General features: G+C 44.3%; 3 protein-coding genes across 6 annotated transcripts in view; 2 read left to right on the top strand and 1 right to left on the bottom strand.

Annotated features, from left to right (window-relative positions):
* Positions 1-61,193: 61,193 nt before the first annotated feature.
* On the bottom strand, positions 61,194-133,611 carry cUnh4orf33 (chromosome Un C4orf33 homolog). Of its 3 annotated transcripts, none has more exons than XM_084318822.1 (6): positions 133,325-133,611; positions 133,057-133,155; positions 92,166-92,226; positions 90,008-90,059; positions 75,957-76,156; positions 61,194-62,301 (listed from the first exon to the last, which is right to left on the bottom strand). In XM_084318822.1, exons 2-6 carry the CDS (start codon positions 133,142-133,144, stop codon positions 62,205-62,207), a joined length of 498 nt encoding a protein of 165 aa, XP_084174948.1. In that variant the 5' UTR covers positions 133,145-133,155; positions 133,325-133,611; the 3' UTR covers positions 61,194-62,204. The 3 variants fall into 3 exon arrangements, with proteins under 3 accessions (XP_084174948.1, XP_084174947.1, XP_084174949.1); XM_084318821.1 differs by having other exon boundaries at positions 133,057-133,239; positions 133,329-133,611; XM_084318823.1 differs by having other exon boundaries at positions 133,329-133,611.
* A 285-nt stretch (positions 133,612-133,896) lies between these two features.
* On the top strand, positions 133,897-219,153 carry sclt1 (sodium channel and clathrin linker 1). Of its 2 annotated transcripts, none has more exons than XM_084318805.1 (22): positions 133,897-133,934; positions 134,622-134,672; positions 134,770-134,846; positions 138,130-138,182; positions 140,997-141,069; positions 148,923-148,978; positions 149,889-150,024; positions 150,158-150,280; positions 153,827-153,892; positions 154,598-154,668; positions 155,351-155,441; positions 155,614-155,705; positions 164,111-164,288; positions 164,571-164,669; positions 170,794-170,865; positions 172,658-172,732; positions 179,897-180,039; positions 180,276-180,468; positions 195,205-195,401; positions 211,241-211,319; positions 211,441-211,536; positions 219,028-219,153. In XM_084318805.1, exons 2-22 carry the CDS (start codon positions 134,639-134,641, stop codon positions 219,085-219,087), a joined length of 2,064 nt encoding a protein of 687 aa, XP_084174931.1. In that variant the 5' UTR covers positions 133,897-133,934; positions 134,622-134,638; the 3' UTR covers positions 219,088-219,153. The 2 variants fall into 2 exon arrangements, with proteins under 2 accessions (XP_084174931.1, XP_084174932.1); XM_084318806.1 differs by lacking the exon at positions 133,897-133,934 and adding an exon at positions 134,354-134,421.
* A 34,392-nt stretch (positions 219,154-253,545) lies between these two features.
* dnah6 (dynein, axonemal, heavy chain 6) overlaps positions 253,546-288,358 on the top strand; it is a gene marked incomplete at both ends in the record, with an annotated part of 372,041 nt that continues 337,228 nt past the window's right edge. The window contains 18 exon segments of the mRNA XM_084318285.1: positions 253,546-253,572; positions 254,264-254,547; positions 254,766-255,033; positions 255,385-255,519; positions 255,609-255,720; positions 256,890-257,086; positions 258,171-258,278; positions 259,613-259,733; positions 263,729-263,880; positions 266,158-266,310; positions 267,228-267,479; positions 268,637-268,765; positions 273,484-273,597; positions 285,570-285,713; positions 286,481-286,636; positions 287,290-287,340; positions 287,813-287,905; positions 288,114-288,233. Of these exon segments, the coding sequence (XP_084174411.1) occupies positions 253,546-253,572; positions 254,264-254,547; positions 254,766-255,033; positions 255,385-255,519; positions 255,609-255,720; positions 256,890-257,086; positions 258,171-258,278; positions 259,613-259,733; positions 263,729-263,880; positions 266,158-266,310; positions 267,228-267,479; positions 268,637-268,765; positions 273,484-273,597; positions 285,570-285,713; positions 286,481-286,636; positions 287,290-287,340; positions 287,813-287,905; positions 288,114-288,233 (2,616 nt within the window).

Genomic DNA, 288,358 nt, shown 5'->3' with positions numbered 1-288,358 from the left:
GTGTAGGAAGGTTTGGATTCTTACATATCTCGATGTGATTTATCTAGAAATATCTACAGCAAGGATTCTAGGTGTCAGTGAATCCAAAATTGCAATATGGTTAGAAGTGGTGGAGAGAATAAAAGCTAGCATATGAATTGTAGTGCCTGGAAAGGAGCGAATGATAATGGATGGATTATCCAAGTGGGGGTCCGTGGGGGGGGGGGGGGGAGCGAGCAAGAGCATATGTATGTAGGGTATTAGATAGCAAGTATTAGGTATATTTCTTGTATAATACATTTATTCAAATGGTGATTTAAATTGGAGGTGTACTGTTAATTAATGCTTGTATATCTAATTGTATGTTGTCATGTTTATGTTTATGTGTATGTTAAATAATTTTTTTTTTAAACCTATATGTCCATATGCCATAAATGTCATGTATGTTGTGTATGTCATAAATGTCTATATGAATTGAAAATGGGGGACCCTGATGTAAACAAGACAAACGTCTTTCTCAGGTCTGCATCCCCTTAACAATTGTGTGTATTGAGCCGTACTGTATTGTACCCATTCTGCAATCTGTCAAACAAAGTTTTCATTCATCCATTCATTAATTCATTCATGTGAAGTTCTTTGAACCCCTGTTGTCAAGCGTCTTCAATATACCCCCCCCTCCTCACTAATGGAACTGGTGTTGCAGAGTCACGTTAGTTAGTTATTTAGACACTGCAGTTTAGCGTTAGTTGAACGGCTAACTGGCGTTAGCCAGAGGCTACTAGCGTTAGCCATGTTGATAAATTCTATTCATGTCTCCTCCTCGACTTACACTGTTTGTTGATAACTGTGACGCGGCTCTCGCCTTATGTAGTAGCGAAGCAATAGTATCTGCTGTGTGTGCAGTCACAGTGCACTGCTGACAGAAGTGGATGAGAGGAAATTATATGAATGCATCGGTTTTGACCGATGCAAAGACGCTACAACAAGATGCATCGTGAGTTCAGCCTGAGATTTTGCCGATGCGGACTTGTTCCACTGGTGCACTCGCATCGTGAACGTTTATGTCGGCGCACCGATGCAAATCGATGACTCATCACATCACTACTATACAGTAAGTGGCCCCGGTGTCAATCATGAAATTGTGATCTTCATTGTTGATTGTAACTGGTTCAGTGGGACTTTCACAAGGATCTGCGGATAATGTCAGGTATATCTCCCCCTCTAATTCCCAGGGCCTCCCTTTTGTTTTGGATACCCAGTCTGGTCCATCCAGGGGTTTGTTTGACAATCACGTCTTATATGTCCTGCTTGCTTGCAGCCCCAACATTGTGCTCGACCAAACTCATTTCTCTTTCCTTGTGGTGGAGGTCTTTGATTGTAGTGAGTCACCACCTCTGCCCCTCCCTCCTGGTCTCCTTTGCATCATTCTTCCTTGTTGTGGGAAAGTGTTGTAATCCCCTGACCTTCCCCTTCCCACACCATTCTGTGGCTGCTTATTGAGTTCTTGGGGGAAACCTGTGGTCATTACAGGTGTTTGCAGCTGTGTTGTATCAAAAGTCCTGTCTTTCTTTTGTTGTGACATTGTGCTAATTATAACAGTTTTTATGTATTTGTTCAAATTTAAATATATATGATGTATATATATTTTTCATATGAATGACACAGATATATATATATACATATATATATATAAAAAAAAATATATATATATATATATATTTTTTTTTTTTTTTTTTTTTTTTTTTTTAATACTGAGCCAGGCTAAATGTAACACTTAAAAATCAAACTCAGATCTAATTTAGGTATGATTTATCATAGAATACAGTAGCATCAACTGTGAGGGTTTATAATATAGTCCCCCCGAAGTCTGATTAAGTTTTGTAGTCCAATTTCATAAAGAAGCACTAAACGTAAGTAAATAAGTTTGACCAAATTGACTGATTTACTGAAATGCAACTGATTTCTTTTATCAATCTAAGCCAATTACAATGTTCCACTAATACCACAAATCACGTGTAATTGGTGTATAATCTTGACTTAATCGCGGGAGAACAATGATGCAAGTTATAGCATGGGCCAGGTTTATTTATAAATGTTCTAAATTACAAACCTAAACTGCAAAGTCCAAGCACAAGGTAAAATGACTATCTAAAGTTTTAATTGCAGAATTGTAATTGAGTATGGCCAGGTGTTGTAGTTTTGGCTGGGTTCCGTATAGCAATAACTTGACAACACACACAAGCTCAGTTGGTAGCCACAGCAACAGGTTTAGTGAGCGTCAGGTCAGGAATGCACCACAGACATCATTAGTCGATCACAACACTCTTCAACACGCTGCTCTTAATCGAACCTGAGTACCATATATCACATCCCCCTTTCTTAAGGAAAAGTTATTACTTTTAGTAAAAGTTATTACTCTTTTACTGCAGACCAGAATTAGCTAAATACTTCAATCACTTTTCCCAACAGCTTACCAACAGGAATAATGTAACAAATAATAAATTCATATTGTCAGTATCAGTTGCTTGGGGCCAGAGGTTCCAGAACATAGCCCACCGGTGGAGCTCAACCTTCAGCGTTGGCTCGTGTCATAATCGATGTTGCTGTATCTCACAGGCGGCACGACAGCTCTCCCAGATCTGGTGCGGCATGTAGGGGAGTCGCCCATGCTGGACTGGGAGGGCTGGTTCTGGGCAGGCGGCTCATCGCGCAGAGTCCATGGCTCGTCCCGCAGAGTTTCTGGCTGGTCGATGGACTCAGGATCAGCATACTCAGGATCAGCATTCTCAAGCAGACTTGGATGAACCGTCCTCAGGTGGCATCTGTTTCTCCTGAAGATCACACCTGCCGGTGATTCCACACTGTAAGAGCGTGGCTCTACTCTCTTGCTCAACACGACAGCAGGCTTCCAGCCTTGCCTTGTTTTCATGTGTACTGTGGTTCCAGGAGTCAGTACAGATAGTGGTCTGGTACCCACATTGTAGTACTTCTCCCGTCGTGCCTGCAGGTGTTGGAGCCTGTTATGTATGTTACTTGGGGTGGATGGCTGCAACACTGCGCTGGTGCACGGCAGCGGGCTCCTCAGGACACGTCCCATCAACATCTGCGCTGGGGAGACATCTAGGCCTGTCACTGGTGTGTTTCTCAATGACAGCAAAGCCAGATGCGGGTCAGTGCCTGTTTTAGCTGCCTTCTTCAGTGTGCGTTTCACCATTTTGACCATACTCTCTGCAAGGCCATTGGACTGTGGGTATCCAGGGCTAGAGTGTGTGATTTTGATTCCCCATTCTGCAGCAAACTTCTGCATCTCACAGCTCGCAAAAGGAACATGATCACACACTAGCTCTTTGGGAATCCCATGTCTGGAGAAGACTGACTTCAGCCTTTGTATGACTGAGTGGGCAGTCTTGTCTGGTAGGTTTAGCACTTCTGGGTACTTGGTCAGGTAGTCAACAATCACTAGATAGGATTGTCCATGCAGCTCAAATATGTCAGTCCCCAGTTTCATCCATGGCAGTTCTGGTATCTCATGTGACTGGAGAGGTTCTCTTTGGTTTTGTGGCTGCATCTGTTGACATGTGGCACACATTTCCACTTTTTTCTCTATGTCTTGTGCCATGCCTGGCCAGTATAGGACCTTCCTGGCATGGGCTTTCATTCGCTGGACACCTTGGTGTGCAAGATGCAATTTATCCAGGATTACTGCTCTCATGCTCTGAGGAATGATGATCTTGTCTTCCGTTATTACTACACCATCTCTGATGCTCACTGTGTGACGCATCGGCCAGTATTGGTGTAATATGCCATCACAGCATTGTCTCCTCTCTGGCCAGCCCTTTTGGTGTGCTTGTATCACTGCCTGCAACACTTTGTCTGCTGCAGTTGTTTCCTGGAGTTGCTTGAGCATGTTTTCACTCAACGCCTCTGTGGCCTCCATCGCATACACCACTTTCTCCTCAAACAGATTCTCAGTGAGATCTCCAACGTGCCCTTTCACCACTGCACGAGAGAGTGTGTCGGCAACATGCATGTCTTTTCCTGGAGTGTATGTGATTTCAAGATCATAGCACTGCAGCTGGAGAAGCATCCGCTGTAGTCTAGCTGGTGCTTTGCTTAGATGTTTCTTAAAGATGACTTCCAGAGGTTTATGATCCGACTGCACACTCACTGTCTGCCCATATATGTACTGATGGAACCGCTTGGCTGCAAACACAATCGCCAACAGCTCCTTTTCTATTTGAGCATAGTTTTTCTCTGTGTCTGACAATGCTCGGGAGGCATAGCTCAGCGGGTAGCCTTCCTGTAGAAGACACGCCCCCAAACCATCTTTAGACGCATCCGCTTGGATCGTCAAGGGTTTGTGTTTGTCATAAAACTTGAGACTTGGGGCTTGAATGAGAGCAGCCTTCAGGCTTTCCAGCGCTGCATCATGTTCATGGGCCCACTGCCATGCTGCCTCCTTTCTCAGCAGCTGTCATAGAGGAGCAGTTATTGTGGCTTCCCCTGGAATGTATTGGGCCAAGTATCTTGTCATGCCTAACAATCTCTGGAGGCCTTTCTTGTCTTCCGGTGCCGGCATGTTGGCGATGGCTATCACCTTTGCATCATCAGGTTTAACACCCTCTGGTGTGATGATGTGGCCCATGTATTTCACTGTGTCGACTTTGAACTGGATTTTGTCTTTGTTGAACTTGACATTGGCAGCCCTCAGTGCCCTCTTCATGACCTGCTGGAGGATCTCAGCGTGCTCTTGGTCTGAGGATGCAGCGATTATCATGTCATCAGCTATGATATGTACACCTTCTATGTCACCGAAGGTCTCACTGTTCTTCTGCTGAAACACTTCACTGGCTGACTTGATGCCAAATGGCAATCTCTTAAAGCGGTAGCGGCCCCATGGTGTGTTGAATGTACACAGCTCAGATGATGGCTCATCCAGTTTTACTTGCCAATATCCATCCTTCTCATCCAGAATGGTGAAGATAGATTTCCCTGCCAGTTTGCAGCAGACATCGTCTAGAGTGGGAATGGAGTAATGTTGCCTCTGTATGGCCTTGTTCAGATCAGAGGGGTCCAAGCACACCCTGAGTTGAGTATTTTTTTTGTCTGTGATCACCAAACTGCTCACCCATGCTGTTGGGTCATTCACAGGGGTTATTACATCTGCTTCCACAAGGTGGCGCAGTGTGACCTTCAGCCTGTCCAGGACAGCAAGGGGAATCTTCCTGCACCCATGTACCACAGGTGTAACTGCCGGGTCAATGTGTATGTGATGTACACCCGGGAACTCACCCAGCCCGCAGAAGAGAGATGGGTACATCTCCAGCAACTCCTCTTTAGTGGCTGGAGGTCTCTTCAGCTTCTCTGTTGTGGCTGGAGGTGTCTTCTCAAGTGCATCAATTCGTTTCACAAGCCGCAGTACTTCACTTGCCTCTCTGCCCATGATCGGCACGGTTGACTGGTTGATCACATAGAAATCAAGCCTGGCTTTAGCCTTAGCTGTTTCACACATCAGTGTCACGGTCCCTTCAGGCTTCAGACGGTTCCCTCCCTACGCTACCAGCACTGTTCTTGTAGCTGGATACGACCTGGAAATGTCTTTACAATGGACATAGGCAGCACGTTTCCATCCGCCCCCGTGTCAATCTTGAATTTGACCGGGACATTCCTCACATTGGCCACAGTGTACCATGCAGTGTCTTTACTTTTAGTGACTGCATCCACTTCCACACATGACACAGTACCTATAAACAGTGAGTCTACATCTACCTCAGTCTCAATGTCGTGGACAACACGTCTTATTACTGTTCTGTATGTTTGGGTGCCCGTCCTGTCAGCTGGTGTAGAACACATCCTCGCAAAATGGTTTTGCCTGTTACATTTGTGGCATACAGCACCATAAGCCGGATACTGGCGTGGTTCATGTGTTCTCCCACACTTGTTGCATTGTGCAATCCACTCTCTGTTTTTCTTTTCTGTCCTCCTGTCTTTGTAGAATCTCCCCCTCTCTGGTTGAGCTGGAGCTCTACTTATGGCTTGCACATATGATTCCCCCACAGCCTGTGTTGTTTGCATAGCTTGCAACTGTCTCCTCACAGCTTCTGATGCTCTGCACACATCTACTGCTTTCTCAAGGGTTAAATTCTTCTCCCTCAGTAGCCTTTCTTTCAGAGCAGCATTATTCAGGCTGAACACCAATTTATCTCTGATCATTTCGTTCTCACTTATTTTAAACTCACAGTTTCTGCTCTTCTGGCGCAGTTCCGTGACAAACTTGTCCACTGTCATCCCATCAGCCATAGAATGGGACCAGAACTGGTACTGTTCAAAAACAATATTCTTCTGTGGGCTGAAATATGTTTCAAAAGCCTTGAGGATTGCATCCACTTTCTTCTCGTCACCCCCAACAAATGTGAACGTGTTGAATACATCCAAAGCATCTTCACCAATTGTGTGTAACAGTATGGCCACTTTAATTTTTTCATCCTTTGCAATTGCTCCAGAGGCTGTCATATACAGTTGAAAACGCTGCTCCCACCTGCGCCAATTCTCGGCCAGGTTTCCCGTGAGTAGCAGCGATGACGGTGGTTTGAGCTGCTCCATCTCCTCTGTTCTGTGCTCTTCTGCCACGTCCAGACGCTATTGCTAGCGTTAGCAACAACTAGCACAACAAAAGTTCATCACTCACTCCGCAAATCCGCTGGGTTTTATAATCCGTGAGATCGGCGTGTGTAGAGTGAAGATTCAGCCACTTCTGACACCATGTTGTAGTTTTGGCTGGGTTCCGTATAGCAATAACTTGACAACACACACAAGCTCAGTTGGTAGCCACAGCAACAGGTTTAGTGAGCGTCAGGTCAGGAATGCACCACAGACATCATTAGTCGATCACAACACTCTTCAACACGCTGCTCTTAATCGAACCCGAGTACCATATATCACAAATCTTTAGTTTTAGATGCAACACTAAATAAAGTCTAGTTTAAATTGGGATGTGGCACAAAAGTACATTTCAAATGTATGTTAACCCTGCTTTTACTATCAAACCTACCAATTTAATAGAAGCAACAACCTTGTATCTGTTTAAAAGGCTACAGTCAAACATGCAAAGCCGGCTACTCAACATTTACCTTATCTAAAATTGAAAACACAAGTTTTATCGATCAATCAATCAGATTTACTTATATAGCACATTTAACATGCCACGTGTCAACCCAAGTGCTGTACAGAGGGTTGATACATAGGGTTTTGAGCCTAGATTTGAAGGCATCTATCGAGGGGGCAAGCCTAATGGAGGTGGGGCTGCTGTTCCACAGTTCAGGGGCTGCGACACAAAAAACACGGCGCCTCCTGAGCTTAAGGTTAGACCTCCGGACTGTCAGGAGCCTCTGATCGGCTGACCTGAGGGACCTGGTGTTGGAATAGAGGGATAGGAGGTCTGAAATATAGGAGGGGGGCTGACCATTAAGGGCTTTAAGAACAAAATAGGAGAACCTTAAAATCTATCCTGTAGCGTACTGGAAGCCAATGAAGGGAGGCGAGGACAGGGGTGATGTGGTCTTTTTATAATTTTTATGTTTATTAATACTGTAAATCTCCCAATTTTTGTTTTGTTTATACGCCAACGTTAAACCTTACTAAAATGTCACAGTCAAAACAAACCAGTATACGAATTTTCAGCGTAAACAGTCCAATTGTATCTAAATATGTTTCTCTCCTGGCTCACAAAACACAAACATGCCCTTGTCCTCTGTGACAAGGCAATGATTAACCTGTAGCCAGCCACTGTGGGCCTGTTATCTCAACCTCCCTCTAATGGAGTAAATGTTCGTCTGTAGTTTCAAGTCGAAGTTGCAAGATTGTTCACACACAACTACGACACACGACTTATCTGGTCGTAAACTATTCAAATCCGACACTGAAGTGCTGTAGATCAGTGTTTCTCAACTGGTGGGTCGCGACCCAAAAGTGGGTCGCGGGGCCATTTTGAGTGGGTCGCGGATGTGTGTGTAAAAAAAAAAAAAAAAGTAAAAAAAGATTTTTTTTTTTTTTTTTTTTTTACTTTTTTTTTCACTACCTATCTTTGTGAAAGTGGCTTCTCAGCTCTGGTCCAGCTGAAGACAAAGCGGAGGAACAGATTGGACATTGAGCATGACCTCAGAGTTGCTTTGTCTACAATCACCCCAGACTTTGAGACTCTTGTCAGGAGCAAACATCATCCCCAGTTATCCCATTAGTCCCCTGCATGTTAAGCTAAGAATTCTGCTAAGAAGGATATATTATTTATTATTATTATTATTTTATTTCATTGTGTTTTTAGCCCTTAGTTGCACTTTTGTTGCAACCCCAGTTATCCCATTAGTTCCCCCAAACGTAGGTCTGTTATGTTAAGCTAAGAAATCTGCTAAGAAGCATATTATTTATTATTATTTTATTTCATTGGGTTTTTAGCCCTAGTTGCACTTTTATTGCAATCCCAGTTATCCCATTAGTTCCCCCAAACTTAGGTCTGTTATGTTAAGCTAAGAAGTCTGCTAAGAAGCATAATTATTTATTATTATTATTTAATTTCATTGGGTTTTTAGCCCTAGTTGCACTTTTGTTGCAACCCCAGTTATCCCATTAGTTCCCCCAACCTTAGGTCTGTTATGTTAAGCTATAAGAAATCTGCTAAGAAGCATATTATTTATTATTATTTTATTTCATTGGGTTTTAGCCCTAGTTGCACTTTTGTTGCAAACTCAGTTATCCCATTAGTTCCCCCAAATTTAGGTCTGTTATGTTAAGCTAAGAAATCTGCTAAGAAGCATTATTTATTATTCTTTTATTTCATTGGGTTTTTAGCAATAGTTGCACTTTTGTTGCACTTTTTGTGTTTATTTCATGTTTTGAAAGATTGCGTATTACTGCAAATATTTTTTTTTTACATAAATCATAGTGGTTCAAAATTTTGGGTCGCGACTTAATGACTAAGGAAAATGTTGGGTCCCGAGGCTAGACCAGTTGAGAACCACTGCTGTAGATGACCTAAAAGGTGTATATTGATATCACAGACCCCCCCCCCACGCGGCCGCAGTGGAGACAGAGGAGTCAATTAAATCAATACTCATCCATTTGCACAGCAGCGCAAGATCAGCCTTGAATCACAGATAAGCAATATCAACGATATTATAGGAATAAAATGTTGCCAAGTCTACTATACAAGGTACTCGTACATTACAGTAAAATGCTTGGTTCTGTATAACAATACTTAGCTAAATACTTAATTAGAATGCAGATGATACAACCTATAGTTATTTAAATTTAAATATAGCTCTCAGGGTCAATTTGCCCTGGTGCTGAAAGTGTAATGATTAACCACAGGATGTATTTCGGGAGTGCGCTTTAGATAACGCAGCTAACCCGCTTGCCTGTTATCAGTCCTGTGTCTTTACTTTACTCTTTACAGACTACTTTAAAGTTTGATCTTTTGTATTTTTATACCTTTGATAAAACATTTTGCCAAATAGAATTTATAGGGACCAAATAGATGATCGCTTGCCAAATTTAATGTAAAATATTCTTTCCTTAAAGGGGAACTATCGTATAAATGGCCTTTTTCAGTGTATAGCATTGTTTCCTAGCTATATGGACTTATAATAATATGATCTATGTCTCTAATTCTCATATTGGCGCATTCTTCCAATTCTCCTCTCACAATATTCACCCTCACTGAACTGAGTCATCTGAAAAGGCTCAAAACGGCTTAAGATCTTGAGGTAGAAAAATGCTGTTTTTGAGGACTTCATTAGAAATACAAAAAATGAATAAAATAAAATAAAAAATTACAGAGGTGTTCCATAGACTCACAGGGATTCTGTAAAAGTGCCCAAATAGTGAAAGAAATTGTAAAATAGTTCCCCTTTAAATTGAATTATGGATCGTCCTAGAAACTGTTTGATATAAAATCAATCTTATTATGGTACACGCTTATGCTATTCAAATGCCAACAAGATAAGCATTCAAATGAACACAAATTACATCAAACATACTGTAGCTATTTAAGCAAAATAGCACAGTAGGTATACTTTTACAAAAAATAACAAAACTTTCAATATATATATATATATATATTTTCTTTTTCCTTACACACTTTTACCCATGTCTGCAGACCTTTCAAATTCATTCAATCATTCATTTCCATCAGCAAATAGTGAGAGAGCTGGGGGGTTTGTGCGTAGATCAGTTTGAAAGGGGGATGGGGATGGAAGGGGAGAGGGAGATAGAGAGGGGTTTGTAGGTGCGTGTGGAATAGATACATATGCTGTCACACTCAAGACGTATACATAAAACACGGCTAAAACAAACACAAACAGCGCGCACAACTGATAACACAACGTGTTGTTTCCTAACTAAAGCTGGCCAGCAATTATTTTGACTCTCTTCACCTGTAATCGAAAGCGTGTTTCCTATCTTATTTTTGCCTTGGTGAAAGCATTTATTTGCCTATCTCTGTTGTCTGTAATCGAAGACGTGTTTCTTATCTTATCTTTGCCTTGGTGAAAGCATTTATTTGCCTATCTCTGTTGTCTGTAATCGAAGACGTGTTTCTTATCTTATCTTTGCCTTGGTGAAAGCATTTATTTGCCTATCTCTGTTGTCTGTAATCGAAGACGTGTTTCTTATCTTATCTTTGCCTTGGTGAAAGCATTTATTTGCCTATCTCTGTTGTCTGTAATCGAAGACGTGTTTCTTAGCCTGTAACCAAAGGCTTTCTAGCCTTTTATCCGAAGGCTTTCCTGTAAACAAAGGAATTTATTTATTCTTAGCCTGTAACCAAAGGCTTCCTAGCCTTTTATCCAAAGGCTTTCTTTTACTACCTGTATTTCAAAGGCGTGAGTATCATGATAACTGTGTGTACGATGGATAGAGAAAAAAATATATATAATAATAATAAAAAAAACAAAACAAAAAAACGCACCAATTTGACCAGATTAGCCCAAAGCAAACCATTCAAACAATACAACACATGAACTCACTATCCAATACTGTAGGTTTTTTGGAGGAGAGGCCCGGAGACTACTCACAGAAATGAAAATACTGAACCCAGAGCCAAAAACATATGTCAGCAAGATGTTTGCTTACCTTAATCCTGGTCTCTGAATTCAGTATTCGCCCTCGATGAGCAGCTCCGTTGTTGCTTGGCCTCTGACCTCTCCTGGCTGTAGGCTCGCCAATAATGTGGGAAGAATTGTTTGCTCCTCGAATCAGGACAAAAGGATATTGAATATTAGACACAGGACAATGAGTTCAAACATCATGTATTGTATTTATTGAATAATCAGAAAGCATAATACATGAATTAGCAGGTGGTCCATGGATCACGACAAGCTTGTTGACAGCAATGCAGTATAGCAGAGTGGCCAAGGAGCTCTCCTTTCCTCTATTCTAAAATGGTCTGATATACTGTCCGACCTAGGGTGTCTTCGCTGGCTGACCAATCAAGTGTGAGACACCTGTGTCCTTTCCCATATGATCCAGCTCGGACCAGGTCCTCGAGGATGCACAGGAAAATGCACAGGCATCCATCCCGGACCGGCCAGCCACCTTTCTGGAGATAAGGGGGCCCCTCTAACCTTGGCCTAAGAGCCTCTCAATGTAAAAGGAAACCATAGTGTCCTCAAATGTTTATGATACTGATTGTACTGTAATCCTGTTTATCAATGACTTTTAACTTAATCAATGTTCCTAATTAATTAATATATTTATATATGATATTGGTCTAAAGTCTGACGTTAATTTCCGACACATGGACAGTGTTTCAAAGTTTGTGTTTTTTACTTTCTTTTATAGACAAAAACATTTTGTAGTAGTTAGCTACACCTCAAACAAGTTATTAACAACTACAATCACTTTGCACATTTTAATTTAGTTGAACTACCAGCAAGCTACTGCAAAATGTAGTTATACTGCTAATTACATGCAGTGAAACTACTCCCCAACGCTGCATATAACTGTGTTCGTCCGTGGCTGTGTAGTTTTCATGTGCCATCTGCACCATATGTTATATTCATGTCTTGCTTGTATAATGAAATATTTGTGTGTAAGTGTGTAATATGCGTGGTTGTGTGTTTGCGTGCGTGCCGGCGTGTGTGCATGCCTGTATGTATGTATGTATGGATGTGTGTGTGTGTGTGTGTGTGTGTGTGTGTGTGTGTGTGTGTGTGTGTGTGTGTGTGTGTGTGTGTGTGTGTGTGTGTGTGTGTGTGTGTGTGTGTGTGTGTGTGTGTGTGTGTGTGTGTGTGAGCTGAGTTCTAATGCTACCCACCTGTGCTTGGCAAAGCACATTTATATGAAGCACCAGTTAACCTTTCTTCTGCGTCTGAAGCCACGACGACGTGACATTTTATTCACTGTGGCAGGTGATATATTACCACACTTCCCATATTACATTAAACTGTTATCAGCCTCCCTTCCCCCAACCCCCACCTATCTCTCCCTCTCTTCCCTTCCTCCTTTACCTATCTCCCACTCTCTCCCCCTCTCCCTCTCTCCGCTTCCTCCTTTCTCCCTCTCTCCCTCTCTCTCCCTTCCCGCTCTTCTATCCTTCTCCCTGTCTTTCTCTCTACCCCTCTCCCTTTTCCTCACTCCTTCCTCTCTCTACCTCTCTTTCTATCTCTCTCTCCCCTCCTTTTTGACTATTTGTCACACTCAATCCCCTCCCTCTTTTTTTATTGTTTCTGTTCTCTCTCATCTCTCCTCCCTTTATTCTCTCCCATCTCTCTTCCATCCCTATCCCTGTCTTTCTCTCCACCCTCTCTCACTCTCGCGAGAGAGAGAGAGAGAGAGAGAGAGAGAGAGAGAGAGAGGAAAGAAGAGAGAGAGAGGGGAGAGAGAGAAGATAGAGAGAGAGAGAGAGAGGGAGGAAGGAAGGAGTAGCGAGAATAAAGGTTTAGTGGATGTCAGAGAGAGACAGAGAGAGAGAAAGAGAGAGAGGAGAGCGAGAACCAGAGCCAAAGCCAGAGAGAGATAGAGCCAGAGTTAGAGAGAGATAGAGAGAGAGGAAGAGAGGAGAGAGAGAAAGAGGGGATATATGAGAGAGAGCAAGGGAAGAGGAAGAGGGGGGAGAGGGAGAGAGCGAGAGGGAGAGAGGGTGGAGAGAAAGACAGGGATAGGGATGGAAGAGAGATGGGAGAGAATAAAGGGAGGAGAGATGAGAGAGAACAGAAGGGATAAGAAAAAAGAGGGAGGGGATTGAGTGTGACAAATAGTAAAAAAGGAGGGGAGAGAGAGAGAGAGAGAGAACCAGAGCCAAAGCCAGAGAGAGAGAGAGATAGAGCCAGAGTTAGAGAGAGATAGAGAGAGAGGAAGAGAGGAGAGAGAGAAAGAGGGGATATATGAGAGAGTGCAAGGGAAGAGGAAGAGGGGGGAGAGGGAGAGAGCGAGAGGGAGAGAGGGTGGAGAGAAAGACAGGGATAGGGATGGAAGAGAGATGGGAGAGAATAAAGGGAGGAGAGATGAGAGAAAACAGAAGGTATAAGAAAAAAGAGGGAGGGGATTGAGTGAGAGAGAGAGAGAGAGAGAGAGAGAGAGAGAGAGAGAGAGAGAGAGAGAGAGAGAGAGAGAGAGAGAGAGAGAGAGAGAGTGCTAGGGGTGGATTAGGGGGCTCTTTAGCTTGCCATAGAGCGCTTCCTGCCAAGCAAGCAATCCCCTCTGGCTGCCAATGACGGCTGTGTCGCCATGGTCTCCAGGAGACATGGAGCACTTTCATAATAGCTGCCTCCTACTGAGAGAGAGAGGGAGAGAGAGAGAGAGAGAGAGAGAGAGAGAGAGAGAGAGAGAGAGAGAGAGAGAGAGAGAGAGAGAGAGAGAGAGAGAGAGAGAGAGAGAGAGAGGGGAAAGGGAGGTGGTAAAAGAGATGTGAGAGGGATGTAATAATAGATAGTGAAAGAGGGGGGTGCCAAAAAAAGAGTAAAGTAGAAGGAGACACGCCAGAGGAGTGAGATGCATTTACCAGCCCTATTAGCTTTCATATTATGCGCTATTGTACTGGTTAGCAACCTTATTACCTGAGATAATGCCCTCTCTCATGAGAATGAAGCAGGGCAAGGTAATACAATATGTGGTCTATCAACACTGGACCTTGTGACCACTGATGAAACTGGAGTTTGAAAAAGTGTGTCCTGGATGTGGATGGGTGAATGGATGAATGAATGAATGGATGGAGGGATGGATGGAGGGAGGATGAATGGATGGAGGGGGGATGGATGGATGGATGGATGAATGGGTGGATGGATGTATAGATAATATATGGATGGACCGATGGATGGAGGGGTGGATGGAAATATGGATGGATGGACAGAAAAAAGAGAGGGATGGATGAATTTATTGAGGCACTCATCAAGTTCAAGTTCAAGTTCAAGTTCTTTAATAGTTGTCATACAGAAGTACAGAATACTTTCATACAAAATGCTTCTTACTGTTACGCTCCAGAGACTGTGCTAGACAAGATAGTATCAAATAACATAATAACATAATATAGCAGGAATTTAGAAGAAGAGAATGAGGTCACAGTGTTCGGTATAGACATATGTACAATGTTCTGAGTTACCATATAATATACAATACACAATACTATGCAGTGTACTAATGTACAGTACTATCTAGTGCAAAGCAGAAATGGGATGAATACAGTAAGGTGTACGAGTTGTAGTGCAATCCTTCGTCCATAAATATAAAGTGTGGGGAGTGGGTGCTACAGTGTGTTTGTTTAAAGTGGGTGTGTGCTATAAAGTGTGTGGAGTGGGTGCTACAGTGTGTTTGTTTAAAGTGAGTGTGTGCGTGTGGATGTGTGTGCTATGTGCGTTTGGTGGTTGTTGTTGTGTAGTGTTCATTCATTGTTCGTTTAGCAGCCTGATGGCCTGGGGATAGAAGCTACTTCTGAGTCTTTCTGTGCTCGCCTTGAGACTCCGGTATCGCTTGCCTGACCGCAGCAGTTCAAAGAGGCAGTTGTTCGGGTGACTGGAGTCTTTAATGATTCTCTTAGCCTTGCCCTTGCAACGCTTGTAGTAAATGTTCTGGAGGGTGGGGAGCCCCCCTCCAATTGTGCGTTCGGCTGCACGTGTCACTCTTTGTAGTCTGCTTCGGTCTTTTGCAGTGCTATTCCCAAACCAGGAGGTGATGTTGCCGGTCAAGATGCTCTCTATTGTACATGAGTAGAAGTTCTTAAGGATCTTCTGGCTGACTTGGAACTTCCTTAGGCGCCTGAGGAAGTAGAGGCGTTGTCGTGCCTTCTTCACCACACTGTTAATGTGTGTGGTCCATGTCAAGTCCTCGGATATGTAGGCTCCGAGGTACTTGAAGCTGTTGACTCTCTCAACCGGTGCCCCGTCGATGCTGAGGGGGCTGTAGTCCTTGACCCCCGACCTCCTGAAGTCCACAATCATCTCCTTTGTTTTGCTGACGTTCAGGGAGAGGCTGTTTTCCTGGCACCATCCCGCCAGGACCTTGACCTCTTCCAGGTAGGCCCTCTCGTCGTTGGCAGAGATCAGGCCCACCACCACTGTGTCGTCAGCAAATTTGACGATTGTATTGCTACTCCGCTGAGCCACACAGTCGTGTGTGTACAGGGAGTAGAGGAGGGGACTCAGAACACAGCCCTGGGGGGCCCCTATGTTGAGGGTGATGGATGAGGAGGTGCAGTTGCCTGCTCTCACCACCTGGGGTCTGCCAGTCAGGAAGTCCAAGACCCACTGGCAGAGGTCATAGCCCAAGCCCAGGTCCCTGAGCTTGGCTATGAGTATGGAGGGGACTATGGTATTGAATGCCGAGCTGTAGTCGATGAATAGCATTCTCACATAGTTCCCCTGCCTCTTGTCCAGGTGTGATGCTGCTGTGTGCAGCACATGGGATATGGCGTCCTCCGTGGACCTGTTGGGGCGGTATGCAAATTGCAGGGGGTCCATGTTGATGGGGAGGGAGGAGCAGATGTAGCCCTTTACTAGCTTCTCGAAGCACTTCATGGCTATGGAGGTGAGAGCTACAGGGCGGTAGTCGTTGAGGCAAGCAGGCTTGGATTTTTTGGGTACAGGGATAATAGTGTACTTCTTCAGGCAGGTGGGGATGACAGCCTGTTCTAAGGACAGGTTAAATATGTCAGTGAATACTGGGGCCAGTTGGTCGGCACAGACTTTTAGGACGCGGCCGGGGATGCCGTCTGGACCTGCTGCCTTCCTGATATTCACTTTTTTAAAGGTCCGCCTCACCTCATGCTCTGTTACCCTGAACACTGCGCCTCCATCAGCAGCCGACCCCCCCCCCCCCGATTGCCGAGGCTTGTGAGCTGGTGTTGTTATTACCAGCATCAAACCTCGCATAGAAGGTATTGAGGTCATTTGCTAAGGAGATGTCACTGTTCAGTTTGAGGGAGGCGCCTTTGTAGTCTGTCATCGTTTTGAGCCCCTGCCACATAGCTCTAGAGTCAGCTTGTTCAAACTGGAGTTCAATTTTATCCCTGTAGCGTCGTTTGGCCTCTGACACAGTCCTCCTTACGTTGTATCGCGCCACCTTGTGGTCATTCATGTTGCCTGCCTCTAGGCCGTCGTTGTATGCTTTGGTGCGCTCTCTCAGAGCTTCACGGACGGATTTGTCTACCCAGGGTTTTTGATTTGGGTAAACTTTCATTTTGGTAGTGGGGATTGTTTCTTTCACCCTAGTACAAACATAGTCCAGCACTGTCTCCGTGTAGGCATTAATGTTATCTGTGTCGCGGAACACATTCCAGTCTGTGTTGTGAAACACTGACCGGATCGTATCCTCTGACGTCACATCCCATTTCTGCACCTCTCGCGAGACTACGGGAGTACTTTTAATTCTCTGTCTATACTTTGGTGAAAGAAAAATTGATGCGTGATCTGACTTACCGAAGCCACTATCAGAATGAGCCTTGTAGCCACCTTTAAATTGCGTGTAACAGTGATCTAGGATGTTACCGCCTCTGGTGTTGCAAGTCACATGCTGATAGAAGTCGGGCAATACCTTTCTCAGATTGGCGCTATTGAAATCTCCCAGTACTAAAATGGCGGCGTTAACGTTAGCCACTTGTATTCTATTTACCTCGTCGTGTAGTCTGGAGAGCGCGACCTTGTTGCTGGCTTGTGGTGGAATATACACTCCGACCAGGACGATCGCCGTTAACTCCCTCGGGAGGAAGAAAGGACGACACTTGATGGTTATATATTCCAGTTCTGGGGAGCAGTGGTTGGATAATTCCTTCACGTTCGTTGGATCACTCCAATTTTTGTTAAACATGAAGGCAATACCTCCTCCACGTTGTTTACCGGACTCTGATGATGACCGATCCTTTCTATGGATAAAGAAGTGATCCGCTGGTTGAATCGCGTGATCTGGAACCTCCGGCGTCAGCCATGTTTCGGTGAAGCAAAGGACATTGCAGTCCCTAACGTCTCTTTGATATTGAATCCTTGCTCGGATGTCATCCAGTTTATTGTCTATTGATTGTACATTGGCTAGCAATATACTGGGAAGTGGTGTACGGTGGCGTCTGGATCTCAGCCTGTTTCGGATCCCAGCCCTCTTTCCTCGTCGTCTTTTCCTGGGCTCTGGGAACAAAGGGTCTGGTCCTAATCTCCGGAGGATTTCTTCAGGCCATTGATGTGGTTCGGAAAGCTGATCCAGCGAGTAATCCAGTTGGTAAGTTTCCCGTAATCCAATGTCTATGAGTGACTGACGGTCATATACATTAAATGCACCAACAGTTGGTACGCACAAAACTCTAAAAACTATAAATATTAACAAAAGTAAACACAGTCTCGACGGAGCGAACAGAGAGGCAGCCGATCGGGGCGGCGCCATCATCAAGATGGGATATTTTCACCAATTTAGTCGAGGATGCAGGGATGAACGCACCGTTGGTTTGAACTCAATGCCGGATATTGACACAGAGTGGCCCTTGGTCCTTTTTTTTTTTTTTTTTTTTTTATCTTTCTTCCCCTCCTTTTTTTCCCGATTTTTTTCCCATCCCACCCTTCCTGGTTGTTGCGTACTTTCCCCTACTGTTGGTCCGGGAGACCGGAGACTGTCACATGCTTTCCCCCGACGCATGTGCAGCCTGGGGCAGGCCAACCTGGCCGCGCAGGTTCTCACCGGGGAGAGTGTAGCGTGTGGGAGGCCACACTATCTCTCCTTAGTTCCAACCCTTGCTGAGCAGGCGCCCCGACCGAACTGTAGGGGTCGCTGTCCACAACGCCCAGGACCCACCCTTCAGCTTTCCCACCCCCTGATACAGCCAATTGTATCAGTGTGAGAGGCCAGCCAAGCTGATAGCAACGCCGGGAGCTGGATTCGAACAGGCGAATCCAGTGTCTCCCGGTGTTGGTGACGAACGTAATCTCCGTGCGCCACCTGCCCCCCTCCTTGGTCCTTTTCAAACAAGGAAGAAACATGGTGGGTTGTTCGTAAACTTAAAACCAGATTTTGAACCAAATTTGAGGTGAGAAACAGGAAATGCAATTACAGAATTTAGAATTTTTTTTAGATCTACTGCAGGGCCTAAATCTGAAAGATTGTTCCGACTCTCGTGAGGCAAGGGCTCCGTGCCAGATGGACTATTTGCATAGAGTTCAGGTGGAGTGTTCTTTATGCAAATGAGGGTGTGTGGCACATCCATCCATCATGCACAGCTCTGCCGCTTCTCCTGCCCTACATAGAAAATGAACTGCAAGTGTCAAGCGAGACGACCCATCGCCAGAATTGGGGGAACATATACCTCAAAGGCCTAATCAGCGATTCAAATTTAACAAACGGCGAGCCCCACCACCAAAGGAGTTTTGTATTTTGTGGCTATAAAGGGTTTGTTTACATTGCTAATGTTTGTACACAAAAGAGTAAAACAGACCTGGGCCCTGTTCCTTGTACCTGGCTAACTGAGTTAGCCGGATAATTTTCAGCTTTGACTTAAGCCAGACCTTTCTGTTCCCCGACGTCGGATTTTCTAAATCACTATGACAACAGATCAGAAAGTTTGAACCTGCTCCAGAGCAGGGTTTAGTTCAGTTAGCTGAAAAGTCAATCAACAAACTCGATTCTTGTACCGGGGGCCTGTTCCCCGTACCTGGTTCAACTAAGTCGATCGAGAGTCCCATTATCCAGATTCAGTTAACGAGATGATTGAAGCCGGGATTTTCCTGTTCCTCGAAGGTGGATTCAGTCTCGTTAACTCAAACCAGACTTGAGACCCAGGATTAGTGCGCGCGGCCGCTTCATTTGAAAAGCCAGCACGTATCGATAGCAGAGATCCTGATTCTCTAGCGGCATTGATTGATTAATTGATTTAAAACTTTATTAACATATTGCAGTACGGCTCAATCGCCTCGCCGACAAGTTAAATGCGTTATCTATAGGCTAATTTTAAGTCCCTCATTACCTCAATCAATCAGATTATATTTCTTTAAACTTGCCTGCTGGATTGAATAATCAAATGAGATCTTGCTAGCGAAAATAATTAGTTAAACTGTTATACAGAATAACGATACGGCTCTCTTGCCCATTGATTGATGTATGGTCGATCTTTTACTTATCTCCACTGTGGTGTAACGGGTTCTTCTTTTGACTTTCACGCAGCCGACCGGGGTTCGAAACCTAGTCTCTTCCTTCTTTTTGCAATATAGGAATAATTCAATTTGGTGCACGTTGAGAGCTATATAAAGAATGACATCCTCAATGCATGTAGATTTATAATATTTTAACTTAAAACTAGGCTACCTTTGCGTATAATCATTAATATTATATTCCAAAAAATTATATTGGAAACACGGGGTTTCGAACACCGGTCGCCGGGTTGCCAGGATTGAGCACTACCGCTGCGCCACTGTGCCATATGGGATAAATTCATTGTTTATACATTAATGAACGAGAGACCCGTGTTTAGAATATTCTTTATTTTGTTGTTGTTGCACCGAGCGAGCGCCACGGTATATAACGTGCATTATTTAGGACAAAGTGAATTTAGTATCAGCATTTTGGGTCTATTTTACATTTCAAAAGACCCCTCTGGAAGAATGGAGCACAAAAACGTAATTCAGAATGGTATAATGCAGATCCTAGACTGTGGGAATAATTTCAGGAAACGCGCTGTCACTTCTTTGCGGGGGCGTGGCGATGGTTCATCCGGCTAACTTGAACTTAAACCCTGCTTTCGACCAGGCTCAAACTTTTGGATCTGTTGTCATGGTGATTTGGACAATCCAGATTCGGGGAACCGGAAAGTCCGGCTTAAGTCAGACTTCACCGAAAGTTATCCGGCTAACTCAGTTATCCAGGTACGGGGAACGGGGCCCGGATCTCCTCCCTGGTAAACAAGAATACCCTGAAGACTCTGGCAGGAGCACTCATTCAAGGGTACTACGACTATGCTTGCACCTCATGGTACCAAAGCACCTCAAAGGCACTAAAAACCAAATTACAAACATCTCAAAACAAACTAGTCAGACTACTGCTTGACCTGACTCCTAGAACCCACCTCACCCCTGCACACTTTGCCAACCTAGGATGGCTTAGAGTAGACAACAGAGTACAGCAACTTGCAATGGACCTGGTCTACAAGATACACTACACGACCAAGGTACCCATGTACATGTCAAAATACTTCCCAAAGGTCAGTGAATACCACGATCACAACACCAGAGGGAGCTCCACAAATCATGTAAAACCCAGATTCGGCTCAAACAAGGGACTAAACACGTTTCGCAATTATGCCACAACAATGTGGAACGCCCTACCCAAAGCTGTAAAGGAATGTAAATCACTACCCACCTTCAAAAACACTCTCAAAGAACACCTACGGGAGACTGCAATTCAAAACTGGCCCCTACAAATGTCCTAACCCAGTTGTACAATAAAGACCAAGCATGGCTTTGTCAGTATTCCAATGTACAGCCCCACCCAACCCCACCCCACCTACCCAACCTCCTCCAATGTACAGTTTCCATGTCAAATGTATGTCAGTATTCCAATGTACAGTGTCCCCCCCCCCCCTACCCAACCCCCCCCCCCCCCACCTCCAATGTACAGCCCCACCCCACCTACCCAACCTCCCCCAATGCACAGTTTCTATGTCAAATGTATATACTCTTCTTCTGGATTTTTTTAGTATCACAAACAGTACTGTATTTGAAAATCTGGTATGTCATAAATGTATAGATGTAGCAGTACTGTCTATCTGTATGTCATGTGTGTCATATGATGAATTGAAAATGGGGGACCCTGATGGAAACAAGACGAAAGTCTTTCTCAGGTCTGCATCCTCTTAACAATTGTATGTATTGAGCTGTACTGTACTGTACCCATTCTGCAATCTGTTAATAAACTTTTCAATCAATCAATCAATCAATCAGCTCGATAACCTGCATGGCCACACCCTCGCAAAGAAATGCAGCTCCCTTCCTGAAATAATTCTCACAGTCTAGATCCCATTATACCATTCTGAATTCTCCAAGCCTCTCTGACACGTTATTTCGGGTCCCGCCTTGAACATTTTGGGAACCATGTATTTATATATAAAGTACATGATACCTAAGCCGAGCACATACAGTACAGATATCCTCATAAGTATCTATTAATTTGTATCAATTAGATACTCTTTGGGCTTGTTTGTATCTACTTATTCTGAAAGAGTTGAACTAATTATTTTCGCTAGCAATAGATCTCATTCGATTATTCTTTTAAGCCTACTGCCAGTAGGCACATTTAAAGGTCCCATGCATTATAAATGTCATTTTTCAGTCTCTAGCATTGTATTATAGTAATAGGAGTTCGTATCAATGTGTTTTAGGGTCTAAATACAAAATTGGCGAATTCCTCCGTTTCAGCCCAGCCCCTCTGTGCCTCTAGTAAATCGGGTCATTTTGATTTGAAGTCCCTGAGCACGTCACTGGGCGCTGTGGATAGACACAGTGATGCGATTGGCTCTGTGGTTGGAGCTAATGCCCGCCCCCACCTGCAGCGAGCCACACACGCAAACGGGAGATTGAAAGAAAGAAAAAAAGAAAAACATTTCCTCATACTCGAGAGGGAGAGAAAGGGAGAGAGATAGAGAGCACTTGGGGGGGGGGGGGGGGACCTGCAGCGAGCCACACACGCAAACGGGAGATTGAAAGAAAGAAAAAAAGAAAAACATTTCCTCATACTCGAGAGAACCACCCACCATTCTGACACCTGTCACTTGGCTTCCCTGTCACTTGTCTCCCTGTCACTTGTCACTTATTGTTTGGGACTCCTGATTGGTTATCACGTTGGTGCGCTTGGTATGTCTGGAATGTGGTCTTACTTAACCCCTGTCCTTCTACTTCCAGTTGTCGGATCTTCTCTTTCTCCTATAGAGTACACGGCGGTACTGGACATTGCTGTCATTATTGTTATCATTATTATCTTCTCTCCTAGACGCCCTGCGTCAGTGTTACTACCTGTTGGAATTACTCTAGGTGTACCGTTCTACAAATAAAGAGAACCACCGTTAACGAGTAAACACCCTCTCTGCTTCTACTTATTACTCCACAACTGGAACCTACCTGTCTCCGTCGTAACACATAATTTAAGATATAGTTTATGCGTTCGCAAATGTGATCGCCCTCCCATTGACTACAACGCTGGCACTCAAGCGCTATTTTTGGCTCCCCCTGCTGGCATGGAAAGTATTAAAAGACGGATGACCAGACTCCTAACAAGAGATTAAGAGAAAAACAAAGGGGATAAGTAAAACCATTGGGAGTAACCGGGAGTCCTTTTGTAACCAAAATTAAAAAGCTGTCAAGTTCTCAACCAAACTGGGAGAAAGGGAAATACCTACCTGACTAATTTGACTTACAGGTCTTGGATGGCATTGTGTCCACTGAGACCCTCTCGTTGGCCTGGGCATCATGGAGTGACACCGGACTGCTTCCCTCCAATTCAAACTTCACAACCAATCACTTTTCATTTCCTTGTACATTTTTGCTAGATCCCGCCTCCCTCCCTGCACTCCTATAGGTGATTGTGTTTTCATTTTATGCAACAAATGAGCTATTAGCTGTCGCCACCACATTATCCATGGTATGCCAAAATACAGCAGCTGTGACAGTCTATCCTTATACACGCACGCACACACACACACACACACACACACACACACACACACACACACACACACACACACACACACACACACACACACACACACACACACACACACACACACACACACACACACACACACACACACACACACACACACACACACACACACACACACACACACACACACACACACACACACACACACACACACACACACACACACACACACACACACACACACACACACGATTAGCCAGAGATAGAGACTGAGGTGAGAAACAGAGTTAATTGCAGTTGTGGGAAACGTCAGAACATTATCAATGTCTTTCTCGCCCTGTTTGCCATCAGAATTGACTGGCAGCTAGACGGGTCCCTATCAGCCAGATACAAAAAACAGGAGAGAATGTGTGTGTGTGTGTGTGTGTGTGTGTGTGTGTGTGTGTGTGTGTGTGTGTGTGTGTGTGTGTGTGTGTGTGTGTGTGTGTGTGTGTGTGTGTGTGTGTGTGTGTGTGTGTGTATGCCTGTGTGTGGGGGGGGGAAATAGAGATCAAATGAAAGAGAGAACTAAAGTGATGAAAGACACATGGAGAAAGAGAAAGAAAGATGGAGATGGAGAGAGAGAAAGACAGAGAAGGAGAGAAATTGAGAGAGAGTGAGAGTGAGAAAGACAGGGCTATGAAGAAAGAGAGGGGAAAGCTATTGTAATATCTGTCTTCGGAGGCGATGGAGAAGGGTGTCTTATCTCCGTCTCTCATCACCAGCCTGCCTCTGATCAACAGAGCTTTTGATTGGCTGGCAGCAAACAAACACTGACACCTCAGCAATGATCAAAGCGCTCTCTCTCTCCCACTTTAACAATGATACGGTTATCTCTGTCTCTCCCTCCTCTCCTCCCTCTCGTCATCCCTCCTTCTCCTTCTCCAAAAGTGATTCCAAAACAGGCTTAATTTCTTCCTTTTTGGGCCTGCTCTCACTCACACACACACACACACACGCGCACGCGCACACGCACACACACACACACACACACACACGCACACACACACACACACACACACACACACACACACACACACACACGTTACACAACCTTCCTCCTAGACCACTTCTTCCTCTCCCCCCTCTCTTCCACTCTCTCTCTCTGTCATGTGGTCCTGTGTAATTGAGTAGAGAGCATGGCACCAACACTGCAAGGGTTGAAGGTTTAATCAGCATATTAAAAGATGCATGCCCGATATACACTAGCATGTTCAACGAAAGCATCAGACAAACGGCATGTGTGATGGCATGCTCTCCTTCCTTCTCCCTTCCTACACTTTCTCACGACTACAGCTACATCTCTTTCTTCCCCCCTGTAGAAAAGACGTACGGTTATGTATATAACCATAGTTATATGAACAATGGTGATGCTCAGCGTCATAGTGGCAATACTCTTCACGTCAGTACTTGCACTGAAATACATTTTCACAATGTACCTTTATATACCATCATCTGTCTGGCCACACCCCCATCCGCTTACCTACATAAGCAGGTGTGTGGCCATACCATCATCTCCTTCCCAATCTTTCACCACAAGGCAAGATCAAAGGGGCCACAGTGAGTCTGACGCTGAGCGTCACCATTGTTCATATAACTATGGTTATATAGATAACCGTACGTTATATATCACAATGGCTCTGCTCAGCGTCATAGTGGCAACCCAGGAGCTGAGCAGAGCTTAAGCCCGACAAATGCACCCCACTAAGGCCCCCCACAACCATCAGAACCGGGGAGGACCCGAGCCCCCCCGACCCTCCCTATTGGAGGGAACCCTCCCTATTGGAGGACGGAAGGGAGACTGATCCGACTGCGCAAAGAGGAACTCAAGCAACTTAACACACTGAGTGCCACAGAACACTGAACTCTCCACACACAAGCACACATGAGCACACACACGACACGCACGCTGTACACGCTCGCACACTAGCAGCCACTTTAACATGAGCAAGCACACACTCATGCTGCACACGCCCACACTTATGGCCACAAAGGAAAGGTCACTTTAAAAATAGTATAGTAACAGTAACAGTGTATTGCACTACCAAAGGACCTAGCATGTCCTCCATGCTCTGTAAATAACTTATGTACAAATACCGATATGCCCTACTATGTTACCTGTTTATTGCACAATGTTGTTTTATTGGATTCTATTATATGTTGTTACTACTGTATTGCACATCGTTGCGGGCAAGACCACCCGCATTTCATTGTATACTTGTATGCCGTGACAAATAAAACTCTTGACTTGACTTGACCGTGGGGTAGGTACCCACGACTACACACACATACAACCCGCATGCCACCAGGGAACGAACGGAAGGAACAAACCTCGTTACCACCCCCAAAATCACAGGGTCAAGAGCAAAGCTCAACCCTGTGGCAAGGCTGTAGCAGTGGAGCGCGAAGGAAGACCCAGACCCAGAAGGGACTGGATCCCCCCGGAAAAAGGGGGCCCGGAGAGGCCAATGACGCCACAGCATCGAGACCTCACCAGGCGGTCACTAGTGACACAGCCCCCCACATCACCAGCGTATTCGGACAGGGCCCATCCAAGAGAAGGCCCTTCCCCCCAATAGCACGCAGCCTGGCTCACTGACCCTGGCATACTCAGGCAGTCAGCATGGCTGTAACTCGAAGCACTCAAGAGGCTACACCTACAGTGGGAGCAGGCAGCGCACCGGGGAGACGACCTCTAGAAAAGGTCGATCCCTCAATCCAGGCAACAGGAACTCAACTCGAGCCTGGAGCACTGCGGACTAGACAGGCGCCAAAGGGGTCAACTGAAACAGCACCCCGGCGGATGGGGCATATGCTGGCATTGTTGTGCACCATGTCACAGCCTCCACAAAAACCGACTCTCTAGAGGGGCCGAGGCAGAGAAGGCTGACACGATTGGCAGACGTCATGAAACGTGCGGGGGCACACTCAAGCGGTTAACCCGAGAGTTGACTCCGCTCCAACACACCAGGGAACCAACCACGCTCTTGGTTAACATGAGGTGGTTGTTCCTATAACCCCTCAGGAAAAAACTCCAAAACACACCTGCGGGTATACACTGGCTATACCGCAGTACAAGTGTTTTCGTTTTCAAAAAGGGGTTATCCCAGGCCTACGGGTTGACGAAAACAACTTCGGACCGGGCCCGGCGGACCAGGACGTACACAGGGATGCCAGAGGAGTTCTATAAAAAACCACCTCAACAGCCCCCTCTCAGCCATGCGTAAGCGGGAGAAGGAAATAATGGAGAAGGACCAGGCCCCCTTAGCGCAGCTCAAGGTACAACACAACATGGACCAAGCAACAGTGAGGGGTAATACGTAGTAACACAACCACGAACATCTCCATAACGTCAAAAACCCTGTGACACCCGGGCCGACCCGGCATTTTTCCCCCTGAAAAGAGCACAAGTCCCTCAGGGTACCAGAACAGCAGATCTGCGTCCCCGGCGGACAACGGGTTAACTGATCTGGACCGGAGTGACCAGAACCAGTCCCGTGCCCTAATCACGCTGACATCCCCAACACTAGGAGGGGGGTAGGTACGCGTGTCGATCTAAAACAATATAGAGGGCGCCACCCAGACGGTCTCTTATGTACCGCGCTTAGTGGCCCACCCCAAGGGCGTGAGACCCCTCTACCTATGTTTTGATCTATTCCGTTAACATCCCCCAGATATGAATGAGAATTCGTCGAGACAAACCTAGTAAACTGGCGCTCGGAAGAGACAAACTCCATCCCAGTTGCCCCATAAAAACGCAGTTTTAATGATGAGCAACCAAGGCGCGGAAGCCTCATGCGTGATTCCTATCAGAAACACCCAGGGCCAGCACTATGTACACGTCGAGACCCAAAACACATCAATGGATAGTCTAACAAGACACCAGATACCGTTCCTCCAAGCCACCTGGGAGAATGACAAGACGTTTTTTTTTTTTTTTTTTTTTGGAAAAAAGAAAAAATAATACGGACATGGGTCCCATGCGACGCGGCTGAGGGAAACACCACCCCGTCAACCACACTTCATAAGAGGGGACGGTGAGCGACGTACCCCTATGACGGGGGGAAACCCATGACTCAACAGACCTGTAATGCGAGGAGTCAGGGAAACCCTAAACAATACCCCGTCCACCTACTCCAAACAGGAGAGGACGGGGAACCCCCAGAGAGACTTCCCACGTGAGCAATAGATTGAAAAGACATATTGCAACATTGAGCTATGTAACAATTGGATTAGGACTCTCCGAGGAGGAGGCTCTGAACTTTGAGGAGGCTCCCTCACTGAGAGGGAGACTCTAACTCACAGAGGAGGCTCTGAACTCCCAGAGGAGAAGACTCTGAAACACCCTGAGGAGGAGGCTCTGACCCAATACACACACTACCAGTAGGGAGCAGAGCAGAAGAACAACGTCTGTACTGCGTTGCATCACCCACCAAGCTCAATACACATACAACAGAGCAGAACTTCTTTTTAAGTTCTACTCACCTTGACAATCTGAGGAGGAGGCTCTGAAACTCTGAGGAGGCTCCCTCACTGGGAGGGAGGGTCGAAACTCACAGGAGGCTCCAAAACTCCCTGAGGAGGCTCTGAACTCCCTGAGGAGGAGGCTCTGAAACTCCCTGTAACAGAGGTCCATAACATGGAGCCTGAATAACCCACGGAAGTCTTACCAATAGAAACGCGCCCAGTGATGTACTCTATGGCGGGGGAATTTACGCGGTCCGCACGCCCAATCTTTCATGGCGTGGGACTAGGAAACCCCCCCCCCTACCATGTAACGTGCTGATCCAGCAACGTGACAGGAAGCCTGAAGGACAGGGGGTTTTAACCCCTGACCAATCAGAAAAGGGGAGGAAGGCTTACCAGTTGACCCCTTTACGACCCCTCACCCCTGACACGATGTAATGACAAAGTAGAGCCATGACACCAGTCATAGCATGCTACATGAAGCGTTTAACAGCTTCACATAGACCCATGTGCAAAAAACCTGCTATCTGATTTTTACAAAGAAAAAACACAGACCCAGAGAAAACAGCCATCTGATTTTTACAAAGAAAAAAACACAGACCAGAGAGGGCCCCTTTAAGAGCCCCGGTACCAGACTTACACATGTGCTTCTGTGGGCCAAACCTAACCCAGTTGTAGATCTCAACGACACACACAACCCTTCATCACAATAAAAAAGGCAAGTACACTCTCACTACCGTAAGAGGAACGCCGTTTTTCATAACGAGAGAAGACATAAGTCCTCGATTATGTATTGGCCACAGGCCTTGCTAAGCACACATGACAGCGACCAAAACAATCTTTTCCCTAGGAAAAAATCTTTTCTCAAGCAGGAGCACAACCCCAGTAGCTTAAGCTGAGGGTTACATCGTATCCCCACAAACATAGTGACACAATATATTGTAAACTACCTGTTTGAGAGGAGGGGGGAAAAAGCCCAAGGGAACCTGGGGGGGGGGGGAATCACCCCTCCCTACCTTACCCTTGATACGACTAGGTTGAACAGGCACTGCCCTGTTAACATGTGAACACGCTACCTGTTTATTTGTCATCACAGGCTGAGAGAAGGACTTACTCCTCGATCACATGTCACTAAGCATAGCTTTGCAGGTTAAATAACCCACTAGTTGTGAGCTCAAACACGTCACTAACGGTACATGAACACACATGTTCTCATCACAACTAAACCAGTTCATTTTTACTCACGTAAAAAACAACGCCGATTTTCTAGGTAGAGAGAACCTATACCAGTGACAAGACAATTCACACACAACACACGTCGTATCCTCAATGTATTGCAGCAACATACGTTTTGGAAAACATCGTTATTACAAAACATTTAGAAGGGAAGGAAAGAAGAAGTGTTAAGTCCAGCAGGACTCTTACCTACACCCTGAGCGCAGGCTGAGAGGACTGCAAACACTGGTTAACGGGGACATCCGAAGTCGAACCCGGCGTCTCCTGCGTTGGTGACGAGGGCAATGCCCCCTGCGCCACCCAGCCGCTACGTTCTCCATGTTGACGAAGTCCTCGCCGGTAGGGCACCCGGTGTAGGGTCGACTAACATCCTCTGTCAAAGATGACGTCGTAGTCAGAGTGTTAAGGCTCGTTATTCTCACAGTAACGTTCAACAGTGTAGCATTAAGCTAACAACCAACTCCCGACTGATAGCAACAAGCTAACGTTCCTAGCCTAGTGAACGCAACAGGCTAGCGCCGCAGCTAACAGCTGACTGGCTAACAGGTAGGCCACATAACTAGCACGCAAGCTAAGCAGCTATCACCTGAACTGTACAAGATACAAGATACTTTAATGCCACACAACGATGGTTGGTGGTAATTGTTTTCGGTACAGATGTTGAGCACTGGTTATATCAAACATGAAACAGACATCAAACATCAAAAACATCAAAACATATATACATAAATAGTATACATATAGGACAGTCACGGTAACAGTGTCGGTCGGTGACAGATGCTTGCCCGTTTGTGCAAAGGGGGGCGGGCCAGGGTGTTCAGTGTTCGGACTGCTGTGGGGAAAAAACTGTTTGTGAAACGTGTGTGTCTGGTTAGGATGGACCTGTAGCGACCTGAGGGCATGTGCTGGAATAAGTGGTGTGCTGGGTGAGAGGGGTCGTTGACTATTTTAACAGAGCGGGTGACTGTGCGTGAGGTGTAGATGGAGTCCAGAGAGGGGAGGGGACAGCCAATTATTTTGGAGGCTGTCTTGATGATGCGTTGGAGTTTGTGTTTAGTGTGTTTGTCCGTGGAACCGTACCAGACTGTGATGGATGAGGTGAGGATACTTTGAATTATGGCAGTGTAAAATTGGACCAGCAGGTGTTGTTGGACTCTGTACTTCCTCAGTTGTCTGAGGAAGTACAGGCGCTGCTGGGCCTTTTTGATGATGGCAGTGGTGTTAATGTCCCATTTGAGTTTATTGCTGATGTGGGTGCCGAGGAACTTGAATGAATCAGTTAGGGTTATGGGTTGGTCTGCGATGGTTATTGGGAGTATGGGTGTTTTTTTTTAAGTCCTGAAGTCTATGGCAATTTCCATGGTTTTGGAGGTGTTGAGCAGGAGGTTGTTGGATGCACACCACCTCACTGCTCTGTCCACCTCCTGCCGGTAAATGGACTCGTCGTTGTTGGAGATGAGGCCCAGGATGGTGGTGTCGTCGGCGTACTTGAAGGCCTTGACTGAGCTGTCCAGGGGGGTGAACTGGTTGGTGTAGAGGGAGAAGAGCCAAGGGGAAAGGACGCAGCCCTGGGGGGCCCCAGTGCTGAGGGTCAGAGGGCGGGATGATTTGTTGTTTACTTTGACAGTTTGGGTTCTATTGGTGAGGAAATTGAGGATCCAGTGGTTGATGGTGGGGTTGATGTCAATGTCCTGTAGCTTATGGAACAGATTATTGGGGGAGATGGTGTTAAAAGCTGAGCTGAAGTCAATAAACAGAATACGGGTGTAGGTGTTGGGGGTTTCCAGGTGCTGTAGAGTGTGGTGGAGAGCCAGTTTGATGGCGTCCTCTACTGACCTGTTGGTCCGGTATGCAAACTGGTGTGGGTCCATGTGGGGTTCTGTGGCAGTTTTGAGGTAGTCCAGGACCAGATGTTCAAATGATTTTATTGCTACTGATGTAAGGGCTATAGGTCTGTAGTCATTGAGACAGGTTATTTTGGTGGTTTTGGGGACTGGGATGATGGTGGATTGCTTAAAGCACTGAGGGACTGAACAGAGTTGTAGAGATGTATTGTATATGTCAGTGAAGACAGGGGCCAGTTGGTCTGCACAGTAGTGGAACACTGCAGATGAGAGGAGGTCAGGCCCGGAGGCTTTCCTTTTATTGGTCTTTTTGAAGACAGCTCTCACTTTGTCCTCGTGAATGATGAAGGGGGACAAGAACATAATAAGCCACACTTCAGACAGGCCGCCGTCTGAGTCCCTCCTCATCCTAAGAGAGAAGAGAAAAAGAAATGTCAACACAGTTTTCAACTGTGATTTAACAGACATACAGCGGAGTCTGCACAATTCCCGTATGGGCTGCAGCCGACTTGAGCATGGAACTTCCGATAACGAAGATCCAGACCCACTTTTCCACGTGCTTAGGGTTTAATCTTTCATTCATTTGAAGCAGAGAAGCATCCGCTCGTCCAGAGAACCCCGGGTTTAAACCAGATCTCGGTCGCGGCCCACTAGTTTGACCATTATGGGCTTCAAACCAGGACCCTCCGTCCGTCGCCTAAGAGGCCGAACAGAGGACCCCAATCTGGGGCCGGCCTTCGTAAAATTGTGCAGCTAACCCCCATAGCATTAGCAATACAACCGGCGCCCGCATAGCAAAACATCACTCACCCAGCCCAGAGGCAACCAATGTCTCACAAACAGCCGGTGCCTCCTGCAGTCCAGCTGTAGAACCGGAGCTTCAATACCTATCCAGCCGCAGCTTTGGAGGACTGCAGGTGGGGATTTAGACCAGCGACGCGAGCCCCTAATACGAAAAAGCCGGTGGAGATCAGAATGATCATCATCTTCCAGACACCCCAGTGACGAAGACATTATCGCCGTATTTTCTCGAAAATAGTGAGAGAGAAAACAAAGCAAAACGTCAACGTATCTCCTTGCTCTTCTGTTCTCCTTTCTTCATACTAAACAACCTAGCTCAAGTGCTGGTATACAGGCACTTCTTTGTGGTGAAAATTGAAGAAGGAGATGATGGTATGGCCACACACCTGCTTATGTAGGTAAGCGGATGGGGGTGTGGCCAGACAGATGATGGTATATAAAGGTACATTGTGAACATTTATTTCAGTGCAAGTACTGACGTGAAGAGTATTGCCACTATGACGCTGAGCAGAGCCATTGTGATATATAACTACTACGTGAAGTGAGATGGTTTTATAATCCATTTGGTTCAGCTGTAAATGTATGCTGAATTTTGACACACCACTCTACTCGCCCTCTTTTTTTACCCTCTTCAACTCCATAATTACAGAGCACAGTCCAATTCATCCTGCTATTTTAGATTTTGTGCTACACGGCAATGTGGCCTTTTAAAGGTGCTGTGGTGATCTACATGTTCAAAAAATAGCTCTATATTCACTCTATATATAGAGTGTTTGGTCAGTAACATGGCTCTCCCAGTCCCTCCACTCTGCAGTAAACAGACAATACATTTTCTGGTATCCCGTTCCCACTTTATCCAATCAGGAGAGATACTGTAACTCCACACTGCAAAAATGGTAAGAAATAAGAATTAGTATTAGATCGTGAGATAGTGTGTTTTGTGCAGTGTATGCGCAAATCTCGCAGCTGCTCGCCTGAAACCTATATTATTGCCAGGTCAAAGGTAAACACGACCATATGTTTCTTCACAAAGGCATCGGGGGGGGGGGGGGGGGGGGGTTCAGACGCTGCAATCATACAAACGCATGTTTTAAGATGGGGTTTCGGTAAAGTAGATGTAAAATAGACATTACCTTTGTTTTAGAGGTACTCCATTTCTCACTTCGAGTCCAAGTGTCTTGAATCAGAACAGGATCAATACATATAGCGTTAGGTAGCCCTCATCCGTTGGCTTCTTCATCTACTATATCTGCTCGGGCCAGACTATAGACGGAGCCGAATAGGTTTCCTCATTGGTCGGTTTGATTATAGTTTTTTTTACATTTTTACCAGTAGTGCTGAGTCCAACATAGTCCAACATAGTCTGGTGGAAACGCACCTTATCATCCATAATCATCATCCATATAATCCATTTAGTCTTTTTCATAATATCCAATAGTTCGCTCTAGGCCAGGGGTGGGCAACTTTGTATATGGTGAGGGCCACAAAATGTCCACAATCAATCTGGGGGGCCGCATTGTTTATCGGCAGTCCCGCCAGTAGTACCCCATCACTCAAATAGCCCTAATAGTCACAAGGTATATAAACAATTATAATTTGTTGTAACTTTGTTTTTATTCCATTTCAAATGCATTTAGTAATGCAATTTCAACTTTATGAATTTATAAACAGCTGAATTTAAAAGTATTGCTGTGTAACCCCAAATATATACAATAATAAAATAAATGTATGAACTTAAAGCCCACTGCTCAACAAACACAAAGCAGCATTCCTGCTGCATTTCACTACAACAGTAAATCAAAAGTGCAATAATAAATGATTTTGTTAAATGTATAAACTTTTATCCTGCTACTAAACAAAACATTATAACACTGAAATGCATGTTATGGATATGACGCACTCAGGAATGTTTTGTTTAGTAGCAGGATAAAAGTGTATACATTTAACTAAATCATTTATTATTGCACTTTTGATTTACTGTTGTAGTGAAATGCAGCAGGAATGCTGCTTTGTGTTTGTGTTATTAGTGTTATCTGAACACTACAAAAGTAAACAAGTAAAGTGCAAGTAAAGTAAAGTGCAATACTACATGCCTCCCATTGACCCTTTATCAAACTGGCATGACATTCACCCTCGCCCCACAGTGGGTCAATAATGGTTATAATAATAATAATAATAATAATAATAATAATAATAATGGTCCCCTCTCTACACCTCTCCATCATCTCCCCCCCCTCTCTACACCTCTTCATCATCTCTTCCCCCCTCTCTACACCTCTTCATCATCTCCTCCCCCCCCCCCCCCTCTACACCTCTTCATCATCTCCTCCCCCCCTGTCTTTAATGAGACACTTGTGGTCTCTCTTGTTGGCGCACAATGGCAGGAATGTCAACTTCAATGTTTGTGCATGCAATCTGCATCAGATGAAATAATGTTTCATCCGACAGCCTGTTTCTCTCCTTTGACTTGATGTGCTTCATGTTTGAGAAATTGCTCTCACATATGTATGTGCTCCCAAACATACTGGCCATAGAGAGGGCAAAGTCCCTGAGGAGTGGGAAGCGGGGCTCAGGTAGCAGTTTCCAAAACGAAATTCCCCTCTCATTTCTCTTTGCTTGAAAAAAAGGATCTGACTGTAGCTCGCCCAGTTCAAGCTGCAACGGTGGGGGCTGCTCTGACACCGTAGTGGTGAGGGGGCCGGCAAACAGCGCTATCCGTGACTGCATGCCGTTGAAATCTTCAAACCGATCATTGAATTGCATTTGCAGTGTTTCAATGTCGCTCCTGTACTTTCCGACGGCTCAGCCATCGGATTTCTGTGTGTAGCTGCAAGTCGCCATAATCAGTGTCCATCTCTTCCAAAAAGGAGACAAACTTTCTATGGTTTAGTGACCTGTTGCCTCCACGAATTAGATTGGTAACCTTGGTAACCAAATCCATAACATGGCTGTAGTAGTCAAGCTTCTTGGCACAGAGAGCCTCCTATATCAGATAAAAAAAAAGAAAAGCGATTTAACGACTCTTGCATATAATTTTACTACACTCGACTCGCATTGGTCATTATTAGTGACCCACAATAGATGGAAATTATGTTAGCGAACTTACCTGATGTATAATGCAGTGCAGCATTGGACACTCAACGCCACTCTGCCTTAGAAGCCCGGCGAATCCTGTGCGTTTTCCTTTCATTGCCGGTGCTCCATCGGTAACAACAGCCGACAGTTTATCAAAACCCCCATATTGCTGCACGGCACTTTCAACAGCGTTTCATATGTCCACACTAGGGCTGACCCCTATTAGTCAAATAGTCGACTAATCGATCGAAAGGAGCCATAGTCGACTGCCAACTCTTCTTAGTCGAATACAATACAAAAAAAAGTTTAAATAAAAAAAATAAAAAAATAATTTTTTTTTTTTTTTTTATTATTATATTGGCCTGGGGCCGCATGGAACGTCGGTGAGGGCCGTATGCGGCCCGCGGGCCGCCAGTTGCCCCTCCCTGCTCTAGGCGATCACGTCCTGCTCACAGCTTCTCGCAACCTACTAGTAGATTCCCTAGTTGTTTTGGGGGCTGTGGTTGTTTGGGGGCTGTGGGGCCCATGCATGTTCATAAGGTAGGTGATACTGCCACCTGGCAGGATTCAATCGTCATTGCCGGTCCAATCCACACTCACAAGGCCTGTGCGCGTGCCTAGTATGATAACATCGAAAAAAAGGAAAGGAAACTAAACCCGCGATATCTCGGGTTTGGCGCTCAACGCTTGAATTTGAAACACAAGAAATCTCGGGTTTGGCGCAGAATGAGTTAAGGTAATCTTAATGATATTGAATATATTGCCGTCAAATTAATTGTGACCATGGGGTTTTATAGCCCCTGTGAGGTACTGTCAGTTACCATTATTCCATACTGCTTTTGCAGTCTGCTTGAATGGAGGCAGATAACTCACAAATTGGACCAAATTAAGTAAGCCACTGACTTTTTTCCTTTTCTTTTTTTTGTAACAATGACAGGTACCATTTTTACTTGCTGCAGAATTATGTGATCACAAATCATTGGACAGAAAAGTATATACTCATTTGACCAGATTCACACAGCGGACCATGTTGTTCTTATGTCAGGTAGGGCTGCTCCATTATGGCAAACATTTATTACTCTTTGACTTTGGAGACATTGTGCATTTATTGAACTTAATAATAATAATAATAATAATGACTTACATTTATATAGCGCATTCCAGGAAACCCAAGGCTCTTAACACATTCTGGGCCAACCACGTATATATACGTGTTTCGGCGCCATGCTTAAAGGGTTGTTTTGGCTTTTATTCCATTGTAATATCCCCCCCCTTTCATGCATTCATGGTGGACCATGATACCGACAATATGCATTTTGAGTTTTAACTCTAGCTTGTCTATAGCCGAAACGCCATTCGATTTAACGTTATTAGCTTAGCACCCTATATCTCGCGTTCCAGGAAATACCCCAGAACATTCTGCTATAATGTTCATATTCAAGACGCTATAAAATGGGAACGTATTGATGAAAAAAATATTTATTTAAGGCATATTGAAGGGACGGTTTATAGTGTCAATTGACAATGAGAATGGACAGATAGCAATAATATAAAGTATAGATTTAGCTCTACAAACAGCCTCACGCACAATGAAAGGTTGTTATGATATGCTGGCCGTATAGAGTGGACCCCGTCTAATCCCAATGGCCCCGAATGTGTTAACAGAGGAGGGGGACAAACTAAGGGGAAGCAAATCAGAGGGGCAATTGAGTAAAGAGGGAAGTCAGGCAGAGTCATTAATACATTTGATGAAGAGGTAATATTTGAGTTGTGATTTGAAGGAGTCCAGGGTTGTAGCGTTGTGGATGTCTGTAGGGAGGGAGTTCCAGAGGGTGGGTGTGGCAACAGAGAAGGCTCTGGGATCGACAGTGCACAGGTTAGTGGTGGGGATGGAGAGGAGACCAGAGTTAAAGGACTGCAGCCTCCGGGGTGGGATGTAGGGATGGAGGAGGTCAGATAGGTACCGGGGGGCAAGGGAGTGAAGGGATTTATAGGTGATGAGGAGGATCTTAAAGTTGATGCAGGACTTGACTGGAAGCCAGTGGAGGTGGATGAGGGTGGGAGTGATGTGGTGCCAGGGCTTGGTGTGGGTGAGAACCCTAGCAGCTGAGTTTTGGACATATTGCAGCCTGTTCAGGGCATTGCTGTGTAACCCTGCAAGGACTGAATTGGAGTAGTCCAGACGGTAGGTGATAAAGGAGTGGAGTGGAGTGAGTGCTCTGCTACGGAGTCAGGGAGAGATGGTCGGAGTCTGGATATATTTTTGAGGTTGAAAAAAGTCGATTTGGTTATTGATTTAATGTGAATGAAATGAGAGGGTAGAGTCCAGTATGAAACCCAGGTTGCAGACTTCTGGGGAAGGGTGGATGGAGTAGCCATCAACTTCTAGAAGGAGATCTCCAACCTTCCGGAGCAGTGATTGCTTGGCCACAACCATGAGCTCTGTCTTCTTGCTATTTAGTTTAAGACAGTTGGATGACATCCAGGCCTTTATGTCAAGGAGGCAGTTGATGGGGTGTTGTGGGGGGAGAGGAGTGGAGGGTGAGGTGCTGATGTAAAGCTGAGTGTCATCAGCATAAGAGTGGAAATTGAGGCCGTGTTTCCGGATGTTGTGACCAAGGGGGAGCATGTAGATAGTGAAGAGGAGTGGACCAAGAATGGAACCCTGAGGCACGCCTTGGTTGACTGGGGCAGGGGTGGAGGTGGAGTTACTGATGGAGATGGACTGTTTTATGTATGTAAGGTAGGACTCGAACCAGGTGCGAGCAATCCCAGTGACACCCAGATGGTCAGAGAGGTGGTTGAGGAGAATGGAGTGGGAGACAGTGTCAAAGGCCATAGATAGATCCAGGGGGATGAGGCTGATGTGACCAGAGTGGCAATTGGAGGTAATTGGTGACCTTGGTGAGGGCAGTCTCGGTGCTGTGGTGTTTCCTGAAGCCAGATTAGAAGGGTTCATAGAGCTCATGGTTGGACAGGTGCCCCAGCTGAAGTTGGGCAGCCACTGCTCTTTCCAGGATCTTGCTTAGGAAAAGAAGGTTGAGGTCGGCCGGTAATTACCAAGGTCATCTGGGTCCAGACCAGGCTTTTTTAATATGGGTGTGACATACACTGTCTTAAAACATGAAGGTACCCTGCCCGATTCTAGGGAGGAATTTATTATTCCCACTATGGTAGGGCACAACAGGTAGGCCAGCTTTGACCAGGATTGTGGGCAAATGGTCAAGGGAGCAGATGAAGGCTTTGGCCTTGGTGACCAGCTTAGGAGAGCGTCAACAGGTGCAAAGGAGGAGAGGGAACACTGACGAACAGCAGGGGGAAGTGCAGTGCCCAGCACCCTCACCCCATTACACACTGGACTGTGAGTGGAAGGGGAGGGGGCAGGGACTGAGAGATGGTGATAGATGGAGGGTGAGGGGTGACAATGGGGGAGAGCAGGTGGTTGATGGTAGTGAAAAGCCTTCTGGGGTGGTTTTGCTGGTTGTTGATGAGGGTGGAGTAGTATCGGTACTTGGCCTTGGCCAAGGCATCCTTGTACCGCGCCACATGGTCTTTGTAGGCTTTGCGGTGGATGGTGAGGCCGGATAGCCTCTCCAATTGGTGGCCGACAGCCTTCAAGGTGCGAAGTTCAGTGGTGAACCAGGGGGCAGGACGGGTGTAGTTGACAGTCCGGGTTATAATGGGGGAAAGAGAGTCCAGGCTGCGGGATAATCGAGAGAGAGAGTTGTAGTGGGCAACCAGATCATCCACCAGGGTGCTGGGGGGAGCTGAAGCCAGGTGGGTGGTTAGCAGGTTGGTCAGGACTGGTGCACTGTTTTAATGTTCCTGTAGGTGATGGTGCATGCATTTCGCAGCTTGGGCAGGGAAGCAGGAATGGTGAAAAGGACAACATGGTGGTCAAACACAGCTAGGTTGAGACACTGTAGATCGGATGGGGTTGTGCCAGTGGAGCACACAATATCTAGTTTGTGGCCTTTGGTGTGGGTGGGACCTTTGATGTGCTGTGACATGTTGAAGCAATTCAATAGTGAAAGGAGATCAAGCTGGTATTGTCCACATGGATATTGAAGTCCCCAAGCAGGAGTGTGGATGAGCACATAGCGCAGACAGTGGTGAGGAGTTCAGACAGGTCGGACATGAAGGTGGTGGAGGCTTTGGGGGCGGTAGATGAGGACTATATGGAGTGGTGTAGGCCCAGGTAGTGAGAAAACCACACTAAAAGGATGTGACACTGGGCGCTCTTTGACCAGGAAGTCAGCTCGATGTATTACACCCACCACCACGACCCTGAGAACGTGGCTTCTGGATATAAACATAATCTGGGGGTGTGTGGCTTGGTTGAGTGGGAGGAAGTCCTGTTGACTTTGCCATGTCTCAATAAGACATAAACATCTAAAAAAAATCCTTTGTGCTTATGTACTTTTGACTTTCTATTCTATTTTATACTTTTTATCTACTTTTATCTAGCACACTCCCAGGAGCTCATAACAGAAAAAAGCATTTCATAGAGAAGTATTCTGTATTTTATTTTCTATGACAACTAATAAAGAAACTTGAACTTGAAACTTGAAGTCCAGCAGAGAGAGATATATGAGAGATATATGATGAATTGAAAATGGGGGACCCTGATGTAAACAAGACGAAAGTCTTTCTCTGGTCTGCATCCCCTTAACAATTGTGTGTATTGAGCTGTACTGTATTGTACCCATTCTGCAATCTGTTAATAAACGTTTCAATCAATCAATCAGAGGAAGTATGGGAGGATAGATGGGGGAAGACATTCTGCAAAAGTCGCCGGGTCCGGGAGTCGAACTCGGGATGGCCGTGTTGCACCGCAGTGCGTTACGTGGTGTGCCACCCTGGCGGCGTGAATATTAAAGGCAACCAACTTGTGTTCAGCTTTTCGTTCAGCGTTTCTCTGATTGGCCACACGGCCAATCAATCAATCCACTAGCACACGCCCTTGCGGCGCGGCAGAAGCGCTGGTCGAACCAGCGGTGTTCTGTTGTGTGACTGTACTACAGCGGTGTTCTGTTGTGTGACTGTACTAAACTCTTCCACCACATGACCGACATTTGACATACAGTACACCTCCTATCTATGTTGGGATTATGTTTGGTCATGACAAAACAATAAAAATCGCTACTGTTAGTAATGCTGCCACCACCCACTTCAATGACAGAGCTCTCATATTTGCGAATGCATAAACTATATCTTAAATTATGGCGATGTGTCTAATATGGCTGTCGCGAAGTCATTGATAAGCGACAGCCATATTAGACACATAGCCATAATTTAAGATATAGTTTATGCATTCGCAAAATATGAGAGCGCGCCGCTGTCATTGAAGGGCTTCCTACAACAGAGCACCGCCGCTGCTGCTGCTGAAGCTGTATCAAGCCGGCGGCGGCGCACGAAAGCCGGGGATAAACCACCGCGTCGCCCCGCTGGCGCTTCAGGCTCAGCAGCCTCCACGGGCGAAATAACATATAACGTTACAGTTCCACACTGATGTACAGTGAGTGTCTAATATGGCTGTCGCGAAGTCATGCCTCTCCCTCTGACAATATCATAATGATGTGTTTTCTATATTATATCGACAATCATTCATCTAAAAAATTGTATGGGCTTTGATTAAACATGTAACCTACACCTACTGTAACTTACTGTACCTCTGCTTCCTACAGCACAGCAGGTAATGGCGTTAATCAATGGAACACGAAACATAATAACGTTACGCTTACGCTTTCTAGTTCAGCGCATTTCATAACTGTATGGGCTTTGTTTATACACAAGTGAATCTGGTAGTTGGTTGTTAAAAACGCGAAACATAATAACGTTACGCTTTCTAGTTCAGCGCATTTCATAGCGCTCCACTGCTACCGCAGCCCAACACAAGTGCGTTGGAACAGCAGCCACAAGTTGGTTGCCCGCGCTGCCGCTCGCGCGCGCTCCTTGGATTTCATTTGGGACGTGGGACGACTGCGCTTGCCTGCGCGTGGGGGCGGGGGGGGCGCGGCCAATCAGAGAAAAGCCGAACACAAGTTGGTTGCCTTTAATATTCACGCACCCTGGCGCCCTGCATTTTATAATTTACATTACATTGAAAAGATACAAAGATATAATTTTTAAAGCTGGATTTTCTAATACAGAACAGGAGCTATTATTTTGTTATAGGTTGATTTTTAAGTTATTTTCGTACAATTGAGATTTGTCAGAGAGATTACTTCAGGCATAATAAAGCATGTTGAGTAACTTTGGTTATAGAGATATATTATTTTGTTAAATAAAATAATATAAATAATAATTTTCTATCCATACAGAGGAGGCATACTTTAAATATATTACAATTATAAGACATCTTTGAGTGCCGAAAGGTCTGGATTCTTACATATCTCGATGTGATTTATCTAGAAATATCTACAGCAAGAATTTTGGGTCTCAATGAATCCAAATTGACAATGTGGTTAGAAGTGGTGGAGAGAATAAAAGCTAGCATTTAATGGTAGTGTTTGGTTAGGAGCGAAGGATAATGGATGGATTATCCATGGGGGGGTCCAGGGCGGGGGGTGCGAGCAGGAGCATATGTGTGTAGGGGAATAGATAGCAGGTATTAGGGGTATATCTTGTATAAGACATTTATCCAAACGATGAGTTAACTGATGTACACTGTTTTACAATGCTTGTATATCTAATCGTGTGTTGTCATGTTTGTTTATGTTTGTTTAAAAAATAATAAAAAAATTAAATACAAAAAAAAAATACATCTTTGAGTAAACTTTGAATATCATTTAAGTATCTTGAGGCTGGAGGCAGAGTGTCCTCTTTTTTGGAAATCACAATATAGGCTAGCTACCGGGACCGCAAGCCGGGGAAGAGGCGCCCAACGCCTCAAGCAGTTGCAGCTAGCAGTATAACCAGGAGTGAAAGGCAGCCCAGGGAGAGGAGTTGTGGGAAGTCCCGATGGCGTGGCATCCGATCAGGCGAGTCAAAGAGCTTTAAAAGACCGTTAACAGTGGATTTCCTTGAACTTGAAATACAGTTAAACTGAAAAAAACAAACATGACCTGGCTTAAAAACATGACCTGGCTTAAAAACATGACCCGACTTAAAGATATGACCTGGCTTAAAAACATGACCCGACTTAAAAACATGACCTGGCTTAAAAACATGACCTTATTTTCATAATCGTTGGAAGCCAAAATCATAATTGAAAAGTAGATGAATTGCCTAGCCCTAAGGCTCAGGTTTGGGATTCCCATGTGGCAATACAGTCTCATCAGAAAATGTAAATAAAGTACTAATCGAACACAAGAAAAAAGGTACATAATGTATGTTATGTTATAATCATAAGTAATATATTTATGTTTCATATCCAAGAGTAGTCGAAACAAACACCACGACCAGGAGTCAAACTAACAATGATTGTGATTGTGGGCAAGTGCTCTCAGCACTAGACTAAGACACCCACCCACCCTGATACAAACCTAGCAATATAATGATTATGGTTTGTTTTAATGTTTAATGGTTATGGTTCGAATATGAAATTAGGCTTACGGTTAGGGTTTGGCAGTTATGGTTAGTTTAAGGCAACAGTGTGGTTAACATTCGGGTTTGGGCGAGGCTATCAGAAAAGTGGGTAGTCTTGAAGTAAAGGCACCTCCCTCTCATGTGGGCTCCCTGGATTTTTTCTGTGGTCGATTAGTACTTTATTTACATAATTTGAAGTGAGATCAGGCTGTGTGTGGCCACTGCGTGGAAATGGGCAGCAACCCATAATCTATGATGTCATACTGATGTGTACTCTATACATCCATGCAGAATTCAATCGAAAATATGATAAAGTTGACCGACCGACCGACACAGTGGTAGAAGTACCTAATTCCTTTCCTAAACCAGACTAAACAAGCCTAGTTAAGCCGCCCCCGGCCACGACACTCAAGCATGCATGTTTAAACAATGAGGGAGTCAGTCCGGTCAGTTAGGGTCATTCACTATTGTAGACAGGCCCCTCTGGGTCCGGCAAAGACAAAAGCATGAATACTCTGATAGAATAGTACACTGGTAAAAGTAAAAGTCCTCCATTCAAATCCTAAAGGTAGGCTATACAGTACTTCCACCCCCGGACAGAAAGTATACAGTGTAGTGTGCTTTTCCTGGTTCAGAATTGATGGCATTTCTGTAATATAAAACTAATTTTGGATGAAGGCACATCTCGCCTCTCTGGGTCTCTAGTCTGGGCGTGGAGCTAGTTCATGTTCACAAGACTAATTGGACTGTTCCCAGGCCATAAGGATAACATGTGTTAATTCCTAAATTAAATGGTATTCCACTCTAATTGAGCAATTAAGGCAGATTGGTTAAGGAGTAATTTAGAATTGTGCGCACTGCTGTGCTGATTGATTTGACTAAGTGACAATGGTGGAATGAATGGGAATCAATAAGGATGGCTGTGCATTGATCATCCACTGAGTTTTAAACTATTAATCTGTCTCTTAGCTCAGCTAATACGATGCTGTTAGCAGAGGAAGTGGTGGTAATGCTTTATTTGGAACTAAGCCACATAGGGATAGGCTTATATATATAATATATATAAGATATATTATATATATATCAGAGGTCGGCAACCTTTTTGATATGAAGTGCCATTTTGAAATGTTCTTGTTAATCATTGTGCCATATCAACATTAAGGTTAACATTACGTTTAATTATGACACCACATCAACATTTTAATCTCCAATGGATCTGTAATTTTATTCCATCCATTTAGTCTGTGCATAGCAACAGTTTTAATAAATATTTTCTCCCATAATCAGGACATTGTAATTATATATGAGCGCTACATGTATAGAATAATGCTGCCATCCTTGAAATGCTTGCTTCCCATACCAGGACACAGCACATTTGATGGATTCCTTGAAAGTGTTCTCATGTTTGGTCTCAAAATGGCTTTTAACCCTCAATGTTCAGCAAAACACAATTTTCAAGACATAAAGTCTACACAGCACGGCCCTTCAGAAACACAAAACCCCACTCTTATGTCCATGAGGGCTGGAATACCCGAAAATGTACCTTATCTTTCTTAGCTAGCGGGCCTGCCATTGTCTATTGAGCCCGCTCAGGCAGAGTTATTTTCCCTCCACCCGCATTCTGTGAAGACCCACCCCTACTCTGCCTATGATTGGCTGACCCTGATATTTGTGATATATCAATCAAACTACGATAAATAACAGGCCAATGGCTGTGAAAGGGGTAATTTGGCATGCAGATAAGAGGGCACCAAAAATGTCCACTCTTATGCCCCTTTTCCACTGCATGGTACCTACTCGACTCTACTCTGCATTTTCGGTTTTCCATTAACTGGTACCAGGTACTTTTTGGGTACTTTTTTAGTCCCTGCTCTGTCGAGGTTCCAAGCGGGTAGAAGTGGTACCAGAAAAGTCACGTGAAACACTGCAGACCACTGATTGGTCAGAAGAGAGACGCGTCACTCGTTGGAGCCTCTGCACAAAAACAGAAAGCCGCCATCTTTATTTAGCCTCGCGTAGGATTTCATTATGTTTGCAGCAGGAACAAGTGCAATAAACAAAAAAGGATACAGTCACTGTGTATTCTGCCTCATTTATTGATGAAACAAAACCGACATCAACACAATTTGCCACTGAGCGGAGAGTTTAGTCTCACAAAAAGATCGCTGATTTGTTAAGCTTGTTGTGCTTGTTGTGCTTAGGTGCTAATGTGCTAGCGTTTTAACATGGCTATCGTACATAGCGTGATCAATATAACTCGCTATTGATTGTTTGTACTAGTAACGTTAATGCTAGTAGAATAGACACAGCGTGAGGTAATCACCATCCATTTTAAACCGGTTATTACCTAATGCTAACGTTAGCAGGTAGACGTGAGAGGTAACGAAAGCTTGTTGTTAGCCTAATGCTAATGCTAACGTTAACGTTAACGTTAGCAGATACACGAGAGCCTAGGTAACGTTAAAGCTTGTAGAATAGACACAATGAGAGCAGTGGCGTCGCGTGGGTAAAATAACAGGGGAAGCCAAAAAAAAATTATTAAAAAAAAATTATTAAATATTTTTATTCATTTTTTTTTTTTTTTTTTTTTTTTTTAACTCTCCTAAAGCATCCAACGCGGTACCGTCCAATGGCGCACTGTCTTTTATTTTCGGCACTATTTTCTCATTTTTTGGCGGAGGGACACCATTTTTTGTGGCCATATTACGAACACCGGCCCCCACACACACAGCAAGTATCACTCCGCAGCTCTGACCAGAAGTCTATAAAAAAACCCGTCAACCGCAGCTCCCGTTTTCCAAACTTTCCCCCAGAGCGAGCGGTCGCACAATGAATTTTCTCCGGGGATTCCGCGCCTGCCTGTACATTTCGAAACGACCGTGTAAGTACTGTGTTTACTAATCTGTTGGACTTCTTATAGCATTCGTTAACTTTTATGACCGTCTATAGTGTTTGTGAGATGTTTTTACAGAGATTCTGGTCATATTTTCCATCAAAAATCTTGTTTTGAAATCTACCGTGTGCGACTAGCAATTTCCCCCCAGGGAGAGTTACCTGTGAGTTGGCTAACATTCAGCGCTAGTTGCAGGCTAGCTGCAGGCTAACGGCAACACAGTTGTCGTATTTATTTTGCAAATGCAGTGTTTTCAAATAAGCCACATTGCTGTATTTAGTGTATTCATTAGTGGGTCATATTCCTATATGTAACATATCTCATTTTATCAACTTAGAATTGACGGCAGTGTCTAGATGCTGGAACTAGCTCCCATGCTAACAGCACCGGCTGAGATCCAGGAACAGCGCCGTCATTCCCCTACCCAGGACAAAACGTTCAAGAAGGGCGAGGTTCTAGAAGGAAGACAAGGCTCTATGAAGATAATGGGGTAAGTTTGAAGAAAATGTTTAACACACACATGAACGTTTTATAAGTATCATCACAATATGTAAAAAAAAAAAAAATTATCAAATCTAGTTTCATTAATTAATTAATAACTTTTGAACAATAGATGCTATTTCTAATCTGTCAGCTGTTCTATATTACCAACAAGATTGTCTACATTCCATTCAATATACATAAATCTGATTTAAGCAAGGAAAGTGTAATTTAATACATTTTTATCTTCCAAGTTTAATTTCAACAAGTTCAAGTGCAACTACATATGAACCATAATAATAAAAATTATGATGATAATCATACACTTATTTTATATCATTGGAAAGCCCTAGTTGTTAGCTTTAAAATGGCACCAAATATGAGGTACTTTGAAATACCCAGTAACTAATAATCTATCACAAACCAATGCAATATCATGTTCAGGGATTTCCTAAATACAAGAAAGCTCTGGAAGAGTGTCAAGCAGTCACCATGTACACTACAGTATGGCTCGGCGGCCAGTCAAACTTTCTTTTTATTTATTTAACAGATTGCAGAATGGGTACAATACAGTACGGCTCAATACACACAATTGTATAAGGGGATGCAGACCAGAGAAAGACGTTTGTCTTGTTTACATCAGGGTCATTAATACTGCTGGAGCATTGGTTCATTTTTGGTCAGATTTTTCCTTGCACGATTTTACGCGCCGCGTGGGAGCAAATTAGAGACACATATTCGTTGCAAAAAGGTGTCCCACGGTCTCCTCTATGGCCGTGAATATTTTCACGCGGATCGGAATCACGGCGCGCCCGTGGGACACTTTTCCGTTTCTGCGAGTTTATTCCAGGCTTTCTGTTTTCCTTTTTTTTTTTTTTTTTTTTTTTTTCCCCTCCATTTTCCTCCGATTTTCTCCCATCCCAATGTTAGTCGTATGCCAATTCCCAGTCCCTTCCTGGTCGCTGCGCACTTACCCCCCACAGTCAGATCATCTGGGAGAGTGGAGGCTACCACGTGCTTCCTCCGACACACGTCCAGCCAATCACCGCTTCTTTTCACCTGGCAGCGCGGATTCTCATCGAGAGGGCGTAGCGTGTGGGAGGACCACACTATCCCCCTCAAGTCCTATCCGCGCTTAGCAGGCGCCCCGACCAAACTGTAGGAGTCGCTGTTTACAACGACCCGGACCCACCCCGCCAGCTTCTCCCACCCTCTAATACAGCCAATTGTATTAGTGCAGACGGCCAGCCAAGCTGGTGACAACCCCGGAGCTGTGAGCTGGATTCGAACAGGCGAATCCAGCTCACAGCTCCGGGGTTGGTGACGAACGCAATCTCCGCTCGGCCACCTAACCGCCTCCGTTTTCCTTTTATAAGCATTTTAGGGGCTACATGTGAATGAGTAAAAGTTGCAGGACGCCCAGATGTTTCCACGATAGAAAGCTCGCGTGGATCCCATAATAGGCTCACTTAATACAGCGTTTTTAAAATCACGCGACATTTTCAGGGTCGCGAGCCGACCTTTTCCCCTCGTTTTCGATGATGGAAGTGATTTAGGAAAAGCTTCGGCACGCCGAGAGGTCCCCGTGGATTTAATCTCGCGAGGATCGGGGCAATATTCGGCCCGTGGGAACAGTTACGGGTTAATACAATGTTCAGAGTGCAGAGGGGAAAATATGCTGAGTGTTTTCCTCTCAGCCCCGTTTTAAACTTTTAGGGTGTGGCAGTCAGCTCGAATCTGATTGGCTAGGATCGGATTTGGACTCTATAATGCTGGAAGCCTGGAGAAAGAGACCTACCCCCTGCCTCTCTCCTATACTAGCATCAGTGAGCACAGTGAGTCTGACAGTGTGTTAGAGGGAGTGAGAAGGAGAAGAGGGAGACATTTAAAAAAAAAAAAAAAAAATATAACACAGATGTTATACACAGATGAAAAAGAATGTAAACTATATTTAAAAAAAAATTATATATATATATTTTTTTTTTTCATATTTCATATTTGATATTAATTCATATTTTAATATTAGGGAGGCATGGCTTCCGTTGGCTTCCATAAGGATTCGCCACTGAATGAGAGGTAGCGTTAGCAGAATAGACACAACGAGAGTCTGGTTAATGTTGTTATTGATTGATTGATTGAAAACTGTGTTTTACTCTGGCTTGCACCAAGCCCTCACGGACATAGCTATGCTGGAGCTCTCATGCTGTACACCAGCGGCCCCGCCTCCCCACACGGAGACAAACTGAGTACTTAGTACCTGCAGTGGAAAAGGAACGAAGTACCAGGTACCTAAAGCGAGTAGAGTAGAGTCGAGTAGGTACCATGCAATGGAAAAGAGGCATTATCACACTTATTGCTAGTGTGTGTAAGATTACGGTGTTGACAACTTCCTCGTTGATCGATATCAGCCTTCATCGCTTCTCCTAGCCATGTATGCGTTGTGTCATTAGTTGTTGATGATGAGGCAATCGTTCATTGGAAGTCTGTCCTCCCCCGTACTGGCTGTCACACTGTTTCACCCGTCAATGCATCCGGACCAAAGAATGTACTGGAAACGTGGTCTCTTTATCAGAAGGATGTTTATTTCCATAAACATAGCATCTCGTACAAAATGTAAGTCTTTGATGGTATGAGAAACTAGATTAGTAGATTCTATCTCTGTCTGTGGCCTGTCCTGTTAGTTATCTTTCTATACCGCATGGTCTTTTCCCCCTCCCCCTCCAGCCCTTGGCTCAAGGGCTGGAGCTCAGCTCGATGTCAGTCTGTCTCGCTGTCAAAACTCATCTGCCTCCAAACCGGAAGAACTCACAGCTATAAAGTCTATATCCTAGCAACGGCTGTTAGCCCCTAGCAACGCTCCCCTATCTCTTACTAAATGTTGACGTTCCCCCCTAGCTACTACTGCCCTCCCGGCTCTCTGACCTTGGCTCACATCTCTCCCTCTAGCAACCACTCTTGCTGCACAGGCCCTGCTACGGAGACATGTCTGTCATTAGAGTTTAACACGTTTAAACTCCAGTCTATATAGATATAGACATACATCATGCCAAAGGTTGCAGAGTCCGACCCATAATATATGTATGTTTGACTGACCAGAAGTGATAAACAAATGACTTCTTAATTATCATGTTCAGTAACATGAACACGCCATCTCTAGCTAGTTAGCCAATGAAAATGTTGCATTCTGATTGGACGTATGTCTTTTCTGACTGAAGATTGGAAGAAAGATCAGTGTTGGACAGATGGATGATTGGAGAGAGAGGGGGGAGAGAGAGAGAGAGAGAGAGAGAGAGAGAGAGAGAGAGAGAGAGAGAGAGAGAGAGAGAGAGAGAGTGATAAAGATGTTGAAATGAACAAGCGGTGATGTGGGTTATGGTTTTCATCAATATTGATTACATTTCTGTCTTCATCAATATTGATTTGTTGGAGCGAAATTATGACCCATTCTGTATGGTCACAGTGGAATCCAATACTTCAGGGGGAAATGCAATCCACTTTTAACACGCATACCTGCACCCTGTATCACCAGATAACCTTGACAAATTCCACAGTATCTATTCTCCGTATATTAAAAAATGCACTCAAAGTGTATAGTGTAGCTCTTTCCTCCGACGGTCCATTCAAAAAGTGAGGTGTGGAATTGATGGGATGTGTTTAAAGGGCTTTCAGCCTCCTATCTCTTCATAATGTTGCATAGGCAGCCATGACACCTAACCCAGATAAATACTCTAATTATCTGTCCTGCCTTTCACAGTTCACCCGTCTGCCTCTCTTCTGTCGCATCCATCAAGCCTACACACACAGACCCAGACACACACACGCATGTACACACACATACAGGCACTCGCACACACACTCACGCATGCATGCATTTGCACAAATACACACAAACAACCTGTCATATCCATATCCATCATGGTCTGTATGATCCATTCAAAGTGAGATTTAGTGAAGCGTCATACCCCGGCTGAATGTAGCGGCCCTCTCTGTGGGGGTGTTTATATTAAGTTGTCTGTTGAGGTGGGCCAGATTGGGTAAGTCCAGTATATCCATTCATCTACGCTAATGCCTGCTCTGCTACTAACTTATCCATCTCATGTACTGAGAGGCTGCTGGGCCCACTGTGCTTCAGAGTGGAGGAGAGAGGAGGAGAGGAGAGAAGAGAGGAGAGGAGAGGGAAGAGAGAGAAGGAAGAAGAGAGAGGAGGGTAGGAGAGGAGAGATGAGATGAGAAAGGAGGAGAGGAAATGTGAGGAGAGGAGAGGGGAGAGAGGAGAGAGGTGAGCGGAGGAGAGGAGAGAAGAAAGGGGGGTGAGGAAGATATGAGAGCAGAGGAGGAAAAGAAAGGGGAAAGTAAATATGCATAGCAGAAGAAGAAGATAAAATGGAGTGATGGAGTTGGAGGAGTGGACAGAAAGGAACGATGCAGGGGAAGGGGATGGAACAGTTATTATAAACATTCATTTGGTTTCATGTTTAACATTTTGTCAAGGTTTTAAATGGGTGAGTTTGGTGCTCCTATTGTCAGGGCCATATGGACAAAACAAGCCCTACACAAATTGGAAGGCATGGTATCATAGCCATGCTAACAAGGTTTGCTGGTAGGGATTATGTCCGATATTATCGGCCTACCAATATTATCGGCCGATATTGGCATTCAAATGTAATATCGGAAATTATCTGTATCGATTTTCAAATTATTTATTTATTTTTTACATTTATTTAACCTTTATTTACGCAGGCGGAGTTGCAGTTTTCCGCAATCTGATTGGCCATTGACGTTTCTGGTCATGTGACATCTGGTCTTAATCACTGGTTAAGCTTGGCGACTCTTTCGAAGTTGGTTAAGGTTAGAGTTTGTCTTAGAGCAGGGCGATAGACCACCAGCCCTGATTCCAAACTCTAACCTTAACCAACGTCGAAAGAGTCGCCAAGCTTAACCAGTGATAGAACTAGGCGTTAGCTAGCTAGCAGGCTGTTAGAGGCAGAAATAGGCGTAACGCGATTGGCGCAGAGAAACGTCAGTGGCCAATCAGATCGTGGAACCCGAACGCGGAACTGCAACTCCGTTGGTAAAAGACTACACGCACCCAGGCAAGCACGTAAGAACAAATTCTTATTTAATTTATTGTCAAAAGTATGCATAATGTTGTGTTAATTCCATGACAAGAGATATATAATGTTAATTACCTGAAATTATTCAGTTGTTTTGGGGGAAAAACCCTGCATATATCGGTATCGGTTGATATCGGTATCGGAAATTAAGAGTTGGACAATATCGGTATATAGGATATCGGTAAAAAAGACAATATCGAACATCCCTATTTGCTGGTAATTCGTTTGTGATATGTCACACACACACACACACACACACACACACACACACACACACACACACACACACACACACACACACACACACACACACACACACACACACACACACACACACACACACACACACACACACACACACACACACACACACACACACACACACACACACCTCTGTGTATTGAGACACACACCTCTGTGTATTGAGACACTAACAACATGCTCTGACTTTGCTATTACCATTTTTAAATGAGTTTGTTGCTATGGTAACAGTGTGATGCATTTCCCAACCCTTAGAAGTCTAACCTAAATAGCTCCTCCTCCTGAGAATTTCCCCCTTTTTTTTGTTACATAATATAAAATTACAGATTCATACCTTCAAAATAAGCCATCAATTGTCAAATTTGAGACGATAGTTTTCAATCAATGTCCTATCAAACATTCTGGTACAGTCATTACAAATTTGCAGCAGGAGCCTCTGAAGAGAATTCAGTGAATTCAGCTAATGATAAGGGAACTACACTCCTTCCCAGAATTCAATGTGATGTCAATGTTAATTTCAATGACTAATTCACACCATGAAACAAAGGCCCAGCAGGGAACAATTACAGCTGAATGGGGGTATAGTGTGACTGATCAATACAGGCAACACACACTTTGATTTGATGCCATGCATATACACACACTAGATAGACAGAGGTTTAGATATTTAGATAGATATATAATAGTAATATAATAGAAAGAGAGAGAGAGAGATAGAAAGAAAGAAAGAAAGAAAGAAAGAAAGAAAGAAAGAAAGAAAGAAAGAAAGAAAGAAAGAAAGAAAGAAAGAAAGAAACAGAGAGAGAGACATTTATAATAATAATAATAATTATTATTATTATTATTATTAAATAGAATAATTTTCTATAGGCTTGCCGTGGTAGTCAGTGATACTGGTGTCATTCTGTGTTCAGGCTTCCATACTTATTGAAAAGAATGCTCATATCCAAACGTATTAGATAGATATAGGTCATACATGTAGGTATGCATTTGGTTACACACACACACAGAAGTAGTCTCATTGATTGATTGATTGAAAAGTTTATTAACAGATTGCAGAATGGGTACAGTACAGTACAGCTCAATACATACAATTGTTAAGAGGATGCAGACCTGAGAAAGACTTTCGTCTTGTTTCCATCAGGGTCCCCCATTTTCAATTCATCATATGACACACATGACATACAGATAGACAGTACTGCTACATCTATACATTTATGACATACCAGATTTTCAAATACAGTACTGTTTGTGATACTAAAAAAATCCAGAAGAAGAGTATATACATTTGACATAGAAACTGTGCATTGGGGGAGGTTGGGTAGGTGGGGTGGGGCTGTACATTGGAGGTGGGGGGGGGGGGGGGGGGGGGGGACACACTGTACATTGGAGTACTGACATACATTTGACATGGAAACTGTACATTGGAGGAGGTTGGGTAGGTGGGGTGGGGTTGGGTGGGGCTGTACATTGGAATAGCCATGCTTGGTCTTTATTGTACAACTGGGTTAGGACATTTGTAGGGGCCAGTTTTGAATTGCAGTCTCCCGTAGGTGTTCTTTGAGAGTGTTTTTGAAGGTGGGTAGTGATTTACATTCCTTTACAGCTTTGGGTAGGGCTTTCCACATTGTTGTGGCATAATTGCGAAACGTGTTTAGTCCCTTGTTTGAGCCGAATCTGGGTTTTACATGATTTGTGATTTACATGACTCAGACCGGGAGTAGTCTCAGAGAGGGAGATACAGAGGAGAGATGGAGGGAGAGAGAGGGAGATAGGGAGATATAGATAGAGAGAGGGAGAGAGAGAGGGAGAGATAGAGGGAGAGAGATATATATAGGTTAGAAAGCAACCTGGGTTCTCAGACAGACAGACAGACAGACAGACAGACAGACAGACAGACAGACAGACAGACAGACAGACAGACAGACAGACAGACAGACAGACAGACAGACAGACAGAGAGAGAGAGAGAGAGAGAGAGAGAGAGAGAGAGAGAGAGAGAGAGGCGACGTCATCTTTCCTTCACAAAGCGCATCGAACGCTGTCAACTAAAGCACCGTGTTTACTACAGCGCGGGTGACCAAAACACCAAACGCGTCACACAGTAGCCAGAACCTGGGTTCTCAGACAGAGAGAGAGAGAGAGAGAAAGCTCCCGTCTGGTAGAGATTTGGGCTCTACTGAGCCTACCTTTCTAGTTGAGACGTTGCAATTTTTACATCATGCGTAAGCTGTCAACTAGCGAGATGCGTTGTACTTGTTACAGAGCTGGTTACAGAGCTGGTCCACACTGCTATTATGAAATGACCCGAAATGTATGTAAGCTTGTCAACTAAAGCGGTCCGTGTTTAATAATAATAATAATAATGACTTGGATTTATATAGCGCGACAGCACGGGTGAGCAAACTCGTCACACAGCAGCCAGTGATCATTCATACCTCGTATACACAGACGCACTCTGCCATACAGTAGTTAATGTTAAATAAAGCCCATTTGAATTGAGAGAGAGCGAGAGTGTGTGTATGTGTATAAGCTTTTTTTTTTTTGTTATCTGAGAGAATGTCCGCGAATGTCCTCAGACTCCTCACGCAGGAGAGGAGAAACGACTGCAAAAAGTCGAGTCCCGTGGATATTATTGCAACAGATAATTCATACATTATTATGTTTAGAATTTGGATGGGGGGGTAGGCTCTGATACCAGTCTCACGCCTCTGCGGGGGTTACCGTGTAACACCTATTCACAGCGCACACGCCGCTATTGTGTGTGTGCGCGCGTCCATGTATGTGCGTTTCGTGACGCGATTGTAGTTCTTATCGCAAATGGAGATTATTACAATCATGCCATCTAGCAAGAATTAAACGCATTTACAATTCGTATTAGGTTTAGCAAGTTGGGGGACGTATACCTTACATGTCAAAGCACTAGAAATGGCAATTTTTCTATTTTTATCGATTTCTGAAAATATGTCCTTTTTGAGCATTTAAGAGGGATTCTAATTTCTTTTGTTGTCCGCCGACGGGTTCAAAGCTCCAGCATGACCCCTAAGGAGTTTCTGAACTTGCTCACTTACAACCAGTTGTACCCAGCTTGCACATAAATTACCTTTAAGCATAATGCAGTCTCTTATCCATTAAATAACAAACAAACATCATCATCTTGTAATGCAATAGTGTTTTGCCAAACAAGCAGAACGGGTCCGGATCTCTGTTAGTCTGCCTTACAAGGGAGGATATCTTTTGATAACCGCACGCTCCATCTAGTTGGCAATTAATGTTTGTTAAAATAGATGAAATTCACAGAGCTTCACATCCAATAACAGCCTTTTCATCTGTAAGGCGTAAAATGAAGGAAAAACAAGCGGTGGATGTCTGATCGACGAGGAATGCAGGCTGGGATATAATGGAATCAATTAGACAAACACTCCATTCGTTGATGAAAATACAATTTAACCCCCGCCCCTTTCACCCAATATCATTTGTTTCTAATGTTTATTCAATGATAACATATGAATTCCATTCCCTCTTGTGACATAGAAAATTGCACAGCCATGTGTGTGTGTGTGTTTTTGTGTGTAAGTGTGTGTTTGTGTAAGTGGGAGAGTAACAATTTCTTATTGACTAGACCCAGCATCGTTAGAAAATGTCAATGCATAAATTAGCACTGATTCATAAACATGAGGGCAATTTCATCTGATTGACTTTTCCCTGATCAAGAACCACAAGATATGTATTCAACTAAATCACTCCCTGTATCTGACTGCGAGTAGATTAGAATACGCTGTGCTTGCGGGTGTGTGTGTGTGTGTGTATATGGGGTACAAGTGTTTACCCGTTTACCATACCTGTTGGCATATGACTCTCTAGCAGTCTTTTCTAATGAAACCTCTCTCTCTCCTTCTTTTTATTCCTCTCGTCTGCTCTCTCTCTCTGCAGTGTTGTTGAGTAGTGCAACTTGTCTGGGCCTCATTAATGTCACTGGCATTCATTTGGCTCTGGATCTCTCTCTCTCTGGCCTCTCCTTGATTCATTCTGCATTCTACACATGGCATCTTTGGACACAGCCCTGGCGCCATCGCTTGCAATTAGCACCTGTGTTATCTCACTCACTCTCTTTCTCACTCACTCACTCACTCACTCACTCACTCACTCACTCACTCACTCACTCACTCACTCACTCACACACACACATGCACCCCATTAGCTCCAGACCTGCTCCGCGCCCAGCACCACTCTCCTATCCTCCGTCATTTTTCACGAGTCCTCTCAGTAATGATGGACATGTTGGACAATAATTAGACTAATTAAAATAGCATTCAGTCAGGCCACATGTTCCCCCTCATCTGACTTTTATTATAGACCAGCGTTCCACCTCGTTCCAGACAGAAGCTGCATCCGAAATTCCTTAGTTGTATGCCCTACATACATAATGTATGTACATCATACTACTAGTTTACTGTTCAGTACATGGAGTGCCGTATGTGTGACACTACGTACAACACACTTGGAGGACCTGCACACAGAAAGGGCCGTTCATTATACCAGAGGAAGAAAAGGTTCACTCACAGCTGTTTCCACTTGCTAGCTGTACAATCAGGAGGATATAATGTCAAAAACACAAATGATGCTTCAGTGGCCAGCAGTGATGCCAGTAACTAGTTACCCTAATCTGATAATTTTTTTCAGTAAATAGTAATCTAACTTGTTACTTTTTACAAGCCAGTAATCTGATTACAGTTACTTTTCCAAGTGGCTGTGCGTTACTATTTAGTTACTATCTCATAATGCTGATAAGAGAGCCAGGGGTACAGTCAGCTACCTCTCCACTAAGAAATGTAGGATTGACACAATTATGTAGAAACAATCCACTCCATACAAATGTTGGTTGGAAACACACATACTGAAAATTCAAGTCAAGTCAAGTCAAGAGTTTTAATTGTCACGGCATACAGGTATACAATGAAATGCGGGTGGTCTTGCCCGCAACGATGTGCAATACAGTGGTACATATAATAGAATCAAAAGAAGAAACAACATTGTGCAGTAACAGGTAGCAGGTAACATGGAGTGACATCTCGGTATCTGTACATAGTTATTTACAGCGCATGTGTGACATGCTAGTTAGCTTTGGTAGTGCAATACACTGTTCCTGTTATTCTAATTTAAAGTGTCCTTTCCTTTGGCCATAAGTGTGCGTGTGTGCGACATGAGTGTGTGCCCGCTCATGTTAAAGTGTTAAGTGGCTGCTCGTGTGTGAGCGTGCACAGTGTGCGTGTCGTGTGTGTGTTCATGTGTGCTTGTGTGTGGACAGTTCAATGTTCTGAGCACTCAATGTACATTGTTCATGGCTCTGATGGCCTGGGGGAAGAAGCTGAGCCTAAGCCGCTCTGTCCTAGTAGCTGGGATTTGCAGGCGTCTGCCTGACCTCAGCAGCTGAAACAGGCTGTTATTGGGGTGGTGAGGGTCTTTCATTATCCTGCAGGCTCTGGATTTGCACCTCTTGTTGTATAGAACCTGCAGGGGGGGTAGTGCAATACCCGTGGTACGCTCGGCTGAGCGCACCACTTTCTGTAGGGCCTTCTTGTCCTGTGCCGTGCTGTTTCCATACCAGGCAGTGATGTTTCCGGTCAGGATGCTCTCTACAGCTCCTGAGTAGAAGGACTGGAGTATCTTCCCCGATACTCTGAACTTCCTTAACTGTCTCAGGTGGTAGAGACGCTGTTTCGCCTTCTTTACTACTGTGCCTATGTGTGTTGACCATGTCAGGTCCTCTGAGATGTGGACCCCCAGGTACTTGAAGCTGCTCACCCTGTCCACGGTAGCCCCGTTTATCATCAGTGGTGTGTGTGTCTCCTGCTGTCCTCTCCTATAATCCACGATCAGTTCCTTGGTTTTGCCAATGTTCAGGAGCAGGCTGTTGTCCTGGCACCAGCGTTCCAGTACCTCAACCTCCTCCCGGTAGGCCTTCTCGTCGTTGTCCGAGATCAGCCCCACCACCACCGTGTCATCTGCGAACTTCACTATGGAGTTGGAGCTGAACTTGGCCACACAGTCGTGTGTGTAGAGTGAGTACAGCAGGGGGCTCAGAACACAGCCCTGGGGGGACCCGATGCTCAGGGTGATGGTGTTGGAGGTCTGACCCCCCACCCTGACCGCCTGGGGTCTTTTGCTCAGAAAGTCCAGTACCCAGGCGCTCAGGGCGGAGCTCAGACCTAGCTCGATCAGCTTGTCCACCAGTCTGGTGGGGACTATGGTGTTGAACGCTGAGCTGTAGTCAATGAACAACAGTCTCACATAGCCCCCCTTCTGACGGTCAAGGTGCGAGAGGGTGCTGTGCAGTACCTGGGAGACCGCGTCGTAGATAATGTGTAAGCATTGAGCCCTTCTGTGCCATTTCTCGGCACATTCATACCCTTAAACACAGAAATAAGACCCACTTGTCCTGAAAAAGAAACGGGCCCCAAGATGATGAAACTCGGACAGTTTCTGATGTGTGGAATCACCCCTTAAGCTGCTGTTGAATGTTTCAGAATATGTCTTGTTTTCTGGAGATATATATATATATAGCCAAAAAACTGTTCATGTCTGCCGGGTGCTTTGGGGGTTTAGAGAGAGGCAGCTACCTGCTTTACTCTCTCCTCTCGTCTCCTCAAACTAATTAGAGCGAGCCAGGTCTGAATCTAAAGTGTGCGGGGGGGGGGGGGGGGGGGGGGGGGGCACACGCGCCTCCCCTTGAAAAGAGCACAATGGTATTGCGTGAGTGTGTGTGCGGTTATGAGTATTCATGAGGATGTTTAATGAGGTTCATGTGTGCGGCTTGTGTGTCAAGGTGTGCCCGGTAACAGCCCTTTGTGTAGACCTTTGTATCCGGTACGAGAGACACTGTTGAAAATGCCAACTAACAGAGAGAGTGTGTGAGTGTGTGTGTGTGTGCATGTGAATAGCCACGCAGTGCGGTGGCTAGGCGAGGCACCGCAGGCAATGATAAGGAGGAGTCTTAAGCAGAGGGCTCTCTGAGGCCTAATCACTGTGCGTATTTCAAAGGCGAGAGCGCCAATTAAAACTGATAGGGCTCAATATGGGCTTAGGGGCTGCCACAGTGTGGAGCAACGCGCCCAACATGAAAATCAATCGGCCCCCTGTTTCCCCTGGTCAGGAGCGGCGGAGGTTTGCCAGGCACTGATCCGAGAGGAGCTTCTGATAAATACAAGGGGTCTCCCACAGGCCCATACTGGGGGCCGAGGGGTGGGGTTGGGGGGTGACTGAAAGGGCGACAGAGGCGTGGTCTCCAGCGATCATGTTCAGGGCAGGGGTGTAAAAATGATACTTAATGAAAGTATGGGTACCGTCTCAAAATCTTACTCAAGTAAAAGTCAGAGTATCTGGCTAAAAACACACTTGAGTAAAAGTCTAAAAGTTTCTACTTTTAAATGTACTTAACACTTTGAGTGCCGTGCGTATCGATTATCTTTACCGCTAGATTGCCAGCTTGATAGTAGTTTCCGCGGTCTAGGGCTGTCTTAAATACTTCGAAGCTTCGTTCGATGGCACGAGCTTCGAACATCGAAGTTTAAAAAATAAATAATAATAATAATAATAATTTTATATTTTTTTGCCTCTGAAATCTTGCGCCTCCATTCCAATGAAACGAAAGTAAGCGGCGCCTTCCCGCCTCCATTCCAATGAAACGAAAGTAAGCGGCGCCTCGACTCCACCTCTCTACAACAAGCACGTGGAGATTATCTGTGTTGAAAACAACAAGGACATGTGCAGCAGACATGTCGACGAAGAAGTCATCAGACGTGTGGTTACACTTTAAAATATGCAAAGACAATGCCCAAAAAGCAGAGTGCCAGATATGCCAGAAGAAAATGGCATATCACAACTCTACAACAACTTTGTCAAATCACCTAAAAAACGTAAGTATCGTTGTACACGACGGCGACGCCACACAAAACATTAATAAGGCTATGCCTATGCTGCTATGACTAATGTGTTACCAAGTTGGCTAATTTAATTGTAATCATCTGCTTTTGTAGGTGCATTGTCTGATATAATTATAAATTAAATATAATTGTTTGCTTGATAGACGAAGGTTGCAACATAATTATGTAATGTCATGTCGTTGGCTGTGAGACATGGTGTGGCTCATTTTGACAGACATTACTTGTAGTGCAACATGGGAAAAATAGTTTGTTTCTACACGCTGTAGTTTGTAGTTTATTACACGATAAACATCGTGCATTTCCAAGATAATCCAGTCTTTTTCCGTAGATTGCGAGATAGAACGTGTTATTTGCAATAAGTCCAAACCGTTCTGTATATGTACCTTCACAAAATCATCAAGGGGGGGCCGGGGGGGGTCGTTTTAACTCAAAACTGTGATCGTGTTTGCCGAGCATGTTTTTTGTCTGGTGAAACACATAACCGTGATCATTAGAAAAACACGTTTCAGATTCGGTCGCGATTACCAGTGTATATATCTATACACGTTTCGATGGTAAAATAAGCTTAGGCAACGGAATTTCCGGGCGATCAATGTGAATCTATGTTCAAGCAGGAGGAGGGGCCCCTACCAAGAAAAAAAAAGAGGAGGCCACGTATCAACACCAAGCCATTCCAGTTCAGACACAGACGATACTGCCACCTGGTGATAGTCGATTGGCATTGCAGTGAACTTCTAGTGTATGTGGATGTGCCAACGTGATGCAGATCGCTCCGGGCAAGTCTGTAGAGCGGGGATCAAAGTAAAAAGATCAAACGATCCAAAAACGTAATATCTTGTTTTTGGCACTCAATGCTTGTCGAGCAAACGCGTAATTTTCCGTTTTTGGCACAGAATGTGTTAAGTACTAAAAAGTTAAAACTTTTTTTCTGACTGTCTATTCTTCTGATAGCAGGTGTTTAATCAAAGATCCCCGCTTTCTACTCTTGCACAAGGACCAGCATGGGTGAGAGAAAATGGTGGTTTTTCAATGTATGTGATGTATAGATTGGGGAAAGATGGTAGCATCTAACGGTGCCAGGTCAGAGAGGGCAGAAATGTGTTTGGCTTAGCAGAGGTTGGTTCAGAGTGAGGGAACACCACACTGAGCAGGGTGTTTTGTTTTGCTGAAGACATAACACTGATAGCGAGAGCGAGGGAGAGGGGTTCATCTTAATGAAACAGTAGAAAACTGCATTTTAATGTGTGAAAGGTTAGCAGTTGTCATGACAACGCGGCACCTGACAACCAGAAAGGGGTGGGCTATCATAGTTATGATGAAGATCCTATAAAGCTGACAGTGGTTCCGGGTAGGGCAGACTAAAATCTGACTGAGACTAGGAGGGAAGGAACCAGGAGAGACTCTTCCTCCTCCACCACGGAGGGGGGGGGGGAAGGGAGAATGCCACATCATCATTACAGTAGCTTCGGCTAACGCGAGGAGGGTTAGGCTAACGAACAGGCCCGAACACTATTGGACTGAATCACAAAAGGACGATCTGAACACACCGAAAGATCATTAGAATAGACTCTTCAAGGACGATACAATTTGATAACATCTGATAACATCTGATTATGAGGTTCTGTTTATAGCAATAAAACAACGCTTTTCCTCATAAGGTATCTCACGGTGTCGAAGTGTCGAATTCTTACGGAGGTGGAGAAGTATTATGGTTTATGGATTGCACTAACGGGGGGAGATAAGGATCTTATCTACCAGTATCGGAGACGTCAGGACCATTAAAAGTACACAACGCAGAGGAATTGGATGGAGGGCCAAACAGACGAAGACGTGATACTGGCCAGTTTGATCAGAATCTTACAGTATGGGCGGGTTCATTTTCCATTGATGGGGATTTGATTGGCTGTTTTTAAATAAAGTGTGGCCGCAGGATTAATAACGTTAATGTTAGTTCGGCCAGAGAAACAAATATACTAATTAAAATGGTTGGACCTGCGAGATTTGTACTTTATAGGTCTGCATTTTAAATGTAAGGAGTAGTATGTTTTTTTTCCTCTGAAATGTAATTGAGTAAAAGTATACAAACCTAATAATACTTGAGTAAAGTACAAATCCCCCAAAGCAGTGCTTAAGTATTGTAATGAAGTACAATTACTCAAGTACTTTACACCCCTGGTTCAGGGTGCGGGTGTGAAGGATCAGAGGTCTTGTCAACTTCCCGACAGCAGGTGGACAAGTTTGTGAAGGGATGTGATGTACACATTACAGTATATATGGTTGGGGGGGGGGGGGGGGGGGGGGTACAGAATGTCAGGGTGTGTAAATGTTTCAGACATACTACTCGATACTGTTTTTTTTACCCAATTTATTTCAGCTTATTTATTCTCAAGAAATCCATTGTTCAAGCATTGGGGTGAATTGACATATTTTCTTTATTGGTCCCAAAGAAGTCAAGTTGTCGCTTGAAAATGATGCATAACACCCGCACATTGCGTGGATACAGAAAGGATAGTAAAGCCACAGCATGAAAAGTCTTCATCCTTCACCTTAACTCGATCACAGTACTTTCTATTTGTCAATTACCGAGATAAGTAACCAACTAACCATCAATCGTGCATAAAAGCAAATTAGTCATTATTAAAATGTAAGCATGATTAGTTAGCAAACACATTGTAAAGCTTGACAGGAATAAGCCAGTGATAAAAGATGTTGTGGTTGACTGCATTATTATCATAACAGTAAAATCTCTGCAGAGTGAATCTTCATAATGGACAGTATTTATATAAAGCGTTTTTATCCAACGTGCTTTACAACTTATGCCTCACATTCGCCCATTCACTCTCTTGCTCAAGGACACCCATTCACAGTCTCGCTCAAGGACACCCATTCACAGTCTTGCTCAAGGACACTTTGACACACTGTCGGGAGAAGCCCGGGATCAAACCGGGAACCTTCCGATTACCAGACGATCTGAGCCACTGTCTTCATCCTAGGTGTGTGTGTGTGTGTGTGTGTGTGTGTGTGTGTGTGTGTGTGTGTGTGTGTGTGTGTGTGTGTGTGTGTGTGTGTGTGTGTGTGTGTGTGTGTAAAGAAGTAAAGGCAACACAGAAGCTGAATCTGAAAAAGGCAGCGCTCCCTCCAGTCATCCACAGTAGCAGCTGAGGACCACGGCAGCAGTTTAGTGTGATGCCCAATACCTTGTGACAGGCTGTGCGTGTGTGTGTGTTAGTGTGTATATGTGTGTTGATACATCTAATTTGCTCTGACAAGCTGATAACATATTTCACGTCAGGCCGTTTGACATCATTACCTAATGAAGATCGATTACACTTTGTTCTCCTCCGTGACTTTGGTCAGGCTGCTGGGTGGTGGTGGCGGCGAGTTTGTGTGTGTGTGTGGTGGGTGTGTGCGTTTGTGTCACAGTGTTTTTGCTGTACTCAGCACTTTCCCATCCAGAGACCAGACTCTGGCTGGACCCAGCCCTCTCCCATGATGCTTTGCAGGCGGAAGTCTTGGAAATACTGCAGGAGGTGGCTAGAAGAGAGAAAGAAAAAAATAGAGAGAGAGAGAGAGAGAGAGAGAGAGAGAGAGAGAGAGAGAGAGAGAGAGAGAGGGAGAGAGATAAAAGTGTAACATTAACAAATGTACAGGCATACACCTCTCTCTCTCTCTCTCTCTCTCTCTCTCTCTCTCTCTCTCTCTCTCTATTTGCATTTAATTTTCTCACTGTAATAAAACACTGGTCTCGCCGACTAGGTGTCCACTGACAGCTAGCACATCTAAGCGATGAATAGTTACTTGGAGGCGGGCCTGTCAATACTTTATCTCTGTCATCCAAACTGGATTTCTAAAGCTAGCGTTGGCACTTCTGAGTCTGTCTGCTGAAAAACGCCAGAGTAAGAATTTTACCATGAATAATGTGTCTTGGGGAGCGATGTAATCTAGATTTTGAAGGGCTGCGACTGTGTCTTAAAAGGTATCCAATAGTTTCCCCCCCCCAACCATATAGACTGTTTTAGTAGTGTAGTTCAATGATATACAAGCTGAATACATTTCCTACCTCATAAAACATTTTTGTTGTGAAGGGCCAGATTAAACCGAATATATATATTTATTTATATATATATATTTAATTGTATTTGTATATTCTCTAATATTCCCTGATATCCCTTGTATATTCCTTGTACCCTCCCTCCCTTGTACCCTCCCTTGTACATTCCCTGCCCGAAGACAGCACAGTACTCTACCGGACCAGGAGGTCCGGTACAGCCCAGGCTATACTCCCGCGGAGCTGCGCTACAGACCCCCGACTCTATACACGGGTGAGCACGACGCACGACCCGCACCGAGGAACAGCACCTGGACAAGCGGGCCATGGTACACTGCCGGTACCAGCCCATACCAAGGAGCGGGAGGAGACTCGCCTAGGAGGCCTCTCCCCCAACGCTCGCCGATGTATCCACAGTCAGCGTCATACATTGGCACGCCTATGGTACCCGACTTCACCCAAGAGAACCGGGCCCAGTATACAGAACTCCGCATGTGTCTGGAGACCATGTTGGTGGATGTATTGGATGAACGCCACAAATACGCCATCCTACTGCAGCACTTAAAGGTGCCCCGCGCACATAATATAGCGCTCGCCTACGCGACTTCCACCACCCCATACACAGCAGCGCTGGTAGCATTGGACCAGAGGTATGGGCGCATATGGGATTACGTGATCCAGGAGATCCGACACATCGACCGCTTACCCCCAGCAATAGACAATCGAGCACTGGACGACCTGTCCATCAGAGTGCAGTCCCTGGTAGGGATGTTGGGAGCGCAAAGAGAGAAGGGGAAGTATGAACTTTACGCCAACTCAAATGTGGAAAGGATCCTGGAGAAGCTGCCGCCCGCTCGTCAGGAGCGCTTTAGGCAGCAGAGGGACCACAGAGACCCGAATGGCCCCGAACCGAACCTCCTCGATCTAGCAGACTTCCTGGCGAGAGAAGTCAGCAGCCTACGGCTAGATACATTCGGACGGAGCACCCCTGGCTCCAGAGAAGGAACCAGACGACTAAATGATGGAAGAAGATCGGTGACTGTGATGCACCAATCGGAGTCAGTACCGAGCAGCAGGAGCCACAGTACCCCCTCCAGAACGGAGAAGTGGAAGATAGTGTGCCCCTACTGTGAGAAAGAACACTGGCTAGCGCAATGTGACTCCTTCCCCAAGCTGAACGCGGAGGAAGCAGGTCAATGGATAAAGTCCAACAAGCGCTGTTTTCGCTGTGCGCGCTCACACATGGCAGCCGAATGCCGCTTAAAGAAAAGGTGCACCAAGTGCGATGGAGCCCATCTGGACATACTTCACGACAGTAACAGACGGCGCCCTTCACCTGCACCATCCAGCCGCAAAGCGAGCGTCATGTACATCGATCCCGCCAGCAGCAGTGGAGCCCGAGTACTCCTAAAAGTAGTGCGTGTGACACTAAGCTACCAGAATAAAGTCCTGGACACTTACGCCGTCCTCGATGACGGGTCAGAGAAGACCCTGCTGCTCGCCTCCGCTGCGGCCCAGCTAGGGCTGCGGGGAAGCGAAACCCAAATGACAATTCGGACAATAAGACGAGATTTGAAGACGATAAAGGGCGAGAATGTCTCATTCTCTATCGCAGCAAGCGGCCAGCCTGAGCGACGGTACCAGATTGCAGACGCTTTCACCAGCCAAGAAATAGGACTGTCGCGGTACACATACCCCGTCGCCAAGCTGATGGAGAAATATGCACATCTGCGCAAGTTACCGATCCCGCTCATAGACAATGCTATGCCGACCCTGTTGATAGGCTCCGACCATGCAGACCTCATTGTCCCGATAGACCGGGTTCATACCGGACCCCGAGGCTGTCCTGCAGCAGTCGAGACCCGTTTGGGATGGACTCTCCAAGGCCCGCTCGCCAAATCTCTCAACCGAAGTACAGCCACTAGATGTCTCCACTCCCGAGTCACAGAGGGAGAAACCGCACTCCTGCAACACGTAGAGCGGCTATGGAGCTTGGAACAAATGCCCTTTAAGAATGGAAAGAAAGACATTCGCTCTAAAGATGACATTTACGCCATTCACCTCCTCGAGACAGGGACCAAGAGAGTCCCGGTCAACGGCGTGTTGAGATACGCCACGCCACTCCTGCGGCGAGAAGGAATGCCTACTTTCCACGCCAAGACAGACGCCACAGAACGGTACCTGCTGAACACGGAGCGGCGCTTAGCCAAGAACCCCGCCCAAGAGAGTGTATACCGCGCTGAGATTGAGAAGCTCATCACAGCGGGACACGTCACAAAGATGGACATTAAAGAGGCTGACCAGACCACTGAATCGTGGTACGTGCCCCACCACAAGGTCCATCACAACGGTAAAGACTGCATAGTATTTAACTGCAGCTACCAGTTCGGATCCCAAAATCTGAATAAAGAGTTACTGCCCGGTCCCACACTCGGCCCCTCCCTACTCGGCGTTCTACTCCGCTTCCGCCAGGAAAAGGTGGCCATCAGCGGGGACATTAAAGGAATGTTCCTGCAGGTGAGATTAGTAGAGGCGGACAAGCCCCTGTTACGGTTCCTATGGAGAGAGAAGCCAGGAGATGAGCACCCAGCCATCTACCAATGGGAAGTCCTCCCCTTCGGAACGACGTGCAGCCCCTGCTGTGCGACATTTGCACTACAGAAACATGTAGCAGAGGACCCAGCAGCGGACGAAGAGGTCCGACGCAGCGTAAAGAACAGCTTCTACGTAGACAACAGTCTACAAAGCCTTTCAACCCAGGAAGAAGCCGAGGCTCTCCTGATTAAACTCCGCGCCTCATTGATCAAAGGCGGCTTTGATCTCAGGCAGTGGGCCAGCAGCGATCCGCAAGTACTGCGCAGCCTCTCCTCCGAGGACAAGGCAGCCAGCAGCGAGACCTGGATGGCTACAATCCCGGGAGAAGCCTAGGAGATGACCCTGGGATTGGTGTGGCGATTCAAAACAGATTCGCTTCACTACAGACACAAGCCCCTGACTACGGAGCAGGGAAGGCCGGCGGCGGCGCCGACCACCAGACGGAGTGTGTACACAACACTCGCCCGACAATATGACCCGCTAGGATGTATTCTACCGTACACCACCAGGGCAAAAATGATTGTACGAGCATTGTGGGACAAGGACCAGGGCTGGGACGACCCCATTCCCGCACACCTTGCATCCACCTGGAGAGAGTGGGAGATGGAGCTCCACTCACTCCCAGGCGTTAATATGCGCCGAAGCTACTTCCCACCCACGGTGAGGCCAGAGACATGTAAAATGGACTTACACGTCTTCAGTGACGCCTCAGAGGTCGCATACGGATCAGTAGCCTACTTGCGGGCCCAAGACCAGGGGGGAGAGATCTACACAGCATTTGTCCTCGCCCGCTCGAGAATAGCCCCACGCAAGCAACAATCTATCCCACGTCTAGAGCTCTGCGCAGCCCTAGCCGGAGCGCACCTAGCCACGCTCATCCAACGTGAGCTCACCATACCGGTGTCTAGAACAATCCTGTGGTCAGATTCCACGACGGTACTCGCCTGGATCAAATCGGACTCATGCAAGTACAAAGTCTTCGTGGGAGTCAGAGTCACCGAGATTCAAGACTTAACCGAAGAGTTAACCGGAGAAACAGAGTGGCGCTACGTTGATACAAAACAAAACCCAGCTGACGTCATCACCCGGGGGATGCCCCTGGATGACCTCACCCGTCGCAATGTCTACAGTGACGGCCCCGCATTCCTAAGACTCCCGGAAGGACAGTGGCCCATGCCTATCCCGAGGGAAGCAAGTCCAGAGGAGGTGGAAATTAAGAAGTCTGTGTTCTGTGGATTGAGCACCGTAGCCTCCACCGACCCTAACATAAACGATTGCACGTCCATAGAGAGTGCACAACAAAGAACATTCCTGCGGTACCACCCGGAGTGCAAGTCCCCCGCTGATATGTCAGCAGCTAACTACGAGGAAGCAGAATTGCTTCTACTGCAGCGAGCCCAGAGAGACTCGTTCCCCGATGAATTGGCCTGTCTACAGGGAGGAAAGCCCGTCCCATCCGACAGCAGATTAATTCACCTGGCCCCCGAGAGCGACGCTCACACCCTCATCAGAGTGGGTGGTCGCCTACGCAGAGCCCCCAATCTACCGGATGACATTAAATACCCGATCGTATTGAACAGCCGACACAAGGTCACAGAGCTGATTATAAAGAAATACGATGAGGATGTACATCACGCAGGAGCAGAAAGAGTCTTCGCGGAAATCAGACGTCGTTACTGGATCCTACAAGGAAGAGAGGCGGTACGACGCTTCCAACGAACATGTCTAGACTGCCGCAAGTGGCGCGCGCAGCCCAGCATACCAAGGATGGCTGACCTTCCTCCATGTCGCCTCCGAATCGGTGACAAGCCATTCCACTCAACGGGTATGGACTGCTTTGGCCCGCTGCACATAAAGAAAGGAAGAGGAACCGAGAAGCGGTGGGGTATTGCATTCAAATGCATGACCACCAGAGCGATACACATCGAGCTTCTCCCGACCATGAGCACAGACTCATTCCTTATGGCCTTCCGTAGATTCATATCACGGAAAGGAAGACCGTCTACCCTATTGTCCGATCATGGGACAAACTTTAAAGGCGGCGAAAGAGAGCTGAGAGAGAGCTTCCAAGCTATGGGCCCAGAACTTAAGACCCACCTCGCTCCAGCACAGGTTGATTTCCAATTCAACCCCCCAAACGCACCCCACTTCGGTGGCACTTGGGAACGAGAAGTGCGCTCCATAAAGACAGCCCTGTACGCAGTACTTGGGGCCCAGACTGTGGCGGAAGAAGTCCTAATGACAGTCCTCACGGAGATTGAGGGAGTACTTAACTCGAAGCCCCTCGGATATGTCTCCAGTGATGTGGCGGATATCGACCCAGTTACCCCCAACACACTCCTGATGGGGCGGCTAGATCCCACATTACCCCAGACAATGTACCGGCCTGAAGAAGCGAACGGCCGACGAATGTGGAGGTACAGCCAAGTATTAGCCGACAAGTTTTGGAACAGTTTCCTACTGCACTACCTACCGTCTCTACAGACCCGCCAGAAGTGGGTAAAGGAGAGAGACAATTTGACAGAAGGAACAGTCGTCATGATTATTGATCAATCACTGCCCAGAGCTATGTGGCCGGCCGGCCGCGTAAGCAAAGTGATCACCGGTGCCGACGGCAAGGTCCGAGCAGCTGAAGTGCTCGTCCAGGGTCGCACTTACACCCGTCCCGTGGCAAGGCTCATAGAACTGCCTCGACTCCCAGACACAATCGATGATGACCATGACCCTACAACCCTATGACTTTGTGAAGTTGACTGACCCCTACAGCAAACCCTTATGTGTAAATAGACAACGCGATTAATCTGTCTCCGTTTAACTGATTAGGTCTGGGACCTATTCAGGGGGTGGCTGTTGTGAAGGGCCAGATTAAACCGAATATATATATTTATTTATATATATATATTTAATTGTATTTGTATATTTTCTAATATTCCCTGATATCCCTTGTATATTCCTTGTACAATATGCATTGAATATCCATTCTAGCCTACTGAACATCCCATAATAGTCTCCATTCTACTATTGGTCGAGACCTTGGTGCCAGGCTGCCATACCCCTCAGACCCAGTTCAAACGTACCGCTCGACATGTACGAACAAGTCCTAGTTCCGCGTAGGAATTTGGCTACCGCACCACTAATGGGACTATTTGTTCATAGTGCGTATATATACTGCGCTACTAAAGTAGGACTTTCTTTTCAGTCCGGTTTCTTACCCTCCAATAGAGTGACAGACGTAAAGCCTCCCCGCGATGCCACATGTGGGAGTAAGGCCAAGTTCGGCCTACCATCGGTATTGAGACATCGTGTATATTAATATTTGAATAGTCATATTTGGCACTATATCGTCGAGTTGGACGTAGTCTATTAAGCTAATAATAGTCTGTTAATATATAGTGCTTCGTGCGGTGAGAATACTACCGTAGTCAGTACCCCATCGTTTCGGGCAGAGAACTGGCTGCTTACCCAGGGTGGTTGACCCTATGTGAAGCTGCACCCGAGGAGCCCCAGAGCCGACGAGCGAGTGGACCTGTATACCGGATTATTCTACCGACGACAGCCCGCCTTCCCAGGCACGGATTATGCTTTGGATACTTTGATTATTCTATGGATAAAGACCCCCGACACTACCGTGTGTTGGAACCCCCCCCCCTGGAGAGGACGCAAGGTGAGGAGACGCTCTGCAAGACGAGGTCTCTCCACATCTCTCCCCCGTGGACCGGAGAGAGCCGGCCCACAAAGAGTCCACCTGCTTTCATCTGTGGTCCAAGGATCGCCGGCGCATTGAACGGCACTACAGTGGGTTCACCTGGGATACCCTTGGCCGGACGAGGCAGCTGGATTCTACCCCCCCCCCCCTCCTACTCCTGTCGGCTTACAAGCGACCGGATTAACCCCCTCTAGTGTATCCAGCCTATAATCATTAAAGTATCATTGCTGTTATTCCTTAACTATTCCAGGTCGTATATTTACCACCTGCGCCTTCAGAGATTGGACATTATCTATTGATATACCGACGAATACTCCTTGCCATAAAAGTGCATACTATTTCAATTCATAAATGTAATTAAGTGATTAAGTGCTTATTCTACACACCATCGCTGTGTAGGAAATAAAGACCTGTTTCTAATTCGTACATTTGTGTTGGATCCGTTTCATCTACGTGGGAGTGTTCATGATAATATATTTATGCCGTGTACTGGGTGGCCGAATATTAAGTACAAAGGTAGTGGTAGTAAGTATCATATCTAGTAATACAGTCAGGGAATTGTACCCCTCAGTTACAATTTTCAAAGTCCATTTTAGCAGTTTTATCCCCCCACGCTGGTTTTGATGCTCCGACCTCCTTTGATTGACAGGCAGTTAGCTTGTTCTGTATCGTATAGCTCTCGCTCGGCGTCACTTTCTGCACTGTCCTCGCACACGTGCACACGCACTGAATAAAGACCACAATGTACCTTTAATCCCAATATTTGTCTGACCACACCCCTATCAGCTTACCCATATAAGCAGGGGTGGGGCCACCCACTCGCCTCCTTCTCGCTTTCACCACAAGGAAGTGCCTCGGTAGATCCCCACACTTGAAGTGATGTGATGGTAGGAGAAGAGTTGGAAAGCAAGGATACGTTGACATCATATCTTTATTTTCTCTCTCACTATTTTCGAGAAAATACGGCGATATTGTCTTCGTACTGGAGTGTCTGGAAGATGATGATCATTCTAAAAATCCTCCACCGGTTTTCGTATTGGGAGTTCGCGCCGCAACATGCTTTTCCAACTGCAGTCCTTGCTGTGTGCTGGTTGCGGTAAAGACACAGCTGGGCTGTAGGACGCGCCGCTGTTGTGAGAAGCGGTGGGTTCCAAGTTTGGTGAGTTATGTTTTGCTGGCAGGCTCCACTTGTCTGTTAGTGCTATGGGGGCTAATTGACAATGTTTATGAAAACCGGCCCCAGGCTAGGGTCCTTTGTTCGGCCTCTTAGGCGACAGAAGACCTTGGTCTGAAGCCCATTATAGTTTTAACTAGTGGGCCGCGACCATTAACACTGGTGATCCCTGTGTTTTCTGGACGAGTGGATATCTCTCTGTCACCGTGTAGCCCCTTCTTTCATATCCAAATGAGAGTATTCCTTCACGAGGAGATATGGGCATAGATGTTCGATAGCGGAAGATCTGTGTTCAAGTCAGCTACACAGGCCAGTTGGGTATTGTGCTGGCTCCGTCGGGTGTTGGTAAAATCACCGTTGTAAAACTGTGTTAACATCTTGTTTCTCTTTTCTCTTAAAAAGTGAGGAGGGTTTCAGAACGGCGGCCTGTCTGGGTGAGTGTTATATCATTGTGTACAAGTTCAGGTGATAGCTGCTTAGCTTACGGTTAGCCAGTCAGCTGTTAGCTGCGGCGTTAGCCTGCTGTGATCACTGCGTGACCTACCTAGGTTGGACCTACTGTTAGCCAGTCAGCTGTTAGCTGCGGCGCTAGCCTGCTGTGATCACTAGGAAACGTTAGCTTGCTGCTATCGGCCAAGGCCCAGCGCGGGGTGGCTCCGGTTCCTCGCGCGCCGCCGCGAGCTCCCCTCTGGTCGCGTGCGCCGTTCGCTCGGCGTCTCGTGGGCAGGGGCAGTAGCGACCGACGGTTGGAGCGGCCGTTAGCTTAATGCTACTCTGTTGAACGTGCTTTGATTATAACATGTTTTAAACACTCTTGACTACGACGTCATCTTTGACAGAGGATGTTCGTCGAACCTGCCCTGGGCCAGGACGGCAAAGCCTGCGTCAACAAAGGGGACCGTAGCGACGGGTTGGAGCGGCGACGCTGCCCAGATCGAACAACACAGGACGGCTGTGTTTTCTACGGTGTCTTGAGACTGCACTTCGTTGATCTACGCTCCGGGTAGGCCAGGTCTGACCAGACCTTGTACACTTCTTCTGGCTTTCCCTTCTAAATGTTTTGTAAATAACGATGATTTCCAAAACGAGTGTTACTGCACTACATTTAGGATACGACGCGAGTTGTGTGTGAATTGTCTTGTCACTAGGTATTTAGCTTCTCCGTGCAAATCGGGTTGTTGTTTCAGATGTGAAAATGATCTGGTTTGTTGTGTTGAGAAACATCATGTGTGTTTATATGTACCGTGTACTCACAACTAAGGGGGTTAACTAACCTATAAAGCTATGCTTAGTGACAAATGAGTAAAGAATATTCTTTTCTCAGCCTGTAATGACAATAAACAGTGTGTTCACATATTAACAGGTTTTCCTGTTTTAACTGGCCGTATTAAGGGTAAAGTAGGAGGATTGTGTTTCCCCCCGGTTCCCTGGGGACTTCTTCATCCTCCTATCAGAGTGGACATGTTGTTGCACTACATTGTGTCACTGTGTGGTAGGGATACGATGTAACCCTTAGCTTGATTGCTGAGGTTGTGCTAAATCTGCTGGAGTAACTTTATTTTCCTAAAAGAAAAGATTGTTGGTCGCTTTCGTGTGTGCTTAGCAAGGCCTGTGACCGATACTAATCGAGAATTATGTATTCTCTCATTATGAAAAACGGCGTTCCTCTGTAGAGTGTTTTTGCCATTTTTTATAGGTGGTGATGGGTTGTGTGTGTCATGTGACCTACAACTGGGTTGGACTGGCCACAGAAGCACATGTGTAAGTTTGGACCGGGGCTCTTAGAGAGCCCTCTCTATTCTGTGTTTTTTCCTTAGTAAAAATCAGATAGCAGGTTAGCTCATGCGCTGTGTGAAGCTGTCAGACGCTTCATAGAGCTGACTATGACTGTGTCATACTCTCTTTTTGTCATTACATCGTATCATGGGTGTGGGGTCGTAAAGGGGTGAACTGGTAACCTTTCCTCTCCCCCTTTTTTCTGTTGGTCAGGGGTACACCCCCTGTCCTTCAAGGTTCCTGTCACGTTGCGCGTCTCTGTTGGTAGGACTTCCGTGTGCTGTTCAGGTCCATGTGATGGATCTGTTTCGGGGGGTGGTCAGGGCTCCGCCTCACCAAGCTCCTATTCGGGCCTTCTGTGAGTTGGGACTCCTCCTTCCATGTGAGGGAGCCTCCTTCAGAGTACAGAGCCTCCTCCTCAGATTGTCAAGGTGAGTGGACCCTCTAGAAGGAGTCCTACTCTATTGTGTATGTATTCGATTCAATTCGATTATTGAGTGTGTATGGGTTCAGTGCCTCCTCCCCGGAGAGCCCTAAATCAAATTTTTTACATGGCTCAAGGTGCAATATATTCTTTTCAATCTGTACAGCTCGTGTGGGAAGTCTCTCTGGGGATTCCCGTCTCCTTCCTATGGGAGGGTGGTGGGATGTAAAAATGTGAAAATGTTTTACCCCCGGCTGTGTAGACTGGGATACATACTGTTGGTGCTTCCTTCTTTTCTACTAAAAAGAGTTGGAGTTAGGAAGTGTCACACCCCTCTTGTCGTTCCCCATGGCGCCTTGGGGATTCAATGACAGGTCTAAATAGCCTGTTCATTGATGTGGGTGTGTCCCGACGCATGTATAGTGCTAGCTCGGGGTGTTCTGTAAACAGGCGACTGACTGGCACGCCTTGGTTGCTTGAGGTTAAAACGGCGTTTTTATAAAGCAACTGGGATGGAGGTTTTTCCTCTTCCGACGACCAAATCCAACGACCTGGTTTTTGTCATCGACGGATTCTCGTTCATGTCTGGGGGATGATGACGGAATGGATCTGAACATATGTAGAGGGGTCTCATGCCCTGGGGGTGGGCCACCGGGCGCGGTTCGCCCGAACGTCTGGGTGGCGCCTTCTTTTCATGTTTAAGATCAACACGCATATCTGCCCCTTCTCCTGGAGTAGGCATGTCGGCGTGGTTAGGGCACGGGACTGGTTCTGGTCACGCTGGTCCGGATCAGTTGAACCCGTTGTCCGCCGGGGATCTGCTGTTCTGGTACCCTGAGGGACTTGGGCTTTTTTCAGGGGGAAAAATGCCAGGTTGGTCCGGGTGTCACAGGGTTAAGCACTATGGAGACCCTGGTTGGGTACGTTTTTTACTCAGCACTGTCGTAATGGCTTACGGCCATGCCAACCTGTACACGCTCGATCTCGTCAGATCTCGGCCGCTACACAGGTTGGTCCTGGTTAGTACTTGGTTGGGAGACCGCCTGGGAATACCAAGTACGGTGTGCTTAGGGGCTGGTTCTCCATTCTTTTTCGCTCCTCTCTCACGCATGGCAAAGAGGGGCCTGTTGGGGTGGTCTTTGACCTCCTCTGGTGACCCTGTGCTTCCCGTATCGCCGGGCCCGGTCCGAAGTAATGTTTCGTCGACCCGTAGGCCTGGGTTAACCCTTTTTTGAAAAACTGAAACACTTGTACTGCGGTATAGCCGGTGTATACCCGCAGGTGTGTTTTGGAGTTTTTTTCTTGAGGGGTTATAGGAACGACCACCGCATTGGGTAACACCAAGGTGGTTGATTCCCTGGTGTGTTGGAGCAGTGTCAACTCCCGGGTTCACCGTTTGAGGGTGCCCCTGCACGTTCATGACGTCTGCCAATCGTGTCAGCCTTCTCTGCCTCAACCCCTCTGGGTGGGTTTTTTTAAATGGAGGCTTGGTAATGCAACACCGCCAGCTTACGCCCCTTCCGCCGGGGCGGCTGTGTTCAGCTGTCCCCTCTGGCGCCTGTCTCGTCCGCAGTCTCCAGGCTAGGGTTAATAGCCTGTTGCCTGGTTTTTTCCCCGGTGCGCTGCCTGCTTCCGTTGGTTAACCTTTTTTGTGTGCTTACGGCCATGCTGACTGCCTGTTCTGCAGGGTCAGTGTGCCAGGCGGTGTACTATTGGGGGGACAGGGCCCGCTCGGCTGAGGGGCCTTTGTCCGAATACGCTGGCGATGTGGGGGGCGGGGTCACTAAGTGCCCACCTGGTGGGGTCTTGATGCTGGCATCATGGACTTCTCCGGGCCCCCGTTCCAGGGGGTCCAGTCCCTTTGGTGGGTCTGGGTCTTCCTTCGCGCTCCGCTGCTACGGCCTTGCCACGGGGTTGGGTTTGCCCTTGACCCCGTGATTCTGGGGGCAGTAACGAGGTTGTTTCCTCCGTTCGTTCCCGGGTGGCATGCGGGTTGTGCGTGTGTGTAGTCGTGGGGTCAAGCCACGGCTGCTCACCCTGTGCGTTGAGTTGCTTGAGTGCCTCTTCGCACAGTCGGGTCCGTCGCCCTCCCGTGAAGCCCCCAATAGGGGGGGTGCCCTCCATTAGGGTGGGTCGGGGGGGCTCGGCCCTCCCTGTTCTGATGGTTGTGGGGGGCTTTCAGTGGGGTGTATTTGTCGGCCGATGGCTCTCGCTCGGCCTCCCTTGTACAGAAAGTGACGCCGAGCGAGAGCTATACGATACAGAACGTTAGGTTATGACTATAACCAAGTTCTGTTAGTATAGCGACGCTCGGCGTCCGACGCCGCTGCAGCCCTTGATCTCGCCTTGTGGTGAAAGCTTGGGAAGGAGGCGAGTGGGCGGCCCCACCCCTGCTTATATTGGTAAGCTGATAGGGGTGTGGTCAGACAAATATTGGGATTAAAGGTACATTGTGGTCTTTATTCAGTGCGTGTGCACATGTGCGAGGACAGTGCAGAAAGTGACGCCGAGCGTCGCTATACTAACAGAACTTGGTTATAGTCATAACCTAACGTTATATTTCGAGGGAGATCGTAACGTTACTGGTGGGTCCCCATGTGTGTTTCCAGGACCCCTTTTCACTTACTGTTCTCTATAGCGTTCATTAACTAGTGGTGGAAAACTCCACTGGATACTTTTTAATAACAACAATATGCCTACTGCCTTCACTGTCTACAACTGCCTTACACTGTAATCACAACTACCTACCTCAAACTATAATCTACCCATATAACTCTGTATGATAGCATGTACAATAATGCTGTATTTATCACATTTACACATTTAAATGTCATATGTCAGTATATACCTGCATATAATCCTTTTTACATGCCTGTAGATACTATATCTATACATATTCCTTAACTACTCTTACTAGCTATACTGCTGGCCAGTATGACTTACTACCATAGGGTCTTTATACCTGTATCCCTGTACATTATAATAATATAACACTGTAGATATGTCTGATTAGCATTATTACTCAGTAGTACTCATTTATATATACTCCAGTTTAATCACCTGTACATTGTATATTGCACATTACTGTTAGATTTGCACTTTGGTTATATGCCAAACTTATTTTCGTTGTACTGTACTTGTGCTGCATAATACACGGTTTTTCATACACCTGTTTTTTACACACTTGTTTTATACACCTGCTTTTATCTCATCACGCTCTTATTGATATTGATAGATATGATTTAATTGAATTTTATCATGTGCTTTTTTTTTATTCATGATGCAGACATAACGTGAAACAACTGAATGAGAACTGTCAATGTCTGTATACTGTGTTGATTATAGCTGCGAGATACCCTGAATTTCCCCAAGGGGATTAATAAAGTATCTATCTATCTAATGACAATACATTTGAATCTAATCTAATGATCTGAAACCACTGTATGGTTTTCAGGACTTGACTCACAAATTGGGTTTCTGGACCGGCAGCAGGTGGTCTCGGGGGACTGGGTAGAGAGCCTCATAGGTCCGGGCCTCCCCTGAGCCGTGGATGGCGTAGGAGTTCATCTTGTTGACATTGGGTGGGAAGTACTCCCAAGGCAGGAGGGCCTCCCCCTTCCACTCACTCCCTGTGATGGTGGCACTGAAAGTCATGGGCAGCTGTTGCTGGAGAGCGAGATGGAAATGAAGAATTCATTCAAACGATTTTCTGTTCAATCTTACAGGTCAACTGAGTGCTGTCATTCTATTCAAATATTTGATCGCAATGAATTGCACGATTGTGATCACACAATTTATATCTGTACAAAATGTACCTTAAAGGGGTTATCAAAATGGGAGTGGACAGATATGCTTGCTTTAGGCAAATGTACGTTTATTAAATAAAATAAATAACCAAAATGACAAATATTGTCCAGAAAAACAAGTACTGCATTTAGCATAAAATAAATATGCTGCAAATAACCATAAAATGGCAACCAGCTAAATGTAACATTACTCAGTATTTATTTATATGGGGCGACAGTGGCTCGGGAGGTAGAGCAGTCGTCTGGCAATCCAGACGTTCCCGGTTCGATTCCCGCTCCTCCCGGGCAGCTTGTCGAAGTGTCCTTGAGCAAGACACTTAACCCCTAATTGCTCCCGATGAGCAGGTTGCAGTGTTAATTTTGTCAACTAAAATGGTGACGAAAGATCTTCGTCAACGAAGGTTTTTTTCATGACGACAACGAAACGCGACGTCACGTTATTGAATACCATGTGACGCTAACGAGACTAAATAGTTTATTAAATATCGTTGACCACAACTGAGGACACAAAAATGTAATTTACAAAAACCAGGACGAAATTTCTCTTCATGTATGTTGATATTGTTGACTAAAACAAGACGAGACAAAATAATTATAACTTTTCTTAATGCCCTTGTCCCGAGTTGAGCAGTGTGACGGGGAGCTATGTTATTAGCATTAGCTGAAGAGCTATTTGAAAAGCTAGTTTTAGCTTAACGTTACCTTGGCTAAAATTGGGACTATTCATAATCCAGCTGCAGACCTGCAAGCAAAGTACAGCAAGTTGGCAAAGGAGTATTCCAAGGTAAATCACTTTTTCACCAGTAACGTTACATTGTTTGTATTTCCATCTAGCTTGCGTTAGCTAGTGGCTAACCTAGCTCACGCTAATGTGGTCACTGATCGACCTCTCCCACACAATTAATGACATGTTGCGGACAGCCATACCGGTGACAATGTTTAGTTTTTAGTGCCAAATGATAAGAGTCTGAGGTGGAGTCTCAAAAGAGAATGTTGAATATTTATTGTGCATTTAAAATCACAACAGAGCCTCTGCTACTACAGTAGCTAACCTAAACGGAGCCTTCTGGATAGAAGGAAGTGCGCAACAACGTATAATGTCCGTGTGGAACCAATGTGCGAACAACCTTTCCGTGGGTGAAGCATAGTTGAGCATAGAACTTTTAATGATACTAATACTAATCTATACAATCACCTGTTGTTGAATAAATACCATTACTTTCTAGTTATTACTAAAAAACAGTATATATATAAAACAGTAGCTGTAAAAAAGAAAATAATAATTTTTTTTATAATTTATATAATATATATTTTTTTGTACATTAACTAAAAATAGACAAAAATGTCATCCGTTTTCGTCGACAAAATCTAGACTAAAACAAAAAAGACAAAATTGAGACAAAAACTGACTAAGACTAAAATGCTCAGACATTTAGTTGACAAACTGACTAAACGAAAAATAAATGAAGATGACTAAATATGATGTAAACGAAGAAGGAGCACTTGACACATGACTAAGACTAAAACTAAAATGAAAATAGCTGCCAAAATTAACACTGGCAGGTTGGCACCTTGCATGGTTGCCTCCGCCATCGGTGTGTGAATGTGTGAGTGAATGGGTAAAATGTGAAGAAAACATTTTTAATTTTTTTTTTTTTTTTAAACAAACACATAAACATAAACATAACAACATAAAATTAGATATACAAGCATTAATTAACAGTGCACATCCAATTAAATCACCATTTAAATAAATGTATTATACAAGATATACACCCAGGGGTGCAGTGCTGGGCAAACGCGGTCAAACGGCGTTTGGCCTTCGTCACTGAGGCCGAAGTGCGCGCATCCTATTATTATGCAAAGTCTAGGTGATAAAATGACTCGTCGCGCCACTTATCACCTAGACTTTGCATAATAATAGGATACCGACAACCAAATACAAGCCCTGTAGGTGTGGTGGGGGGTTGCTTGATCTCCCGACTTCACTGGAAGGATGAGACAAGGTGTATCATCTGTTTGCAACAGAGGGAACATGTACGCGCGTGCGCGGGAGCGCGCTTGCGCGGGCGTTTGGCCTTCGCCCATATTACGACTGCACCCCTGTATAGACCTAATACTTGCTATCTAATACCCTACACACATATGCTCTCGCTCGCCCCCCCCCCCGGGCCCCCCCTTGGATAATCCATCCATTATCATTCGCTCCTAACCAGGAACTACAATTCATATGCTAGCTTTTATTCTCTCCACCACTTCTAACCACATTGTAATTTTAGATTCACTGAGACCCAAATTTCTTGCTGTAGATATTTCTAGATAAATCACATCGAGATATGTAAGAATCCAGACCTTCTGGCAAATTTTTTCCGGTTGATACCATCGTGATGCTATCAGCTTTTTAGCTGCTGTGATACCAGATAAAACCAATCTCTTTAGCTGTATAGGGACTGCAAACTCAAAAACATCATTCAACAGTAATACAGAGGGGTGTACAGGTATATTCAGAGTTAAGAGATTTGATAATTGCTGGGTCACTTCTTTCCAGAATATCTTAACTGGTGGGCAATCCCAGTACATGTGTGCATAAATGTACCCTCATCCCCATTTGTACATAAGGAGCATCTGGAGTCTTGTTTAAGACCCATTCTGTTCAGTCTTATAGGAGTCAGGTATGTCCTATGAATATAGTTAAGATTGATTTGTTGATGGTCCGGGTTACGTGACGCAAGTCGAACATTTGCCCAGGCTTCTTGCCAATCAAAATGTATTTCCAGGCCTGGTATATCCCTCCTCCAGACTGAGTCTAGGTGGAGGATTTCATACGAGGATGTTAGTAATTGATGATAAAAATCTGATACAAAACCTCTCAATGTCTCTCTTTCATAGAAGAATTTGTGGTGAAGAACACATTTTAAAGCGCTTTGGATAAAAGTGCTAAATGCAGCCATTTGCCATTCAGTAATACGAGTACTCAGACAATGTAATGTCCAACTTTACTCTTACAAAAGTTCACTAAAACATCCCCTGTTTTCTTCAACCATTAAAACCAAACAATGGACCTCAATCCATTACAACAACAGACACATTGTACAACAGGTACATTGGTCAGCTACATTTTCCATTGCTCAAAGATCATTCCCTGGATCCCTTGCACTTTTTACAATTAATACATTATTCATTTATTTATTTTAACATGTGTTATCCGTCAAAGATAAAATTTGCATTAACGTGTGCCTTATTAAGGAGTTAAGTTAACTTTGACAGCCGATATATATGTGGTTTGTTGTTGCTACCAGTTTTAATTGTACTTGACTTGTGAACTTCTTACTGTAAACTGTTATCTTTGTTGGTCCTATATTTAAAAAGGGGAATACCACGGGACCACTCAATCAATATTTGCATACATGTACTACTCTCTCCAAAAACTAGACACCGGAGAGAGAGAGAGAGAGAGAGAGAGAGAGAGAGAGAGAGAGAGAGAGAGAGAGAGAGAGAGAGAGAGAGAGAGAGAGAGAGAGAGAGAGAGAGAGAGAGAAGCTTCGATTTTTTTGTGTTGTCACTAGGCTGTAAAATCTGCTCCATAGACAACCAATGAGTAGGGTTGGGCACCGAGAACCGGTTCTAATAGGAACCGGTTCCTAACTTCCGGTTCTGGAAATCGGACCCGGAATTGTTCAAATCCAAACAATGCCCAACCCTATAAATGAGGCGCGGAAGTTGTGGGTCCATAAAATGTCTGTGAGAGCTCTTGCTTAATTTAAAGGAGGTTTAAATTCTCAACCAGACTTACTAGAGCATAAACCCGATAGGTGTGAGAACTCAACTTAACCTTTTCAACCAGAAAGTCAAGTGTCCCATTCATTGTCTATGGAGAAGGCCGATGTTTTACAGCCATGGGGTCATCGTCACACGTGCACGGGTTCTCTCCGAGTTCTTTGGAAAAAAGGTGGTGTGTGTTCATCATGATGATATTGACTGAACTGTAGGGACCTGATACCACTTTTTCAATGCTGATACACAGAGTACTGATCCAAATCTAGAGTACTGATCCAAATCCAAAGAGTACTGATCCACATCCATTACTTCTATGGACTTCAACTATTTGGTTTGGGAGTCAGTGGACCATAGATTGATTCCGATATAATCCATTGTGCTCCATTAGAGTGACTTAACACGCTTCAATGAAACAAGGATGCAGTTGCGTTGGATTTCTGACATATCAGACATGGCTCCTGGTATCGGATTTCAGAATTGGGGGAAAAGTTTTGGCCTTGTATTTGACCGATATCCGTGACTGAACTGTCCTGGGGAACAGACATAATATGTAAATCTACTTAGAGGAACACGCCAACATTATGGGAAAGTCTCTTACCATCTTGAATTTCTGAGACAAGATACCAGCAATTCGGTTGCACACTAGCCTAGCTTAGCACAATGAATGGAAGCGGACAGTGCCGATTAGCCTAGGAGTTCAAGTTTCAAGTTCAAGTTTCTTTAATAGTTGTCATAGTAAAATACAGAATACTTTTCCACAAAATGCTTTTTTCTGTATGAGCTCTACACTACACGACCAAGGTACCCATGTACATGTCAAAATACTTCCCAAAGGTCAGTGAATACCACGATCACAACACCAGAGGGAGCTCCACAAATCATGTTAAACCCAGATTCGGCTCAAACAAGGGACTAAACACGTTTTGCAATTATCCCACATCAATGTGGAACGCCCCACCCAAAGCTATAAAGGAATGTGAATCACTACCCACTTTCAAAACCACTCTCAAAGAACACCTACGGGAGACGGCAATTTGAAACTGGCCCCTGTAAATGTCCTAACCCAACCCCCTCCAATGTACAGTAAATTACCTAGTATGGTTGTCAATATTCCAATGTACAGTTTTGCTTGTACAGTTGTACAGTGTCCCCCCCCCCCCCCCCCTCCTATAAAGAATAAAGAAAATAATAATAATTACATTAGATTGTGAAAAAAACAGCCCCCGGTGGGCGGTCGTTAGTGGTTAACACCTTCTCCGCCAATAACGTCATACAACGGGTTTCAAGTTCATGCGAATTCTGCCAGATCACAGCGTACGACGTTATTGTGATCATATTTCATATTTTCGCCATGGTATTCATATTTCACTTATGATGCTGTGGGACTCAGCACAACTCTGCAACACTTCAACACTGCCACCTGGTGGATGATCGGCGAGTTGCCAAACCGGATATGCCTGTTGCATATCGGTGCGTCTCCTAAATCCGTCCGGCCACTCGCATATCATCCCAGGATTCTAGCCACACACCGTGGATATGGATCGCTGCCATAACTCAATAATCCACATGATTTGGGCGTGTATTAGTATTATACAAACCGGAAATGAATCGCCTCGATCCCCATCACATAACTGGGATCTGTTTGCTCCAGTATCATCGCCCAACGGTAAGAGGAGGCTGCCGTGAGTTTCAGCGTTTTTGTTTATTATTATCGATGCAAACTGCTCTGATCTATATATCACCCATACTACATAAATCATTTAACGACGATCACGGAATTATAAACGACCCCCCCCCCCCCCCCCCCTCCGTTCACCCGCGCATGATCAGTCATAACGTTTAGGACCATTGAACAGTTGAAATTTTTAATATAACGTGTATCGGCAACAACTGGCATTTGATCATGTATTTATGCCTATATCTCACGTTCTAGGAATTACTGCAGAAAACAATAAAAACATATTTATATTCTAGACAGTATTTTTGTATGAATGTGTGAATGAAAAAGTTAAACGTTCCTACATCCTGAACGATAGATAATCGATGTTGAATGGGCCATAGTAATGTCAATTTAGCAATACAATTTAAAAAGTTATAGCCCTGCAAAGAAGGTAAACATCTCCATAGACTTAGAGTGGTGGCAGTGATCAAACATTGATGGATATAAGCGTGGCAGAGAAAGTGATAACATACCGCTGTATTCGTTCGGTACAGTACACAGCCGTTCGGTATGGTACGGTACACACTGAAACGGTTCGGTTCGGTACGAATACGTGTACCTTTACACCCCTAATAACGAGTAAAAAAAAAAAGAGTAACAGTGAGGTACAATGAAGCAATGGGATCAGGTACAACTTAGGGTAAGGTGCAATGAGGTATGAATTGTAGTGCAAATCTCTTTGCTAATAAATATAAAGTGTGTTAAAGTGTTTAAAGTGTTTAAAGCAAGTAGAGTGGCCAACTAACAACTCTGCCAGAGTTTAAACTAGGCTACTGGTACTGTCCGCTTCCATTTATTGAGCTAAGCTAGGCTAGCATGCAGCCGAATTGCTTTCTACTGAACACACAGTAAGGTAACTTGTATTTATCTCCTTGTCTGACTCAAGAAGATGGCAAGCAAATTTCACATAATGTTGCTTAACGTTCCGACGGCCCTTGTTTGACGGCGTCCCGCTGTTTTAGTGTCTCTGAAAGAATACATCGGTTGAAAGCTAAGATGGCCAATTTTGGGTTATAAGACCAAACAGCCAACGAGCGTCTGGTCTAGTAGATAGAGGGGGGTATCATGCATGCACCCCCCGGAAATATACTTCTAACCAGACTTTCTAGATTGGAAAAAAATTATAGGCCCATGTATAATTTATATGCAAATTAAGGACGCGATTATCAAAAAATCGCAATAAAATCAGTTTAATATATCTCAGCCAATATTGCAGATAACTGTATATTTACCTTATTACATACATGTAGACCTACATAAGAAATGGCATTGAAAGCAGCACTCTATATAATATAAGCATGCCAGAGATATATGTGACCACTTCAGAAATTGTATTACTATATCTTTAACCCTCAAAACATGAGTCCACATCTTTTTTTGTTCAGTCATCTACAATATGATGTGTCTTTATTGGTAAAAATGCTTTATTCTTTGTAAAGGTGCCACTAATTTGCATACTAGCTCGCCACAAACAGGTGATCATTCTGGGAATAGTTTTATTATGATTTTTGACCCTCAAAATATGAGTCTAGACAACCTAGTCTAGACAACCTAACCCAAGATCCTTAAGAACTTCTACTCATGTACAATAGAGAGCATCCTGACTGGCAACATCACCTCCTGGTTTGGGAATAGCACTGCACAAGACCGAAGCAGACTACAAAGAGTGACACGTTCAGCCGAACGCACAATTGGAGGGGGGCTCCCCACCCTCCAGAACATTTACAACAAGCGGTGCAGGGGCAAGGCTAAGATAATCATTAAAGACTCCAGTCACCCGAACAACTGCCTCTTTGAACTGCTGCAGTCAGGCAAGCGATACCGGAGTCTCAAGGCAAGCACAGAAAGACTCAGAAGAAGCTTCTATCCCCAGGCCATCAGGCTGCTAAACGAACAATGAACACTACACAACAACAACCATCAAACGCACATAGCACACACATCCACACGCACACACTCACTTTAAACAAACACACTGTAGCACCCACTCCACACACTTTATAGCACACACTCACTTTAAACAAACACACTGTAGCACCCACTCCCCACACTTTATATTTATTGATGAAGGATTGCACTACAACTCGTACACCTTACTGTAAATTGTACCTAAATTGTACCTCATCCCATTTCTGCTTTGCACTATATAGTATTGTACATTAGTACACTGCATAGTATTGTATATTATATGGTAACTCAGTTACGTCTATTCTGCATCGAACATTGTACATATGTCTATACTGAACACTGTGACCTCATTTTCTACTTCTAAATTACATGCTATACTATGTTATTTGATACTATCTTGTCTAGCACAGTCTCTGGAGCGTAACAGTAAGAAGCATTTTGTATGAAAGTATTCTGTACTTCTGTATGACAACTATTAAAGAAACTTGAAACTTGAAACTTTCAAGAAACTTGAAACTACTTTAGTTATTTGCAATATTGGCTGAAATAGCTACATTAATTTTTTTGATGATGGCATCATTCAATTGCATATAAATGATACATGGGACACTGTGACATATTTTTAACATAGCCTATCATTTTCTACACATATTTTACAATCTAGTAGAAACACTGGTTCTGTATCGTATGGCTCCGCTCGGCGTCACTACCGCACTGTACCTCGCTTGTGCACGCGCACTGAATAAAAAATTCCACAATGCACCTTTACATCCCAACAGCCGTCTGACCACACCCCCATCAGCTTACCTTCATAAGCAGGTGTGTGGCCAGTGGCCACCTACTCGCCTCCTTCTTCGCTTTCACCACAAGGAAGTGCCTGGTAGATCCCCACTTGACGAGGTTGCTAGTTGAAGAAAGTTGAGACGAGTTTACATTGTGCTTATTTTTTTCTTCTCTCCTAAATATTCAAGAGAAAAATCTAAGTCATAATGTCTACTTCGGAGAGTCGTAGAACCACTCTTCACCAGCGGTTCTCCATTCCCGCCTCCGTCGTGCGTTCTGGTGCGGGGCTGTTGCCGCTTTCGTGGTCGGCAGCCACGCCCGGTAGGCATTCGATGGGTAGTTTGCCTCTCCGAGGAGCCAGTGCACCGGTGCCGTCGACTCTGCGATGGCCTGGTCCTGGCTCTGGTTCCTCTGGTTCCGGGGAATCGTCCGTTGTTGAACGGCCGGTTCCGTTGGTTCCGGAGGATTTGAGACGCAAGCTTTTTGCGTCTGCTCGGTCCCGTCGCAAGATGGTGTCCTGCAGACGTGAACGGCCTGGGTTTGGGGAATTGCTGGAGACCAGCGAGGATGCGTCGGTCTCTAGTTGTCCAATGGAAACAGAGGACTACATGGTAGAGGCGGACGGGTTCTTGTTTGAAGGCCCAGTAGAGACGAATATCCCACCCGTCCAGGTAACACTGGAGGGGGGTGATATGTCTCCTTGGGGCGCCTTGTTCGAGGATGTCGGGGAAACCCCTCGGCGTCTTCAGCAGGATGCCCTACTATCAGCCACATCAGACTGTGGCTCCTTAACCAGTCGCAGCCTGCTGCATGTGAGGGATGCGGGTTCGGTGGAGGAAAGTCTGCAGGGGGAACTGCAGGCTTTGTTCCCCGAGCTTATGGCGGTGGCGGCCGCTGCAAACGGCGTGCCGCTGCCGCAGCCACTGCCTGCTCCTGTCCCCGATGATTTAATAGGTCATCTCTGGCAGCGTCGCCCGGTGAGAGGGGTGGACGTTGTCTACCCATTTTTCCCCTCAATGGGGGCCTATGTTCGTCGGGGCCAGGTGGTGTCCCACATCATGGGCCTCACTCCCGCCTACGTACCAGTTACGCGGGTGGTGGGTTTGGTTGAAGGTATGAGAGAGGGTGTGCCACGGCTTGATAGGCCGATGGCCGCTCTCCTCTGTCCGGATGTGGTGTGGGAGCCGTTATGCAAGCCGGTTCTCCAAGGAAGATCGGCTAGGCGGTTGGCGTATTGGAGTGACCAGTCATTCATCGCGGGTACACAATCGCTGGCTGCTGCGTCTAACATCGCACAGCTGGCTAGATTTGTATCCGGGATAATCACGGGCGGCACGGAGCGGTCGGAGGTACAACATGATCAGCTCACCCAGGCGGCAGGAGCTGTCCTGCATCTGACCCAGGTGCAGGCCATAGCCTCTGGGAAAGTGCGCGCCCTGGCTACTCTGATCCAGCGCCACCTTTGGCTGGAGCAGGCCTGTGTGCCAGAGAAGAGGTCTCCTCTTCTGACGGCCACCCTCTCCGATGCTGGACTATTCGGGAAGGCCCTGCAGCTGATGACCTCAACATGCAGAGAGATGGCAGAGGAGAGGTCCGTACTCCAACCCCATTTTCCGCCTCCCGTCGTCGCCGGTGGAGTCAGAAGGCTTCCGCGTCGTCGAGGTTCCTCCGCCGTGGCTGCCAATGCCTCCATCGCCACTGCTGGCCCATCGACGAAGGCCAGGAGGAGAGACGGTGCTGCTGCTGTAGCCGGCCCATCTACGACCGGAGGTGACGGTAGGGATCGACGAGACCAGCAACCGATTGCCTACCGTCCCTCCGGGGCTTCTCGGGGTGGCAAAGCCCGAGCGGCTCGAGGCAGCAGACGCCGCTAGACAGTGACTTTTTTCCCCATGCGGTCCCCACTGTTTACCCCTCCCCGGCCCTATCATATTATTTGTTGATTGAATAAAAAGTCCCCTAAAGGGGGACTGTATTTTTTGGTTAAACAAACTGTGTGTTTCTTCACCAAAATATGATAAGGTTGAAAAGTGTGAATCTACATTGGTATACATTGATGGATGAGTTACGTTCGTGTTATGAGATTAAAGCAAGGTCTGCAGCTTTCACGCGGTTATAGAAGGGTTTCTATCTCGGCCTGACGCTCCACATGCAGGTCGAAGCTGGTTGTATGGTCTGTTGCTTACACACGAAGTAATGTTGAACTACAACACTGTTGTGTTAGTTGCAGTAATGCTCGTATACACACGTTCCACGGCCTAGCCGTTATACTCTCTATCAGTGTTTTTCTCCTGACTATGCTCCTATTACAAACAGGAGTTATGTGCGGGGTTTCCCCCCATCATAGCGTACGTTACGTTGCTATGACGATGGCTTCCGTGAGTAGATCTTTACGTAAGGTCTGTGGTGTCAACGTTTCGGGTTAGAGCGTAGGACTTACGGGTCCAATACACTCGTTTTTATGTGTAACTTGAGTCAGTTGGTCACGTGACTCGCAGTTGCCATGGCTTTTTCATTCTACGACTCACGTGGGAAGGCTTTCTGGGGAATTTCGGTCTAAATCCTCTGTGGAAGGGGTGACTGGATGTAAAAATATAAACAGTTTTTACCCCCGGCTGTGTAGACTGGGATTCATACTGTTGGTGCTTCCTTCTTTTTTGTTAAAAAGAGTTGGAGTTAGGAAGCACCACACCCCTCTTGTCGTTCCCCTGGGCGCCTTGGGGATTCACTGAAAGATCTAAATAGCCTGTTCATTGATGTGGTTGTGTCCCGACGCACGTTAAGTGCTAGCTCGGGGTGTTCTGTTGAAGATCAGGCGGGTGACTAGCACGCCTTGGTTGCTTGTGGTTAAAACAGCATTTTTATAAAGCAACTGGGATGGAGGTTTTTTCCTCTTCCGACGACCTGTATTGGTTATCGATGGATTCTCGTTCATGTCTGGGGGATGATGACGGAATGGATCTAAACATATGTAGAGGGGTCTCACGCCCTTGCGGTGGGCCACCAGGCGCGGTTCGCACCGACCGTCTGGGTGGCGCCTTCTTTTCATGTTTTAAGATCAACACGCCTATCTGCCCCTTCTCCTGGAGTAGGCATGTCGGCGTGGTTAGGGCACGGGACTGGTTCTGGTCACGCTGGTCCAGGTCAGTTAAACCCGTTGTCCGCCGGGGATGCAGATCTGCTGTTCTGGTACCCTGAGGGACTTGTGCTTTTTTCGGGGGGAAAAATGCCAGGTCGGTCCGGGTATCGCAGGGTTAGGCGCTATGGAGACCCTTGTTGGGTACATATTGTACTCTGCACTGTCGTAATGGCTTACGGTCATGCCAACCTGTACACGCCCGATCTCGTTCGATCTCGGCCGCTACGCTGGTTTAGTCCTGGTTAGTACTTGGTTGGGAGACCGCCTGGGAATACCAAGGGTGGTGTGCTTGGGGCTGGTTCTCCATTCTTTTCGCTCCTCTTTCACGCATGGCGTGGAGGGGGCTGTTGGGGTGGTCTTAGACCTCCTCTGGTAACTCTGTGCTTCCCGTGCCGCCGGGCCCGGTCCGAAGTACTGTTCGTTGACCCGTAGGCCTGGGATAACCCCCTTTTTTGAAAAACTGCAACACTTGTACTGCGGTATGTGTTTTGGAGTTTTTCCTGAGGGGTTATAGGAACAACCACCGCATAGGGTAACGACATGGTGGTTGGTTCTCTGGTGTGTTGGAGCAGTGTCAACTCCCGGGTTGTCCGGTTGAGTGTGCCCCTGGTGTGCTATTGGGGGGGAAAGGGCCCGCTCTTGGAGGGGCCTGATCTGAATACGCTGGCGATTTGGGGGGCGGTGTCACTAAGTGACCGCCTGGTGGGGTCTTGATGCCTGGCGTCATTGACCTCTCCGGGCCCCCGTTTTCCAGGGGATCCAGTCCCTTCGGTGGGTCTGGGTCTTCCTTCGCGCTCCGCTGCTACGGCCTTGCCACGGGGTTGGGTTTGTTCTTGACCCAGTGTTTCTGGGGGCAGTAACGAGGTTGTTCCTTCCGTTCGTTCCCGGGTGGCATGCGGGTTGTGCGTGTGTGTAGTCGTGGGGTCAAGCCACGGTCTGCTCACCCTGTGCGTGGAGTTGCTTGAGTGCCTCTTCGCACGGTCGGATCCGTCGCCCTCCCGGGAACCTCCGATAGGGGGGGTGCCCTCCATTAGGGGGGGTCGGGGGGGCTCGGTCCTCCCTGATCTGATGGTTGTGGGGGGCCTCAGCGGGGTACATTTGTCGGGCGATGGCTCTCGCTCGGCCTCCCTTGTGCGGTAGTGACGCAGAGCGGAGCCATACGATACAGAACGTTAGGTTATGGCTATAACCAAGTTCTGTGAGTATTGGTGACGCTCGGCGTCAGACGCCACTGCGGCCCTTGATCTCTTGTGGTGAAAGCTTGGGAAGGAGGCGAGTAGGTGGCCACACACCTGCTTATGAAGGTAAGCTGATGGGGGTGTGGTCAGACGGATGTTGGGATGTAAAGGTGCATTGTGGAATTTTTTATTCAGTGCGCGTGCACGAGCGAGGTACAGTGCGGTAGTGACGCCGAGCGTCACCAATACTCACAGAACTTGGTTATAGCCATAACCTAACGTTAACAATATATTTCCAGGGGGTGCATGATAGTATCCGCTTTCCTACTCAACTAATTGGTAAAAATGTGATTATTTTGTATTGACGGAACAGATTAGCATAGGCTACTTACATAGAAACATGTGATCACTCTAGGGATAGTGTTATTGTGATCTTTGACCATGGAAACATGGGTCTAGACACCTAATTTGTTCAGTTATCTGCAATATTGGCTGAGATATATTAAACTGTTTAATTTTTTTGCGTTTCTTTTGATAATCACGTCCTGAATTTGCATATAAATGATACATGGGACACTCTGACAACTTGTTAACATAGCCTATAATTTTTGTTCACCTTTTTTCCAATCTAGAAAGTCTGGTTAGAAGTATATTTCCGGGGGGTACATGATACCCCCCTCTATCTACTAGACTAGTCAGTTTAGAAAAAGTAACCACCTCCAGTTTTGCCTCCCGGTGAAAGGACCAGTCACCTCTGATGGTGAAAATTATTGACCGTTTTTTGTAGCCAATGGCCATTTTGGATAAACATACCTATACATACCATGAGAAGAACATGTGTAAAACACTCATTTTCTGTGGTATTGTTATTAACTTTGGACCTGTACTAGATAAGACTCCAGGCCCCATTGTGTTTTCCAGCGAATACCTCTCAGCTGGAACCTGTAAGAGGCATTTGTTTGCAAAATAATGTAGACGTAAGTCAAAAGAAAATAATTACTTTTATTTCAGTGTGTTCAAACCTCTGTAACGCTATTACAGTAGCACTCAGAGAAAAACATGAACACAATTCAGAATGTTTCCTTTCAAAAGAGGCCAGACTCATGCATGTACTATAAATAGTTCAAGCATAGCTTTCAAATGACTTTGGGTATGATAGAGTGTTAAGAGGTTAAAGTTGTGTATCTGTAATGTGTGTCATCCTACCATAAATGCGTGGCCTTGTCCTGAGAGCAATAATATTAAGTACTGTCCATGTCTGAAAGGAAAAGATGAATACTATGTCACAGTATATTGTACCCTGTTATTTGCTTGCATTGTCATTAAATTGCCTGTGTATAGTATTGTATTGTTCTAATACAATATAATGTATATAAACTCTTTCTCTGCCACACTGGGAACGGGATATGACTATGTGCTGCCACGCATTAAACCAATGGAGTTTGCAGGGTTATAACTATATATATATATATTATAGCTATGGATGCAATACTATGGCCCATTTGACATCGAGTATCTATCGTTCAAGATGTGAAAAAGGAATAATTTTTCCATCCATACATTCCCGTTTTATACCGTGGTGAATAAGTATGGTTTTAGAGCGGTTTAGGGTAATTCCTGGGAGGCTAGTAATAGGCCGTGACGCATATTATACTTAATCCATTACAATTTTGTCCGTATACACGCTACAATAAAAAATTCAAATGCATATGATCGGTATATTATGTTCCATCATGAATGCATGAAAGGGGGGGGGTCGTTTCTGATTAATTGAACGGCATTCGTTAGTACAACAGCATACGCTGATCAGGGCGATGGCTATGAAAACAAGGCACAATCAAGCTGAAATTGACGTTAAATTGCTCTTACCTGTGGCCGGTGAGATTCCAAAAAAAGAATATTCCAATTATTTGATTGCCATCTGGTAGATCGTATGTCCATTTGGGCCACGACATAACCCACCACAGCATAATGAATCGGGGGTGCCGAAAACTATTCAATGCGATCGGGTAAAGCCCTCGGTCCAGGCTACTAGAAAAGTCCGCCCTGAGGAATTTCATCGACGCACAGCTACTGTACATACACAGAGTCTCAAAGGGAGTGCAACATCGGTTGCATACCACCAGGCGGCGGTATTGGACTTTTGCGATCTCAGACTCATTCCCTATGGTTACACAGGCTCCCTGGATGGATAACGATTGGAAATAGCGAATAAAAGAAATAACAATCAAATAACGAGTATACTCGTTGTTGGTGTCCAACGATTGACGGCCAATAACGAGTATACTCGTCGTTGGCGGGGAATGAGTTAAAGGAGCACTTCACCAAAATATAATGCTGGTTTATTTTGCACATAATCTTTGACATACGCAAACTGCAGATTATACATGTGGACAGTTTCACAGGAATGGATTAAGCCTTGTGCAAGATTATACACTGCATTTTACTTTACATTTAAAGGGGACATGTACTATAAATGTAATTTTTCAGTCTCTAGCATTGTATTATAGTAATAGGAGTTAGTATCAATGTGTTTTAGTGTCTAAATACCATATTGGCGGATTGCTCTGATTCAGCTCAGATAATTTCCTGCTCCAGTAAATTAGTCCATCCTGATTTGAAGGCCTGAGTCACGTCATTCAGGCTCTGGGTAGAAGACAGTGATGTGATTGGCTCTGTGGTTGTAGCTAATGCCCGCCCACAATCTACATAGACTAGACAGCGAGTGGAAAACCACTTCCTCATACTGCGAGGCAGTGAAACCCGACACCTCTGCATACTCTGGAGGGAGAGAGAGATAGAGAGGGAGAGAGAGGGAGAGACAGAGAGAGAGAGAGAGAGAGACAGAGAGAGAGGGGGAGGGAGCACTTGGGGGGGGGGGACCTGCCGCGCCACACGGGAGAGGGGAGGAAGGGAGGCCCCCCCCCCCCCACAAGCTGCCGCAGGGAGAGAAAAAACGAAAGGAAGAGACTTTTTTTTCTCTCTCTCTCTCTCTCTCTCTCGCACCCCCCCCCCTCTCTCTCTCTCTCTCTCTCTCTCTCTCTCTCTCTATCTCTCTCTGTCTACCAGTCGCAGACTGTGTGGACTGACTGTCACTCAAAGTGCTTATGGGCGGAGCCAGGCCATAACAGCCTGAAATCTTGAAGCTGGAAAATGATGGTTTTGAGTACTTGATTAGAAAAATAAAACAATGCATTTTTTGAAAAAAAACCTTACAGATGTCTTCAATAGACTAACAGGAATTGTGTAAAGTTGCCCAAATAGTGCTAGGAATAGCAGTACATGTCCCCTTAGATTAGGCTTAGTTATTGTCCAGGGATTTCTGGATATGCTCCATACTAATCGTGTGCTGTGCTGTACTTACGGGCAGACCTCCACCTCCAGGTAATTAACTTTGGTACTGTCCAGGAAGAAGGCCTCCACCACTGAGTAAGAGTAGATGATCAGAACATTGAACACTGAACTCTCCACACAAAAGTACACATGAGCACACACACATATACACACACAACACACACAAACGGTCACTTTAAACAAAATGGAAAGGACACTTTAAAGGAACGAGGAAAATAAAGGTCACTTTAAGGAAATAACTGATGTGGTTCTTGTTTAGTATAGATTAGAAATAGCAAGTATAGCATAAGGATATAGAGTAAAAACTGTATATTGTATAGTAGTGTACATAGGACCCAGTGCCTTAAATCTGTAGCTAACATTGTATTGCACTATCTCAGGACTTTAGTATGTCTATTTTATCATGCCTATTTTATGTCTATTTTATTATTTTGTATTATTGCACAATCAAAGTGGGCATGGCAACCCTTTTTTATGTATCCCCTGGTATGTACTGTATGTGACAAATAAACCTATTGAATCTTGAAATGATGTCAAAATATAACCAACAGCTGAGGCCTTTAACCATATACACACACACACACACACACACACACACACACACACACACACACACACACACGCACGCACGCACAGACTTGGTATTCAATCTAATGATAGGTAACATTAATGAGGCCAAGCAGGTTGGGCTCATTAACCAGTGACTCCTAACTTCAGGTCAAGTGTACAGGACTGTTATTATCGGCCTCATTAAAATGTCTAATTGCAATGTTACCATAATAATGATAATGAAATTAGTTATGGCCTCATGAACAGAGTGAGTCCCTGCTTCCCTGTTCTCTCCATTCATTGTATTCCAGAATGTAGTTGTCATAAACCTAATTATACTGTTGGTGTGTTTAGACATTGACAGAATCTCAGCTAACCAAGTTTTTAAAGGTTATTTTTTTTTAAATGGCAATTGCCTTGATGACTGTTCTAATTTTCACCTAATAAGTTGACCCACACTTTGACGGATATATAAAATATGACATATCTGTGACACATACTCTGCATTTTAACCTTTATTTACTATTAGGGTAGATATGCTGAGCATGTATGCTCTTTTTCTGTAACACACTGCTTCACTCGCACGGCGCAGGCGCGCGCGCGCACGCACGCACGTCAATCATTGATTCTGCCAGTCCAGTATGTTTTGTGTTTGCAAGCAGCCTACATGGGCTCTATTGTCTAACACTATGTATTTCATCCTGTAAGTATGTTTGTTACTATTGTTTATAAACTATATTATATAATAATAATACCCTTGTTCCAGGCCTTTGTGTTATTTTCTACTGGTACCTATACCTTCATATCACCCTACCTCCCTACTGATACCTACCTTCATAGTACCCTCATAGTACCCTACCTCCTTACCAGTGATGGGAATAACGGCGTTATAAGTAACAGCGTTAGTTTTTTCAGTAACGAGTAATCTAACAGATTACTCTTCCAATCTTAATAACGCCGTTACCGTTACTGTCTATGATTGAAGCTGTTTTTTTCATCAGACAGATCTCTGCGCCGAGAGGCATACTGTGACGTACATGGGTACGTGGGTTGGGCATTATCATTATTCCTGTATTTATGACACCATCTGAACATCAGGTTAGTATATAATTTGTGTTGTCTGTTATGTGTGGTGTTGTGTCATCTCCTAATTTCTGTTTCTATTCACAGATGCCACTCATCGCCCTGATTGGATTGGTTGCATCTGATTGGTGCACCTTGGAACAGGCAGTGGAGATGGGTGGTTAATAGAGTGGAGATGACACAACATCGGGGCGCCTCATTCTGTCAATTGCTAGTGACTAGAGAAGAGTGAGGTTGCCATTGTTAACCACTGTTGTGTTTATATATATATATTGTTGGCCTATGTGCCACTTCTCTAGCTGGGTGAGTGTCCTCTTGTTGGCCTTTGTGCCTGTTCCCACTGAGTGTGGACTGATACTTCACTGCCCTTTTTGCTGTTGTTTCATTCAAGTAAAGCTGTATATATATATATATATATTGGTAGGCTGTATGCCATTGCCACTTTGCGTGGACTTGTACCTTTGGTACGTTTTAGCGTCGGTGGACGCTAATTTTGTTTATTTATTTATACTTCCCTTGTTTGTCTCCCCTTACCTTTTTCCCTTTGTGTGTGTTCTGGGTTTAAAACCCCTCTAAAATAAACATCATTCTCCCTTTGGGGAAAGCCGTGGGTTTCAAGCCCCACCACAATAAATATTATTTACCATTTGAAAACGTCTTTGTTTACTATCTGCCTACCCGGGACTGTTTTGACAAGCATTTTTCTACTGAGGGGGTTGTTTCTGCTCATGTACCACCTGCCCAGTTAACTATCCTGTATGGTCGTTAGACCTCTGTACATGACATGGGGGCTCGTTAAGTTTGCGCAATTGTATGGTTCCTTGTTGGTAAAATAACGGGGTGACTTGTCGATTGAAGCATGTCAGGTGTAATAAGATAGCGTTTTCTAAATTGGTAAGTTAGTGGGTTCCATTGTCCGTGCTACACAGTTGATTGACCATTGTTGTTGTTGTTGTTGTTGTAGACCATTGTGATGCTCTTAACCATTCTATTTTTCTGCCACATAGGTAACAGGGGGGGGTCACCTGCTTGGCTAGAGGGTGGGGGGCACGAGTCGTGATTCCGGTGGAGCGCGCAATGAAATCGGTAAGCGACTGAAGATATGTGTAGCCTTCATCCAGGTAGTGGAGTAGTTTATCTGGGATAGGCTAGAGTGACACAGGTGACTCCTAGTTGAGTGGTTAGGACCATTTGTTATTGTTTCATTTGGTAGATGTGGTCAGTTGGATTGTTTTGGTTAAGAGGTATAAAAGCAGAATGTGTCTATTTTTATTGCTATAAGTGAGTGAGTTAACTAAGTGAGGACGTGATATATATTTTTGGGTGTGTCATAGTCACGCATAAAGACATATTATGGCTGCGTCGGCGTTTGTTTTTGAAGTCTTCGTGGCGGATCCAACAGAGGATCAGGTGGAAGGTTGCACTAAGGCGGAATTATGCCTTATTGCTAAGCATTATAATATTACTGTGCAAAGTTCCCAGTCCAAAGCTGATATGAAGGCGGCTGTAATAGCGGGGTTGGTGGAGCAACAGGTGTTCAGCACGGCTCGGGGAGTAGTGAGTCATAGTGACCAGGAGGTGGAAAACACTGGCGAATGGGTTGACTCTCCCTTGCGTGATCTTAACCCGGAGTCTGGTGCTATTAGGAAGAATGGTAGTACGCCCAGAGCTGAAAGTGAGGGCGCGGGGGATTCAGATAAAGAATCCACGTCTTCTGGCCATAAGCGCTCTAGTCTGCGTTTTGCCCGTCTCCAGATGGAGGAGAGAGCGCTTTTGCGCAGGGAGGAGCGAGACAGAGAGGACAGAGCAGCTGTACGAGACAGAGAGGACAAAGCGGCTGTACGAGACAGCGAGGAAAGGGGGAAGGACAGAGAGCTCCAGATTACACTAAAGAGGATGGAACTGGAGAGTGTTGGCTCTTCTTCGTCCTCATCTGAAGGTTACCGGGGCAGTTTTAATGTTGGACAGCATATTGCTATGGTTCCTGTTTTTCGAGAGTCTGAGGTGGAAGCATTTTTTGTTAATTTTGAGCGGGTAGCGTGGGCTTCACATTGGCCGGAGGATCAGTGGGCACTATTATTGCAATATAAGCTCACGGGTAGGGCTCAGGACGCATGCCAGTTATTGTCGAAGGAGGACAGCATGGTATATGAGAAAGTGAAGGGTGCTGTCTTGCGCGTATATGAACTGGTGCCGGAGGCGTATAGGCAGCGGTTCAGGGGACTAAGTAAAGCTCCCTCGCAAACACATGTGGCATTTTCCCATGAACAACGGCTGATGTTCACTCGTTGGTGTGAAGCGTGTAAGGTGGATGGGGTCGAGGCTTTGAGCGAGTTAATCCTCATTGAACAATTTCAAAAATTTGTGCCCGAACACATGCTAATACAGTTAGAGGAGCGCAAGGTTTCTACCCTCCAGGAAGCTGCAGTTTTGTGTGACGAGTTGGCAATGATCCACAAAAAGGGTTCTGCATCACATGTTTCTGTGCGAAATGATGTGTATGTAGGAGGCGACGATCGATCATTTCGACCACGCTCGCCTCCGTCTGAAAAGAGACATTGTAATTATTGTAGGAAGCCAGGTCATTTGGTGGCGGACTGTTATGCATTTGTGCGCGATCGGCAAAATACTGACAGGCCAGCTCAGGAACCAAAGGTGGTGGGGTTGATTAGCACTGTCTCACGCCCTGGGCGGGGGAAACCGGACAGTTGTTTTGATCCTTTTATATCTTCTGGTTTTGTGTCACTGTCGGGTAAGGTCTGTGACCAGCGCGAGGTGAGGATCCTTCGTGATACAGATGGTTCACAGTCCTTTATGCTGGCGGATGTATTGCCGTTAAGTGTGGAGTCGTCTTGTAATACAAGTGCTATTGTGTGCGGGATAGAGATGGGCTACACGCCCGCTCCGTTACATATGATACATGTGAGGTCAAAACTAGTCACAGGTTGTTTTCCCGTGGCGGTTCGTTCCTCTTTTCCGGTAGCCGGAATTGATTTTATCATGGGGAATGATATAGCTGGGGGGAAAGTTCTGTGCGATGCGTTGATTGAGTCAGCAATCCGGCCACGCTCGCCGCCGTCATTGATGAGGCCAGGGAACTCCCAATCAATAAAAACGACCTGGAGGAACTACTCAGTAGACAACGTGATAGCTTCAAATCCGACATAGCAAGCTTGATACAACAATCAACAAAAACTCTGAAAAAGTCGGTGGACTCACTGGGACAACAGATGTCAACGTTCAAAATCAGGCTCGATAACACCGACGTGCTGGTGGGAGACAACTTCGCAAAACTTTCCGAGATGGAAACCACTGTTGAAGGGCTGCGGTCCACAACCGCGATGCTCCAGGACCGAGTGGATGATCTTGAGAACAGATCCAGGCGTTCCAATTTGAGAATCATCAACGTACCCGAAGGAAGCGAGAGGGGCAAAGACCCGGCGGTGTTTATATCCGAAATGCTGACGGCGGTGACTGGACCTAGCGTCTTCAGCAGTCCTCCGGAGATAGAGCGGGCCCACCGTTCTATCGGACCAAAGTCGGGTGAGAACCGTGAGGGGAAACCCAGAGTTTTCATAGTTAAATTCCTCCGTTTCCAAGATAAAGAAAAAATACTAAGATGGGCAAGGCAAAATAAACTGGAATACGGCGGCCACGAATTAAGAATGTACCCGGACATTAGCGTCGTTTTGGCCAAAAAGAGAGCCGCGTTCAACGCCGTGAAGAGCTCTCTCTACCACAAGGGAATAAAGTTCCGCCTGTTACATCCAGCTCGTCTTCAGGTCTCGTTCCAAAACGATACCCTCTACTTCGAATCCCCAGAAAAGGCTAAATACTTTTACGACCAACACATCAGTGGTAACTAATGACTTTCCGACTTTATAAATGGATAGCCTAGTCTTAATTTCCCTTATTATTATTTAATTTTTTTATACTTTTCTACCTTCACTATGCGCTGGTGACTGGGCCCTCCTACCTGAGCGTCTGCAGGAGGAGGGATCTCGTGTTTCAGCCAATTGAGGTGTGTGTGTGTGTGTGTGTGTGTGTGTGTGTGTGTGTGTGTGTGTGTGTGTGTGTATGTGTGTGTGTGTGTGCGCATTCACCATGCGCGGATCCATGTGTGTGGATCTGTGTGTGGGTACCTTCATTTAATGTATACGTTAATGGCGGGGACGCAGGGCCTCCCACCTGAGCATTTGGGGGGGGGTCTAGCGGTTCAGCCAAATTGATGTGTTTGGGTGGAAATGTGTGCGCGCATCTATGTGTGTGTGGGATTGTTCGTGTGTGTGTGTCGAGGGCTTGGCGCGGGGCATGGGAGCCGGAATCCGTTATAATCTTGAAGCTGTCTATGAGCTCTGTCAAGCGGTAATTGGGGGTGTCTCTCGCGCCGGGCCCTCGACATGTACTATCCGTGCGGGCGTATGTGCGCGCGCGCATGTACACATGCAAACAAAAGGAATGATGTGGGTGTGGGTATGGATGGACGTATGGAGGGGTGGGTGCGAGCTAGCATGCGCGCAGATGCTCAAATGCTCGTCCTCTCCCCTCCCCCTTATTATCACTGCAAGGTTATAATTATTAAGGATATTTAAATGTTATTTGAGTACTATTATTTTGTATTAGAACAGGCGTATGTGTATGAATATACATATGTAGATATATGGATATATATACAACTTAGATATACATTTGGATATAGTGATAATAATTTATTTATAAATAAATCTTGATTTTGTTGTTACTTACTCTATTTTGACTTTTCCATTTTTTACATATAATACCCCTTTTTTTGTACTATTATTATTTATGTTTTCACTCCTATTTTATATTTTTTGTTAATGATATTATTATACATATATATATATATATATATATATATATATATATATTCTCTTTTCTAATAGATTTCTTAATTTTATTATTATTTTTATTATTGTTGTTATTATTATTATTATTATTATTATTATTATTATTATTATTATTATTATTAATATTATTATTATTATTATTATTATTATTATTATTATTATTATTATTATTATTATTATTATTATTATTATTATTATTTTTTTTTTTTTTTTTTATAAATGTATTTGTATCTCTATTTTGTCTATCTGATATAGTCCAATAGGGCTGCCATAGGCTATTCATTTGACTTTACCCTGTTTGACCTGGGTCCCTACCCAGGGGGGTTGATATTGTTGGCTTTCATACGATCTATTCTAATATACTTAAATGGACATAACTGTGAATAAGACAGGAACCTCGTAAGCTCAAGAATGTTAGTGATTATATCATACGGAAATGACACAGTACTTGGAGCCCTGTTGCTAGTTCTAGTTCTTAGGACCTTATTATCACTGCTATGGTTATAATTATTAAGGATATTTAAGTATGTTACTTGAGTATTATTATTTTGTATGAGAACAGGCATATGTGTATGAATATACATATGTAGATATATGGGTATATATACAACTTAGATATACATTTGGATATAGTGATAATAATTTATTTATAAATAAATCTTGATTTTGTTGTTACTTACTCTATTTTGACTTTTCCATTTTTTACATATAATACCCCTTTTTTTGTACTATTATTATTTATGTTTTCACTCCTATTTTATATTTTTTGTTAATGATATTATTATACATATATATATATATATATATATATATATATATATATATATATATATATATATATATATATATATATTCTCTTTTCTAATAGATTTCTTAATTTTATTATTATTTTTATTATTGTTGTTATTATTATTATTATTATTATTATTATTATTATTATTATTATTATTATTATTATTATTATTATTATTATTATTATTATTATTATTATTATTATTATTATTATTATATTTTTTTTTTTTTTTATAAATGTATTTGTATCTCTATTTTGTCTATCTGATATAGTCCAATAGGGCTGCCATAGGCTATTCATTTGACTTTACCCTGTTTGACCTGGGTCCCTACCCAGGGGGGTTGATATTGTTGGCTTTCATACGATCTATTCTAATATACTTAAATGGACATAACTGTGAATAAGACAGGAACCTCGTAAGCTCAAGAATGTTAGTGATTATATCATACGGAAATGACACAGTACTTGGAGCCCTGTTGCTAGTTCTAGTTCTTAGGACCTTATTATCACTGCTATGGTTATAATTATTAAGGATATTTAAGTATGTTACTTGAGTATTATTATTTTGTATGAGAACAGGCATATGTGTATGAATATACATATGTAGATATATGGGTATATATACAACTTAGATATACATTTGGATATAATAATAATTTATTTATAAATAAATCTTGATTTTGTTGTTACTTACTCTATCTTGACTTTTCCATTTTCTATATATAATACCCCTTTTTTGTATTATTTATGGTTTCACTCCTATTTTACATTTTTTGTTAATGATATTATTATACATATATATATATATATATTCTCTCTTCTAATAGATTTTTTTATTTTTATTATTTTTTATTATTGTTATTATTATTACTATTATATATATTTTCTTTTTATTATAATACATTTATTTGTATCTTAATTTTTTCTATCTGATATAGTCCAATATGGCTGCCATAGGCTATTCATTTGACCATGTTTGACCTGTTTCCCTACCCAGGGGTGTTGATACTGTTGGCTTTCATATGGTCTATTCTAATATAATTAAATGGACATAACTGTGAATAAGGCGGCAGTTACACCTTTCGTTTCATTTTCGTTTCATTGTCAGATGAGTTTCGCCGCAACGTGGCAGCCTCGAGTCACACTTTCGTTTTTGTCACCTGGGCACAGTGATGTAGTACACTGCCGCAGTAGGTGGCAGTAGGTGGCGAACATGAAGGCAATTTCAACCAATCAGAACTTGAATGTGCCAATACACTTCCTGGAAGTTCCTGCAAAGAAATGTCAACAAGGCGGGCGCCTATGGGCGCCACCATCTTGCCTATTTACCCAATGCAGCAATTCTTTTTCAGCAAAGCCTAATAAAAGTGCAATAAACAAAACGGATACATTCACTGTGTGTTCTACCTGTCATTTGTTGATGAAACAAAACTAACTAACATCAACACAAGTGACCACCAAGAGCGGATAGTTTAGTCTAAAAAATTATCGGTAGCTACATTGTTAGCTGCATGCTAACGTCAATGGAGTATGCCATTATAACAGTATAGCACTGTGGCTAGAAGCTAACGTTAGCTCACGCTAGTTAGCCAGCACCAAACTGATGATATCGGGAGCTATCAGTAGTTAGATAACATTAGAGACAACGCTGTGTGTATTAAACAAAGGTGAATAGATGACTGGGCCATTTTGTTTAATGCTTGTTAAGTTGAAAGAGGAGCTCTGAGCTAACAGGGTCTGATAGCTAATGTTAGCCAGCTGCTCATGCAATCGGTAATGCTAGCAGAATGAATGGATGTAAACTTTATTTAACATATTGCATAATGGGTACAATACAATACGGCTCAATACAAACAATTGTTAAGGGAATGCAGACTGTTGTAGCTTGGACTGGGGTCCTTATAACAATAACTTGACAACACATGGTAGCTGCAGCTATTTGGGACACAGGGACACGGAGCTGGGAGCTCTGTCCCAAACACACACACACACCCACACACACAAACTCTGTTGTCACCGGAGGGCACGCGATGGTATCTACTGCGCATGGGCGTTTTCGCAACAACGGCTCCGTGCAGACTACACAACTGTTGTCTGCGAGTTTTTTGGCGCTGCTCCAAAACGCAAACACAATTTAGCGTTTCAGCTAGGGCCACAACGTATCCGCCAAAAAACGCATTTCTGTGTAAAAGGGACATGAAACGTATTCAAAAATGTATAAAAACGAGCACAAAAACACTGTGTGTAACATGCCCCTAAGACAGGAGCCTAGTTTGCTCAAGAATGTTAGTGATTATGTCATACGGAAGTGACACAGTAATTGGAGCCCTGCTGCTAGTTCTAGTTCTTAGGACAAGCTTAGGGAGGTGTAAGTATGTGTATATGTTCTCCGCAAGGAGTGTTTGGGTGTCAGAGAATTTGGGTGTTAGATCCTACAAGTTTGTTTGTGTTAGTTTTGTCTGTGTTAGTTTTGTCCTCTCTCCTCGCCTCCTTTCAACAAGATCCTATGCTACTTCATCACATACCCTGATATCTGAATATGGCTAATGCATCGAATAAGAGAGGAGCAAGTCTAAGATTTGTCTCTTGGAACGTCAAAGGCATCAATGGCCAAGTCAAGAGAGGTAGAATATTCTCCCACCTAAAACATCTTAAAACCGAAATAGCCTTCCTGCAAGAATCCCATCTGACAACAAAGGATCATCATAGGTTGAAAGCCTCTTGGGTTGGACAAACCTTCCATTCCAATGTCAGTAGTAAAGCAAGGGGTACAGCTATTTTAATACATAAAACAGTACAGTTCAGACCAACTAAGGTTACTGCAGACCCCCAGGGCAGGTTTATTATAGTTTCAGGATCCCTTAATAATGTCATGGTAGTGCTAGTTAATCTATATGCACCCAATTGGGATGACGCAGCATTCATGGGAAAAGTAATAGCATGTTTACCTGATTTGAATTCTCACCATTTGATTTTGGGGGGCGACCTCAACTGTGCAATAGACCCACGGCTAGATAAATCTAATCCAAAGAATGTCTCTCCCTCTAAAATGGCAAAATCAATTACATCATTTGTGACCCAAATAGGATGTGTGGACTCATGGCGTTTTTCTAATCCGAGTAAAACACTTTTCTTTCTACTCTCAGGTCCATAAAACATTCTATAGAATTGATTATTTCTATATTGATAAATATTTCATTCCGGCTGTCAATAATACAGAATACTCAACTATAGTGATATCGGATCACGCCCCATTGCTACTTGACATCGCATTCTCACTCCTACAAAAATCACGCCCCCCTTGGAGGTTGGACTGCACATTGTTAAGTGATGATGGATTCTGTCAAACAATATCCAAGGTGATTGACGAATTCCTTATAACCAATAACCATGACAGCATATCCCCATCCCTACTCTGGGAGACCTTAAAGGCGGTAGTTAGAGGAGAGATTATATCCTACTCTGCAAGACAAAACAAACTGAGAAAACAAAAACAGGAACAGCTCATGGAAAGTATTGCAAAAGTAGACAGAAAATTATCAGTATCCCCAACCCCTGAATTAGACAAGGAAAGACAAAATCTCCAAATGGAATATAATTTACTTTCAACTCGTGAGACTGAAAAACGACTTTTAAGATTGCGTGGGTCTTTCTATGAACATGGGTAAAAAGCAGGACGCCTTTTGGCAGACCAAATTAAGAGTAGATCGACATCCCAACAAATTGAACAAATAAGGACTCCCTCCGGAGAACTCACAGTCATCCCATCTCTTATTAATGAGACCTTTAAAACATTCTACTCCGAGCTTTATACCTCACAAACCCCTGCGGATGATACAGACATGACAAGGTTTCTTGACAACCTGGAATTCCCATCCATAACCCACATGCAAGTGAGCGAAATAGACCAACCTCTAGAACTTGGTCATATAGCAGACTCGATTGGACTGATACAAAGTGGCCAGGCCCCTGGCCCAGATGGCTATCCAATAGAGTTCTATAAAAAATTCATAGATAAATTAACCCCCCTCCTGTTAAAAATGTTCAATCACTCTCTGGACCAAGGGGCTCTGCCACCAACTCTCACTGAGGCCTCAATAACCTTGCTATTAAAACCGGGTAAAGAACAATCTGACTGCAGCTCCTACCGCCCTATCTCCCTTTTAAATGCAGACTATAAAATCCTAGCAAAAACACTAGCCATGCGGCTAGATTCGGTTATGCCAGGTATCATATCATTAGACCAAACAGGGTTTATGAAAAACCGCAACTCCTTCTCTAATATCTGGCGCCTTTTAAATATTCTTCATTCTCCTGCATCCGGTGAGACACCAGAGGTGGTGGTCTCCTTGGATGCGGAGAAAGCATTTGATAGGGTGGAGTGGGGGTATCTGCTAGAGGTCCTTAATAGGTTTCGTATGGGTCCCAAATTTATTTCTTGGATAACACTTTTATACTCAGCACCTGTGAGTACTAATGGGATGATATCCCAGTACTTCACTCTTGGTAGAGGTACCCGCCAGGGATGTCCTCTGAGTCCTTTGCTATTTGCCGTAGCAATCGAACCTTTATCTATTGCGCTCAAATCCGCCAACTCCAATCAAGGAATCTTTAGATATGGTTTGGAACATATACTCTCCTTGTATGCAGACGACTTATTATTATTCATTTCTGATCCACTGTCTACCATCCCTCAGACTATCGGACTGCTGAATAGATTCGGAACCTTTTCAGGTTACAAACTTAACTTTTCAAAGAGTGAATGCTTCCCAGTGAATAATCTAGCCTTACAGATCCCTGAAAAGCAATTCCCCTTTAAGATATCTAAAGACAGTTTTAAGTATTTGGGAGTGAACATATGTCGTACATTTTCAGACCTTATCGAGAATAATTTCTCACCCCTAATAGCCAAGCTTAAATTAGACCTGGAGAGATGGAATAGCTTACATATAACTATTGCGGGGAGGGTAAACTGCATAAAAATCCACGTTTTCTATACCCTTTTCAATCCCTTCCAATCTTCTTACCCAAATCCTTTTTTACTAAAGTAAATGCACTGATTTCCCATTTTATATGGGGAGGCAAGCCCCCCAGAATCAAAAGAGAGTTCTTACAGAGGCCTAGAGAGGGTGGGGGATTGGCACTCCCTGATATAAGAAACTACTATTGGGCAGCCAACATCCACAAGATGATTTTATGGACCCAAGAACCGGCACTGAGTTGGTGTGAATCTGAAGCAGGATCCTGTCAGTCTACCTCACTATTGGCTCTGCTCTCATCTGAATTGCCAATCCGGCCGACCAAATTTTTAAGAAACCCAATTGTTGTATCGACTTTGAAAATATGGCTTCAATTCAGGCGCGCCTCTGGACTCCTTGGGTTCTCCAGCCACAGCCCCATTTGCAACAACCACCTCTTTATCCCTCCCCACACGCCTTTTTGACCTGGCAAAGGTCAGGCCTAGTTAGAGTGAGGGACCTATACACCAATAAGGTTTTCTATAGTTTTAGCGATCTGTGTGAAACATTTGGCCTCCCGAGATCTCATTTATTTCGATACTTTCAAGTTCGAAACTGGGTTAAACAACACAATACCTCCTTCCCTATTATCTCCAACTCAGTAATTGACACAATTCTGGACATCCCCACAAATCAAAAAGGTCTTATATCAAGGATTTACACCCTGATCTCCCGTAACACAGAAACATGTCTTGATAAAATCAAAGAGGACTAGGAAAAGGAATGGGGCGAGGCTATAGATGAGAATATTTGGAATGGAGTATTGGCCAGAGTAAATGATAGTACATCCTGTTCCAGGCTCAATCTGATGCAATTTAAGGTGGTCCATCGCATCTACTTCACAAACTCTAAACTCGCCAAAATATATCCCAATATTACAGACTCTTGTAATAGATCACATGTCCCCAGCAAATATGACGCACATGTTTTGGTCTTGTCCCCGCCTACACAGCTTCTGGACAGCTATTTTCAAACACCTCGCCGAGGCTTTCGACATGGAGCTAACTCCCAGTGCAGAAATAGCCATCTTCGGAGTCTTACCAAGACCGGATCACCAAGGGGTTAGGAGAAGAACAATAGATAGAATTGCCTTTGCATCCCTACTAGCACGCAGAAGGATCTTGCTAGAGTGGAAATCACCAGCAGCCCCCAACGCATCCCTATGGCTTAAAGATCTCATGTTCTTTCTAAATCTGGAGAAAATCAAATACAACCTAAGGGGGTCTAGTGAAAAGTTTGAAATAGTATGGGGCCCTTTTATTGGTTACATAGCCAAGCTAAAGACACTAGGATAATGAGAAGGAAGGATGAGTGAGAGAGATATGTCTTTGTATGTTCTATGTTTCCTGTTGTGTATTTGTAGGATTGGGCAAGATAGGGGAGGGAAAATGGGAGGGAGGGGGGAGGGTTCGTACAAGGTCCTTGAAATGCTTAATACTTGTATTTTGACACAAGGTAGCGCTAACTGTCGGAGATTGGCTTTGAGCCATAAATATTGGATCTGACTAAAGGTGTATTTTTTACTCTTTATTAATTATTATTATTATACATTTTTGCTATAGAAAACAGGACTTAAAAGTGAACTGTATCCCTTTTATTTTTTAATTCTCTTTTTTGAGAAAGTCCTTGAATTTAATTTTGCAATGTCTGTGGGAACCCAGGAGGCGTGTTGCTTTTTAACAGCGGAGGAGTGCAAGAATGTGACAATGTGACCATGTGACCGCGGCAGCGCGAGAGAGCGGCAGTGCGGAAATAGGCTGTCTATTGCCATTCTCTAAGACAAACGCTAACCTTAACCAGCTCCTTAACAGCGCCTAAACTTAACCTTTCTAACCTTAACCAACTCCGAAACAATGCCTAACCTTAACCTTAACCATGCCTAACCTTAACCTTAACCATAGAAAGAATATTGCCATTCTCTAAGACAAACTCTAACCTTAACCAGCTCCTTAACAGCGCCTAAACTTAACCTTTCTAACCTTAACCAACTCCGAAACAATGCCTAACCTTAACCTTAACCTTAACCATGCCTAACCTTAACCGGTGAAAGAATACACGTTAAAAAATTTAAAAAATAAATTGATGGGATTCGAACTTGAAACCAACGGACCGCAGGACCGCCGCGCTGCCAGGTGAGCTAAGCTTCGAATGAGAATCATGGCGGTTTACGGCTAAATAATGCCGCAAGCTCTGCCGCTCCGCTCCGAGCTCTGCCGCTCCGCTCTGCGGTTGCCGCGCCTGCCGCGGGGCGTGTCGCAGCCAATCAGGGAAAACGCGGAAGCATTCGGCGCACTCCTTCACTGTTAATAAGCAATAGGCACCCAGGAGGGAGGGGGGGAAGGGCGAAAATACAAAATATGCCATTCAATGTGTAATGTATCCAACCTCCTTTGATGACTAATAAATAAATGTTTAAAAAAAAAAAAGTTATACTGTAAAATAGCTGTTATACTGTACCTAAACTAAACAAGTTAAACCAGGGTTTCCGTTAGAAAAAATTGTTGCCGGTCTCCGTGACCTGCAAGATTTCAATCTACCGGACAAATGAGATTAATTCCGGTCATAGTTTATTGAGCTTTAAAACAATTGAATAAAGAATGTCATCCTCAAGGCATGTAGATTTATAATATTATTACTTAAAACTATAGGCTACTTTTGCGTATACAGTCATTAATATATTCCAAATAAAATAAGTCCCTCGATACTCCGTGCTGCTGCTGACTTGAAATAAAATAGACCGCGTATGTGGGCAGTCGGTCCGACACTAAACAGCAGTCTGTTATAATCACATTTTTATGAGCTAACGAATTCCGTTATATTGGACATTTGTATTAATTATATCAAGCGAAGAACTGAGACATTTTGCAGAGAGAGACGGCAACATTATCGTGGGTTTGCGTGATGTATATCTCCACCTCCCAACGACTTGGTGCTGGTCATAATGTCCGGTGAAAACAACTCCCTCCAAGCACAACTTGACCACCCGAACCGTACCAAAACAGGCCAAAATTAAATAGCCCATGTGACGAACGATTCATTACATTCGTTTCATCGTTGCTCCACCAAGCAGCCGGTCCAACAATGAAAGCTGTTATCAGCGCGAGCCGGCCGCAGTTAGTTTGCAAGAAGCATCCAGCTGCAGACCCGCAGAGCAGCTTTCCAGGTCTGGGGACCGCACTGTGCCAGCAAAGCTGGTGGGTTCTGTGGGTCTGCAGCTGCATGCCTTCCGCAAATCCAGCAGCAAGCTCTCGCTGAGCGAAGCAACGACAACAAACGCAATGATTGTTTCGTTCATCGCATAGGCCACCCAACTCCAGCCCATCCAAATAGAATTAAAATAATCAAACTGTGCCCAGAGGGAACTATTTTCACCGGACACTATGACCGGGGAGATTAAATATGTCGGACTTCAACAGATTTTGCCGGTCAAATACCGGTAATTACCGGCTAACGGAAACGCTGAGTTAAACAAAATTTTTTTTTAGATGATTAGATTAGATTCTTATATCTGTATGTTGTGTATGTCATAAATGCCATGAATTGAAAATGGGGGACCCTGATGTAAACAAGACGAAAGTCTTTCTCTGCATCCCCTTAAAGGAAAACTCCAACATTTTGGGAAATTAGCTTATTTAACATCTTCCCTGGAGTGAAACAAGAAGATACATAACTTTTTTGTCTCTGTGCGTGCATTTAGCTTAAACTAACGTTACAACTAACCTAAAGTTAGTTTAGGTTCGTGTTAACGTTAGATAATGTACAAAATAAACGTTTTCCGCTGCTATAAACGTCGCACTTTTATTTTGAAAACCCCAGAAAGGAAGTCATTATATATGCTTTACCATCCTGATCTGTGTTAGCTCCGGTTAGCTCAGAGCGTCCGGTATAACAATACCAGCCATTGGATTACTGTTTTCTAAATTGGGGAGGCTTTTAATCGTCAAGGTAAGAGGATTTTAAGTCATGGTATCCATAAACTTCAATCGGTTCGGATCCTTTGAATGAATGAGAATGTCAACAATCACGACGACACGTTGAAATCACTGGCTGCGCTCAGAGAGGAGTGGTTAGGCAAAAAATAGTTCAGAGTATATTTGCTTATAAAACGTAATTGTCTAATTCAATTATTTTTTATTTCTCCACGTGGTGAATACACAGGTCACAACATGTTTACATGAACGTTTTGGAGTTGTATTTGGAGTGTATTCTGCAATCCGTTAATAAACTTTTCAATCAATCAATCAAACTATACACTGTAAGGCAGGGGTCAGGAACCTTTTTGACTGGGAGAGCCATAAAAGCCAAATATTTCTAAATATATTTCATTGAGAGCCATATAGTATTTTTAACGTATAATAAATTAAATATGTCTTACTTTTAATGCGACTTCTGGTGCTGCATGGTTTTGCTGATGGCCTTGTAATCTGGTTCATACGTGGTGAGGTTGAGCTTCATGCAGGCGTTGAGGCTTCCATCAGTTAAACGTAAGCGTAGGTTGGTCTTAATGTTCCTCATATGCAAGAATGACTGCCCACATGCATATGTAGAGCCAAACATGGTCAATACGGCAATACTCACGCTGCATTGTGTGGTATGTCACAGGAAGCTCGTTCCAAGTTTTAAGAATCAGCTGGTCTTCAGGTTGAAGATTTTTCATTTCTGTCCACTTGTGTTCCCTCGCCAGCTCTGCTATATCTTCAGCTACAGATACTATTAGCTGTATCTTCAAAACTAATTTCTGTTTACTTTTAAATGACACAGTATTATTAAGAAATATCACAAGCATTAAAAATTTTTTTTTTTTTTTTTTTTTTTTTTTTACTCAAAAAATTCTGGGAGCCATATGCTGTCACCAGAAGAGCCATATATGGCTTGCGAGCCATAGGTTCCCGACCGCTGCTGTAAGGGAACGTCAGGCTCCGGCCCCCCCTCACTTCCAGTGATGAAGCTAAGCTATGCTAACGGAGCGACTGTTCCCAAAGCTAAATGCACGCACAGAGACAAAAAAGGTATGTATCTTCTTGTCTAACTCCAGGGAATATGTTAAATAAGCTAATTTCCCAAAATGTTGGAGTTTTCCTTTAACAATTGTGTGTATTGAGCTGTACTGTACAATACCCATTCTGCAATCTGTTAATTAAAATGTTCAATCAATCAGTATATATTTGTTATTTATTTTTGGTATAGTGCTTAAATTTAATGTTGCTCAGTTGTGGCCTGTTGAGGGGCAATACATATCAAAAAGTTCCAAAACATCTATTGTGTTTGTATTTGTATGATCCACTATATAAACATAGTAATTATAATATCTACATACATGCCATTTGATTGGAGGCTAGTCTCACTTTGTCCCACAGCAACATTAAAATAGTTTAGATTTGTGTATGTTGTTTATGTAAAAAAAATTACTTGAAAGTAACGCAATAGTTACTTTCTGAAGTAACTAGTTACTTTTATAATTTGTAACTGAGTAAGTCATTTAGTTACTTTTTGGAAGAAGTAACTAGTAACTGTAACTAGTTACTTTTTAAAAGTAACTTGCCCAACACTGCTCCTTACTAATACCTACCTTCATGATTGATTGATTGATTGACATTTTTATTAACAGATTGCAGAATGGGTACAATACAGTAGGCCTACAGCTCAATACACACAATTGTTAAAGGCCAACTTGCAGGTTGTATTTTTGTTCAATAAACAATGTGACTAGGGCAACAGTGACTTTCATGAAGAGGGAAAAAAGATATATCGAAATTGACCCAGTTTTAGCGTTTTTAATAAGGCTGTCAAATATATCGCGTTAACTCCCGATTCTATTAATGCCACACATTTTTTTAACTCAAGATTAACACATTTTTTTTTTTTTTTTTTTTACTAGACTTCACTCAGGTGTATTATTGATGCTCTCATTGATACTATGTTTGTTTCTGAAGTGTGTGTGTGTGTGTGTGTGTGTGTGTGTGTGTGTGTGTGTGTGTGTGTGTGTGTGTGTGTGTGTGTGTGTGTGTGTGTGTGTGTGTGTGTGTGTGTGTGTGTGTGTGTGTGTGAGATATAGAGAGAGAGGGGGGTGAGAGAGATGAGGAAGGGGCAAAAGAGAAAAAGAGCTGGGAGAGTGTGTGTGTGAGGGAGAGAGGGGGGTGTGTGATTAATCAGCCCTTGTGTGTGTGAATGTAATAAGTTCCTAACGTTTTCTTTCCCCTATTATTTCATGCACACTTTATTCATCGTTTTAAATTATTATTTTCTCTGTTTTGAATTTGATGCAAATTTGCAATGCATGAGGGTCATCCTTTTGTGTTAAATGGCTGCACAAAGCAAGCATTTGTTGACTCGCATGTTGATAAGAGTATTAAAACTTGGAACTTGAAAAAGATCTGTTTAAGGTAAAAAAAAAAAAATGCGATTAATTTGCGATTAATCGCGAGTTAACTATGGACAATCATGCGATTAATCGAGTTAAATATTTTAATCGTTTGACAGCACTAGTTTTTATCAAACATTTTGTCGACCAAACCACAACCTCCATGCACAAGCATATTTGAATCCATGGTTCATAGCGTGCATGTGTCATCTTAACACTTTGAATGCCACTCACGGCTTTTCTCTGGTTATTACCCCCCGGGTTGAATGCCCACCTCACGAGAATATTCGTTTTATTCGTTTTTTTTATTTATTAGCGATCTGAAATCATCTGTACTGAGCTCTGTTAAGGAAGGACAGGACACACTCACTGAGAAACATTGCTTTATACTGAAGACTAGGGTAAGCCATTTTAAGTTTATTACATCTCCGCCTGGATGACGACCAACCACCTCAAACTGAACCTAAGCAAAACAGAATTGCTCCACCTGCCGGCCAAATCCTCCCCCCTAACCGACCTTTCAATCACAGTCGAGAATGCAGCTGTGACTGCGTCCCCGACCGCCAAGAACCTTGGTGTTGTCCTCGACGACCAGTTGAACTTCTCTGCTCACATCGCAGCGACGACCAGAACCTGCCGATTCCTCCTGAGCAACGTCAGAAGGATCCGCCCCTTCCTGACAAAAGAAGCCACCCAACTCCTCGTCATCTCCCGCCTCGACTACTGCAACGCACTGCTCGCTGGCCTCCCGGCCCTGCCACTAAGCCTCTTCAACTCATTCAGAACGCAGCGGCCTGCCTGATCTGAAACCAACCGAAGTCGGCCCATGTCACCCCACTTCTTAGGGACCTGCACTGGCTCCACATTGCTGCACGAATCCGCTTCAAGGCCCTCGACCTAGCATACCGTGCGGCAAAGAGAACCGCTCCCGCCTACCTCCGGTCAATGGTCTCTAACTACACACCCTCAAGACCCCTACGCTCTGCATCTTCTGGCCGCCTCAGATCTACTCCTATCCAAGCTCCGGGAGGGTCATCAAAGAGAAGTCACCTATTCTCAGTCCTTGCCCCACAATGGTGGAATGAACTACCCACCCCAGTTAGGACAGCCGAATCACGTCCAATCTTTCGCCGTCGACTAAAGACGCACTTCTTCAACCATTATCTGAAAAAAAAAAAAAATATCTAACCCTAACTAACCGTACTGTCATGCACTTGTCCTAATAAACTAACCTACACTGTAGCACTCAACACTTTGATGAACATTGTTGCTCAGCTGATAGAGTTGTGCCCTTCCTGATGGCTTGTCGTACAGAACTTGTAAGTCGCTTTGGATAAAAGCGTCAGCTAAATGACTAAATGTAAATGTAAATGTATATTGCATCAAGCGAGCCTACCGTTGGAGATCCAGTCACCCCAGGCTCTCAGATGTGAAAAAAGCGCCCCCTATCGTCTCCCAGATGGTAAATCACCCTTTTGGATTGGACTCAATGAAAGTGAATGGGAGAAAGGATTTCTGACTCCACATTTTACGTCATTTTAGGCATCGACCGGCATCACTCCGGAGCCTGAGGAGCAGCGGGGATTATGTGTTCTACTGTCCACACGGTTGATCAATACAAAGATCGATTTTTTCGAATGGTGATCAGGAATTGGAATAATCCATTTGGATACCATCTGATCTCAGGTAAGGAATCTATGTTATCAGTCTTAGGATAATCAGACTCGTTTTCACGGATATATAAGCATTTCCCCTATATGTGATATAGCTGTTTTGACTGTAAAAGCCATCAGGAAATAAGAGCAGCGATTATCAGCGCGCGGCACGAGCGTGCGTGCGCACACATATACTATCGATTATCTAGCGTTTATTTGAAAACGATTCATAAATAGGCCGACAAATGACAACGTTCTAGAATATTCCAGTAAAAGGCGATTATCGGTTGTTTTTTCCGCGAAAACGAGTGATTTTCAAAATGCTATCAAACGGAAATGAAGCGATAAAAAAACAATCTGCTTTGACAATGTTGACTGGAAAATGAGTCTTTGATAAGCGATGGGCAGATTAGACACATAGCCATAATTTAAAACATAGATTAGGCGATATTAAGTTAACATTGGAGTGGATTCGGGCATTCAAGGGGGTAAAAAGGAAAACACGGACTGGCTCTCAAAGTGTTAATGATGACGTCACACAAGGTGCAGGGCAGCAGGGGCTCTGAGAGTCACAGGCAGGTAGTGGCAGGAAGCAGAGAGCCTTCTTGTTACTACTAGGCTAGCCGAGGAGCTAGTATCTGTTTCACCTAACACTATTGCTCCGTGATCATAGCCATTCATCTCTAAAGCTAACCACTATTTGTAAAAGCCACAACCACGTTACCATATTTGTAATAATGTAAATCATTGTGTCATTGTACATATTGTGTGTATATTATAACGTTAGTAGCTAAGTTAGCTAGCTTGGTAGCCATCATTCTCGAAACTCCTAACATGGCCCGATTTAAAATGGTTCTCTCCTCTTTGTATACCTTTGTCCTCACAAGTATTCTGCCAGGGAACTTATGGACACGACAATAGTAGTAGTTATAAGGTGTTTGAGCTTGTAACGGTAACGTTAGTTAGCTAATAGCTATCGTGGTAGCCCCTTTCGTGACTGTGATGCACCGAGTGCTATCCGAGGGGGCTACTATCGTATCAACATGCCGCGACGTGTAGCTTGCTAGCCGGCATGATGCGTGTGCAGTGCTTTGCCCCACAGGTCTGAGAAGAGGACCTGCACATTTTACTTGTTCCCAAAACTCTTTTACATGCACGACAGTAGACATAATGCTAACGTTAGCGGGGTAACGTTAGCCAGAGCCATATAGCCAGCTTGATACTATGACCCGGGGATAAGGCGACAGCCCACAGACCAGTAGCGCTGCTGTACTGAACAACAGGCTGCCTAGTGGTACATGTAGTTCTTTTTTTACGACATTAAAAACCTTATAACTACCTTATTTCAACCAGTTGTAGCTGGTCCATCAAAGTCTCCGACGATTAAACCCATTTGCGTCTTGTAAGGCGTCCATTTGGATCAAGGAAATAGCTTTCTGCACTCGTCAAACGCCATTGTAGTGGATCAGAAGTAGGGAAAGTTGCCTCGAGTGACGTCACAGCCCTGCTAGCGTCTGATAAGCTTTTAGATTTGCTCCGTGCATGTTATTCGTGCATGGACCTTTTTAACCCTTTCTGAGTGGCATTTCCGGCGTCAAATGGAAAAAAATAAATAATGAAATTAGATACCAATGATGTAAACTACCCATAATTGCAGAGTAGGGTTTAACCTGCAAGTTGGCCTTTAAGGGGATGCAGACCAGAGAAAGACGTTTGTCTTGTTTACATCAGGGTCCCCCATTTTCAATTCATCATAACATATATGACATACATGACATACAGGTAGACAGTACTGTTACATTTAGACATTTATGACATACCAGAGTACAAAAAGAGTCTAAAAAGAGAGTATACATCTGAGGGGGAAGAAACTGTACATTGGAGGAGGTGGGGGTGGGGGGGGGGGGGGGGGGGTGTGGGTAGGTGGGGTGGTAAGGCAAACATACTGTGCTTCTCAGAAACTAAGCTTGATAATTCTGTAAATGACCCAGAGATAGAATTAGAAAACTACTCAATAATCAGGAATGATAGGAACAAGCATGGAGGTGGTGTCTGCATGTATATAAAGTAGGGCTGTCAGTTCATCGCGTTAATTAGATTAATTAATTACACAGCAAATTATTGCGTTATGAAAATTAACTCAAAATGTATTACAAAAAAATAAAAATAAAAATGTATCTCATTCATTCCATAAGAACGTAGAATACACATTTACAGACTTTTTTTATATGGTCCATTTGCATGTTCTTGGTATCTGATTCTAGGGACATCTATGGATCTCAGGAAATGTATTCTCAGTGTCAGAAATACTGTGTCTGTTACTATTCATGCTTTTATCTCAAGCCGGCTTGACTATTGTAATGCACTGTTCACTGGTCTTTCCAAAGCAACCATTGGGAAGCTTCAGCTTATCCAAAACTCTGCAGCTCGATTACTAACTCGTACAAAGAGAAGAGAACATATCACTCCAGTCCTAGCCAATCTGCACTGGCTGCCAATAACTCATAGAATTGATTTTAAGGTCCTTTTCCTGACATATAAAGCTCTTAATGAGCAAGGCCCAAAATACATAGCAAATTCGCTAGTTAGTTATCTGCCCTCAAGAACGCTACGGTCATCCACTACAGGTTTATTAGCAGGCATTAAAGCGTTCCGTCTCCAGACGGATTTCCGTCAATTTGATTCGCAGTCTGACGGAATTGGCTACCTTGGTATAATATGATTTGTAGATGCATACAGATTGAAACTAAATTGAGCCAATCAGAGGCGCCAAATATCATGAAAAAAAAAGGGCATTCTTTTCTATCGCGGCGCGGCCGCGCCAAGCAGTCATTGTCACTCAGCGACTCGAGAGACAGGATTACGCTGCTCGCTCCGCGGTTGCAGCTGGAGGCTATTGGGCGAGTGACATTTGCGAGGTCTGAGAGGTCTGTCCGCCACATGGCAGGGTAACAAAATAGTCATGTAAAATAATTAAAAACTGCGATGTGTTTTAGTTTTACGACAGTCACCTTTTTTGCAGCCTCGCGCATCAACTCTCCTTGTTTACCGACGTCACAGCCACCACCTGCTTAGTAGCTGCTAGCACTGTAACGCTGCTATACCGATTAGCTAGCGTTAGCTTAATAGCGTCGGTTAAATGGAAGGAGTAAGCCGGCCACTAAAAAGAAAAACCACCGTGGTTTTCTCAGACGAAAAGGATGAGCGGCACCACCCAACAAAAGAAAGTTTCGAGAGGAATGGAAGTTTGAAGATAGCGGTGTTTCAAGAGACTGGCTAGGCTACTGGGGGCTGTAGTGGTGAGTTAACTTGTTCCGTGTGCCGCAACTATGTCAAAAAGAAAAACAGAAACAACACATTTGTCATTGTCGTGTTAACAGTTACTTCACAGTACAAATACGTGAGTCCCCTGTTGTGGTTGTGTGAGTATCCTTTATTAGCTTAACTCCATCTTGAATCTTGAATCCATAGCAACATCACACAGGTGTATCTGTGTAGACAGTCTCCTCCCCACCGTATATATATTTTTTCTACCACCCCCTCCTCCTAATGTACAGTCTCCTCCCCATCATAATGTATATAATCTCTGTCAGGATCTATGGGTAACATTACTGTATATTTGCATATCATATATGTCACAAATGTAACATTACTATATACCTGTAGTATGTCATGTATGTCCCTATGCCATAAATGTCATGATGTCAATGTTGTGTAATGTCATAAATGTCACTATGAATTGAAAATGGGGGACCCTGATGATGTAAACAAGACAAACGTCTTTCTCTGGTCTGCATCCCCTTAACAATTGTGTGTATTGAGCCGTACTGTATTGTACCCATTCTGCAATCTGTTCAATATTGCAGAATGGGTACAGTACAGCTCAATACTCACAATTGTTAAGGGGATGCAGACCAGAGAAATACTTTCGTCTTGTTTACATCAGGGTCCCCCATTTTCAATTCATCATAACATATATGACATACAGATAGACAATACTGCTACATCTATACATTTATGACATACCAGATTTACAAATACAGTATTGTTTGTGATACAAAAATAGTCTAAAAAAAAGTATATACATTTGACGAAGAAACTGTACATTGGAGGAGGTTGGGTAGGTGGGGTGGGGGACTGTACATTGGAGGTGGTTGGGTAGGTGGGGGGGGTAACTGTACATTGGATTATCGACGAAATCTTACTTGGTCCCAAGAAGAGGGTCTTGTGTATTAAATAAAGTTTTCATTCATTCATTCACTGTGGATCTGGTAAATCCAGTAGCAATACACACAATTGTTAAGGGGATGCAGACCAGAGAAAGATGTTTGTCTTGTTTACATCATCAGGGTCCCCCATTTTCAATTCATAGTGACATTTATGACATACACAACATACATGATATCATGACATTTATGACATAGCGACATACATGACTTACAGGTATATAGTACTGTTACATTTGTCACATATACGATATGCAAATATACAGTACTGTTACCCAGAGATCCTAACAGTACATATGATGAGGAGGAGACTGTACATTAGGAGGGGGTGGGTGAGTGGTAAAAAATATATACAAACGGTGGGGAGGAGACTGTGTTTAGTCCCTTGTTTGTATGATAACAAGCCGTTTAGTTCATGGTTCAAAGTAATGGGAAAAGGGTGCTAGCTCGCCATCAATCAGAAGCTAGCCACAAGACTTGCATTCACGCTCTCCAGCACACAGCCTCCCTGCCTGGCACAACAACCACAACAGTAGGGTCTATAGTCACAGTCAGGACAGTAGGCTCTACAAGTAGGCTCCCTTAAAACGCTAACGCTATTAAAAAAAAATACAATGGAGGTTAAAATAAGAATATGACTTGGCCTGAAAGAAAGTTCAGTCAGGAGAATTTTTTTTGCTTTAATCCCTGTTTATTAGACACAACCAGAAACCAAAAGAGGATCGGAAGTATGGCATTTGCCAACTATGCCCCAAAACTATGGAACACACTACCAACACACATTAGGAACGCCAGCTCCATACACATTTTTAAAGGAAAATTAAAAACGTACCTATACCGTCTAGCTTACAAATAGTGTACCATGCCTTAGGGAAAGCGAGTATCTTATTGAAATGTTTTTATTATTATGTGTTTTTAATTTTATGTATTGATCTTTTACTGAAATGTTATTTTACTGTGCTTTGCCTATTGCCGTACTTTTATTACTGTTGTCTTATTAATGTGATGCTTTACATATGCGTATGTTTGTGTACAGCACTTTGAGCTGCATGACATGTATGAAAGGTGCTTTATAAATAAATGTGTACTTACTTACTTACTTACTAGGCTTGAGTAAATTGTAATGAACCAAATGAGAATATCAATTAATTTTTTTTTTTATCTTTGACTGTGAATAACACTATGCTCAAATTGACCAGACCTGAAAAATCTAAGCAAATTAATAGATGTAAGATGATTAAACAGAAGGTTTTGTAGATACAGTACTGAATTCTGCCATCCGGACACATGCAATTTGAAATATGATTATAGAATATAGAATATCAGGCATAAAATGGTTATGCGATTCAAATGTGATTAATTAGATTAATTAATTACAAATCCTGTAATTAATTAGATAAATTTTTTTAATCGCCAGACAGCACTAATATAAAGATACCAAATTCATTGACATAACTGACCTGAATCATGAATCAATTGAAACTGTATGGGTTGAAATCCTGTTCGAAAGGGCGACATCCGTACTAGTTGGCTCAATCTATAGACCGCAAGATCATAGTGGCTTTTATGATACAATTGACAGGTGTTTAGCTGGAGTTGAGGATGTAGAGAAAATTCGTATTGGAGACTGGAACACGGATATGCAACGAAAAGATGCACCCGTCTTCAAGTCTTTCAGTAGGTTTTGCGATCTGCATGGCTTCAGCCAGCTAATCACCCAATCCACACGTGTATGTGAATCCACACCGACTACCATTGACCTCATTCTGACCTCTGACAAGTCCAGGATCTCCAATAAAGGAGTTATAGCATGCGGGTTAAGCGATCATTATATGATATTCTGTACCCGCAAAAAGCTAAAACAAAAGGCTGGCTGTCACAAAACAGTCACATCTAGAGACCTCAAAACGTTAGGTTATGGCTATAACCAAGTTCTGTTAGTTAGGGGTGACGCTTGGCATCACTACTGCACTATCTCACATATGTGCACGCGCACTGAATAAAGACCACAAATGTACCTTTAATCCCAATATTTGTCTGACCACACCCCTCATCAGTTTACCTTCATAAGCAGGTGTGTGGTCACCTGCTCTCCTCCTTCCCAAGCTTTCACCATAAGGTGAGATCAAGGGCTGCAGCGGCCGTCTGATGCCAAGCATCACCCCTAACTAACAGAACTTGGTTATAGCCATAACCTAACGTTCTGTTCCGTTAGGGGCTCTGCTTGGCATCACTACTGCACAAGGGGAGGCCAAGCGGAGCCGCTGGCTGACAAATACACCCCGCTGACAGCCCCCCACAACCATCAGAACAGGGAGGGCCGAGCCCCCCCGACCCCCCCTAATGGAGGGCATCCCCCCTATTAGGGGCTTCACGGGAGGGCGACGGACCCGACCGTGCGAAGAGGCACTCAAGCAACTCAACGCACAGGGTGAGCAGACCGTGGCTTGACCCCACGACTACACACACGCACAACCCGCATGCCACCCGGGAACGAACGGAGGAACAACCTCGTTACTGCCCCCAGAATCACGGGGTCAAGGGCAAACCCAACCCCGTGGCAAGGCCGTAGCAGCGGAGCACGAAGGAAGACCCAGACCCACCAAAAGGACTGGACTCCCTGGAATGGGGGCCCGGAGAAGTCCATGATGCCAGCATCAAGACCCCACCAGGTGGGCACGTAGTGCCCCGCCCCCCACATCGCCAGCGTATTCGGACAAAGGCCCCTCAGTTACTGCACCTGGTATTCCCAGGCGGAATCCCATCCAAGTACTAACCAGGCCAGAACCTGCTTAGCTTCCGAGATCGGACGAGATCGGGCGTGTTCAGGTTGGTATGGCCGTAAGCCGAGCGGGCCCCGTCGCCCCCAATAGTACACCGCCTGGCACACTGACCCTGCAACAGGCAGTCAGCATGGCCGTAAGCACACAAAAAAGGTTAACCAACGGAAGCAGGCAGCGCACCGGGGAAAAAAAACAGGCAACAGGCTATTAACCCTAGCCTGGAGACTGCGGACGAGACAGGCGCCAGAGGGGACAGCTGAACACAGCCGCTCCGGCGGAAGGAGCGTAAGCTGGCGGTGTTGCATGACCAAGCCTCCATTTAAAAACCCCCACCCAGAGGGGTCGAGGCAGAGAAGGCTGACACGATTGGCAGACGTCATGAACGTGCAGGGGCACCCTCAACCGGTGAACCCGGGAGTTGACACTGCACCAACACACCAGGGAATCAACCACCTTGGTGTTATCCAATGCGGTGGTTGTTCCTATAACCCCTCAAGAAAAAACTCCAAAACACACCTGCGGGTATACACCGGCTATACCGCAGTACAAGTGTTTCAGTTTCCAAAAAAGGGTTAACCCAGGCCTACGGGTCGACGAAACATTACTTCGGACCGGGCCTGGCGGTACGGGAAGCACAGGGCCACCAGAGGAGGACAAAAACCACCCCCACAGGCCCCTCTTCGCCATGCGTGAGAGAGGAGCGGAAAAGAATGGAGAACCAGCCCCTAAGCACACCGTACTTGGTATTCCCAGGCGGTCTCCCAACCAAGTACTAACCAGGACCAACCTGTGTAGCGGCCGAGATCCGACGAGATCGAGCGTGTACAGAATGGCATGGCTGTAAGCCATTACGACAGTGCTGAGTAAAAACGTACTCAACCAGGGTCTCCATAGCGCTTAACCCTGTGACACCCGGACCGACCTGGCATTTTTCCCCCTGAAAAAAGCCCAAGTCCCTCAGGGTACCAGAACAGCAGATCTGCATCCCCGCCGGACAACGGGTTCAACTGATCCGGACCAGCGCGACCAGAACCAGTCCCGTGCCCTAACCACGCCGACATGCCTACTCCAGGAGAAGGGCAGATATGCGTGTCGATCTTAACATGAAAAGAAGGCGCCACCCAGACGTTCGGGCGAACCGCGCCTGGTGGCCCACCCCAAGGGCGTGAGACCCCTCTACATATGTTCAGATCCATTCCGTCATCATCCCCCAGACATGAACGAGAATCCGTCGAAAAACCAACCCAGGTCGTGGGATTTGGTCGTCGGAAGAGGAAAAACCCCCATCTCAGTTGCTTTATAAAAACGCTGTTTCAACCACAAGCAACCAAGGCGTGCCAGTCAGTCGCCTGTTTACAGCGAGCTAGCACTATACGTGCGTCGGGACACACCCCCATCAATGAACAGGCTATTTAGACCTGTCATTGAATCCCCAAGGCGCCCAGGGGAACGACAAGAGGGGTGTGACACTCCCTAACTCCAACATTTCTTGAATAGAAAAGAAGGAAGCATCAACAGTATGTATCCCAGTCTACACAGCCGGGGGTAAAAAATGTTCACATTTTTACATCCCACCACCCTCCCATAGGAAGGAGACGGGGATCCCCAGAGAGACTTCCCACGCGAGCTGTACAGATTGAAAAGAATATATTGCACCTTGAGCCATGTAAAAAATTGGTTTTAGGGCTCTCCGGGGAAGAGGCACTGAACCCATACACACTCAATAATCGAATTGAATCGAATACATATACAATAGAATAGAACCCTTCTAGAGGGTCCACACACTTTGACAATCTGAGGAGGAAGGCTCTGTACTCTGATGGAGGCTCCCTCACATGGAAGAAGGAGTCCGAACTCACAGAAGGCCCGAATAGGCGCTTGGTGAGGAGGAGCCCTGACCACCCCCCTGAAACAGATCCATCACATGGACCTGAACAGCACACGGAAGTCCTACCAACAGAGACGCGCACGGTGACATACACTATGGCGGGGGAATTCCTGCGGTGCACGCGCCCAATATACCAGGCCGTGGAACCAGGAAACTCCCCCCCCCCCCCCCCCCCCCGTAACGTGCCGAACCGCCACGTGACGGGAACCTTGAAGGACAGGGGGTGCACCCCTGACCGACAGAAACAAGGGGGAGAGGAAAGGTTACCAGTTCACCCCTTTACGACCCCACACCCATGATACGATGTAATGACAAAAAGAGAATATGACACAGTCATAGTCAGCTCTATGAAGCGTTTGACAGCTCCACACAGCGCATGAGCTAACCTGCTATCTGATTTTTACTAAGGAAAAAACACAGAATAGAGAGGGCTCTAAGAGCCCCGGTCCAACCTACACATGTGCTTCTGTGGCCAGTCCAACCCAGTTGTAGGTCACATGACACACACAACCCATCATCACCTACAAAAAATGGCAAAAACACTCAACAGAGGAACGCCGTTTTTCACAATGAGAGAATACATCATTCTCGATTAGTATCGGCCACAGGCCTTGCTAAGCACACACGACAGCGACCAAACCATCTTTTCTTTTAGGAAAATAAAGTTTCTCCAGCAGTTTTAGCACAACCTCAGCAATCAAGCTAAGGGTTACATCGCATCCCTACCACACAAAAGACACAATTAGTGCACAACATGTCTGATAGAAGGATGAAAAAGTCCCCAGGGAACCGGGGGGAAACACAATCCTCTTATTTTACCCTCAATACGGCCAGTTAAAACAGGAAACCCTGTTAATATGTGAACACACTGTTCATTGTCATCACAGGCTGAGAAAAGAACATTCTTTTACTCACTTGTCACCAAGCATAGCTTCATAGGTTAGTTACCTTAGTTGTGAGTACACGGTACATATAAACACCATGATGTTTCTCACACAACAACCAGATCATTACATCCCGATTTGCACGGAGAAGCTAACTGCCAGTGACAAAAACAGCTCACACATAACCCGCAACGTATCCTAAATGCATTGCAGCAACACACGTTTTGGGAAAAACATCGTTTTTCACAATACATTTAGAAAAGTAAAACCAGAAGACGTGTTATAAGGTCTGGTCAAACCTGGTCCTACCCGGAACGTAGATCAGCGAAGTGCAGTCACAGACACCGTAGGAACACAGCCGCTCCTGTGTTGTTCGAACTGGGCAGCGTCGCTGCTCCAACCCGCACTACAGTCCTCTTTGTTGTTGCAACCTTGCCGTCCTGGCTCAGGGCAGGGTCGACGAAAACATCCCCTGTCAAGGATGACGTCGTAGTCAAGAGTGTAAAACATGTTAAAATCAAAGCACGTTCAACAGAATAGCATCAAGCTAACGGCCGCTCCAACCGTTCGGGCGCTACTGCTCCTGCTCGCGAGACGCCGAGCTAACGGCGCACGCGACCAGAAGCGAGCTCACGGCGGCGCGCGAGAAGCTAAAGCTACCCCGCGCCAGGCCATGGCCTATAGCAGCAAGCTAACGTTACCTAGTGATCACGACATGCTAGCCCCGCAGCTAACAGCTGACTGGCTAACAGTAGGCCCACCAAGCAGGCCATGCAGCGATCCCAGCAGGCTAACGCAGCAGTTAACAGCTAACTGGCTAACCGTAAGCTAAGCAGCTATCACCTGAACATGTAAACAATGACATAACACTCACCCAGACAGGCCGCCGTTCTGAACCTCTCCTCACTTTTTAAGAGAAAAGAGAAAACAAGATGTCAACACCGCTTTACAACGGTGATTTTACCAACACCCGACGGAATCAGCACAATACCAACTGGCCTGTGTAGCTGACTTGAACATGGATCTGCCGCTATCGCACATCCATGCACATATCCCCTCGTGAAGGAATACTCTCATTTGGATATGAAAGATGGGGCCTTAACACGGTGACAGAGAGAAGTCCACTCGTCCAGAACACACAGGGATCACCAGTGTTAATGGTCGCGGCCCACTAGTTAAAACTATAATGGTCTTCAGACCAAGGCCTTCTGTCGCCTAGGTGGCTGAACAAAGGACCCTAGCCTGGGGCCGGTTTCCATAAACATTGTCAAGTAGCCCCCATAGCACTAACAGACAAGTGAAGCCCGCCAGCAACAGTACTCACCCAACCTGAAACCCACCGCTTCTCACAACAGCGGCGTGTCCGACAGTTCAGCTGTGGCCTGACAGGTTTCACCCCAACAAACACAGCAAGGAACTGCAGTTGAGAAGCATGCAGCGGCGTGCTCCCAATACGAAAACCGGTGGAGGATTTTTAGAATGATCATCATCTTCCAGACACTCCAGTACGAAGACAATATCGCCGTATTTTCTCGAAAAAAGTGAGAGAGAAAATAAAGATATGATGTCAACGTATCCTTGTTTCCCAAAGCTGCTCCTAAACCTTTCTTCCATCATGGTGTCAAGTGTGGGGATCTACCGAGGCACTTCTTCCTTGTGGTGAAAGCGAGAAGGAGGAGAGCAGGTGACCACACACCTGCTTATGAAGGTAAGCTGATGAGGGGTGTGGTCAGACAAATATTGGGATTAAAGGTACATTTGTGGTCTTTATTCAGTGCGCATGCACATATGCGAGATAGTGCAGTAGTGATGCCAAGCAGAGCCCCTAACGGAACAGAACCTACTCTAGCGAGGCCTTTAACCTAGAACTGGAGAGCCTGGACTGGTCAGAAGAGCTCAGTGGTACACTAGTTGAAAGAAACATGGCTTGGTTTCAAAACCAAATTCACAATAATACTAAACGACATGGCCCCCCTAAGAGCCACCAGGGTAAAAAAATCGCACTGAGCCGTGGATGCACTCCGAAATATTGACCACTATGAAAACCAGAGACAATTTTTTTTTCGTAAAAGTCAATTAAAGCTTACCAAAAGCTCGAGCAGTCCAAGCCCACGTGACCGAACTCAAACTGCAAAGAAACAGACTAAGAAATTATGTTAACTCCATGATCAAAACTGCAAAAAAATTATTTCATCAATGACAAAACTGAGGAAAACAAAAATAAACCCTGTGAACTTTGGAAAATACTCAATAATCAACTAGTAATATAATAATAATAATAATAATAATAATAATAATAATAATAATAATAATAATAATAATAATAATAATAATAATAATAATAATAATAATAATAATAATAATAATAATAATAATAATAATCACAGACAAGCTGGATGTGGCCAATTACTTAACACTATGGTCGCCAAAAACGCCTTACCACGTTATTCCCCGCCATGCTCATTCTGCCAAAGTCGCCGTACCACGTCTTTGATATCAATATTTCAAAAATCTGTGATCGCAATCATATTTCTCCCCCGGAGACTTGAGATCTACTGTTGATCCCCTTTCTACTCTCCAACGGTTCAAGAGCGCCATCTGGTGGCCGATCGGCGGATCGCTCAAACCGGAAACAGGAAATGGAAGCTGGTGCTCATTCCAATTGTCCCAGGACTCGAGCTAGACACAATGGATAGCAATCCGTTACCAATAACTCGATAAACATGATTTGGACGTATATACTATTATACAACCTGGAGATGGATCGCATATTTCTACATCCCATAATAGGAATATTTCTGCTCCACGCTCATCGCCCAACGGCCCGAGGAGGCTACGGTTAGTTTCAGCGTTATTTTTTAACGTGTTCAATACAAACTGCTCTAATGATCATATCACCCACACTAGATGAATCATCTAACGTTGGCCACGGAATTATAAACGACCCCCCCCCCCCCATCCGGTCAACATCAGATGATAAGTAGTAACTTCTAGAAGCACGTCCAGAATATAAGCCTGGCGACCAAAGTGTTAACACTTTCAATGCCAACAACGTGATATGTCGTTTGTTCATGCCGACCGTTCATTGCCAACGACGCGATATGTCGTTTGTTTTTTTATTAGCGATTTGAATTCATATTTCATCAATCTAGTCACACGTTAGTGCTGCAAACTCTCTCTGAGCTCCATTGGGAAAATACCGCCCCCTATCGTCTCTCCCTGTTGTACTGCACCCCATTGGATTAGACTGAATGAAACACAGGGGGGGGGGGGGGGGGGAATCCAGCTTCCTCATTTTACTTCTCCGGCATGCCACCCGAGGGGATCCAAGTCATTGCAGAGCCGCAAAACAGCGTGGAATACATATTTCCAGTACCCAGCGCTGGATCAATAAACGCAATCAATATTTGGAATGGCGATCAGGAATTGGAATAATCTTTTTGGAGAACATCTGATCTGAGGTAAGGAATCTATTTTACCAGTCCTAGGATAATCAGAGCTGTTTTCACAGAGATATCAGCGTGTGTGTGTGTGTGTCTGTGCGATCAGGAAATAAGAGATTCGATTTTTCAGCTCGCTTCTCTAGCGTGCATAAGTACACATATACTATCGATAATCTAGCGTTTATTTGAAAACGATAAATAGGCCGAAAAATGACAATGTTTTTTGTGTATTCCAGAATATTCCAGTAAAGGGCGATTATCATAGAATCTTTATATTTTCCTGAAACGTTCAAAAAACGAGCATTTTTCAAAATGGTATAAAACGGAAATGAACCGATTAAAAAACAATCCGTTTCGACAATGTTGACTGAAAACAAGTCATTGATAAGCGACGGCCAGATTAGACACATAGCCATAATTTAAGACATAGATTATGCGTTCACAAATGCGAGTGCTATATCATTGAAGTGGGTGGCGGCTTTCAAGGGGGTAAATAGGAAAAAACGGCCGGCACGGAAAGTGTTAAAGGTCCTGTGTCTTATAAATGGCCTTTTCCAGTGTTTAGAATGGTTTCCTAGCAATGGGGGATTATATCAATGTGGTCTGTGTCTCTAATTATCATATTGATTCATCAGTCTAGTCTCGAGTTCACGAGATCTTCCCTCACTCAACTAAGCCATTCTGATTTGACTGTTTTGCTGACGTGAATAAGGCACTGGTTGACCCACACACCTGTTTTTTGTAACATTTCCTCCGGTCCTGGTCCTGTGGGACCAGGACCCAGACATTCACATTCACAACCTCCCATCAATAAACCTCAGAACCAGGGACCGAAACTAGAGAGCGCCACCCGCCATTTGCGCTCAGTTTTTACGTTTGGCGCCTCCCACTGAGACGTCTGAGCGCCGTGTGACGGGCTATCAAATAGTCATGTGAAAACCGAAAATCATGATCCAATTCTTTAGCGGAGTTCTCACTCGCTGTCTCAGCCGACATGAAGCGCGCACCGCGCACTGCTGCTAGCCCCTCCCCACCTGTTTCTGTATGCCTGCATGTAAACAGAGGCTATTGCCTCCGAGTCACCGTGACGTTAGTTAGCACTGCTGCTGCTGCTAATGCCTGCATGTAAACAGAGGCTATTGCCTCACCGTGACGTTAGTCTAGTCAGTGTGGGACCTTCGTGAGATAACGTTAGCTACCGTTACAAAATGACCCAGTCAACTATTCACTTAGTTTAATACACAAGGCATTGTGTAACGTTATCCAGCCGGCTAGCTACGGATAGCTCCCGACATCAACAAATCCTCCAGCAATAGTCCAGTGCATAATACCTCCGTTGGCTAGGTAACTAGTCACTACGAAATGTCGCAGTAAACTAAATAGTAGGGATGTCCGATATTATCGGCCGACCGATATTATCGGCCGATATCGGCAGTAAAATGTGATATCGGAAAATATCGGTATCGGTTTAAAAAAAAAAAAAAACAATAACAATATTTGTTATATATATATCCAGTGAAATTATTAGTTACCTGCAATTATTCATTTTTTTGGGGGGGGAAACCCTGCATATATCGGTATCGGTTGATATCGGTATCGGAAATTAAGAGTTGGACAATATCGGAATATCGGTATCGGTAAAAAAGCCAATATCGAGCATCCCTACTAAATAGTTCACTGAGGCGTTGTCCCAACGCCATCCAGCAGTAGCTACAGATAGCTCTTGGCATCAATGTCCTACAACAACAACATGCGTATTCGAGTCCCTGGTTTACATCGCATGAGTGAGGGCTGCTGACTAGGGTCCAGGTGCAGCGCCGGATAATTCTTTTGCATGCTGAATGTAGCGTTTAGGGTCCAGCTGCACCCCTGGAGAATCCTTGCTGGAGCTGGAGGCCACTCGAGTATACACACAGACAGTGGAGCTGTTTGCAGACAGCGAGGTGGCGATGTCTTGCAGATAACACAATCACAAGTATGATTATATAATATATATATTTTATTAAAAAAAAAACTATATAAAATAATAATAAAAAAAAATTGTATCAAAAAAAAGTTGGCAGGTAAGAAATATGCTTGGCGGGTAGATTCTTCCCATCTACCCGCCACTGGCCGGTGAGTCAAAAAGTTAATTTAGCTCCCTGCTCAGAACATAACATTGCCAACCGGTGGGCTGATGCAGATCTGGCATCAGCTCACACACCAACTCATTATTGTTTATTGTTAGTTGTGTTTGTTGTGTGTATTATCTGTGTTTTTATCTCATCACGCTCTTATTGATATTGATAGATATGATTTAATTGAATTTTATCATGTGCTTATTTTTAATTCATGATGCAGACATAACGTGAAACAACTGAATGAGAACTGTCAATGTCTGTATACTGTGAGCTGCGAGATACCCTGAATTTCCCCAAGGGGATTAATAAAGTATCTATCTATCTATCTATCTATCTATCTATCTATCTATCTATCTATCTATCTATCTATCTATCTATCTATCTATCTGCTTGACCTTACTCCTAGAACCCACCTCACCCCTGCCCACTTTGACAACCTAGGATGGCTTAGAGTAGACGACAGAGTACAGCAACTTGCAATGGGCCTGGTCTACAAGATACACTACACCACTAAGGTACCCATGTACATGTCAAAATACTTCCCAAAGGTCAGTGAATACCACAACCACAACACCAGAGGGAGCTCCACAAATCATGTCAAACCCAGATTCGGCTCAAACAAGGGACTAAACACGTTTCGCAATAATGCGACATCAATGTGGAACGCCCTACCCAAAGCTGTAAAGGAATGTGAATCACTACTACCCACCTTCAAAACCACTCTCAAAGAGCACCTACGGGAGACTGCAATTCGAAACTGGCCCCTGTAAATGTCCAAACCCAACCCCCTCCAATGTACAGTTCCCCCCCACCCGCCTACCCCACTCACCCACTCCAATGTAGTTTTCCCCCCCATAGTACCCAACCTCCCTACTGATACCTACCTTGACCTTCATAGTACTCAACCTCCCTACTAGTAGTACCCCTACCTCCCTACGTACTGATACCCACCTTCATAGTACCCTACCTCCTTACTGATACCCAGGCATGCAGTGGTGGTCAAACGCGGTTAAACACCGTTTAGGCTACGTCAGGGGTGTACAGTGCGATATATATGTCGCACGTGCGACACTGACGTCAGTCTGTGCGATGAAAGGATTGACTTCAATAGCACTGGTGCGATGGCCCGCGATGGCCCGCTATCCACTTGGTACTTGTAGTCTTGTGCGATTAAATACAATGTCCCTTCTGCGTAAGACTCCATATATCAAACACCAAATCCCATAATCCCTAGCGAACAATATCCCCGCGAGTTGCGAGCAGTGACGTCATACCCGCTCGGCTCAGATCACAACACAGCAGGACTTGTCTGTCTCAGCAGCAGCAGCTCGTCTCAGCAGCGTTTGGAACGCGGACATTGAAACAGAGCTAGTGGATATTGTTGTCGCGACCCAAAACAAATCCCTGCTGTTTTATTCGGCAACGGGTCAAATGCATATAACATGCTTTGCAATCCTCGCATCATAAAGTCCGAAATGAACGTTACATTAGCATGAGCTAACAACAAGCTGTTCAGAGCCATATAGAGAGAACAGCAGACGGGCAGAGTGAGGGGCAGACATTCTCCCTTCTCTGTGTGTGTGTGTGTGTGTGTGTGTGTGTGTGTGTGTGCGTTTGGAAAGATCACATGAAGTCAGACGAGTATATTATATTGATAGTAAATGTACTGAGGGTGGACAGATAATGTTGATATTTAAACATAAAAAATACAATACAAAATAAATGTATTCATGATCATGCAACATAAAACGGTTGCGTGTTGTGAGTTCCAAAACATTTAACTTAAAGTTTAAAGCTCAATATATCAAAACGTGGCACTTTACAGTGAACAGGAGGTCTATGTGTATTAAAAACAATAGATTGTTTTTCCTTTAAAAGTCTGGATGAGGTCAAAAATAAAAATGTCAAATGATATTTCCGTTGCCTTTTTTGAGTTGATCTAATGTTACTGATTGTGTTAAATGGGCTTATGTTATGATATCGTCTCATATCGATTGCAGGCACCTGCATCGTATCATATCGTGGCATATATCAGCAAATATCGTATTGTTGTCCAAAGAATCTATATTGTATCGTATCGTGATGAAACTGGTGATTCCCACCCCTAGTAGAGTCCATACACCCAACACCAAATCCCATAATTCCTTACACGTAACGTGTCTGGCTGTGTGACGTCAACTTGTCAGCATAAAATGACAGCCAAACATGGCACTGCAACTAAATAACACAAATACAATAGGCACATTTGTGACTGTTACAAATATAACACATTTTATACTTGTGCTACAAGATTTTGGCCTGTGCTACAAAACGATCAACCTCTGTAGCACCAGTGCTATGTGCAAAAAAAGTTAACGTACAGCCCTGGGCTACGTCACTGAGGCAGAACTACGCGCAATCGCGCACGGATGTGTACGCACGTGTACGCGCAGTCGCGCACACAAAAATGCGCTCTACCCATTCGTTGTGACTAAGTACCCAGCCGGCGGCCACCGTTTTACATAACAAAAAGCGCAGGTAGACTAGGTGTCTGGGTGTTGGCTATCTGAATGCATCTCCCCCTTCATTCTGTGTGACGGCAGTGGAGGTGAATACTAATGTGGCTCGGAATTCGTGATGGGGGTCTACCTGCTTATGAATCAAGCGTCTGCCGTGCTGCGCGCCAGCTTTCCAATTGCTCTCGCGCGCGCACATTCACACAAATAGAGAGCAAGAAGAGAGTGTATGATAGAAAGATTGCATGCGCGTATATGCGCTTGTGTGTGTGCGTGCGTGTGTGTGTGTGCACTAGGAGTCATGCACACACAAACTTCAAGTAAACACAAGTTGTCTGATTATTTTAAGTTTGCTTTTGTGTTTGTGTGTAAAACAATTTCTTTAATTGAATTTGTAACTACTATTACATTTAAAACATTGTTTGTTTTTCAACCATATCTGTTGACAATATAATTTCTTTATATATTGAAAGCTACATCCTGCTACCTTTTTCAGGGACGGAGGAAACCATGTGGCGAAGCGGCTGCTGGCTAGCGGCAGGCGCCTGGATGGGGGAAGGAGGAGCGGTTGGGTTGGATTGCGGCTGGACGTGGTCGGAGCAGAGGAGGTTGAGGTTTTCGGAGGAGATGGTGGAAGGACTGTTCCGTGTCGATGGCGTGAGGATGTCGGAAGGGGAGGTAGAGTCGCTCCGTCAGGGGGGTAGCGTTTTGCAGGTTGAATGTTTGGAGTCTGGTCCTGGTGTGCCGGGGCGGTGGTGTCGAAAGCGGGAGAGACTTAAGTTTACTTGTCGGGAGAACTGTTTGATGGGATATGGAGACATGGAGGAGGCTCTAGCTTGGAGGGTGGGCTCTCGCTGTCGTGCTGTGTACTCCGGGGATGGCAAGGTGTATCTGGGGTTTGTTTCCTGGATCGAGGGTGAAGACTGCGGGGTCAAGATTGACGGATATGAAGGGTGTGAGCTGATGGGTATGTCCGCCTTGCTGCTCCCTGAGGGAGTGAGTTTGGCGATGGGAGATGACAGTATGGAGTGTGGTTCGGGGGGTGAGAGCGGGGGAGAAGGGTGGAGTAAGGTGGAGAAGAGGGGCAGGGATAGTGGGGGGAAGGGGGTGAAAAGGAAGAAGGGTAGGGGGGATAGCTCGAGTGGATCAGATGGTGAGGGTAGAGCCGAGGTTGTTGCGGGAGTGATTCATGTAGTGGTTAGGTTTGAGGGGGTGGGGGGAGTGAGCAAGTTAGGGTTGTTCGAGCTGCCAAAACTCGTAGGTAAGCAGTTAGGAGAGGTAAAGTATGCTAGAGTTTTGAGAGATGGGAATCTGGCTGTAGGGTGTGTAAGTGTAGGGCAGGTGGAGATGGCTAGGAAGATGAGGAGCATTGGTGGCGTGGGTATAAGGGAGGTAGTGAGAGTAGGGGAGAAGAGGGAGGGGGGATGTAAGGGGGTGATAGCTGGGGTACCGGTTGAGGTTAGCGTGGAGCAGCTGGTGGAAGGGTTAGGGAAGGACGGGCGTAATGGCATGGTTAAGGGTGCAGAAAGGATGAAGAGGGGAGCAGATAGGGTAGAGACGGAGACGGTAGTGATTAAGTTTGAGGGTAAGGTTGTTCCTAGTGTAGTGTTTGTAGGGTATAGGATGTTTAGGGTTAGGGAATTTGTTCAGAGTCCTCTTAGGTGTTATAGGTGTCAGGAATTTGGCCATGTAGCTGTTTCTTGTAAGAAGGGACAGAGGTGTGCTAGGTGTGGCGGGGAGCATGAATATGGGAAGTGTGGGGAGGGAGTGAAGCTGAAGTGTTGTAGTTGTGGTGGGGAACATAGTGTAGCGTTTAGGGGTTGTGCGGTGATGAGGAGGGAGGTTGAGGTTCAGAGAGTGAGAAGGGATGATAGGATTTCGTATGCGGAGGCAGTTAGGAAGTTAGGTCAGGGAAAGCAAGGTGAGGAAGGAGAAGGGCATTTGGCAGTAAGGGTAGTGCAGGAGGATCAGGGGAAGCAAGGTGTGGATAAGGGGTTTAGGAAAGGGCATTTGTCGGTAGAGGAAGTGCAAGAGGAGAAAGAGAGGGTGTGGGGGGTGAAGTTGGAGATAGTGGCATTTGTGACGAGAGTAGTGAATACTATAGTGATGGTTAGCAGTAGGACAGAGAGGTTAAGGTTAGTAGTTGAGGCAGCAGTATTAGACATGGGTATGAAGGGGTTGACAATAGGGCAAGTAACACAGGAGTTAGGGAAGTCAGGGAAGAAGGTTGGTGTGAGGGATCAAGTAAGAGAGTTAGGGAAGGGGGTGGTGAGTGTTCAGGAAGGCCAGAGTCAGTCGCTGGAGGCAATGAGTGACTCATAGATTAGTTTGGATAGGGTGGTGATGTTAGGGATGGGTTTTGTTTTGTTTGGTGTGTTAGGGGGTTGAATGGATTTGGTCGTGATCTGACATTGAACCGTTGAATAAGAAAAAGAAGAGGGGAGAATGGAAGACTGGCCCGATTTCCGGGTCGGTAGGTGGCGGTAAATGCCCCATTTATGGTGGCCGTCCGCCGTAAAACACCAAAAAGAAGAAGAAGAAGAAGCTACCTTTTTCAGTTTCTCTATTTCAAGGCAATAAAAGAAGAAAAAAATCTGTGCGCATGCGCGCGCGTGCATGGGGCGTTTGGCCTACTGTCATAATTTATTACGACTGCACCACTGCTGATACCCACCTTCATAGTACCCTACCTCCTATAGTACATACCTTCGTAGCACCCTACCTCTGGTACCTACCTTCATAATTCCAGAGTCCAGGGAAAGTATGGTTAGGGGGCCCAGGTGGCGCTGCAGGGTCATTGAAGAAAGGAGCGAACACCTCCATCTTCAGACCTCCTGCCCCAGGAGAAAATGTGATCTTCACAGGGTCATGTGTGATAGGTAAACTGTCCCATGTTTCTCTGATCTCGTACTCCATATCTACAATACAAATGTATGATTGAGACTGTAATCCTGAAAATACAGCGTTTTACTATACAAAAATACAAAGAGCGACATAGTCTACCTACTTGATCCGCTGGGCTCCAGTGGCTTATAGCGTTGCGAGTGTTGTTGTGCTGACCCGCCTTTGTTATTAAAACAAAGTCAGCGCAAAAATACAGTACAATGACATACAATTTATTAATCTAGCAGTAACATATCACGGGATGCACTTCGTGAGGTGAACTTCCTGGTAAAGCACAAGGAACTTATTACAGTTTATAGTTGTTTCCTTGATAAAGCAAGGAGTTTAAGTGATTATATGTACAAATAAACTCTCAACGTTGCCAAAAAAACTAAATTCCTGGCCAGCTTGCGTCAGAATAATCGCCAAATCGAACTAGTAAAAACATAAACGCCAAATTATATATTTAAAAAAACGGAGCCTCCTCAGACGAGTAGGGTATATCTGCAGAGCCGCACGCCCAACGTCTGGGCGGGGCTTCGTGGTTTGTACTCGGTTTGACGTTGGGCTTGCGGCTCTGCAGATGTCCCCTATTGCCTCAGACCGACCATAGCGGAACGTTTACACGTGTCTAGATAGCAAGGGGACCACTTTAGCGACGCACACAGCTTGGTTTTGATTGGCTGTGAATTGTTTGCTTCAAAACGGCCGGCGGATATTTGATAACAAGGTGTACATTAGTTGTTGTGTTGTCGGTAGACTGACAGATACACATACAGTTCGCATACCAATTTCACACTTTATTCTGGAGTTCTGACTTGTTTTCAGTGCGCTCAGCGATTCTTTAGTTAGATGTGGGGCGTCCACGTCCAGTGTTTAGCAGAGATTGCAAAGCGTCGTTAGCTTCACTATGAATTGAAAATGGGGGACCCTGATGTAAACAAGACAAACGTCTTTCTCTGGTCTGCATCCCCTTAACAATTGTATGTATTGAGCTGTACTGTATTGTACCCATTCTGCAATCTGTTAAATAAAGTTTTCATTAATTCATTCACTAAAGCGTTAGCTGAATAGATAACGCTTTAGCAACTGGTGGTAACGTTACACATACAAGTGGTTTCTCTTCACGTTACTATATTTAGCTCATTCTAGCCAGTTAACTGACTTGCTAGTTAATTATTTGACTGTGACGGAGTGTATATGACGGTAATGTTAAGGTAGCAGACAACATCGATGTTACAGTATTCACGTCAGATTACAATTTATTTCTGAAAATCCGATGTAACCTGTATGTAGCTTGTGTGGTACCTACTGACGCTACTTGTCTCTTTGCTAGCTAACGTGTTTGTGTTTAGCCGAGCATGCGATGCTTTTAGACGGTGAACACCTAACGTACAATATGTGTGCTTTTGTGCAGCCTGTACCGACCGCATCATGCAAGCAGAGGGCGATCTTTTGTTTGATCAAGGTAACTGAGACCATCTCTGTAATGCATCCCTAAAGAAATATTATATAATGTCACAGTATGTAATGTGCTTGTCGTGTGTGTGTGTGTGTGTGTTCAGTTGCAGTCCAAAGGCTCAACTCTGCCCTCAACCAGTATCAGGATGGGCACCACCCTCAATACACACCAGCAGTACAGGTACATCTAGATGCTAGCTTTTGGAGGTCAAAGATAGTCTTTAATATAATAATTACATTGGATCATGCATTTCCAACCAAATGGATGAATGAATGAAAACTTTATTTAACAGATTGCAGAATGGGTACAATACAGTACGGCTCAATACACACAATTGTTAAGGGGATGCAGACCTGAGAAAGACGTTTGTCTTGTTTCCATCAGGGTCCCCCATTTTCAATTCATATAGACATTTATGACATACACAACATACATGACATTTATGGCATAGGGACATATAGGTATTTAGTACTGATACATTTGTGACATAAACGGTATTCAAATATACAGTACTGTTACCCCTAGATCCTAACAGAGTATATACATATGATGGGGAGGGGACTGTACATTAGGAGGGGGTGGGTGGGTGGGAGAGAGATATACATACGGCGGGGAGGGAATATATACATGCGGTGGGGAGGAGACTGTCTATTAGGAGGTTTGATTGATTGAAAAGTTTATTAACAGATTGCAGAATGGGTAAAGTACAGTACAGCTCAGTACATACAATTGTTAAGGGGATGCAGACCAGAGAGACTTTCGTCTTGTTTACATCAGGGTCCCCCATTTTCAATTCATCATAACATATATGACATACATGACATACAGATAGACAGTACTGCTACATCTATACATTTATGACATATCAGATTTGCAAATACAGTACTGTTTGATACAAAAGTGTCCAGAAAAAGAGTGTATATACATTTGGCATAGAAACTGTACATTGGAGGAGGTTGGGTGGGAGGGTGAGGGCTGTACATTGGAGGTGGGGGGGGGGGGGAGAAATCAATGTCATAAACACAGCTCAATGGCCATGGTTGACATTTAATGACAATTACCTGTGATTACTATCGCCTGTTGTTTGTCTACCGAGATGACTGCAATGATGATGTAATGGCATTCATACTATCAGATCGCAGGCATCGTGGTCAGCGAATACAGGTGATCGCAATCAAATAACAGGTGATACTCTTTAAATGACAACCATGGGCAGTGATCTATGGTTGTCAAATCGCAGCATTAGAATTCTGTGAATATTTTGTATAGCTAGCTAATGCATACTTTGCTCTTGTCTCTTACTGTATGTGATGCTCAGGTTGGGATCCCTTTGTGGGAACAGGGGCGGAAGCAATCCCAACCTGATCATGACATAAGAGCAAACTGGCCGCCATGTGACTTGACTTTAATATGGTCAATGGGTATTTGACGAAAGACACAGGCACATAAAGACAAAGGCATCCATATATGCCAGACCTGACCTTGTTCCAGGACTCTATAAAGTGTGGGGGGGGGGGGGGGGGTGGGCCACATTGTGACAGGGAGAGAGGATCATGCGGTGACAACAAAGTGAGAACCACTGCACTGAGAGTATATTGAGGCTACGCTGTCATTCTGAATTTAAACACTTTACAAAAGGGATCAATAATTGGGGTCGGTTAAAGGTGAGAAACACTAAGCTTAAGAATTCATGTTATTCAAATGTCTAGATAGCCAAATCAATATCTCCAATAAATCATAACTCACTAAAGTCACAAAATACAAAAAAACGGTGATGTCATCAAGACATCACACAAGTTCCAGGAGTTGCTCCATTGGAAATTAATGGATTTAATAAATGTGTGTGGTCCCACGTAATGTTTGTTTGTTTATTTATTTTACCCAAATGAGCTCACATTCACATTTATCGTCTTTCCCAATGAATTCTCTATGGATCAGCTCAGCAAACAGCAAATTGTAGTCTACACCATCATCACAGAACAGTTACTAAAGTCTTAAGTTCCAGCGATAATTTAATTTGTTCTGGTAGAAGTGTCTGCTGAATTTGTGAATTTGTCAACTACTGTGGTAAGAGTATCAAGACATCACTGCCCAAAAGGTTTCTCAGTATCACAATCATAAACACCTTATTGTTTATCGGGTATATTCAAATATTTTTGCCTCTGCATGTGGTGCAATGACATACTAACGCTACACTAGTCTAAACCTAATAATGTGGTTGAAACATTTGACTTGGATCTGAATGTCTCCACATCAGTCGACTCTTGAGACGATTTCCCCCCTCCCCCATGCTGCTATGATGCATGAATTTCCCCAAGGGGATTAATAAAGGAATATCTTATCTTATTTCACAAAAAATGCGCAACGACGACAAGCGTTTGAACTAGCCAGCTGTATGCTTAGTTGGGCTGTCCCAATTACCATCTTTTGGGCTTTGAAGCTTCAGTGGTAATTATCAACAAATAATTAAAGCTTCATTCTTGCATGTAAGTTTGTATGCTGTGGGTAAATGAGAGCTGTGAGTTAAACGGGTTCAAGTTCATAAGATTCTCAAAATGAATGTTGATTATTATTTCCAGAAGCTGTTTCTTATGCTGACGTAGGCATGTATTTGATCATGGGTTCTGCCAGACCTTTCTCCAGCGCTAGCACATTGCTAACATGGCGTGGAGAGAGGTCTGGCTATGTGAGACTGCAAAAAAAAAATAACAACATACTAGGTTCCGCGCCTCCATTCCAATGAAACGAAAGTAAGCGGCGCCTTCCCGCCTCCATTCCAATGAAATGAAAGTAAGCGGCGCCTCGACTCCACCTCTCTACAACAAGCACGTGGAGATTATCTGTGTTGAAAACAACAAGGACATGTGCAGCAGACATGTCGACGAAGAAGCGAAGCAATGCCATTTGTTATTTAAGACTATGTCGGACAGATTTGTGTTCATTGTGCTGCTTTTTTAAAGTGTCCCGACCCATATAAAAATATGTCTTAATAAAACGTGCTTAAATAAGTCGAATTCTGCCTTTGTCTCTATCAACTACATATAAATATTTATATAATTGTTTGCTTGATAGACGAAGGTTGCAACATAATTATGTAATGTCATGTATTTGGCTGTGAGAGCAGCCCCACTGCACCCAGGCAGGGCAGCCGAGTGAAACCTTGTTGGCTGTGTCACAGTCACGAAAGGGGCTACTTAATTAATCCAATCCACTTTATTTATAGAGCACATTTAAAAACGACAAAGTTTACCAAAGTGCTGTACAAGTCCCACAACACAAGATAAAATAAAAAAATCCGAAGCTCGGCCCCGAAGCTTCGATTGCCAAAAAAAGCTTTGAAGGTCAACCCTAATAACATGTATTGTATGAATTGTTAAATGGAATGTTATTTCCCTTTTCCCTGCTGCCACTGGAAGTCTCTGTAGGCATGTATTAATGACTCACCTTCTCCATCTCTCGTCAGGCTGAGGAGACGAGACATGAGGCGTCTCCTGCCCCCTGGCTCACAGACAGAAGGTAAAGGACCGATAACTGACAGAATAATGAACACTGGAGGAAAAGGGTTACAGATGGGCCTCTAGTGACTAGTGATGCCGGTGTGGAGTGCCTTTTTCCTGCCATGGATTCGTAGTCCATTTGTTTGTTTTCATGCTGAGAATTACATATTTTTACAAACATTAGAAGCACATCTTATTGGTAGGCATTATTCCTTTAATAAGAAAAGCCTTTACCTTCATCCAAGGTAGGTTCGCTGAGCATGAATGCTCTTTTTCAGCAACGCCTTGCTTCACATTCACACAGTTCGATTCACACCTGCCGAGTACAACCAAAGTCTGACAGTGTTGGCCACTGAGCAACTCCACTGGAGCAGTTGGAGGTTAAGTGCCTTGCTCGACAGCACTTGAGTCGTTGGTAATGAGGGATGGGAGAGTTATTCAGTCACTTCCCCGCCCCAATTATTTCCAGCTGGTCCCAGGGGATCGAACTGGTGACTTTCTGGTCACAAACCCGCCTCTATAACCTTTAGGCCACCGCTGCCCAGATCTAAAGAGGTCGTTCTGCATGATTCTACGATCTTTGTTGATTTAAATAAATCTGTAAACATTTTTAAATGGTGGGTATGCATCATTTCTGTGCTGATGGAAGGGGTCTCATCCAGCACAACAGTGTCCTCATCCTCCACGGTGCAGAAGAGCTCACTGAATGCTTTCACAAGTCTGAAGAGGATGGAAACCATCTCAACCCAGTTGAACACATCATCTGGAGAGATTCTGTTGAAGCACAGTGTGTTCTGCCAACCGCTCTGCCACTATTATCAAAACACCCAACCGCTAGATTTTCTTGTGGAACAATGGTGTCGCCGTGTCCCCTCCAATACAAAGGTGCATTGAGACTCTTCTGGTTGCTTGGAGTGGCCAACACACTATTTCAGGGGTGGCCAACCAGTCGGAGACTAAGAGCCACAAAAATTACTGTGGTACCACAAAGAGCCACACCATATACCAGCGTTTCTCAACCTTTTTTTTCAGTCAGGCACCCTTCATGTGTTTATAGGTCTCACCCTCTGGCCTCTGAAGTTGCTAATGTCTTTTTTATTTGGGCCTCACAGGGTTAAAAGTACCATGTGAGACCCACAGTTGCAAAATTACAAAATCACTTTTAGCCATTTAAAAAAAAAAAAGTTTATTTAAAAAATGTTAAGCACATGTATAGTCAATTGGTCCTGTTGTTCAGACTCACAATGCTATTTGATAGTAAATGTGTTTATGTCCCACCCTCTGGCCTCTGAAGTTGCTAATGTATTTTTAATTTGGGCCTCACAGGGTTAACCTCTTAAGCCCGAGATATACAGTAAAAGTGTATATTTTCAGCATTACGTTAGTTTACCAATGATTTTAATTGTTATTAGTGAAATATAAGATTATAGAAATCTAAGGGCATTGAGTCGGAAACCGGCGCATATTGACAGGAGGAAGTGGCACAGCCAAAAGTGAGTGTAGTCTTTTGAAGGAAGAGACTCGGGGCTTTCGAATTTAGAAAAACTACCATACCCAGCTCACGCCAGCCTCCGTCAATCATCTGACTTCTGGATTTACTTTATTTCTCTTATTTTTTGGGATGATCTCCCACAAACCTGAACAGTATTGCCATAAAACGGAACGTAGTTAGTTTCTCTACCTTTCTGTGAACGTCTTGCAAAAAACGGTGTTGCAATACGATGAAAAATGGTGGAGAAATTTACATTATAAAAAAGATGGCAGAATTCAGTACTGTATCTACAAAACCTTCTGTTTAATCGTCTTCCCTTTATTCATTTGCTTAGATTTTTCAGGTCTGGTCAATTTTAGCACAGTGTTATTCACAGTCAAAGATAAAAATATTTTTTAAATAGAATTGATATTCTCCTTTGGTTCATTACAATTTACTCAAGCCTAGTAACAGACACACTATTTCTGACACTGATTCATAGATGTCCCTAGATTCAGATACCAAGAACATGCAAATGGACCATTTAAAAAAATTATTGTAAATGTTTATTCTACGTCCTTATGGAATGAGTGACATACAAAAAGAAAAAAAAAATATTATTATTTTATTTATTTATTAATTTTTTTAATTTTTTATGGATGGAAGAGCCACACATTGACGGGCAAATAGCCACATGCGGCTCGCGAGCCGCGGGTTGGCCACCCCTGCACTATTTCAACACACTCTTGTGTCTCTGAATCGGTTACCTTTACATTTGCTCTGGTGTTGTCGTTAGGTTTTGGTGCTGCATTATTTTTTTTTATTTTTATTTTTTTATCTTTTTCCCCCCTCCTTTTCCCTCCGATTTTCTCCCATCCCAATGTTAGTCGTTATGCCAATCCCCTTCCTGGTCGCTGCGCACTTACCCCCCACAGTCGGTCTGGGAGAGTGGAGGCTATCACGTGCTTCCTCCGACACACGTCTAGCCAATCAACCGCTTCTTTTCACCTGGCAGCGCGGACTCTCACTGAGAGGGTGTAACGTGTGGAAGGATCACACTACCCTCCTTAGATCCTATCCGTGCTGAGCAGGCGCCCCGACCGAACTGTAGGAGTCGCTGTTTACAACGACCCGGACCCACCCCGCCAGCTTTCCCACCCTCTAATACAGCCAATTGTATTAGTGTGAACGGCCAGCCAAGCTGGTGACAACGCCGGAGCTGTGAGCTGGATTCGAACAGGCGAATCCAGCGTCTCCGGTGTTGGTGACGAACGCAATCTCCGCTACGCCACCTGACCGCCCTGTGGTGCTGCATTATTGATCTCATATCAGTTCTGCATTTGTTCTGTATCTGTATTTCAGTCTCACGGCCCCGCTGATAGCGGAGTATGACCGACACATGGACGATATGACTGAACAGCTGCACAGATACCAGGTGAAGCAAAGGATCAGCTGGAGATACACACACACACACACACACACACACACACACACACGTCTGACAGTGATAACTAAAGTAAACATACAAATGTCACAACTCTTCCAGTACTACGGTACAGTACTATTCCATTACTACGGTACAGTAATATTCCAGTACTACGGTACAGTACTACTAGTGGGGCGACAGTGGCTCGGGAGGTAGAGCAGTCATCTAGTAATCCGGAGGTTCCTGGTTCCATTCCCACTCCTCCCCGCCATCGTGTCGAAGTGTCCTTGAGCAAGACACTTAGCCCCTAACTGCTCCCGATGAGCAGGTTGGCACCTCGCATGGTTGCCCCTGCCGTCTGTGTGTGAATGTGTTAGTGAATGGGTAAAATGTGAAGAACAAATTGTAAAGCGCTATATAAAAAAATCCACGCTTTACCACCATTTATTCCACTACTACAGTACAGTACTGGCAACATCTTCAGGAAATTTGGTCTGCAGTTTCACTGCTACGCGGATGACACCCACCTCTATTTTTCCACTAAACCTGACTCTGCACTCCTCGCCACCTCCCTTACTGAATGTTTAAAGGAAATAAATGTATGGTCACAGTCAACTACCTAAAACTAAACGGTGATAAAACCGAGGTACTCCTCATTGGTTCCAAATCTACCATAGCCAAATCCAACAGTTTTCCCCTCACCATTGACAACTCTACAGTCTTCCCTTCCCCTCAGGTTAAGAGTATTGGTGTCATCCTCGATAGCACACTGTCATTCAAATCCCACATAAATAACATCACACGGTCTGCTTACTTCCACCTACGCAACATCAATCGTCTCTGCCCCTCACTTACACCTACCAGCACCGCTACTCTTGTTCACGCCCTGGTCACATCCCGCCTGGATTACTGTAACTCCCTCCTCATTGGTCTCCCACACAAGTACCTCTATAAACTCCAACTGGTCCAAAACTCACCCGCCCGCATTATCACTAGAACTCCCTCCACCAACCACATCACTCCTGTTCTCCACCAACTTCACTGACTGCCTGTTAAGTCACACACTGACTACAAAGTATTACTACTCACTTTCAAGGCCCTCCATAACCTAGCCCCTCTTTATCTCACAGAACTTCTCCAGTCCTACATTCCCTCTCGGTCACTCAGATCCTCCTCTTCCTTCCAACTTGTCACTCCCCCTTCCTGTCTGACTACCATGGGATCCAGAGCCTTCTCCCGCTGTGCCCCCCGCCTCTGGAATTCCCTACCACAAGACATCCGTGCAATAGACTACCTCCCCACCTTTGTTTCCCATCTCAAAACACATCTGTTCATTCTGGCAAATTCACTTTCATTTTAAGTTTATTATAACTGCTCCCCTATGTAACTCTGTAATACTGTGTTTTTACTGCGTGTATTTGTTTTTAAATGTTACTTGTCCTTTCGGACAAGTTATGTTTTTGTAGATTTCTTATTGGGTTTTTACTACCGGCAGTCCGGTAGAGAGAGAGAGGAGGAATGGGAGACAGAGCAGGGGAAGACATTCGGCAAAGAACGGCGGGTCTGGGAATCGAACCCGGGTCGGCCATGTTGCGACGCAGCGCATTACGTGGTTTGCCACTCGGGCACCCCAATTGTATTTGTTTTTAACCCTGTACCACAACCTTGGGTGCTCAGAAAGGCGCCTTTAAATAAAATGCATTATTATTATTATTAGTACTATTCCACTACTACGGTACAGTACTATTCCACTACTACGGTACAGTATTATTACACTTCTATGATACAGTACTATTCCCCTACTATGGTACAGTAATATTCCAGTACTACAGTACAGTACTATTTCCTGTTTTCCAAAGCCAGGGTTTCAGATCACGCTGTGGAAAAATGACCCTTTTTAATTTGTGATATTTTATAAAAACTAGGATTGATAATGTAATTTCGATGCAGTGAACAGTGAAATCCAGACTTCCAGGGACTGGAACGATCTGCACAGCGTTGGCTGTTTCCAATCTGTAACACTTAACACTTACCCATTGGCCTAAGGCTCTCCTAAATTAGATGCGTGTTGTTATTTATAGTATCCATGGTTCTTTAAGTCCTACAAAGTCCCAAATGGGGTTATTTAATTACTTTAAGGCCCTTACAAACGTTAGCCGTAGCCGTTAAAGGAAGCCTTTATGTCCCAGAGTAGTTATCGGAGGTCTTAAAAATGTCATGCTAGGCGATTAGGCAAACTGAATACCATCTGTTGAATTGATTTAATTTTTTTAATGCGCACATTTTCTTGTGCAGCTTTTAAGTGTAATTGTCCTCCACCCTGGGAATCAGTCCGGAGGGACTATCTGTCTCTGTGTGTTCCTTCATTCGTTCGCTAGTTAGTCACACTGTAACATTGACTTTGTGCCGCTAGGGGCACTACCCTGGTCTAGGATCAGCTTTCCCTCTCCTATCCTAACCTCAACCATTAGTCTGTAGGGTAGATAACTGACCCCGGACTACACTGGTATGTACAGTGTTTGTAGAATGTGTATCAGCCAATCAGCTTCCAGGATGGAAACAACCTGCAAAGCTAATGCTAACCGGGAGGTCTAGTTAAATTAAAACACAGATTTGGGTCGTCTAACCTAGTTTGATAGTTGGTCACTTGGTCTACCTTTCTAACAAAGTAGGGTCCATTTGATAGATTTGGTCATTTATAGCAAAACACGATTGAATGGAAAAAGGAAATGGCACTTGAGGTGAAATGGAACAGTCAATCAAGCGTGCTCTGACACCCCCCACCCCCCAATCCAAATAAATGGTCTGAGCTAGATGAGCTTTTGAGTTTTTGAATCATTTCACATTTGCTTAATAACACATTTTTCTGTTGTGTGACAAACTCGCAAACACATATTTATTATTGATGTACCCGGACTTAACACTTTCAATGCCCAAAACGTGATAAGACATTTTATCAGCCCAATGCCTGAATGCCCACAACGACAATTATCGTTTTATTTTTTTATTAGCGATCTGAATTCATATTTCATCAACCGAGTCTCCCGTTGGTATGCAGCCCCTGTAGGAGCTCAGATGTGAAAAAACCGCCCCTATCGTCTCCCAGATGGCAATGCACCCTTTTGGAATGGACTCAATGAAAATGGATGAGAAAAGAAAAATCCGGAATCCACATTTTACTTCTCAGGCATGTAACCCGAGCCGATCGGATTCATTGTGGAGCCTCAGAACAGCGTGGAATACATATGTACAGTATGTAGCGTTGGATCAATAAAAGCGATCGATTTTTGGAATGGCGATCAGGAATTGGAATGATATTTTTGGAGAACATCTGATCTGAAGTGTAACGGCCAAAATGGATTTAATGTGCAGTGGATTTATGTGACCAGGGGGTGGCGCTTCTTTTATTTAAGCGTCAGGTACACCTGTATGAGGAGGAGTTTTGACCCGGAAAGGGCAATGGTTTTTGACCGCACGCACGAACACGCCACAGGGCGAAATGTTTGTAGGCAATTAGATATTGTATTCATTATTATTTTATCAGTTTAAGGAACAAAAGCGAAGATATTCTGTTTGCACGGTGAAGCAAATAAATATAATTTTCCAAGTAAAGCTGCCTTCATTGTATCATTGGGACAAGGACTGTTTGGTATTAGATCAGACAAATAGAACGGCGCGTCAGCCAAGTCCATCTACGGGATCAAATAGCTCAGTAGCTCCGTATAAGACGGGAGCTCCTTTAATATTAGTCAAAAAACACGCACCAGTTGGACTCTCGTTTTGAGACTGGGGAAGATTCGCTGCGTTTGGGACGTTGGAGAATCGCCGCCAGAGAAAGACGAGGAGCTGCTGTTGTCGTTGTGGAGGAAGAGGATTCCACTGTGTTTGCTGCTGCATCGGGGAGCTGCCGTTCGTGGACGAGGAACACACCGGTGCTGACCCGAAGTTTGGCTGAGGAACAGTACTGGACCGCGAGTACTGGTCCGCGAGCGACAGCATGGTACCCAACGCAAGGAGGTATGTTTATAGCGCTATATAAACGCATGGCCATGTAAATTGTGCCAGCACATAACTTGAGGTTGAGCATAAATCCATGGTTGCTGAAGTGGAATAACACTTGACTTTTACACGCTGACCTTTTTGTATTGACTTTGTTGCGCGACTCGCCAGCCATCTCGTTTTAACTCACTGACTATCTAATAACATGGAGACGCGCAAACCGCCGTCAAGCGTATCCATGGAGACCGCAGTGCGCTCCGCTGCTAGTCGTTAAAATGACTGCCAAGGCTGTTGCAGAACAGTGGCGTCGTTAGCCCTGGGCTTCCGGGGCTTTAGCCCCGGATGTTTTTCTCCTAGCCCCGGACCTTTAAAAAAAAAAAAAAAAAAAAAAATTGTTTACATTTTTTTTTTTTTTTTTTTATGTCAGCATCCCCATTGTCTGTGCTGAATGTTTGTTAGTGTTTGGTATTTTTTGTTGGTTTTTAGTACTTTTAATCCATTTTTAGTAAGTAGTTTTCATTTGATCCTATCATTCTTTCATTCACCGATTTGTGGACTTGAAGATGTGCACTTTAACACAGCAGCACCTGGAGCCATCCATACCCATGTCCAGTGTCCACTGACAAAGACATGCTCATGATACTGTGATAAACTATAATAAGCTTTAATCAAACCCTGGTTCATTTCCTCGGATAGTCCGGTTGGTTTGGGGTGGTGTGAAAGCTCATTCACTCTTGCAAGTGAACCCTGCTACGGTTCATTTGAGATGTGAATGCAAAGCGGACCAAAGGCAGGAAAAGACCCAAAAATCGAATATTTCTTTTATGAGAAGACTGAAACATAATTATAATGAAACACACAATAGTTTTTTTTCGATTGCTTAAGCATGATTTTGAAAACAGGGCCTGGTGTTTCAAAACACACAATTAGCACAACCACACACACAATTATCAGAACACCTCAGATCTTTTGCTAAATTAAACACTTGTCAAAACCATACACTAATTTATAAAAACTACATTTTGTTACCATATGAAACACACGTTTCATATGACTCAATTCTGTTTGAACCAGTTACACACACTGCTGTGCTTAACCTAAAACACATTTAGCAATTCTACTTCTCAGTGATTACAGTACTGTAAGTGAAGTATGCAGAGAATGTGCAAATATACAATAAATTCACCAAACACTACACAAGACCAATGCTGTAGAGTAGACTGATGAAAATATAATTTATTTATCTACATATACCCAAATCAATGATGCAGACTGCTAAAAAAACATTTTCTCTCCATATACCCAAATCAATGATGCAGACTGATGAAAATTTAAATGTTCTCTCCATATAACCAAATCAGTCAACATTTCAACATGGAGAATCACAACAAAACATGTCCCAGTTTTCATGCTACTATGTGCATAACACTGTAAGCTCAGCAAATATCAGACAAACATAAAATACTGTATCCAGTACAGGTTAAAATTACAGTAAAACAAAAACAATTTTGAAAAAATGTAAATAGAGTACAGAAAATACTAGACATTATCTCTTTGCCTATGGATCTGGCAAGATCATTTTTTGTTGTGATTCTCCATGTTGACATGTTGACGGATTTGGGAAAATGGGAGAAAATGTATATTTTCATCAGTCTGCATCATTGGTTGTCTTGTGTAGTGTTTGGTGAATGTATTGTATATTTTCACGTTCTCTGTGTACAGTACTTCACTGTCTTTCCATTTTGGTTGAAGACAGGTGAACTCACCTGCTGCATTTTTATAGTGCTTAAACCTGATTGGTGTATCTACAATTAAGCAATGGTGTGTTTGTGCATCTGATGGCTGTGTTTAACCAATTGGCTCATATGTGTGGTAATTTGACATTCTGTGTCTAATGTAATGGAAGTGTGTTTAGTGTTTTGCAAATCACTGTGTGTATTGTTTTGCAAAAAGTGTGAGGCTGACATTGTGCTTATAGGGGTGCAAATCTGGGCCTACGTTTTGCTCCTTGAGTGTAAGGTTTTGATAATTGTGTAATACTTTTGATTTGAGTGTTTATGCAATTGAAGAAAACTGTAAAGACTAGAGATGAACTGTTTATTTCTTTTGTACATAGGCTGTGCATAATGTTTGTTTGTTTGTTTGTTTATTTGCTTATGTGTATGATTCTTAACTGTTTTTATTTTGTTATTGGTGTATATGTGTGTATATGTATATTTGTACTCCTGTTGGGGCCTCTTGGACCAGATCAATGTTTTATCTGGCAAAATAAAGGTTAAATAAATAAATAAGAAACTGATGATTTGGTCCTGTTAACTTTGAATTTTCTATGGGAACTGCCCAGATCCCTCTCATGGACATGGACCTCACTTTGAGAACCTCTAATGATTCGAGTTCTTCAGTATTCATCTCTAATTACTCTAAAATTGCGTATTTCTGTGTTAAAAAAAAAAAAAAAAAAAGGGGGGGGGGGGGGGAGCCCCCCTCCACCCCCCCGGGCTGAAGCCCCCAATGTTTTCTAACCCTAAAAACGCCCCTGTTGCAGAACATTGTGGCAAATTGGAAGCCAGCAGAAAACGTAAATTTAACATGGCAGCCAAGATAAAAGATGCAATTCTTGGTTTCATGTTAAATAATGAGAAGGCAAAAGTAGAGAATGCTCTTACAGATTTGAGTCAGGTGTGTTATGAGGCGAAATGCATACATGACAATCTGTTGAGTTATACGTTACATGATGAAAAAGAAAAACAAGACATCTGGTTTAAAGCAAAAATGTTGTCAAACAATGAGTGTATGTCAAATGCAAAACTGTGGGTTTCAAATATTGAAGGTATAACGAATGTACATGATGAAATTGATGGTAAAACAACTGAAGGTGATTTGCATTATAATGATGATGGTATTGCTCCAAATGACAGTGTGTCAAACATTGTGAGCAAATATTCAAAAACAAGTAGCAGGTCATCTGCCAGGATTTTAGCTGAAGTCGATAGAGCTGCACTTCTCGCTTGTGCTGAATCTCTAAAAGAAAAACATGCTTTGGAGGAGCAGGAACTACAGTTGAAGAGAAAAAAGGAACAACTGGAGGTGGACACTGAATTGGCTGCAACCACTGCAAGGTTGGCTGTGTTGCACTCCTCTGAAAGTAAACATTCACCGCGATAATAGCTCTTTAGTGGAATACACAAAACACGTTGTCATTTTTCGGCTGATTTATGAATCGTTTTCAAATAAATGCTAGATTATCGATAGTATATGTGTACTTATGCACGCTAGAGAAGCGGGCTGAAAAATAGATTATCCATGCCATGCTTAGCGCTAACGTTACGCACACACACACGCACGTTGTGATCGCTGTGAAAAAACCTCAGATTAACCCAAAACTGGTAACATCATTACCTCACAGATGTTTTGCAAAAAGATTAATCCAATTCCTGATCGCCATTCCAAATATTGATCGCGTTTATTGATCCAACGTTATAGTCCAAAACACATAATCGAAAGCTGCTCCCAGCCTCCCAAGTGAATGTGGTAACAGATACTGCTTGCCAGAGAAGGGAAAACCCCGGACCGGACTTTTTTTCTGATGCACATGCCCACCCAATCCAATCCAATGATGTGCAATACGATCCGGGAGACGATAGGCGGCGGTATTTGCCCTTTTTGAGCTCAGACCCATTCCAAATGATAACATCAGGCTGGATGGATGAAAAATGTATGGATATTGCTAATAAAAGAAATGTTTCTTTTCGTTTTTTCTCTGGTCTTGGCACTCAACGCATGGCGAGTTAAGCCGACTAATTTCGTCGTTGGCACTCAATGTGTTAATGACTGAATCACTCTTTACCCGTGCCAATCAACAGGTGCAGATGACGGATGTCAAAGTGAAGCTGGAAAGAGTTGTCAAGGAGAATGAAAGGTAGGAGGAACGTGTGGACACAGTGAGCACCGAACAGGAGACATAACTAAACATCTGTCTAAATAACCACAGACCATAGAGATGCCTTCATTAGCTTCCTACCTCATGTCACTAATAAAGACTGACATAATCTGCATGGGTTGTTGTTGCTGTGCCTCTACAAAAATTCTCTGTGGGTGCCCAGTCATTCATTATGTATCCAGTCCTGCTGTTGTAGAAGTCCAACCCAGATACATGTCACCGTACGCCAGTCATTATGTCACATGTAACGCTATGCTGCGTCTGTCTGTGTTTTATTAGTGGAAGCTTCTAAGCTGCATGCCATCATGTTTAAACAAGAGGGCGCGTGTATACATGCGTGTGCTCATGGACTGTAATCCCTCTCTCCCTCCCTCCCATCTTTCTTTCCCCTTCTCATCCTCCCTTTATCTTGCTTCCCTCCCTCCCTCTCTCGCTCCCCTTTTCTTCCTCCATCCCCCCTCTTTCCCTCCCCTTCTCCCCTTCCCTCATCCCTCCCATCTCTCCCCTTTCCTCCCTTTCTTTCCCCTTCTCTCCCTCCATTCCTCTCTCCCCTCTCTTTCCTTCCCCATATCTACCTCCCCCCTTCTCCTCCCTCCCCTCTCCCCCTCTCCTCTCCCCCTCCTCGCTCGCTCCCCTTCCTCCCCTCTCCCCCTCTCCTCGCTCCCTTCCCTCCCCTCTCCCCCTCTTTTCGCTCCCTCCCCTTCCCCCCCTCTCCTCGCTCCCTGCCCTCCCCTCTCCTCGCTCCCTGCCCTTCCCTCCCCTCTCCCCCTCTCCTCGCTCCCTGCCCTTCCCTCCCATCTCCCCCTCTCCTCGCTCCCTGCCCTTCCCTCTCCTCTCCTCGCTCCCTGCCCTTCCCTCCCCTCTCCCCCTCTCCTCGCCCCCTGCCCAGGCTACATGCAGAGCTGAAGGAGTCAGTGGAGAGGCAGCTGGAGGCGCTGCCAGTAGCTAGTGGAGGGGAGGGAAACATGCTGGATGAGGAGGGAGTCATCCGGAACCTTCAGGAACAGATCCAGCTCTCTGGACAGGTGGAGACCTCATACACACACACAGCCCAGTATATTTTGTCACTCTCTAGAAACGTGTAGGCCTACAGAATGTATACTACATGACTATATGCTATGTTTTCTTCGCACAATATTTGTACGCTTGCGTATCTAGGAGCGAGAGCAGGCCATGGAGATGTGGCAGACAGCATCCCAGGAGTTGGGCCAGCTCCAGCAGCATTACCAGAGAGCAGTCTCTGACGGACGGCTTCATGTTGCCCAGCGACAGCAGTTTCAGGTACCACCTTCCACACAAGTCACACAGATGTCCACCCTCTGGCACGTAGGGGCCTCTTATTGACCACTAGATGGAGCCAGTGTCCTATAAATGAATATGACTGGGCAGTGGTAACAAGCAGTTATTGGTATTAAATGAAATCATTGGGTAATAGTTACGAGCAGTTATTTGTATTAATCTATATGATTGGGTAGTAGCTACAAGCAGTTATATTTTATTAATCCATTATGATTGGGTAGTACCGGTAAGGCTGGCTTTAATCTTTTTAATTTTTAATTTTTTGTATCTTCCTATGAATAATCTATTCATAAAACCTGACATTGATCGGGGGTTCCCAAACTACGGCCCGCCTCCACATTTGGCCCGGCCCCCTAGAGCACTGGAGCTCTAAATAATGTGTGTTTTTTTTTTTTTTATTATTATTACGATGACAACATCCCCATTGTCTGTGCTGAATGTTTGTTAGTGTTTGATATTTTTTGTTGGTTTTTAGTACTTTTAAACATCCATTTTTAGTAAGTAGTAGTTTTCATTTGATCCTATAATTTTCTCATTCACCGATTTGTGGACATTTTTTTTTAGTGTCCTGAAAGGCACCTTATAAATAAAATGCATTGTTATTATTATCATCCAGGAGGGAAAAGACACTTTGGATAGTAGGGACTGCATCTCTGCCTGTCCTGGCCAGGAAACACTTTGCAACTGTGATCTCCTCTGGCAGTAGTTGGATACATTTGGCCCGGCCCCCCTGAACAATACCAGAGACACATTATGATTTTTTTTCATTCTGGCCACGTGAATCCTAGACTCGCCAATGTCAAATAGAACGGAATAATGGTGAAAAGGTTAGGTAAGAGAAAAAATTTATTCAGAATGCAGGGTATTTAACCTGCAGTGGTCAAACGATTATTTTTTTTGTTCAATGCAAAGAAAAGGCTGTTTGTCTCATCTGTCAAGAGGCGGTGGCGGTATTCAAAGAATACAATCTGTGCCGACACTATGAATCCCGTCACAAAGACAAGTATGATAGCTTGCAAGGCCAAATGCGGGCAGACAAACTCTCAAAGCTAAAAAGTGGAATGTTAGCTCAGCAGAATACATTTGTACGCCAAGCTCAGCTGAACCAGTCATCCGTACAAGCCTACTGGAACCTACAAAAGGATTATAAGAACTTTGAGAGACTGCTCATATGAGTCATTTAAGTAAGAGATTCTGCTCTGACAACTAAGCTGAACTTTTACCTGTTAAGATTGTGCACGGCACAACAGAAAGTTAATGTTCAATGGACTTTTTTTCTGTGAAGAACCCAGAGAGGGTTATTTGGTTATTATTTATTTCATTAATAGTGTTATTATTTATGTCCTGACTTTTTTTTTGTGGCTTTCTGGAAAACAATAAATGTTTACGTTTAGGCACCCCTGCGATCGTCACACTTTTTCTGTTACAAACTGACCCCGGCCCCCATCAGAGAAGGGAAAAGTTATGTGGCCCTCACAGGAAAAAGTTTGGGGACCCCTGATTTAATATATGCCTTTTCTTGTGGATGCGTGAAGCTAGTCAACCTCAGTGGAATCAAACCAAAACAGACGGCGGCAGCTGCTCCACTGAAGGCACCTCCTCCAAGACTAAAGGCAGCTGCTCCACTGAAGGCACCTCCTCCTAGACTAAAGGCAGCTGCTCCACTGAAGGCACCTCCTCCAAGACTAAAGGCAGCTGCTCCACTGAAGGCACCTCCTCCAAGACTAAAGGCAGCTGCTCCACTGAAGGCACCTCCTCCAAGACAAAAGGCAGCTGCTCTACTGAAGGCACCTCCTCCAAGACTAAAGGCAGCTGCTCCACTGAAGGCACCTCCTCCAAGACTAAAGGCAGCTGCTCCACTGAAGGCACCTTCTCCAAGACTAAAGGCAGCTGCTCCACTGAAGGCACCTTCTCCAAGACTAAAGGCAGCTGCTCCACTGAAGGCACCTTCTCCAAGACTAAAGGCAGCTGCTCCACTGAAGGCACCTCCTCCAAGACTAAAGGCAGCTCCTCCAAGACTAAAGGCAGCTGCTCCACTGAAGGCACCTTCTTCAAGACTAAAGGCAACTCCTCCACTGAAGCCACCTCCTCCAAGACTAAAGGCAGCTGCTCCACTGAAGGCACCTCCTCCAAGACTAAAGGCAGCTGCTCCACTGAAGGCACCTCCTCCAAGACTAAAGGCAGATGTCTGGTTGCGTTTCGGATTTAAAAACTATGAAGACAACCAACTGGAGAAGATATTTGCTTTGAAGTTACCATCCACTTCTCCTTGTGCCACAAAGTAACTTAAGTCTGTCGCAACTTTCATTTGCAAGGATGTACGCCCCCGTACAGCGCTGCTGAACATTATGGCTTCCGAAGCCTCTATACTAGAACCACACTGCCGACATGCAAACATTTGAGTGAGGTGGCGAATCCCAACCCTGTATGTAGGGATGCTCCGATATTGGTATCGGTATCGGCCGCCGATATCAGTAAAATAGCTGGATTGGGTCGGATTATTATTATTATTATTATTATTTTTAATTTTTTTTTATAAATAAAATAAGATAACCATTCAGTACATTTATATCTATGTGTTAATTTCTTACATTTAGTTTCACTAAGTTAGGAAAGTAATGTTTTAAGTCAAGCCTGATGTTGCCTTGCACAAAAGAATGATCCCAGTCTCTTCCACACAGTGACAGTGAGGCATACAGTTTATTAATTGAATGAATGAAGTTTATTTTCTGTCTTTGTTTACAACAAGTCAAAAACACACTTGTGATCCTTTACAATTCTTAAAAACAAAATATATTTTAATATATGAAAAAAAAAAAAAAAAAAACGTGGATACATTTTTTTTAACTTTTTTGGAGAAAGAAAATTGGACAATGGGTATCGGATCGGTATCGGCCGATACCCAAACCCAGGAATCGGTATCGGGACTGAAAAAGTCGGATCGGTGCATCCCTACCTGTATGCAGATGATGTGAAACGCAACGTTGCAACTTCACCAGATGGGTAATCGAGCTGAACTGCTGTCCGAGGTGATACCAAGAGTGGGAGTTTACAAAGTCCTAATGGGCAATGCTGCGAATATGGTCCGTGCTGCGGAATTGACACAGCGCTGTTCCAACTCTATCCGTCATTGTGCCTCTGAACGCACACAGCTGCTGGAGGAGATGAGCAGCGTCCCCCACGACTCCACAGTGATTAAGGACCTCAACGACTTGAATTCAAGGCATGCTTACTATAATGTGTGTATGTTGTGTGTGTGATAGCCTTGAGTTATAATGGGCAGAAACAAATACATTGATCTTTGTTTATAAAATACAAGACAATCCAATGGGTTTCTAGCAACGGCTAATATCTAACCCCTGTTCCTTATGCAATTTACAGCATTCGTTTTCTGATAATCTCTTTCATATCCAAACATAATTGGAATTTTAACCGAACGGGGACCTTGTGAATGTGAAAATCAGTGGCAATACCAGCCCTAGTGACCAGGAGTTATTTCTGTTAATTGTCCATTCTTTCCCATCACAGGATCAGCTAATTCAGTTGCAGCAGCATGCTCAGAAACACCAAGTGGCCAATCAGAAACTGGAATCAGTAAGTGACGGCCAATTAAAAGCTCCTTAAATGATTGCCCCCTGATTAATTATGCGATCTATGTGTTACTTGCTCTGAAAATTAATCCTCCTCTAATAATTCAATTGGATCTCCATGATCCACAGTTTCTAAATCAGTCTGCTAACCAGGGCTGTCCTGTATAATGATCTGCTGGCACACAGGTTAATCCTTTAGTTAACTTAGCTTCTCCGCTAGTCTCTCTCTTGCACTAGGAGGAAGGAGGGGGGGGGGGGCACGTTTACCTGCCTCTCTCTCGCTTTCTCTATTTCTCTCTCTCTCTCACACACACACACACACACACACACACTAGCTGGCACAGTCATCTTGGAGATGAAAGCTTAGAGTGGTACACACCCACACAATCGGCTTATTTACAGGACCATACCGTGTGTGAGGACGGAGTAATACTATATCCTTTTGATGAATATTTAATGAGGGGGGAAACCTTGGGCCCCCCCTCTCTCTCTCTCTCTCTCTCTCTCTCTCTCTCTCTCTCTCTCTCTCTCTCTCTCTCTCTCTCTCTCTCTCTCTGACTTTTCACTCTGGCAACCCATTTCTCTGTGTGTGAGTGAGACAGAATCTCCTAATGATTAGTTGGAAAGGACAAGAGGAAAGTTTGGTGTGTGTGATAAAGGTTGAACAATGCCTCACCGCCAGACCTCGTGTATCTCATGTCACACACAGACCAATCAACAGTTCCTGAAGACTGTGACGGGGCAGAGCACTGAGATGGAGGAGCTACGCAGTCAGCTCAGGTAACTAGCTTCCCTGGAGATCCAAAATGGCTCCCACCAAAGATCCTCTATTGAGCTAATGCATCGGGAATACTCATAGATTCACAGGTGGGCTATAAGAAAGTCTATTGTATGTTGGGGGCCAGAGCATAGTGACTGTGTGTGTAAACTGCATATTTCTTAGTCCAACATTTTCTTAAGGTGGTTTTGTGGTCCATAGGTTATAAACAAGGCTACTTAAATTGCAGTCTGTTACAGATATATCAAATGTATGCCACTCCAAGATCAAAAAGGAAAAAAAGAGGAAGTGAAAATCACATCTTTTTACAAAACCATGTGGTTTTGACCATAAACTGCCTTGAATTAGCATAAACCTCCTATGATTCCAATGAGCCCAATTACATTTTCCAGTGGAGAAGTTCCCTCTCAAAATGTCTCATTGACATTCAAAGCTTTGCACACATTTTCCGAGCTGTGAATATTGCCATATTTGGGAATATCGCACACATTTGGTCTACTTTTTAAACGTTAAAGCCCTTTGCTGGAACCTTATTATCATAACTTCCCTTATATTGTTGCAAACACACAATCCTTTAGACATCTGGACTAACCATTTGGCATAATTGCTAGTCACCCTCTTAGCTTTCCTGGTGCAGGCAGGCTAGTTTGTTGAATAGTCATCCTGTTCTCATTCCTGGTGCAGGCAGGCCAAGACTGAACTAAGGACGGCCACAGCCAGAGTGGAGGAGATGACCAAGCTGATGCAGAATCTTCAGGACCAAATGCACAGACGGGTGGGCAGAGAAATTACTATCAATGACTACAAGAAATCAGACTTCAAGAAAGAATGATCTGAACACAACAGCCTGGCATGTTCCTTTCCCCCCATCTAAAGACCATTGTTCGTTTGTGTGTTTGTCTGTCTCTGTCTGTCTGTCTCTCTGTCTCTGTCTCTCTGTCTCCCAGGAGGAAGACACAGTGGAGGCCCAGGGCAGAGAGGAGGCCTCAGACAGGAGACTCCAGCAGCTCCAGTCAGCCTTGAGTCAGCTGGAGGCCAGGTGATGTGTGGAAACCAAGCCCCAGTTTAGATCCTCGCTTCACCATGGTTGCAATCGACAAAACAACACAGTACAAACACCACACCACACCACAAGACATTGGCCCAAAACAGCCCAATTCATAGACAAAAGGAAAACAACATCAACACAGACATAGCTTCAGGTACCTAACCAGTACCATGGTTTTAAATTGAAAAGCTAATAATTAATCAGAGCAATGGCATGTGGAATGAAAGACTTAGCCACTCCGAAAGGCAGTTTGAAAAAAAGGTTGTAGTCTGTAGCTTAGTGCACCCTCTCTGACCACAACCTGTCCTCTGAGCCTCTTCCCTCTCTGACCACAACCTGTCCTCTTGAGTCCCTACCCTCTCTGAGCACAACCTGCCCTCTGAGCCTCTTCCCTCTCACGGCCCTCGGCTCATTGTACGTCACGTTAGTATCATCATACAGGAAGCTTCTGAATGTGAACTTACTGTATTGGAAAAGTGATCAGTTGTTGTAAGAGAACATTGGCTTAACCTGTTCTAGCAGGTGATAAATCAATTGTGAATGTACTGAATTGTATACAACTAGGTTGATTACTTGTTTGTTGATCTCAAGGGGCTTTAGTAATATTTCCATAATAGGCTACTCACTGCTATAACTTTATATTGACAATTTGACATGCCTTCTGTTAAAAGAAAACGCCAACAAGACAAAACAGGATTTCCTTCATTTCACTGGTTATACATGTTTATTTGCTCTGACAACTGAGAGTGAACTGTCAAGAGGTCCCCTACAACAGCAGTGCAGCTGGAAGGGCTATGCTGAGTTCAGGATGAACTTGAAATGGTAGATACGGGTGCATTTTTTTTTGTTTTGTTGTGTGACTTGTACAGTACTTTGTTCAACTTGACAGTGCTGTAAAGTTTAAACCTTTTTAAATCTTAGACAAACGAAACACTTTGCTTTCATGAAATATTGTAAGCCGTCATTTGAGGCTTTATAAAAGCAGCACAATGAACACAAATCTGTCAGTGCCGAGTCCAACCTAATCTTAAATAGCAAACAGCATTGCTTGTTGTAATTAACAAAGAGATGCAGAGTTGATTTTGCACACTAAAAAAATAAAACTTTTTTAATTTAATTTTTTTTATATTCAAATTTTATTTTCATATTCGAATCCCATGCCCATCGAACGAAGCTTCAAAGTATTTAAGACAGCCCTAAAACTGTATTTGTATAGCACCTTTCATACAAGAATTGAAGCTCAAAGTGCTCCACAGCAGAAGAAAATACACAAAATGAGCACATAAAGTGCAGACATATAAAATTACAGTTTTTCACATTATGATCTAACATCCCAATAGGTTACCTTGTTTATGGTTTGATTATATGGCAGTTTTAAAATAGACAATACAAAGAGTAAAATAGAATAGACAGTCAAATGTGCAATAGTGCAATAAAATAGTTTTGAATGACTGTTTTAACAGTTTAAAACCATCTTTACCTTCCCTGTTTGATAGTCACAGTTTATAACCTGACAGAGTTATGACTGAATTGTAGCCAAAACTCTCAAGAAATAAATGTATGGCCTTAATACCTTAACGCAAATATGAGGGCAGACCTTCCACTCTACTGGTGAAAGTTGCTTACTCGTGAGTAGTACGTTCGTTGATAAAGAAAAATACTGTCCACAGCCGCTCCAGTGTAAAACAAAGATATCCAAATGGTTTATTTCTCTTCCACAGCGAAGTCTTTCTTTACAGAAGTGGTCCTAAAGCTATTTTCCTAAATATTCACGTCACTACTACAAGGTAAGAAAACTATTTTCCCAGTCTCCAAAATCACAGCCGACTCAACACATGAAAATTCCTCCACACTGGAAAGCCGTAAATCAACTTGCCGGACATATGGACATATATCTTAATCAAATTAACCTTCCTAAACTATCAGAGGATGACGCTAAACAGTTAGAAACACCCATCACACTAGATGAACTTAGGGAGGCCATATCTGAAATGCAAAGTGGTAGGGCTCCTGGAAGAGACGGTATCCCACCAGAAATGTACCTCTCGTGTTGGGATGTAATTGGACCCCTATTACTTAATATGATTCTATATTCAATCAAGGAGGGGAACTTCCATAAGAACGACAATATTGCACTCATAACAGTCCTCCTTAAAAAAGACAGACCCCACCGATTGCGGTAGTTATAGACCCGTAAGCCTCCTCGGAACCGATATCAAGCTGTACTCCAAGGTATTAGCCATCAGACTTCAAAAGCATATGACGTCTTTAGTTCATCCTGACCAGACTGGCTTCATAAGAGGCCGCTTGATCACGGATAATATAAGACGGTTACTACATGTGCTAGATGCCAGCAAGGATGACACCACACCTAAGGCGATGCTGTCCCTGGATGCGATGAAAGCCTTTGATAGGTTGGAATGGTCTTATCTATGGGCAGTATTAGAAAGGATGGGGTTAGGAAAAGGATTCATTGATATGATTAAAGTATACAAAGACCCATCGGCCATGATTACAACAGGTATAATCACCTCCGAAATCTTTACGGTATCGCGCTCTTCCAGACAGGGTTGCCCTCTTAGTCCCGGACTATTCGCTTTATCATTAGAGCCTTTAGCACAATATATAAGACAATCCCAATCCATAGAACCAATCGCAATTAAGGGCACACAACATCATATTAGTTTATATGCGGACGACGTAATATTGTTCATGCAAAACCCTAACACCTCAATGCCTCATCTTCTCAAGTTGATTGATGACTTTGGCAATCTATCGGGATTTAGGATAAATTGGCCAAAGTCGGCTTTCCTTCCACTTAATGCCCCTGCAAAGAATATACTCCTTCCAGAAGAAATACCAATGGTTTAACACTTCAGATGTTTAGGAATTGAGGTATTCCCTACTATAAGCCAAACGGTGAAATACAATTACACAAAAATCCAAGATAAGATCAAATATGACTGACAGGAGGTCCAAACTTAAAAACTCAGTACAGGCACGAGTATCAATAGTTAAGATGGATGTTTTACCTAGAATCAACTTCATTAGCTCAATGTTACAGTTACCCCCGCCTGATGGTTACTGGAAAAAATTACACTCCACCGCATATACATTTATTTGGAATAACAAACCTCCACGAATAAAAAGATCCACCGCACAGAGAAACAAAGCCGACGGAGATTTGGCATTTCCAGACTTTTACCACTATTTTAAAGCGTACTCTTTAAGACCACTGACAACCTGGTTTGACTCCCAAGCATCTGTATCCTGGAGAAACTTAGAAGAAAATATAGTAGCACCACATAGACTGCAGGACATAGTATACACCATATTATCAATTAAGCAATGCAAATTGAAATTTGGCCCCCTTATTACACATGTGATCCGGATATGGCGTGAAACACAAAAGAAAAATATTCTAACCAACATAAATGGCATAGCCATACTCCCCTATTCAATAACAATGCACTCCTTATTGGAAAACAACCTATAAGATACCCCAAATGGGAAAAGCAGGGCATACACACATTGGGAGATGTTTTCAACAAACAGGGTTTTTGTAGCTATCAAGATATACATAAAAAAAATTAACCTCACCAGTTCCACATATTATTTTTACGCACAGTTATTGGATTGTTTGAAGGCTCATGGAGTCCCATTAAGGATACCAATTGAGCACCACAGATATCACAAATTCTTCTATGAAAGAGAGACATCGAGAGGATTTGTATCTGATTTTTATCATCACTTACTAATGTCTTCGTATGGAATCCTCCCCCTAGACTCAGTCTGGAGGAGGGATATACCAGACTTGGAAATAGATTTTGATTGGCAAGAAGTCTGAGCAAACGTTCGAATTGCGTCACGTAACCCGGACCATCAACAAATGAATCTTAATTATATTCATAGGACATACCTGACTCCTATAAGATTGAACAGAATGGGACTTAAACAAGACTCCCTATGTTCCTTATGTACAAATGGGGATGAGGGTACATTCATGCACATGTATTGGGATTGCCCACCGGTTAAGATATTTTGGAAAGAAGTGTCACAGCAATTATCAGAATTCTTATTTCTGAACATACCTGTACATCCCTCTGTATTGCTGTTGAATGATGTATTTCAGTTTGCAGCCCCTATACAGCTAAAGAGACTAGTTTTATCTGGTCTCACAGCTGCTAAAAAGCTGATAGCATCACGATGGATTCAACCGGAAATAATTTGCCGGAAGGTATGGGTTCTTACTTATCTCGATGTGATTTATCTAGAAATATCTACAGCAAGAATTTTAGGTGTCAGTGAAACCAACATTGCAATCTGGTTAGAAGTGGTGGAGAGAATAAAAGCTAGCATATGAAGTGTAGTGCCTGGTTAGAAACGAAAGAAAATGGATGGATTATCCAAGTGGGGGTCCGGGGGGGGGGGGGGGGGGTGAGCGAGCAAGAGCATATGTATGTAGGGTATTAGATAGCAAGTATTAGGTATATATCTCGTAAACTACATTTACAATGATTCAAATGGTGATTTCATTGGATGTTTACTGTTAATGCTTGTGAGTCTAATTTGTTGTTATGTTTATGTTTAAAAAATAACAATAAAAAAAATATATATATAAAAAAAAAAAAAATCAATTTGCCGCCTCTTTCCACAGCAAAATGGTAGGCTTGACACCTTGGTTGAGAAATGCAGGTTGCAGTCTATGTTGTTTAGTCTATCTGTTCAGTCCTGTTCAGTCCTGTTTCAAGCTACACACTGCCTGCTCTGAGCGAATTGTGGACTATAGAGACACAAATGTTCTAGAATGTTCGGTTATGACATCATACGGTGACATCACCAATGTTCCAGAACGTTCGATCATGACATCATACTGTGCCATCACAAATGTTCTAGAACTTTCGGTTATGACTAGGGGTGCACAATATTGATTTTTTTTGACCCCGATATCGATACCGATAACTTTCTGCCCCTCAAGGTCGATACCGATAATTTTTCTTTTTTTTTATGTATATTCCTGTAGTGTTGACCTAACCATATTTATCATGACATGATCGTTACTACTATGAACAAAACAAAGCCAAGAGAACAGTTTTGACTCTTCAAATAAAGTGACTATATTTATTTTTCCAAATAAATATAATTTGAGTCAATCACAAAATTCACAATCCGTCAATGTCATTAACAATGTGTTTCCCTGAACAATGAGTGAACTAAAAACCAACAGGTATTGTGCTTTGTCAGTAGGGATGGGTACTGTTCACATTTGAGCCGATACGGTACCGGTACCTGTGAATCGATACCGGTACCCAACGGTACCTTTTTCGGTATTTTAGTCTCTAAAAATGTAATCTACCTACCTCAGTTGTAAAATAAAAATCCAAACTTCAAATAACCACATTTTCGACCGTTTTCGGCTTGCCATTGCCCCAACTGCTTTGTTGTTGAATCAAGTCAAATCCTAAGTAAGCATATATTGTGCGTGTGAACGTTGACATGAAAAGAAAAAAGTTTAAAAAAATCGGCGCTATCAATAATTTTATCGGGTTTATCGGGATGACCTCATAATTGGTTTTTAGTTCATTCATTGTTCAGGGAAACACATTGTTAATGACATTGACGGATTGTGAATTATCGTGCATCCCTAGTTATGACATCATAATGTGACATCACAAATGTTCTAGAATGTTCTATTATGACAAATAAGACTGTTGAATGACTTTATCTAAATCCAATCAATATTCCTAATGCCGGTTCAATGTAAGGTTATAAAAATAAACATATGAACATTCATATAATACAATAACCTAAATATATAGCTTTGGCTCCTACAGCAAACATGAACTAACTTTACTATTAAGTCTATAGATCAACGTTACACGACTTACAGGGTTAATGGCATCGTTTCCCTACAAATTTTAAGAGTAATAATCGGTTAGCTAACATTACGTGCTTGCTAGCTTGTTTTGTCTGTGATTGTGTGAGGATTGTGATTAACTCTCTGGCTAACGGCATCTGTTTGAAATGTGTCAGTGAAATGGGTGTTGTAACTGAGGGGTTACAAAACCCTGACTGTATTAAAGATTGTGATATATTAAACCACTGCTAGTTATGTACTTTAATTACTGGCCAAACAGTACATCAAATATTGATGGTGAACACTCACAAGAACACGGCATTGACACAGAAATTGACACAGAGGGTTATTTATTATTATTAGGCAACGTTAGGTTACAGATTGAGAATTAGGGTTGCGCTTGTATGGCGAAGAATATACGTAAAGTCAGTCAAGAGCATAAGTCAGAATAGTAGGAATACTATGATGGGTCTAAGCTGACGCCACCTGTGGTACAGTAGCAATTATATAGGGCAACACCGGTACCAACTGGAGACAATGGGTAGAGGAAAGTTCGGGTACTCCGTCTGAGTCAACGAGGAATAAAGAGGCTCCAGGTACAGGAGTCGGTGCTTGTACTCCCTTGATCAGCAGACAAAAGCAATAGTTGTAATCCAAGATGCTCGACAGCATTGACGACAGCTAGCCAGCCCCTTCCAAGAGGCAGGCCCGAGTGGTAATCCTCACGAGGTTAAATCCCAAACGACAGTGGAAATCAACGGTGCTCTTCTCCGGTGGTCACGGTCCCAAAGCAATATAATCCAACCAGGAATGGTTCTGCAATCGCCGGTGCCGATTCTCCTGTGTACATGTCCAACGGTTCTCGCCTAGGACTCCTCGGGTGTGGGCACGTATTTAGGCCACACAGCCTGGATAAGTGCACTAGCTAAAGACACGACGAACCGATGGGTAATGTTACACACGGAAGAACTGTGGCCGCACGATATACAATAAATGATCGACTATTACTTCACATTAGATTAAGTCGAACTCAACGTTACTGCATTAAACTCTGACACTTTAACATTCTATTCGCACGCGGTTCTCAATGCTCTATTTAGATGCAAGGTTGCTCACTTCACTGCACGTTGACTCGTGGTGAAGGGTAAGTAAGGTTTAGGTAAGGTACTGCTGTTTACACCTGCACCGTATTTATACTTAAGTGAATATCTAGTCCCAACCTCAGTTCTTGTCTCGTATTACTACGCAGACTCTGGGCATGTTCTGACATGCCCGGAGTTGTCTTTGAACTTGCCGTTGGGGGCTTGGTCGTTGGCGCCTGGGGCCGCTGTCCAATAGGAGAGCGAATATTACTCTGGTCTGTACGCAGGTAAAGGGATATTCCGTGTATATATATAAATAATAAACAAGGTATATCAAACGATACATATATATTCAGTTTAATCTGGCCCTTCACAACAGGTGTTGTGCGTTGTTGTTGAGAGAATGGCAGCCGTGTGTGTACATTATGTGTTATCTGTGCGTTTCCTGTCAGTTTAGTATTTATTTTCTTCCTATGAATGAGTTAATAGTTTATTTCGAACAATATAAAATAATCAAAGTATACAATTAAAATACAAAGATAATTTGCTGCTGTTCCTGCAAAAAAAATAATAATATAACAAAAAAATACATAATGAGAGTTACAACCTCCCTCTTTACTGTGTATACCTTTCAATAATCTTTTTTTATATTTTAAATTTGTTTATACTGTGACATTTTTACTCCTAATTTCTAAACAAAAACCTGTTCTTCAAGTCATCAATTTGAAGGAGTTGAATGGTTTAAATAATAATAAAGGAAAACATAAAACACAAACTAAGTGTTAACAGGCTTTGCTGTACATCAAATGGCTTCAACAACAGGATAACATAGACCGACCTAATCAATTAGTTGCACCCCTACTGTGACAGCATATCCTCCTGTTGGTGAACGCTCGGAATGGCATGATTATTCTCCAAAGCCGTGGTTCTTTGAAAACGTGTGCTTATAGGCTACTTTCTTGACTGGCAGCTGTCAACATCCCAATCCCATTGGTTCTGAGGAGTTGACGCAGAAGTGTCTTGGCCAGCCGTGGCCATTTTGTCTTAGTACTGCAGTGCTGCACCTATGGGTGGACCAGTGTTGTAGTCAAGTCACTAAATCTCGAGTCTCGAGTCCCCAGTGTTCGAGTCTGAGTCACCAAAGAAGAACCTGAGTCGAGTCCAAGTCATCAAGGTGGAGTCCACTCCACTCCACACTGGCAGTCAACGAGTTTAGTTGACATACAAATAAAAAAAGGTCTACATTAAACCGAAATGACACAGCAGTTACCATTTCAAAGGGAGTTTATTTACTTTGTGACACAAATAATCTCTCTCTCTCTCTCTCTCTCTCTCTCTCTCTCTCTCTCTCTCTCTCTCCCCTGACCTGCATCCTTTTTCTCTGCTCCCTCTGAGCTTTTCTCACACTCTCCTGAGACAAGGCGTTGACAGTTCCACCTGCTTCCCTCTACCTGCAGGTTCAAGTCTGCATCTCAGGAGGCAGAGGCGGTGCGCAGGGAGCAAGCGGTGTGGGAGAGACAGGTGGGGGAGCTCCAGGGGCGCTCCTCCTCCCTGGAGGAGGAGAGGTACGAGGCTATGGCCAAGTGTAGAGAGAATGTCCAGCTGTCAGAGGAGGCGACGCTGCAGAAAGACCAGGTGAGAAGGAGCACAGCTCTCTTGTTTCTCTCTCTCTCTCTCTCTCTCTCACTCACTCACTCACTCACTCACTCACTCACTCACTCACTCACTCACTCACTCACTCACTCACTCACTCACTCACTCACTCACTCACTCACTCACTCACTCACTCACTCACTCACTCACTCACTCACTCACTCACTCACTCACTCACTCTCACACACACAGTAATTGTTTACCTCTGACAAGTCTTGTGTCTCTTTAGATATTTACCCACCAGTGTGTGTGTGTGTGTCCCAGGCCCTGCTCAGAGAGAAGCAGAAGGCAGAGGAGCTTGAGAAGATGAAGGAGGCCTTCAGGCAGCTGGTCCAGAACGCTGCTGTTCGCACCAGGAAAGAGGTGAGGAGTCCTGAACTGCTCTCAGGTCTACATCTCCATATTTAGGCCAAAGATGATTTTTTTTTTCAATCGAAAATGGCGATATGTATATGTCTCCCCATTTCAGCCAGTAGACGGAGTCTTCCACTTGAAGCTCTTGTTTGCTTTAGCTTGGTTGCCCATAAATGTGCCAGTGGGTCCTGGACTTCCTGACGGGCAGACCCCAGGTGGTAAGAGCCGGCAACTGCACCTCCTCATCCATCACGCTCAACATAGGGGCCCCCCAGGGCTGTGTTCTGAGCCCCCTCCTCTACTCCCTGTACACACATGACTGCGTAGCACAGCGGAACAACAACACCATCATCAAATTTGCTGATGACACAGTAGTGGTGGGCCTGATCTCTGCCAACGACGAAAGGGCCTACCTGGAAGAGGTAGAGAACCTGTCACAGTGGTGTCAGGAGAACTGCCTCTCCCTGAACGTCAGCAAAACAAAAGAGATGATTGTGGACTTCAGGAGGTCGGGGGTCAAGGACTACAGCCCCCTCAGCATCGACGGGGCACCAGTTGAGAGAGTGAACAGTTTCAAGTACCTCGGAGCCCACATATCCGAGGACTTGACATGGACCACACACATTGACAGTGTTGTGAAGAAGGCACGACAACGCCTCTACTTCCTCAGGCGCCTAAGGAAGTTCCAAGTCAGTCAGAAGATCCTTAGGAACTTCTACTCATGTACAATAGAGAGCATCCTGACCGGCAACATCACCTCCTGGTTTGGGAATAGCACTGCACAAGACCGTAGCAGACTACAAAGAGTGACACGTTCAGCCGAACGCACAATTAGAGGGGGGCTTCCCACCCTCCAGAACATTTACAACAAGCGGTGCAAGGGGAAGGCTAAGAGAATTATTAAGGACTCGAGCCACCCGAACAACTGCCTCTTTGAACTGCTGCCGTCAGGCAAGCGATACCGGAGTCTTATGGCGAGCACAGAAAGACTCAGAAGGAGCTTCTATCCCCAGGCCATCAGGCTGCTAAACGAACAATAATCGCTAAACGAACAATAATCACTATGCAACAACCATCAAATGCACACAGCACACACACCCACACGCACACACTCACTCAAACAAACAACACACTGCAGCACCCACTCTCCACACTTTAGATCACACAAACACACTTACACTTTATATTTATTGATAAAGGATTTGCACTACAACTCGTACACCTACTGTGAATTGTACCTAAACTGCACCTCGTCCATTTATGCCTTGCACTATATAGTATTGTATAGTATTGTATATTAGTACACTGCACAGTATTGTATATTGTATGGTAACTACGTCTACGAACATTGTACATATGTCTAAACTGAACACTGTGACCTCTTTTTTTACTTCTAATTTTTACTATGTTTTTATTTCATACTTATCTTGTCATGCACAGTCTCTGGAGCGCAACAGTAAGAAGCATTTTGTACAAAAGTATTCTGTACTTCTGTATGACAACTATTAAAGAAACTTGAAACTTGTTACACCTGAGGGTTCCCGAGCCCCCAGCCTGCAATGTCAAAATTTTTAACTTTTGAGAAACCTTGTCACTTTTACTACAAAGGTTTTAATACTTAATTCATCAAATAAATTATTGAAGCTTATTGCCAACATTTAGATCATCCTTTATATATAGTATTTTCTAGAGTTCGACCAATTCAAATGAAGGATATTTTACACACTCGTATCGGCCATTTACAAATTTCCCACCGTTTTATTAGCCGTCTTTAAAGGGCTCTAGAGGGCTCATTTAGTTAAGCTATAGGATCTTTAGGAAACCAAAGGTACCAGCCATGTCATGCTATCTTACTGGCAAATAGGGTCGATTTTGTAGATTTCTTTTACAAAGAATATAAAACAAAACATGACGGCACATAATACAGGAATGATTTTGCTCCAAAGTTAAGCTATTTTAAAATAGGAAAATGCTATGGCCTTGTTCAAATGGCTGTTGACTTATTCCCACAAGATATCTGAATGAAAATGGCCTCAATATAACCACACAAGACTCTAATTTACAGCCAGGCTAATTTATGCTAGTCACATGCAGAATTGGGACAAACCAGGTAATATAACAACTTTAATTAATAAAATGCTGTTTGCTTGACGGATAAAGCCCAGGGCAGGCTGGTGAACAACAGAACTCTGGTGAATCATGTGACCTCGGGCAGGCTAGAGGTTCAGTATCCCAGTGACAGTCAGAGCCCAGAGGGCACTTAATGAGTTAAATAAGTCAGTTAAATTAAATAACTATTGCATCAAGAATGATTTCCAACCTCCACTTCACTCTCAAAACGGAAGCTGCGTTTAAGGAGTCTGGACCGCATGAGTGGACTTAAACAAAGACGGAAATGTGCGGAGATGCGGCTTGATGTAGAAGTGAGACCCCTGTAAAGGTGTCCTTCACAGGATGCTAATCCACCATCTGGAAGAGACTAGCATGTTCCGGTGATACCCGGAATCTCAAACCGCCACGGTACCAGCTGCTCAATAGTAGCTATTTTTCAACACATGCATTAAGACATTAAGCCCTGTGCTCAGCCTCCCCTCTGACTTGCTTCAGGCAAAGAAGCAGTGATTAATGTTCTATTAATGGGCCTTCTTCATCAAGCCCTTCAACCGTGTAATCCTGTGACTGTAGCCCAGTGCGGTACCATAGCGCAGGCTAAATCAGTCTTGTGGCTATCACTGATTCAGATTCAGATTCCTTTATTGAGCCATTTGTGTAAAACACATTGGTAATTGTTGCAGCAATACAGTGTATGCATTTTTTCTTTTTTCACAGTAAACAAACACCAACACAGACAAGAAACGAAAACAGTGCAGTGGGGGATTAATCAATAAATAAAATACATATATATATATATAAAGTGAAGTGTGCAGAGATCCAGTACGGACTAGTGCAGTCAATGTCATTTAGCCAGTGTCACTTGGGGGCAGAGGGGGGGGGGGGGGGGGGGGGCCTGAGGCATTGATCAGCCTGGCGGCTGAGGGGAAGAAGCTGTCATCACTAGCAACACAAATAGGCCGTTAGAGCCTTCACCAGAGAGAAGGTGTTCCGAGGAATAACCTGGGCTGATCTGTATACTGTGGCGGAAAATAGCCAAAGCTAATAATTTACTCAGTCCAAAAGAGACCTGGTTAATACGATTTATTAACTCAAAGTATCAATACAAAATATTAAGAGTTAGGCTGGATGACTCAACGAGGTGCTTAGCTATGACACCACCGACAGAGAGACCCCCCACCGGATCTTCAAACATCTTTATACATCCAAAACTGAAAGGGGTGGGGGTCACAGGAATACACGACATACCCCCCCAACCCCACCACCTCCAATGTACAGTTTCCCCACCCCACCCCACCTACCCAACCCCCCCCTCCACCCCTCCCACCAACCTCCTACCTACCAACCTCCTCCAATGTACAGTTTCTTCGTCAAATGTATATACTCTCTTTTTTAGACTCTTATATATATACTTTTATACTCTTGTATACTCGTTATTGCCCGCCATGCGTTGTGCGCCAGAAACGAGTTAACTCGTTTTTGGGATCAATATTTCATTTTTTCGCCATGGCATTCATAATTCATCCAGCCTCCCTCCGGGACTGCAGCTGGACCCTGTCTGATATTGCAATGCCTCAATACCGCCGCCTGGTGGATGTCGGGCGAGTTACACTCCAAGCCAAACCGGAAGTGGCGCTCGGTGCATCGAGGAAATTCCTTCGGCAGTAATATCTTGTAGCGTGGGTCTCTAGATACACACTCGAGTGCATGGGATCACTTTCGAAACGCAATAATCAATATGATTTCGGCGTTTATTGCGTCATACAAACGGGAAATGGATCTAGCAGATCGACGTCAAATAATTGGAATATTTTTCCTTCAGTCTCATCGGCGAACGGTAAGAGGAATATAACGTTATTTTCAGCCCGATTGTTTATTCATTTCACGGCAATCCATCTGATCAACATATCAACCCATACTAAATAAAGCCGTTACTGACGATCAAGGAATTATAAACGACCCCCCCCCTTTCCTTCACGCATGATGAAGCATAATGTATACCGATCATATATTTGAATTTTTTAATATAGCGTGTATGGGAAAGAAACGCCAATCGATAATCTATCATATGCGTCAGGGCCTATAACTCACGTTTTAGGAATTACTGCAGAAAACCTTAAAAACATACTTATATTCTCGACGGTACTAACACGACAATGTATGAATGAAAAAATATAACGTTCCCACATCCGGAACGATAGATACCCAATGTTGAATGGGCCATAGTAATGTCGATATAGCTATAATATTTAAAAAGTTATAGCCCTGCAAAAAGGTAAACATCTCCATATGGTTACAGCACTGGCAGACAGACTGGGCATAAGGATGGGCACAATTCCTGGCAGACAATGTGTTAACAATTGTGTGTATTGAGCTGTACTGTATTGTACCCATTCTGCAATCTGTTAATACAATTTTCAATCAATCAATTAGGGGTGTTGTGACATTTTGGGGAATGGGGAAGGGGGGTAGGAAGGAATGGGGGGAGGGGTGGGGGTAGGAAGGAAAGATGGGTAGAGGGAGATCATCAAAGAGATGGGGGAAGGGTGTCTTAACGCCCACAATACAAAAGACCAGGGGCGCAATGATAGCACCTTACCGGACAATCTTCCCACTGCGAAAACCAATCCCCAAGAACTGTGCATAGCACGTCAGAAATGGCCTTGAAAGCGACTTGGATCTTCTGCATTGTTGGCACATAGACAGATCTTTCTAATAGGGTCAAAATAATGGATTGTATATCACGCGTTTCTGTCCAGTGTCCAGTGACCTAAAACATATGGTCTACTCTACACATCTATAGTGTTCATCAGTCAAATTAATGGATTGCATCAGTACTCCATATCAGCCAATACTAATAGTTTACTACTCGGAATCGATAGTTTTAAAAGTGGTAACAGTGCAGATCTACAAGGTACTGACCTTCCCCTTGCAGTGTGGGTGTAAAGGAGATGGAGATGGAGATGGAACGTTGTAATGAATGCATACCCTGGGACGGTTACCGTACTTTTCGGACTATAAGCCGCGGCTTTTTTCCCCATTTTTCGACCCTGCGGCTTATATAACGGTGCGGCTTATATGTGGACAAAACCCGAAAATCGAAATATTGCTTTTTTTACTGCATTGAAATGTTATTTATCCTTATTTGCTAAACTTAATACAACTTGTAAATGAGTTAATTCTTGTTATTTGTCCGACAGTATTGTGTCCCAATGTCATTCTCTGTAGAGGTGGGAGTCATTCTCTGTAGAGGTGGGAGTTATTCTCTGTAGAGGTGGGAACTTAAAGCTCAATATAAGAGGCCATGCACCACCACCCACAGAATCGAGAAAGAGCAATCAATCTGTCAATCCTTTCCGTGTCCGGGCCGGGTGAGGTTTCCCGTGTTGAGTCAAATTAAGCCGCAGGCTCCACTCCTTACATATGGTAATTAAACATTAAAACATATGCGGCTTATAGTCCAGTGCGGCTTATATATGTACACATCATTCAATTTAGCTGCTGCGGCTTATAGTCAGGTGCGGCTCATAGTGCGAAAAGTACGGTACCTCACACGGTTTCCTCTGTCCCTCAGCTTCACTGATCTGAGTGAGAACAGCCTTTGTTCAAGCAATGTGTTTGGGTGCTTGAATAAATTAATGATATAAAGAAATTGTATATACCGTACTTTTCGCACTATAAGCCGCACCTGACTATAAGCCGCAGCAGCTAAATTGAATGATGTGTACATATATAAGCCGTACTGGACTATAAGCCGCATGTGTTTTAATGTTTAATTACCATATGTAAGGAGTGGAGCCTGCAGCTTAATTTGACAGCTTAAAAGCCGCGGCTTATAGTCCGAAAAGTACGGTATATATTTTAGTTTTACTGTAAAACTGATGTACCCAGTTTTTTCTGACAAGGTTACTGTTTTACAAACGGGTTACTATTTGACACTGTGTGATTCTACTACCCGGATCACAGTAGTTTCCAAGTTTCCAAATGTGTGTGGCTGTGTCTGTGTGTCTGTGTCTGTCAGGTGGAGAGCACACGGAAGCAGTGTAATGCCCAGATCCAGCGTATGGCTGAGGAGCTGTCCGCCCTACAGCTGGTGAGGACCTGCCCTGCTGGGAACAACAAATCTTCCAACAAGCACTCTACCTTTCTTTCTCAGCTGTTTCCTCATTCGGTCTGGGTCCCCCTTTAACATTTTCAGAGCCCAAGCTTAACCTTGATTTACCGGTTGAATGCCCACCATCCACTTCTATGTTAGCGTTAATAACGCCTAATCTATGTTTTAAATTATGGCTATGTGTCTAATCTGCCCGTCGCTTATTAATGTCGAAGCGGATTGTCTTTTTATCGGTTCATTTTCGTTTTATAGCATTTTGAAAAGCCCTCGTTTTCAAGGAAAATAAAAAGATTCCATGATAAAAGACGTTTACTGGAATATTCTAGAATACACAAGAACGTTGAAATTTTTTCGGCCTATTTATGAATAGTTTTCAAATAAACGCTAGATTATCGATAGTATATGTGTACGTATGCACGCTGGGGCCCCGCGAGCTGAAAATCGATTATCTGGTATCGCGCGCACACACACACACACATAGGGCAAACGCTCAGATCTCAATACAACTCTTGATTATCCCAAGACTGGTAAAATAGATTCCTTACCTCAGATCAGATGTTCTCCAAAAAGATCATTCCAATTCCTGATCGCCATTCAAAAAATCGATCACTACTGTCTACTATCGATTGGCTACTGTGAATATATATTCCAGGCTGATTCCCATCCCGCGATGACTTCCATGTTGAGCAGACCGCTTGCCAGCTCAAGGAGCCAGCTGGCTCCGCCTCTACATATCGACTGATCCCAGGTCAGTCTAAGCGACTGACGTGCAGTTACTCAGGGATAGACGATAGGGGGCGCTTTTTTCCATTCTGAGCTGCTGGAGGAGCTGCTGTACCAACGGGAGACTCTGTTGATGAAATATGAAATCAGATTGCTAACAAAAAAATAAAACGCTAATACACGCCGTGGGCATTCAGGCATTGGGCTGATAAAACGTCATATGACGTCATGGGCACTGAAAGTGACTTCTCAGAGATTAGCAGAGAAATTAGCAGAGATTGCTGTCTTCAAGAAACTTTGTGTACAAAAGTGGATACAGTGTACACTTGAGTAGATTTACATTTTTAAACGTCATTCACTGCTATTCATGTTGAAAGGGTGCATAAAAACACAATACGAGTCTTGAAAGTCGCTAGGTCTAGGTAATTCACCCTTTTTGAAAGTGGCTTTATTTGATCTCAAATACTGTAGTACTCTCAATACTTGCCAAGTGCTGTGGTCGGAATTCTGGACTGGGTCAGAGCGAACTCGGAAGCTTATGGAAATGTATTTGCTCTCTTTTTCATATTTGTGTATAACTACCACAACCTTGAACCACGCAACGCAGGATTTATATTCACATATTCTTTCCAGCAGAGCTAAAGTCCAACTTCCGTAACTTTCACCAAATCGTTGACCTCCCTTATACTTTGGTTCTGTCCTCCGAGTTATCAATCACAGCGGAGCCAAGGGAGCTGTTGAGCCACATTTTACGCTTCGACAATTCCTTACAAGTGCTGCATTTCAAACTAAAATTTTTGCTTGAAGAGGGCATTTAATGATATAGTTAGTTTTAGCTAACATTGACACATTTTCAGGTATATTCTGTAACATTTATTGAATGGACAAAATGTAAACAAACATGATGTAAAAAAAATAAAGCAATTTTGTGGAAAATGGCTGAGGTTTATGTAAATGATGTAGCGATGTTGATGATGGACAGTGACATGTATAACACTGGTATGGTCCTTTAATTAACCCTTTGCCCCCCCCCCCCCCCTCTTCGTAGGAGTGTGCAGATAAGGAATCTCAGATTGAGAGGTCTGTGCGAGAGCGGAAAGCTGTAGAGGAGGAACTCGAGAAGGTAAAACAAACCATAATAATGGACACAAAATGTTCAGGCTTACCACAAAATATGAGTGCTGATGGTGTTTGGGTATACAGTATACTAGTGGTCGACTGATATGGATTTTTCAATGGCCGATGCCAATATTTAGAGAGCAATGGCCAATAAAAATAACAATAACAAATGAGACACAAAATTGCAAAAAAAGAAAAACATACAGAAATTGCAGTTCAAAGTGCTTCAACAGTAAAAAAAAATACAGCCATAAGCGAGCATACACAATTAAATGCAAAAAGATAGAGAGGTAGCAAGGTAAGGTAAATCAAAGTTTTTCAGTAATACAAATAATAAAATAGAATAGATTAGATAGAGTAAAAATAGGCTAAAAATAATAAAATAGAATGGACAGTAAAAAGTGTGATAAAATTATAAAATAAAAAATATATAACAGCAATGTATCGCTCTTAATACTTTGAGTTTCTTTACAAAGTTCTAACATACAACAGAGCATCGCTCTAACATACAACAGAGCAGTGCATCGCTCTTAACACTGAGTTTCTTTACAAAGTACAGTTCTAAATTACCTTATAGAACAACAGCAGTGCGTCACTCAACAACAGAGCATCGCTCTAACATACAACAGCAGTGCATCGCTCTTAACACTTTGAGTTTCTTTACAAAGTACAGTTCTAAATTACCTTATAATTCAACAGAGCAGTGCATCGCTCTTAACTTTGAGTTTCTTTGCAAAGTTCAGTTTTGAATTACAACAGAGCAGTGCTCTTAACATTACAGTGCATAGGAGGTAGTGAGATAAAATTAGCATAGAACCGACACATGAATTTGATAGGAAGTGTATAAAAGTAGGTAGGGTAAGAATAGTGCAGGTAAAGTACAATTTGTGTCAGGATATCCCTGATGTTTCATTGAAATGCCTGAGCATAGAGATAGGTTTTAAGCTGTCTTTTGAAGATGTCTAGCGAGTTGGCTTCCCTGATGTTTTGGGGTAGTTTGTTCCATAGTTCCATAGTTGATAAAGGCTGCATTACCAATCCTCTTTTGACTGTTTCTGGGAGCCTCTAGTAGTCCAGCAGCTGATGATCGCAGTGTTCTTGCTGGCCTGTAATTTATTTAGAGTGTTGGCGATGTAGCTAGGTCCCTGTCCATTTAGAGCTTTGTATGTAAGGAGAAGGACCTTAAAGTCAATTCTAAATGTTACAGGAAGCCAGTGTAAAGCAGCTAAGACTGAACTAATGTGCTCTCTCCTTTTGGTTCTAGTTAGCAGTCGGGCTGCAGAGTTTTGGATTAGCTGAAGCCTCTCTGTGGTGTTCTTAGGGAGACCTGTGAAAAGTGCATTACAGTAGTCTAACCGGCTAGATATGAATGCATGAATTAGCTTCTCAGCATCGTTTTGATTAATAAATGGTCGTACTTTTGCTATATTTCTGAGATGGAAGAACAATGTTTTTGTCACTTTGTTAACACTTTGAGTGCCAACGACCAGATTAGTCATGCTAACTCGCCATGCGTTGAGTGTCAATGACGAGTCTTTTAATCGTTATTTCTTTTATTAGCAATATCTATTCATTTTTCATCCATCCAGCCTGACGTTATCATTGTGAATGGGTCTGAGCTCGAAAAGGGCAAATACCGCCGCCTATAGTCTCCCGGATGGTAATGCACATCATTGGATTGGTTTGGGTGGCCATGTGCATCAGAAAAAAAGTCCGGTCCGGGGTTTTCCCATCTCTGGCAAGCAGTATCGTGTTACCAGATTGACTGAGGACTAGGGATGTCCCGATCCGATCACGTGATCGGGATCGGGGCCGATCACGTGATTTTCCGAAGATCGGGATCGGCAAAAAAAATTAAATAAAAAGTATCTGATTTTTTTTTTTTTTTCAACAAACATGACCATGTTCACGTCTTAAACTCATAATGAGGCCTTAGTTTTGGTTTTAAATTGCATATCATAATTTATTTATTTATTGTCACACAGAGCAGAAGAATTTTGCCAAAACAAACCAATAGTATCCAGCTGCAGAACGGCAGAACAGCCAAACTCTCAGACCCAAATTTTTTTATCCCAATTTCTCACATTACATTCACCCTGAATGTTGACGTTATCCAGGTGAAAAGTTAACTTCATTCAAGCGAGGCATTGCAATCCTTGACATAAATCATTTGAAGGAATCGCGTTTAGGTCTGATATTGTGGCTGGTCTGCCGTTCTGCAGCTGGATACTATTGGTTTGTTTTGGCAAATTTCTTCTGCTCTGTGTGACAATAAATAAATTAACACTTTGGCTGCCATGGGTTAAATTCATTATCAACCGTAGGTTGCCGGCTCTATTTGTCTATAGAGAAAGTCCCCTTCTTTGCAGGGCTATAACTTTTAAAATTCTATTGCTACATTGCCATTATTAGGGCCCATTCAAAGTCCTATATGTATTATTCATTGTGTAGCAACGTTAAACTTTTTCATTCACATATTCATAGTAAAGTATGGTCTAATGTATAAGTATGTTTTCATCTCTTTCTGCAGCTTTCTCCAGAACGTGATCTATAGCCCCAAATACATTATATTGATGATGCAATACAGTTTTATGGCAATCAGCGCGATATAAAAAATTCCAACTAGACGTACTTCTAGAAGTTACTACACGTCATCTGATGTTGACCGGATGGGCTAGGGGGCGCTTATAATTCCGTGGGCAGCGTTATACCAATCATCTAATGTGGGTCAAATGTTGATAATAGCAGTTAGTATCGAAGACGGTAACTTTACACGCTAAAACTCACCCCAGTCTCCGCGCGCCGTTGGGCGATCATCGTAGAGTAGACATTTTATCATTATGGGATGTAGATTTACCCGGTCCATCTCCAGCTTGTATAATGGTATATACGTCCAAATCATGTTGTTTATCGAGTTATTGGCAATCGATCGCTGTGTATTGTGACGAGCTAGAATGCCGGGACCTATAGCGAGTGCCCGGAAGTAATACGGGCGTCCAGCACAACCTCTATGGCACTTCCTGTTAAGCGATTGCGCCGATCGGCCACCAGATGGCGCTCCTGAACCGCCAGAGAGCTCAGTGGGTCCTCCTGGTGGATCTCAGGCCAGCGGAGGGGAAATATGAATCCGGTCCCAGATTTTTGAAATATTGATATCAAAGACGCTGTAAAGCGTCTTCGGCAACTTGAGCATGGCCGGGAATGACGTGTTTAAGCGTTTCCCGGCACCCAAAGTGTTAATGATGATATGCAATTTAAAACCAAAACTAAGGCCTCAGTATGAGTTTAAGACGTGAACAATACATGGTCATGTTTGTTGAATTAAAAAAAAATTATAATTTGGATCGGATCGGGAAAGATCGGTATCGGTAGATACTCAAAATCACATGATCGGGATCGGATCGGGAGCAAAAAAACGTGATCGGGACATCCCTGCTGAGAACCCTCAGAGCAGCGTCGATTATGTGTTTCGGACTATAACGTTGGATAAATAAACGCGATTCATATTTGGAATGGCGATCAGGAATTGGATTAATCTTTTTGCAGAACATCTGATGTGAGGTAAGGACGCTATTTTACCAGTATTGGGTTAATCAGATGTTTTTTTCTCAGCCATCGCAGCGTGTCCGTGTGTGTGTGTGTGTGTATGACGTTAGCGCTGACCAGGTCATGGATAATAGATTTTTCAGCCCGCTTCTCTAGCGTGCATAAGTACACATACTATCGATAATCTAGCGTTTATTTGAAAACGATTCATAAATCAGCCGAAAAATGACAACGTGTTTTGTGTATTCCACTAAAGAGCTATTATCGCGGAATTTCTCTGGAATTACTAGAACTCTCCAAAACTATACTCTTATTCAAAACGGTATAAAACGGAAATGTACCAATGAAAAAAACAATCCGTTTCGTACATGTTGACTGCAAGCAAGTCATTGATAAGCGAGGGGTGTTTTAGACCCATAGCCATAATTTAAGATATAGTTTAAGCCTTCGCAAATTTCCCCGACCTCCCATTGATTTCAGCGCTGGCACGGAACGGCCATATATGGTCAAAGGGGCATGGCACTCAATGTGTTAATATGAGAATTGAAGTTCAGTTCTGAATCTATGATAACAATCAACTAGCTTAGCTGGTTGATGCCTGGGCCCTATTCCCCGTACCTGGCTAACTGAGTTAGCCGGATAATTTTCAGCATAGCTTGACTTAAGCCGGACCTTTCCGTTCCCCGAAGTCGGATTTTCTAAATCACTATGGTAACAGATAAGAAAGTTTGAACCTGGTCCGGAGCAGGGTTAAGTTCAGTTAGCTGGATGAATGAACCATGGCCACGCCCTCGCAAAGAAATGCCAGCTCGCTTCCTGAAATATTTCTCAGTCTAGATCCCATTATACCATTCTGAATTATGTTTTTGTGCTTCGTTTTCCTAGAGGGGGCTTTTGAAATGTATAATAATAGAACTAAATGCTGATAATAAATCATATTCAGCCTATAGATTTACTTTGTCCTAAATAAAATAATGCACGTCATATACGGCGCTCGGAGTCGCGATACACGTTATTTTAATAACGGCGCATTGCAAATGTGAATCCCGCGGGGATATTTTTAATGAATGAAACCTATCGGCCGTTTGGCTCTGATTAGTTTCATATATTCTCCGCTGTAGATGTGCTTAACGGAGCGCCCGGATGCGTGAATATTAAAGGCAACCAACTTGTGTTTGGCTTTTCTCTGATTGGCTGCGCCCCCCCGCCCCCACGCGCAGGCAAGCGCAGCCGTCCCAAATGAAATCCAAAGAGCAAGCGCGGCAGCTTGGGCTGCTGTTCCAACGCACTTGTGTTGGGCTGCGGTAGCAGTGGAGCGCTGCTGACTGATTATTATGTTTCGCGTTTTTAACAACCAAAGTTAGATTCACTCGTCACTGTACATGTATAAACAAAGCCCATACAGTTATGAAATAATAAACACTGACTATCTGACTCTTACCAATAAACACTGTGTTAGGACTATAAACACTGTTAGGACTATCTGACTCTTAATAATAAACACTGTTACAGACTAGTGTTAGGACTATCTCGATTCACGCGTCACTACTGTAACTAGAAACTCTGGGTGTCACTGTACATCAGTAACGTTATTTCGTGTTTTTAACGTCAGCGGGGCGATGCGGTGGTTAGTCCCCGCTTCCGTGCACCGCCGCCGGCTCTACTCGGTCCAGCTCCAGCAGCAGCGACCGTGCTCCGTTGTAGAACGAAGCCCTTCAATGACAGAGCTCTCATATTTTGCGAATGCATAAACTATATCTTAAATTGTGGCTATGTGTCTAATATGGCTGTCGCTTATCAATGACTTTGCGACAGCCATATTAGACACATCGCCATAATTTAAGATATAGTTTATGCATTCGCAAATATGAGAGCTCTGTCATTGAAGTGGGTGGTGGCAGCTTACTAACAGTAGCGATTTTTATTGTTTTGTCATGACCAAACATAATCCCAACATAGATAGGAGGTGTACTGTATGTCAAATGTCGGTCATGTGGTGGAAGTGTTTAGTACAGTCACACAAAAGAACACCGCTGTAGTACAGTCACACAACAGAACACCGCTGGTTCGACCAGCGCTTTTGCCGCGTCTCTCTTTGCACGAGGGCGTGTGCTAGTGGATTGATTGATTGGCCGCGCGGCCAATCAGAGAAACGCTGAACGAAAAGCTGAACACAAGTTGGTTGCCTTTAATATTCACGCCGCCCGGATTGTGTTTCATTCAAGCATAAAATTGAAGTGTCTATGCGTGGATTGTGGTTTTTGTGGATTATGAATTACGAGGAATCTGAGGATTGTTGAATTGTATCATCACTCACACGTTATTGTGATATTGTAACTGGGATTAAAATGTCTGATGAGATGCGCTGTTTGACGGATTTGAGCAATTGAATGAGCCGTTGACGTCACATTAATGCATTTGAGAATAAAGAGATAAAACTTCATTCAACAGAAAAATATTCGAAACACGGGTCTCTTGTCCATTGATGGATACACAATGGATATATCACGTCTGGCACAGTGGTGCAATGGCTAGTGCTCACTCCTGTCAAGCGGATGACCCTAGTTCGAAACCCCGCGTTTCCAATATAATTTTTTTGGAATATAATATGAATGACTATACGCAAAAGTAGCCTAGTTTTAAGTTAAAATATTATAAATCTACATGCATTGAGGATGTCATTCTTTATATAGCTCTCAAAGTGCACCAAATTGAAGCATTTATATTGCAAAAAGAAAAAGAAAAAATAGAAAAAGGGGGGATTCGAACGCGGGTCGTCCGCGTGAAAGGCATAAGGACCAACCATCACACCACGGTGCCAGATTAATAAAACATCCACCATACATCCATCAATGGACAAGAGAGCCGTATCCTTATTCTGAAAGAGTTGAACTAATTATTTTCGCTAGCAAGATCTCATTTGATTATTCATTCCATAAGCCTACTGCCAGCAGGCACGTTTAAAGAAATATAATCTGATTGATTGGGGTAATGAGGGACTTAAAATGTGCCTATAGATTATGCATTTAACTTGTCGGCGAGGCTATTGAGCCATACTGCATTGTACCCATTCTGCAATCTGTTAATAAAGTTTTAAATCAATCAATCAATCAATGCCGTTAGAAAATCAGGATTTCTGCGATCGACACCTGCTGTCTTTTCAGCTGAAGCGGCCGTGCGCAATTATCCTGAGTCTCAAGTCTGGTTCAAATGAACGAGACTGAATCAGCGTTCGAGGAACAGGAAAATCCCGGATTCAAACATCGGGTTAATTGAATCTGGATAATGGGACTCTTGATCGACTTAGTTGAACCAGGTACGGGGAATAGGGCCCTGGTTGCAGTTGTTAATATTATTGACAATGTTATATGACATAACATATATATCATAACAATTGTACTAGAAATTGGATATATAGTAAATTATTGCAGTATTTCCCCTTCAATATATCTGTGATCTTTGGAGGCCTATCTCTTACCTTTTTGGGTAAGCTAGCATGAAGTGATTGGTATCAGTGGATTCCTTCAACAGATTGTCCGGTTTATACCATTAGTATCACAGTCCCATCATTATCACTTGTGACTGTATGTTGTAATGGTTCCTGTGGTGGTGGATTTGTCAGGTATATAAGGAGGGCAGGGCAGAGCCGGAGTTTAGGAAGATGGACGCCCTTCATCAAAGGTGTCTGAATGCAGAGCGGATGAAGGACGACATGAGCATCACCCTCCAGAGCACTCAGAACAAAGTCAAGAAGATGGAGATGGAGTAAGTGGTCATTACAGGAGGATCCTTTCTGCTCGTTGCTCAGGGTAACAGTAATTTCTGCTCATTGCTCCAGGGTAACATCCATTTCTGCTCACGTTTCCAGGGTAACAGTAGTTTCATTCTAAGGGCCGTCTTGAAGCCAGTTGTGGTCATGGGGCTTTGTTTACCTCCTAACGAGTACATGAAAAAAAAAATATATATATATATATAAATATCTCCCCTCCCTCCATCCCTAGCTACAGTGAGGAGCTGTCACGGTGCCAGGAGGAGGTGCGGCGGCTACAGGGCTCTCTGACCGCCGCCCGCGACGACTGTGTTGGTGTCAGTGAGGAACGTCTCCAGCTGCAGCAGGAGAACCTACAGCTCCACAGGGAGATGGACGAGCTGCGCAAGGCGAGCCTGCTGGCCGAGAAGAGGGCCAAGCACCAGGTAGCATGGAGGGGTAGTGAGCCTACTGGCTGAGAAAAGGGCCAAGGACCAGGTAGCATGGAGGGGTAGCGAGCCTACTGGTTGAGAAGAGGGCCAAGCACCAGGTAGCATGGAGGGGTAGCGAGTCTGCTGGCTGAGAAGAGGGCCAAGGACCCGGTAGCATGGAGGGGTAGCGTAGTGAGCCTGCTGGCCGAGGAGATGGCCAAGCAACAGGTACAGTAGCACAGAGGGGTGGCAAGCCTACTGGCTGAGAGGAGGGCCAAGCTACAGGTAGCATGGATGGGTTTGATTGATTGATTGATTGATTGAAAACTTTATTAACAGATTGCAGAATGGGTACAATACAGTACAGCTCAATACACACAATTGTTAAGGGGATGCAGACCAGAGAAAGACTTTCGTCTTGTTTACATCAGGGTCCCCCATTTAGCGAGCCTGCTGGCTAAGAAAAGGGCCAAGCTACAGGTAGCACAGAGGGGTGGCGATTAGGGATGGGTACGATGTTTTCCCAGATTGAGTACAAGAATTACTCAAGTAGTGCTCGAGTCATTGTTTAGGGAAATACATTTTTAGAACGCATCTTAACACAATCTGCACCAAAAACTAGTTAACTCGTTATTGCCTGTCATGCGTTCAGCGCCAGAAACTAGTTAACTTGTTTTTGGGATCGTTATTTCGTTTATTCGCTATATCTATTCATAATTCATAGCTGCAGCCTCTGGTATACCCTTCAGACCCTGTCTGAGCTGGCCGACGGTCAACATCGCCATCTACTGCCATGCGGAGCTATTGCATCCCATTGGAAATGGGCTGGTGTGTTTTAGGAGCAGATCTGAGCCGGGCGGGCAGGGTTTAAATACTCAGGCGAGCCAGGTCTATACAACGATGGCATGCAACAATAACCCCGCCCATATGTAACGGTCGGTAATGTGGTACGGACCTCCACGAGCAGTATTTGGAATGGCGATCAGATAATTGGATAATTTATTTTGCATTACATCAGATACAAGGTAAGAACACTATATATAAATTTGATCGTTGATCTGATATTCATTTCTACCGCGATCAAAGCTATCTGTGTGTAGGTGTATGTGATGACTGGATTACACTAAAATGTATTTTCTTTTTTTTTTATCTACTTCTTTCTCCCCATTTTTCTATTTTTTCTCCTGTCCCCAATTTCGTGCCATCTAGCCGCCCCTCTAAAATGCCTTTTTCTCATCTTTTTCCTGGAATTACTCAAAAGCACCCAAACCATACTCTATTCAAAACGGCATAAAACGGAAATGTACGGATGAAAAAACAATCTGTTTTGCGCATGTTGACTGGAAGCAACTCACTGACAGTCGACTCAATTCCGATTCACAAGGTCCCGAATCTATTCGATTTCCGATAAAATTCTATTAAATGCTATACAATTTTAATGGTTCAAGGAACCCTCTAACATGTTGCATTGTTAAAAATATCAATGTTTACATTAACCCTTTAATCGCCAAGGACGAGTTAACACGTCATTCTCCGCCATGCGTAATCTGCCAATGACGCCGTAACACGTCATTGAGATCAATATTTCAAAAATCTGTGATGGCAATCATATTTCACCCGCGGAGACTTGAGATCTTCTGTTGGATCTCCTCTCAACTCTCCAACGGTTCAAGAGCGCCATCTGGTGGCGGATCGGCGGATCGCCCAAACAGCAAACCGGAAACAGAAAGTGGTGCTCATCCAAATTCGGTCCGGCCACTTGCTATAGCTCCCGGGGCTCCATCTCGACACACTGGATAATCAATCGCTCGCCCTAACTCAATAAACAACGTTATTTGGACGTATATAGTATTATACAACCTGGAAATGGTTCATCTAGATCAACATCCCATAATAGCAAACTGTCTACTCCAAGCTGATCGCCCAACGGCCCGAGGAGACTGGGGTAAGTTTCAGCATTTATTATTACCGTGTTCGATACAAACTGCTCTGATGATCATATCACCCACACTACATGAATCATCTAACGTTGGCCACGGAATTATAAACGACCCCCCCCCCCCCCATCCAGTCAACATCAGATGATGAGTAGTAACTTCTAGAAGCACGTACATTTGAAATGTTTTATCTGGCGCCGATCGCTATCAAACTGTATTTGATCATCAATATAATGCATTTATGGCTATAAATCACGTTCTGCAGAATGCTGCAGAAAACGATAAAACATATTTATACTTTAGACCATATTTTAGTATGAATATGTGAATGAAAAAGTAGAACGTTGCTACATCCTAAATGATAGATACTTGACGTTGAATGGGCCATAGTAATGTCAATTTAGCAATACAATTTAAAAAGTTATAGCCCTGCAAAGAAGGGGAACATCTCCATAGACTTTCAACAGTGGCAGATAGGGGTATATGATCAGAATAATCCCTGGCAGATAAAGGGTTAAGAATTGACTCTCAAGCAGTTACATGAAAGTACTTTTTCTTGGAACATTGGCTAGTTTTGCATATGTCACGTCTGGGTGTTGTCTCAGTAAGTGGTTTCGTAGATTTGTTGTATTTCCACAATCATTATCTATGTCTGTCACTATAGCCAATGTAAATGCTAGAAATTGTCACGTGGGGGCGGCCGGGTAGCGCAGCGGACTAAGCGTCTGTCTACCACCACAGAGCCAGTGGGATCGAATCCGGCTGTGGTGCCTCCAGCTTGGCCGACCGTCCATACTAACACAATTGGCAGTGTTAGCAGGTGGGAAGCCGGCGTGGGTGGGTCCTGGTCGTTGTAAAACAGCGACTCCTACAGTTCGGTCGGGGCGCCTGCACAGCAAGGGAAGGATCTGGGAGAGGTAGTGTGACCTTCCACACGTTACACTCACCCAGTGAGAGTCCGCGCTGCCAGGTGAAAAGAAGCGGTGGGCTGGCTACACATGTGTCGGAGGAAGCATGTGATAGTCTCCGCCCTCCCAGACCAACGGTAGGGGGTAGAGTGCGCAACGACCAGGAAGGGGATTGGGAATTGGCATAACGACTAACATTGGGATGGGAGAAAAACGGAAAAAGAAGGGGGGAAAAGATAATTAAAAAAAGAAAAAGAAAATGGTCACATGGGCTGGGAGAACCAATGGAAAATGCCTATCCCGAGGCCAAATTTAATTGCTGACCCCTGGTCTACACCCTCCCCAGACAGACAGTGGGGCAATGTGCGCAATGACCAGGAAGGGAATTTGAACGACTAAATTGGGGGATACAAAAAAAATATATATATTATTATTATAAAAAAAATGTATCCGCTTTTTTTCTCCTATTTCTTCTATTTTTCTCCCATCCCAATTCCATTGTGCCAATTCTCCCCTCCCCTGTCTTGAACGTTGCTCGCGTATGCCCCCCACTGGCCGGTTGTAGGGAGGATAGAAGCCTTGCATCACGTGTCCCCTCCGATGCACGAGGAGGCAGCCTGTCACATCTTTTCACCTGCCAGCGCGGACTCTCATTGGCGAGGTGTAACGTGTGGGAGGCTCACACTACCCCCGCCATTTCCTGTCTCTGCTGTGTAGGCGCCCCCAACCGACCTGTAGGAGTCGCTGTCCACAATGTCCAGATTACCACCCATCGACTTCCACCCGCTAACTCTGCCAATTGAGTTAGTATGACGGCTGTCGAACCCGGTGTCTCTTGCGTTGGTGATTTTTTATTTTTATTTTTTAATTACTTCTTTTTAAGATCGATCTTGGGATTTTATGAATCGCTAATTCAAATGAAGATGGATTCAGAATTGGAAAATCGTTTTTTTTTTAACCCAGCCCTAGCAATAACGAGTTATTGCGCATAGTCTCTCTCTCTCTCTCGCTCTCTCTCTCTCACACACACACACATGGACGCTACCAATTTTATTATGTCTCGCACCACGGACAGCAATATACCCGATGCTTAATGTGTACATTATAGTGAAATGCTTGCTTCTGTATGACCCTCCTGAAATGTATTGTGCTTCATACAGTAAAAAGTTAAAGAATAAAGACCAAACACTACAAAATATACAAAACAAAAAACTTACAAAAATGAGGTAGAAGAGGTAGTGCAAATATTTTAGGAATAAATAGATAAAATGTAATGTTTAAAAAGTGTTTAAAGTGAATGTTAAAGCTGAATGTTTAAAGTGAGTGTGTGCATATGAATGTGTGCAATGAATGTAAAATGGATGAGTTTGTTACATAGAGTCCGCATTTAGCATACTGATGGCCTGGGGATATAAGCTCCTTTTGAGTCTCTGTACTGGCCATGAGACTCCAGTAGCGATTGCCTGACCGCAGTTGTTTGGGTGGCTAGAGTCTTTGACTATTCTCTTAGCCTTGGCCCTGCAATGCCTGTAGTAAATGTCCTGGAGAGTGGGAAGCCCATCTCCAATTGTGTGTTCGGCAGATGGAACCACTCTGCAGTCTGCTGTAATCATGTGCAGTGCTATTCCCAAACCAGGAGGTGATGTTACCAGTCAGGATGTTCTCTATTGTGCATGAGTAGAAGTGCTTTAAGATCTCCTGACTCACTTTGAACTTCCTTAGGAAGTAGAGGCGCTGCCGTGCCTTCTTCACTACACTGTTTATGTGTGTGGTCCATGTCAAGTCCTTGGATATCTGGACTTCGAGGTACTTGAAACTGTTCACTCTTTCGACTGGTGCCGAGGGGGCTGTAGTTCCTTGCCCCATACCTCCTAAAATCCACAATAATTTCTTTAGTTTAGCTGACATTCAGGGAGAGGCTGTTCCCCTGCCATCACAGCACCAGGTTCTCCACCTCTCCCAGGTAGGCCCTCTCATCGTTTGCAGAGATCAGGCCCACCACAGCTGTCATCAGCAAACTTAATGATTGTGTTGCTGTTATGCTTTGCCACACAGTCATGCATGTAAAGTGAGTAGAGGAGGGGGCTCAGAACACAGCCCTGGGGAGCCCTGTTGAGAGTGATGGTTGAGGAGGTGCAGTTACCTTCTCTCACCACTTGGGGTCTTCCTGTCAGGAAGTCCAAGACCCACTGGCATGTTCTGAGGCCCTGCCACATACCTCTGGAATCAGTTTTGTATTGTATTCTTTTTGTTTTTGTATTGCATTTTGTTATGTATTGTCAGTTACCATTTGTAATAATAATTACATTACCTCCACTCTGTCTGCAGCAAGTCTCTCCACTCGTGGAACGACATGTCCGTATCAATACTAGTATATGAACGCTAAGCAAAGTGGGTGACATGTTGTTGGCACAATTTGGAAATGCACAAACACGAACCAATGTTCTTATCTTTTAGATAATGCTAAGTAAGCCTCCTTGGAACCGATCTCAAGCTGTACGCTAAGGTACTAGCCATCCGACTTCAAAAGCATATGATCTTTAGTTCATTTAGGCTTTAGGCTTCATAAGAGGCCGCCTGATCACGGATAATATTAGACTGTTACTGCATGTGATAGATGCCAGCAAGGATGCCGCGCCTCCTACGGCTGTATTATCCTTAGACGCGATGAAAGCCTTTGACAGGTTGGAATGGTCTTATTTATGGGCAGTACTTAGAAGGATGGGGTTAGGTGATGGGTTCATTCATATGATCAAAGTACTATATACAGATCCATCTGCCATGATTTGTAAATTCTGCTCTCCACTCTTCCCTGTGTCGCGCTCGTCCAGACAGAGTTGTCCTCTTAGTCCCGGACTATTTGCTCTATCCCTTGAACCTTTAGCACAGTACATAAGACAATCCCAGTCCATAGCACCAATCTCAATTAAGGGCACACAGCATCACATTAGCTTATATGCAGATGATGTAATCTTGTTCATGCAAAACCCTGCCACCTCCCTACCTCATCTTCTCAAAGTAATAGATGATTTTGGCAATCTATCGGGATTTAAGATAAACTGGCCAAAATCGGCCTTCCTTCCACTCAATGTGACTGCGAAGGCTACCATCCTCCCAGCAAATATACCCATGGTAGAACACTTTAAATGTCTTGGAGTTGAAATATTCCCCACTATAAACCAAACGGTGAAGTATAATTATTCCGGATTGCGAGACAGGATCACAAATGACTTCGGCAGGTGGTCAAAATTAAAAAACTCATTACAGGCCAGAGCGTCAATAGTTAAGATGAATGTTTTGCCCAGAATTAACTTCATCAGCTCGATGTTACCGTTACCCCCCCCCCCCTGCTGGTTACTGGCAAAAACTACACTCTGCTGCATATAAATGTATTTGGAACAACAAACGTCCACGATTAAAAAATATCCACTGCACAGAGAAATAAAACCGACGGGGGTTTAGCCTTTCCAGACTTCAATTATTACTTTAAAGCGTTCTCTTTGAGACCACTGATCACCTGGTTTGATTCTCAAGCAGCGGTATCCTGGAGACCATTAGAGGAGAACATAGTGGCACCACATAGACTGCAGGATATAGTGTACACCAACTTATCAATTAAGCAATGCAACTTAAGATTTGGCCCTCTTATTACACATGTGATCCGGATATGGCGTGACACACAGAAAAAGTGTACTAACCACCATAAATGGCACAGGCATTCTCCCCTATTTAATAACAATTTAATCCTTATTGGAAAACAACCTATCAGATACCCTGGATGGGAAAAGAAAGGCATACACACATTGGGGGATATCTTCGATGACCATGGTCTCCGCAGTTATCGAGATATATTCAACAAATTTGACCTCACCAGTTCCACTTACCTCTTCTATCTATAAATAAGAGCAGCTTTGAAGGCTCACGGAGTCCCATTAGATATTCCACTTGAGCACCACAGATTTCACAAATTATTTTATGACAAGGAGACGTCGAGAGGCTTCATCTCTGACTTTTATCGCCATTTACTTACGTCCTCATATAAGGTCCTTCCCCTAGACTCGGTTTGGAGGAAGGATATCCCAAACCTGGAAGTAGATTTTGATTGGGATGCAGTCTGGGAAAATGTTCCGCTATCATCACGCAACCCAGATCACCAACAGATTAATCTTAACTTTGTTCATAGGACTTACCTGACCCCTAGACGATTGCACCTAATGGGTCTCAGACCGGACTCTCGATGCTCCTTGTGTTCAAACGATGCTATTGGTACATATATGCATATGTATTGGGAATGCCCTCCTGTCAAGACTTTCTGGGAAAATGTCACCACTCAATTATCAGAATTTTAGTCTCTGACCATACCGACACTGCCTTCTGTATTGTTGTTGAATGATGTTTCTCAGTTATCGACCTCTTTTCATGTAAAGAGACTCATTTTGGCGGGTCTTACGGCTGCCAAAAAGTTGATAGCGTCACGCTGGATTCAACCGGATAAAGGTTCTCACCTATCTCGATGTGATTTATCTAGAGATATCCACTGCACAAATTTTAGGTGTTAGCAGTATGGGTAGCTGTGGTGGATAAGATAAAGGAACGCATATAAATTTGGAATTTTATGATGTTGAATGAAGTAGTGGATGTATAGTCCAAGTGGGGGTCCTGGGGGGGGGGGGGGGGGGGGGGGGGGGGGGGAAGGTGAGCAAGAGCCCATGTATTGTATTTATTATTTTTATGTCTTTTTTTTTTTTTTTTTTTAACTTAAATTTTTTATTAACATTTATTTAGACAGACAGCACTTACAAAAAATAAATAATAAAAAATGAAGAGACTAGTATCACAATAAAAACAAAAAGAAAAAACAGTGCACATAAATATTTACATGGGTATCACATGGTTAGTTGTCTGGTTCCCCTACTGTTGTTTTCTAGGTATTTGATACAAAGGCTGATTGTGTATCTCCCTTAAACAGGCATAAACAGGTAATTCCTACTCAAAGACAATAAATGCTGACTAAGGTTTGTATGTGTGATCTGGGTCCAGAGACCCTCCTTGAGTTTCTTACTTCCCTTCTCCTTCGTCCTTTCTTTTTTTTTTCTCTTGTTTATTAACTTTCACTTTGCCTTTTGTTTCACCCATACACAAACCACATCATCCCTGAATATTTAATATCACACCGTTAAACAGACATAAATAATAAGGTATAAAAGCATTCAGCACTTGTAATATCCCAAAAACAAAATAGATAATATTAACTAAAGTACAGGTGTGTGACATGGGTTCATAGACCCTGCTTGAACATCTTTCCTCCTTTACCCTTCGCTCTCTTGTGTTGCATTTGGTTCTTCCTCTGTGATGTCGTTCTCGTTCCTTTTATAATCCTCCCACTTTCCCCATCTTTCCCCAAATTTCTCTTCCTGTAACCTCAGCATGTGTGTTATCCTTTCCATATCCTGTATTTCTTCCACTATTCCTACCCATTTTGCTATTGTCGGTGGGTCTTCCTTATACCACAGTCTCGTTATTGCTTTTCTGGCCGCTATCAACATTATCTTTATTAAATATTTGTCCCCCCCTTGTATTCCCTTGTGTGTCAGGTCTCCTAAGTAAAGCACCAGTCCTGTTTGTGGTATCCCGTATCCTAATATTCTGATCATTGCTTCCCCTATCTCCTCCCAATACCCCTTCAGCTTCTGACATCCCCAGAATATGTGCGTGTGATTTGCCCCCTCCTTCCCACACATCCTCCAGCATGCTTTTTGTGTTGGTGCATATTTTCCCTTCAGCTCTGGGGTTATAAAGAATCTGATTATGTTTTTCCATCCAAATTCTTTCCATATTCTCGATCCTGTTGTTGAGTGTTGTACCTCGCATATGTTCCCCCATTCCTTCCCTGTTATTTCTATCTCTAGCTCTCTCTCCCATTTCTCCCTTATGTAATCGGTCGTGTGTCCCTTGCTGGTCATTATAGCCCGGTATATTGCTGATATTACTCTTCCTTGCCCCCCTTCGTATGCCCATACTATCATCTTTATTATTCCATTCTGTTCCTCGTCTTTGGCCCCCCTTATTTCTTTGTTGTAGTAGTCTCTAACCTGTAGATATCTGAAGTGGTCCCTGTTTTCTAGTCCAAATTTCTCCTTTAATTTTTGTAGTGTCTGCATTTCTCCCTTCTCTATCATTTTGCATATTGCTGTTGCCCCCCCCCTCTCCCACCTTCTGAATCCGTGGTCTAACCTCCCTGGTTTGAATCTCTTGTCATGTGCTACCCATCTCAGGACCCCTGACTGCTTCTCCAATTTGTGTGTTTTTACTACTCTGTTCCATATGGTCAAGGTGTATTTGGTGATTGGATCTAATAGTCCCTCTTTTTCTTTAAATAGTTCCCTATCCCCCACCAGAGCTTGTACCTTGTATCCCTCCCCTTCTTTTTCAATGTCTTTCCATCTTGCCTCATATCTGTCGTTACACCAGCACGTCACTGCTCTCAGTTGTGCTGCATAGTAATAATCTTGTAGGCTGGGTACTGCCATCCCTCCCTCTTCCTTTGGTAGTTGTAGTGTTTTATATCTGACCCGTGGTCTTCTCCCCGCCCATATGAACCTCGATATCAGTCTGTCCCACTCCCTGAATTGATTCTGTGGTATTTGTATGGGTAATGACTGGAATAGGTACAGTAACCTTGATAGTATGTTCATTTTAATGACCTCTATTCTTGAATTGAAGTCCAAGGGCATTACTGTCCATCTCTCTAGGTCTCTCTTTATGTTCTGATTTATCTGTGTATAATTCGCCTCAAACAGTTTCTCCACCCCTCTCGTGATGTTCACCCCTAAGTATTTAATCTTGTCCATGTCCCATCTTATCCCGTACTGTTCTCTAATTTCCGTCGTTGGAGAATAGTTCCATGCTAAGGTCTGTGTCTTTGTCACGTTTAGTTTGTATCCTGAGTAGTGGCCATATTCCTTCAGTAGATCCATCAGTGCCGGGAAGCTCTTTTCTGGTTGCCTCATGTATACTATCACGTTGTCTGCAAATAGGCCTAGTTTATATTCCGTTCCCTTTATCCTTACTCCCTTGATGTCCTCGGTCTGTCTGATCAGTTGTGCCAGTGGTTCTATGAAAACGGCGAAGAGCGTCGGTGAGAGACAACATCCCTGTCTGGTAGCCCTCTCTAATCTGATTCTATCCGTCAAGCTGCCATTCACCTTAACCCTCGCTGTCGGTTCTTGATATAGTGCCTTGATCATCTTCATCGCCCTCTTGTTCAGTCCGAACCTCATCAATGTTTTATATAAAAATGTCCAGCTCACACTGTCGAACGCTTTTTCTGCATCTAGGCTAATCAGTACCGCGCTACCCCCTTGTTTTTGTATCTCCTCTACTATGTGTAATGTCTTTCTCACGTTGTCCTGTGTCTGTCTCCCTTTAATAAATCCAGTTTGATCTTCATCTATAATGTCTGGCATAAACGTCTCAAATCTTTTTGATATTATCGATGTATACATCTTGTAATCTACGTTGAGTATGGACACAGGTCTGAAACTACTACATAATTCCCTATCCTTCCCTTCCTTCGGTATCGTGGTGATTATGGCTTCCTTCCACGAGGGGGGGGCATTTTTCCCTCTTCCATCGTGTGTCTGAACGCCGCCCCTAACATGGGTGCTAATTCAGTTCTAAATGTCTTGTAGAATTCCGATGGGAATCCGTCGCTCCCCGGAGACTTGTTGTTTTTAGCTCTACTAATTGCATCTTCCAGTTCTTGTTCCGTAATTATTTTATTTAATTCTTCATTCTGTTCTTTCCCTATCGATGGTAACTCTAGCTTCTCCAGATATGTTTCTATTTCCTCTTCTCCCGCTGCTTTTGGCTGTGTGTATAATTTCTCATAGTATTCTCTAAATGTCCTCTCTATTTCAGCTGGGTCCCTCAATATTTCATTAGTCTTTGTATCCCTTATTGTGTGTATCGTGTTCAACTTCTGTTGCGTTCTAATTCTCCTAGCCAACAGTCTGGTCGCTTTTGGTCCCCCTTCATAGTACGTTTGTTTCATGAACCTCGCTTTCTTTTCTATTTCCGTCAATAATTCCCTATTTATCCTGGCCTTTACTTCTTTGATTTCTCCGAGCGTTTCCTGTTCTTTTGATATCTGGTGTCTCCCCTCTAGCTTCTTCAGCTTCCCTATCAGATTGTGATATGTCTCCGTTCTGGCCTTCTTCAGCATTGCTGTTTTTTCCATCAATTTCCCCCTTATCACTACCTTCAGTGTGTCCCATAGAATGTTCGGGTCTACCGCCCCGTTGTCATTTTCTTCCTTATATCTGGCTATCTCCTCCTTGATCTGACTCACCACCCCTTTGTTATTTAATATTCCTACATTTAGTCTCCAAATCGTGTTCCTCCGTCTCCCTTCTAGATCTACTGTCAGATATATGGCACTGTGATCCGATATGTCCGCTACTCCTATACTGCTCTCCCGTGCCCTGTAACTGTCCCCTGTCGTCATCAAAAAGTAGTCTATTCTCGCATATGTCACGTGTGGGTGTGAGTAATGTGTGTATTCCCTGTCCATGGCGTGCATCTCCCTCCAAACGTCTGTAATTCCCATTTCCGTCATCTGAATATTCATATATCTACTGATGGGCGCCCGTCCTTTTCTAGTACTCGTGGTGTCTAGGTCGTGATTCAGTACTACGTTAAAATCTCCCGTACATATCAATATCCCTTCTAGTTCCAACACTATCATGTCAAAAATGGTCTCATATAAATCCCTCTCACTCTCTGGGGGTGCATAAACATTTACTAACGTAACCATTTGGCCCTCCATTTTCCCCTTCACCAGAACAAACCTTCCCTCCTTGTCTCTTACTTCCTTGATCAATTCAAATTTGACTGTGTTTTTGATTAACGTGATTACTCCTCTCCTCGGGTTTTGTTCAAAGGAACTATAGTATGCATTTTCATATCCAAATCTCTTCAGTTTCTCATGACCCTGTGCTACCAAATGTGTCTCCTGCAGAAAAATCACTTCCATCTCACTTTTTTTACATTTCAACATCACTTTGCCCCTTTTTATTGCATTATTCATTCCATTAACGTTTAACGACATCATTTTTATACCTTTAACCCTTGTCATCTTTCTTCTTCTTTCGCCTGTCAGTCCCCCCCATGTCACACTCATTCCCCCCTCCGGTTGGAGCCTCCGCTCTCTTCACCGAATACATATAGTGATTAACATAAATAAAAAACATAAACTTTACATAAAGTGCTCCCAAGGCGTTCGGGGGGTCCCTGTGTCCCCCCCTGTCCCCTGCTGGTGGGTGAGGGGTAATTGCCCTCCTAACGAGGGGCCCCCTCCTGACGGCTTGGGGGTTTGAAACCCTTGCCCCCAATCGCTCGTCATATTTGTCCAGCTTTCTTACTGTTTTTTTTTTTTTGCTTTCGAGCTCCTGGTCAAAAAGCGCTCTGTCCTTCCTTTTGATCAAAGACCCTCTTTTCTTGGTCCCTCTCAATGTGACTCATATGTTTCATTGTCCCTCCTTCCTCCCATATCCGTGTGCGGTGCCTCCCGTGTACCCCTTATTATTTTCTTTTCCTCTCCTCTATTTTCTATGTGATGTCCATTTATCCCCTTAATCCCTCCCAACTGTGTTACTCACAGCATGTGTCTATATATCTGTTTCAGTATGTTCTGTGTCTCGCCTATCAAACCTAGTTATATTTCCATTTATTTCCTCCATCAGCTTGTGTATTATGTGTCCATGTATACGTTACGTTCATTTCTATATCCTGCCTCTACCTGGGAATGTGTGCTTATGTATATGTTATTTCAGTTTCTATACTTTGTCTCTATTTGAATAGTTTTTTCAATCTCTTGTGTGTGTACTCATCCGTTCGCCTCCTCCCGCCTCCTCTCCGTCTGGCCTCCTCATCCGTCTCAGTCCTCGCTCCGTCACGTTTCACCTCCGCCTCCTCCTCTCTCCTCCCTCCTGTTTCGGTCTCCGGCTCTGATCCACCTGCGTGCTCCCTCCAATCTCTGTTCCTCCCGCCTCCTTCCTTCTCCGACATCCTCATCCCTCGCCGTCTCATCTCTCGCTCCGCTTCTCGTGCCGTCGCGTACGTCACCGTCCCTTCCTCCCAGTGAATCCTTAGCGAGGTCATGGGTGACTGGAATCTCATTCCGTTTTCTTTCAGGGTTTTCTTCAGTCCCGCGTAGGACCTGCGTGTTATCGCTACCGCTGTCGAGTAGTCGTGATCAAATGATAGTCTTTTCCCTTCGATTTCAATCTTCTTGGTCCACGCGGTTCTGAGTACCAATTCCTTAACCTCGAATCTCAGAAAGTTAATAATCACCGCCCTCGGAGGTCTGTCCGGTTGTGGTCTCGGAGCCAATGCCCTGTGGGCCCTCTGTATCTCCATTTTTTCCAGTCCCGTTTCCTTCATTTGTTCTTTGATACGTTTTTCCACATATAGGGTCACCGATTCCCCTTCGACTCCTTCTTTCAGTCCCCATATTCTGATGTTATTTCTCCGAGACCTCCCCTCCATGTCCGACATCTTTGTCTCCATCTGTTCTTGTTTCTGAATCACACATGTTAATACCTCGTGTATCTCCGTGTTCCATTCCTCCGCGTGAGCAGTCCTAGTCTGTAACTCGGTCACGTTTCTGTTCTGTTCCGCCATCTTCTCCTCCACCCTTTTGATTTCTGTATTCATTTCACCTCTGAAGTCCTCCTGTTCCTTCCTCAATTCCTCCCGTAGCTTCCCAATATCATTCCTTATCGTGTCCGTGTTCAGTTTTATCGCCGCTGTTATGTTCTCCAGTATCCCGGCCTGCATGACCACGGCCCATCCTGGCATTCCCGTGTCTGCCTCAGCGGTACCTCCCCCTTCTTTTGTCTGGCTTTTCTCGGCTTCGCTCCGGGGATTCTGTTTCTTCGGATTCTCTCCTTCTCGTATGTTCTCCATTTCTATTTCCTTCACAATCGTTGTCTCTTCCTTACTTCTCGTGAGCATTTTCCTTTTTAATTACTTTTCGGGTCTTTTTTTATCCGTTTTTTCACTCATTTGACCAGGAGCTCTTTCGCACGTGTGTTTACCCGTCTGCTCTCATACCGGAAGTCTATTTTTATGTCTTTTAATCTACTTTCATTCTGATTTAATTACTGGACTGTCATTATTGTTATTATTATTTCTGTTATTGTCCTGTGATTTATCGTTGATTATTACTGTTACTGTATACGTAGTTTGTCTTGTTTCATGTTTAAAAAAGGGAAAATAATAATGTGTTAAAAAAAAAAGATAATGCTAAGTTAGCTGTATTCCAACACAATAAACTTTTCACGGTACACTCTCATGCTCCACAGCTGACTAGTGTTGTCTTCCTGCAACAACTAACGCCTCACAGAATTTCAGAGAACGATTTCTGGTACAAACAAGCACTTAATTTTTTTATCAAGCACCCTCAAAAACCAGTTCAACCAGTTGCAACGGGCCTGCCTGTCCTTCCAGCCAACAGCAATGCACTGTATCTACCAGGCAATGTTAATGCACCAGCTGACCCTGCTGACTTGACTGGCGGCTCCATCTTGGTTGCCACGGTCTGCTGCTCGGCTGTCTAGCCATCAGCATTGTGTCTACTACTCTGCTGAGAGACTGATGAGCTCTGCAAGAGCCGTCTGGCAGCCATGTAGTTCCACACTGCCAGCGGAGAACAATAGCAGGATGAAGGGAAGAAACAGAGGGCAAGAGGAAAAACAAGAGATGGCTTAACCGTGTTAGGGGTAGCCCGCTGAGAAGAGGGGAGAGACAATGGAGTGCAGAGATGGAGCGATAGACGAACCATGAGGGACAAGGTTTGCACACATCACACAACCCTCCCTCCACCCTCTCTATCTCCCCCCTAGGTGTCCCAGATGGAGCAGGAGTACAGTGTGAAGGAGCTGGGGCTGAATGTGCGGGCGGAGGAGCTGGAGGAGAGAAGCCGGAGCTCCAGCGCTGATCTGATGCGCCTCCTCGCAGCTCAGCAGAGGAGCGCGTATCACTGGAAGGAGGAGGCGAAGAACCTAGCCCACGCCTTCGAAACCAAACTCACTAGCCTTAAGTAAGAGCTCAGAGTAACCTAAAGTCACCAGCCTTAAAGAGTAACAACACCAATGGTCTATTTGCTGTGCCCTAGTTGTTGAAAATACTCACCTTGCTGGAACACTCTGCCCCATCCAATCTGTGGTGTCAAAGTAGCAATTTCCCCCCTAGACATCACAGATTAGGCAGGGCAGAGTGTGGAGCAAGGTAAAGGTTTTCGACCAATAGGGCACCAAAATTACAATGGATTTAGTATTTAAAGGGATGGTTTGGATATTTGGAAAAATTAATACTTGCTAATGCTAGTAGTGTAATCGATGTAAAGCTATTAGCTTACTGACTGAGTGCCATGGTCGGAGTTCTGGTTGGATTCTCAGAGACGTTTTTGACAGGCAGCAAACGACCAAATTTCTTTTAATCCACACCACAACATGCAGGCAAAGGGTTACCCGTTTCCAACATGTTGGCTGTGAACCGGCTCCAGTGTGTAGTAATACACAGTATTTTTCAAGAAAATAGGAAATGCTTGAAGACCATGGTTTTGTGTTGGAAATGGGTAAATCTGTTGCCTGTCTGTTGTGGTGTGAGTTAAAACATTTTCATTATCCTCCTGGTTTGCATGTCATGATCAGGAACATGAACACACCAGCCACCGTTGCTGGATGTCAAAGCTATGGAAGGTGGTTTGTGTCAAAAAGAGTAATGCGATTAATTGTGTTGTTGTTTTTTTGTATATGTTACTGTTTTCAAATTCCTCAAAACGAACGCATAACATTGACAACCCTAAGAATAACCCATGCATGGACATTAGCTTAGTGTTTGCTTGGTCCCATGGTCTGTTACTCAGGCAGCTTCTGGCAAGCACACAGGATTCAGTAACAATAAAACATTTTAAAACCACACCGCAACAAAGGTTTCAACCATCTACAACAGAATACAACAACCATGATTCATGTCATTCTGATTCTTGGTTCTTATCTCATCAGCTGATGCTATGGAACTATTTAGTTTCTTGAAAAACGCAAGTGTGTCGAATCACACTTTCGGTAGTATCAGTACTTCCAACAAGTGCACACTGTTTTGCGGGATTATATTTCTATTACCTCACTCTTGAGATGATGATAACGCAGCTAAACTAGTTTGTACCGACCACTAAATGGGTACATTGTGCGAAAGCGTTAATGGAGCACAGTAAATATTGGACACACAAGCATGAAATTGAACAACAATCTTGTCATATAGTGGTAAATTAAAGATAATTATTTTGCAGAAAAGTTTAGTGTACTCCTTTTTTAAGAACAAGCTCTTTAGCAAAGTGTCAAAGGTCTATTCACAAGGCAGGCATCTTCAACCATTACAGACCTATATCCATCCTACCTGCCTTGTCAAAGATACTTGAAAAGCTTGTCTATAAAAGGTTAATTGAACATCTTAATAAGCACAATATTATTTACACTCACCAGTACGGGTTCAGAAAGAAACATTCAACATATATGGCAATCACACATCTAATTAATGAAATATACAAAGCTAAAGACAGAAAGGAAAACACTATAGGTATTTTTTTAGACTTATCAAAGGCATTTGATAGTCAATCACCATATCCTCCTACAGAAGCTCTCACATCTTGGAATAAAAAACAATGCACTGCTATGGTTCACCAGTTACCTTAAAGATAGACATCAGTCTGTATCCTATAATGGGATCAATTCTCCTTGCTTCCTTTACTTTGCAGTCTGCCCCAAGGTTCAATTCTTTGGCCTTTGCTATTTTTGCTATATATCAATATCAATGACCTCCCTAACGTCTCAGACAGGCTGTCGAAGATTTTATTTGCAGATGACACAAGTGTATTCTATTCACATAAAGATCCTGATACCATCAGTAGGGTCTTAAATTAAGAACTAAACAAACTATCAATTTGGTTTAAATGCAACAAATTATCACTAAACTTGAAAAAAAATTCAAATCTGTAATTTTTAACTCCAACTCCTCAAAGTAGTGATCAATGACATCCCCATAGCTAGGGTGTGTTCTACACGATTCCTTGGTGTTCTGCTTGATGAATCCCTATCATGGAAACCTCATATCACAGCCATAACTACAACAATGGCCAAGAGTATTGGTATTCTTGGAAAAACACATAACTTGCTGAGCACTGAGGTTGCCACAATGTTATATTACTCTATGGTTTACCCATATATCAATTACTGCAATTTAGTTTGGGGTAGTACTCATCAGACCAAACTTGAGCCCATATACCGTCTGCAGAAACGAGCTCTAAAAATAATCAGCTGTGTACAACAGTCATTCTTCATTTATCAAGTGAATTATCTTCAGACTGGTTTATTTGTGCATAGTTCTTTAAACGGAGCCCTTCCCCCTTTTTTCATGACATGTTTGCCCACAATCACCAAATTTTCTGAAGTTCAAAGAGCACTGAAATCTCATCTCCTAGATCACCAATATTTCCCATATGGGCTCCCTTTACAAACTGTGGTCTGATGGCTTGTTGTATTTTGTTATCGTATTTTTGTTTTATTATATATTCTTCCTGTCATTAGTTGTTTTCTCTATACTCAAAATCGTATTGGCATGGGTGCTTGCTTCGGTGTCTGCTTGTGTCTTTGGGGGGGGGGGGGGAGATTTTATATATTTATATATTTATATATATATATATATATATATATATATATATATGTGTGCTGTCAATAGATAAAAAAAAATTAACTAATTAATCTCACAATTTTCTGTAATTAATCTACATTAAAAATAGAATTTTTCTACTTAAGACCGAAGCTTGTAACAGATATTTACTTGAGTAAATCATGGAATTAATGTAAAATCAACACAAAGAAAGTACTTAGATTCAAAGACTATTTTAATAGCTTTCTTTGAATAGTTTCTCTCCTGTGAAATACAAATGTTCAACAAAACCATCGACATTGACTCAGCTAGACCTCTTTCTTATATCCGCAGCACTAAAATTGAAGATTTTTCACTCCATAGATTAATCTAGATACATTTATTTTAATGCTTTAAATAATTTAAATTAATCTCAAGTTAAAGCATTAATTTTGACAGCCCTAATATATATTCTTTTGTAATTATGTTTTTGGTAGATTTTAATTTGTTTGTTCTACCGGGCAGTCCGGTAGAGAGAGAGAGAGAGGAAGAATGGGAGACAGAGCGGGGGGGAGACATTCGGCAAAGGACGCCGGGTCCGGGAATTGAACCCGGGTCGGCCGCTTCACGGCGCAGCGCGTTACATGGGTCGCCACTTGGGTGCCCGGGATTTTATATTTTACCTTGATATAAGATCAGTGTAATTTTGCTTCCTGGTGAATAGAATAGAATAGAAATACTTTTATTATCCCGAGGGAAATTTGACACTGCAAATTGCTCAACATTAAACATTTAGACGGAACAGGTCACGAATAAGAATAACAAAACAAATCAAATTGCCTAAGATAAGAGTAGAATAAAATGGAATAAAACATACAGTAAAAATATACTGAGGTCTACAGTAGGTGTAGTATTGCACAGTGCTGTTTCAAAAGTAAGAGTCCAGGAAGATGGTAACTGTCACTCTGTGCTCAGTGATGCAGTGAGGCACAGTGATGCATTGTATAGTCTGATGGCTGTTGGAATGAAGGACTTCCTGTGCCATTCAGTGCTGCATTTAGGTAGTATGAGCCTAATGACTGAACATGCTCCTCCTGTCAGCCAAGTCTGTGTATAGTGGGTGGGAGGGGTTTTCCCTGATGGCCTGGAGCTTAGCAAGGCTCCTCCTCTCCGCCACCCTCGCTAGGGAGTCCAGCTCCACCCCAACCACGCTACTGGCCTTCCTGACCAGCTTATCCAGCCTGTTTGTGTCCCCTGCTCTCAGTCCGCTGCCCCAGCAGGTCATAGCGTACAAGAAGGCGCCCGCCACCACCGACTCATAGAACATCCTCAACATCCTTGTACAGACATTGAAGGATCTCAGCCTTCTGAGGAAGTAGAGTCGGCTCTGGCCCTTCTTGTACAGTGCCTCTGCGTGTTTTGACCCGTTCAGTTTGTTGTCGATGTGCACACCGAGGTATTTGTACTCCTCAACCATGTCCACATCAACTCCCCTGATGGAAACAGGGGTCACAGGTGCACTCCTCCTCCTCCCCAGCTCCACCAGTATTCCCTCTCGTCACCGTCCTTTATACATCCCACTATCGCAGAGACATCATAAAACTTCTGAAGGTGGCAGGACTCTGACCGATAGTGGAAGTCATTGGTGTAGACGGTGAAGAGGAAGGGAGAGAGGACTGTCCCCTGCGGGGCCCCGGTGTTGCTGACCAGTCTGTCTGACACACAGCTCCGTAGGCGCACGTACTGTGGTCTGCCCGTCAGATGGTCAACAACCCAGGACACCAGGGGGGCCTCTACCTGCATCGCCTCCAACTTCTCACCCAGCAGCCCAGGCTGTATGGTATCAAAAGCACTGGAGAAGTCAAAGAACATGACTCTCACAGTGCTCCCCGGCTTGTCTAGGTGAGTGTAGGCTCGGTTCAGCAGGTAGATGACAGCATCCTCTACCCCCAGTCAGGGCTGGTAGGCGACCTGGAGTGGGTCTAGGTGGGGTTTGATCACCGGGTGGAGTTGCTCCAGGACTAACCTCTCCATGGTCTTCATTATATGAGAGGTTAGAGCCACCGGCCTGTAGTCCTTGGACGTGCTGGGACGCGGCACTTAGGGACAGGGACCACACAGGAGGTTTTCCACAGTGTCGGGACTCTCTGCAGCCTCAGGCTCATATTGAATATGAGCTGGAGCACATCACACAGCTGAGAGGCACAGGTTTTGAGTACATTTGGGCTCACCCCATCAGGACCAGCAGCCTTGCCTGCGTGTAACTTGCTCAGCTGTGTACTCACCTGGTCTGCAGAGAGCCACACTGTGGGGGTCTCAGGTGTTGGGGGGAGGAGCGGGTCTTCGAGCCGCGCGGGCAGACAGGCTGCACCAGAGATGATGGGAGGTAGGGAGGAGGGAGGGGGTTGCTCGAGTTGAAGGGCTGAGAGGTGCGGGGGGGGGGGGGCATGGACTGGCCATCTGGCATACCGGGAATGTTCCCGGTGGGCAGACGCATCTTTGGGCCGTTATGATTTAATACAAAAATATATATATATTTATAATAATAAAAAAAAAAACGTTTTACGTTTGGTCAACGACCGGCCCACTACTAGGCTGGGACAGCAGCCCATTGGTACTGACTGACACTGGGCTGGCCCAATCACATCTCTTACTAAGCACCCCCCCGCCAGTCGTGCAGGTACATGACTGAGATGGGGCTGTGGTACATGACTGAGAGGGGGCTGTGGTACATGACTGAGAGGGGGCTGTGGTACATGACTGAGAGGGGGCTGTGGTACATGACTGAGAGGGGGGCTGGTACATGACTGAGAGGGGGCTGTGGTACATGACAGATGGGGCTGTGGTACATGACTGAGAGGGGGCTGTGGTACATGACTGAGAGGGGGCTGGTATATGACTGAGAGGGGGCTGGTATACAGGACTGAGGGGGCTGGTACATGACTGAGAGGGGTAGGGATGGGTATCGTTAGGATTTTATCGATACTACTACTCTTATCGATACTGCTTAACGGTTCGGTACTTTATCGATACTCTTATCGGTTCTTTTTGGTTCTTTTTTTGCAAGAAAAAAAGACAATTAATTAAGAACAGAATCAACATTGCTTTATTATTTATAAATACAACTTTATAAATAAGTATTATAAATAAATATAATTTCTTCAGCAACAGCAATGTTCTTTTATATAACTTTATAAATAAATATAATAAATTAATATAATTTCTTCAGCAACAATGTTTTAAATGTGTCTGACTCTGAATTATAGACTTTTTATAATAAACAACAAATGCAAAAGGCTAACAGAACTGTGACACTCGTTCACCCTATCCTCTGTCATCCTTCCTCTAGCAGCTGCTAGGGAGAAAGGACTTTGGGTGGTGGAGGGAGGTAGAGGAGGAGGATGTGTGGTGGCCCTGGGCTCACTGGCCTGGGACATAGTGGCTGACGCCTCAGCTTGACGATCTATAAAAAGTTTAGATTGTAGTATTTGTAGCTAAACAATTGTTTTGTTTATTAGCCTATTTGTAATAATTCGTTATTAGCCTAGGCAACTCCGTATCTTGGCTTACGGTTACGGCTGCAGTGGATGCAGATGGAACACTGCGCGCAAGGCAGTCGAATACGCGCATTTCTGCACACTAATATCATGTTTTGCCAACAGATGTTTTGATAAATTGATTTGCTCGTATTGCCACCCTTACTGGCAAATGTTTTGTTGCACTTGTGGCAACGTGCATTGTCGGCATTGACCCTTGTAAAGTATATCCATACTTTAGAACGCTTCGCTCTATCCGCCATGATCACGACTCAGTGCATGCAGAGCTGCTGTCTGTGTGCAGAGCGCTATAGCACGGGGCGTCGGGGACACTTTCATTAAGGAGTACCCGTATGTAGGACCCGTATGTCTATGTGTAGCACTAGCGAGCGACTCGCGAGGAGACTCGCTGGCTGCGGCTCGCTTCTCGTGCAGAGACAGAGAGAGGATCGTTCGCAACTTTTAAATAATAATAATAATAATAATAATAATAATTTCTCTAGAGTATCGATAGCAGTACCGAGGACGTCAGAGCTTATAAATACTCCGGTATTTTCTAATATAGAACCGGTTCCCGTTTAAAACCGGGGTCCGGGGGGCATCCCTAGAGAGGGGGCTGGTATACAGGACTGAGAGGGGGCTGGCTGGTACATGACTGAGAGGGGGCTGGTACCATGTATTGGTACTGACTGACACTGGGCTGGCCCAATCACATCTCATACTAAGCACCCCCCCGCCAGTCATGTGGTACATGACTGAGATGGGGCTGGTAGATGACTGAGAGGGGGCTGGTACATGACTGAGAGGGGACTGGTATACAGGACTGAGAGGGGGCTGGCACATGACTGAGAGGGGGCTGGTACATGACTGAGAGGGGGCTTGTATACACAACTGAGAGGGGGCTGGTATACATGACTGAGAGGAGGCTGGTACATGACTGAGAGGGGGCTGGCTGGTACATGACTGAGAGGCGGCTGGTACATGACTGAGAGGGGGCTGGTATCATGTATTGTGCATCATTGTAGGTCAAACCATTAAAAAGTAAATTTCCACGGCAGCCATTTGGGATTTTGGTCTCACAAATTTCCCCCGCCTTTTTTAAAAATACACCCTGGCTAAATTTATTTATTAACCCTCCTAGATGACAAATCCATTGAGAAACTAAGTGCCACAGATGACCCAACTACTAGGTCCATATCGTATCATCATAATATTATTTAAAAAATCATTAGGATAAGGGTTCCCTTGATAAAGATGCATGAAAAGGCTGTATAATATACAACACCTGTAGCTCAACTGCAAAAACAGCTTATTTGATTTGATTAGATTTGTATTTGGAAATTAAAAACACATCATAAAAACGAATTATCTTGACCAATTTGTATTCCTGAGGATATCACCTAAAAGCATTCATTAAAACACTTATTTCCAAGGTGGTCCTCGATGGAAGACATAAAAACACAGCACATATAGCCTACTCAACTGCACATTTTTGCTCAACTGCAAAAAATGTATGCCTCTTATGTATTAGCCTACAGGGAAAAACACATTCACAACAGGCAGCAAAGTACATTTTCAGCCAATTATGGTAATAAGGTAACTATTAGGATATATATGGTATGGATTACTTACTCTTATAACTTATTATTGTGGTAGCTCTAGTCTCCACCTATACAAATTGTTTTTGTGCTGTCCATTGATCATGCATCTTCACGTGGTAGGCACATTAACTGTAGGTCAAACTCCCCAAACAAACAAGCACACCATTGATTTAATTGCCATATAAATCACATACAGAGATCTAACTATTACTCCTCTCTGAACATGAATATAAAACAAGAAGGTGATCTATTAACTGTGTAAACCTTATGCAATATTCATCATTGATATTTGAATACTTGAAATCTGTATGAACGGAGTAGTTAGTATCAAATGAAATAAGATGGAACAGCTCCATGCATTCATTGAATAAACAACTATTTGCTCATTACCACTTACCAGTATGGTATTGTTTAAATTGTACAGATCTTTGCACATCTTTGTCAGGGAATTCCAACAATTCTGGACCTGAATGTACCAGTTAATTGTAATCAGCTCTCTCTCCTTATGTCTAGTCAAGCCAGGTTGTGGAGGAGAGAGACAGGGATGAACAGGCTATAGACTACTTTGCCCATCCTGAGCCTGCTATAATGCAGATGTTTTTACATCACCACCCAAAACAAGATACAGCCAAGAGTGAGTGAGTACACTGGTCCACTTGCACTGGTACACTTGTCCATGGCACTTACTACCCAGCTTTGTAGTGGTTTGGGGGAATAGTACAGTAGGTACGCATATTTAAGGGGACCGTAAGGATGGTGTACTGGTGGGTGGTGTCCGACCGATTATGGTGGGCCGGTCTGGGCCAAAAATGCCAGGGTCGATTTTTGGTCCCAGTCCAGCCCTGATCAAACCTATTGTAAAAACAGGTTTAGCTCATTAGCCCGGTCTACATCTCCATCCACTCCCCTTCCCCCCGCCGGTTTAATGCCGGTTATGGTCTGCATTCCAGTCCACACTTGTTTGATGTTATTGTTCTCCAGCTGGCCTTCCAACTTCCTCCTGTATTTGTCTTTGCCCTCTCTGAGGGTGCGGTTACACCTTTAGTTTCATTTTCGTATCATTGTCATATGCGTTTCGCCGCGACGTTGTGCGCCTCGAGTCACACTTTCGTTTTTTTTCTCGTTTTTGTCACCCGAGCACACTGATGTAGTACACTGCCAAAGCAGTAGGTGGCAGTAGGTGGCAAACATGAAGGCAATTTCAACCAATCAGAACTTTTGAATGTGCCAATACACTTCCTGGAAGCTCCAGCAAAGAAAATGTCAATAAGGCAGGCGCCTATGCCGCGCCACCATCTTGCCTATTTACTCAATGCAGCAATTCTTTTTCAGCAAAGCCTAATAAAAGTGCAATAAACAAAACGGATACATTCACTGTGTGTTCTGCCTGTCATTTGTTGATGAAACAAAACTAACATCAACACAAGTGACCACCAAGAGCGGATAGTTTAGTCTAAAAAACGATCGGTAGCATTGTTAGCTGCATGCTAACGTCAATGGAATTTGCCATTATAACAGTATAGCATTGTGGCTAGAAGCTAACGTTAGCTCACGCTACTTAGCCAGCACCAAACTGATGATATCGGGAGCTATCAGTGGTTAGATAACATTAGAGACAACGCTGTGTGTATTAAACAAAGGTGAATAGATGACTGGGCCATTTTGTTTAATGCTTGTTAAGTTGAAAGAGGAGCTTTGAGCTAACAGGGTTTGATAGCTAACACTAGCTCATGTTATCCAGTGGCAGTGCCAATCGGTAATGCTAGCAGAATGAATGGATGTAAACTTTCTTTAACATATTGCATATGGGTACAATACAATACGGCTCAATACAAACAATTGTTAAGGGGATGCAGACTGTTGTAGCTTGGACTGGGGTCCTTATAACAATAACTTGACAACACATAGTAGCTGCAGCTATTTGGTTTGGGACAGCTCTCTGTCACCGGAAGGGCACGCAGATGGTATCTACTGCGCATGGGCATTTTCGCAACAACGGCTCATGCAGACTACACGCTGTTGTCTGCACGTTTTTTAGCGTTTCTCCAAAACGCAAACACAATTTTGCGTTTCAGCCGTATCCACAAAAAAACGCCAAAAAACGCATTTCTGTGTAATAGGGACATGAAACGTATTCAAAAACGTATAAAAAACGCCACAAATACACTAGTCTAACCATGGCCTGAGATTGATTCTCAGAAGCCCCTGAACTCGTTTGACCTCCCTGTTACCTGCGTTGAAAGCCCTCTTCTTCTCATTCAGTGGGGCTTTGATGTCCTTAGTGACCCATGGCTTGTTGTTAGGGTAGCAGGTAACAGTCCTAGATGGAACATTGGAGTCCACACAAAAGTTGATGTAGTCTGTGATGCACTCATTGATGTAAACCCATCAATGTCCTCTCCGTGGGGCTCACAAAGTGCCTGCCAGTCTGTGACCTCAAAGCAGCCCTGTAGTGCCTCTTTGGCCTCCTCCGACCACCTTCTCACAGTTATTTTGGTCGCAGGCTATCTTCTGACCAGAGGCACATAACAGTGGTTGAGGTGAACCAGGTTGTGGTCCGACCGGCCCAGCTGTGGTAGTGATGAGGAGCTGTATGCCTCCTTGATGTTGGCATAAAGCAGGTCTAGGGTCCTATTTTCCCTGGTGTGGCAGCTGACGTATTGTTGGAAATTTGGTAGTGATTTGTCCAGTTTTACATGGTTAACATCCCCTGAAATGAGGATTAGAGCCTTCGGGTGTTTCGTCTGGAGATGTGCAATAGCGCCGTGGATGACGTCACACGGGGCAGTCGGGTTTGCAGAGGGGGGGATGTAAACCGCCATCATGATAACATGGGGGATTTCTCTTGGCAAATAATATGGTCTGAGTCCTACAGCTAACATCTCTATATCCGGGTCACAGTGTCGCTCTTTGATCGTAATATGGCTGGGGTTACACCATCTCTTATTAATAAATAAAGCAAGCCCCCCTCCTTTTCGCTTGCCGCTCCCGCGGTTACGATCAGAGCGCACAATCTGAAACCCGTCTATAGAGACATTGCTATCGGGAATATCTGTGTGCAACCATGTCTCAGAAAAACACATAATGCTACACTCACGGTATTCCTTTTGACTGCCGGCAAGCGCGGCCAACTCATCCATCTTATTTGCCAGAGACCTCACGATACCCATAAAAATGGAGGGGAGATATGGTTTATATCTCCTTCTCTCTCTCCTTGCTTCAGCCCTCTTCTGTCTCGCACGTCGCCCTCTTCCTCGACATCCCCGAAAGCCACCGTTTGTCCTTAGTATCTCCTCCGGGAATATGTTTGATAACTCCGGGTTGTTTTGTTGGCTGTAGCCCGCCGGCTGGTTTGCGTAGCGACAACAGCTGATCTCTCATGTAAACAAAGGACGCTCCGGTCAGCTGTTGTCCGCTCAAGAGTTGAGAAAGTAATTCCCCCATCAGCCAGATGGACAAAAACTCTTACGACTTAAATAAATAAGGACTTGTGTCCAGGTAAAAAAAAAAATTACAATAAAGACGTAGAACTTGAAAAAGTACAGAAAGGGGTAGAGCGATCTGCAGCTGCAGCCGTCTCAGGCGAGCCACATGCAAGGGTTTTTAGGCAATTCTCCTACACATCCCTTGTGGATTGTATTGTATTATATATGTAATCATTTTTATATGTGTAAATAAACAAACAAACAAACTCTTGAGATGATGATAACGCAGCTAAACTAGTTTGTACCGGCCACTAAATGGGTACATTGTGCGAAAGCGTTAATGGAGCACAGTAAATATTGGACACACGAGCATGCAATTGAACAACAATCTTGTCATATAGTGGTAAATTAAAGATCATTATTTTGCAGAAAAGTGGAGTGTACTCCTTTTTTAAGAACAAGCTCTTTAGCAAAGGTCAGTTCAGGACCCTGGATAGCATCACCATCCTTGATATGTGGAGGCAGGAGAGATAAGGATGGATACAATTTAGAGTCAAGCTTGCCATAACCAAACTCACCAGCCAACAACACACCCTAGATAAAAGGGAGGTGAGACGAATTAACACATTGAGTGCCACGCCCCTTCTGGGAAGTGACTACTTCCGTGCCGCCCATTAACCCCATGTAAACGTAGTTGTAGTTTGTAGAACTAAACTTATATTTGATAGTATCGCTATGGGTCTAATAACGTCCTTGAGTCTCATTGAGCTGCTTCTGGTCAATGTGCAAAAAACTGATTATTTTTTCATCCGTACATTTCCATTTTATACCGTTTTGAATATGAACATAGTCCGGCCGCTTTTGAGCAATTCCAGGGAAAAGACACAAACAGCGTTTTTGTGTAATTCAATAAACACGTTGTCATTTTTCGCCCGATTATCGGATCTTCCTGAAATCAACGCTAGATCATCACTATTATCCTTTGTCGTGCACGCATGCAATGTGGCTTAGACCGGCGCGCCCCCTGCCTCCTGCAACCCAACGGCAGAACAGCTAGACACATAAACACATATAGCTTCAATCGCAGTAGAAATAAATATCAGATCAACGCAAGCTTTCATATATGGTGTCCTTACCTGGTCTCTGAAGTAATGGAAAAAAAAGAATCCAATAATCTCATCGCCATTCCAGTTATCCACAGCGATCGTGCCTCCGACGTTATTGGGCATTGCTCTTCAACGGGCGGGCGGGGTCAGTTGTCCAAGCCATCCCTAGAAGCGTGTGTTTTGCCGGAGTGTTTAGGACCCGCCCCCACGCTCAGTATAGAAAATAAACTAACCCGTTTCTAACCGGGTGCATTACTGGCCGAAGGCGTTAGAGGGCGGTATAATACCGTCTGCCAGCTCAGAGACACTCAGAACAGTATGCACAAGGTGCCCCGCTGAATTATGAATGGATATAGATAATGAAAGAAATACCGTGACAGAAACGTAGATCTACGTTTCCGGCACTCAACGATCGGACGACAGAAACGTAGTTCTACGTGAACGGCACTGAAAGTGTTAAGGAAGAAACATCAAAGCACACCAGAGACATACCAAGCCCCCATGAACACCTGATACATACAGTACCAAGCCCCCATGAACACCAGAGACATACCAAGCCCCCATGAACACCTGATACATACCAAGCCCCCATGAACACCAGAGACATACCAAGCCCCATGAACACCTGATACATACCAAGCCCCCATGCACACCAGAGACACACCAAGCCCCCATGCACACCAGAGACATGCCAAGCCCCCATGCCTTCATCTCCTCCCGCCTCAACTATTGCAACTCCCTCCTCACTGGCATCACCTCCCGCTCCCTCCATGAACTGCAGATGGTCCAAAACTCAGCCGACCGCCTCCTCACTAACACCCGGTCCCGTGAACACATCACTCCTGTCCTCCACTCTACACTGGCTCCCGATCAAGGAACGCATCAACTTCAAAACACTACTCCTCACCTTCAAAGCCCTCCATAGCCGCCCCCCCCCCCCCCCCCCTACCGACTGACCTTCTTCTTCCCTACCGCCCCACCCGTTCCCTCCGGTCCTCCACTGCTTCCCTCACTGTCCCTTCATCCAAGCTCAAAAACATTGGTGATCGGGCCTTCTCACGCACTGCACGTCGACTCTGGAACTCCCTCCCTCAGACCATCAGAGACTCCCCCACACTCTCCACCTTCGAATCCCGCCTCAAAACCCACCTGTTCGCCCTAGCCTTCAACCTTCCCCAACCTTAACCCCCCCCCACCCCTCCAACCTGTTTTGATCTTTGTTACTGTGGCCTTATGTTTTCTGTGTATCATGCTGTTTTCCCTGTTTCCCTGTGGTCTTATGTTCCTTTTGTTTCTTTGTTTTCTCTGTTTTCCCCACCTAATGTCAGTGACTTTGTGTTCCTGAGAAGCGCTTTACAAATACAATGAATTATTATTATGAACACCTGAGACACACCAAGCCCCCATGCACACCAGAGACACACCAAGCCCCCATGCACACCAGAGACACACCAAACCCCCACACCATACAAGTTTATTTTTAATTTGCAATTTTCTTTATTGGACATTTTCCACAAACAGCGGATTACCAACAACGACAAAACGGCCTACATCGGTGGCATCGTTTTTTTTAAATATATTTTATTTTCAGATTTTATAGTCACAAATACACATCAAGACAGATCATAAAGAAAAAAACAGTTGCCAGGCACTGTCGCATCAATGAACAAACATACACCATGTCATATGTACACTAATAACAAAGGGGCTAAATTACTGACAAAGAAAAAGATTACAAGGGAGGACATTGAGAAGCACTCATGTTCTAGCTAAGCATTCCAAAATACAACCTCTCTCAACGCTTTGAGTGCCAATGACGAGATTACTCGTTTGTTCATGCTGAATGGAATGGCGATCAGGAATTGGAATAATCTTTTTGGAGAACATCTGATCTGAGGTAAGGAATCTATTTTACCAGTCTTAGGATAATCAGAGCTTTTTTCACAGAGATATCAACGTGGGCCCTGTGTGTGTGTGTGTGTGCTGATCAGGAAATGAGATAATCGATTTTTCAGCCCGCTTCTATAGCGTGCATAAGTACACATTATTATTATTATTATTATTATATACTATCGATAATCTAACGTTTATTTGAAAACAATTCATAAATAGGCAGAAAAATGACAACGTTTTTTGTGTATTCCAGAATATTCCAGTAAAGGGTGTTTATCACAGAATCTTTATATTTTCCTGAAACTTTCAAAAAAAGAGTTTTTCAAAATGGTATAAAACGGAAATGAACCGATTAAAAAAAAACAATCTGTTTCGACAATGTTGACTGCAAACAAGTCGTTGATAAGCGACGGCCAGATTATACACATAGCCATAATTTAAGATGTAGTTTATGCGTTCGCAAATATGAGAGCTCTATCATTGAAGTGGACGTTGGCACTCAAGTGCTATTTCTGGCGCCCCCTGCTGGCACTCAAAGTGTTAACGCCTGTAAGACCAAGGAGCTCAGAACATCAGTGGATGTGAGCTTCCCTCCATCCAGGATATATACAATGGACGTCAGAAAAGTCCACAAGATTATCAAAGACCCCCAACCACAGACTGTTTCAGCTGATGCCGTCTGGCAGACTGTACCACTGTCTCAGACCAGCAGACTCCGCGACAGTTTATTCCCCCCACACACGCACACACACAATCACACACAAACATGAGAACAATTAAACACACGCACATATACACATCTACTGCACACACACTGCACTTTACAGACTGTATCCACACTGTACTATACTACTCAAAACAAATATGGGCAAATGTTCTTTTAAAATCTGGGGAGCCACAAATTGGAATTTGCTACCTTCACAGCTAAAATGCATTAGTAGCCGACACGATTTTAAGAAAAAAGTCAAATCATGACTCCTCGACAATGTTAAAAACTAGATTTTAAAATGCATTAAAATGTTGTCTGATACATTGTTGTCTGTGGCTACTTTTTGTACTGCATTTAAAATGTACATGTCTATGTAGTTTGTTATTTGTGGTCATGTTTTGTATTGCTTGTCTGTCTGAGACCAAGGACCACAATGGAAATAAGTCTTGACTTTTTTGTGTAGCATCCTTTGATGTTTTCTGGAATCTTGTATTTTTTTTTAAATGTCAAATCAAATCAAATATATGTTTCTATTATATATTGTGCTATATTAATTAATGCTACTTTAATATAATTTGTATGCTGCTATTTCATGCTACTTATATTGCTTTATTGTATTCTATTACCATTGCTGCTGTAAGGTCGAGGAACCAAACCAAATAATTTCACTCCTGTACTTTTATATGAAGATGTGATAATAAATCATCTGAATCTGGAGGTGGATGTACACCAACATCTCAGTAGCAGCTAGAAATAATATGGACTTGTTTTGCTTTAAGCAAGAGTGAGGTTACACAACATTGATCAGTGTGGGTTGATTGATGGAAACATGTGAAAATGAAAAAAAAATGCTATTTTGTAAACAATCTTAATAAAAAAATTGATTTTATTAAATAAAATGAAAAATGTAAATACAAATATATACTGTATACACAATTCAGCTCATGGTTCATATGCTTTCAGAACGGAGTTGAACCGACAGAAGCAACGGTCTCAAGAGCTAGAGATCCAGCTGGAGACTGATCATGAGACTGTTGCAGAGGTCAGTGTAAAAAACACACACATGCACTTATCATTATACATTGGAGTGTATTTGTGTTTTAAACGGTAGAGTGTATGTGTATTAGTGATGAAACTCATGAAAACTAGCTGTCTGTGTCTAGAATGAGAGACAGCTGGCAGAGTACCAAGAGAAGGCCAGTCGTCTCCAGAGGCGGCTGATGCAGGCAGAGCAGAGGGCAACCACTGCCACACAGCAGGTCAGAGGAGACCCCATCATACTTAGTTTGTGGAGGATGGCTGGGTAACAGAGTTTAGATTTTCTTATATAAAGTGGTATGAAATACTATTGAAATTCAGTAGTGTAATTGATTCATTGCCGTTGGCTGAATTACTCAGGTCTGTGTTCTGGCTGCATTCCAAGTGGGTCGGGCAAAGTTTTAATCCACTCCACGACATGCAAACTAAAGTTTTATCCATCGACAACAGATGGATGAAATCATGTATTCCCGATGCATATATTCATCTCTCAGACTGATGTGATATCTTGGATCTAGCTAGCTAGATAACCCTAGTGCTTAGTAATATACTGGCGTTCGTCAAGATACAAAATGGATCTAAGTAATTGCATCGCTCTGAGGGAATAATTAAGCATCAGAAATTGTGGATGTGGTTTAAAACCTTTGTGTTACCAGTCCCTGTGTGCAGCCTGTCTGAAGCTGCCCGGCTAGCTTGGAGCACAAGCCAGAACTCCGACCACACAACTCGGGGGCGAATTCACAAAGAATGGTTTGCGCGGTGCTAATAGCACCCTTAACTGCGCACGATTTGCACATGGTATCTGCTCCGTCTTTGTGTGCTATTCACTAAAGATATTGCGCGGATGAGATACTAGCGCAAACACGCCCATAGGTGTGCAATTGTCTCCTGATTTGCTCCAGCGCAGGCTGCACCTGACAGCGCTGTTGGCAAATATCAGGACGGTGAAAAACAAACCCGAAATGAGGCATATACATAACAGTATTTTTCACCATTAGTATTCCATTTATTGCGTAATGTATAGAGCTTGCTTAATTTGTATTTTCATGACACATTGCATCCTTTGTTTTTGTCACTATCTTTCATCATTGCATAGGTTTGTCATGTCCTATTCCTATAAAAAAAAAAACTTATAATTGTACTATATTCTATTGTGTTATATTTAATTTAGGTTATATCCCATTTAATTTTATTCAACCTCTTTATTAACAGTTGTACAGCCCTGGCCTATATTTGATTTAATAATTATATTATATTGTGCTATATTTAATTTAGTTTATATCTCATTTCATTTTACTCAACCTCTTTATTGAAAGTTGTACAGCCCTGGCCTATATTTGATTTCATAATTCTATTCTATTCTATTGTGCTATATTTAATTTAGTTTATATCCCATCTAAAAAAAAACTTATAATTGTACTATATTCTATTGTGTTATATTTAATTTAGGTTATATCCCATTTAATTTTATTCATCTCTTTATTAACAGTTGTACAGCCCTGGGCCCTCATTTATCAACAATTCTTAGAAAGTGTTCTATTTTCGTTCTTAAGCACAGAATTTAGAATGTGTGTACGTACAGAAAAATCTGGATTTATCACACGTGCGTAGACGTGTCCCACGCACACTCTGTGTTGATAAATACCATTTGTTCTTAACGTCTATGCTCGTGCACGATTATCCATATATGGTCATGAAACACCCCCATGGGATGTGAAATAATGGACTAAGCCGAGGGAACTCTGAGAAACTTCACTGAGAGCGAGATTGATCACCGAGGTCTAACCAACTAATTCAACGTATACAGCATTTCCCGTTGTGAACAATCTTATTTGGAAACATGACACACAGAATAATAGTATTTAGCGTTTTATTTTAAACAATATTTAATCGTATGATTATAAACATTTTTAGAGAATAAATAAATCCAATGAAGTTGTCAAGTTCACACTTCACAGACAACTCCGCTGAAGAGGAGGGAGCGTGTAGACTATCTTTGGTGCGCCGGGAGCCAAGGATGTTGACTGACCCAGTCCTGCTACAGAACCAGCACATTGACAGAAATAAATGACAAGCTGACCTGACATTAAGCACTGTAATGACTGAAATGAAATCAATTTCAGCCGGCCAACTCTGCGCTCTACAATGCCTATTGTGCGCTTGTGAGCCTGTGGTTCTGGTCAGAGTCATTATGGCTTCAGTCAGTGGATAACCCTGATCTGCATTTAAGTGATGTTTTAATTATAGATTCCCCAGTAATAACATTACAATTGAATTAAATACAATTAGGCCTGAATGAGTCGTGTTCCTCCCAGCCACCGGCAACGACATTATCAGCCAAAATGCGCATCGCAGATTATCTGTACATTGACCGAGTGGAATCCCGTTCACATTACTGGATTTGTTTATTGATGGAGCTTTGAAAGCTACATGGGTACAGTCTATTGCTCCGATGATGTTGGGTAACCTGGCGTAAAATCCTTTCTTGGCCTCCTGTTATTGATATATGGATATTGTATGTAGTTGGGGGGGGTTGGGGAAATTACGACATCGACATCCAACACTGCGTTTTGGGTCTCAAATTACGGTACAAATCAAGGAGAATGTGTCTCGGGTAGCGGACTATACTTAATATTATTATGTTCTCTCTCTGCAAATAGACTGCCCTATATCTATATATTATTATTATTATTATAATAACGCTATGAACCAGGCTGAATTCATTCGGAAATACCTATTCCAAATGCTATTTAGGGTTTGACAATAATTACACTAATGTCGCTATTTTACAATGAACTATAGTGAATTACGGGTCATACAGAACACATCATTGTTGAAACTAATGCATGAAACTAATGAAAGCATAATGCCGTCCGTCTGCAGTCTTCATATTCTACCGCTGGGCGCCAGGTACGCATATATATACGCACAAAGTCAAGCACACGTTCAAATTGATAAATCCCACACTTTGCTTAGAAATGATCGTACGCACGGGTTACACACATATCTGTGCGTACGCACCATTGATAAATGAGGGCCCTGGCCTATATTTGATTTCATAATTATATTATATTCAATTGTGCTTAACTTCATTTTATTTTACTCCACCTCTTTATTTTGATTATAACTTAACCCAGCACCCAAAGGAGAGGAGTTATTTTTCTTACTTTTCATTGAATATTTGGTGGTATAGGCCGAATGATGTAGGCCTATTTGTATTTTCAAGACAACTTTATTTGGTTGCAGAGACAGCAAAGCATATCAGGTGTAATCATTTGTGACTATGTTTTTCCTGACATGGCTGCCCTCATCTGCTCGCACATGAGGCAGGTGGACAGGTGGCTCCGGGTCTTCATCTCCGTGCTCCTCAGGATGCAGATCCACATCCATGGGCAGACCGGCTCTCATGACAATGTTGTGCAGGATGCAGCACACCACAATGATCTGGCACACTTTGCTGGGACTATACTATTGCCCCACCGCTACGATCCAGGCATCTAAAGCAGCTTTTTAAGATGCCAAATGTGCGCTCGATCACACTGCGCGTTCTGATGTGAGCCCGTTTGTATGCTGCCTCCCCAACGTTGGCAGGATTACACACAGGAGTCGTAAGCCATGGCTGGAGTTGGTAGCCGCCGTCACCTATGATACAAAAGCACATACTTTCCCCCCATACATTTGCAATGAATATTACAGCACAAACGTTTTCTAAAAGCTACTTTCTTACCCAGTAACCAGGGATTGTCATCCATGTCTTGCATCATTCCGTATAGACTGCCGTCGTGCACGCACCCAGGAAACTTGGAAACCACATTCGTTATTATATTACTGCCGTTGCACACTACCTGGGTGTTGATTGAATGTTTGTTTCCTATTTCTAAAAACATGTTTGTTTTCACTTGGTGGTAAAATTGGAATGTGAGTGCAGTCAATAGCGCCCACAACATTGGGGAATCCGACAACGTTAAAAAAAACTCCTGCTTTGTCTCCTCAATTTTGCGTCTGTCTTGGGGCAATTTTATGTATCTTGCCACTCTGCGAAGAATGGCTGGTACAACACCCCACATAGCCCTGCTGATGGATGGTTGTGATATTCCAGAGGCACCTGCGATAGGCGTCTGGAAGGAGCCAGACGCAAGAACCTGGAGGGTTTACTGCAGTTTGACAATGCCAGGTATTGCATGGGATCTCTGGGTGGCTGGCTCAATGTCATCCTCACTTAAATAAAAAAGTGATTATTCTCCTAAATATTCTTTCACGGGCACGCCTGGCATTACGATGCCTGCGTCTGGCAACAATTACTGCTGCCATGATCACCTGTGATGCTGGCAGTGACACTGGCAATGATGCACCTTTATAGATGCGCTTAATTACCACCAGATCTCTGAAGACGTTAGGAGTAGGGATGTCCCGATACGATCACGTGATCGGAATCGGCGTCGATCACGTGCTTTTCAGAGTATCGGGGATCGGGAAAAAATTATAATAAAAATCGGCAGTCAAAAAAAGAAAATTTTTATTCAACAAACATGACCATGTCCACGTCTTAAACTCATACGGAGGCCTTAGTTTTGGTTTTAAATTACATATAATATATCATCATTAATGTATTTATTGTCACACAGAGCAGAATAATTATCCACAACAAACACATTCCCCTTTAATTTTCACCGTTGCAACAAACATTCCCTTTAATTTAGACGCTACACGCTACACGCGACCACAACAACAACACGTCGCTCCCGAAACACAGTTAATATCCACTGACTTCAGCAGCTAGACTTAATGTCAGAGGTTTGGAACTAAGCATTTTAAAATATAAAGTCAAGCCAGTTGCAATGTTTGCAAGGAGGAGATTCCGCGTGGAGGAAAAATTCATGAAGCAGCAGGCTGGAGGCGAAGTTTTCAGACTAAATTTTCACCTGGAGGATAACGTTACGTGACTGAGGTTTATCGTCGCCGTTTCAGACCAGAATGGACCATTACGTAAGTCGAACACTGAATGTATCCTAATGTGCAAACATATATTGAAACTTTTAATATTTCTCATATGAAGCAGAAGCACATTTCTCAGGGTGAATGTAATAATAAAAGCCTCCGCTCTCGCGCCCCGGACTATTATAGGCAACAGATGGGCTTGTCTCGCTCTAGTTTCTGACAAAAATGCGTCAAAATTGATTACTAATGTGAAAGATCGGATCGGAAACGATCGGATCGATAGATATTTAAAATCACATGCTCGGGATCGGATCGGAAGCAAAAAAAGGCGATCGGGACAGGAGTGACGCTTTAACTGTGCAATTTGCGCCGGACGTTGTGAATTGGGAGTGTTTTTGGACGAGGCTCATTTGCATAGAAAGGGGAACATGTTCCGCCCATATCACCTCATTTAAATACGTGCAAATAGCATCGGACGCAATGCTGATGGAACGCAGTTACCACCTCATTTGACTCGTTGTGCCTCCTCTGTGAATAGTAGGGTTGGGTACCTTTCACATTTGAACTGGTACCGGTACCGATACCTGTGAATCGATACCGGTACCCAACGGTACCTTTTTTCGGTACTTTAGTCTCAAAAAGGTAATCTACCTCAGTTGTAAAAAAAAATAAAAGTAAAAATTTAAACTTCAAATAATTTATCATTATTATTTATTTAGAACAATGTGTTAACACATTCAGCGCCAGAGGTTTGCAGGGCTGAAACTATAATAAATATCATAGCTATGGATATAAAACTATTGCCCATTTGACATTGAGTAACTATAGTTCAATTTGTGAAAAAGAAATAATTATTTCATCCATACATTCCCGTTTTATACCGTGGTGAATATGAGTATAGTTTTAGAGTAATTCTGTGTAATCCCAGGAAACGCCGCTAAGCAGCGTTTAGTGCATTTCACTAGAAACCATGCCATTCCTCGCCTGGATCAACAATCAATCTGAAATCAACGCTATATTATCGGTATTACCGTAATTCCTCTAATAGTAACCCCGGCTTGTATTTGTTTCAACTGTAGCGGGTACCAGGCTTGTATTAGGAGGAGGCCTGTATAAGAGGGAGGCCTATATTTCAAATTTTCAAACGGATCATAATGAATAAATCAACATTTTGTGTCAGTTTGAACCCAGTAAAATGTACTGGGTTCATTTATTGAAACCAAGTACTGTATGAAATAGTAAACAGTGCAATTACAGGTGGTCACTGGTCATTTCAACGTTTTCAAAGTGAAATCAAGTAACTAGCTCAGTATGCAGCTCAGTATATTAGTAACCCGGCTTGTATTAGGAGGCCGGCTTATAATTGCTTAGCTCAAGAGCGCACCCGGCCATTAATAGAGACCCGGCTTGTATTTGAGACCCGGTTACTATTAGAGGAATTACGGTATGTTTCATCATACATACATGAAAGGGTGGGGGGGGGGGGGGGGGGGGGGGTTCTATGCTTCGATCGTCACCAACGGCATACGTTGTGGAGTAACGTTACAGTAACACTTTATGATCACAATGAAGGCATGCTCGGGTCAACACGGCGGTTAGGCGGCGGTATTGGACGTTTGCAATCTCAGACCCATTCCCAATGATAACATCAGACTCCCTCGATGAATTGTGAATGGAAATAGCGAATAAAAGAAATAACAACCAAAACCCGACTTTTCTCGGGTTTGGCGCTCAAGCGATGGCGAGTTAACCCGACTTATCTTGGGTCTGGCGTCCAATGTGTTAATAATATTAGCTAGATGCAGACAACGCTCGCTGCAATATTATATATATATATAATATTGCAGCGAGCGTTGTCTCCATCTAGCTTTGTAAAGTGTAACAAAACTTGTGACCGTTTTCGGCTTGCCATTGCCCCGACTGCTTTGTTGTTTAATCAAGTAAAATCCTAGGTAAGCGTGTATTGTGCGCGTGAACGTTGAAGCGGCACACTTCATAGCTTTCGTTTCGCGGTAAACGAAACGTTGACGTCATCGGACTTTTACAGTACGAAATGTGGCACCGGCGGATCTCACGTGAAACGGTACTCTGTAGTACCGACGTGATTGGGTCGGTACTCTTAATTCGGTTCGGTACCCATCCCTAGTGAATAGCAAACTGTGTTTCAGAGCTATTTGTGCCGGCATAGCGTCAGAAAAACCTGCGCATTGCGCAATCCCTTTGTGAATTCGCCCCTCAGTTAGTTAGTTAGTTAATGGCTAATATGCACTATTTACCCATTTCATACCACTTTATGTCAACATCTGAACAATGCCTTTAAATGTTGCAACCAAATATACTGCACATTTTATAGTATGATCTATGGTTTCTTGGATGATTTTTGTCTAAGTGTATATAAGATGGTATTCTTTTCTCTGAAGTTACCATACAAAGTGGTTTAAAAGTAACACTAATGCAATTCTGTTAACGGACAGGGCAAACCATACATGTAATAGCAAAATACAGCACATGACTGCCCTGTTGATACTAGTTATTGGTCACTACCCACTCGACAGGCTGATTTTAAATGTACTATTGGTGTGCGCCTTGATATAGGCTCTCTATCCAAATTCTCAAGGGTTTCAAGACTTTAATCTGTGTAATATTATATATACTAATATATTATGCTTGATACACCCCCCCCCCCCCCCCCCCCCCCGATTGTGTTCTATATCTGAGTGAATGGTGATTTTAACTGACTTCTGTTATTTACTGTATCTGTTCTTATATTTCAGCTGAGTATAATGACGTCACAGCGAAGGAAAACGTCAACCCCGGTGGATCTAGAGACTTGATGACAGTGACCGACATGACACTGTGCCAACAATAGAAAGAAATGTAATAAAATAATAAAATGCAGCTCACTGTTGAGCTCGGCCATCTCCTCTGCTTCCTTATTTTGTGAGTAACAATGAAATTATCTGATATACTGTATTTAACACAAAATATGTGGTCCTCATAATGCAGCAATAATAAAACATTTTCAAATATTTATTTGTTTGAATGCATCGTTGGAATTTTGTGAAACTGATAATTTAGGAGGGGCTGAAAAATAATTCAGGTTAAGCATTTCCGACATACAATATATGTTATTACAATTAGGGATGTCCCAATGGAATTTTTTTGCTCCCGATCCGATCATGTGATTTTGAGTATCTGCCGATACTGATCTTTCCCGATCCGATCTTTCACATTAGTAACCAATTTGACGTATTTGTCCGAAACTGGCGAAGCGAGACAAGCCCCTCTGTTGCCTCAATAGCCCCTTGAGCGCGGTGGCTCACATTACAGCCCCTGAGAATGTGCTTCATACGAGAAATATTCAAAGTTTCAATCTGTTTGCACATTAGTATACATTCACAGTGTTCGACTTACATAATGATTTGCTCCATTTTGGTCTGAAACGCAGACAATAATCCTCACAAAGCGAATGTTGACGTTATCCAGACGAATGTTAACTTCATTCAAGCGAGGCATTGCAATCAATACAGCTGTTTGGCAAAGCACCAGCCGCCTCCCCCATTCCTTTGCTCACTCTAGTCACATAACGTGACGTATTAGATTGGTCGTGTTGAACGCAGCTCTGTTCACGCGGAACATCCGCCTTGCAAACATTGCAACTGGCTATTGGACTGGCTTCGGTTTCAATTTTAAAATGCTTCCAAACTTCTGACATTTTGTCTAGCTGCTCCGAGTCATCAGGTGGACATAACCTACTGGTGTTGCGGGAGCGACGCATTGTGAGCTTGTAGGTCTGCTATTTTCGGCATACGTCACGTGTAAATCAAAGGAAATGCGTTTGTTTTGGAAAATTCTTCTGCTCTGTGCGACAATAAATAAATGAATGATATGTAATTTAAAACCAAAACTAAGGCCTCAGTATGAGTTTAAGACGTGAACATGGTCATGTTTGTTGAATAAAATAAAAAAAAATACTCCCGTTCATCGGATCGGGACATCCCTAATTACAATATATATTATTTAACCTTTGTTTATTACACCAGGTAGTCACTTGAGATCAAAGATCTCTTTTTCTAGCAAGACCTGGCCAAAATGGCAGCAAAAACAAAAAACAAACATACAAAAATACACAAAACACAGACAAAGACATAAAAGGCAAAGTGGGGCAAGGGGATACATTTGAGCTGCAGCAAATCAGATTGCAGATATATACATACAACACACAATATAGCAGTGAGATGGGCACCATGACAGACAGGGGTTGGGGATGTTACTGGGTTGAGGAACTGTTGCAGGAATCAGTGAGAATGTTCATAAGAGAGTGCTTGAATGCTGACTTAGGCATAGGTGACCAGTGATTTCTGTAGGTTGTTCCAGTCACTGGCAGCAGCAGCCCTGAATGAAGTTTGACCAAGTACAGTGTATGTTTTTGGAATCTTTAGGAGAATGTGTTCAGCAGAACCAGTGTTGTAAGTAGCAGATGTAATTTGCAACAGGTGACATAGGTAAGGGGGGCCAACCCAGGAGGGTTTTGTAAAGGAGCATGAACCGGTGCATATTGCGACGGGTGTGCAGGGATGACCAGTTGGCGGAGAAGTAAAGGGTGCAGTGGTTAGTGTCCGTTTGACCAAGAAGGCCATCTAGACCAGTGGTTCTCAACCTTTTTCATGTCAAGGACCACCACACTGAGGATGTGGACCCCCATATGAGAAGATATGTGTTCAATATGATTTAATGTTAGTCCAGAATTATTGTAAATAACCCCATGAAAGCTTTATTATTTGTATGGGTAATTACCCATGCTTCATATTTGTTACTGGTTTCAGTGTATGCCTAAAGTGATGTGTTGGAAGGTCTATAGAGATTGATTGAAAACTTTATTAACATTGCAGAATGGGTACAATACAGTACGGCTCAATACAAACAATTGCTAAGAGGATGCATACCAGAAAAAGTATTTTGTCTTGTTTACATCAGCGTCCCCCATTTTCAATTCATCAAGACATTTATGACATACAGATATACAGTACTGTTTCATCAAGACATTTATGACATACAAGACGTATACACAATATACAGTACTGTTTAAGAGAAGGATCTTAAAAGAAAAATATTTCATCATTTATTTATTCATACATGGAATTACCACAGTCCAACAGTACATATTCATATAATGTATATGACATACAGATATAGAGTACTGTTTCATCAAGACATTTATGACATACAAGACGTATACACAATATACAGTACTGTTTAAGAGAAAGATCTTAAAAGAAAAATATATACATTCGAAGGGGAAAAAACGTACATTGGAGGGGGTTGGGTGGGTTTGATTGATTGATTGTAAACTTTAACAGATTGCAGAATGGGTACAATACAGTATGGCTCCATACAAACAATTGTTAACACTTCCAGTGCCACTGGTTAACATGGTAAAACGTGGTTAAATGCCAGCACCGACTTCAATGATAGCGTTGTGAACGCATAATCTCTGTCTTAAATTATGGCTGTGTCTAATCTGCCCGTTGTTTATCAATGACTTGTTTGCAGTCAACATTGTCGAAACGGATTGTTTTGAAAAGCCCTCGTTTTCAAGGAAAATATAAAGATTCCGTGATAAAAGGCATTTACTGGAATATTCTGGAATACACAAAAACGTTGTAATTTTTCTGCCTATTTATTAATCGTTTTCAAATAAACGCTAGATTATCGATAGTATATGTGTACTTATGCACGCTATAGAAGCGGGCTGAAATATCAATGATCTCATTTCCTGATCGCTCGCACAGCCACACACACACGCATAGGGCAAACGCTGATATATAGGTGAAAATAGCTCTGATTATCCCAAGACTGGTAAAATAGATTCCTTACCTCAGATCAGATGTTATCCAAAAAGATTATTCCAATTCCTGATCGCCATTCCAAATATCGATCGCGTTTATTGATTCAGCATTGGGTACTGTAAATACATAATCCACGCATTTTCCGGGTTGACGATCACAATGGATTCTTCAGTTGGCTCGACGGAAAAGTAAAATGAGGAAACTGGCCCCGCCCCCTTCAGCAGTCTAAAGTAATGGGGTGCAGTTACACAGCGAGAGACGATAGGGGGCGGTATCTTCCCAATTGAGCTCAGAGAGTCTGCAACACTAACCTGAGGCTCGATTGATGAAATATGAATTCAAATCGCCAATAAATAAAAAAATACGACAAACGTTTGCGCTTTTGACATCTAAATCAACGTTCAGTTCAACTTAGCTTTGTCATGGTCAGGGCTCGGGCCTTCCTCTGCCCCCATCCCCCAGGTGATATATGGGCAGCTTCCTGCTGCAGCATTCCCACGCTGCCAGACGAGCATCAATCAGCGCGGCTGTGAGGGATTCCCTCATCAGCAGCCCCTATATCACCTGACGGATCCTGTCGTCCCTCGTCGCAGTGTTAAACTAGCTATAGGTACGACGACGAACCTAAAGCCTTGCAACCCTGTCCTCATTGATATACCTTGTCCTAATCTGTTTCTCTCTGTGCCCAGGATCACCGCTCCAGTACACCTCCAACCTGGACGTCCCGTGCTGCACTAGGAGTGCACCAGCTCTCGCCTATTACAACACGTACATGTTACCCCGCGCTGCACTAGGAGTGCACCAGCTCTCGTCTATCGTACATCCCTGTACCTGTTGTCCCGTGCTGCACAAGGAGTGCTCCTGCTCTCGCCTATTACAACACGTACCTGTACATTCCTGTATTTGCCTTGGGGAAATACTATTAAAACACCCTAAACCGCTCCATTCGCTCTCCTCCTGTGTTTGCTATTGGGCTCCGCAAAAACCCCTCCTCACAGAACACTGCGACCAGATGTCGGACCCAGCACCACAGGACGTCGGGGAATGGAGCAACAATATCCAGGCCGCCGTCAATGGACACGCCATTCTGGTAAACCAACACTCACAGTTACTGGACGAAACCATTGCCCAACTCGGCGCTCTCACGCTCAGCTCCGTGGAGCGAGACAGACAATATGAGCGTTTTGACGCATACGTCACTGCCCAGCTAGACGCCCCACCTGTTGTATCCCCGCACAGGGAGCCCCATGTCCCCGCACCAGAACGTTATGGCGGAGACGTCTCTAAGTGTTGTGCCTTTATTTTCCAATGTTCATTATTATTCGGGCAACAGCCACAAACCTTCCAGAGTGAAAAATCCAAAGTCTCCTACCTGTCTGGTTTGCTCACGGGTCCCGCGCTAGAATGGGCAACCGCCCTCCACTTCAGTCGTTCCCCCCTCTGCGATTCGTACTCTACTTATGTCGGCGACATGCGAAAGGTTTTCGGCCATCCCCCCGGGGGCTCGGATAGTACTGCCGCCTTGTTTACAATCCGCCAAGGTCATCGCAGCGTGAGCGAGTATGCTATTGAATTCCGTATCCTGGCAGCAGGTTCCGAGTGGAACGACACGCCGTTACGAGGGGCTTTCCGCCAAGGCCTCAGCGACGTCCTAAAAGATGAATTGGCGTCTAAGGAGAAGCCAACTTCCCTTGACGAGTTGATTAACTTAGCCAGAGACTTGGACACACGCCTCCGCGAACGCCGCAGTGAGAAATCTAGTGCCGTCCATAGTGTGCTGCCACAGACCCCGGAGCGCGCCGTCAATAGTGTGCCGCTGCAGAACCGCAGAGCCGAAGGCTCGGAGATTGATTGATTGATTGATTGATTGATTGATTGATTGTTGAAAGTTTATTAACAGATTGCAGAATGGGTACAGTACAGTACAGCTCAATACATACAATTGTTAAGGGGATGCAGACCAGAGAAAGACTTTCGTCTTGTTTACATCAGGGTCCCCCATTTTCAATTCATCATAACATATATGACATACATGACATACAGATAGACAGTACTGCTACATCTATACATTTATGACATATCAGATTTGCAAATACAGTACTGTTTGTGATACAAAAGTGTCCAGAAAAAGAGTGTATATACATTTGGCGTAGAAACTGTACATTGGAGGAGGTTGGGTGGGTGGGGTGGGGTTGGGTGGGTTGGGTGAGGGCTGTACATTGGAGGTGTGGGGGGGGGGGGGGGGGGGGTTGGGTAGGGGAGCCTATGGAACTCGACCGCTCTCGCCTCCCTCTCCGCTCTCGCCGTCACAGACTCAGGACGGGGGCATGTTTGTACTGCGGGCAACTCGGCCACTCCATCGCTTCATGCTCGGTTCGCCCAAACGACGGGGCTCGACAGTGACGCTGGGCACATGTACGAGCATTAATTATGCTCCCAGCTCCGGCCCAAACATGCAATTCAGTGCCACGCTTTATCACAATGGTCAATCGCTCCCTCTGTCCATGCTGGTCGACTCAGGCGCAGACGAAAACCTCATTGACGCTGGGGTAGTGTCCCGCTTCCACATTGCCACCGACGCCTTGCCAATTCCCCGCGATGCTCAAGGTCTAAACGGGAGGTTGCTCTTGCAAATAACCCGCCACACCACGCCTCTCCGCCTCCAACTCTCAGGGAATCATAGCGAGGACATCCGTTTCCACGTCACTAATTCCCCCCATAATCCCATCGTTCTAGGCATGCCTTGGCTAAAGCTACACAACCCTGTAATAAACTGGCCAACGGGCTCAGTCACGAGCTGGAGTGCTCACTGCCACACCTCTTGTCTACGGTCAGCTCGGTCGCCACTGGGAGTCGCTGGCTCTCCCGTTCCCAACGAACCTATTGACCTTTCGAGTGTTCCTCCTATTTATCACGATTTAGAGGCGGTTTTTAGTAAACAACAGGCTCTCTCCCTGCCACCTCATCGCCAGTACGACTGTGCTATTGATCTGCTCCCGGGAGCTCCGCTCCCAGCTAGTCGCCTGTTTAACCTCTCATGCCCAGAGAGGGAGTCCATGGAGAAATATGTCCACGAGTCCCTGGCCTCAGGCATTATTACCCCCTCCTCCTCTCCTGTCGGCGCGAGGTTCTTTTTTGTTTCCAAGAAGGATGGCTCCCTTCGCCCCTGTATTGACTACCGGGGTCTCAACAACATCACGGTCAAGAACAAGTACCCCCTGCCATTGATTAACTCTGCTTTCGAACCCCTGCAAGGTGCCACCATTTTCTCGAAGCTGGACCTCAGAAATGCCTATCACCTTGTCCGCGTCCGGGAGGGAGACGAGTGGAAGACGGCCTTTAAGACCCTGCTCGGTCACTTCGAGTACAAGGTAATGCCTTTTGGGTTGACCAACGCCCCTGCTGTCTTCCAGGCCCTTGTCAATGACATTCTCTGTGATGTCCTTAACCGCTCTGTCTTTGTTTATCTAGACGACATTCTGATTTGTTCCCGCTCTATGGAGGAGCACGTCTAGCATGTCCGCCGGGTCCTCCAACGCCTACTGGAGAACAAGCTGTTCGTCAAGGCGGAGAAGTGTGAGTTCCACGTCTCCTCCATCGGGTTCCTCGGCTACATCATCGAGGGCGGCAAGATCCGGGCGGACACCGAGAAGATCAAGGCGGTGTCCGACTGGCCCCGTCCCACCAACGTCAAGCAGCTCCAACGCTGCCTGGGGTTTGCTAACTTCTACCGCGTTTCATCAGGGACTACAGCCGGGTCGCTGCACCCCTCACCCAACTCACCTCGCCTTCCGTGCCCTTCGTCTGGTCTGACAGAGTGGACTCCGCCTTCGCCGAGCTGCACCGGCGCTTCACCTCCGCGCCCATCCTCATCCAGCCGGACGCGTCCCGCCAGTTCGTGGTGGAGGTAGACGCCTCGAGTACCGGAGTAGGGGCGGTCCTCTCCCAACGCTCCGCTCTCGACCAGAGACTGCATCCCTGTGCCTTCTTCTCTCGCCGCCTGACCCCAGCGGAGGTCAACTACGATATTGGGAACCTGGAGCTCCTGGCAGTCAAACTGGCCCTGGAGGAATGGAGGCACTGGCTGGAGGGCTCAGAGATCCCCTTCCTGGTCTGGACTGACCATAAGAACCTCGCCTACGTCCAGACGGCCAAGCGTGTGAACTCCCGCCAGGAGTTTTCACCCTGACCTACAGGCCTGCTTAATCCACATCTTTGCGCCTCGCCTCTCTTTCTAACAGTAACTCTGAAACTATGATAAATCGCTCTCTTTCTTTGAACCACCTTATTATCCCATCTCTGGTCTGACAGCTCTTCATATCTCACAGCATGACATAATCTTATGATATAGCACTTTCTTCCCCAGGACCACCCAACGATAACTCGACCAATGGTACTCTCCCATTTCTTGATGTAACACATAAACCGCACCGTGATACCCATATTAGGTACTGTGTGCTAATTTACGCCCTACCATCAATTATCAAACCACAGTACGGGGAGTGACCGACCAATATGTATAAATATGTGTGTAAACGAGTATTCTGGACTTCATTTTGCAACTGGCTTTTCCTGCGTGAAGAGTCCATGCTGTGAAGTCTAGATCTGTTCTGTGGCTTTTCGTGTGTGAATTCAGACTTGAGTAAACCTTTTTAGCAGAATTGCTTGTTCATCCTGACTCAGTCTCAATTTGATTTGATCAGACCGCCGTTTCTCAAGAAAGAACCCTGCTCATCTTTTTCAATTGGTTTGGCAGAATTGTTCGTCCATCTTACTCAGTCTCCAGCTGACCAATCTTCTTTCCTTCAACTACGAATCCAGTTTGAACCCAACAAACATTCTAGAACATTTGTGATGTCACAGTATGATGTCAGACTCATAATCAAACATTCTAGAACATTTGTGATGTCACATAATGATGTCATAATAGAACATTCTAGAATATTTATGATTTCACAGTATGATGGTATAATCAAACATCCTACAACATTTGTGATGTCACAGTATGATGTCATAATCAAACATTCTAGAACATTTGTGTATCTATTCAACAATTATCTCAGAAGATCTCATTGTGCATCTTGAAACAGTACTGAACAGTACTGAACAGATAGACTAAACAACATAGATTGAAGCCTGCATTTCTCAACCAAGGTGCCTTGCCTACCGTTTTGTGGTAAGAGACAATACAGAGACAATACAGACCCTCTCCCGTTGGCCGGCGGTGCACAGGCATCACCCACACTTTCAAAATGCCCCCGCGCGGAATTGTCTAGTTGCACATTGCAATCCACTCTTTGAGAGTGGTTTTGAAGGAGGGTAGGGATTCACATTATTTTACAGCTGTGTGAGTGTGTCTATGCCAATTAATGTTTATGAATATCCAGGACTTTTATTATAAGAATTGATAGTAGCCTACTACGGTATGTGTATGTAGCGGGGTGGATAACCTCTCACCTGAGGGTGAGATTATACGAACACCGGATAGCAGGGACACGGAGGAGCCCCCAACTGTGGTGGCCGCGCTGTTAGATGTAAGGGGTAGGAATGCAGTAGGCAGGGCCTTAGAATTTACTAACCTAGGAACAGGTACGTTAGTCATGCAGGATGTTATAATAACAAATACTCATTAGTACCCTGTAACCTCCCTGAACAACTGCGTCCGGTCTAACAAGCGGCGTACCCCCTCACACCCGGTGAAAGTAGGGATCAATAGTCTCCCCAACCTGTTACCTTATTGCTCCGCTGTTGAGAAATTAGGTTAGCATGGAACCCCTTCATACACATTGACAACTGGCAATAAGGGCGACAAGTAATTCTCCGTAAATAAATATAGACACAGCAAACCAGGTATACAGTTCTCAGCAGAGCTTTACTGTAATTAAATCTCAACGCTCAACAGTCACATAAACATATGGTCCCCATAGTGCAAAGAAAGCACTACGTTACTCAAAATGCATATAATAATAATAATAATAATAATAATAATAATAATAATAATAATAATAATAATAATAATAATAATAATAATAATAGATCAAATTTATATAGCGCCTTTTTAGAACCCAAGGTCGCTTCACAATCAGGACAAAAAATAGGGCTAGGGGGGGGATGAGGGAAGGTAAGGGATAATGGACCTAATCTAATCTAAACTAACTGATGGGGAAAAGCCTTGGTGAAGAGGTGTGTTTTTAGTGCAGATTTGAATATACAGTGAACGTTCCCTTTAAAGGCACCCCGTCAGTAGTGACACGCGTAGCAATGTCCTTGATATACCTTCGCCCTGTGGCGGCACACTAATAATACTCTGCACAACTGTGCTACTGCACGGATGAACACTCGCAGCACACACTTTCCATTCCGACAACACTGGTGCCATAACACAATTGAAATAAACAAATTAAGTGGGGCCCACACTTTAAAAGGAAAAGTCACTATACCTAAGCCGGCTATACCAAAATAACAAACCCCCACGTTGGAGCGCCCTGTCGTGGCTGGGGAACGTAGTGGCCGCAAACGGTATGACCCCTTCACTCTCTCGAGCATGAACAAATAAAAGGGTTTTGTAATCCAACAGGGAGGAACGGCGCGGGGTGTACCTTTTAAGTTAACCAGCACGTTATTACTTCAGTTCACAGACACGGCACTGAAGTCCCACTTATACAATGTCACGAGTCCCATTGAATAGTCTAGCCGTGTCTAGCTCCAGCACGTGGGTTCATAAAGTCTGTGCTTATTTGACGGGGAAATCAAAATGGTCTCTAGCGACCGTCACCTGGTACACCCCCGCCTGAGGTGTTGCAGACAGTCAGTTGGTGGTCACCGTAGCTGCAGGCGACGTCCAGTAGAGCCCCGGCGAAATGTCCTTCTCTTTGCTGTAGCCTGCGGGACTCGACAAGCTAAGCTACAAAGGCTAACTCACCATACTTTGTGTTATATAGTAGCCGGTGTGGCTACGATAGCTACCGACCTATACTTATAATACGCCAACTCCAGCAGTCTTCTCCCGTAGGTCGGCGACCGCCGTTCCTCTAACCCGACGCCTCGATGCCTATACTGGTGTTCTAACTTGCAAATATTCGGCGCTATATATTGTTCGGCCACGTTGTTAGCCTTTAGCTTCTCACTCGGGAGAGCCCCTTCACACGCGCCTCATCCCGTTCACGGTCGTCGCAGGAAGGGGCGTGCAGAACACACTTTTTAGTACATTCGTGACAATACCTGGCGGGCAACTCCGCTGTGGCCGGAGTGGTCTGACCTCCCCCCCTTCAGACCCTGTGTCTGAATCGTCCGTACCCACCGACAGGTTTTCGGCAGCGGGCTCGTCCTCTTGGACTACAGGCCGTTCGCCTGGATCCGCCTCCCCTCCCCTGTCTACTCCGTCTTCACCCCATGAGTCCGAACCCACCCCTTCCCCAGCGTCGGGCATGACCCCAGTAACAACACGAGGGGACCTAGGTGGAGTGCATACTCTGGGGAACGGTTCCCGAGGGAGATAAATGACGAGTGCCTCGCCAGACTCGGAAGAGCTCTGTGAATGTTCATAAGTCCTCCCTGTCGGAACTGGAAAAGGTACAGGGCTTGAGTTGGTCCCGATGGACAGTCTTCTCCTGACCCCCCCCCCCCTCTGGCCGGACTGTGAAGACAGGCATCCCTTCTTGGTTCTCTGCAACCACCAGATAAGGGGTAGTTTCCCACTTGTCTTGGATCTTATTCCGACCTCTGGGTCGATGGTTCCTCAACAGAACCCGGTCTCCGGCCCTTACAAGCGTGCCTCTGGACTTTCTGTCGTAGATCCGTTTGCGTCTGTGAGACGCATGTTTAGCCATGGCTTCCGCGGCTTCTGCAGCGGCCTTCAGCTGCTCGTGGTGTCCCTGGACCCACTCGTCTAAATTCTCCACATTGCCGTCCACGGCATCCTTGCCACCCAGTACGTCCCTGGGCATCCTTGCATCCCTCCCAAAGAGCAGGTAGAAGGGGGTGTACCCCGTCGAGGAATGAACATGACAGTTGTACGTAAGTACAAGTTCGGGCAGGTGTTCCTTCCAGTTCCTCTTCTTGTCCGCGGGTAAACTACGCAACATATCATGCATGGTCCGGTTAAATCGCTCGCATTGGCCGTTCCGCTGGGGGTGGTAAGGAGTGGTACGGCTCTTGGAAATCCCGTAAAGTCTACAGAGTTCTTTGATGACACTAGATTCAAAGTTCCGACCCTGGTCGGCATGAAGTTGAGCGGGACAGCCATAATACACAAACCAATGTCAGATGAGCGCGGCGGCGGTGGTCTTGGCGGTCTGATCTTTGGTCGGGACGGCGATAGTGAAACGGGTGAACATGTCTGTCAGCACCAGGACATTCTCGTAGCCACCCGTCGACATCTCCAGGACGCGTCTATATTTTCTACAACGGAGTTCGGCGATTTGCGAATCTGATTGGCCACTGACGTTTCTGGTCATGTGACATGTGCGCCCAATAGCGTGACGAGCTGTGTCTTTGCCCATTTCCGCGTCGAACAGCCTGCAAAGCACCTGGCGTTCTATCGCCTAACCCTAACCCTAACCCTAACCTTAACCAACTTCGAAAGAGTGCCTGAGCTTAACCGTCGGAATCAGGGCAGGCGTTCTAAGACAAACTCTAACCTTAACCAACTTCGAACGAGCGCCTAAGCCTAACCAGTGTAGAAACTTGCGGTCCCACGATTGGGCGTACATGTCACATGACCAGAAATGACACTGGCCAATCAGATTCGCAAATCGCCAAACTCCGTTGTAGAAAAATAACAGGCCTACAGGACGGTAAAGTCCATAGCTAGGACTTCCATGGGCGCGGTCACATTGGTGCAGGTCATAGGGGCCTGTGACTTAGGGAACACGTCCTGGGCTAGCGCACACCGTTTACACTGTTGCACCCAGCCATTCACCTCCGCTGCCATCCCTATCCAGAAGTAACTTCGCCTCATCAGGTCTATGGTCCCACGTTTGCCAAAGTGTCCCCCATGATCATGTTGGGTCTCGTATATGTGTCGCCGCAGTGTCGTCGGCACCACCAGTTGCAGCACCTCCTCCCCGTCTCGGGGGTCACTAACTCGCCGAAACAGTACCTCATTGCGCAAACGGAAACACTCCCACTGTCCATATAACTTGCGTAGGCATGGGTTTACTTCTTCCAACAGTGCTTTGGTAGGTGGGGTCCCGCTTGTCACTGCCCGCCGTACTGGTCCCAGTTCGGGATCTTCTACTTGGAGTTGCCGTAACTCGTCCCAGCTATATCCGCTGTTTCCCTTCTGGGCCACTATTTGCCTTGCTACAACCGCTGGAACCCCAGACGGATTGGTCCGCTCCTCTGGGCCCAGGCGAGCACGGACTTCTTCCGCCGGGATCACTAGGAAGCCCTCTTTCGGGCCTACCACGTCCGTCTGTCTTGCGCCGATCGCTGGGACCTGCAGCGGATCGGTCCGTTCCTCGGGCCCAGCCGAGTACGGACTTCTTCTGCCGTGATCGCTAGGAAGTCTTTTTGTCCACTACTTCTGGTTCTTGTCTCATCGGAATGCGTGACAAGGCATCTGCATTTTGGTTGAGTCGGCCGGGTTTGTAATGTACTACAAAGTCATATTCGGCTAACTGCACTGTTGAATGTCGGCTATTGCGTATTGGCTAGACATCATAACACAGACTATACAGTATATAGAAAGAAAGAATAAAACGCTGACAAACAGGATCTGTGTATCAAGGAAGCAACAATTTTATTTGTGAAGGTCGCTCTTAATATACACACACTCAGCTGGTGTCAATGAGTCCATCACTCAGCTGGTGTCAATGAGTCAATCATTCTCATGGATGACGGGAGAGCACACTCATGATTGTCAACACCCCCACTTGCTCTCTACTGACTTATCTAAACTGGAGAAGAAAAATAAAAATAATAATTTAATAACAATCAGTTATTGTAACACTTTTACATTCCATTAATCAAACGAAGGCCGTCATTGATATGGTTCCTCTCCTGAGTGAAACAAGAACATGAATCATTAGATTTCATTATTTACAAACAGTCAGTTTTTCACTGGCATTCTCTTATAACAATTTGAAATAAAACAAGAAAAACTAAAAGATTTGACCGCTTGGTCAATACTCACACTGATGTGGTTTCTCTCCCAAACATACCCTTTGTGAACCTATTTAATTTGTCCTTAGTTACTGGTTTGGTAAACACATCAGCCACCATTTGATCTGTGGGACAGTATCGCAAACAGATCTGTCCATTTAGTACTGTAGATCTGACAAAATGGTACTTTATGTCTGTGTTTGCATCTTTGTCTGCGGACTGGGTTCTTAGCTAATGCTATGGTTCCCTGATTGTCCTCATGGACAATGGGTGGTGCATACTTACATGCATCCATATGTGTCAGCAGTTGTACCAGGTGTAAACACTCTTGGGTGGTTGTAGCTAGTGCCATGTACTCTGCTTCACATGTGGACAATGCCACCGTCGGTTGCTTTTTGGTCTTCCATGAGACCAATGGACCAGTCTCATGTAGACTTACACAGTACCCTGTTGTGCTACGTCGGTCTGTGACATCTGCTGCCCAGTCCTGCATCACTGTAAGCCTGTAACCTCAAATAAGAATTACACTTCTTGTAACACAACATTTTATCACTGGTGCCCTTTAAGAACCTCAATACATGCTTGACAGTAGCCCAATGTTCCTCAGTTGGTTTGTTAAAATACTGAGACAGTTTACTCACTATGAAACACAGATCTGGCCTAGTACACATAGTAAGATAGATTAGGCTACCGACCACCTCTCTGTACCGGGTGACATCACTCATTAGTCCTGCCCCTTCAGTGTAATTGAGTGCCCGCTCACATGGTGTTGATCTGGGTTTACTGCATGTCAAACCTCTCTAGCATGTTCTTTACACACTGCTTCTGTGACATTGTCACACATCCATCGCACTGTTCAAAGTCGATTCCTAGGAAGTGTGTCAATCTGCCCATATCCTTCATCTGAAATTTCTTTGTGAGCATCTCTTTTACAGCATTCATTGCATTCTCATTACTGGCAGCAAGAACCAAATCATCAACCCATATAATCATGATTACCTTCTCATGCTCAGTTTCTCTTGTATATATACACAGTGTTCAGCAGGGTTTTGCACAAATTCATTCACAATTAGATAGTCATGTAACATGTTGTTCCAATTCCGGCCAGACTGTTTTAGACCATACAGTGACTTCTCTAGTTTACACACCAATGTCTCTGTGCCAGATGTCTGTTCATAACCCTCTGGCTGTTCCATGTATATCTCATAATCTATCGGTGCATGTAGGTAGGCAGTTTTAACGTCCATCTGATTTAAAATCAAATTCTCTTGTGCAGCTTTCTGCATCAACACTCTGACACTGGTCAGGTCGGTCGGCTGTGGGAGAAAAAGTCTCTCCATAGTCAACACCCCTTCTCTGACTGTAGCCTTTAGCAACATATCGTGCCTTGTATTTATCTGAACCATCTGCATTTTTCTTGATAGCATACACCCATCGACCCCCCACTGCAACTTTGCCCTGTGGCAAGTTGGTCAAAGTAAATGTACCGTTCTCTCTCAGTGATTGCATTTCATCCTCCATGGCACTGACCCATTCTTTTGATTTGGGTGACTTCACTGCATCACTGAAAGTTAAAGGTATGTTACACAACATCTTGTAACAATAATCAACATTAACCTGTGTCTGGTCCTGACTTCCTACTTCATATACACTATCACCAAAATAATCTGGCTTCTTCCAGTCCCTGGCAGACCAGGCTGCAGAAACAAATTAGTGGGGGGGCATAAAATGTTCTCGGGGGGGGGGGGGGGGGGGGCACAATGGTTTTTCAACACAGGTTCCCTTTTATACGTTTCAGCTGGGACAGCGGCGCTGTGGCTTGCTTGGCGCTGCCCACGGTGCTGAACTAAACAGCAGAGAGGCAATTGAAAAATCGAATTTCTCTCTATCTTAAGAACATTCACTTATACAAAAACAGACTGAACGGATATATATAACAGACCTGCTGGGGCAGCGGACTGAGAGCAGGGGACACAAACAGGCTGGATGAGATGGTCAGGAAGGCCAGTAGCGTGGTTGGGGTGGAGCTGGACTCTAGCGAGGGTGGCGGAGAGGAGGAAACTTGCTAAGCTCCAGGCCATCAGGGAAAACCCCTCCCACCCACTATACACAGACTTGGCTGACAGGAGGAGCATGTTCAGTGCCAGGCTCACACTACCTAAATGCAGCACTGAACGGCACAGGAAGTCCTTCATTCCGACAGCCATCAGACTAATGCATCACTGTGTCTCACTGCATCACTGAGCACAGAGTGACAGTTACCATCTTCCTGGACTCTTACTTTTTAAACAGCACTGTGCAATATTACACCTACTGTAGACTTCAGTATATTTTTACTGTATTTATTTACTGTATCTTTTATTCTATTTTTATTCTATTTCATTTTATTCTATTCTTAGGCCATTTGTTTTGTTATTCTTATTTTTATTTTTTTAACCAGGGCGGGCACAGCTGACTCAGTGGGCGGGCCCGGCCCCCAAATGCCCGCCCATGCCGCCGGGTCTGGTCCCTGGAAGGATAGCGTCGAGACTCCTGTTTGACCTCCTGTTCCTCTTTAGCCTGATCCTGGCTGTTCTCTGGCCACAGGAATCTGCTGTTTAGCAGTCTCTGGACTAGCATCCATTTGCTTGCTTGTGCTAGACCTAAGTGGCCCACCAAAATCCTCATCATCTATGGATATCTCAGTCTGTGTCTGCTGCTCACCTACTGTTTTTGGCATAAATCTGACCAGTCTGTGCTTCCTCACCTTTCCACTGTCGGGGTAGAAAACCAGGTAAGCTGGGCTCTTCTTGTCATGCCCGACAAAGAAGCCCTTCTCACTCCTAGGGTCTAACTTTTTCTTGTGCTGTCTGTAGGCATAACACAGAGTTCCAAACTTCTGCATCCTAGACATATTAGGACGTTTCCCTGTCAGCAGCATGTAAGGTGTCTGTTTAGTGCGATTGTTAAAACATCTATTTCTTACTTGAGATGCAGTCTGTACTGCATAAGGCCATAATGCTTTTGGGAGCTTGCTCTCTAATAGCATGCATCTAGCCATGTCAAAAAGAGTCCTAAACTGGCATTCTGCAGTACCATTCTGATGTGGCGAATATGGTGATGACGTCTCATGCCTTATACCATTTTTCCTCAGTAGCCCTTGGTACTCTCTTCCAGTGTATTCTGTACCATTATCAGACCGGATGCGTCTGATCCTCCCATATGAGGCGGTGTCAGCTATGAACTGCTCTGTTGCTTGCACAGTATCACTCTTATGCTTAAGATGATAGATAAACACAGTACTTGTGTAGTCGTCAGTAAACGTAAGTGTAAATCTATGCCCATCTATGGACACTGGGTCAATAGGACCCGCTAGGTCTGTGTGCACCAACTCTAGAGCCTTTTTGGCTCTCACATCAGGCTTCCTGTTGAAGCTTTGTACAAACTTTCCCTGAGTGCACACTTCACAGTTCAGTTTAGACTTGCCATCAACAATATTCTGGAGTTTCTCAACATCAGCATAATTGCAGTGTCCTAGAATTTCATGCCATGACTGTATATCAAAACAGCCCTTGCTCTGATCACATTGGTCATTCACTATGGGCAAATAATATAGCCTATTATGCTCATGGATGTGAAATTCAGTACCGTCTCTGTGCTGTAGGACGTCTTCTCCTTGTCTGAAGATCACAGTGGCTCCAGTGTCAGTGGTGGCTGCTCTCACAGAGAAGATGTCCTGCGGGAATGAGGGGATGTACAGCGCCCCTCTCTGTGTTGTAGTCAGTCGCCTCCCTCTGCTGTCCATCAAGCACACCTCCGCGTCCCCTCTGCACTCAGCGACCCCGTTGCTCCTCGTGCCGTCAGCCAACTCCACGCAGTGAGACTCGGCCTGGAATCCGCCATCAAACACCTTGAACTTGGCCAGGTCGGTGATTATATGCGCAGTCGCACCCGTGTCCACCATCAGGCCCCTCTTCTTAACACCGCGTCCTGGCTCGCCTTCCCTCGCCAGAGACGCATATGTGTTGTTGTCATGACAAATCACTTGCACAGACACGCCTTGCGCATCGTTCTGCTCCGGTCTCCATCTGCAGGTCGCCCCTTGATGTGTGGAGCTTTTACAGTGGTGACACCACAGCTTGCGTCGACAGGTCCTTCTCATATGTCCACTTTGGCCACATCTGTAGCATATAATGTCTGTACGCTGTGTGCTCTGAATGCGTGCGCTTTGGGCATTCTGTGCACCCCGGTCAGACAGGGCTTGGCTCGCATAACATTGTCATCCGACGCGGTGACACGAATTTTTTCAGTATCCTCAAAACTCCTGAGCTTAGTCTTAAACTCAGAAAACAGTATAGTCTCATCACTCTGTGTGACATGTATCGCAAAGGGTTTAAATGCCTCGGGCAGTCCTTTTAATACCATAGCCACGAGTAGGCTATCACTCAAAGTCTCATTTGCGGTTCTCAGTGCAGTTATTGCCCTTTCTGCCCGAATAATATAGTTAGTAGTCAGCTCCGTATAGAGACTGATAATCCTCGGCTTCCCTGAACCCGCATAATAATTGCGCAATATTCCGATGGCTTTCCGTCCATCATCAGACGCTTCTCGCATTACCAGCGATAAACTCTTATCGTCCAGAAACTGGATGAGCTCTGCGTATATCAATGCGTTTTTCTCATCATCTTCTCTCAACTCGTCAGCAGACGCCGTTAAAGGAAGATCCGTTTCGAGAGTGTCATTTAGTCTCTGTAGCCGGAGATGGCCCATGAACTTAGTCTCCCACAGTTCATACCTTTGTTCATCTCCGTCAAACGCTAGAGGAGACCAACGCGAACTCCTTTCCGATTGTCTGGTCGTCATGATTCTAGCGCCCTGGGCCCATAACCTGTTGAATGTCGGCTATTGCGTATTGGCTAGACATCATAACACAGACAGTATATAGAAAGAAAGAATAAAACGCTGACAAACAGGATCCGTGTATCAAGGAAGCAACAATTTTATTTGTGAAGGTCGCTCTTAATATACACACACTCAGCTGGTGTCAATGAGTCCATCACTCAGCTGGTGTCAATGAGTCAATCATTCTCATGGATGACGGGAGAGCACACTCATGATTGTCAACATGCACGACCCAGCGCTGCTCCACCGCCCCCAGGTTGGCTGTGTCCAGGTACCGCAAAGGGTTGTGGTCGGTGATCACGGTGAATTGGGAGTAGAGCAGGAGGTCTCAGAACTTCTTGGTGATCGCCCACTTCAGGGCAAGAAGCTCCAGCTTGGGGTGCTCCAGTAGCACACCATGTTACCGCGCTGCGTCGCGGGACTCCGTGCTGCGTCACGGATCTGGTTGACTCCGAGTTCGATTCCCGGACTCGCCGTCATTTGCCGAATGTCTCCCCCTGCTCTCTCTCCCGTTTCACCCTACAACTGTCGGTCATGCTTGACCAGAAAAGCGATAAACGCTAAAAAATAAAGTTAAAAAAAAAAAAAAAAAAAAAAGAAGCTCCAGCTTGAACACGCTGTCGTTTCGGTCATTCCTTTCAGACCCTCGTAGGCCCCGACTCGCGAAGGCGATGACACGCTCCACGACCTCCTGTTTCTGACTCAGCACGGCCCCCAACCCCAGGTAGCTTCCGTCTGTGGTTACCACGAAGGGGAGTCGGAGATCCGGGTCCGCTAACACGGGTGGCGCCATAAGACACCCCCGCAATCGGTCGAAGGCCTCCTGGCAACCCGGAGTCCACTGGAAGGGCTCGGGCCGGCCCTTGGCAAACCCTTTCTTTTCTTTCCCCATGTAGTGGTTGTGCTACCTGGGCGAAGTGGGGTACGAACCGCCGGTCACTTGTCTCACCTCTTTCGCCGAACGTGGTGCCGGCCAGTCTTCCAGGGCCCTTACTTTGTCGGTGTCGACTTGAACCCCGGCCGCAGAAACGATGTGTCCCAGAAACTTTACCGCCGTCTTGAGGAGGAAACATTTTTGGGGCTTGAGCTTGAGGCCGTGTTCGCGGAGGCATCCGAACACCAGGTCTAGCTTCTGGCAGTGGCTCTCGAAGTCGCTAGAGAACACCAACACGTCATCCAGATAGACCAACAGAACGTCAAAGGCCAGGTCTCATAGAACCGCGGTCATCAACCGCTGGAACATCGCCGGCGCATTACACAGCCCGAATGGCATGCGGGTCTAATGGTAAAGGCCAAAGGGCGTAGTGACGGCAGTCTTTTCCTGATCTTCCTCCTTCACCGCCACTTGGAAGTAGCCGGCTGTGAGGTCGAGCGACGAGAAGACTGTAGCCTATCCGAGGGCGTCTAGGGACTCCGCTATTTGGGGTAGAGGGTAAGCATCTCGGTGCGTCGCATTGTTCAGTCGACGGTAGTCGCAACAGAACTGCACGGAGCCGTCCTTCTTGATCACTATCACCGCCGGTGACGCCCATGGGCTACAGCTCTCCACCAGAACGCCCTGAGGCACCAGATCTTGCACGTGTTGTTTCACCTCTTGGAAGATGTGGGGAGGTATCTTCTGTTTGATGGGGGGTGCGTCTCCAGTGGGGATGTAGTGGGTGATCGTGGTAGTGTAACCATAATCTCCGTCGTCTACGGAGAACACAGCCTTGTGTTTCTCCTAGTGCTGTCAAACGATTAAAATATTTAACTCGATTAATCGCATGCTTGTCCATAGTTAACTCGCGATTAATCGCAAATTAATCGCATTTTTTTTTACCTTAAACAGATCTTTTTCAAGTTCCAAGTTTTAATACTCTTATCAACATGCGAGTCAACAAATGCTTGCTTTGTGCAGCCATTTAACACAAAAGGATGACCCTCATGCATTGCAAATTTGCATCAAATTCAAAACAGAGTGATGCACAAAATAACTTAAAAGAAAATAATAATTTAAAACAATGAATAAAGTGTGCATGAAATAATAGGGGAAAGAAAACGTTAGGAACTTGTTACATTCACACACACAAGGGCTGATTAATCACACACCCCCCTCTCTCCCTCACACACACACTCTCCCAGCTCTTTTTCTCTTTTGCCCCTTCCTCATCTCTCTCACCCCCCTCTCTCTCTATATCTCACACACACACACACACACACACACACACACACACACACACACACACACACACACACACACACACACACACACACACACACACACACACACACACACACACACACACACTTCAGAAACAAACATAGTATCAATGAGAGCATCAATAATACACCTGAGTGAAGTCTAGTAAAAAAAAAAAAAATTTTTTTTTTTTTTTAGTTAATCTTGAGTTAAAAAAATTAGTGGCATTAATAGAATCGGGAGTTAACGCGATATTAACGCGATATATTTGACAGCCTTAGTTTCTCCAATACCTGGTTCAGTCGGTTCACTTGCCCCTGGTTGAGGTCCTGGAGGTTCGCTTGTACGGTTACCAATAATCGTCTGGTCTTCCCGTCTGAGGCCTCGGGGGCCGTGTTGTCTCCGGCGTCAATCGCCGTCACCCTCAATCCTCCGGTGACTTCCTCCACGACCAGCCTCTCCTTAGGTAGCACTTGACGAGGACGGTATAGTTCCGCCACTCTGGACCGGGGCAGGAGCACGATAGCTGTATCGGTAGGTGTCCAATTATCTAGCAGTCACAGTCAATGTGTCAACTAAATGTCCCCATTGGAAAGGGTGTAGGCGAAGACTGAGACTATAAACCAGAGGAAACAATTCCGACTTTGCACTTCGGACTCCATGTCCAAACATCCAGTGCTTATAGAAAATGTATGTGCCATTAACACCAGGTGGCCAATTATTCAGTAGTTAGCCGGTAGCTAGCAGTCAGTTAGTAGCATTTATTAGCAGTTGGTAGTAGACGATAGAGTCGATTCAGAGTCGATTCAGCAGTAGTCAGTACTTGTCAGTCGATACAGATTATTTACCTATACAAAAGGAAAGGAAATAAACGACATTAGTTAGCAACTAGATATACATATGAAAGGATAATTACGAATAAACGGCGCATACAATGCAACGTACCGTTGGCCAGTCTGTTCGCCCACAGGGCTTTTCACCTTACAGGCCTATGGCTACGTGTGTCTCTTAAATAGTGCGTCACACAGACGCTGATTCAGCCTCACCTGTTCACATCTCAGTCCCCTGGCGTCTCACAGTTGCAGTAAACGCCCACTAGGTGGCACCAGATGATAAATAATACTTGTATAATAAGTGCCACTATAATAATGATAATAATAATAATATCTCTGTAGGAAGGGCGCTGGATAATTCTCCACCTCCCACCTAGTATTCTGGCCGTAAGGGCTCAGAAAACTACCCAAACCATACAAATTGTCCTACCCATACAAATGGACTTATATTTAAAGTGAAACAAAAGATACAACTCTCGTTCTATCTACAGTGGTAGCTCAACGGCGTCCGTGAAAACTACGTAAGTTATGTCGGCAACGGGCGATTCTCGACGTCCTCAGTTGTGCCAGAAACAGGCAATCCACGACGTCCTCAATCGTGCCAGAAACAGGCAATCCTCTGCGTCCTCAATTGCGCCAGAAACAGGCGACTTTCGACGTCCTTCTTTGTGCCAGGAACAGGCGACTTTCGACGTCCTTCATTGTGCCAGAAACAGGCGACTTTCGGCGTCCTCAATTGCGCCAGAAACAGGCGACTTTCGACGTCCTTCTTTGTGCCAGAAACAGGCGACTTTCGACGTCCTTCATTGTGCCAGAAACAGGCGACTTTCGACGTCCTTCTTTTTGCCAGAAACAGGCGACTTTCGACGTCCTTGATTCGGTCATTGTTCCTCAATTGTGAGAGGGTTTCAGCAATGCCCTCGTGGTTGGCCCTGTGGGCTTCTCCTTCCTGCCCAGCCAGGCATAGTTCATCGGATGTGTTTTGGCGTTCCTTGCCCGTCAATGCATCCCATTTTGCAGGACCGGACCTGCCTGGTGTGGGCTTCCTTCCACTTGAGGCCCCTCTTGAGGTACTTTTGGGCCAGTGTCTTTGGTCTCGCCTCCGTGGCGTTTGTGCCTCCCACCTTGACCAGACCGGGTCTGCCTGGTGTAGGCTCCTTTCCATTTGGGGTCCACCTCGAGGCGCTTTTGGACGAGTGTCCTTGGTCTCGCCTCTGTGGCGTTATGCCTCCCACCTTGACCAGACCGGGTCTGCCTGGTGTAGGCTCCTTTCCACTCGGGGTCCCTCTTGGGGCGTTTTTGGACCAGTGTCTTTGGTTTGGCTTCTGTGGCGTCCCTCCTGAGGCTTTCTCCGTTCTCAGGAGTGCTGATTTTGAGAACCTGTGGTCATTAGGGAGTGACGCTGGTTGCTTCTTCACTCCGATGGCCATTGTCCCCATGGAGTGCGCAAAATGGGTCAATGACTGGCGTGCCATCAACTTTACCTCCTCAAAGAGGTCCGGATGCGCACCACTCACAGTCTTGCCCAGTGGGCCATCCCACAGCACCAGATCGCCGACTCTCCCCACTCTTTGTGGGACTAAGCGACCTTCCCGGGCGCTGATGAGCAGGTCGATGGTCTCGGGCCGGCTCAGTTCTCCTGGCTGGACACGTGGGAAGAACAGCTCCAGCTGCTCAGAGTCCACCACTCGGTCCACCTTGGCAATGTCCTCAAGGCCATAGCAGATCATCTCATGGCACCTTAAGGTCCCCTTCGGGGTCCATACCTTGATCGCCACCACATATCGTTTTGTGTTAACTTTGACTTCCATCTTCCCCACACCGTACACAACCAGTGTGATTGGCTCGCCGGTCAGCCCGAGTCTTTTAGCGGCTTTGTGTGTGATATAGTTTGTGTCGGAGGCGAGATCGATCAAGGCCCCCACACAGCCTCCTCCCCTTGTGGTGACATCCACAAGCATCATCAGGACTGGGTATTCTCTTAAGCCACTTTTGTCCACCAGGCTCTTGCCGGCGCACACTTTGGAGGTCGTTTTGTTCGTGAAGGCCTTTTTGAATGCTTCCATTTGGAGCACAAACCCAGCGATGACTTCCTCCTGCTTCTCTGTCAGGCCTTGGGGTCCTCCCATAGCTCTAGGCTCCTCAGTTGCTTCACTCCTCCCTTGCGTCTTGGGGCAGAGGAGGAAATGATGCTCGACAGGGCCGTCCTCTTCCACACACTCTTCCTCATGGCAGAAGAATCTCTCCCTGCACCCGCTGTCAACCCCGTGATAATCGAGACATTTGGCACACATCCCTGCCTTTTTCAATGATAATGTTCACAGCGTTTGGAGCAACAACGTAGTTGCTTGGTTCGACACAGCCAAGGCATAGGTATCAATGACAATGTTCTTTAGCTAGCATTGGAGGCCAGCAGTGTTAGCATTCTTTGGCTAACAGCGTTAGCATTGGCATTGGTTGGCTAGCGGTGTTAGCATTGGTTGGCTAACAGCGTTTAGCATTGAGCATTGGTTGGCTAGCGGTGTTAGCATTGGTTGGCTAACAGCGTTGGCATTGGCGGCTAGCAGTGTTAGCATTGGTTGGCTAACAGTGTTAACATTGGTTGGCTAGCGGTGTTAGCATTGGTTGGCTAACAGCGTTAGCATTGGTGGCTAGCAGTGTTAGCATTGGTTGGCTAACAGTGTTAACATTGGTTGGCTAATGGCTAGCGTTTAGCATTGGCGGCTAGCAGTGTTAGCATTCTTTGGCTAACAGCGTTAGCATTGGTGGCTAGCAGTTAGCATTTGGCATCTGATGGAATTCGGCGACCCCACCACTTCAAGCAACCAACATGTGGGCGGAATACGGCGATTCCAACCCAATAAGCAGTCAACATCAACGTTTCACTTCCCTTGAGCTGACTGCGTCCTCTCCATGTGCCCGTCGTGTGTATCCACTCCGTCCTGGTTCCACCTTGACGTTGAGGGGTATCTCACGCGGCATTTCCTTCTGTGTTCCGTCCGTCCCGTCTCGTAGCGGGGCGCATGCGGTAAATAATTGTCCAATTATCTAGCAGTCACAGTCAATGTGTCAACTAAATATCCCCATTGGAAAGGGTGTAGGCGAAGACTGAGACTATAAACCAGAGGAAACAATTCCGACTTTGCAATAACTGTTTAACTCCATGTCCAAACATCCAGTGCTTATAGAAAATGTATGTGCCATTAACACCAGGTGGCCAATTATTCAGTAGTTAGCCGGTAGCTAGCAGTCAGTTAGTAGCATTTATTAGCAGTTGGTAGTAGACGATAGAGTCGATTCAGAGTCGATTCAGCAGTAGTCAGTACTTGTCAGTCGATACAGATTATTTACCTATACAAAAGGAAAGGAAATAAACAACATTAGTTAGCAACTAGATATACATATGAAAGGATAATTACGAATAAACGGTGCATACAATGCAACGTACCGTTGGCCAGTCTGTTCGCCCACAGGGCTTTTCACCTTACAGGCCTATGGCTACGTGTGTCTCTTAAATAGTGCGTCACAGAGGCGCTGATTCAGCCTCACCTGTTCACATCTCAGTCCCCTGGCGTCTCACAGTTGCAGTAAACGCCCACTAGGTGGCACCAGATGATAAATAATACTTGTATAATAAGTGCCACTATAATAATGATAATAATAATAATATCTCTGTAGGAAGGGCGCTGGATAATTCTCCAGTAGGGTTTAACAGCCGCACGGGTACCCTCCCATTCATGGCGTGGGTCACTACATTGGCCACCAGTAGGCCGGGCGGTAGGTTGGCACTCGGAGTTCCCTCCAGCATCACTGGGCGTTGTATCCTCGCCGAAGTCCCACAGCGGCCTTGGACGATCACCTCACTGTGTGGGGGAATGACTACCGGGTCTCTGCCGGCCACCTTCACGTATCCCATTTTTCCCAGGGCGTTGCAACCCTGCTCCTCTTGGGCGACTGCAGCGACGACGTGGCGCAGGGCGGCGCTTCCGGTGTCGGAACGGTGGCGGCTCGTCTGGCGTATCCCATCTACTCCGGCGAAATGGGCGTATACTCCACTGAGTATATTCATCCCCAGAAGGCCAGGGACTGTGTTTCCCGCCGAGCTGCTGTTGGGGTCGTCCCTCACTACGAACACACACTTTCCGGGGAACTTCATCCCCAGACATTCCACGTCTGCGAAGAGGCAACCAACCACTGGTATCTCTAGGCCGTTAGTGTCCGTCAGGGTGACCCAAGTGGCGGAGGACAGTCTCTCTCTCTTAAACTGCTGCTTGAAGTTTTTTTCCGTCATGGTGGTCACTTCGGACCTGGTGTCCAGGAGGCAGCAAGTCTTGACGCCGTCTATTTGAACATCTAGGGTGTAGCAACCCCTGTATATATCTTCTGGCTTTAGGCCCGCCGCTGCCGGGTTGGCTGCTCCGCCTACTACGGCGTCGACCGCACCTCGTGTTCGAGTGGACGGGCCCTGTAAACCCGGTGGTTCGGGCGCGATGGCTTCCTGTAGTGCTGGTACACTAATGGAGGGTCCGTGGTCCTCCACGGCTGCGGCGTACACCGCGCCCCTGGCAGAACTCTTAGCGGTGGACAGGGCCTCTTCCTCCTCAGACCAGTCAATTGCGGCCAGCATCAGCTCGATAAACGCCTGCGTCCCCTTCTCCCTCGAGTATCGTTTCATCTCTCGTTGCAGCAAATCATCTCTTAAGCCGAGGACAAACTGCAGTAAGGTGGCGGTGTCCGGGACCCGGTCGGGTGCCCGCCTTTTCAGATGCCGAAGCCTCTCTTGTAGGTCGTAAGCGTATTGCCTAACGGTCTCACCGGCTGCTTGTTTGCGGTCATAAAACTCCCCCAGACGGACGCTGACTGGGGCTTTGTCTCCATAGGACGCTTCTAGTACTTGGAACATGGCTTCCGGTTGCGGGTGAGCCTCTTCCAACATGAGCCTCACTGTCTGCTTGGCCTCGTCCTTCAGGTGTAGTTTTAAGACCTCCACTTGGTCTTCGGCTGGCACTTTGCTAGTCCGGAAGTGAGACTTCATCGCACGGATCCAATCCTCAACCGACAGCTCTCCCCTCTCTTTTCCCCCACCGAACTCGCTGCACTTTCGGTCCCGTTGGACATACACAGTCGAGGGGGTCACTTGGGGCACACTGGGGCTTCTCTCGAAGACGGCCTTGACCAAGGAAAGTGCTTCTCTCTGGTCACTCCGGGACTGCTCCATGAGCACCGTCTGTCGGTCCATATGGCCTGCTTGGTCAAGGTATTTGACTTTTAGGGCCTCTATGCATTCGGTCAAGTCTCTCATGGTGTCTGCCCCCTCTTCCTTCACCTCGGGTGGAGTCTGCGGGGCACTCAGTTGCTCCAGGCGCACCGCCTGCTCCATATACTTCTCCTGGGTCTCAACAGGTTGCTTAAAGGAATTTGGTTTGGATTTTGATCCTGTTCGTGACGCCAAATGTAGCGGGGTGGATAACCTCCGCTTCGTGAGGGTGAGATTATACGAACACCGGATAGCAGGGACACGGAGGAGCTAAGTCCCACCAAACCCCCAACTGCGCTGTTAGACGTAAGGGGTAGAAATGCAGTAGGCAGGGCCTCAGGATTTACTAATCTAGGAACAGGTACGTTAGTCATGCAGGATGTTATAATAACAAATACTCATTAGTACCCTGTAATCCCCCTGAACAACTGCGTCCGGTCTAACAAGCAGCGTACCCCCTCACACTCTGTGAAAGTAGGGATCAATAGTCTCCCCAACCTGTTACCTTATTGCTCCGCTGTTGAGAAATTAGGTTAGCATGGAACCCCTTCATACACATTGACAACTGGCAATAAGGGCGACAAGTAATTGACACAGCAAACCAGGTATACAGTTCTCAGCAGAGCTTTACTGTAATTAAATCTCAACGCTCAACAGTCAAATAAACATATGGTCCCCAGTACTGCAAAGAAAGCACTACGTTACTCAAAATGCATATACAGTGAATGTTCCCTTTAAAGGCGCCCCGTCAGTAGTGACACGCGTAGCAATGTATGTCCTTGATATACCTTTGCCCTGTGGCGACACACTAATAATACTCTGCACAACTGTGCTACTGCACTGATGAACACTCACAGCACACACTTTCCATTCCGACAACACTGGTACCATAACACAATTGAAATAAACCAAAATTAAGTGGGGCCCAGTTAAGCCTGCTTTTCTTTATCGTAAATCGATCAATAGAGACCGTATTAGATCCCCAATTATCATATCATGGGGTATCATTGGTCAGCCACACTCATTGGCTACAACCCTGTGCAAAGATTTTCGAGATCGCCAAATGATTGACGGAGCTAGAGCCCCGGGAGTCGGGGGTGGTAATGTGTACTTTTGCGTACTTTGGGGCACGCCTCACATATCGGCATGTAACTCGAGAACCACTGAACGGATTCTGTCACCTGAAAGGGCAATCGACAGGCAACAAATAGTGCTTTAATTCTACCCATATATTGTATTAAAATAAATGCACACCCGAGCCAATAGAGGTCGGCAAAGAATCGTCTACATGTGGGCCCTTGGATGTTAAGAGGTTAATGTTTTTAAATATTTTTTTGTAGCCAAGAGTAAAGACCATAACCCTATCAAAAACAGTAGTCAAAGTGTATATTTTCATTTTTACCGATGTTTTATACGATTTATCGGAAATACTAATTTATCGGAAAATGCTAATTATCGTAAAAACCGCAAGGAAATGACTAAATCCAGATTCAACCCTGCCATTGGAAAGAGGAGCATTTTCCCTATCCATAGATGTATGATTTGGCCATAATAAGGGCAAGGTCAAGTTCAAGGTCAAATATGAATTTATAATTCAAATCGATTATCATTAATTACTGTATCTACAAATCCTTCTGTTTAATCATCTTCCCGCGGTTCATTTGCTTAGACATTTTCTCGTGCCCCGCAGATTTAACATGATCAAAGATGCAAAAATCATAAATCATAATTTATATTCTCCTTTTCTTCATTACAATTTACTCAGCCTAGTAACAGACACAATATTTCTGACACTGGAAATACATACCCCCAGGTCCCTAGATGTTCCTAGATACCAAGAACATGCTAATTGACCTTGCAGAAGTGGAGCAATCTTCCATTTACTTAGACATGTACCTTTAGGCAAAATACAGCCTACAGCTTAACAGGTTAAAAGGAAAAGTCACTATACCTAAGCCGGCTGTACCAAAATAACAAACCCCCACGTTGGAGCGCCCTGTCGTGGCTGGGGAACGTAGTGGCCGCAAACGGTATAGCATGAACAAATAAAAGGGTTTTGTAATCCAACAGTGACGAACGGCGCAGGGTGTACCTTTAACCAGCACGTTATTACTTCAGTTCACAGACACGGCACTGAAGTCCCACTTATACAATGTCACGAGTCCCAATGAATAGTCTAGCCGTGTCTGGCTCCAGCACGCGGGTTCATAAAGTCTGTGCTTATTTGACGGGGAAATCAAAATGGTCTCTAGCGACCGTCACCTGGTACAACCCCGCCCGAGGTGTTGCAAACAGTCAGTTGGTGGTCTCCGTAGCTGCAGGCGATGTCCAGTAGAGCCCCGGCGAAATGTCCTTCTCTTTGCTGTAGCCTGCGGGACTCGACGAGCTAAGCTACAAAGGCTAACTCACCATACTTTGTGTTAACTAGTAGCCGGTGTGGCTACGATAGCTACCGACCTATACTTATAATACGCCAACTCCAGCAGTCTTCTCCCGTAGGTCGGCGACCGTCGTTCCTCTAACCCGACACCTCGATGCCTATACTGGTGTTCTAACTCGCAAATATTCGGTGCTATATACTATTGTTCGGCCACGTTGTTAGCCTTTAGCTTCTCACTCGGGAGAGCCCCTTCACACGCGCCTCATCCCGTTCACGGTCGTCGCAGGAAGGGGCGTGCACCTCGCTTCTTCGTGTTTCAGTACACCTGCCGTATTTCTTCGGACCACCAGTCTGACTGTCTCGCAGCACCCCCTAGTGTCCGCCCTCCTAAGGGAAATTGTCTGAAAGTCTTATGAAACGTATTCCAATGTCTATTATGAATACCGGAGTCTTTGACAGACACATTCATGTGTCTACATGTATATGTGACCTTTATTTTAAAAACCGTGTTGCCTTTTTTGCAAAAACGAAGGTTCGAACGTCTGTTAGAAAAACCCTGACAAAGTTTGAATCAATTTATTAAAATTGAGGATTTAGTTTGAGGATAAAAAAAAATAAAAATTATTTATACAATTTTTTTTTTTTATTAAAAAGAACCCTGATGAAGTTTGAATCCCAAAAACAGGCTTCGGGGACAGCCTTACTAAACATATTATTTATATTATTCAAATGGAACTCAAACATGTTCTGTTGTGATGTCACAGTATGATGTCATAATAGGACATTCTAGAACATTTGTGATGTCACAGTATGATGTCATAATAGAACATTCTACACCATTTGTGATGTCACAGTATGATGTCATAACTCATAATAGATCATTTGTGATGTCACAGTATGATGTCATAAGCAAACATTCTATAACATTTGTGTATCTATTCAACAATTCTCAGAAGATCTCATTGTGCATCTTGAAACGGTACTGAACAGTACTGAACAGATAGACTAAACAACATAGATTGAAGCCTGCTTTCTCAACCAAGGTGCTGTGCCTACCGTTTTGCTGTGGAAAGAGACAATACAGAGACAATAGGCCTACAGACCCTCTCCTGTTGGCCGGCGGTGCACAGGCATCACCCACACTTTCACAATTTCCCACGCAGAAGTGTCTAGTTGCACATTGCAATCCACTCGTTGAGAGTGGTTTTGAAGGAGGGTAGGCGATTCACGTTATTTTACGGCTGTGTGAGTGTGTCTATGCCAATTAATGTTTATGAATATCCAGGACTTTTATTATAAGAATTGATAGAAGCCTACTACGGTATGTGTATATGACCTTTATTTTGAAAACCTTGTCGCCGTTTTGCGAGGCAAGTGTTTTGCGCTTTTGACAGTGAAATCAATTATGCTTGTTCGAGATGGGATAGGCGGACGCAGATCTGCGCAGGTTTTACTACGGCCTCGCCAAACGCGTTGCATGACGGTTAGAATGTTGTCCGACTTGCTCTGAAAATCTGACGAGACGAGGCGCAGAACTCTCGCGGGAGCGAGCCACGCACAGCCTTCAGAGCGAGGCTCCACAGTACCTCTCACTTGGCTGCTCCCGGCTGGGAAGCGACTTGCTACGGTCGCGCAAAGCGCCTATTGGCTCAGAAAAGTTGTCAGTCACCAGCCACGTGACAGCCAGGGAGTTATGAGACGTTTGATTGATTGATTGATTGAAAACTTTATTATGTTATGCGTTATCATCATATCATCATGATAAACTTCAAGCTGTCAGACACACACATACACACATGCGTCGTCTGTTTTGCCTCAATACTGTATATATAATTCTGTTTTGCCTCAATATACACAGTATACATATATATTGATGCAAAACAGAATTATTCAGCAGTGTGTTGTGTGTGCGTGCGGCCAGGAGCGTGCAACAAGATGGTACATACATTATGGTATATGAATAGTATATTCCACTATAGCAGTATATGGTGTGCTGTACATTTGAATCTGATCTAATTTTGCACATGGCCATCGCATTATAATGAGCTGGACAGGTGTGGATGTGTGTGTGGTGACGTGAAAGCGTATCTGCCATGCGAGACTAGGCGAGAGGCTCTCGTGAAATCGAAAGTGTCCGCCTTTTTAACTCCTCCCCCGGCTTCACTCGGCTACTCTCGTCTACTAGTCGAGGCAAACCGAAATCCATCTCGAACAAGCTGTTCAGTTCAACTTAGCTTGAAGGAAATAAGCTAATCAAAAAAGGTTTAATGGACTCGTATGAGGTCATAGCTCCTAGGTGGGACTTTGATTGTTTATAGAAGAGGGATGTAATAATATGCAAAACGAGAAATAAACAGTGATTTTACCAGCAGTAAGTTACCAGCCACTTTCACAACACGGGGATCCTTTAATTACATTGCCTACTGTAGCCTACAGTCTAGGTGGGTAGATAACATTGGAGAGAGTGAAACATATGATTAGTCACTCTTCTCCCATTGGGCTCATTTCTAGTGAATGCAATAGTGAAATTAAACTGTCTCCCATGTTTCTCAGTCAGGACCGAGAACCAGACAAGCCTTGAATGCGCTGTCACGTGTAACGTTTTGTATTGTATGCCCGCGTGGTATGCTGGGAGTGGATACTGTTGCTTAGAAACCGCAAACTCAAGTTGGCAGTTAGCTTGTGTGAAGTCAACTAAAACTTGTCGCCATAGCTAGCGTTAAGACATTTAGAAGCTGAATGACATGCACATGTTATCCACAATCATCAACAAATTGTGAGTAATATAAATTAATACATGAAGTAAAGACCTCGTTATTCACATCTTATGGTTAGTCACCGACAGTATCATATTTCTAAATGTGACGTTACACCTTTGCCAATTAACGTTAGTGTATCAGAATGATGCTAATGTACACGTAGTACACATTTCCAGCAATCCTTGGTCAACAATTTTGCCACTAGATACTTGTATATTGGATCGGACCACGACTGTCCCTTCACTCATACATTTGAATGGAATTCAACATTTCTATCTGAAGTCATGGGATTATTTAGCTTGACAGCCACACTCCACACACAAACTATACTACACTATTTATCCACAGCCCCCAGGTCCTGAGCCCTATCCATAATGAAGAAAGTGCTGCCCAAGTCCTCCACATCTGAAATGAGTTCCCCTCCTCAGCAGCCGGGCTGTAAAGGTAAGACAGGTGTGGGCAAAGGTAATGCAGAGATCATCCAAAACGAATGGTGATAGATTCACTAGTCACACTTTAATATGTGGTAGGTGGTCAAACAAACAACACAGGTAAACTGACATTTTGTCAATTCAGTCATCATGGTGGTGATCAAGATATTATGACTAATCCTCCTCTCCAGGAACAGAGTCGCTGGACCAGCATGACTCTACCATCCTACCAAAGCTGCCCGCCCATGTCATCAGCAAACAGGTCAGAATGAGACGGACCTCTGAGTAGAGAATCACCACCATGTTACCGTCTCTGTGGATTCAGTCTAGTCATAGGCAAACATGATTTTGGATCAGATATTACTCTAGTTAAAGTAATTTAATGATTTAATCAGAGCATATTTTCTGAAAATCCACCTAAAATACATACCTAAGTAAATGGAATATTGCTCCACTTCTACAAGGTTAATTTGCATATTCTTAACATCTATGGAGACCTCAGTGAATGTATTCCCAGTGTCAGAAATATTGTGTCTATTACTAGGCTTGCATAAATTGTGATGAAACAAAGGAGAATATGAATTATGATTTTTCTTTGCATCTTTGACAGTGAATAACACCATGCTAATAATGACCAAACATTAAAAACGGCCACTGATCTCATTCAGTACCTTCTTGAGATCATGTGTACAAAAAAATCTAAGGAAATGAATAAAGGGAAGATGATTAAACAGAAGGTTCTGTAGATAGTGGTAGACTGACGCTTAGTCCGCTGCGCTACCCAGCCGCTACTTTAACCTATTCCTAAACTAACGTATTGATGATAATATACATTATACATGCTGTTGTGACATGGTTATGATGTTTATACTTGAATACATTTGAAAATAAAATCGCTACAATTATAGAACAGTCTGGAGATATTGATTTATGACCAGATGTCATTTTGGGACCGGTACCGGTCCCGTCGGGTGGAAGAGGTACCTAATGAAATGCCTATTCTTTGCATCCCCCTTCCAACTCTAGCCTTTATGGAAGAAGTACCAGGACCAGAGGCAGGCCAACCCTGTCCGCAAAAGAGCCGGTGAGAGCCTGTTCCTCCCAGGCTGGAATCCCTCCACATCTCAAATGAGTTCCCCTCTTCAGCAGCTGGGCTGTAAAGGTAAGACAGGTATGGACAAAGGTAATCCAGAGATCATCCAAAACGAATGGTGATAGACTCATTAGACACACTTTAATATGGTAGGTGGTCAAACAACACAGGTACACTGACACTTTGCCTATTCAGTCATCATGGTGGTGATCAAGATATTATGACTAATCCTCCTCTCCAGGAACAGAGTGGCTGGACCAGCATGACTCTACCATCCTACCAAAGCTGCCCGCCCATGTCATCAGCAAACAGGTCAGAATGAGACAGACCTCTGAGTAGAGAATCACCACCATGTTACCGTCTCTGTGGATTCAGTCTAGTCATAGGCAAACATGATTTTGAATCAGATATTACTCTAGTTAAAGTCATTTAATGATTGCATTTAATTGAATTGAATTGAATTTAATGGAATTGAATTGAATTGAAAATGAACCTTTAACCTAATGAAACTGCCTATCCTCTTTGCATCAGCCTTCCACCTCTAGCCTTTATGGAAGAAGTACCAGGACCAGAGTCAGGCCAACCCTGTCCGCACAAGAGCCCTGGTTTCCTCTTGTCAGACATATTGGCCTGACAGGCTCCCTGACCTTTTACCACAGCTGCCGGCCCATGTCAAAGCTAAACGGGTCAGACAGATCGCTCTGGGACCAATTTAAAAGCTTGAATAAATGAGTAGCACAGCAGCTTTTTCAAAGCACTCATTGCATTAAAGTCCTCTGTATTTCACTGTTAACCATGCTTCAGTGGATCAAGACATTTTTTAGTTTAATTGGAGCATAACATTTCATTGACAGCAGTGGTGAATAAAGTACTTGAAAGCCATACTTGAGTAAAAGTAAAGATATCTTAATCACTTGAGTAAAAGTCTTAAATCAGCTCACATTAAAGGCATACGAGTTATACAAGTAGTTGCAGCCACTAGATGTCACTAGAGCACCAAATAATGTGTAGCGCACCACTGAGATATAGGAAAATGCTGTACCATCAAACTAGTTCAGATCCAAATTCAAACTAGGCATTGCAGATCAAATATGACTCAAGATCCAGCAATATCATCAAATTTACTACTACAAATATTGTCAGAAACATATTTTAGGTTAAACTTTAGGTAGAAAAATTCAAAGTTCACAAGCAAACAAGCCGCCTTCATATTTTTGTAAACAGGAGCAGAGAACCACGGTCTTCCCACTTGCAGCACGTTTATCCAATCTGGCACATTCCACATGGGGAAATGGCAAGTAGGGAGGGGATACATGCCCAAAGGTTGACGTCCAGAAACGTCCTGAGCACAGATAATAATAAAATACAGGCAGAGGGAAGGGTTTCTTTAGATAAAGACACCACCACACACCTCTAGTGGGTCATAAGTGATGATTGAGAGGGGTTTGTACAAGTCTACATTTCTCCTCTCTCTCTCTTCTTCCTTCCTCCCTCCATCTCTCTCCTCTTGCTCACCATTATCAACAATGGAGGAGACGGCTGTGTTCATTGTGGTTTTTCCAGGGACTGAAGAATAGTCGCAATTGCAAATATCTGTGTGGTCTCTCAACTTGTCTTTCTCAACTTGTTCGACCGGATAAGTTGATCCCAAGGGGATCAATAAAGGAATATCTTATCTTATCTGAATCCAACATCATGACGAGACAATTGACCTATCAAACACAGTTTGTCAGAGGAAAGCAACAGTTGTGATTGGAGGATCAAGAAAAAAGGACAACGATGGTGATAGGTCCATTATATTCCGATTTTAGCAATGGTGGTGTCCAGTGTTACTGTAGTAAAGTAAACTATAATTTGTTTCTTTTTAATGTAGTGAAGTCGAAATAAATAAAAACTCAAGTATAGATACTCAGTCAGAAGCGGAAAGTGCCGGTTAGCCTTCGGGAGAGGTGTTAGTTGGACAAGGCCTAGGCTAACCGGCACTGTCCGCTTCCATTCATTGTGCTACGCTAGGCTAACATGCAGCCAGATAGCTTTCTACTGAACGCACAGAGAGGAAACTGGTATCTATCTTCTTGTCTCTCTATGGAGAAGACAATACGCTAATTTCCCAAAATGTTGGCGTGTTCCTTTAAATATAGAAAGAAAGTACTTTTACTTTGTTACTTTACACCACAGATTGACGTGCTACAGGAGGGAATCTTTTCCTGCCATAACTAACTAGCTACGTCTTCCCACCTGCAGGATCAGTTGACCCAGAGCTTGGTGCCATCTCCCTGTCCCCCCAAACAACCGCGTTACTCCAAGAAGAGCACGTGCTTCTCCTCCTCCTCATCCCTGGGTGAGAGATCCCTCAACCCGTCCAATAAACCGTTGCACTTCAGTTGTGTGGAGCAAGTGATCGCTGCCAAGATCAGCAGCCCGCCGGACATCTCTAGAACCATCCGGAACAATCCTCACCTGGGCTACTTCTACATGATCTCGGCGGTGCCTAAGTCCTCTATTGAATACAACCCCTACAACCTCAGGTAAGATTCTTAGATAAAAGCTTCTTTTTTGAACGTTATTTATTTATTTAAATAAATACAAATATGCCTGGTGAAGCTTGCTTCATGACTGTATTTGTGTGTGTGTGTGTTATTATTATTTCTTGTCTGCATTGCATCTGCATTGTATTCTCTCACACGCATTGTTGTACAGAACTCTTTGGAATAAAAAAGGATGTGTGCATGCGTGCCCCCTCCAGGATCGTCATGCACAAGGACATTGGCAAGCAGGACTACCTCAGCATCAGCCAGGAAGGCGTGATGACGGTGTCGAGGAAGGGGAACGACATTGTGACTCTGGAGCGCTGGGACCAGGAGTACCGCCTCCACTGCAGAATCCTCCACATCCCCTTCTTTGCCCTCTACAGGAAGTGGAAAGCCTTCCACGTCTGGCACACCAACGTGTGCTCCAAGAAGATCAACAAGGCCAGGAAGTCCCTGCAGGAGAAGTTGTTTATTGTTAATGAGGTGTGTGTGTGTGTGTGTGTGCGTGTGCATGTGCGTGTGCGTGTGTGTGTGTGTGTTTTCATGTGGAAATGAACTGTCGTAAAACGCATAGTATTCCTGTGGTGTTTTCATTCACACTATAGAGATTTATCACGGAAATTATGTAGTGATGTATTGTATTCCTGTGTTTTTGCTATGCATGGACAATTGGGATAACTCATCCACTCACCCTCTATCTCTACAGTGAGGTGTGTGGAAAAAACAACACATTAATATTCTCTCTCTCTCTCTCTCTCTCTCTCTCTCTCTCTCTCTCTCTCTCTCTCTCTCTCTCTCTCTCTCTCTCTCTCTCTCTCTCTGTGTTTCCTATAGTCTCTATGTCCTGCACTGATAGACATCAGGAAGATGTGCCACGGGGTCAGTGACCTGAGTCTGTGTCGCATGGAGAAGAACCACACCTACACACTGCAGGGGTTCCAAGAGCTCCAGTACAAACAGCTGGAGGAGGTACAACCGCCGACCTTCACGTGTCACGTGTTCAGTAAGAGTGGCTTATTATGTGTTGGGTTTATCACTGGCTTGTTTATGTTTATCAGGTGAGCGCTCGTCTGCGGCAGTTCAGAGAGCTGGTGAAGGAGCTCACCATGGACGCCTGTCGCACGGCCATGCTGGAGGCTGGATACACACCTGATACACCACTTACCCTGGGTACACGCACACACACACACACACACACACACACACACACACACACACACACACACACACACACACACACACACACACACACACACACACATACACACAGTCACGCATTGGCACACAATAAAACAGTTTTTAGTGATCCATTGATAATAACTATATACTATGTATGTGTGTCTAGATGGAGCAGAGAAGATGAGTTGTGTTAAACAGGTCATCAAGACAAGTCTTTGTGCACGCCTCACCCGGTGGGTAATGCTATCTCACTCTCCTTTTCTCCCCACCCCTCTATCTCTCTCCCTCTCTTTCTTATTGAATATTACATTTCACTAAGTATGTTAAAAGTATAGTTCTGATTGTCATTTGTCAATAACTGGAAGTCCTTTTGAGTTAATCCAAAAAGCACTTGGCGTACCCTCTCTCCCTCTGTCTTTCTTGTGCTTTTTACTGTTTGCTATTCCAGTGGTTCCCAAAGTCGGGTGCGCGACCCAAAGGTGGGCCGCGAGCAGCCACGGGTGGGCCGCGAGATGATTTAAAAAATAATAAAAAAAAAAAAAAAAAAAAAAATTGTCAGGCCACTGAACTTAGAAGCAGGCCAGGACAGTGTTTCTAGTTGTATTCTAAAATTCTATTCTATCGGTCGCCTGGCAAAAAAAAAAAAAAAAAAAGCCAGACGATGTGCATTGGGCCGCGGCTCTCTGACGCCTTATTTTCTGGGTCCTGGCCTGAAAAGTTTGGGAACCCCTGTGCTATTCAACTGTTTGCTGTGCTTTTTTAAAATCCATCCCCTTTCTAGATGCAACCAGCAGCTCTATAGGTCACAAAATTGTCCCCACTCTCTAGTTGCCACAGGTTTTGCCCTAGGAGGCTGACATTGGGCATGCAGGTCATAAAGGGCTTATTGGCTGTAAGGGAGTTTATTGTGTGTGTGTGTGTGTGTGTGTGTGTGTGTGTGTGTGTGTGTGTGTGTGTGTGTGTGTGTGTGTGTGTGTGTGTGTGTGTGTGTGTGTGTGTGTGTGTGTGTGTGTGTGTGTGTGTGCGTGTGCGTGTGTGTGTGTGCGTGTGCGCGCAAGGGTTCATGACAATTGGCTAAAAGGGGGCGTGGCCTATTGCAAAATAGGTCGTAGCTATTGCAAATCTGTGCTTGTTGTTATAATAGTCACTAACACCCTCAGTCTCCCTCCCTAGCTTCATCCATCTGGTTGACTACCTGGTAATCAACACCATGCACATGCTGATGGTCAACTCGGTGGCCAGGCTCCTGGCTGCCCTCAAAGAGCAGGTAGGTGGCACGCCCAGCGACACTCTCATCCAGAGCTGGGGCCAGCCTGAGACCTCGCCAACACCCACAGAGGACGAGATGGATAATAAGGTATGATGGTTGTTATATATATTCCATTTAGCTACTTGTTACACTGTCTATTGTTACGCAATTTACTGTTACCTTGCACTCTGGTTAGATGCAACTTATATTCATTGTACTGTACTTGTGCTGTATGATGACAATACATTTGAATCCAATCTAATCTAAGGACAATACTCAGACAATACCCTGTGCCCAAAAAATGGGTTCAGTTCCATGCATAATATGAGAGAGAGAGAGAGAGAGAGAGAGAGAGAGAGAGAGAGAGAGAGAGAGGGGGGGGGGGTTCATCACCACATACTGTTAGTCACTCACACAGGCTTCACTCCGCCACATCTTTATTCACTGACTCTGAATCAGTTACTGTCATCTTCTGCTTGCGCTGTGGGGGATTTACTGACACCTCACCGTGTGGTGCTGCCAAAGCTAAGTAATAGTAACAGGGTAAAGACAAGACAGAAAAAATAAGAAAGCCAAAAGCTAAACTATCCTGCAGCTGTGATGGTGTCAGTAGAATGGGTCTAGCAAACCAATTAGAACTGTGGTTGGCATCATAATTCAAGTACTCGTGCCAGTATGTAGTGTGATCTCAATTTAGAATTGGACCGACGTGTGTGTGTGTGTGTGTGTGTGTGTGTGTGTGTGTGTGTGTGTGTGTGTGTGTGTGTGTGTGTGTGTGTGTGTGTGTGTGTGTGTGTGTGTGTGTGTGTGTGTGTGTGTGTGTGTGTGTGTGTGTGTGTGTGTGTGTGTGTGTGTGTGTGTGTGTGTGTGTGTGTGTGTGTGTGTGTGTGTGTGTGTGTGTGTGTGTGTGTGTGTGTGTGTGTGTGTGTGTGTGTGTGTGTGTCAGTCCGTGGCATCAGACAGCAGTTCAGAAAGCGCTCCTCTCCTGCCCATGTTCATCTCTGAGCTGATGCTGGATACCCATGCATTGACCTACCAACCATCCCAAGACAACTTCCAGGTTTGGGATTTCTCACCTTGCCCCATGATGTAACTTCTGCTAATATCTAATGTTGATGTATCTGTTATAAGTTGTGTGTGTGTGTGGGTGCGTGTGTGTGTGCGTGTGCACGCGCTTGGTTCGACCTGACAGGACACTATAGGCAAGATCATCAGATGCTTCCAGGAGACGGTGATGTCAGTGGACATGCTGGTGTCAGACTCCTACTTTGACTCATTCACCCAACCCAGGATCACCAGGGTACTCGGTCAACACCTCGCTATTCCACTGACGCTTGTGAAATCAGTCAGCAACAATGCCTAAAATGTATTGCAACTGCATTAAGTTAGGGTTGATCCAACAAGCGTGTGTGTGTGTGTGTGTGTGTGTGTGTGTGTGTGTGTGTGTGTGTGTGTGTGTGTGTGTGTGTGTGTGTGTGTGTGTGTGTGTGTGTGTGTGTGTGTGTGTGTGTGTGTGTGTGTGTGTGTGTGTGTGTGTGTGTGTGTGTGTGTGTGTGTGTGTGTGTGTGTGTGTGTGTGTGTGTGTGTGTGTGTGTGTGTGTGTGTGTGTGTGTGTGTGTGTGTGTGTGTGTGTGTGTGTGTGTGTGTGTGTGTGTGTGTGTGTGTGTGTGTGTGTGTGTGTGTGTGTGTGTGTGTGTGTGTGTGTGTGTGTGTGTGTGTGTGTGTGTGTGTGTGTGTGTGTGTGTGTGTGTGTGTGTGTGTGTGTGTGTGTGTGTGTGTGTGTGTGTGTGTGTGTGTGTGTGTGTGTGTGTGTGTGTGTGTGTGTGTGTGTGTGTGTGTGTGTGTGTGTGTGTGTGTGTGTGTGTGTGTGTGTGTGTGTGTGTGTGTGTGTGTGTGTGTGTGTGTGTGTGTGTGTGTGTGTGTGTGTGTGTGTGTGTGTGTGTGTGTGTGTGTGTGTGTGTGTGTGTGTGTGTGTGTGTGTGTGTGTGTGTGTGTGTGTGTGTGTGTGTGTGTGTGTGTGTGTGTGTGTGTGTGTGTGTGTGTGTGTGTGTGTGTGTGTGTGTGTGTGTGTGTGTGTGTGTGTGTGTGTGTGTGTGTGTGTGTGTGTGTGTGTGTGTGTGTGTGTGTGTGTGTGTGTGTGTGTGTGTGTGTGTGTGTGTGTGTGTGTGTGTGTGTGTGTGTGTGTGTGTGTGTGTGTGTGTGTGTGTGTGTGTGTGTGTGTGTGTGTGTGTGTGTGTGTGTGTGTGTGTGTATATATATATATATATATATATACAGGTGCCAGAAAAGACGTGTGGAAAAGGTCCATGTCTTAAATCCATGCTGACGGATGACATGCACCTTCAGAGCATCATCCACAACACCAAGGTCAGCAGATATAAATGCCACATAACATGGCTATCATTGAGGGTCAAGACAGGTGGGTGGAGCTTGGGATTGGGTCAGTTGAATTTTGCGGCTTGCATTCCTGCAAGACGGCGTAGAAGCACCATGTTGTGACCACCTTATCCATAATCCACTGACACTAGAACATATTTTCGAAACCTTGCTGTAACTCTGGTAATCAATATATCTGGTTGTCACTATACTTTGTACGTACAGTAACAGGTTTCCTCTTTGTTTTTCTGCCTCCAGGATTCGCTTCACTTCGCCTTCAACTCGGCTAACGTGTACTCGCAAACGTTTGAGCACGTCCGCCTGTTCCACAGAGACAACGAGGGGCTGGATCTGGATGCTCTGGGACGACAGGATCACGGTACTGTAGTTGATGATGTCGTCATCATCATCTTCATCATCATCTTCATCATCATCATCGCCATCATTATCATGGCAGCTTTTCTAGAACTCAAAGTCACTTTAACCCTTTCACTACCACACTACCAACGGGTTAACCCTTTCACTGCGACAATACAGAATGTTAACCCTTTCACTACCACACTGCAGATGGCTAACCGTCTGTAGTGTGGTAGTGAAAGGGTTAATTACTCTCAGATTTATGAAAGCTCAGGTTGAGATAGCATTTTGTGTCGATCATGAATTGAGGAAGCCCTTGGCGATCTTTGAGGACTAAGGTGTGGGTTAGGAGTCGGGCGGATGCGTCCTGGACCAGTTGGAGTTATTGATGGAGCTACAGTATAGCGCTGGTTATTGATGGAGCTAATAGCGCTGGTTATTGATGGAGCTACAGTATAGCGCTGGAGAAAATGAAGGCAGTGTTTCAGCAGCAGGGTGGGTGAGAGAGGGACATATCTTTGCGATATTACAAAGGTGGTAGAAGGAACTAGGTTCATCAAAGATCATCATCTCTCCTGTTGCATGAGGAACAGGAGAGAGTTGTGCCATCAAAGGTGAGTGTGGGGTCATCGATTCTGCTGAGGGTGGAATTGGAGCCGATACGGATTTGTTCAGTTTTGTCATTGTTGAGTTTCAGGAAATGTTGTTGCATCCATACTTTTGCAGACAGGCAGGTCACTTTACGTTTATTTTAATCCCCATTAGCCTATTCTTCCTGGGGTCCATAACACGTAAAATACAGTTACAGGCTTTATACACTCACAACCATTCACATGGCATACAGACAATTAAAACAACAATACATACTCCTAATCAAATTCATAATACAATACAACAATACATACTCCTAATCAATTCATAATACAATACAACAATACCTACTCATAATCAATTCATAATACAATACAGCATAATATACAATTTAGCTTTTGCATACATTATCTATGTTCATATCAACCAATTATACAATCTTCTAATAATATATCCATATCAGACACATACATTTTCATTTACATATATCCCTATCTCCTTATCAGACACATACATTTTCATTTAAGTACATCTATTAGGGAATGTCAATTTCTTTGGTTGAAAATGTTGTTTTACCAATATTCTGAAACGACATTTACTATTTTTTAGGGGTGTAACGATACATTGATGCATCGATTCTAATGTGACGATTCAACTGCATAGATTTGAAAATGTTAGAATCGATTATAATCTAAAAAAAATATAGATCTTTTGGGGAATTAACTGAGAGAAAATGTATCGAATCGAATCGTGGTCAAATGAAGAGATTTCATGATGCATTGAATCGTTGCCTGACTAATCATAATCAAATTGAATCGTTGTGAGGTCGCATCGTTACACCCCTACTATTTTTCATTTATAGTTTATTTATACATTTAAAGACATTTCACAATGTACATTTAAACTGGCCTGACTCAGTTACAAACAGTTTTTCAGCAGGTTCCTGTTATGCAGCACATGAAACAATAATTTAAATACAAAACAAAATAGGCAGTTGCACTATACAATCATATAATCGTTGTGGACAGCAAGAACAAACATGCAGTCATAGCAGTATACAAATCAACAGTATCAACAATATTAAGACCTAGGAAAGAGTTGGATCAGTGAGTACAGATGTTTTCTAGCATCAGATGTTTGTAGGCAAGATATCATCCAATGTAATCAAAAAAGTCAACCAACGAACAAGATTCTTCTACCGGATCTCCTCTCTGGTAAACAAAAATACCCTGAAGACTAACAGGAGCACTCATTCAAGGGTACTACGACTATGCTTGCACCTCATGGTACCAAAGCACCTCAAAGGCACTAACAACAAGATTACAAACATCACAAAACAAACTGGTCAGACTACTGCTTGACCTTACTCCTAGAACCCACCTCACTCCTGCCCATTTTGACAACCTAGGATGGCTTAGAGTAGACGACAGAGTACAGCAACTTGCAATGGGCCTGGTCTACAAGATACACTACACCACTAGGGTACCTATGTACATGTCGAAATACTTCCCAAAGGTCAGTGAATACCATAACCACAACACCAGAGGGAGTTCCACAAATCATGTCCAACCCAGATTCGGCTCAAACAAGGGACTAAACACGTTTCGCAATTATGCTACCAATGCCATCAATGTGGAACGCCCTACCCACAGCCGTAAAAAAAATGTGAATCACTACCCACCGTCAAAACCGCTCTGAAAGAGCACCTACTGGAGGCTGCTATTTGAAACTGGCCCCCGTAAATGTCTGAACCCCCCTCCCACTCACCCACCCCCTCCTAATGTACAGTTCCCTCCCCCTCGTATGTATGTATTTACTGTTAGGATCTGTTTAACAGTACTGTATATCTGTATGTCATGTATGTCATACATGTCATGATTAGATTAGATGATTAGATTAGATTTTTATATCTGTATATCTGTATGTTGTGTATGTCATAAATGTCATTATGAATTGAAAATGGGGGACCCTGATGTAAACAAGACGAAAGTCTTTCTCTGGTCTGCATCCCCTTAACAATTGTGTGTATGGAGCTGTACTGTACCCATTCTGCAATCTGTTAATTCAAGTTATCAATCAATCAATCAATCAATCAAGCCTGTTTGAAGTGTGAGATGGAGGTTATTGCTCTGATGTGGAATGGGATTTCGTTCCAAATGTTCTAATGTATGTACGTGCTTACTGTCGTGTTACAGGCACTTTATTTTGCACTTTTAAAAAAACACATTTAATTTAGCCATTGATATTGCCTTGTCAAGCGCTGTAAGCTTTGTTTTTTGTTATGATACTACTGTAGGCTATAATGTAGATCAGTGGTTTTCAACCTTTTTCATGCCAAGGACCCCTAAATTGATACACATTTGGCCGCGGACCCCCAATTGAAAATATTTTGTGCCAGGGACACCCAGGAGCAAAGATATCAGTTAATTTTCGCTTTAAAATATATAAATATTCAAAGATGTGCAAATTTTTTCAAGGTTTTTCAAAAATAGCAGATCTTCAAGCTCATAGCGTGGCACTCGGTGCCGCGCTGCCGCTATGAGCTTGGTGAGCTTGCTAGAGCTTAAAAAATTGCCAAAGCTAAGTGGTTAAATGATTGTGACGCTATTAACAAATTTAGCTGGGGAACCCCTAGCACTCCCTCAAGGACCACTGGCTGAAAACCACTGCTGTAGATCACTGCCGGTACGTGCGCTGGGAGCGCACCGTTTAAGTTTGAAAGTTTGTGTGTCTGAAACGCTATGTGATACAGTACAGTTTACACAGCACAGTACATGTTCTGTAGCTACTATTGCACTAAATGGTAACACTTGAATACGTTATGCAAATATGCAACTTGTTTGTTGAAATGTTAATAAATGGGAGCTTCCTCAAACAGCCATCTCTTTCCCGACAATCCCCTCTGTGCACAAACCCTTACATATGGTAATTAAACATTAAAACACCTGCGGCTTATATATGTACACATCATTAAATTTAGCTGCTGCGGCTTATATTCAGGTGCGCCTTATAGTCCGAAAATTACAGTAATATATATATTTTTTTTTACAAGTCGATTATTAATTTCAATATAGAATATCCGTTGACAGTACAATTAGTTACTGCACACTACATCACCCCTGAGTGGAAGATGGAAAGCCAAACTCCCCCACTGTACCAAAAACCGTAAACCGAGATACGTACCGTACCGTGGTTTTTGTGTACCGTTACACCCCAATCTTTTATGAAAAAGTCCATTTGCTTTGTCTGACATGTCTGACATGTTAGCTCTCTTGGTATTGTATTTTAGCAGTGGTGGATATTCTCCAATATTGTATTTTCAGCCCCATTGTTTGATACCGGTCAATTGGTGCATCACTAGAGAAAGGGTGTGTATGGACCATCCTTTTTACCCAGAGGCTTGACACGTACCTTCCCCATCCGCAGACGTGTCGTTCTTTGAGGCCAGTCTACTGAAATACCACAGCGAACACAAAGAGGCCCTGGGCATCCCGCAGAGGAGACACCTGGGCCTCCTGCTAGTGGACACATCACAGCTGAGGAGCAAGCTCATACCCTCTCCCCTACGCTGTCTGGAGGTCAGGGGTCTCTCTATTTCTCTTTCACTCTCTCTCCTTCTATATCTATCTCCCGCTTTCTCCATCTCTCTCACTTTCGATCTCCCTCTCTCTTGCTCTCTCTTGTTCTCTTTCTCTCTCTCTCATGCTCTATCCCTCTCTTCCTCTCTCTTCTTCCTCTCTATCTCTCTCTCTCTCTTTCTCTCTCCCTCCCTCTCTCTCATTCCATGGCATCTATAGGGTGACACAATTGTCTTTACAGATATAATGTTACTAAGTATGTTAAAAGAAAATTAAGAAAACCTGTCTGATTTGTCAATAGTGTAGTGGTTACGTCATTTACATTTTTTCATGTTCCACCCTCTGTTCCACTTAATGTATTTCCCCATTGACCATTTATAAATTGGCTTGTTTTAGATAAATAAAGCATTAACGTTGGCATGGTGTACCTTTCTGTGCGTATTTATCCACAATCTATAGCTCAACATGAAAATATTCGCAATGGTAGCAAAATAACAACGTTTATGTTTTCGTTCGCTGGGAAACTACACTGCTATTTGGCGCTGCTGACTGACGTCACCACAGCGTAGCCTCACAGACTAGTCACAGACCTAGGATCAGATTTCCCTTACATTCGATAAGCTTAACAATTCGTACAATGGGAAAATAACTGACCCTGAATCTGTGGCTAGTATCTCTCTGGTGATCATATCCATTTATCAGATGAAGCCAAACACCATTTCTAAAAGCAACAACCACGTTATCATTATTTGTATTCACTGCATATTACATCACTAAATAATACTAATGTAAATCATTGTTTCGTTGTACATATTGTGTATAGTTTATAACGTTATTGTTTTTACGGCGGGCTCTACATGCCCCGATTTAAAATGGTTATCTCCTCTTTGTATACTTTTTAGAGAATATGCTATACAGCATTATATATATCGTTCTTATTTACTTTTGTCCTCACAGACAAAGTATTTTTTTTCTTTTTCTTTTTTTAAATTTCTCCTTATTTTCTCCTTATTTTCTATTTTTCTCCCATCCCAATTTCGTATCGCCAATTCTCCCCTTCAATTCTCACCTCCCCTGTCTTGACCGTTGCTAGACTATGCCTCCCACTGGTCGGCTGTAGTGAGGATAGAAGCCTTGCATCACGTGTCCCCTCCGGTACACGAGGAGGCAGCCTGTCGCATCTTTTCACCAGACAGCGCGGCCTCTCAGTGGCGAGGAGTAATGCGTGGGAGGCTCACGCTGCCCCCGATACTTCCTGTCTCTGCTGTACAGGCGTCACCCAACCAACCTGTAGGAGTCGCTGTCCACAACGTCCAATCCCCACCCATCGACTTTCCACCCGCTACCTCTGCCAATTGAGATAGTATGACGACTGGCCCAAGCCGCAGGCAATTCTGACTCGGGGAGTCGAGACCGGAGTCTCTTGCATTGGTGACGAGCGCAATCTCCGTTACGCCACCCAGCCGCCTAGACAAATTATTCTGCCAGGGAACTTATGGACACGACAGTAGTAATTATAAGGTTTTTGAGCTTGTAACGTTAGTTAGCTATCGTGGCATCAGCCGGCTGTGACGTGTAGCTAGCTAGCTTGCTAGCCGGCTGCCGGCATGATGCATGCAGTGCACAGGTCTGAGAAGAGGACCTGCACATTTTACTCGGTCCCGAAACACCTCTACATACCCCGATTTAAAATGGTTAACGACAGTAGACATTGCTAACGTCTAGTACGCTTAGCGAGGTAACGTTAACGTTAGCTAGCTAGCTAGCTTGCTGGCCGTGTCGTGGATCAGGCGACAGCACTGAACAGGCTGCCTAGTGAACAACAGGCTGCTTACTGGTAATTGTAGTTCTTTTTTTATGACAAATTAAAAACCTTATAACTATTTTTATTTCAACCAAAAATGCTTAAACAATAATGTTAGTGGTAGAACTCATTTTGTGCAAAAATGGAAAGCTTGCCAATGTTCATGCGGCAGAATTGTTACAATAGCCGATAATCCATTTTCCCAATGATGATTATACGGGTGGAACAACCAGTGACGTCAGACTACACCTCCCTATAACTGGGAGTCCTTTGAGTTAATTCAAAAAGCACTTGGCACCGGTGTTTCGGTTTTGGAAGATATTGGAAGAAGAAAAGCCAGTGGACGTCAAATTATTTGTTTGTTGCAAATCAGATACAAGCCTTTCTAAAGCCTTTCTAAAGCTTCCTGCCTTTTTTTAAGCTTGCATGTGAATATGAGCCCTAGCCACCTAGGTGTGTTCCTCTCTACGCAGGCCATCCATGACATGCTTCCTCTGCTGGCTAAGAGGAAGTTGGATGCCATCATTGCTGAGGTCCAGGATGCCAAGGCTAAACTGGGGGTCATCCCGTCCACCACCACTGAGTTTGTCAACTCCCTCACCTTCCTTGACGAGATACAGCAGAGGGTAAGGCACACATTTATACTATAGGCTGGGAGGTATACATAATATTACGGGTATACTGTCATGGATCCAAAGGTATGGGTTTTTCAGTATACCATAATTCAAGACATTTAGGAATTATAACATTATACATGTTTTTAATTTTTTTTAAGTTAGTCTAGAAATAGCTTCTTGGTTAAGTATTTTAAAGATGTGTGTATAAAAACTGGATTAAAGTACAATGTATACCTCTTTGAATGAAAAAGTACCATGAGTATTATCATCATCATTATTGTCATTCTCTTCTCTTCTCTTCTCTTCTCTTCTCTTCTCTTCTCTTCTCTTCTCTTCTCTTCTCTTCTCTTCTCTTCTCTTCTCTTCTCTTCTCTTCTCTTCTCTTCTCTTCTCTTCTCTTCTCTTCTCTTCTCCTCTACCCTCTCCTTTCCTTTCCTTTCCTTTCCTTTCCTTTCCTTTCCTTTCCTTTCCTTTCCTTTCCTTTCCTTTCCTTTCCTTTCCTTTCCTTTCCTTTCCTTTCCTTTCCTTTCCTTTCCTTTCCTTTCCTTTTCTTTCCTTTCCTTTCCTTTCCTTTCCTTTCCTTTCCTTTCCTTTCCTTTCCTTTCCGTTCCTTTCCTTTCCTTTCCTTTCCTTTCCTTTCCTTTCCTTTCCTTTCCTTTCCTTTCCTTTCCTTTCCTTTCCTTTCCTTTCCTTTCATTTCCTTTCCTTTCCTTTATTTTCCTTTCCTTTCCTTTATTTTCCTTTATTTTCCTTTCCTTTCCCCTCCTCATCTCTCCTCTCCTCTCCTCTCTTCTCCTCTCCTCTCCTCCTCTACCCTCTCCTCTTCCTCTTCTCTCCTCTCCTTTCCTTTCCTCCCCTCTCATCTCCTCTCCTCTCCTTTCCTTTCCTCTCCTCTCCTTTCCTCTCCTCTCCTCTGTCTCCTCCAGAGAGAGGTATGGGAGAAGCAGCAGGAGACGGTGTCTCAGATGTACAAGTTGATTGACATCTATTCAGTGGCCAGGCCCCCTGAGGACTATGCTGTGTTCGTCAAACTGAGCCCTGACATCAAGGCGGTGGACCAGGCTATCGACATTGCGGTGGATGAGAGGGACTCCAACATGAACAAGTTCGGCACTTGCCTGCAGAAAGACATCAAGCATCTGAATTGCGAGGTCAAGAAGGTCAAGCAGAGGGCAGAGGTACGGCAGAGGCTGTGTTAAAAACATTATAGGGGGACAAAATCCTTGTTGTTCTGCCACCATGGGACCCTATTCCAAAAAAAAAGTAGTGAACAGCTAGAGACAAATAATTTTTTGATCCCGTTTGTTGTGCCATGAATGATGAATTTGAGTTTAAAAGTGTAATTGTCAGCTAGCTAATGTTACGTTGACTACTGTACATATTTTCTCTAAAATAGGGTCCCACTGTGGTTAACGGAAGGGGAGGGACTTCGCCTCTCTATGGAATGGACTGTCAGGGACATTGATAATAGACCAAGTGGAGAGGGAAGGGTTTGAGATAGGTCAACTCTCCTTCTCTAATTGGTTCGGTTCATGTGTGGGTAGATTATCAAAATATATGAACAAACAATTAAATAAATATATGAAGAAGTTAATTAAGTTGAAGGTAGGTGTAAATGGGTAGAGGGCCATCGCAGATCCTCTATTGAGTGCAGCGAGGAAACCCCTGCTAGGCTCTTGATGATAGAATGAACCATAAAGGACCACAATTGCGTATAACAACACACTGTAGAATATCGTATCCAGCATATCAACGGAGAAAGTTGTGAATTGGGCAATTAAGTCTTGAAAAAAAATGATAATCATTTGTGGACTACTACTTTAGAGAGCATGTATGACCTACAGTCATGAATCCACCTCAACACATCAAGTACACAATCAACTTAAACAAAGAAAAAGAAAAACATGAAGTGAATATAAACATGATTTATATTCATGTTTAACATAAACAATCATTGATGTTATGAGGGCCCCCAAAAGGTAACCTAAGCAGGGTTCAATGTGCAAGTGAAGCGCTGCATAGCCTGTGTGACCTGTGTGGTCTTTTCAAAACAGATTCCCATTCCCAGTTCATATGCAAAGATATGGTGCAGGTTGAGTCAACTAGAGCAAGACACTATCATTCTCTTTTATGCTTTTTTTTGCTTTTGTATTTTTTGAACATGAATTAAATTCTGTATTTCAAACAGAAGCAGATTGACGTGTATCAATGTGATCCCCTTACTGTCGTGCGGATGGCTCTCTTCCAACATGACTTTTGTGTGTGTGTGTGTGTGTGTGTGTGTGTGTGTGTGTGTGTGTGTGGTTGTGTTGTGTGGACGGATGTCGTTGTGCAGGACCATCAGATTCTGGACATCAACACGGGCCGCTCCGATGTGCGCCGGCTGCTGGGAGAGATCCAGATTTCCGTGGATGAGCTACAGGACAAGGCCATCACCTACACCTCCTACCAGAAGCTCTTAAAGGTACTGCAGTACTGTAGTACACACCGGCGTGTCCCCTGTGTTCTATAGAAAACATTGAAATTATGGTATATGGGTAAAACAAGGTAACTCCTTAACTCTTTGGACGCCACTCACGAATAAAGTCGGGTTAACTCGCCAACGCTTGAGCGTCAAACCCGAGAAAAGTCAGGTTTTCTATCGTTATTTCTTTTATTCGATATTCCCATTCATAATCCATCGAGGGAGCCTGTGTTATCATTGGGAATGAGTCTGAGATGGCAAACGTCCAATACCGCCACCTGCCGCCTTGCGGCCGGTATTGCACATCCTTTGAAACTCTGGCTTGGGCTGTGTGTCAATCTAAAAAGTCCAGGCCGGGTTTTCCTTGTCGGGCAGGACAAGCGTTTATAACACATGGATTGAGGAGAATCAAGCACTCCCGGTTCATGTTCTTTGGTGCATTATGTTGGCAACACGATCGACATCAATACTTGGAATGGCGATCAGATAATTGGAATATTCTTTTTGGAGTACATCCTAGTCAAGGTACAATATGGGTTTAACACAGCTTTACGGTGGGGTCTGGAAGCTCGGAGTTGCTAATAAACAGTTTAAATCATTGTTACAAAACGAGTGGTACTCACAGAGCGAACGTTGACAAGATGGCGTCTTCTTCTTCTGCCGCTATTTGGCTGCCTGGTGCGCATGCGCTGTGACACCAACGGCGGAAATGGACGTTTGGTCTGTAAGTACCACTCGTTTTGTAACAATGATTTAAACTGTTTATTAGCAATTCCGAGCTTCCAGACCCCACCGTAAAGCTGTGTTAAACCCATATTGTATGCTGGGTATCTTTGAAATTCATATCTGATATATTTTTGACCCACCCCCAGCTCATAATTCAGCGCTTGGTACTTAATATGAGCCTGGCATAGCTGAGAGTGACTGCGGATACAAAAAGCCCCTGGCTTGCAGATCGCAGTCACGTAAGGGGCTAAGGGATCCAGGACTCAGGAACATGGTAGGTAATGTATGGTAAATAGGAACTACGATCTGGCAGCCTCATGACATCTGAGCCAGGTCTAAATTGGAAGACTAATCAGCAGGTAGATGTCAATCAGCTGTTCCTCGGTCTTTACACACCTGCACCCAGGGTTAGAAACTAACAAAAAAAATGTTGGGCTTTTTTTGCCCCCCTTAATTGATTTTCAGGGCCTTTTTTGTATTTCGGGGGCACTGAATTTTTATGATGAACATTTACATAAACATTTTAAAACATTGTCGACACTTACCATAATGCCATTTTGTGGCTGCGGCTGTCTTGGTGGCGCAAAGCGCTGTATTTCTTTTACAGTCTTCATCCCTATGTTTGATAACGTAATGTTAATCTCTCCATATATAGGGCTCTACGCTAACCTTTTTCCCAAGGAGCACATGTGCTCTTAAATCAAATTTAAATAAATAAAATCTAAATACAGATTTAGGAGCACACAAAGAAATTTAGGAGCACAGTGAAAATTGTTCAAGTAACAGAGTTTATTAACAAACTATTTATTACATGCATATTATACTGTGCATGTGCATGCATGCATAGGGCCAAACATCTGTGCAAATAGCACATACCACCAAAATCACACATTGGCCCATGCCTACTAGACGCAAAGGATATCTGTTGTCAAGCTGCTTTTGTATGTTGTAGTTTTGTCACGATACCAACATTTTGACTTTGATACAGATAGGAAAGGTAATGGAATATATTATTAGATGACAGAACATGGAAAATTCTTTATACAATTATTTAATTCATTATAATTGAAACGCTATTGAAAAATAGTTCATTAATTAATAGTTAATGCAATTATTCTGTTACAGCTACTGAGCTATAATTTATACTATAGCTACTGTGCATCAATATCTTCCTTTTGAATGAAATAGGTTCAGGAGAGAGATATGTTGAGAGGGAGGGGGAGAGAGAGCAAGACACACAGACACACACACACACACACACACACACACACACACACACACACACACACACACACACACACACACACACACACACACACACACACACACACACACACACACACACACACACACACACACACACACACACAGATAGACAGATATTCTCAGCCCCCCCTTCCCTCACTATGCTTACTGTGTGCGACGGGGCGGGGGGTCTCATCTCCATGTACAGTAGCCGAACCGAAGACACACAACAACAGACAGACAGCTCAGTGATTGAAACCTATGTGTTTGTGCGACCATGTCGACCTGAACAATGGGGGATAATAATAAGAACGAGCCGCCTCGGGGGCCTGGAGGGAGGATACCGCAGGCGGAAGACGGCCGCCGCTGCTGGAGCTGGACCGAGTCATGTGAGACAAGCCGGCGGCAGCAAGGCGCACAGAGCCGGGGTGAAACCACCGCCTCGCCCCGCTGGTGCTTCACAGCGCGTCTCAGGCGAGAGCGTAAAGGGGGGCGTAATAGCATAGGTCAGTGGCCAATCAGAGCGCAAAACGGGAACCCGGAAACACGAACGCGTTGGTAAAAGCATACACGCGAACGGGACACACATCTGTGCAATAGCACACACCACCAAAGTCACTGGCTTGCCCACAGTGTGCGTGTGCTAACTTCGCTAGCGTTATCAGCCGTCAATATAACGTTAGCTGCGTCGCCGGATTCCTCTTTTTCCTTGTCTCTCTTTCGCTCAAAATAAAAATGAATGGGCTTCATGGCTGGCTGAATTTTTAGCATTGTCTGAATGTATAACTTGCCTATGCCGGTACCGTGACTTTCTTTTCCAGCGCGTACTGGGTTATCGTTTCCTTTCTCTCACATGAAACCAGTCGCGTCACCACAGGAAACTACTGTGATTGGAACGGTTATGCGGCTTGTGGAATGTGGGACTTGTAGTTTTTGAACAATTAGTAGCGGAGCGAAAAAAGCACTACCTACAGAGTTTGTAATATTCACTCGTCTCGCGCACTATGCGAGTAAATAATTTTTCCGTTTCACACACATATTTTTAGGGGCAAATGCGAGTGAAATGCTCGCACTGTAGAGCATATATAATTAGATATAATTAGTAAACTGTCTGGGGCTTTTTTTGCCCCCCTTAACTGATTTTCGAGGGCATTTGGTCCATTTTCGAGGGCATTTTGCCCCAAGCCCCCGTTAATTTTGAACCCTGCCTGCACCCCATCTTGTACTTAGGAGAGAGAGAGAGAGAGAGAGAGAGAGTAGCTAGGTCGGGATAGAGTGAGATAAACCAAGGGTTATAGAAGACGGGAAGCCTGCAGGCTTGGAGGTGCATGGCAATGTCATCAGGTATAAAGTCTAGAGCTGCTCCATCGACATTGAATGGGACCCACCGTATATAAAAATGTTTATACTCAAATTAGCTTTATTCTATAGTAGTGTTTTCACTTCTGAAACAGAAAATGGATGCTCTCAGTGTCACCTTTACCATCTTACCCAAGTCATTGTCTATGGAGCAGCTCCAGACTTTATACTTGATGACATCACAAGTTTGAGTTTTAGCACTCTAGATTAGGGAGAGAGTTGTTTGTTCTCACTAATATTCTTGGACCGTCTCAGACCATAGGAATTGCATGTATGCATTCTTAAATTGGGCGTACTTCCCCTCCAATACATAGAACATTAAAAAGCCTTTAATATGGCTTTACCGCCGACATGTTTCAACTTTACGTCGTCATTCCGCAGGGATGTGTCAACTCAGCACAAACAGTGCCAGCAATTCTAGAGAAGATTGGAAAGATAAATCAATAGAAATTGTTATTTATCCCAATTCCCCTCTCCAAAACATGATCATGTATACAGCCAGTGTTTTGAATTAGGGCTTTCCACAGGATTTATTGGCAAGATACCGAGGTACCGTTGATGACATCATACTACTTACTTGCTAGTCATTTCACAAAGTGGTGCAGCACCACCATTACTGCTGCTACCGGAGAACGCTGTTTAACATGGTTGAAGTGTCCTAAGTAAAAGTACAAGTTTTAGCACTGAAACCTGCAGCAGAACCCACACTTTGACAGAAGCCGGAGATGAAAAACACCCAGAAAAAATAAAAACACGGCATAGTAGAAACTGGTGAGTAGTTGTGAGGACAGCCCAGGAATGTGGAAGTGCGCTCCCCTCCATCCAGGAGATATACATACAACAGACAGTATGTCAGCAAAGACCCCAACCACAGACTGTTTCAGCTGATGCAGTCTGGCAGACTGTAGAGCCTCAAGTCCCGGACCAGCAGACTCAGGGACAGTTTTTTCCCCCAGGAAGTCAGACTCATGAACAGATAGCACCAACGACTCGCTACTTGGCTGCCCACTACTCACACATGCGAGTGCAGACACACACGCACACGCACGCACACGCACACACACACACACACACACACACACACACACACACACACACACACACACACACACACACACACACACACACACACACACACACACACACACACACACACACACACACACACACATACACACACACACACACACACACACACACACACACACACACTTTTGCTTTTGCTGCTATGAGGTTAAGGAGGTAAAGTTCTATTTTATTCTAAACACAGGCACATTATCATGTTCCTATTAGTTGGCTTTTCATCTAGAATCTCCAACCTGTGCCCCCCCCCCCTCCTCCTCCTCCTTCCCCCCCTCATCCCCCCCTCCCCTCTTTGCCTTCTCTAGGTGGAGGTGACCAAGTTGGAGGCCTTGGATGAGCTGACTGCCGAGGTGAGGCTGAAACACCTGCTGTGGGACTCCCTGGAGGAATGGGACTCCATACAAGATGGATGGATGCAGGTGAGACACGGATGCACGTCATCTATTATACACAAACACAGAAACACACAGTCAAAGTTTATTCGCCACTATATACATAATACATGTACAATGGCAGAGAAGTGCTTCCTCTGTGAGCCTCCCGCTAGACTGTCAATACAAAAAACTCTATACACAATAAAAGTCTTCATGGAAAATAATGTTCAGGTCCCTTGTATAAACGGTTATGAGTAACTAAAGTAACAAAAAATACTCAAGTTCATTAATGTAGGCGGATATTCAAGTAAATATTTATACAAATAGCCTACAGGGCAAGAGCCCATGTATTGTATTTATAATTTTTATGTCTTTTAATCTACATTCATTCTGATTTAATTACTGGACTGTCATTATTGTTATTATTTCTGTTATTGTCCTGTGATTTATCATTTATTTTTACTGTTACTGTCTTGTTTGTCTTGTTTCATGTTAAAAAAGGGAAAATAAAAAACATTTGTTCAAAAAAAACAAATAGCCTACAGGACATTGGGTCTCATTCTCCAACGGACTTACGACAAGACATTTGCTCTCGGGGCCATTTGAGACATCTTAGGGCCGGTTGTGGGATTCCCCAACCGTCCCTAAACTTGGATTCGGCCGTGACTGAGCGCAGGATTTAGGAGTGCTGAGGAGCACACTTAACTTGACAGACTGATGTGCTCCGTGTTCTTAATGGCTTTATTTGGGAGGAATCATAGTGATTCCTTCATGTCAACCCTACAGGCCTCCTTATTATTATAATTATAATTAATTATAATTAATTAATTAATTAATTAATCATAATTAATGTAAAATAAATATGACTATTTGTACGATAAGAAATTACGCATTTGATGTCGGAAAAAAAAATAATATGGATTCATCTGATCACAGGGCAGCTGGATTAACCATATCTGAACCAGCTATTTTGGACAAATGTATAATTACTTAATTACTCAGATATTCAAACACAATTTATGCAATTATTGTGAAATGATTGAAAATAATAATTATTTAATGCCTTCTGTGGCATTTGTATTTCTTATTTGTTACATATCTGTTTTATTGATTAATTATACATTTGAAAGAATGCAGGTTATAGGCTATAGCCAACATGCAATATATCCCATTGATTGGTACAATGGGACAGACATTTGTTTTATATAGCTATAACCTGCATTCTTTCAAATTATATCATTAATCAATAACACATATATTGAAATACACTATGTAGCTTATTACACCAACACTGCAAATGACAGTGGATAAATAAATACGAACTAAAGCTAATCGCGTGGCAATAGACTGCATTAATATCAAGTTTCAAGTTTCTTTAATATTTGTCATACAGAAGTACAGAATACTTTTATACAAAATGCTTCTTACTGTTACGCTCCAGAGACTGTGCAAGACAAGATAAGTATGAAATAAAATAACATAGTAAAATTAGAAGTAAAAAAATTAGGTCACAGTGTTCAGTTTAGACATATGTACAATGTTCGATGCAGAATAGACGTAGTTACCATACAATATACAATACTGTGCAGTGTACTAATATACAATACTATATAGTGCAAGGCAGAAATGGGACGAGGTGCAATTTAGGTACAATTCACAGTAGGTGTACGAGTTGTAGTGCAAATCCTTTATCAATAAATATAAAGTGTAAAGTGTGTTTGTGTGATCTAAAGTGTGGAGAGTGGGTGCTGCAGTGTGTTGTTTGTTTGAGTGAGTGTGTGCGTGTGGGTGTGTGTGCTGTGTGCATTTGATGGTTGTTGCATAGTGTTTATTGTTCGTTTAGCAGCCTGATGGCCTGGGGATAGAAGCTTCTTCTGAGTCTTTCTGTGCTCGCCTTAAGACTCCGGTATCGCTTGCCTGACCGCAGCAGTTCAAAGAGGCAGTTGTTCGGGTGGCTCGAGTCCTTAATAATTCTCTTAGCCTTCCCCTTGCACCGCTTGTTGTAAATGTTCTGGAGGGTGGGAAGCCCCCCTCCAATTGTGCGTTCGGCTGAACGTGTCACTCTTTGTAGTCTGCTACGGTCTTGTGCAGTGCTATTCCCAAACCAGGAGGTGATGTTGCCGGTCAGGATGCTCTCTATTGTACATGAGTAGAAGTTCCTAAGGATCTTCTGACTGACTTGGAACTTCCTTAGGCGCCTGAGGAAGTAGAGGCGTTGTCGTGCCTTCTTCACAACACTGTCAATGTGTGTGGTCCATGTCAAGTCCTCGGATATGTGGGCTCCGAGGTACTTGAAACTGTTCACTCTCTCAACCGGTGCCCCGTCGATGCTGAGGGGGCTGTAGTTCCATAAGTCTTGTTGTGTGCGCCACACACGCACACTGTATAGCCTATGTGTATAATGAATGAACAGTATATTATTCTAATTACTTGTTTCATTAGGATTTAGTAGATACTATATATATGATCTGCCCTATACGTACAGTAAGTACAGTACCAGGGCTTGACGTTGACACCTGCTCACCTGCCCAATGCGGGTAGAATTCGTCATTGGCGGGTAGATGCGTCATTCTACCCGCCAATCGGGCGGGTGGTTTTTTTTTCTATGAAAAAAAAACATTGTAGTCTACAAAAGGCATCTGGAATAATGAAGTCAATCCAGCTCATACTATATAAATACTACAACTCCCACAGGACTGGGTGCGCACAGTGTGCTCATTCATTGGCCCATCCACTTCGCCCGGCCCCTATCGCGCACATCGTGTTGCTTCCGTGTTGTGTGTCTGGCAGCTGACAGCTGAACGAACGCTGTTAACATTAATAGCTCAACTGGTTACAATACAGACAGTTAGCTAACGTTATGTTACAATGTGGCGGCATATTGTGGGTGTGAAAAGACCCGGTGAACCAAACCACCAACAAACAAAAAATAGAAAAGATAATGAGACAGAGTCCGAAAACACGAACAAAGTAGAGGAGGTGAATAAAAGAAAACGGGTGTTCATTGAAAAGTGGCGCTCAGGTCGCGAGTGGCTAGGATATGACAAGATCTCTGCTAATCTACATGGGGAATCCGACTGTTAATTAAAACAAAGCATCGCGAAGGCCCGAGGTGGGTGTTGACACGATGTGATTTCTGCCCAGTGCTCTGAATGTCAAAGTGAAGAAATTCAATGAAGCGCGGGTAAACGGCGGGAGTAACTATGACTCTCTGTAGCCAAATGCCCCTCTTATTTTATCACACACCACACTACTGACACTTTGGATTAGATATTATTTTAGCACACACCACACTACTGACATTTTGGATTCGATGTTATTTTAGATGTTTCTGTTCAAATAAAATCATATGTCCAAACAAATGCTTGCAGTTACATTGTCCAATGACCTATATTTATAACTTTTTGGGTGGGGGCGCGAGTGCGGGGATTTTTGGCTGGTGAAAATGCTGAGTGGCTAGTGACTTTGGAAAACCACTAGCCACAGTGGCTAGTGAGCCAAAAAGTTAACGTCAAGCCCTGTACAGTACACATATTAAGGCCGCCAGAGTCGGGCATACCATGAGCGGACTGCATGGTGGACTGCACTACGGGCAGCGCAGTATCTGTGCTCTCCTAATAAAACAAGTCATTAGAATAATATAAGCCTATACGTCATTCATTACGCACGTAGACTATACAGTACTGCATGCGTGTGTGTGTGCGCGCGCGCTGCGGCAGGTGCACTACGAGCTGTATTATATATGATGACAATACATTAAAGGTCCCATGCATTGCTATTCCTTGCACTATTTAGGCAACTTTACACAATTACAATTACACACAATTCCTGTGAGTCTATGGAACACATCTGGAAAGTTTTTTTCAAAAAAATGCATTGTTTTATATTTTTAATCAAGTACTCAAAAGCAAACATTTTCAATCTCAGGATTTTATGCTGTTTGTGCTGGGATCCGCCCATAAGCGCTTTGAGTGACAGTCACCCACACAGTCTGCGACTGGCAGACAGAGAGAGAGATAGAGAGATTGATGGGGATACTAATACATTTCACCGCGGGGGGGGCATAATCCCACGGGACAATGCATTGGTAACTTGTTTCAAATGACAATATATACCTCTGTGAATATTATTGCACGGATCGGAATACGGGCGTGCGCATGGGAGTGTGCGCAAAGATATTTTGACAGTGATATGGAGTGCTCCCGAGGTCCCCTCTCTCTCTCTCTCTACCAGGGAGAAGCCCTGCGCGTCAGGTTGTGTGTAAAATGCGTGTGTGTTTGTGTTTCACACACTCCTGCACCGCGGTCCTTCTCTCTCTACCAGGGAGAAGCCTCGCGCGTCAGGTTGTGTGTAAAATGCGTGTGTGTTTGTGTTTCACACACTCCTGGGCCACGGTCCCTCGCTCTCTACCAGGGAGAAGCCCCGCGCATCAGGTTGTGTGTAAAATGCGTGTGTGTTTGTGTTTCACACACTCCTGCGCCGCATCCCTCTCTCTCTCTCTCTACCAGGGAGAAGCCCTGCGCCATCAGGTTGTGTGTAAAATGCGTGTGTGTTTGTTTCCCCGACAGAAGCTCTTCTCTCTCTCTCTCTCCCTCTATCTCTCTCCCTCTCTCTCTCTCCCTATCTATCTCTCTATCTCTCTCTCCCGCTCTCTCGCTCACTTGTTCTCTGCCTCGCTTCACTTTGAGGAAGTGAAGGTATTTCCACTCGCTCTGCTGTTGAGGGGGCGGAGATATGCAAATCAGTACCTTATTCACGTCAGCAATACTGTCAAATCAGAACGGCTTAGTTGAGTGAGGGAAGATCTCGTGAACTCGAGACTAGACTGATGAGTCAATATGATAATTAACGACACAGACCATATTGATATAATCCCCCATTGCTAGGAAACAATGCTAAACACTGGAAAAGGCCATTTATAATGCATGGGACCTTTAATCTAATCTCATTTTGATCGGTAGCAAAGCACTTCCACATATCGGCCACCATTTTCACACGGCTGCATCATCAGTTGCATTCTAATGAGCTGGACAGGTGTGTCTAACTATTGACTTTTTGCGATTTCATTTGCACACGGCACAGATCCTGTCTTTATAAGGAGCTCTCGGATGCATGGTTTGTATGCAAATGACCTAGACAGGGACGCGTGTTCATGTTTCCGAATGGTGACATTCTTCATCGTCCGCATCCCAGCTGTAATCGTTTGAGCCACTTAAGACATCTTCCCCACGCATTGGGGAATCAGAGTGAACTTGTCGCCGATTTTGTCTCTTGTCGGTTCCAAGGTGGTTGCCCTAAGAGAAGTCTTTGGGAAATGTTGGAGAATGAGACCCATTGGGAATATGGAAAGGAGTGTGGATGTGTAATACAGTCAGCGAGAAGTGTATACAGATACAAGACATGATAATTTAGGATGCGGACGGCCTGGGGGGGTTAGCAGCCTCTCGCTCTCCTCTCTGTGTTGGCCTTATTGAAGCGTTATTGGCAGCATTTGCCTGACCTCAGTAGAGAGGAGAGCAGCACGGTGGTTAACAGCGCTGCCTCACAGCAAGCAGTTTCATGTGTTGGAACCCCTGGCGGGAGGCCTTTCTGTGTGGAGTTTGCATGTTCTTCCCGTGTTTGCGTGGGCTTCCTCCCACATCCCGGTACTCCGGTTTCCTCCCACATCAAAAGACGTGCATGTTAGGAAGGGACTACGGATGCAAATAGTCTCATTAGCTAACTAGCATGTTACGCTCTCTCCCAGAGAAACTTCTTTTCATTTTTTCAAGCGACTCCATATGTATCGGAGGAGACATGTGTGCAGTCCACACCCCCCACCCCAGAACGACTTGTCAGATAGGGCAACGACCAGGAGGGAATTGTCATGACGACAAAATTGGCGGATGGGAAAAAAAGGAGATAGGGCAACAAAAAAAAAGACTCCCTTGTTCGCATGGCTGGTCCTTCATCCTGCAGATTGGAGAGTTGACCTCAGGTGGTACGCTCAGCCAACCATACCATTCTCTAAGTAACATTCTACGAGACTCTAAGTCAAAGTGTGGGGCGCAGAGGCATGCCATGGGGGGCGTGAGCGACTAGGGAACCAACGCGCTGAACTATTCGTTTTGAATATTCATGACGCATCGTATCGTTACTTATGTGCCGTCTTTGCCATGGAAATGGCATACGTTCAAAGTCATTACATGCACAACATGTCATCTAACTAGTGTGCAATGAATGAATGAATGACGTTCGAAATATAAATAACTTTTCTTAAACCATTGTTCATGATTCTGCCTAAAGCCAGGACTCGGCAGTGCATGCTTCACTCGCATTTGATAACCCTTCTCTCGCTCTCTCTCTCTCTCTCTCTCTCTCCTCTCTCTCTCCTCCTATCCTCTCTCTCTCTCTCTCTCTCTCTCTCTCTCTCTCTCTCTCTCGTCTCTCTCTCTCTCGTCTCTCCTCCTCTCTCTCTCTCTCTCTCTCTCTCTCTCTCTCTCTCTCTCTCTCTCTCTCTCTCTCTCTCTCTCTCTCTCTCTCTCTCTCTTTCCTCTCTCTCTCTCTCTCTCTCTCTCCTCTCTCTCTCTCTCTCTCTCTCTCCTCTCTCTCTCTCTCTCTCTCTCGGTGCATGCTGGGAATGAGATTGGAGAGGTTGGAGGTTGGAGGTGTAGTGAGGTTTTTTTTTTCTATCTTTATCTGTCTATTTTGGTAATTTGTTTATGGGATATTGTTTTATAAGGGTAGTGTTTGTTTGCTGTGTGTTTTGGTGTGTATAGGGTTAAGTGGGAGTGTATTGTTTGTTTGGCAGTCGCGTCGGCCAGGCGCGTTTGCTGGCTGACGTCAGACGCCAGTATGGAGTTTGCCAAATGAGCAGGAAGCATGGTATAAAGATTGATGCTTCTAATGTGTCCGTAGAGGATTGCAGCTTGGCAATAGGTAAAGTCGTTGGACATAAAAGTGTGAAATCAGCCGCGAAGATGAGCGGTAGTGTTGTCATTTTTCTAGATTGCCTTGAGAAGGTGCATTCGGTTGTTGAATCGGGGATCAATATCGAGGATGTGTTTATTACAGTGGAGCATCTATCCACACCAGGCAGAAGGGTTAATATAAATAACATCCCGCCGTTCATAAGTGACGAAGTACTGATAACTCAACTTGCAAGGTATGGGAAGATAATTTCCCCGATAAGAAAACTGTCATCTGGATGCAAATCTCCGTTGTTAAAACATGTTGTGTCACATAGACGCCAGGTTTTAATGATTCTCGAGAACAACAGAGAGGAGATTGATTTGGTTTTGAAATTAAGAGTCGATGATTTTGATTACGTTGTTTTTGTGAACTCTGGAAGCTCAAGGTGTTTCCGTTGCGGGGAAGAGGGTCATTTAATTCGAGATTGTGTGAGGGAAGAGGGGAGAGGCGCACGGTCTCAGCCTGCGCGCAGTGCAGCGGGGACGGTGATCCCAGTCACGGATGCGCATAGCGCAACGGGGACGGTGATCTCAGTTGAAGCTGCGCGTAGTGCAGGTGTAGAGAGTGAGGGGAGAGGGGCAAGGCGAACTCCGCCTCAGCCCCAAGACGAGCGCGGGGCTGGGCTCAGCGCAAGTAGTGGTACAGAGGAGGGCAGAGTGTTGCAGCGCAAAGCAGCGAGCGGTGACGACAACAGAGTCCCGCTGCAGACCGCCAGCAATGTAAATAGTGTCCTTGTGCAGACCGTCAGTAGCACAGCGGATGGTATCCAGCTGCAGGGTCACAGAACCGGTGTAGCAGGTACGAAGCAACCTGTTGATGTAATGAGGACAGTTGCTGGGGATGGAAATGAGGGGGGGGGGGGGGGGTCGTGGCAGGAAGGATTACGGAGGTGGAGGGTGGATCTGTTGAGACACAAGGGACTGGAGAAGGGGATGAGGATGAGGGGGGGGGGGTCGTGGCGGGAAGGGTTACAGATGTGGGGAGTGTACCTGGGGTAGCTGCAGATGTTGAGGGGGTCGGGGTGGAGGAAGTAGAGGATATTGACATGGGGGAGGGGGACGGCGGGGTGGGGGTTGCTAGGCAGAAGGAGAAGGTTGAGGTGTTTGGGGTGTCGAGCTCTCAAGCTAAGAAGGCAGATGTGACGGAGGAACTTAGCAGTACGCAGAGTACGCAGGGGCGTTTATGGGCAGACTTTGTGGAAAGTGATGATGAATATGTGGAAGATGGTTATTCCTATTCAATGGAGGCAATGAAACTGTTTTTAAAGTTGACAAAGAACAGGAAGAGTGTGGAGGTGAAAGATTTTTTTCCAGATAAAATTTTGTTTGTTGCAGCAGCAAAGGAACATATGAGGTTTAAAGGAGAAGGTCGTTTTGTTGACACAGATATATACAGGATGAGGAAGATTGTACAGAAGGTAATACAGGGCCCCAGTGTGGAGGGGGCTGGAGTGGAATAGGTGTAGTTTTTGTTTTGTTTTATTTTTATTTTTTATTTCTGAAATGAGAGTTTTTTATTGACGGGACTGGTGTGTTGTCACTTAGGACTGGACGTTTCATGGTGTCCTGATGCTGAGGCCTGGAGGCTGAGACTTTGGTTGATCATCTCATGTACTCGTATGCATTTGTGGAACTGTGTGAACATTTTACTGGCTCAGCCTCGGAGGGTGATGGAAGATGGGAAGTCACTGGGGGCTGCCAGTCTCCGCACGGGGGTGTGGGAGGTGAGGTTGGAGCGGCATCTGGACCGGGAAGGAAAAGGCGGCCTCGGACGGGGAGGCGAGGGTTACAAAATGTCTACTGAGGATGTCGGTCCAGAGGGCATCTCGGTCCCCCTGCTCTGGTTTCGGCCCCTGACATCATTGAGGCCATATGATATAAGACGGGTGGACGGTAGGACGACTTCAAACTTGAAATGGAGCTTACGTGATAAGGATGAAGGAGGAGGGTCGGCTGTCGAAGCGGCCCGTTTTATCCACGAGATGGGTGGTGACTGGAGTCTGTCAGACACGCACAAAGGCCTGTTGTGTTGTACCAAAAGGGGAAAGGTGAAGACAGAGACGCTACAGTGCCTCTCCGGTGTGTCTCTCGTTGATACACCCAGACTTTTGGATCGTGTAGAGTTTTTTCCCCCCCCTCCATATGGGGGAAAAGTTCTAAGTGACAATTTGGTTCAGTTTAAGCAGTGTTGTCCCTAATTGATTTGTTTGTTGTGATTTGTTTTGTTTTTTTTGTGTTTTTTTTGTTTGTTTTGTTTGTTTGTTTGTTTTGTTTTTGTTGTTTGGGTTGTAGAGTATTTTAATGTTGAAAGTTTATGTTGCATCTTGAGTGTTTTAGTAAAGAATAAAGTTTATTTATAAAATCAAATCTCTCTCTCTCTCTCTCTCTCTCTCTATCTCTCTATCTCTCTATCTCTCTATCTCTCTATCTCTCTATCTCTCTATCTCTCTCTCTATCTCCCTCCCTCCCCATCTTTATAAAAAAGATTATCTCCGTAGACTGTCAGTGCCAGTTGGGCTATTTCCTGCTCTGCTAGTTTCTGACAAACATCTAGAGAGAGATAAATAAGAGTAAATACCTTAACCCTATCAAAACAGCAGTAAAAGTGTATATTTTCATTTTTACCAATGTTTTTAAGATTTACAGAAAATAAGAATTTAAGAAATAAGAAAAATAACACATCCTAGCCCTCCAAATTCCTCAGAGACTCAGCAGCCGCCATCACCCCAGTCATCACCCACATAATAAACCTCTCCATAAAACAGGGATACGTCCCCAAAGACTTCAATATTGCAAGAGTGACCCCCCTGCACAAGAAAGGCAGCAAATTAGACCCAGGCAACTACCGCCTGTTTCAATTCTTACCTCCATCTCAAAAGTCATGGAAATTTTTTTCTACGAACAGGTCGAAAAGTACCTTGCGGGAAAAAAAGGGAATCTACGAATTCCAATCTGGCTTCAGAACATCCCACTCCACTGACACATGCCTTCTCTATTTGAACGACAACATCAAACAAGAGGTGGACGCAGGCAAATACTGGACCTCCAAAAGGCTTTCGACACTTTCAATCACTCCATTCTGATTGACAAGCTAAAAGCAATTGGTTTTGATAGTTCATCAGTGGATGCAATCCTACCTGGAGGGGAGAAAACAGATGGTGGAGGTAAATGGTACACTACCCCCCCCCCCCCCCCACCCCCTCCCAGTGAGTTGTGGTGTTCCACAAGGAAGCATACTAGGACCGTTACTGTTCCTAATCTATGCAAATTACATGTCATCAGCTTGTGACTGCAACTTGTTCATGTTCGTGGACGACTCAGCCCTGCTGGTCTCTGACAGGGACAAGTTGCAGGTTGAAAAACCCTCAGCTCTGAACTCGGCAGAATCTGCACCTGGCTAGCTGATAACAAACTATCATTACACCTGGGTAAAACAGAGTCCATTATCTTTGGATCAAATAACAAACTCAGCAAGGCCAACGGCTTCTCTGTTACAGTGGGTGACAATATTGTCACAAGGAAAGATGCAATTACATACCTGGGTTCCATCCTAGAGGCAAATATTTCCTGTGACAAAAGGGCAACCAATGTAATCAAAAAAGTCAACCAACGAACAAGATTCTTGTACCGGATCTCCTCTCTGGTAAACAAGAATACCCTAAAGACAGGAGCACTCATTCAAGGGTACTACGACTATGCTTGCACCTCATGGTACCTCAAAGGCACTAAAAACAAGATTACAAACATCACAAAACAAACTGGCCACCTCACCCCTGCCCATTTTGACAACCTAGGATGGCTTAGAGTAGACGACAGAGTACAGCAACTTGCAATGGGCCTGGTCTACAAGATACACTACACCACTAAGATACCCATGTACATGTAGAAATACTTCCCAAATGTCAGTGAATACCATGACCACAACACCAGAGGGAGTTCCACAAATCATGTTCAACCCAGATTTGGCTCAAACAAGGGACTAAACACGTTTAGAAATTATGCTACAACAATGTGGAACGCCCTACCCACAGCCGTAAACTAATGTGAATCCCTACCCACCTTCAAAACCGCTCTCAAAGTGCACCTATGGGAGGCTGCAATTCGAAACTGGCCCCGGTAAATGTCCAAACCCCCCCCCCCACCCAACCCCCCCCCCCCCCCAATGTACAGTTTATTTCCCCTCAAATGTATATTCTCTTTTTCTCTTAAAAAGTACTGTATATTTGTATATCTTGTATGCCATAAATGTCTGGATGTAACAGTACTGTATATCTGTATGTCATGTATGTCATAAATCTTATCTTTATCTTATGATTAATTGAAAATGGGGGACCCTGATGTAAACAAGACGAAAGTATTTCTCTGTCACACACACATTTGAATACTTTATTTGTTTCCACAAATTATATTGCATAAACAGGGAATCAAATATATCGGGCCAAGCAGCACTGAACACTTAAGCGTACACATAGCACCTCCTTCTCCATGTGGCTAAGCTGCCAATAGTAGCTAAGACAAAGCAATATTTGGCTATTTGTTTGGTCTTTCTTTTAGACATTGCAGCAATTCTCAGACCGCTCATGGTGCATTTGTATACATGGCCAAGACTTCAGAATATAAGTACACTATATCTACACCTGTACCCAAGGCCGGCCATCACATTGAGCAGTGGTTGGTATTTTATATACTTGTCCCGGAAAGCCTGGTCCATGTACAGGTCAAAGGCACAGCCTACTCCTACTTCACCTCCTTGTGGCTGGTGTCAACAAAAACAACATCAGGTGTATTTGGTATGTTAGCAAAGACATCATTGGTGAAATAAATAAACATACTTGGCACACCTACACACCTACACACCTACACACCTACACACACACACACACACACACACACACACACACACACACACACACACACACACACACACACACACACACACACACACACACACACACACACACACACACACACACACACACACACACACACACACACACACACACACACACACACACACACACAGAGGTTCTTTCCTCTCAATGTCTGTCTCTGTTCATCCATCCTCAGAGCACATTTGATCAACTGGATACGGATCAGCTTAGTGGCCAAGTCCTCAAATACGCCAAGTATGTCACCCAGCTGGAGAAAGGCCTGCCATCCAACAATGTGGTGCCCTGCCTCAAGCACAAGGTGGAGGGCATGAGGGAGAAGGTGGGTATGACATTGCACCATGTGGGGTGATGTGGGCTGTCTACTCCTCTTTATTGAGATAGACGGAAGGCTGGGAGGGATGGACAGCATAATGGAGGTGTTACGTGTGGGGTGTGTTTGTACCCTGATCAGGTGTTCCCAGTGTGTGATGTGTTATGTCTAGTTGTAGTTCCCTGTCCTGGTCTTGTAGTCCTTATCGTTTCCCTCCCAGTTGTATCCATTTGCAATCAACCCAGGTGTGTCTTGTCTCGTCATCCCCTCGTGTATAACTGTCCTGTCCTTCCCTGTGTGAGATGCTGATCCTGTTTGTACAGTTGTCGTTACTTTGTTATTCCTTTTTACAAACCATGGTAAATATTATTAAATATCTTTTGTTGGTTACTTTGGCTACCGTCTCCTCATTATGTTACATTGACAAGACAACGAGCACTCCTGCAGTCAATGGTAACGTAATAGGAGGCATAGGACAGCATGTTCTTTATTGAGATAGAAGGAAGGATGGGAGGGATGGACAGCGTAAGGGAGGCCTAGGACAGCAGGTTCTTTATTGAGATAGAAGGAAGGCTTGTCTAATGTTTGTAAACACGGAAGTAAAACAGATCTATATTCAGATTTATAATGGATTAGGAAAGTTCCACATAGTGTATTTTCACTCAACAGATCCATCACACTGATATGGTCAACAAACCATGGATCAGGCCTTTATGTATATATCAAGTTTTTGTATAATATGTGGCACTGTGGCCATGTGTGTGTGTCTCCTGCAGCTGCCTGTGATCACAGACCTGACGAACCCCAGTATGAAGCCTCGACACTGGGAGATGCTGGAGGCCGTGGTGAATGCCAGTCTGACCGACGCGCCTCTCACTCTGGGCACCCTGGAGCAGCTCAACATCTTCTCCTACAGCCTGGATTTACAGGAGGTATCACATATACATGCATCACCTGTACACACACACACACACACACACACACACACACACACACACACACACACACACACACACACACACACACACACACACACACACACACACACACACACACACACACACACACACACACACACACACACACACATATACAGTATGCCCCCCGCCCCCCCCCCCCAACCACCTCCAATGTAAATTACCCAGTATGGTTGTCAATATCCCAATGTACCCAACCCCCCCCACCCAACCTCCAATGTACAGTTTCTACGTCAAATGTATATACTCCCTTTTCTTGACTCCTTCTGTATCACAAACAGTACTGTATTTGCAAATCTGGTATGTCATAAATGTATAGATGTAGCAGTACTGACTATCTGTATGTCATGTATGTCATATATGTCTATATGAATTGAAAATGGGGGACCCTGATGGAAACAAGACAAACGTCTTTCTCAGGTCTGCATCCCCTTAACAATTGTATGTATTGAGCCGTACTGTATTGTACCCATTCTGCAATCTGTTAAATAAAGTTTTCATTCATTCATTCATTCACACACACACATTCACAGGATACATATATTCCACATAATAACAAACAAACACAAATAGATGTATTATGGACTGACGTGGCTTTTGACCTCTAGGTGTCAGGACAGGCTTCTGGAGAGGCTTCACTGGAGACCGCGATCGCAAAGGTGAGAGGAGAATAAGGCTGGAGAGGAGAGGAAGGGTGGGGGAGAGTAGCAGAGGAGAGGAGAAGAAATTGCTTCCACATTTCTCTGAATACCTGCTAGGAGGGAGGAGACATTGTGAGATGAAGTGACCGCTAACCACAGGCAGTTTTTATCTGATTGTTTGGAATGGTTGAGAGGCACAAATAGATTAATGAGCATTGAAAGACTGAATATATTTGATACAATATCATTATTTGACATACATTTTCACATTTTGCGTTTTTGATGCAGTGTGTGCAAGTGCAGCTTGCAGGGACATCTTTGAACATCATCCCTGGTTTTAGACTGTGTGTGTGTGTGTGTGTGTGTGTGTGTGTGTGTGTGTGTGTGTGTGTGTGTGTGTGTGTGTGTGTGGGTGTGGGTGTGTGTGTGTGTGTGTGTGTGTGTGTGCGTGCGCGTGTGCGCGTGTGTGCATGTGATTTGTTTCTTGTAGTTGACTAACGACTGGGCGACTGCTGAGTTCATTCTGCTGCCTCACAGAGACTCTGAAGATGTCTTCATTCTGGGAGGTACTGATGACATCCAGGTAACCCCACCCGCCCTCTTACACACACACACACACACACACACACACACACACACACACACACACACACACACACACACACACACACACACACACACACACACACACACACACACACACACACATACTGTATGCAGCATACACATGGTCTGATGTAACACACCAGCATCACTTGAGTACCGTGTGTGTGTTTTGTTGTGTTGTGTAGGCGACCCTGGATGACAGCATCATCAACGTGGCCACGCTGGCATCCTCTCGTTATGTAGGTTACATCAAGGCCAGAGTGGACGAGTGGCAGGGTCAACTAGACCTGTTCAGCGATACTCTGGTAAGATGGACCTCTTGGAATACAATAGAACAGAATAGAATGCATGCATGAATGAATGAATCGATGAATTCATAATGTGTGAATTCATTCATTAGGATAGAATAGAAGAAAGTACAATGAATGAA

Source organism: Notolepis coatsorum (genome assembly GCF_963971535.1).
Source record: "Notolepis coatsorum genome assembly, chromosome: 7".
In the NCBI taxonomy this organism is placed as follows: domain Eukaryota; kingdom Metazoa; phylum Chordata; class Actinopteri; order Aulopiformes; family Paralepididae; genus Notolepis; species Notolepis coatsorum.
The sequence above is the reverse complement of the archived record's forward strand: the minus strand, read 5'-3'. Positions and strand labels throughout refer to the sequence as shown.

Excerpts from the sequence above, each read along its gene's own strand:
- sclt1 (XM_084318805.1), top strand. The coding sequence starts at position 134,639 with ATGCAAGCAGAGGGCGATCTTTTGTTTGATCAAG. Across the intron at positions 150,281-153,826 it reads CCCAGCGACAGCAGTTTCAG|GATCAGCTAATTCAGTTGCA; the intron begins GTACCACCTTCC and ends TTCCCATCACAG. Across the intron at positions 211,537-219,027 it reads CAACCACTGCCACACAGCAG|CTGAGTATAATGACGTCACA; the intron begins GTCAGAGGAGAC and ends CTTATATTTCAG.
- cUnh4orf33 (XM_084318821.1), bottom strand. The coding sequence starts at position 133,237 with ATGGAGTACGAGATCAGAGAAACATGGGACAGTTTACCTATCACACAT. Across the intron at positions 90,060-92,165 it reads CTGGAGGTGGAGGTCTGCCC|ACATGGACAGTACTTAATAT; the intron begins GTAAGTACAGCA and ends TTTTCCTTTCAG. Across the intron at positions 62,302-75,956 it reads CCGGTCCAGAAACCCAATTT|CCACCTCCTGCAGTATTTCC; the intron begins GTGAGTCAAGTC and ends TCTCTCTTCTAG.